Source organism: Diadema antillarum, unplaced genomic scaffold (assembly GCF_040938485.1).
Source record: "Diadema antillarum isolate AM-2024a unplaced genomic scaffold, OU_Dant_1.0 seq00000028_RagTag, whole genome shotgun sequence".
Taxonomy (NCBI): Eukaryota; Metazoa; Echinodermata; class Echinoidea; order Diadematoida; family Diadematidae; genus Diadema; species Diadema antillarum.
The window spans coordinates 118748-377500 of NW_027271144.1; the positions used below are offsets into that span (position 1 = coordinate 118748).

Sequence of the window (258753 nt, forward strand, 5' to 3'; positions counted from 1 at the left end):
GCCTACTGCAATCATAATTTTTGTAATAGAATGCAGTCTCATTCAGCATTTCAAGAAACGATTAAAGGACAGTAAAAAGTGTATTTTAACTGACACTGCATGATCAAAGATGCACCTCCATCCATCAATCAATTGAAATGATTTAGTTTCTTGACATATTTTTGTAAAATGTATGAAAGCATGGCAGGACACAAAACTTTCAGAGCATTTCATTTTGGACAATATACGAATAGGGGGGAGGGTGTTTGTTTGTTTCGTTTTTTGTTTGTTTTTTTTGACAACAGCAGAAGGGGTGTGTCATCCCAAAAATGATAGGTAACAAAAATTGGAGCAAAGTTAGACAAAAGAACATTGGAGGAACATGTTCATTGTTATATTGTCGACCAGATAGGAAGCTTCAGGAAAAAATGACGGATTTCAGACGTCACAATTTTACATTATTTCATAGTTAAAAGGAAAAAGAGGGAAGCAAACACATGAATAGAAGCTCTAGAAAAAATATGTTTACAACACAGTAGTGATAGTATTAAATCCCACATACCCCCTTTTAATGAAAAATCCTGCAGCTTGCTTTGTATAAAATAAGAATGGTCTGATGTGATGACCAAAATACACAAAAGCTTTCAAATTTCATGAAATTTAAGACTACATGTACTATAGTCTTCCTCTCTATATATGCTCTAGTTTTAAATTTGACTTACAAAGGCCACACAACATAATATTCCAAGGTAAATATCAACTGTTATGCATACATGTAACATACAATTATTATTCATTGCACATTGCTGGCAAACATACAAAGTAACACTGATAATGTATTCATGTCAAAAGAAAATGCTTGCACATGGTTTCCTATTTGTTCATTTTTTTGTTTGTTTCACAACAGAAGTGCTGTCAACTTGTAACACTCTAATGCACATACAAGATGATTTAATACATGCAAAATTTAGAATTAAAAGAAAAGACACACACACACCTGATATTCATGTGCATTCCACTGTGTTTTACTGTACTGAGCTTTCTGCATTTACTGAGTCAACATGAATGTTTGATGTTAATTCCCTTACAAATAATCTGCCACTTTAGGCAATACCTGTACATTATTTTCACCCTTTGTAGATCCCTGGGTGTGCTCAAGTCCTTTTTTATGTAAGTCAACACTGAATGCTGAGTTAGTTCCCCACAATTCTGTAAGTAAGACACAAAATACTCCTCATTCAGACTCCAAAACTACAGCAGCAGATCAAGAATAAAATTTCCATTTTGGAAAACCAAGTAACAAATGACATATAAATGTAGGTTATAGTTAAGAACCCCAAATACAAATCTGACGATAAAACAGCAAGTGGTATGTTTGGTGGGAACAGAAATGTGCATAATGGTGCAGAGGGGCAAATAAGTTTGCAAAAACTATAAGCCCACTTCCAAGGTATGATTATGAATTTAATGTCACATCATGATATTATATCACAGTTCACTGCAGTGGAGAACTCACACCAACACAAAGGAAGAAAAGAGCGGAAGAGTTGTACAACACAAAGAAAAGCTGGAAGGTTAACCAATTTTCAACCAGAATATCAAATACCATGACTTCAAATAAAAACCATCTGGTTCCTGTAGAAAATGCAATGGGTAAGCAAAACGGTCCCAGGATTCAAGAGGGCGCTGTTGCACAGTCTCACACTTCCGCGTCTGCATGTTTGGAACATCCACTATTTGTAATGTAAGTATGTTGAACTGGGTTGAAATGTTGTCAATATGAGTTCACCTGTTGATTCAGCCCTCTTGAATCCCAGGTCCCAATGCCTTTAGATATCAAAAAGGATTTCTGATACTTTTTTTTTTTTTAACCTAATGGGAATATGTATTTGGAGCGCTATTTTGTAATCAAATTTTGTAAATAAAGCAGTAATTATGCTTAGCACCACGAAAACAGATCAGTTGAAATTGGACAAGTGAACTTGTTTAGCACTGGTTTTAGGTTTGATTTAAACATGCCGCAAAATAAAAGTAATGTCAGAGACGGCTGCTTGTCAACCTCGAAGCTGATGCTTTAGGTCATGCTGTATGAGGCAGTATGGACCTACAGTGAATATGGTATGGCACACATACAAATTTAACAATTACTAGAACTTGACTGGTGTTTACGATTGATGTTAAGGGCAATTGGTTTCCATGATCAAACAAGCCCTCACCCCTCCCCCCCCCCCCCCCTCCTAAAAAAGAAATGAAAAGGGTGCAGCAGATTCTTTATATATTGTATGTATGTCAGCAGTACAAAATGCACTAGCAACTTGTGTTTTTTAGTAGCTCAAAGATAGGTCGCAGTATAAGCATGGTATCAGCTGAAGCATTACTTGTTATAATAATCCACTTCATTCTGCAGGTATATTAATTACATCACTGTTAGGTGTGCAAAATTGATATCAAGTGAGTTGCATTTGATCATACTGTCAGCAAGAGGGAGGCATATATTAAAGACTGATCTAGTAAGAAATTATTTCCTTGCAAGCACATCTCGATAGAACTCACGGAATGGCAAAATCAGTGATCAGTACTTTCACTCGTTTCAGGAAAATATGAACACATAAATACAGACAGCCACGTACAGACAGATGCACTATAACATACACATAAAAAAAAAAAGACCACTCATAGACACAAGGCATACTAATAGATAGTAAGGTAGTAAAGCCTTCGTTCGAGCAATGTTCCAGTGATTGCCACCTTTTGCATGTATTCACTTTCGTTAAAGGTGGTGAAAACAAGCAATAGATAAACCATGATTATCTGCACCCTTCTGAAAACCTCCTGCAGCATTCTCATACATCGTCCCTTCGCCAACCGTTTCTCTCCAGCAGGTATATCCGTGGCTCCACGATGAGTTTTGGGGGCGACGTCAGGAGCATCCTCAGGTTTGTCGGCCTCTGCATGCCTGCATAGCCTTTCGCGAAGGCGAGAACATTGTGAGTCCTACGGTACCAGGACAGTTCCGGACTGTCCTCGTTGGGGGCGCCGATGCACAGATGGGAGAAATGCATCATCTCCGCTCCACCCTCTTTAAGATCCTCTGTTTTATTATACCTTCAGACGATAGATGAGGTACCGTGTTACAATTGCAAAGCTATACAGCAGCAGAAAGAATGCATATTTACCTCCGCCAAGGGAGGAGGTTATGTTTTCGTTACCATTGAATTGTTTGTTAGTTAGTTAGATACTTTCTTTGTTTGTCCTTGTGCAAAATAACTCAAAAAGTTGTGCACGGATTTGGATGAAACTTGCAGGAAAGGTTGGGAATGACACAAGGAACAGATAATTAAATTTTGGTAGTGATCCGGAAATTTTTATGGATTCTATGAAGGATTTTTGATATTATGGCAGGAAGGGTTAATGAACTTGTGAGTTCAAGCTGCGCATTTTTGAGGTTTTCATATGTGCACTAAAGTGCATGCTCTAGTTTCTGCTAGGGCGAGGCGTGCTGCGCAGCTGAGGGTTTGACATAGCAAAGGCTTCTATATTGGGAAATCGGAAAATTTTTCAGCATGCATACGTACAGTACGGGTGGAAATCACTGATCTCTATGGAAAAGCAAGATCATCATTGGAAAGTAGGTGCTTGGCGGAGGTCTGCGCTCTCAGAGTGCTTTTCTACCGTAGTTGATGTATATTTTACAGCTCACTCCCGTTATCACAAACACGGTTATAATGATATTCCTGTGTTACAACAAAGTAAAAATTTATCCCGCAACATAATCGCTCTATGTATTTTTATTGTTTATTTGTTCGATCACAACAAAAATTTTGATAGAACGAAAGAAAACTGCCGGTCTCAAGGACTTCCTTATAGCAGGAGTCCATTGTATTTCTTTTGAGAATTGTGTATACATGTTTTAGCAGTGAGGTGAAGCCGTAGAATTGACAAAAATTATATTCTGGTAATCATGAGTGGTACAAGTGCATGTATGCTTTATGAAAACTCTGGGACAAATAAGATTGACCTGTAACACGGGGATGCTTCAAAGTATAAAGCAAGATACCAACACATAGCAATCCTGCCAGCTTTGGAACAGTTTACAAGAGAACTGAGATCTCATACAAAGTCTAGATTATGTAAGTAGCACTCACTTTTTAGCTTGTTCATTGCACTACCAGTCAATTAGTTACCATTAAAATCAAACTTTCATCGATTATGACTCTTTATGACGACTGATCTAAAAAAGGACAGTAAGGAAAAGTACAGTACTGAGGGGTGTCCAAGAGATATTGAAAGATTTCAATACAAAATGTCAATTGTAATCTTTGCTAACTATGTAGCTTTCCAGAATGCTATGAACCATAAACATTAAGAAATACTGAATTTTCAAATAACATGTGCCAAGTCCAACTTGGTGATCCAACATGCAGTGCATATAACATCCACAGTTTTTTTGGGGAAAAAAAAAGAAGAAGAAAAAGAAAATAGAATGTTTACCTCCAATTTTGGTTGACCTGTGTGAATCTGGAGACACCCGTTTGTGCGGTAGCAACATCAATGTGTACATGGATATCTGTTGAAAAGAAAGTATACACCACGCTACAAAGTCATAATCTCATTTCCTACCTATCGATTTCTGTATACACCTGTACATCCCTAATACTTCTTTCCATGACAAGAAAATTGTACACGTTTATTTGTGACTGTGTACAAGAACAGCACAAGCATACTATATCACCATGGAGGGGTTCTGTGAAAGAAGGTTTTCAATACAGCTAAGTGTCTAAAATAATGTTAATTGCAGAGAAGTTAAAAAAATACACAATAGACATACGTTGTAATACTGTATACGCCTTTATTTTCGCGTACAGATATTTTCGCGAATGACGAGGTCATAGACATTTTCGTGGGGTGTTGTTTTCGCGAATTGACGCCGACGCTTATGTTAATGCTCTAACAACATAGCGCATGGAGACAATTTCGCGTGTTGTTAAATTCGCGATCCAACTGCAATTCGCGAAATTCGCGAAAATAACGGCGTATACAGTAGATAAGATGCCCTTCCATTATTATGTGCTGCTGTGGTTTATTCTAATGTACTGCGGACCAACCTTCAAACAAAATAGAAATTTCCCCATGACTATTTCCTGGCCTTTATTTTGTGCTGGATGAATAAGGCACTTGCTGTGTTCCCTAGTATCAAAAGGAATAGGTTTCATGATTTTCATCCACAACTCTGTGAATGCTATGGGACAATTGAACACTCCCAAATTCTTTCACTTCTTCTTATATTACCTAAGAATCCATCACACTACTAGACCTCTCCTATTCAGGCTCCTGTGAAGTACAACTCAATCCCCCTTTTACCTGAATTTGCTGGAATGGATTGGTGCATCTGGTGCATGATATCCCCGCCCGGATAGTTGTGGTGCGAAACTCCCAGCATCAGCGCCGTCGCCACAACGTTGACGGCAAAGTGACCCAAGACGCCCAGCGCCATCAGTTTTATGAACACTGATTTCTTGAAATTCCGCAGTCTGACAGAAACATGGAAAAGGCAAACAAACAAACAAACAACATAAAAGAAACAAGGTAATGAAGAGCTTCTGTATATGAAATCAGAACTTCTCACAAAGATCCATGTCATCCAGCTTGGCCACACATTACCATCATGGCATTATCAAACACTGAACATGTATCCGAGGTATCCATATAACAACTGTACAGACAAATGACTAGCATGTATAATGCTCTTTCCTTCAGTTGCAAAGCACAAACTGCTTTTTCAGAAGTGAATGAGAATGGGTGCCATCATATGACAATAATTGCTGTCCATTAAAATGTCTAATAACTTAATACATCTATTACCTAAAAAAAAAAAAAAGTGCACTCTACAGTCAACTAGTACCAGAAACTTGACGATGATTGTTAAAAAAGCGATTGACCATAATAATATACATTGATTGGTTTTGTCTGACAAAGATGACACTATATGAGCCCTTACAATAATAGAGTGCTAAGTACAGGGGTCAAGATATAACAAATACTACGAGGAAACTTATTCTGAAAAGTCTATGAAAAGTTTGAGCGACATGAAATGTATCCCAAGTTACATTGACTAGGTATTCTTCCTAATGGTTCTGATATCAGATTATGTCTGCACTGAACTAACTGCCATTATATATCTTGCCAAATTATGATCATTCACATGGACTACTCAAACAAAATCTCCTTACCAAGATTGACATGGTCAAAGCAGTGTAACTGCATAATCAGTGAGATTTAGGCCTTGATGTTGATATTTCATTCCCAATGTTCAACAATCTATCCTATCATATCCAAGGAATTATGCAGTCATGGTTTGAAATTGTAGCATACATATTTCTTCAGTTAGACAAAAATGTGGCAGTTTATAGTTTGTTCTTGATCTGTGACCTTTGACACTCTTATAGATCTGAATACCCCTGTAAAAAAAGGATGAAGTGGTCCGAAATGTACATACATGTAAGCTATGGCAGCGGCGGCAGCAACGTTGAGCATTGGGAACACGTAGATGATGAAGCGCAGCTCCTTGTGGGGCAGGAAGGAGTAGATGAAGACGAAGCCGAGAGGTGGGAGAAGGAACCAGGGCAGGCGGCTGTCCACTGTGCAGCCCAGGGGGACCAGGGCCACGCTGGCCCAAAGGGCACGGGGAATAGCAGAGTAGAAGTACCAGAGGAATGGGGATGTCTGGTGTACAAGAGTCAAGGAAGTGTGTCTTGACCCAGTGCACATACCGGTAATCATGTTTTCTCACATCTTATACTTCATACAATTCTTCCCTGCCGTACATTAATAAAATGAACAAAAACTCTGCCACAGACAAAAATATCACTCTGTTTGACAGCAAGAGTAAACAGTGGTAACAGAGAAGTTAAATGAAGAAATGATGTAAAATGACAAGCTGCTGCAAAACTGTCATCATCTGAAAGTCAGCGTTGGAGGCCATTAATAGGAAGCTCTACTTGTCAAGCAACAGTGACAACAAATGCCAGGCTCTATCTTGTCAGGTAAAAACATCACATCTCATGCAACTAAAAATTTCTTCTGAGAAGCATGTCCAACACTGAAGCTTGGTGATTAATTGCACTAGGACATTGATTATGTTCTCACAAATTCAGGCAGATGAAGTTTATTTGTTCTTATTATACTAGGATAAATCAGGATCATGATCAAGATGATTTCCTTACAGTTAGAAGTTCACATGTCACATCTTTGCGTTCGTCTGACTCCAGTGAAATATTCAACAGATTGATTGCACCCTTGTCACCAATATTGCTCAAGACAGCATTTCCTCTGCAAAAAGATGCCTTGCTCCACTCCATGACAAATCAAAAACATTCCATTTCATGAGATTCTTCCGTTGAGTATTATTTCAACTGATTATTTTCGTCTATCTCGGGCAATTAGTTAAATCGGAAACACTCACTAGAGAGCTGCTGCTATATACAAACTGGATAACAAACCCTACTACCTTTTGAGCTTTGATCAGGCAATGACAGCATACAGTGGTAGCTCAGATATGACAAGGATACACCCCAATTTGAGCTCTTGTTCAAAACGGCGTTATACCACAACACTTCTCCCTCGGGCCACAGGAGTCTCTGCCAGAATAACGAATCAACCATCACGGTCAGAACTGAAAAAGAAAAGGCAAACAAAGTAATTTTTTTATTTTTGAATCAGTATAACCTGTCATGGTACAATACCTATCATACCTACATTCTCTTCCGAACTCAACATCAAATAATCTTCTGGCTCGTTGCCTGACGCAAACATGGCCCCGTGCAAGGCCAATAACCTACTGAATTAAAGTTTCCTCTGTGCATTTATGCACAGATGCTCTTCTTGGTTACTTGTTATTAAAACCAATTAAAACTCTTCCTAGTATTCCTCATCATACGAGATTCATTGACAAAAATATACTCATGCTCTTTCTTCCCAGTGCCCATGTCCCCTCTCTTTCTCTGTGTTCATGTCATTTCCTCAATTAACTAATTTTACGGTGCTTTATCTATTTCATTGGGTGTTGCTTTTTTTTTTTCCAGTCATTTGACCTAACAGATGTACACATACAAGATTGAAACCCTTTATAACAGAAACACTCTACCTACTGCTACAAACAAAACTGAGCCAGTCTTATTCGGAATGGCTAAATACACTGCTTACCAGACACTTCTTATCACATTAATCTGAAAAATGAAGGTGAAAAAACAAGTAAAAAAGAAGGTACAGAATGACGGATGTGGCAGCAATGGAGTAGAAGATCAGCTGTACCCTCTACATATCATTTTTGTGCCTAACCTTTTTTCCACAAATTTTGTACCGTACATAGCAATGATGTCATAGTCTTTTGCTATAGTGTGGGTTGGAAGCAGGTGCAAGCACAAACACATAGGCCAAGTGAGGTTGTTTACAACCAGTTTCCATGGCGATTAATGGCCATGACATCTGACTTTAGCACTCTATTCCATCTTTCTTGACAGCGAAAGAAATGAAGTGTCACAACATAAGTATCCTAAAACAGCACGCAAGCGTTGCTGTCTCACCTATGCTTACGACGCCACCGAGGGCGCCCCAGAAGATGACCTGCACCAGGTCCAGCCGCCTGGACAGGAGCTCGGCCAGCAGCAGGAGACCCATGAGGATGCAGAGCTCCGAGCGGAACACGATGATGACGAAGGCCGAGTAGAGGATGAAGGCAACGTGATCCCTGTTCATCCAGGCACTGATTGCACGCAAAGCTGGGAGGAAGAGACCATGCATTAGAGTATTGAGTGGCATTTACATCTGAGGAGCAGTGATTGGTTGCTTGCCAAAAAGAAAAAAATGTTTTTCCAGGGAGACATCCACCTTTCTGGATGTCAGTTAGCTGACAGTGACATACTTGATCCCTGAATCTGATCCTTATTTATCCAGGCATTGAACCAGATGCTGCAGAGCTGAGAGAAAGAGTCAGCAAGACTATGGAGGGGTATTATACACTGAGTAGCAGTGATTGGTTGGATGAAGAAAATAATGTTTTTATGGGGAAGACACCCACCATTATAGTTCTCGATGGCTGACAGTGGCATATTTTCTTAAATGAAATGACATGGCAGCTTATGATGACCCTGGATGACCTTAGAATAGTCTTTTGCTACATTCTGAGAAATTCCTCGCATCTAGTTCACTACTGCTGAACTGTGTTTCAATTTCAAAGAGAAGAAACATATAGCATATCTCGCATTAAACTGCATCATGCATGTTCAGGTTGACAAGACAATTTATGCTACACTGTAAAATAATAATAGGGGACAATTCTAATGGCCCATATCACATCACTCTGTCTGAGCGCTCAAAGGGCATTAAAAAACAAATTTCTCTCACAGGAACCACACCTTAAAGTGCATCTATTTGCATTTGGAATACAGGTATACATAGGATGCTGGTATTCACCATACATGCATGTTACCTAGATTCTGTGAAATCAAATACATTGTATGTCTTTTATTTCTTCTGTCCTAAAAAGTGTAATAAAACAATGTTGATAGAGTTCAAGTGCTTTTAATTTGCACAATTGGTTTGGGCATACAATTACTTCTCTGATTCTATGCTGTACTCAACTTGCAAAAGAGCATCAATGCCCCCCCCCCCCCCCCCCCCCCCCCCAAATACAGTGACTGCACTATGTACTGTGCTTACCACATGTAAGCACAATATTTGCAGTCTGTAACTCCAGTGCACTTCCTTTATGTTTGTAAAGTATCACAGTTGGCTTTCGCAAACATCCGTTTGTTGTCTTATGAATCACAGGTGTTAGTATAGAAAGCAGTGTTACAACACTACACTACTCTGTGAATTTTTCATTAAAAAGAATCAAAATGTGAATAACTTTATCTTGACCATACATTGTAGTTCACCTGTTCCAAAATTCTGGTTTTTGTAAACCCTTTGCAATGCATTTCTCTTGAACCTTAATTTTCATGAAGAACATTTAGAACATTTTGCATTTTACCTGCATGACATTAGAATACATGTAACCACCATTACATGTTGATATAATATGCAAATTAGAATAATCTGTCATAGTATTTTTTTTTCTTTTGGGAAAACTCTGAATGTGACTTACTAAGAATAACACAGATAAAGGATAGTATGTTAGAACATTGGCCAAGCAGAACTCCTCTCTACAGACTCAAAAGGACATTTTATGTCAAAGCACATTCCAGAGAGCTCCAGTATCTGAATTTGTGTATGAATCAAGTAATAGTGATAAGTATGAAGATTAGCTTAAAAGAAATAACTTATATTGCATAAATCCAGTGTACAGCATTTTGAAGTTCATATCATTCCTCAAAATTGATTAAAACACAGAGACTTTATCATTCCTATTGTATTACATTTCAATGCTTAAGTAAAAGTGACTTTTCATACAGAGAATTATAGCAGCTATGTAAATCATTGACTAAATCTTAAATAATGTACCCAGGTTTGCACAAACCAACAGTACTGTGAAATGTGTGCTGAAAATGATATCACCCCAGCGTCTAATTGTAGAATGTGATCATTTCTGGTAAAACTATTTCACAAAAACTGAAATGTTCACACTCTAAAAATTCCAATCTTTGGTTTGATTTTACTGGCATTTACACTGCTCTAGTCCTCTGACTTTATTCTTATTAAACTAAAAACAAGAGTAAGTGGTGTTCCTTTGACCATTCAGTCTCAGTGGTGCCAACAGTTTAAAGGCATTAATACATTCATAAAAGGGACTGTACAGTTCTGGTTGAGGTGAGGATTTAGCTTTTGACGTTTTGCGAGATATTCAGAAACCACTCTATGAGATGTCAGAGAGCATGCAACTCTAAGGGGAATAGAAAGTTTATTTGATGAAAATCGGTTTTGAAATGGCTGAGATATCCAAAAACAAGGTAAAACAAAGAGATCCTAATAAAAGGCGTGGCCTGTCGCCTTTTATCATTATCACTTTTTTGGACACCGCAGCCATTTGAAAACCAATTTTCATCAAATAAACGTTCAATCCTTCTTAGAATTACATGCTCTTTCATATTTCACAAGAGGTTTCTCATTATCTCACTTAGAAATGTTATAAACCTGAATCCTCACCTCAACCAGTACTGTACAGTCCCTTTAAAGGGCATTATTTGATAAAGCCTCTAGCACCCTACATGATGCAAGCATTTAAGCATCTCAGCTATAAGGTCCTAATTATGCTTTCAGAGTCTCTATGTGAATCTTGGGGGGGGGGGGGAATGGGATTAAAAATAACCACTAAATATGCCAAGTATGTCATGAGAATTCATTTGGTCAGCTTGAATCTACGCTGTAGGAGCATTATAACGAGTTAAGCTGGATCATTATGACTTGTCACTATCATTGTTGTAGTTAATGGTATCATCACTGTTATTGTTAGGATTTTTAGTATTGTCATGATCATCATTACTGTCATCAATCTCGTAACTGTCACCATCATCATCACCATCAATGCTGCATGCACATATCATAAATGACTCTACGTTTTGGTACCACGAGGCAAAAATTGAAGAAAAATATTTAAGAGGATTAATTGCTTTACACAAGTTCAGCAACAAGACCTGCACAAAGTTGGTGGCTTTGTTTGTTTGTTTGTTTTACTTTTTTTAACAGTAAATCTATGTACAGTGAAATGCCTTCTCCACAAAACTGGCACCAATTTATACATGCATAAACTTATAATGACCTACAGCTGTAAGCTTGAAGGTTGATATCGATGGAGTGCTAACCCTGTCAGTCATGATTACGATTTGACCTGGCACTTTATTTACATTTCTCCTGGCGGATCAGAAATAGCTGCAGAAATTTGATTTGGCCAGGTATGTAGTGACTCATTACCGTCACTTTTAACATCACAGGCTATGTTCGTTCTGCTGGCCCGGCATTCCTGACATACCAGAGAAATCACTGACATGTCAATGGATGGAAAGCCGGACTAAATTGATGGCCGCCTCCGGCATGATGGTGTAAACACAGATAGACTGTCAAGATATCCTCAAGTGAGTCACCATGTAATCCAACATCTTGAGCATGATGGGATCATGTTATTCTAAACTCAAGCTAGCTTTCTCTCTTTAATCACAAAATGACACTGAAGTAATGGGTTCCATGACAATTGCTCTTGCGACAATTGCTCCACTGAAATATCTGCATGCTTAGCCAAACATAGAGCCTACCCACAAACATACATGTAACCCTAACCCTAATCCTAATCCTCACATTAAACTAAACCTAAAACCTTGTCACAACCCTAACCCCTAACCCTAAATAACAAGGTACATTGCAGAGTGTAATTTGATCCAGTTACTTACAATACAATGTAGGTTCAAGGAGACATTTTTCTTTGCGGTGAGATAAATCAATAAAGATGCTATACAGTTACTGTAGTAAAAACAGTATTCTGTGAAGTCATTCAGTGTATAAGCTGTTATTTTTTAGAGGATTTAATTTGCGCAAATTTCACTAATCACAGTTGGACCATGAATTTAACAACACATGAAAATGTCACCATGAGCCAAGGTAATAGTGTGCTTATGATGGCCTCTGTGTCAATTTGTGAAAACAACATCTTGCGAAAATTTTCTAAAACTTCTTTTTCGCGAAAATATCAGTACGCGAAAATAACAGCATATAGGCCTACAGTACATTGTAAAAGGACTCAATGATATAAGATGCATAAGAAGTGATATTGGCCTTTAATATATGACCCCTTGAAAATTAATTGTAATGAAAACCATTTAGTATCACTTTCATATTTTGGTGCGAGACGAAAGATTCAAACAGGATCGCAGCAGACAGGTCAGAACACATAAATACAATTTCTAGATGTTTTCAGTTTGTGAAACACCCTTTGCTTTATACCATTATCAATCAACCAGCTATGACAAGCGATGAACTTTAATTTTACCTGTGGAACATATAACACATCTGGACTTTTTAATCAAGGTTTGCTCACATTAATAAGACAACACGATTACACACCATTGATGTGGACTTTCAATCAACATTGATACCCTTTCAGAATACGTTACTTACTGTTACCAAGCAAACGGCATGACAACAAATCCAGCAAGTGCTAAAGTATAATTGCAATTTTCAAGATTATTGTCTATCAATGATTTTGTGTGTGTGAGTGTGTGTGTCCATATTCATTTAGGTTTGCTTGTTTGTATTTTGAGGTGAATACTCCTTTCAAGATTTGACACATGGCCAGCAACTGAGGCCTCCCAATGGAATGCAAATTGTTAAAGGAACTCACCGATGGCAAGAGCAAACGTGTTTGGCAGCGGCCTCGAGGCGTAGAACACAAAGTGGCTCTGGGACAGGGTGAGCAGGACCAGGTAGCAGGCCACGTCGCGGCCGAACAGCTTTGAGACGCTCCCCCGGAAGGAGTTAAATGATGACATGACCATGACGGCAAGCATGCCCCGAACTGCGATAAATCATCAATATCATAGAAAGAGTCGTGGTTATCGGAGGTAATGGCTTCAACTTTATTTTCTATCTTTGTATTCTTTACACTAATTAGTATTGTTGATAACTACAATCTTAGGTGGTCACACTAGTTCTGATACTTTTGAAGTCATTAACTATCCCATAGTCTGCAATTCTGCCCTCTTTCTCTGACACTTAAAAATCATTTTAAACAATGGGAAGGAGGCATTGTTATAAAGAGCAAAGAGATGTCCCAGTATCACAGTCCAAAAATTGATGCATCATGCCTTATGCCTTGAACATTGTACTCGACAGCAAAAATAAAAAGCAACAAATGATCAACTTCTTTGATCAACTTTCACTTTCTATTGATTGTTCTGTTAACATTTTGCAAACTTTTTAGCTCACATGATGGCAAAGTTTGTATCAAAGGTGCACTTTATTTTTTTTTAATACTTTCTTTTGCAGCCACATCAAACATATGGCTCACAAATGTATCCTTTAGAGAATGTTTAACATATCTGTGCAAAGTACAGCAAAGGTAACAACAAAGCTACACAAATGTACAATGTTTCTTCGGCACTGACCCAATTGTAGAATGCGTGGGTGGTTTGTACAGCTTGTCTGAAACTTATACTCCATGTACAGAGCGATTATGATCATACTTAAATTAATCATACAGCTGGGCAAACATCTACGATACCTATGTACTGTGCGGCAAACTTTGAGGCACCAAAGAGGCTGCACACTCCAACAATGGGGGAGGATAGAACGCTGATGAAGAGTGGTCCTAAAAACGTCCTCGGAACAACCCCAGGAAACTCTAGATGGTCGTACTGTGTATGAAAAATTGATATGTTTTGGATTAAGATTAATTTCAGGTAACCACAGATGTGGTCGTACAGATCATTAGTCATGAATGTACTCTGTCTTCACAGTTTTTTTTCCCATTTTTTTTTTCATCAGATTTGTATCTCAACTTATATATTTACTACCAAAAAGTGTTCCTTCCATGACGGAAGGGAATTGAGGTAAAATTATACAGTATATCTTTTGAGAAAAAGTAAAGTAACATCAGAGTCATACTCAAAAGACAATATTCCTCAGAAATCATACTCTAACACACCCTGTTCTTATATCATATGGCCAAATTTGGGACAATACTTTGAAAGTGAAAGCACTGAGCAACTGGAATGACATGGCAGAGTTTAGTCTTTTCAAAAGCAGATTATAAATTAATATAATAGAGTGTTATAATGTCAGCAAAATAAAATGCATCAAAGTCCCTTGATTTCTACAAAGACTACACATCTTACTTTTTTCACAGGATGGACAACTTCAAATAAAAATAATATCAATTTGAAGCTGGAGGATCTCATGAGAACACACTGAGAGTACAATGTATATTGTTTTGTGGAAAACTTGCTGAAAAGATTGACATTAAGATGGTTCAGAAGACAAGCCCTCACCTTGAGGTTAAGCTCTTGCCCCCTAACTTCGACGTGCATCCACACGACGAATCTTAACCTTGAGGTTAAATTCCTGGCCCTTCGAGTGCGTTGATTTTTGTGTCCACACCGTGCTTAACTACGAGAGGGGACCCCCCTGCGGCTTGTGGTTAGAGCGCTAACCATTTAAGATTTCTTGTGGCTCTTAACATCAGCTTACCTCTAGGTTAGCTTATTACGAGTGCGTCTTCACGGTCCCTAACCACAAGCTTAACCTCCAGGTTTCCTAACCTCGAGATTAAGGCTTGTCGTCTGAACGTAACTATAATCAGCAGTATGTCCCATAAAACCTTGTTTCTGGGATGAGAAGAGTGTATGATGGATGGTAGTGGACTCACCGCGCTGAGGTTGGTGCGGTGGTAGAGGATGTCGTGCATGGCCTGCAGGTTGAAACTCTCCTCCACCTTGGTGTATGGGCACACCAGAAGATGGACCAGGGGTGTGAGGAACAGGAGGAGGGACAGGAGCAGGTCCACCTGCAAGGGAGGGAGGGAGGGAGGGACACTGTTGGTGCCTTCAAATCGACAGGTTTTGACTCTCTGCGTGCCGTGAGAAATTTGTGCACATTTGACTCAATGGCACAGAAAGGGCTAAAGGGATCGTACAGTTCTGGTTGAGACCTAATTTCGGGTTTCTATCATTTTTTGGTGAAATAAAGAGAAACCTCTTATGAAACATGAAAGAGCATGTAATTCTATGAGGAATTCAACATTTATTTGATGAAAATTGGTTTTGAAATGGCTGAGATATAAAAAAAAAAAGAGCGATTCTAATAAAGTGTGAGACCCACACTTTATTATGATCGCTTTGTTTTACTTTGTTTTTGGATGTTTCAGTCATTCCAAACCCGATTTTCATCAAATAAACTTTGAATTCCTCTTAAAATGATATGCTCTGTACTATATCACAAGTGTTTTCTAGGTATCTCGCAAAAAGTTAAAAGCCCAATTCTCATCTCCACCAATACTGTACCATTCCTTTAACCCGTTGAGGACGGATTGATTTTGCTACAACACGCATTTCCCATAGACACCTCCCCAAGTATACTCGGGACTCGTCCTAAACGGGTTAAAGGTGGAATTCCACGCTAATTATACGTTTTTAAAAAACATTTGACGAGAAAGTACAATTTCATAAAGCATAAAAGTGAAAATTTGATCTAAATAGAACAAAAATCAAGGAAGTTATCTTTTGAATTTGTGAAGTTTTACACACAGTCAATATGAATATTAAAATGATTGAGTTGATGATGTCATTACCTCACAACTTGCCATACACCAGAAGTTTGTGCACAAGATCTTGACATTTCATTTTTTTTTTTTTTTTTGTCCAAACACAAAATTTACTACATTTGTATGCCCCAGCCTCAAATCTTAATGTATCGGGGTGATCATCATTTTGCAGAACTTATTCAGGCAGGAATAACAAGTCCTATGTTTACACTTTTACAGCAGAGAACTGTTGTGCAAAAATTAGCAATACCCCACAATTTCGTAACTTTTAAACTACTGGTATTCTTTATTCTGATCACATTTTCACTGAACATTTTGCTGATTAAAAGATTCACTCTTTTTAAAACTAAATCTTAACTGGTTTCCTGGTCCAGAATTTCCCTTTAATGTAGATAGGATGAAGGATGGGAGATAAAGATTCCTCTGGTGTTAACTCCTATGCTGCGCTTCTGCTTACAACTGGGTCAGGGTATAGCTTTACACTTCAACATCTCAAACAAAACCTACAGAGCAAATTTACAACCCCATATCCACATCACTACATGGCACTGAACAATCAGTAGTCATACAGACATGATGTAAACACCCACATTCACATTTTACAAAACGACAGTAAAAAAACAAACAAACAAACAAACAAATAAACAAACAATACTCTGCACAAAGATTCTGAACACTTTGCAAAATATTACAGAACATGTGGACTTGCTAAAAAAAGAGAGACTTCCTTTTTTGCTGTTGCTCTCCATGAATAAGATTGTATGCTCAATCTGTTTTATCAAGAACACCGTGTCACAATGATTTAAAACTAGAAATGTCGCTATGGCGACTGATGCCTCCGCCATAATGCATGATTCTCCCAATAGGCGTATAGTACAATGTCTTCACAATGTGTGATCCATGACAGTTTCACATAACTGGCAAAATATTGATATGACAGGTTTGCCAGAAATGACTTGAATGTTCACTTTCCTTGAACTGGGTTTGCTATAATTGTCGAAGAGTGCAGGTACACATATTTCAATTTCAATTTATTTTCATATTTCTCGATGAAAAATTACATCAAATATAACAAAATTAAATGAAATACATGACATACATAGAATATTGCAAATATGTAAACATAATAGTGGTCGATCTGTTCAGTTTGGAATCTGTGAATGAATGCTAAAGAAATATGAAGGAACCTACTTAAAAAGCGAGCTTGTTGAGCGTAGGTCCCGGTTAAAAACGAGTTTAAGATTGAGAAGGGGAGCACGGGTACAACAATGACCGGAACATAAGAGAAAACAAAAAAAAAGTACAAATATACAGTTATATAACAAATTCTTCTCTAGTGCAGGTTAGGGATCGGAAAAGCCACATGCTGTATATAGGCAGATGAACCATTGTCGTTCTGGCAATACAATATGACTTAATATAGTTATAATAACAATGATATCATTCAGACAGTATTAGAAATGTGTACATTGCGTGTATTAAGAAGGGAACACATGCACCTGCAAATCCATTAAAAAAGACATCGAACAACCAGTTGCAGTGCAGTGAGAATGTGAAATACCAGCTGTTTCCTCGTCCCAGCTATCTTTAAAGAAGGAAAAATATACATAAACACAGTGATAGAATTTAAGGGCGCAAACAGCTGGGCTCTTAAAGTCTGGTTTTACATGACAACAACCCTGGAGTACAGTATAACGGGATAGTCCTGGACAGCACAAAACAGAATTTCAATGAGCTGATGTAGCGTAATTATTCAATAAATACTGTCTTAATTTGCATTTGAAGGATGATACTGATAAACAACCTTTGAGTTCAGGGGGGAGGTCATTCCAGTATTTCGGTCCCGCATACATAATTGTTTTCATCGCGAAAATTGTGCGAGTACGTGGAAGGTGATAAGCGTCCCGTTGGCGGGTGGGATAATTGTGAACTGAGTAGTTTCTTTTGAACATGTGAAGAAAAACATCAGGAAGATCATTCGTTGAGTACTTATACATGAAAATACCTAGATTGTAATCAAACAAATCAATCAATTTCAGAATTTTATTCTTGTGAAAAAATTCATTTGTATGAGATAAATATCTGGCGTTATTGATAATTCTGATGGCGCGTTTTTGAAGAAGGAATAGCGAATCAAGTAAAAATTTGGACGAATTACCCCATGCTAGAATTCCATAGTTGAGGTAAGGGGAAATCATTGTTGAATATATAATTTGTAATATATGTATGGGGAAATTATATTTCAGCTTGTTTAAAATTCCAATGTTTCTGGACAAAATTTTACTTAAATAGTTAATATGGGTTTTCCAGGATAGATCACTATCAATGTAAAGTCCCAGAAACTTGATACTATCTACCTGGTTTAAATTGATACCATTGATCTTAACATAATCAGAAACAGAGTTCAGAGAATTGCTGAAAAGCATATAATGCGTCTTATCAATATTTAGTGACAACTTATTTGCGTGGATCCAGGACTGAACAAGTTTCAGTTCATTGTTTAACATATGTATAAGCGTGTTTGAGTTACGATGTGAAAGAAATAAATTTGTGTCGTCAGCAAAGCATATGAAAGAAAGAATCTGGGACGAATTTTGGAGGTCGTTTATGTACAGGATAAATAATAACGGGCCAAGTAGGGAACCCTGAGGGACACCACAAGAAGTTGTTTTCAAAAGAGACTCATATCCATTTACATAAACATATTGCTTTCTATTAGTAAGGTAGTCTTTAAACCAATCTTGAGCTGTCCCACGAATGCCGTAATGGCTTAACTTATAAAGCAAAATATCATGGTCTATCGTATCAAACGCTTTCGAGAAGTCGAGAAAAACACCTATAGTATGGGAAGCGTCGTCTAAAGCATGTGCTACTTTATCAATGAAAGCTAACAAAGCGTGGGTTGTGCTATGCTGTTTTCTGAAACCAAACTGAAAATTCGAAAGAATATTGCAGTTGATAAGGAATCTAAGAGTTCGTTTGTGAACAAGCTTTTCTAAGATTTTTGAAATTGAAGTTAAAAGAGATATTGGACGATAATTGCTAACCGATTCTTCAGCACCCTTTTTGAATATGGGAACGACTCTAGCAATTTTCATCTTTTCAGGGACCTTTCCAGTCGACAAAGATTGATTAAAAATATAAGTAAGGGGAGTAATTATTTCAGTTATTATGTTTTTTAACAGAAAAACTGAAATTCCGTCATCACCTGTACTTTTCTTGTTATTTAGTTTGCGAACAATTTCTTTAATTTCTTCCTCAACAATGGGAACAAAAAACAAAGTGTGTGCATTCCTATCCCTTAGAAACGAATGAAAAGGTGTCCCGGAGCGAGGTATTTTCTTGGCAAGATCTGGCCCAAGGTTAACGAAGAAGTCATTGAATGCATCTGCCATCTCCTCTGGATTGTCTATCAGGCGACCCTCTTTCAGAATACGATTTGGAGAATTCGCCTTAGTGCTGGATTTTAAAGCTGTATTAATCACCTTCCACGTACTCTGTATATCAGATTTGCATCTATCGAACTGTCGGTAAAAATACTGTTGCTTAGCTAAGCGTAACGTAGAGGTCAGGGTATTTCGATAACAAACATAACGAGATTTAGTTGAAACATTTGGGGATTTACGGTATCTACAAAATAATCTGTTTTTCTTATTAATAGACCTAAGAAGAGATTTCGTGATCCAAGGCTGTCTTGGTATTCTTTTATAATTAGATTTAGAGCGTTTTAACAAAGGTATATGATTATCACAAGTTTCTATCAAAATTTTCATAAAAACCTCAAAGGATGAGTTTACATTTCCTGCGTTGTAGACAGGAGACCAGTCAACGGACCCAAATCCCTCCCTGAGCCTATTTAAATTGCGTTCAGACATGTCACGAATACCATGGTTAGATGTTGGAGTTTTTCTTGCTGTAAACTGAGGTACAAGGGTATTTGGGGAATTGAGAATTTTTACTTGAATTCTGACAGACCCTTTTATAAGTTTATGCACTGAGTAATTTCCAAGGTATGAAGAAAGAGTGTAATTACAATACAAAACAGATTTTTTTTTTTTTTTTTTTTGGGGGGGGGGGGGGCATTGAAACCTGACCTTTGACCCTTAACCTTTGACCTTTGACATTCTGGCTGGAAATTTCCTGGAGAATCTCCACAAGCATTTCATATACTAGTGTATGAGGGAAATAGTAAAATATTGAGGAGTTGACCTTGACCTCTGACCCCATGACTATTGACCTATGACCCCGAAATTCCCTAGATAATCTCTGCCAGTCAGTACATGCTTATGTACCAAGTTCCACAAAGATACATTGAACCATTTGTGAGAAAAGTGATATTACAACATTTTCACCTAACCTTTGACCTTTTGACCTTTGACCTTATGACATGAAACTCTCTCTACAGAATCTTTCTGCAGTAGTACACGTATGTCTACACCAAGTTTCAAGAAAATACCTTAGGGCATTGCATAGATATTGGGGAAATAGCAACATTTTTAGCATTTGACCTTGACCTTTTGACCTTTGACCTCTTGCCAATGTCACTAAAATCTACTCAACTAATTGCCCCATCATACATCATCCTTGGACCAAGTTTGGTGAAAGCTGCTTCATCCAGTTTTGAGTTATCACGTAAACAGATAAATTTCAAGATTTGACCTTGATCTTTGACCTTTGACCTCAGTCCGATTTCACTAAAAAACTAATAGAGTAATTGTCCCATCATACATCATCCTCCAACAAAGTTTGGTGAAATTTGCTCGATCCAGTCTTGAGTTATGGCGTAAACGGATACAATTTCATGATTTGACCTTGACCTTTGACCTTTGACCTTTGGCAGATTTCACCCCAAATCTAATCAACTAATTGCCCCATCATACTTTATACTTGGACCAAGTTTGGTAGAATTCGAGTCAATATTACTCAAGTTATCGCGTAAACGAAAGCGTACGGACGGACGTACGGACGGACGGACGTACGGACGGACGGACAACCCGAAAACATAATGCCTCCGGCACCACTTCGTGGCGGAGGCATAAAAAAAAATCCTTCCATCCTTGTAAGTCCCCTTACTGGAGGCTAATGAATTGTAAATAAGACCAGGAAAGAATGAAAGAGATGTGAAGCATAATACATGTACTTGAGGGTTAATGCTTGTCACAACCCTTTAATGAACAAAACAAAACAAAAGAGGAATCTGGATGCCAGACAAAATTTTCAATGTGAATGGAAAAATTTGAAAAATTGTACACATAATTATCTCTGACACCATCACAAATTTAACACAATTCACATTTACAATTGAGACCAATACTTGCAAAAATTGCAATAAATCTACATATCCTCCATTGCAGGTTGATATCAAGATCTACATCGCTAATTTGGTTTCCCGCTAGTTGCTCTCTTGGTCTTCATATGAAATCCATGTTGGGAATGATGCGCTGGTGTGATACCATTGCATTGAATTGCATTGCATTGCATTGCATTGTAGAAAGTGAAATACAAATTTATGTATATAGTAAACAAAACACTTTTCCAATAATGCACCATGCACTGAAAGGCATGTTTAACCATCAACAATAACAACAAAGAAAGAAATGCTTTATGAAAACGGCCAATGCAAAGATTGCAGTCAAGAGTGTTTGTGTACAGTACATGTACAACATTGTATGTTATGTAGCTCTTACAAGTCACCTCTTGAAGACACAAAATATTTATGAAAAAGTACACGTTTGCACGTGTAGATTTGTAGAATTTATCTTCAGGGCCCTGTTTCATAAAGCTGTTCGTAAAGTTATGAACAACTTACGAGCGACTGGTGATCAGTTCTGAAGTGCTATACTTATCAGAATTTCAATAATTCAGCACAAGAACTGATCACCAGTCGCTCGTAAGTCGTTCATAACTTTACAAACAGCTTTATGAAACACCCCCCTATGAACATCTGAGCACACAAGACAATGGAAACTAGTCTAGACACTACATTACTACAGAAGAGTAGTCAGTGTTTTCATCAATAGTACAGTAGTATGAAACAATATAGCAATAGGCCATGTCTCCAGTGGGAAGTTGTGCTGCATGATCCTGCTTAATGACGCCCAAATACTCACTTGAAGCCCAGGTACACATGTATGGCATTATCAAGAGCACTCTTTGTGCTTACTATCAGAGGAAAGGTGCTACAAATTGTAAGTAACTGTAAGCAGTAAATCTGGCTGAATGTCAAAGATTTTACAGTCTCAGTGGTTAATAAACCAACAAAACTACCAGGCAGGGATCCTTTTTCTTTTTTTCTTTTTTTTAATGGCAGTGTAAACAGCCACCCCTGTGTCTTTTCCATCCAGCCACACATCCATGAGTGTGGTTGTATCCATGCTGCTGGATACAGCCACACCAATTATCAACACATAATGCCATCAATTGCCATGCACATCATATGCCACAATTACAACCAAAACATCCTCTTTTCTTCCTTACATTCTGAACAGCTTTTGTCTTAAAATGTTTTTTCCACTCCATCTTCAACATCCTTTCTCATCACTTTTTTGGGCGTGTCACAAATGTTTTCTGTTTGACTACCTTGGTACAAGTAAGAGGTTGAGCTTTATGGTACTTCCGACCCCGAGGCCTCTGGTTTTATCCATTTTGATTTCATGATCAATGGCCAGCAGCCTCTCTTCGGGCAGTGTATGGATAAAGTCTATGTACAAGTGTAGTCACACTCATGTCAAGTCATGAAGCTGCATCCAGCCACTTGGGCCATATTACAACCACACATGTACTGGGGTATGACTAGGTGGTAAAAACAAATTTATGCATGTTGCTGTATAAACTGTCTTTCCTTATCTGGATAGAGTATCTAGAGTAAAGCCCCCAGTTTTCGGCTGGCCTCCAGAATCCAGACACTTATCACTTAGCGCAAGCCAGTAAATTCTACTGTCACAACACACGCATATCACACCATTTCACATATACTTGCACAGTCGTTCACGACAGGAAAGTGCCTTAGTCACCTCCAATAATCCATCTAAAATCCCGAATTTTGCCATAAAAATGCAGAATCGGCGCAACTTTTCCAAAGCGTGCATGAATTAGGTCCCATGTTAAGAATCGGGGTCGCCGAAAAAGTGCTAAAAGTGGGAAATATGCCATTCTGTTGCAAGATTTTTTGCTTATCGGAAGCTCAGAGTGTGATGGTATCCTCAAAAAACACAAAAGAAAAACAAAATCTCTGTATATGCCGATGCAGTGACTAAATGTGCAGGGGTTGAATGCAAGTGTCGACTTGCCAGAATTCAGACACCAACGGGAGCTGCAACGTCCCTGACGCAACCTTGCGCCAACAAGGTATGGCACGTCGCATTTTTCAGCGGCCTTGTACACGCATTGACATTGAACGTGCATAGCACATGTCGGGATTCCGGAGAGGCTGGACGGATTCTGGTGGATTATCAAGCAGATAATTTGGGGGGATTTTGTGAAATTTTATGACGTATTTAACAAGATCAACAATGAGATAAAAGTAGTTTGCACACACAGGTCTACATTGTCATTGTAATTTTGTACCTGGTATGTATTATTTGAGTTGAACAATTATTGCAGAAAACTGGTCGTTTTACTCTAGGTAGATGTGATGAGGACAGAGGGAGAGCCGATCCCGAGCTTTCCTTACCCCGTTCCTCCCACAATTTTTTTGAGAGCCTTTAAATGCCCCGAAACAAGATTCTTCTCACAGGTCAAAAGCTAAGCAGGCAGGATGGTAACCGCACCAGCGACCCCAACCCGTACCGAGTCGGGGTCACATGGCAGCTCTATGGCTATCGAAGAAACCCGTGATATGGCTTAGCATTTTGGTGACCAGAGACCAAAATACAGGGTTTTACACTGAAAATCATAGCCGTACTGTTAGATAAGATACTACAATCAGAGCTGCCGAAATCAATTTACAATACGATATGTTCTAAGAGCCCAGTGAAAGATTTTATCCGAGGTTTTAGTCCTTCCGCACTTTGTATCGTAGTACAACTTAATGTGCACACAGCGCATGCACCAACAGCCTTGCTGTCGATCCGGTATGGATAAAACGTAGCACATATTATAATACACAATGTATGCATGTGGGAAAAAAAACACAGGACGGCTTGCTGAGAACTTAAATGAATACGTTTCATTCCCGCATGCGCAGATCATTTTATTTACGTGATATGTTCAAAATGGCGATTCGCATCTCGCGGAGATGGTCTCAAAGATGATGCCGATTAATCTTGTTTTCGGAGGTATTAAATGGTGAGTGATACATAGTTGCCTATAATATTCAACAATATGGTATTACAAAATGTGGCTTTTCGTTGCGAATCCAAGTGTCATTTTGAACGATGGGTTGTTTACTGAATTGCTAGCATCGCAGTGCAATTGATTACTTCACTATTCCCCGAAAATTGTATACAAGTCTTCGGGGCGCTGTTACTGGTTACAGCGCCTCGTGCCGGGGTTAGCAGGATGGCAATCTACCTGTGCGAAAGTAGTCAAGAGGTAAATGTATCCCCTTTCTACATTATATCGAACACTGAAATATCGATCAGTCATATGAGGCATTATTAGTCATTCAATCAGAATCTGACCCGAGATCGAGACTTTAAAAAAAAAAAATCTATTAAATGAGTATTAGAAAACTCTATTTATCATCTAGGGTAACATCCCCAGTATTCGGTCACTTAAGCTTTTTTGCAATATTTTTCAAACTAAATTAATACATACATACATCATATCTACAGCAATGTATGTGAAATATATCAAATTTCTTTAATCTCAATTTTCATTTTGTTTAATATCACACAGAATTTCACAAAATCGCAAAATATATCACCTTGAAAATTCCCCAGGATATGGTCACCGCCACCAGTATTCGGTCACGCGATATGCGCGTTCAAAGTCAATGCGTGTTCAAGGCAGCTGAAAAACGCCCAAGCGCGCTACCTTGTTGGCGCAAAGTTGAATCGGGGACGTTGCGGCACCCGTTGGTGACCGAATACCGGGGACTCGGCTACTGCATTCAACCCTTGTACATTGAGACACTGTATCAGCACGTACGGAAATTTTGTTTTTCTTTTGCGTTTTTGAGGATACCATCACACTCTAAGCTTGCGATAAGCAAAAAATCCTGCGAGAGAACGGCCTATTTCTCAATTTTTAGTGCTTTTTCGGCGACCCGTACTCTTAAAACTGGGCCTTATCCGCGCGCGCTTTTGGAAAGTTAAAGTAGCGCCGATTCTGCACTTTTGACGGTAAAATTTGGGATTTTGGATGGATTTTTGGAGGGGGCTAAGGTAGTTTCCTGTTGTGAATGAGTGTGCAAGTAATGTATGTGAATTGATGTGATTTACGTGTGTTGTGACAGTTGAACTTACTGGCTGGTGACTACTGATAAGTGACCGAATACCGGTAGCTGACCGAATACTGGTGCTCTTAACCTAGTCTAGTAAGTAGAGTAACTGCGGCAGTAAGCGGCCGTGCAGCCGTTCGCGGCAGGCACAACATACACGGTAATATACCGCTAAACACATCATTGCACTATTACATGCACACTACACATATACTAACACACTAGCAATCAACAAAAACCAACCGATAAAATGGGCACGATCTCTGACGAAAGTGAAATTTTCTCAACTAAATGACAACATATCGCATCCAAAATAAAATTTTCGGTACTTCTTAACATAACAATTAAGAAATAATGGTCAAAGAAACTTAATTTTTTATCGTTTTTTCGATGATCATGGATTTTGAAAACATATCCTCACATAAAATAGAACTTTCGCGAGCCGATGTGGGCTGCCATTTTTGTTTGGAAAGTGGATGTTACCATCGGAAAAATTCAGAAAAAAATGGGAAAGACATCAACAACACCGCAAGAATTGCGATCTTGTTTGCGGCCAATGCATGTGCGCCCGCTATTTTCACGTGCTTTCACAATGGGAATTGGCGCATACGCAATGTTTGCGAGACATGTGAAGGCGTGCAGCTAAAGATCGTGGAGCACGCGCGTATTGCATCTATAGGGATTGTACATCGTGCCGCAGGCAGAAATACGTACTACATCGCATATCGCCCTTATCGGCGAAAATTGTGCCGGGTTTTGCCCTGGTAAATCATGAAAACTGCGTTGGTCAATGGTAAATTTCTTTTATGAAAACAATTGCGTTAATGAATAATCTTGTCTATGATATATGAAATGGTTGAAAATAATTTGCCTGATTTGTTTACAAGTTGGAAAAACCCTTGACTTGCCAGGCTTAACAATGCTTAAACTGCCGCAAACGGGATATTTTACTCTAGTATCTATGTGTGTGCGTTTTTTTTTTTTTTTTGTGATTACTCCTCAACATCTGCTTAATAGTAATATCTTTTACGTTACAGCAAGTCACTTGTAAATTGTCTTTCCTTTCAAATTCAAAGTTTACTTGGAATTGTAACTCTACACGTGACTCTACCTTGGCTTGAAACAAACATTGATTACTATAGGATGGGACTAAGCAATGGCTGTGGCACCGGCAGCTGCTGTGGATGTGGGGTGACAGTCTGTCAGAAAATATGTACAGAATGGAGTTCAAAACTTACAGAATATGTAGCCTGTCTCTGCCTCCTCTGCTCCCGTTCTCGAGATTCTGTGACTCTCGCGGGCTCCACTATCTCCCCGCTCGCTTCCCTGATTCGGACCCTCTTCTTACTCATTGTCACAGATGACCTACAATTTTACAAGACGTGGAAATATATCCATGTACTAGAGCAAAGATCCTGTATGAACTAGAGACTATACTAGCGGACAGGCAGGAGAAAGAATGCTCACAAATTATTCAGTCGCCACTTCGCGGCGGCGCTCTTTCATCTTTGATTCCAGAGCCTTTTGATTCAGCAACGGTACGCACATTATCGGTCCTACCCACAAAAGAATCTCTTTGGTCGTACCAGCTCGATCCAGAGTCCCTCCAAAGAGGTTCTATTTACATAACACTGTAGAACCTCTTTGAGTCCCTCCCTCTCAGCTTCTATACTCATCTCTTCCATTAAAAATGAATAAATGAATTAAAAAAAAAAAAGATCTCAGAGTGGAACCTTAGGAAAGTCATGGATATTGTGTTGGTTTTTTTTTCCAGTTATGATTATTATTACGATTTATTATTATCATTATTTCATTTTTAAGCCACACGTGTGTGTGTATGTGTACTGTGTATGGGGATGGGAGAGGGGGGGGGGGTAGGAAGCACAGCCCTCGCCCCTCCCTTAATTGTTCCTTGATACAGTCTCGTTCCTTACCCCCACCCCCTCCCCGATTCATATCTGAAGACAGGGCCTATAGGCCTATAGCAGAAAAAAAATCGTCCTCAATCAATTCAATGGGGCATCAACAACAAAAGAATTAAAGGAAACACAATGGTCAATCTATTTATGAGACTATAATTACATGTAATACTTCATGATTACTTGGTTATGTTACCCAAGTGAGTGGTATTGATTGAGCAATGTGTTCTTGAAATGATAGCTGTTTTGTGTGTGTGTGTGTGTGTGTGTGTGCGTGTGTGTGCGTGTGTGTATGTGTGTGTGTGTGTGTGTGTGTGTGTGTGTGTATGTGTGTGTGTAAGGGTGTGTTTGCTTTGTTTGTGTTTTCGCCCACTCTACCCAACCGAACAGTACTTATACAGTACACACTCACGCAATTCGCGCCAAATTGAAAACACCCACACTGCACGCTAACACATTATTTTCATAAAAGAAAAAAAAAAAAGCCAATCGTTAGATAAGATTTGTTTTCTTTTTTTCTTTTCTAAAGCTAGAAACGATGCCATACAAGTTACAGCATAGACATTATTGATATAGAAGGATGTCTTGATCATATCGCGGGAATCGCCGCTTTTTATTTGGGATCGTTGTTATTTCTAGTTAATGATGGGAAGTTTCATGAGGTAATTTTTGGTAGGAATCAGTCATAATTCGGATATTTTTTTCAATTTGAATGGGTAACAATGACTGAGAAAAAAAAAAGATTTTTGCCCTTCAATAAAAATAATTAAAGTTTATTTATCTTTTCTGTTTACGGTTGAATTACGTGCGAATTCAGAATGGAACCCAAATAAATGTGTTGAGATACAGAACTGTGGTGTCAATTATTTTAATTTAATTCAATTCAATTCAATCATAGTTTATTTCCAATCAACGAAAATAAAAAAAACATAGTACAAAGTATACATGTCATGAAATAATATTGCTCAAACGTTTGCAAAAGATTCATGTATAATACGAGATAAATTTCAGAACAACATATATACAATAATTAGGAGGAACAATGTATAGATACTTGGTGGGCGAGCGGAAAATAAATTCCAGGGGCGGATCCAGGAATTCTGTAAAGTGGGGGGGGGGGGGGCGTGACTAATATTTCTGGTGGCACTTCCGGGTTTTTATTTCATTTTTTTCTTTATATTTCTTTTGTTTTTCACGAAAAATAAAGGGGGGGGGGCGTGCGCCGGTTGCGCCCCCCTATGGATCCGCCACTGAATTCGATATGGAAAATAGTGATGATCCACTAAAAAGCAAAGCTTGTCGGACGTGGATCGCTAGACAAATAATGAGTAAATGATATACTATTAAAAGTATTTAATATAAGTTATTTAAGTCATTTATACGAAACATGTAGTTATTTTGAGATACACAGGTCGGGGAAAAAATAGAATACCAATGCTAATGCCCGGACGCGTTTTTTTTAAAGACGGCACAGATTGGGGCATGGCGCGTGTTAAACCTATGGGAAAAACGTTGGGTTAGGGTTTTTGGTTATGGTTATGGTTAGGGTTAGGGTTAGGGTTGGGGTTAGGGTTAGGGTTAGGGTTAGGGTTAGGGTTTGATGGTTAGGGTTAGGATTAGGATTAGGGTTAGGTTTAGGGATAGGGTCCCCGATAGATTTTTAGTTTCCCCAATCTGTGCCGTCTAAAAAAAACACGCTGCCCGGACACTGTTCACTGAACCACGTGTACCGGGAAAATATGACAAGGACAACACATTCGTACACACATTCAATTACCCACACGCATATACACTGTAAGACGCGAGACCAAACAGTACCGAGAGGAGAGAAGACGGTAACAATCAAGTCTACGAAGAACAAAAGACAGGAAAGGAAGAGGAGAGAAGAAAGAAGAGAGGTCTACATACAGAACACGCCAAGTGCTGCGACATCAGGACAGGTGAAAGCTCAAGCATGAATCAAAGCAATTTGAATTATCTAGAATTACAAGTAGAGAGTAAACGTTTTCTGAGTTTGCATTTAAATGTGACAAATTTGGGGGAATCTTTTAAACTATTATCTAGATTATTCCAAAGTCTGGGTCCGGTATAACGAAATGTATTTTGGGCATGTGCGGTTCTCATTAATGGAAGATGGAATTCGTCGGATCGTCGCGTGGGATAGTTATGTAACCTTACATGACTGTTTCGATGAAATAAATCGTGGAATATTTTAAGTAAAAAGTTACTGTTGTAATTAAACATGAACTGGCCTTGTTCTTGTTCCTTGTTCATTGTTCATTGTCCTCGTGTCTTGAAAACTAAAGATCTCGAAGGTTATTCTTAAACGCTTATGAAGTATAATTCACCCACAACCCACATAATAACTTATATCATTTTTGGAAACAATTCCTTAATGCACTGATACCATCACAATTAAAAAAAAAGTATTATCATAATTTTATCGGCGATAATGGTGATTGGTAATCTTGATCATCATCATCCCATCATTGTCATACAAAATAATCCTCAAGGACACTGTAACCAGCAATGTAGCAATGCAGGCTACAAGCCACCTTTTGTTACACATTATACATACTTGCCAACTCTACCGCTTTGGGCGGTAGACTACCGCTTTTTAGAGGTTTTGACCGGCTACCGATTTTCTCTTCTGATCTACCGATTTTGTAGCAAACTTACCATAAAATGAAATGAGAGTCATATTTTCCCTTCATTGTGCGTTGATTCCCTAAAATATATAAGCTAGTAATTAGAATACTAATAATAATTTCAAGGAACTCGTTCCTCAAAAACGCCGTATTCAGCCAGGTTATCAAAAGGTTAAAAAGCATGCACCAAATCTCATATTTTGATATTGAAAAAAAAAAGTCCACACCGTGTCCCCCTCCCATCCCCCCCCCCCCCCTCCTCGCGCGCAAGCGTGCTTGGGCTTGGTCGCTTCGCTCCCTCGCAAAATCTACCTCTTCAGGATTTCAAAATGTTGGCAAGTATGCATTATATAGGTCCACAACACTCACTGAGCTTCATCCGGGTGGCGTGTTTTTTTTAAACGGCGCAGATTGGGGACCCTAAAAATCTATTGGGGACCCTATCCCTAAACCTAACCCTAATCCTAATCCTAACCCTAACCATCAAACCCTAACCCTAACCCTAACCCTAACCCCAATCCTAACCCTAACCCTAACCCTAACCAAAAACCCTAACCCAACGTTTTTCCCCATAGGTTTAACACGCGCCATGCCCCAATCTGTGCCGTCTTAAAAAAAAAAACGCATCCGGGGGATGTCCGTTATTCCGGAGGTTGGTTGATGAGAAAATTGAATAGACATTATAGTTTATCCAAAAATAAAATAAGGTTCCTTATCATTACATTGAAGGTTCATTCATCCGAAAACAAAAAGAAGGTGCCTAGATACTAACAGATCTTCCGAATCAAATATTATGAACCTTGTTTCGTTTTCGGATGAACGAACGAACCTTCGGAATAACGAACCTTTCGACGGAAGGGTGGAAGCTCCGAACCTCGATCATCAAAGGCGCAAATGCACCTGTGGAATTCTTTAGTGCATCCATAGAAAACTAACAGACAGTTGTTTTATTAATTATATAGTCAGTTGTGGCATGCATGAAGCAGAAACAAGGAGTTATTGACAACTGTAAGCCTACAGATACATATACGCTACTGAATGATATCAGTTTGAATTTTCAGATGGGCACTTTTTTGTATATTTTTTCTTTCTTTTTGTGAAAAAAAACCCACCATAATATTTCCTGAATCATATATCGATATAATGAGGTCTGTGTTTTTATAAAAGCATAGCTTTAATCTCTATGGGCAATACTGGAGAAAGTTTGGAAGAAAGGCAGGGATTTTGTTGTTGTTATTTGGTTGTTTGGTCTTGTCTGAATGGAGAGTTGACTTAATAATGTATGTCGCATCGAAACAAACAATGAACTGTATGCAAAAAAGGTAGCAATTGCTTGCAAGCAATTGCGCTTCAAGCGCAAATACAAGCTTGTCAAGCAAAAGACCAAGTTCAAGCAAAATTGCTTATATCCATATATGCATCAGTGGATGATCCAGGAATTCTGTAAAGGGGGGTATAAAAATATTTCTGGTGCCATTTTCTGGGTTTAATCAGCGGACAAGAGAGAGGGAGAGAGAGAGAGAGAGAGAGAGGGGGGGGGTGGGGAGAGAGAAAAGGCTCGCATTATTGGCACCCATTCTCAGTTTCTTTAAAAAAAAATCAATTTCTTTTATTTTCCAAAAACTTAAAGGGGCGCCCCCCATGATCCGCCACTGTCATGACTTTGCATACCTTTTGCTTCTGCTTTTACCTTTTGCTTGCCCCGTGTGTGCAGAAACATTCCCTGACGAACAGAAGAGCTCCAAAATGACACTCATAAATGCTCACACACAGACACAGACACACACAGACACACGCAGACATACAGATATATATTTTATATATTATATATAATTATATTATTATATATACAATGTACATAATTATGTTCATGAAGTTTTTATTTAGTTATGTAAAGACCCAAAGGCATCAATAGAGGTCAATATACGTACGTTTGGATTGTAGGGAATCTTTAAAGTTATATTCCTCCACTTTTTTTTCCAGTTTTGTGGTAGCCTTCTACGTGCGTCGATCTCCGAAACACAATTCTCTTGTTGCCTAAAATTGGTACAATATTACGCTTTCATGCTACTGATCGATGGGAGGTACAACAAACTGCATGTAAATCATTTGACCTCTAGCTATTAACTGTTGAGGGATTTTGAGCTTTCTTCTTATCAAACAAGCAGCGTGCTCAAATTCACGCTACTCATCGATTATTTCTCTATCTAGAAACTACCGTGGGTATGCCACATGCAGAGCTCAAGTACAAAGAATGTCTATTAAAGTTTCAGTTTACTGAAGTCCAGTCAGTAGCTACCAGCTGCACGTAACTCCGTTGTTGTGATAGTCCAGTCAATCTAGCGATTTTTAGGGGGTAACCCACCACTAATTGCAACAGTAGGAATTTTACTGCAGAGCAAGTCGTTGAGGTCTCCTGAACACCATACTAAAAGTCCCAAAAAATCCAGCGGGGCAATTTAGTAAAATTTGCATAATATGCAAATTAGCACCTGAAATGAGAGGAAATTGACAGATCTCAGCTTCCCGTTATCCAATTTTAAAGATTTAAATGTATAAACTTATATTTTGTAGGTCAATGAACACGATAGATGCCTTTTCGAATTGGTCGTACAAAAATAATTTACATAAAATGCAAATTAGCGGTAACTGTAAGAGTACATTCATAACAACAGTACTCACGTTGGCACAATGCACGTTTTGCATATGGGGACGCGGGGTTGAGGGGGTAACTTTGGGCGCCTCCCAAGGGGCCGCTTTAAATGTGCATCACTTTTAACTATGTAAGTATTGTAAAGCAATGTCTCCTGTATTGATTACATTGCATTTCTTGAAAACAAAAATACCCTTACTGTAAGGCACGATCGAATTTTGACAGTATGTACTTTTGGAACATATATATTCGCGTTATATGATATTATATGTTTTCTATATTGCCAAGAGGATAAAGGGCATTTCGGGGGCACACGCCACAGGGTCGCCCTTCAATAAGCACCCTTTTTATTGTGTAGATCTTGTAAAGCAAATCTTCTTCTATCATATTCATGACTTTTCATTGATATAAGAGTGTATTTGCTGTATTGCTGGACCTACATTTAAAACCATTCACACTAGAACAACTGCATTTGCGTTGCTAATATCCGTATCTTGTCATAAAGGGCGTGAGCGTAGGTGTAAATTCAGACACCTCCCCAGGGATTACCTTTGGATGTCCACCTTTTTGACAATGTAGTTATTGTAGAGCAATGTTTCCTCTACTAATTAGTTGCATTTTTTGGGGAAACAAAAGTGCCTTTGCTATACGGCACGATGGAATTTCGAAAACATGTACGTTTGGAACATATATATATTCGCGTTATATGATATTATATGTTTTCTATTATTGCCGTGAGGGTGGAGTATTTTTGGCACATCCCACAGGGTTGCCGTTTGATGCGCACCCTCTTAAGTGTATAGATCTTGTAAAGTTAAGTTTCTTCTATCATTTTCATAACTTGTCATCGATGAAAATTGTATTTGATGTATTGCCGGAACTACTTTTACAACCATTCATGCTAGAACAACGGTATTTGCGTTGCTAATATCTGTGTTTTGTAATAAGGGGGCGTGAGCGTAGATGTGAATTTGGACACTTCCCAAGGGATTACTTTTGAATGTTCACCCTTTTGACAATATAGTTATTGTAGAGCAATGTCTCCTCTATTTATTAGTTGCATTTCTTGGAAACAAAGGTGCCTTTGCTATTCAGCACGATGGAATTTTGAAAACATGTACGTTTGGAACATATACATATTCGCGTTGTATGATATTATATGTTTTCTAAGTTGCCGTGAGGGTTGAATATTTTTGGCACATCCCACAGGGTTACCATTTAATGTGCATCCTCTTCACTGTATAGATCTGGTAAGGTTAAGCCTCTTCTATCATTTCCATAACTTTTCATTGATAAATAGTGTATTCGCTGTATTGCCGGGACTACTTTTAAAACCATCCACGCTAGAACAACGGTGTTTGCGTTGCTAATATCTGTGTTTTGTCTTAAGGGTGCGTGAGCGTAGGTGTAATTTTGGACCATTCCCAAGGGATTGTCCTTTAATGTTCACCCTTTAGAGAATATGGATATCGTTAAGGGATGTCCCCTCTATTAACTACAATGTATTTTTGAAAACAAAAGTGCCCATGCTGCATGGCATGATCGAAGTTTGAAACATGTACGTTTGGAACATATAGTATATTCGCGTTAATGATATTCAATGTTTTCTATATTGCCGTGAGGGTGGGGTACTTTGGGGCACATCCCACAGGATTGGAATTTAATGTGCATCCTCTCACTGAATAGATATTGTGAAGCAATGCTTCTTCTATCATTTCCACGACATTCATCGATATAAAAGTGTGTAGCTGTATTGCCGGAACTACTTCTAAAACCATGTACCAAAGAACGTCAGTATTTGCGTTCATAGTATCCGTGTGTTGTAATTACGGGGCTTGAGAGGAGGTGTAACTTTGGACACTTCCCAAGGGATTGCTTTGAAATGTTCACCCTTTTGACAATAAAGTTAAGGTAGAGCAATTTTTTCTTCTTTTAATTATATTGCATTTCTTGAAAACAATAGGGCACTTGCTGTACAACCGTTGGAAAATTGGAACATATTCGTGCTAAATGATAGTGCATGTTTCCTATATTGCCCTGGGGGTTGGATGATTTGAACACATCCCACTCGGTGGCCTTTGAGTGTGCACCCCTTTGACTATATGAATATTGTAAAGCAGTGTCTCTACCATTTAAAAATCATGAAAAGTAAAGTGTTTTAATTTACAACCCGGCAAAACGACTTTCTACGTGCATGTACAACTGAATTTGCTTTGGCATATAATGCATGTTTTGTTAACCTGTTTTGGGACCACGAAGGTCAAGGTATGGGTGATTTGGGCACTTCCCAAGGGCTTGCGTTTGAATGTCCAACTTTTTGACAATATAGATATTGTAAAGCAACGTCTCCTGTATTACCTGAATTGCATTTTACGAAAATAAAAGAGTATGTGCTAGACAGGCGGAAGAACTTTTCAGAGGCATGTACCCATGGAACATTTTTTTCGCTGTTGTATATACTGCATGTTTTTCATTGCCTTTAGGATTTCACCTTTTCATCTTATAGATATTGTAGAACAATAATTCTTCTATAACTTCCACTGAAATTTAATGGAAATGAAACGAAAAGGACGTTATAGAGGGTTATAGAGGGTGTATTCACGTGTATATACTGTGTTTTGTACCGGGCTGTGAGGGTATAGGGATAAATTCGGGTACCTCCCTCCGAGTCGCTTTGACTCATGTGCACCACTTTTTAAAGATATACTTTCATAGAAATAGTCTTTGCTAGACGGCCAAACGACTTTAAAAAAAAAAATCTTGTACGCTTAGAACAACGGAAATCGCGTTGGTTGATGCATGTTTTGCAAATGGCCGTGGGGATATGATCGATAGAGGTAACTTTGGTCACTTCCCACAGAGTTTCCTTTGACTGTGCTATCTTCAATATCTCAAAACCCTCAAGGGTGCAAGAGCTGAATCATCCAGATTCGAATAAGCACCTCTCCAAATAGAGTTCATTAATTACAAAATTGGACAAGTTATAGATGTTGACAGTTGTTTATATTATTTGATTCTACGTAATTAATGGATAAGCTATCATTATCTTTCTGATAACAAACTATTATTCGCTTAAAATTATTCATGCTAGGTTTCTAATGCTGAAAAGTTTGTTTTGGTGAAGAGAAACTGAAATGTCACATTTGAACACTCTTGATATGCTCATATCGGGCACTTTGGTGCATTTGAATATTCCGTTGGCTCGGTACCCTTTGCATATTATGCAAATGAGGCCCAGATTATGTACATGGAATTGTTTGCATCGCACTAAGTGACATTGCAAACATATGTTTCAACACTTTCGGTGTTCCAATCTGAAACCTAGAGGCATAGTTTTCATGGAAACACTGTATTTTAATCATTATTGGAGCTAATTTGCATATTATGCAAATAAGGCCCAGAATATGTACATGGAAATGTTTGCATCGCACTAACTTACATTGCAAACATATGTTTCAACACTTTGGGTGTTCCAATCTGAAACCTAGAAGCATAGTTTTCATGGAAACACTGTATTTTTATCATTATTGGAGCTAATTTGCATATTATGCAAATGAGGCCCAGAATATGTACATAGACATGTTTGCATCGCACTAACTGACATTGAAAACATAAGTTTCAACACTTTCGGTGTTTCAATCTGAAACCTAGAAGCATAGTTTTCATGGAAACACTGTATTTTTATCATTATGGGAGCTAATTTGCATATTATGCAAATGAGGCCCAGATCATGTCCATGGAAATGTTTGCATCGCACTAGCTGACATTGTAAACATATGTTAAAATACTTTCGGTTTTCCAATCTGAAACCTAGAAGCATAGTTTTCATGGAAACACTGTATTTTTATCATTATGGAGCTAATTTGCATATTATGCAAATTTAGCCACTTTACCCCATTGGATTTCTTGGGACTTTTAGTATGGTGTTTAGGAGCCCATAACAAGTTGCACTGCAGTGGAATTCATACTGTTGCAATTAGTGGTGGGTGAAACCCTATTTTGACTGGACTATGATATCAACAGGGTTGGGTGGGGGGTTTTTGCACGCCCCAGTGCGTTTTTATGTGACACAAAACTTTATTGGTTGTTAAAGGACAGAAGGTATGTACTTGACCAATCAGCGCTGACTTCACAGTAGCACACCACACAACCAATCAATAGTAATCGCGTCCATGGTGACCAAATAAGGCACGTACCTGCAACAACAAGAGCTCGTGTGACATCGAGAGTGGCAACTACGCATACGGCGAGAAAACATGTTAATCAGTAAAAATGTAGTATAAATTTCTGTCAACACACCTCTTCACATACCGGAAAAAATGTTGCCCTGACTGATTATCACTTCGGAAAGACGCTGAAAGGCCAACAATGGTGTATAATGTTACAATTTGAACCGGTGAGTACGAGGATTGATCAACCGGGGGCGTCGAGGCACGATCCTAGTCCCACACCTGGCGTTTCTAGTAGCGTCAGTGGTTCTGGGATTCCGAACCATCGTTTCCCTTCGTTCAACAAATTTGAGCAAGAACTTACCTTCACACCTAAGCTCAATGCCACAAGTTTAAAGTTGGCCCATGAACGTCGGACGCAGCTAAAGAGTGGGATTGTGCACAGAGGCCATGCTCGCGTTGTTCTTTCCAGCACGAGTCCTCATCATGCAGCAGCAGCTGCAGAAGATAAATGTCTCCCTGGCGATTTTACCTTCAAACCTCAGATGAGCACAGCAAGCCTGAAGATCGCCGAGAATTTAGGAACAACGTTTATGGCTCGTCAAGAGCTGCATTTGCAGAAACAACGACAAAAGGTAAATCCACATGTCTGTGTTTTGTCTACTCGTAGAGTAGACTCACTCCGATCCAGTCAAAATGCATGCGAATAATTTACATTGTCATTGCTGTGACAATTTGGTAGATCTATCTAACACTAACACTAACACAACAGTTAAGTAGGTGGTCTACTCAAATAGGAGTTAGAGTCTGTTACAACCTCAAGACAGACTGACCCTTTTTAGCAGTATAAACTTGTACTTGCAGTATTTACAATGTGTACAAGTGTAGACTCTATCGAGGTTAAAAAAAGAAGAAGAGGAAGAAGAAGAAGAAGAAAAAAAAAAAAAGTCTACCTGCCCATCATACTATCATGGGATTCATGGAGTGATGGACTTCAGGATGTTGTAATTGAAGATTTGAAGCTGTCATTTGTTGGCAGTCAGACCAATTTCCTTCTCTTATTGTGTACATATACTTGAGTTTGTGTGAATGTGATTTGAATGAGACATATGAATGAACCTAGAATCTAGTATGTATGATTTATTCTATATGTATAGAGTGATAAAGTGCCTTTTAAAAAGTTTACCAGGCCAAACTACATTGTAGGTGTCATCACAATAATCTATCATTTATTATGTAAACTGTAATCCCTTAATATCTGTATTGAGTCAAACTCACAGCAGTTTCTGCAGATAAGCATGTGGGAGTTTGAGAAATGAGTGTTACTTGATATGCATCATCAGAACGTGTTCCCATATCATTGTTATTCAGTTTATTATATATTATTTCTCTTTCAGCTGGAACAAAGCACCAAACTGCCTTTGAGAGGACGCCTCTCCCCAGTCATACCAAGTATAGCCAAAGCCAGACGATTAAGCATCAAAGAAAAAGAAGTAAGTAACTCACGTCTTGTAGTCTGCAACAACTATTAGCCTTTAGTATCAGCTCATATTGTGCAGAGAGATCAGATAGTGTATGACACTATTCATGTATGCACATGTGTATGCAAACAAGGTCATCTTTTGTGTGGGTATAATAGCAGAAAAAGGGATGAGAATTGTTAGTTATTGAACCCTATTTGTTTGATGTCATTCTTGCAGAACGAAGAAAACTCTCAGGTTGCATGGAGTACTCCATCTTCCACACCGAATCTGATTGACAGCAAGGAGAATGTGAACGGGGATGCAGCTGCAAAGAGACTCACCGCGGGCTCCACTCCCACTCTTCTCAGTCCAGTCAAACCCGGGCGTGGCAGCGGTCAGATGCAGACATCTGTTAGTTTCAACAAACTGCAAGACAGTAAGTCACAGTTTACATTCATGTTTCTCTCCAGTTTATGCAACATGAATTAACTTTGTAGTTGTAATCCTGTTGCTGGAATAAATTTGTAGATGACTTTTATATTGTTTTTCTTCACATACACACAATAGTCATGTATTTATTTTTTTTCCATTTCAAATTGGAAGATTTCCTTTCTATATTCAGTTTGTTTTTCATAAAGTGAAGTACAGCTACAGGGTGTAATCTTTTTACTTCAACTGAAGTGATGGGTTGCCATGAGTGACAACTTGATTAATGTAGCATTGTAGAGCCTCATTTTAGTTCTGGTTTAAGTAAATAATACATTTGAAAGGAGTAACTGTCTCCATAGGTTGTTCTGAATGACAAATAGCAGAAATGGTAGACTGGGGAATTTAAAACTATACCTTGTGATGTGGTTTTTGTAAAGAGATTTTGAATCAGAGTATGCAGATTTCGTTTTATTTTTTTAATGATTCCCCATTGCTATTGGAAAATGAATCTTCTACCAATTAGTTTGTATGTGCATCAGAGGTTCCAGGAAACAATTGATTTAATGTTGTATCAAGTGTCTCCTCTGCTTTTGAGATGAGCTGTATTTTTTGTGCTCTATGCTCTACTGGACTTTGTACCTCTTCTCACTTTATGACTTGACACATAAGTGACAATATATTAGGTTGGTGTAAAAAGTAAATATTGGTATTACTCTGTCATTGGAGTATCTCAGTTGCTACATACAAGTCAAGATGTTTATTATTTTGTCAGGTTGCCAAGCAGATGTTTCTGTATATTTAGTTTGCCTAAATTAGACTTGAATTCCAGCAGGCTGAAAATGCAGGAAAATTAAAGACACAATGCCAAATGTCAAAAGTGACTCACTAAATTAGTTTACAACATACTGTACATGCATATTGTAGAATGAAGGTAACCTTTTTTACGAGTAAATTATAAATACACACGGCATTCTTATTAGGTCTGTTCCTGGCAGTTTGGCTAAGTATCTTATTATACTGATGTGTTCATATGTGAGGCAGGACAGATGATTTCATTTGTAATGTGTTGATCAATCAATTGATTAATGTGGTAATGTTTTCATTTTTAGGTATGTACGCCCAGCCCACTACTAGCATGTCACTAAGGAGACAAAAGACAGTGATGAAGGCCAAAGGTTCCTCACACAAACGTGGAGTCACTTATCCAGCAGAAGGTACCGGTATGTTTATTCTATACAAGTCCTTCTTAAGCTCCCCAATCCTTGTCACTTCCTCCACACTTTTATGTACATGTGTACTTCATCTCTAAATAGCCCAATCAACCCTTGAGGTTTTCTTTATTCTTCTAAACCTTTATAAATTACCATTTATCGTTGTTGTTGTTGTTGTTGTTGTTGTTGTTGTTGTTGTTGTTGTTGTTGTTGTTGTTGTTGTTGTTGTTGTTGCTGTTGTTGCTGTTGTTGTTATTGTTATCATCATCATAAATTGTGTGAAACCTTGAGGCCGTCTCTCCTTGATTCTTCTGCCATTGACTACTGTGTAGTGCAATGAATTTGTGCTGTCTGTGATGATAAACATATACTTCAAGGACAAAGTAAAGGCCTGTTTCAGATAGTGGTGTGGTGACTACACAGTGTCATGTGTAAGTGTCATGTTATCAAAATTGTAGCCTACTCAAGGTTAGTGACATTTATAATCCATATGTACTCCTGCACCAGCTTTATTTCTTTGCGGGATTATTGAAAGTCATGCTTTTCCAGCTAAATTGATTAATCAAAGAAGTACAAACATCAATAGATAAAGTGATTAGCTCATAAGATGTCATTACTCTCTGAAAATGTAAGATAGAGGAGGAAATGAGATGTCATAAAAAAACTGCCCCATCATGCCAGGCACAAATTAGAGAAGACCCACAGTTTTACATGGAGCACTGAACATTGCCCTCAAAAGAAAAAAGAAAAAACAAAGAGTACTTTTAATTCGTCATTAAATGGCCACCTTTATTTCTGTGAACAGTAATGACTACTAGAGGGTTGCGGCTAGTGCTATCACAGTGGGTGTGATTGTTTATTGATAGGTCGGGCCAGCCAGTCAGAGGATGATACCGAAGGTGCCAGTCCGATCGCTCCACCTCCTCAACATTACCGGAGTAAGACCAATGCTTCCCCAGAACTCTCTCCAAGGAGCAAGGCACGCAATCCCACCTCAAGGAATCCCAATGGTGACCGGCTCAGAATGGCTAAACTCACTGCAGAAAAAGCTATGAAGGTAAATCCAAGCAACAACAACAAAAAGCAAAAAACAAAACCCCAAAACAAAACAAAACAAAACAAAACAAAACAAAACAAAACAAAACAAAACAAAACAAAACAACAAAACAAGACAAAACAAAACAGGGCTTACTTCCATATTAAGAATGCAGAGTTATTCCTAATGAGTTGATAGTTGCTTTTTCTTTTGTGATTTATTGAGAAAACTATCTTGATAATGCTATTGTTGATATTTCTATGCTTGTGACACAGGTATAAATGGTGGTCAAGCAGTATGGAAAAAAATAGTTCGAGTGAAGTCATTTTTGTCAGCAGAGGAGATTTGGACATGTAACTTGTTGAGCTTGATGTATATTACAGCTTGACCATAATGATTATGTTCAGTGACATTTGCATTATTTCCATGTGCATTTTAACTAGAGACTACTTCTTTGTTGTTAGAACTCTGATTACAATGTTGTATTTCAGAAGATAACGTGTGTGTCATCCTTTAGTTTATGGCAGTGGCTGTGTAGTGCTACCATTAAGTTGACTGCAAATCAATGACCATCATTTAAGGGATGTTGTTATCAGTTCGTGTAATTGCTTTTCTTTGTTACCTCTTGTAGATGAGAAAGATCTTCACCATCCAGGGACCGTACCCTGTGGTCAGGGCAAGCTTGCGGCGGCGGGCATGGGTGGAGAAGCAGTACCGTCTCATGAATCCGCACAAGTTCAAAAAGAAGAATAACGGCGAGGATGACTCGGACTGGGATGATGACGATGATATCGATGGTAAGCCATTCGCATTCCAGCCTCATTTTCTCTTTTCTCTTTTTCATGCTTCACATATCTTCACCTTTCACTTTTGTAATGGTAACTGAATTAAAAGAGCAGTCAGTCACATAAGGAAGGTCTGTCAATGCATGTTAAAGGGTCTGGGTTTTGTTGTCTTCAAAGCCAAGGTGGTTTTACAATAAATGTGCTGCACAGTTTGCATTCCCATCTCATGTATATTAATCCCCTCTTGTGTTCAAGGCAACGATTTACAAATGTAGTCACAGCCATACAGCCGCAAAGCCTGTGTCAATAAAGTGTAAATTTCCATCTACTCATTATTTGACCTTAGATGCATAATGGCCTTAGTTTCAGTAGAGTTATACATCCTTCTGCTTCTTATATTTATTCCAAATGTATCATATTTTTAGTATTTCAGCAACTCAAGGCTTCCCATGTATTTTTTTCCATAGACGACAACACTTGTGATGATGACAATGACGACTCGATGTTTGACGACACTGATGGCCTCTATGGCATCATGGTAAGTTACATAATTCCTGTTGTGACATTCATGAACCTAACTTTAGCTCTCCCTAGAATTGTATTGCTTCATTGTGGTATCACCTCTGTAACACTTTCACCCTTGTCAATCAGGTTTACTTTTTAAGGAAATATATTCTCAATTTCTGTGTTCAACTTCTATCCTTCACTATATGTTGTTACACATCTTCCAAGACAATAGAAGTCAGTGTTCTTTTTTTTTTCTTTTTTTTTGAGGGGATAGTTATTTATGTTTAAAACAATTACACGAAAATTATTATGGAGGAGCTGTCAGACTTGTATGAACAAGGTGGCTGTTTTGAAAGGCTCAATGATTAGCATGTTAGATGGTAGCAACTTTTGATAACTTGTTCTTCACCAATTTGTTTGTTTCTATTTGAAAAGGGGAAAAGAAAATAATATTTTGTCATCCTGGGTTTAACTGGGTACCTATCATATCTTGCAAACAAAAATATACGCATCAACTTAAACAACCCCTCGCATTTAATTTCACTGTGTTTCACGCCCACGCTTCAGAAACTTTCTTTAAATTGCAAGGCAAAGGAATGCTATATGGGGAGCGTATACAGGTGTTCAGGAACCGAAAAATGTAAGGAATGTCATGAGCAGACCCTGAGATATCATTCTCTCAGCATTCCACAACAGGCCACAGAGGGTGGGAGGGAGAAACATACAAAGCACAAAAACCCAAACAAAGCAAAACACACATTTGAAGGAGAGGAAAGCAAGGCCACTTAGATGTACACCACAGTCAATAACACACATGCCTGAATGGGTGTGAATTCAAGTCATTCCTGTGTAAGGTCAAGATATTGTTAATTATTGATTGGTTGGCTGAGGCAAGCTGGAAATTTGGCATTGAGCATGTGAAATTGACTTACAAGTCATGCTCAAGACAGGTGTCCAAATGATTTTCTTTTCTCTATTTTTTTATTTTTTTTTTAAAGCTTGGTTTTGAGTTTACACTTCTATCTCATTTTTCCCCTTTTCTTTATGGGATTGGAAGTCTTTTCATGTAATTCTGTTTTGATAGTTGGAGATAATAATCCCCATGGCCAAATATACCACATTGCACCTGCACATTGAAGTTTCCAATCAAATACTATGTTTTTAAAAGATATCAGACAAAATTAATGTGGAGGTAGCAAAGAATACATAAAATGTCCTTACTTTCATCGAATGCATCTGCTTCATCAAGGCATCCTCATAATTATAAATGGCATACATTGTCATGGTTATCACGTTGGTGTAGTTTAATTAAGTCAAGACCCTGCCCCATCCCATGATGATTTGTTAGTGGCAGCTGCTGTTTTGAAATGCGAGGTGAAAACCCTTCCTTTGTTTTGCCATGTTCAGTTGCATGTTGCATGACAATGTCGTAGAAAGAAAAAAAAAAACAGAACAATTTTTCTGAGATATGATTTGTCTATGCCAAAGATGTCCTACTGTCATGGTATGGTCATGCTTCATTTCTTAAATTCTTTCACTCTTTTTTTGTTTTTCAGTCGAGAATTGTCAGGAATTCCACTCCAACGTTCATTTGGACGGTCAAGAAAGGATCTGTGGATTACAGATTTTTGAGGAAGGAGACCATCGTCAACCACTTCTGCAAGAATGGGACGTTCACCACCAAGGTAATCACATGAGTGACTCACCAGAGAGAAAAGAAATATCTAGTGACTTGTTACATACCACTGTGTGAGAATATCAATATGTTTAAGAGATATCTGTCACAGATATAACTACGTCTCCTTCTGTGTTACTGTCATATTTTCTTGCATCCCTAATGTTAAATTGTAAAATGTCCCTAATGGTAGCTCTATTGCCTGTTTTCTTCAATCTGCAAAGGTTGGGCTGTGCACCAACTTGAAGAATCTCCACTGGTTCAATGAGCTGGATGCTGATGTGTTCTTTCCCCGCTGCTACCGCATCTGTGTGGATGAAGAGAAGGATGCATTTGTTGGTGAGTAGAAATTTTGGAAGGGCAACTCTTATAGCAGCGTTAACATGTAAAAGTGCTGATGTTGTCAGAGCTATGAACTAGTAAATTCTTATACTTTTAAGTATGCCTTTTCTTTATCGAACAGAGGAAAGTGTGCTTTTGAAATGATGAATATTTATTTCTTTTTAGTTGTATTTAACATACTGTGTACGTACATGCACCAAGTGAACCAACAAAATAATATTTTGATAGTATGAATAACCAAGGTGTAGGCCTATGGAAAAAGCAATCGAATATCGTTACGGCAGTATGCAATTAACATTTTGTAGAACGTTTCTGCTGAGTGGACAGTAATAAGTCTAAATTGTCCAACTCCCTTCATTTCATCACAGATGACTACAGGTTGTCGGCGGCAATAGGCGTACTGAAGTGGATCGTTCTGAAGCAGGACGGTGATCTTGACATTGACCTGTCGGATGAAACGGAAGAAGACAAGACAAAGAAGGAGGAAGAGGAGAAGGACAAGGAAAAGGAGCAAGAAAAGGAGGCCAATGAGGCAAATTGCAATAATGGTGAGAATTGTCTTATTTTATTTCGAAAACTGATCTTTTTTTTTTTTGTCTCCATGACTAAAAGGTTCTGTTCATACCTCCTCATGTGAAACCATTTGAGTGATGATGTTGCCTGCTTGAACAAAAGTCAATAATACTTTTACGTAGGTGTTTTTGTCATTAGATGAATCACTTTACACCCCACTTAAGAAGGAAATTTTTATCTTAGCAGCCTGATTCCGAGATTTATTTACCAAGAGTGTGTTATCATGACAGTAATACTGATGTAATTATATAGCTCCGTGTATTTTAGCCATGTAGGATGGACTGATTTTGCTACAACACGCATTTCCCATAGACACCTGCCCAAGTATACTCGGGACTCGTCCTCAACAGGTTAATGCTTTCTTGTGGTATACCAATGGTTTGTTTGCAAGGTAACTCCAAAATAAGTCTTAGTAGATGTGAATGCGCCTGTTTCTGAGAGTAATTTTGAGGTTATTTTCATCCTGGGTGTAGCAAAATCTCCACGAGGCAAGAAGAAGCCCCCGGTCGTTCTCGGGACACCCTTTGTCGACGTCGCGATCAAAATCGTGGAGGACTTCCTGACGAGCAAGGAACACGAGGACATAGACGAACCTCCATCAGCCAAAACTTTGCTCACAGAAGCCGAGTGGGACAAATTCATTCAAGAGTACTACAGTCTTACCAGGTAAGCCGTTGTGTCTGATTTGCAGTGAAAACAGATGAATTGACATTCCAGCAATCTGGTTGCATGTCGTGTAGCTGTACTTGTGTGTATTGTATGTGTGTGTGGAACAATATGATCATTGTTCTAATGACCTTGTCATGTCAGATGTTTCTTGTTTTTGCAAAAATTACTTTTATGGATGGGAGGGTTGATTATCTGAGTACTGTAAGTCTAAATTAGTTTCTAATATCTGCTCTCTCCAAAAACAGTGAAGGAGGGAAGATCAACGATACTACCACTCACTACGCATACTGTGATAGTCTCCTGAACAGACTGCGAGCAATTAGTCCCCAGATTGACATGGGAGGCTTCAAGAACATCTGGATTGTGAAGCCTGGTGCCAAGTCTAGAGGAAGAGGTAAGGCAGACTTTCTACCTTCAATTTCCTGCATTACATTTTTTTTTTTTATGCCTCCTCCACGTAGTGGTGCCGAAGGCATTATTTAATTAAATCATTGTTGCACTTGATTTTCTTTCAAAATTCAATATGATGTCATCTTTCTAATTTCTGTATTTGATCCTTTACTGGTTTATCATTGCTGTTACTAGGAATTACCAAAATGAAACCAGAAAGTGGACACTGATATTCATGTATAATCTTGTGTCTGTGATAGACTTTTGATGTGCATTTTTTGCTAACCAAAAAGTATAGCCCTTTACAGTAGAGTATGACACTCTTCTGTTGTAGAAATTCTCAAATTAATTATGGATACCCACTTGCTCCTGACACCCAGGTATCATGTGCATGAACAAACTTGCTGAGATCCTGAAGCTGATTGGGAACCCACTAGTGAAAAAGGAAGGCAAGTGGGTCGTCCAGAAGTACATCGAGCGGCCCCTGCTGATCTACCAGACCAAGTTTGACATACGCCAGTGGTTCCTCGTCACCGACTGGAACCCGCTCACCATCTGGTGGTACGATGCCTGCTACCTCCGGTTCTGCACCCAGCCCTTCTCGCTGGACAGCTTTGACTCGTGAGTGGAGGCATTTTCGTTGTCGATGAAGATGGGAGTACGCCTGATATGGTGGCAAGACTCTTACATGCTTATAATTTGTGCCTTGAAATAACTGATGAATTTCATAATTGTCAGCATAGAGAAACTGTAGACTTTTTCATGTATGTTTGTGACTGAATTTTATTCAGTCAACCCCAGGATAAGCCAGTGCTTCACCAATTTAGTCCACCCCTTACATTTCCATCATAGCCAAGATATTGTCATGTTAATGAATTAGTCTTTCATATTTTTCCATGCATTGCTGTCCTTTTTCTTCTTCTTCTTTAGTTCGATACACCTGTCTAACCAGTCCATCCAAAAGTTCTACGAGAATTCCCCCAAGAGAGACAAGAACCTGCCAGAAGACAACATGTGGGACAGCTCCACGTTCCGCAAGTACCTCGACGACAGGGGCTTTGAGGGCCTGTATGAAGATGTCATCGTTCCAGGCATGAAGAAGGCGATTCTCTCTAGCATGCTGTGTGCGCAGGACGTCATGGAAGCTAGAAAGGTATTGAGAACCACCAAACCGGAAAAAAGATTTTTATGCCTCCGCCAACGAAGTGACCGGAGGCATTATGTTTTCGGGTCGTCTGTCCATCCGTCCGTCCGTCTGTACGTCCGTTTTTGTCATATTGATATTTTGCCAATTGTGTGGAACTGTCATCACACATTGTCAAGACATTGTACTATAGACCTATTAGGAGAACCATGCATTATGGCGGAGGCATATCAGTTGCCGTAGCGATATATCTAGTTTTTTTATGAAACAATTGATCAGAACAAATAAATCCCAATTGTCTAGGCACATTACTGTAAATGTGAAAATTTTTGTGATGTTGACATTTTCACGCATTTCGCACAACCAGAAACTAGCGCGGAAATAAAAGCATGTGAATATTTTGCTTACCATATCTTCTCGTAGTTGATGTCTTGATTCAGTGGAATTAAAAACACATGAAACTCTTCTTACTGGGCCGAGCACGAAAAAATTAGTTGCGTGAAAATTTTCACTTTTACAGAAAAAAATGTATATGTCTTAGTTCAAATAGATAGAGATTGAAAGTTTGGTTTTGGCAAAAACAGAAAAATTCAATGAATAGTAATGCTTGTGCCTGGTTGTGTACTCATTTTATTACTGCAGAATTCCTTCGAGTTGTACGGTGCTGACTTCATGCTGACGGACGACTTCATACCCTGGATGCTGGAGATCAACGCCAGCCCCGCCATGGGGGCCACATCCCCAGTTACCGAGCAACTCTGTGCCAATGTCATCGAGGACACCATGAAGGTTGTCCTGGATCGCAAGCACGACAAGAACTGCGACACCGGCAGATTCAGCATACTCTACAAAGGGGTATGTACGGCTGCATCTCAAATCTCTATTGCACCAGTACTTTAGTTGGCTGCAATTCAAAACACGAATACCTTCAACACACAAACAAACAAGCAAACAAACAAAAAATCACAGAAATCTTGATGGCCATGATTTTTGTGTTAACCAAAATTATGTTTTACAAGTGAGCCACTTCTTGGTTTGTCATTGCTGCAATTATTGTAGAGAACATTACATCTGCAAATAAAATCTTTATGTGTTTGTTAGCAGCATTTTTCATGAAATCTGTGTGTGTTGCCTTCCCTGAAGAATGTGAGAAGAGACCTCTTGTAATCTTTTCAACACTTTTTTTTTTTTCTTGACAGCCAAATGTCACTGTGCCTCCATACGTTGGAGCAGCGCTGTGTGTGGATGGCTCCAGTCTGCAGAAGCCCGTTGGCCTCAACCGGCAGAAGAGCACGTCCAACGTCCTCAGTCCCCGGCATGAGAACGACAAGAAGGCGGAAGTCCGGATGCAGAAGCGCAGCAAGACGCCGGGAAAAGCGGAAAAGATGGCGGCCATCGAGAAGCTGGGCCTGAAGGCAGGCGTGACACCCAAGGCGACGAGCATGGACGACATGAAGAAGAAACTAGCAGGTATTGATGGGTTGCGTGTGTTTGATACTAGTACTATTAACCTTAGCCCCGGCAGCACTAAAGCCTTTCACTCCAACAAGATGAAGGGGGGCAAGGGGAGGCGGAAGAAGACGAAATCGGAGGGAACTATCACCAAGCACATCCGCCTGCCGAGCCTCCAGTACAAGCCCACTGGGGAGGGGCGCGAGGAGCTGAAGCCGGCGCAGGTCATGGTTAGGTCAGCAGGTGGTGCTGGAGATCGTGCTGAAGAGAAGACTGTAGAGTGCGAAGAGCCCACAAACTGTGAGAACTGTGATACCATGCACCACTTCAAGGTGGTCAAGGGCCCGCCCATTCATCGCAGCTTCCCCAAGAGGGAATTCCCCCGCCGCGGGCGCGTCCCCAATCCAATTGAGTACTCCGCAACTGCCCCTAAGCACAAGATGTCTGAAGACGAGGGCGCCCTCGTGAAGAAAGTGAAGGCAGGTGCCCTGAAGGCTAGACTTAAGCTGCATCACCAAAGAGGGATTCATGAACAATTGTCCTCTCTTGGTGGATCCTTAACCGATTCCATGGACTCGTGGTGTAGCAGCTCAATCTAGGGAAAAAAACAGAGCCTTCCAATGTTATGGCAGCTAGACCTTGCTGTATTAGTGCCGGCCATTCAATGTCAGTTTGCTGCAAGACGTTTACTCAGGGGTGACTTCTGGTCTGGTTGTTCACATTTGCACTGGTGCACTGGCAGTAGGTTCAGGGCTGTACAGCTTTTCAAAAGTCTGTAATGACAGGGATTATCTCTGATGATCTGAAGGGTGTAAACTTTGCATGCCTTGAAATTTTGTCTTTTTGTCCCCTTCTTTAATTCGCTTTTATTCAGTCTAACTTGGTCTGAACATAAGACTCATCTCATTGATCAGGAGAATCATAAAATATATGACATAAAATCATTATGATATGTTTGATTGCAGTGACTAGCAAACATGTTCATATCAGTACTTATGAATGAGGCTTAGATCACTTGGTTCTTATGGGAATGCTTCTGTAAAGCGCTATGAATGCTACAAACCTTGTCTCCTTTCTTGTTGACAATGCGCATCAATACAATGCTTAGAAAATTGAAAATGTGCAATAATGATCTTTGTAGATGCACTATCAAGTAGCATTTTTATATCCTTAGCTTTTGGTATGCCTGTAGTTTAAGTGTAGTCTGTCTGGTGTACTGTGTATGTGAACAGAGCAGAAATACAAGTCTGGTTCCAGACAAATTTTGATGGACATTGTCATATTGTTGAAGCCAGTCTGCTCAGAGTACTCCTATATCTCAGTGTGATTTGCTACCAATGGTAGGTGTCATGTTTCGTTTCCGTAAATCTTTTCGCATTACAAGGCCAAAGAGTATTTTGACCCTGGTTATCAAATACGAAAATGAATAAAAAGGGACACAAAAGAAAAAGAAAAGCCAACATAATAATGGCCCTCGTATGTCCTCTTGCCCTTCACAAAAAAAGAAAAAAAGAAAAAGAGGAAAGCCCATACTATTATTTATGTTATGCTGCAACTGCGTGCATGGGGCTATTTTGGTTCTGACTGCACCCAATTCTGGTTCGGCTTTCATCCACTGTCATCCACATTCTTGTGATGTGCAGAAATATGTGATTGTTGCAAGCCTTACACACTGCATGCATCCATGGGATACAAAGATTGCTCATTTGTGAGATATTGGATATGTTCAGAGACCCATGCATGAAATATATCATGTGATCTTTTCTTTTTTTAAAAATGGGGGTAAAGATACAGTTTAGTCATTGATATTCAGACTGTAGAAAGTGTCGAGCAGGGTGAGGTACTGCTTGACATTTTGACAAAGGAACTCTTGTCTTTTCGTCATTTTAGTTAAGGAATCACATGCAGATGTGCAGCCATTGCATCTGTTTTCTGCATTGATTTCTTGTATTTAAACAGCAAAAGTAGACAATCTTTGCCTGGATATATGCAGCTGTTCTATTCTGACAGGTAGGGATGGGACTTCTGGATTTACTGTTTGAGAAGTAACAAGTAAACATGTAAAGTGTACATAGCCTCGAGTTGAAATATATGTGCAATGCCTTTTATACGCAAACCAGAAAGTACTAATGGAATGAAAGATGAAGTTTAAACTGTGCTTTTATGTTAAGACACACATCTTTGAGTGTTTGCTGCAGAATTCGGACATTTTAAAATAGAACCTCATGCTCTCCTTTAGTGTTACTGTTTTGCAAAAAGGTCTTGTTTGTCAGTTGAACTTGGAAAATTACTACCTGCTGGACAAATGGCGAGTGAGGTTTCTTAACATTATTAGATTACCTGCTGATTGTAGATCATGCTGATCTCAATAAGATATACATGAGGAAAAAAAGAAGCATGTTTATGTTGAATTGATTCTGTATTATTATTATTATCATTATTATTATTTTTGATATTCTTGCTTCATTTCCGACATCTTGGCTGTGATTATGTAATCACAAACAGGCTCTTTAAGTACTGTGCAGGTAACCAAAAGTTGCTTTGTGTGTGTTTGTGTGCTGTTTGATCAAAAAATCACAGTTACATCTTTCATTTATCTTTATCAGCACACAGACAAGTACACAGTTTCACAAATTTGACCTCCTAGTTGTGGACTTCATTGCTATTGGGATAACAAATTGAGTAAAGAGGTGGGAGAGTCCCAAAAGTTTGAAAGTTTCCAGCCCATATGAGCTTATCTGATCCTCATCTTTATTCTGATAGTCACAGTATCACAACGGTTTGTCACAAGCACCTACGACACATCAAGCCACACCTATGCTACATATCACACCCATGCAATTGCACACTGTAGTATTTTTTTTTTTTCCACTTGTGACTGAAATGAAATGTCAGTCACATCTTCCATGCTTTGCACATTTTCGGCTATTCAGACACACGGCGTGCTGGTTACCTGCATGCTTGCTTATTGCCTGTCGGGGAGCTCTCCGTTTGGAATCATTGTCACCTTTCTCTTGAAATTTGTTTGAGAAAAGGATTTGCTGAAAGGGGGGTTGGTACCCGATGAAGTGTTCTGCATTAGCATCCAGTTGGCCAAGTTAGATATATCAAAAACAAAATGGACCTGATCAAAAAGAAACAAATCAATAACATGAACAGAAATTATGTTATTTTGAAATAAATTAATAGGCAGGATTGTTTGATCAATTATCCTTCTTCAAGAGCCTTTTCAATCTTACGAGAACAAATCTTTGCATATCTTTTTTTTTTTGTAACATGACTTAAGAATAATCTCATTGGAATAATGCTGTCCTTGCTTATTGCTATTCTGAAATTTCATGATCAAAACTGGACAGAATTTGGGCAAAAGTTTGAACAGAAACAGTCAGATCAGGTAGCGTGCCAAACATACAAGAGCGTGTGATACTTTGTAGCTGAATCTGGTGAAATTCATTTGGCACTGTCAGTATTAAGTGTTTACAACTGCATTGTTCTTCTACTCTTCAGTGTCCAAAGCAGTTCCATACTTCCAAACTTATCATTGGACATGCACTGCTATACATTTACACTATATCAATTGTGTTGTGGAGCAAAGTATTCTATCTGTGTATGAATCTGGCATCATTGATTTCTATTAGGCTGTCTCGCTGTCACTGAGATACATCATGTACCTTTTATTTGCTGTTAACACATCACAGTATGTTTTGTATGAAATAAAGGGACAATAATATTATATTCCTATGAAATCGGATATCTCACCACTCTCATTATTTTGTGTCCCATGTGCCGAAGGCAACAGTTGTATATTCACTTCGCTTAAGTTATGATGGTGTAATAGTAACTCACTCTTCAACCTCTATGTTGTGCTGAAGGTGACATTTGCTTTTATTAGTTATCAAGTGTCTACATTGCCAAATTCCAACTGCTACAGTAGAATGCTTGAGATTTGCTTCAATTTGCTTTAAATTGAATCTCCTTGCTAAGATCTTATATTTATCAGTTTATTAAGGTGATGGTATTTGCATATAATGCTTCGCTATTGTCATCTGTATTCCTGTTTTGTATGCTGTTATGTGTTGACACATCATATATATTCATGTTACTCTGAAAAATGGCATTTTTTTTACTCTTGCTTTGTGGCATTACATATTATGTGTATGTTTCTTTTGGGGATGATGCTTAATGCTCATGGCATAACCCAAATGGCTGCATGATACTACAAAAAGAAAGAAAGAGAGAAAAAAAAAATGATTAAAAGTTTTTGTTTTGATCCGTAGAATCAGAAATGGTATAGGAATCAACCACTTTCCACATTTTGTACCCACGTTCTCAGTCACTATTTGTTCACAGTTCACGAGCATTCATCATCCACGCTTGTTTCACTCACTCTGGCATTATAGCAATTGTTTTTCGCTACACTCTGCATAGTACTTGCCAGCGTCTGCACACTCACGAGTTCTGCAAGTTATATCAGACACTGTGCACTTTGGTATTCATGTCATGATTCACTGTCTTTGCAAAGTTTTTTGCTGTTATGGGTTTGAGCAATTGATTTTTGTTTTTTCGTCCATTGTGTATAAAATGCTTGCTTTAAATACTTGCTTTTCTCTATGGTGAGACCAAATTGATCTCTTTTGGTGACTCTGCAATAAAAGGTAATGCAAAATGATAAATTACCTCAAAAGGCAAAAAGTATTGCAGCAACAGCCGACTTTTAAAAATCATGATTGTATTATCCATCATGCTAACAAATTTGCTAACTGAACAGAATGCATTTACTTGTGCTCTGCTTGCATATAAAACTAACTGAGTTTTCATTCTGTGTCTGCTTCTCTTGTTTTGTGACACGCTTTCCACTTTCTCTCTGCCATCATCCATTACCTGCCACCTCACCAACCCCTTCCATTCCCCCCCCCCCCCCTCGCTTGTCCTACCCTCTCCCTTTTCCTGCATCATGTTCTGTGTTCCATCCACTTGTCCTGCACCATCACTGGCCACACCCACCCCCCTGGCTCCGCCCCCTCCTGCCTGTGGATCGGCTCCCCGGCGGACTCATTTCTGGCCCTGCGATCGCCCATGTGCCTTCCACCGTTATCATCGTCATCATCATCATCATCACCATCCGTCCATCCGCCCATCTGTCGTGCATCTGCTGCATCATCTGCTGCCATCACCATCTCGTCGCCACGGTTGCCACCGACAGTATCGCCTGCAAAGCCGCAAGATAATGCAGCAACTGGACGTCATTCAGCACGAGATAGCGTCTCTCGCCAGAGTAGTACGTACCATTTCATCACAATGCCGCTCCTCATCACAGGATCCCCAGCTTGAAATGTCCAATAGCCAAATCCTGCGCTCCTTTAGGCACTTGCTCTCAAAGCGCAAACAGCACAGGAATGTGGCCCTCCGCTACACCTGTCCTGACCGTGCAGCCCAAAGGCTATGTGGGCAGTGCTCTGGTGCTCCTGTTTAATCCAAAGTTACTTTTAAGTAGTGGCCCTCCTCTGTACACCCCTCCCATGTACAATGCAATATGTCCTCCGAAACTGTATCTAAAAATTGCCTCTACGAAATATATCACTCCACTCCTCCATGTTCCTATAATGAAAAGTGCAGATCTCACCATATAAAAGCCTTTATTTCATTCAACTTCTTTTAAGCCAGAAAAAAAAAAATGTATGTTTTGTTATCACAGCCATGTGAAAGAAATATACAAAGACATGTTTGGATGTGAATATTGGTGAAACACAAAAGATGGATATCGGTAATTGAATGTCTGATGCCTTGTCTTTTAAGAAGGGAAAGCAAAACAAACAAACAAGCAAGTCCCACATGCACACAAATATGTTATTATTTATTTATCGGTACAGAATCTTGAAGTGTAAAGATGTGTTTTAATTTGACTAATCGGGATGTTCAAAACCGTATAAACAATGGAGATATTAACATTGTTTATATAGCAAACAAGAATTAGACAGCAAAATTGAACACCTCAGTAACCAGGATGATAATGTTTAGTTATCTAAATATTCTATTGTCACATGGATTTAAGCACAGTGACATCATATACTTCACAAAAACCATCTCAAATTGCTCTCTATGCTTTCTCGGTACTTACTTAGTGAGGGTTCCTAACCATTTGTTTACCAGAACCTAGTGAGTGATGTACAAAGCCTGCAGGGGTTTCAGAATGTGGTAGGAAATTAGTCAGATGAGGCCACAAAATGGGGCTGCTTATGATTTTTTGTTAGAACAACATTGCTTTGCATGTGTGCAAATGTAACCGAGAATGCCACATCATATCCTGTTTGTTATATGCAGTGTTGCATTATGGGATACATCCATTCATCGTATTGTAGAGGACTGTAATTGAGAAAGTCTTGCAACTTCAATCTCTTGTTAAAATTTCCAGATGCAACCCCTTTAGTGCATATATCAGTTAACATATGATGCATTTGCATTGTGGTAGAGATTTAAGAGAAGGCATGTTGCTTATATTGACCAAGCGAATGTCCCACTTCTTGTCAATCCAAACATCACAATGCATGGTTTGTCATGTGTGTGATGTAAAGGGTTTTTGTTTTGTTTCTTTCTTTCTTTTTTTGCTATTTGATTAAAAAAGAACCTCTTGTAAGAAATAAGTGGAAGCTGAAAAACAGTTATGCAAGAACTCTGCGATTGTATGCATTCTTACTTATAAGAGCATCATATTCTACTTGAGGATACCCCACACACACACACAAAATTTCTTGTGCAAATTCTCTCATAGTTAATTGAACAAAAGTTCTGAGAGGTAGTAAAAGGGGCTGAATCAATGATATGAGTTGCTGAGATGGTATAAATTGCCATCATGCCATATGTTTAATGTCACCCATCGTAGTATGTCTTGGTAATTTTAATTTCAAGACAATTTGTGTTGGATTTTCAGTGCCTCTCTTATGTTTCACTGATACTGGTAAACTATGTCATGCATTGTAGAATGTAAAAAAAAAAAGATGGTGGCATTTAGTTGCCATGTGGTACTGGTAGATGGTTAGTTTTACTGCATGTTCTTCCTCTCAAACATCCGACTTCCACTGACAATGAAGTATGAAGCAAGGCAAAAGCTTTGTAGATATGTGGAAGCAAAGCGAAATTCCTTCAGTAGTTTTCAGTCCTCATGAACCTGGGTTGGGCACAGGTTACTAACAATTATACCTCCCACACTTCATTCTTATGGTACTCTATCTGCATGGGGAAATTATGCATGCTATCAAATATCTCTAGTCTATTTCACTCTGCATGAAAACTGGGACTCATCGGTTTACAATTATTTTTCTCTCTCCCAAAACTAATATTCAACTCTTTTCATGAACCACGTGTAATCCCATAACGATCATGACAACTAACTGCCTGTTTCATATTGTGATTTCTACATCATTAAACAAACTCATGAATGTCTCGCAACATTAACTTCTCTCTCAAAACATAACTGCTGAATTTTGTGCTGTCTTCGTCATGTCAACATTTTCTCTCGTAATCAAAACTTACATCTGACGGTTGTATCTTTCGTATCTCTGAACCCCTTCACTCTTTCATCTTCCTTCTTTTCTGTTCTTCCTGGTTTTCTCTCTCTTTCCTCTGGTGTTGTGACTCTGATTAACCTCTACAGGAAGTTCTCTAGAGGTATCGTGGGGCCATACATGCGCACTATGTGGTAACGGGCCTGGCTATGTTCTTGACACCTCTAACCAAGAGTCTGATCAAGTCTGTGACTGCCAACGAGGGAGCCTGGTCGTTCCCGACCCCACCCTGGACGAGAGTCCTCCGACTCCCCGCCCGACCTCTGCAATGCTCCGCCTGACAGTATCAGTACCGCGCCCTCCTTCCACCAAGAGGTCACGCCCACCCTCTACTGCCACCACCCCGCACACGCCGGCTACTCTCTGGCCCCAGAGCACGTCACCACAGGCTCCCACGGCCACGGAAGGGATGCCCCGCCCACCGAGTGCAATGTCCATCAAGCAGCTGCAATTTGACCAGCCCTGCGAGGTCGACGCTAAGGTCGACGGCGGCAGCGATGACAATCTCGGCGACCCCATCCCGCGCGCTATCAACTTCATCAGCAACGCCGTCGGTCAGCTGATCACCATCAGTGACCAGGAGGACCTCCAGGGGGCCTTGAGGCCCAGCAGAGTGGGCTTCTCCCAGGGCAGGACCCGGCCCAATGTGAACAGGCAGAGGAGGGAGAACAAGGCCCACCTCAAGGCCAGCAAGCAGCAGTACAGCCTGGGACCGATGCGTGCTGTGGTCACCAACTCCAGGAAGTAGCCAGTGGTCGACGCTTGCTGTCATTCCAACTTTCTCTCCGTGATGTTTGATGTATACGCTACTGAAATAGAAGAAACTTGATTTTTATGAATTTGATTTCGCATCCTTGTCATACTTGTCTGACACCCTTCAATATTTCCCCTTCAATACTCCTTGCTTACATCTTCATCCGTATTTCTCCATGCCACAAGCACCTAGAACTACTGATTTTCTGACAGGGTATGTGTACATACAGAAATAAAAATGTCATGAAAGAAATACTGTGCTTGTCAGTGTCTCCTTTATTGATAACAGACAAACCAATGCCCCTTGGTCATGCTGCTTAAGTGTGCTATATTTCTACACTGCTATGGCTCAAACTTTTCACATGTTCTACATTAAGTCTTCATATTTATCGTGATGTGTAAGGTCATCCCAATGATAACAGAATTTGTATACGTTAACTGTGTTCAATTGTACATTGTAAGACGCCTTGTAGTGAACTCTTAGTCTGTAGGCCTAATCATTTGGAAGGGCCCCGAGTCCCAAATTAGAAATATGTACTGTACTATCATGTCCATTTATGTTGGTATCATAAGTTTGTATTGTGAGTGAAAGAATGTGACAGTCATGCCCACTTTGTCTTTCGTAAATACGCAATGAATGTAAGTATTGTAGTTTTCATCTGTCTCTTTCGAGCTGAAGCTTTTTTTTAAACAACTGTATCATTTCAACAGCTGAGCAAATCACCTGTCAGTTGCATGCACTTAGTAGGTTGCTATTCTTTCCTTATTGTAAGTGGCAAACATCAAATGTCTCGTAAGATAAAATAACGTTATGTTCGGTTCTGATGTGTACGCTACTGATAGAAGCAGCATGTGGTTGTTTTCATGCCGGGGTGTTCCAAGTTCAAGCGCTGAAGGAGCTTTTTCCTTGCCCTATCTGTACAAGCAGTGCATCAGACCTTGTCTTCCACAGTTGTCGAGTTGTAATCAAACCTTTGTGGCTTTTGCTGATTTTGTCTTTTCAAGAAAATGTCTCCAGGTTCTCCTGAGTTGTGTAGTGTGTAGTGACTTCTCAAATAATGCTGGACATTATCTATCCATGTTGAACGTTTTTGAAAGCAATATTTAAAACCTAGAGTGTTAATCATGTGATGATTTTTTTTGGGGTTCAAGAAGACACAAATTGTGAACAAAGTGAGATCTTGTAAAGTGTGGTTGACTGAGCAAAGTGTCGATTGGGTGAAAGTATTACTGGAGGTTTATGTCTTATTTTTTTAAGGGTATTTCTGTTTGAATGCACTATCACACAAATGAAGAAACTAGTCACTGGCTAAAGATCCTCTGTGGTGTCATGAGTTTGTGAATGTACTCTGGGATTTGGCACCTGTTTTGACCAGAGAGATTGCAGGTTTAGTGTATGCATCATTGTTTACACTGTTGCATGTTGACCATTGTCATTTGAGAGGTAGAAGGACCAATGTACAATTGAATTAAGGCCTTTGTGATACATGTACCCAGTGGACAAGACACACTCTGTATAATTATCTTGAGTGATGCTTTTAAATGTGAGCTGAACAAAAATTGTCTACAGGAAATTCCCTAGGACTGTCATCCCTGCAAGTATTCGAGAAGTGCCCAGTTGTGGAAAAATCACTGTTTTATCTATTATTTTGCCAAAATGTCTGTGGCCTAGGACAAAGAGACAAAATCATTGTTCTCAGGAGGATAGTCATGTGTGTGTGTATGTGTGTGTGTTATAGGTGTGGATGAAAGTGATTTTTTTTTTTAATACTCTGACCTCACAGAGACTTTCATTTTCAATTTTCCATCTCTGAGCACCCAAAGACTCATTTTTAGACCTTATCGCTGTCTTGCAGGTACAAGCAACATGAGAAAAAGTGAAGAAATGGCTGAATAAAAATACAAGGAAAAAAAAAAGGAGAGAGAGTGAAAGAGCAGCCAAAAAAAACCCAACAACAACAACACAAAAACACCTAGAATCAGCAATTTATAGGCTGCTGAATTTGGTTTGTCGCATGATTGGCAGCCAGTACAACTGTGAGGTTCCTAATTCTCTCAGTGACTAAAAGAAATTGTGTGAGAGTGCCTCACTGGTATAAACAACCACACCCAATCTTATTGATATTCACTCTCTGCTCCCATTGTATGTGTGCTCTTTAGAAAAATTAAAAAAAAGAGAAAAAACAGCAACTACAACAATGTAACTTCTTTCACTGAGTGAAATGCATTTAATGTTTTTGTATGTTGTCATGGAAGTAATAAAAATAGTGTGGTATGCAATTGCAATACCATCCTGTTGCACAATACATTATATCATGTTCGCTGTTTTTGAAAGCTACTTTAAGAACTCATATCCTTTAAAGTGTGTGAGTGATGAAAGACGAGAAAGAAGGAGAGAAAGAAAGAGAAGTAGGTACACTGTTACACTTGTATTTATATAGTTTGGCTATCAATTAGGCCAAAATACAAACATTTCTGCGAACAAAGGAGGAGGATATTAAAATGGTAAGCAATGTATTCTTTTTTTTTCTCTCTCTCTCTTTCCTATTTTAGATCCTTTCTGATATTAAGAAGCTTTACATGACATTTAATGCACGAACCCTGCTGCCTTCTTTATATCGACCTGTTTACATGCAAGTACTATCTCACTGCTCCCTGCAAAATACATGTAGTGCATTCGATATAGACAAGCAATGGACACATTTTGTCATGTCAGTATAAGTTTTATTGCAAAATGTTCTACAAAATCAATTTCAGTTATAGTACATGTACAACTCGACTACACATAGACATACACAGAGTGACTGTACCTTGAATTGATAGTTCTGTTTTCTCCACAAAATAATCTATATAATGAATACAAATGTACAGATAGAGAGCAAATTGCCCAATTTTCTCATGCTTGGCAAAATATAGCATATATATACATATATATTTTAATCCATGTGATATATTTGGGATGGCAAAGAAATAATCCAAAACAAACCAACACAGGTGCAAATTGAATTTAAAAAAAAAAAGAAAAAAAAAAGAATAACTGGCATCACTTCAAATGACACAGATAAAAATGAAACAGCCATGGACAGTAGAGAGCAACAGAGGGCAGCATTGCTATCACTCTTACAAAACTGCATGAAACTTGCAGAGAAAAGAGACAAGCTGTCGCATGAATATCTTAATTTTTACTTTTCAAAGTGGCAGAAAAAAGATCATGAATATATTTTTGTCAGTTTGTCATTCACCAGCGGAGGGCTGAAAAAAAAATCATAATTAAAAACTATTTGTCATCCCAAGGTAAAAAAACGACAACTAGAAGCAAAATTTGGATACCTATGAATTATGACAGTCACATTTTGTAACAAATGCAAATCACTTTGCTCTTGACTGACCAAGTAACAAAAAAATAATACACTGGAGTACAGGAGGGGAAGCTAGGACCTTGCTGTTGCAAAAGAATAGTCACAAGTTAACAGATAAAATGTGAAAAAATGAGCTTAACAAAACGAGCTTACATGTATCAAAACAATGGCTCTCATCTAAGAGTACTGAAGTAATGATGTGTCACAATCTTTTGGTATAATTTTAAAGTGCTGGTTCCAAGCTAGATATCCTTGTACATGGTTTTGGGCAGTGGGTTGGAAGCGGGTTTGAGCATTGGTTAGCAACTATGGTTTTCACAGATTTTTGGGCCATGTGAGATTCTTTAGAACCAGTTTCCATGGCAATGAATGACTATGACATCACAATTTGGCACTCTATTCATCTCGGATGAATGTCATCATATTTAAATCCTTGAATACTAAATCTGACATTTAGCAGCCCATTCTCAAGTTTCCTGTGCTCTTTTCTTTTCTTTTTGCTCATGTTGCAAGGATTTTGCATTGATAAGTACCGGTATATCTAAGGGGAGGGAGTTACAATTGATACATTTTGATTTGTTTTCTTTTTTTTTAGGCAAAAAGAATGATTTTGTGATGTATTGTTCTGTATAAACCCATGGAATGTTTGTGGGCCGAGATATCATCACTGCCTTGTCTGAATTTTCATATGTATCTAAAGACCAACACCACTGCTCTGCAAAAACATGGTAAACTTTAAGGTTCCCAAACTTTTGGGCCAATTCGAGTCCTACTCCTATAAAATTTTCTGTTTGTGTGAGTGGAGGAATTTAGAGCAGCTAGGAACTAGCAAACATCCTCTTTATTTGAGGTTCACATAGAACAACTTAACATGAACAAATTTTATAAAAGGAACGCAAATATTTATTTACATCACAACATCAGGTACATAAAGAGACAATATTATCCTTGCAGTTATCCTAGAAATTCTCTCTGTCTTCTTAGGCAAGTTGATATCCACAATTTTTGAAAGCAAGACTCAAATTCTTTCATTCCAATTTGCTGCGGGCTTATGTCTCACAACACTCTACCTTGACTTTCTTTCCCTCTCGATTTTATCTATGAAATAATGTATCTTGATGTGACAAAAAAAAATTGTCACAAAGAAAAACTGAATGAACACAAATATCTCAGCAGCACACACACGTACCACATACATAGTCCTTTTTCTACCGATATACACATTCACCCTGTTGTTTGTAACACACTGAAGGCACCTAGTGTACTTCATCTTCTATGTCTAGCTTCTGACTTCTCCTTCCCACATCCTCGAGAACTGTGCAATTTTTTCCCCATATAAACTTTCAAATGAAAGAAATAACTCCAATGCATTTTAGTAATCATTATCACCCCAGCCAAGTGGGCAGAAACTACAGTGAAACAGATATCAAAATTGAATTGAAATTGACTGTTCTGTAAAGCAAAATTTTGTGGCTACATTGCTGGTACTCCGGAAATCAGATCAGGTTTCACTGCACATGTTACCATACCAGCCACAGCAACAAACATATGTGACCCTGCACTACAAAACAAACAAAAAGTCGCCAGACATGAATTTTTAGTTAAGACCATATTATGAAAGAACAGACTTTAAGCTTTAAAATGATGTATGACTCGAATCAAATGGACTCTCCTAACCTATCTAAATATTGGAAAGAAAGCACAAACTCAGGAAAAGTGTGAACTGAGAAAAGAGGCTCTGAAGTACAGTGTCTATTCAAGCGCTTAATCTTTACCAAACCTTGCTGGCTGTGCGATGAATGGGACAAAAAACAGGAAGTAAACCACCTGAGTAGCAACAATGAAGGGATTATCAGATTAAATTGAAATTAAGCATGCCTCATGAACACATTCTGTCCATAATTAATGCCAACTTTCAAAGCAGTAGCACTATCCTTTCAAAAGTTATTAGAGTTGAAAGTGAAGAGTGTGTACAAGGTTTTTCAGAAATGAAAAAGGGACTCTAAAGACACACCTAATCACACTATTCTACCAAAAATGTTCGAGATAAACTGCTAAAAAACACACTTTCCCGCCCGTTTTATGATCCCAAATTTTAGCATAATGTAAAAGAAGACTTGCTCTTTCAGAAAATATGAAAAAAGTCAAGATCGGCTAGGTTGACCCATTTCACTTATTTTCAGTCCTCATGCAAAATCAGTGTGTACGACTTTTTGTTCGTTTTGTGGTGCACAGTCACATATAGGCTCATCTAATGCGTTCTGTGCAGTTCTTCATGGTAGAATCTATTGCAGGAGCCGTAGAACATGTGTGTGTGTGTGTGTGTGTATGTGTGTGGGGGGGGGTGATAGTTCTGCCTAGTTGGGTCAAGGGGCAGTGCTCCTCCCCCTCCCCCCCCCCCCCCATCTCCCTTGGTACTCTCCAATAACCATTGAGTTTCTTGGTCCTTGTATTACATTGTGTATGTGATAGATACTGCCATGTTCTGCAATTATCTGTACCTCCTACAACTGTGGGTAATCTATGATAAACACTCAATACAAGTCATCTACTGATGACGTATTCACCCATGCAGGTACAGCCTGAAAATACTGGACAAAAATTGATCAAGCAATTTGCTGTCTCACACACTTTGCTATAGAAGTCAGCATTCAAAGAAAAAAAAATCCATATTGTAAGTTTTTGTACTATGATTACTGCATATGAGTAGAAATACACAGCAACAGACATCTTGAAAAATGCAGTTATGAACGACTACAGGATCCATTATGTAGTCCGTAGCTATATACTAATTTGCAGATATTTCAGGTCCGATATACTTGGTATCAACCAACTGTATTTCACGTTTGATCATGATTAATAGTTTGGAAGCAGTGCAGGCAAAAAATATTGACTAGATCGATGCCTAAGAGTTACTGGACGGGCCTACCACACACACATATGCAACACTTTTCTTGTTGTCGTTACTGATCAAGCCAACAAAGTTTTACATAACAATATGTTTATATACACATAATTTCCTACCTGCTATAATGCTTTGTAAGAAATATTCATTTATAGAGGGAGACAAACTGAAGAAAATTCACACTTCAACTTTCACCCATCTGCTTTATATTCTCTTGCTTTCAATATATATATATATATATATATATATATATATATATACTCTTTTTTTCCCTTTCAGCTTCATCATGCTGGAATTATGTTTACAAAGGGGGCAGTGTGTCTTGGTGGTAGAGGCACGTTAAGTACGACACGGTATGCATAATTCCCTGCTCTTTCGAGCTGGTGCTTTGATGACAGCGTCCACAATGTCAATGATTGTGTAATGACATCATACAGAGTACAGACTCTTACATGAACTACAGACGGACCAAGCAGACAGTGAAATTATTTGTTTTTCAAGAGATGTTAAATGCAGTGCCACCAATGTTATTGAAAATACGCATCACAATATGGAAACATATAGGTTATTGTCTCTTCTTTTTTTTTTGGCCTAAAAGCAAAGCTTGTTCTAATCTCACTGATTCTTCCTTGTTCAAATCAAATGATGAAAGTCAGAAAGAATGTGGGCTGAATCTGTGGAATAATGTAGAAAAAGGGGAATCCAAATAAAAATGTCTGAATTGAATTCAGACAAGAAAATTAAAATATATGAATTTGATAAAAAAGTAGAACATCAGCCAGCACTAATTGTGTGTTCTTTGCAAATTTTTGGTGTTCCATAAACTTCAGTGTCCATACTTGCTTTCCACACTTATTTTTTTTTGTCATGTCCTACAGAGAATAATGAGAAGGTGACATTTTACAGGAAAGGAAAAAATATTCAAAACATGTGACCACCCAGCTCAAAACCAACAAAAAGTCACAGATCAGGATGTGTATAACACACCTTATTTCCTTTGCAAATTAAAGCATGTGATAAATAATCCTAGGATACTACCTGCCCACGGGCAGGTAAGTACAAGGAAAGAAATACAGTGGACCCGGTCCATCACACCACAATTGACAGTTACACAAATATATATATGCCATTTGGGTTGACCAACTCAGATTTTGTTTAAGTTTGTCTTACCCAAGACAGTAATCTTTTCTCCACCTACTATCTGAATTTGGCAGTTAAAAACAAAACTGAAATTTTCTTGACCATATTTTTGGGGACTGGTGCTGCATTCACTGGGAATAGAATATGTTTTGTTTGAAATCTCTTGCTTCACAGCACGCCTGAGTGACCCAATTTTTAAATACCTTTATTCACTTTTCTATAAAATTGCATATGAAAACTCTCTCTTATTTGAATCATATTTTTATGGGCTAGGATGGTACAATTTTAATAAGTTATAGGATAGGTCTACATCATTTCAAAGCTTATACTCTTTTAAACTATGTGGAAAAGTGATCATTCATTTTGGCCGACTTTCTGTGATGGGCTTTGAGCCAGACAGTCACATATTGCAACTAGCAAGCCAACTGTCTCTATTGATGGAAAAAAGAAACAAAAGAGAGACACACTAATAAACCTTCTCTCCCTCCCTAATATATTTCCTTTAAACTGAAACTTTAAATTTAATCAGAAAGAATGCCCAAGGAGTCTTCAATTATCTGCATTGGTGACAGACAGTATATGACTTTGAGTTCATGATTTTTATCGCAATTGCTGCACCAATCAAACACACAAGCATGGAAGGGACCATATACCTTTCAGATTCAGGCCATATATGTAATATATTTTATATATAATGATATAGAGATGAAACAACATATTTACTAGTATGATCAGGGAATCCATATGCATACATAAATATACTTGTAGTGGAAATACCATCCTCTTTCCAGCCAACAGTTCCACTGTTCTTGACTTGAAAGTACTGCCAGTTGACTGCACATGGAATCAACTGAATATCAATACACATTACTGGCTTAACATGTTCTAGGAAGACAAGGCTCCAGTAATTATAGTTACCTCCATATATCAAATCTATAGTGCCGGTAAGATATGTTCATATGATCCTCCGTTGACTGAAAACAATATGTCAGAGAGGATAGATCAGATGACTACATTGTTCAAATGGTTAAACGTTGTTCATAGTGTGTCCTAATGGAGACGGGAAGTGCAATAAGGGCGGGGCGCATGGACCACCGGAGTCTATGTCATGTGGACTGTACCCTCCTCAGTTCAAACTCTTCCAAAGGGCTGTCTGTCTGAGATTGTGTTGATGTTCCCCTGATCACCAAGGCACCACCTGCACCCGCAACCCCACCCGGTGTCCCAACCCCGACCCCAACGGAGATGCCTACCCCTCCCCCGGTGACCCCACTGCCGTACATGCCCCGCGGGGAAACAGGCAGCTGGCCCACGGGGGTGTTGCTGCCAGTGGTATAGTTGCTGCCGGGACCCGTGGTGTAGTTGTAACTGCTGGCGCCGCTCATGGTGTCGAAGCGGTCGCTGCTTGGCGTGCGCTGCTGCTTCAGCGCCATGTTGCGGAGCGCCAGCTCGCTGCACTCCTTGCAGAAGCCCAGGATGGCGTCATAGGTTGGTGGTGGGCTCTCCGGTGTGCGCATCCGCCATCGTGAGCCGATGCTAAACTGGCTGGACTGGGACGGGGTGAGGAAGACATCGCCCTCTGGGCTGCTTGGGGAGGGATGCATACACTGGTTGTAGCTGGGTGGGATGTAATCATTGGGTTCCACAGACTCCACTGCATTTTGAATGAGGCAAAATGATAAAGATTGATATATAGCTGCATGGATAGATATCATACATATAAATATATATAGAAAAATGGATGAATATTAACATGTATACAATACTCTGAAATGTAATCGAACAAGCTATTTAAAAACAGAAACAAAATGCTTTACTATGAAACCTACACATTTGCAACAGAAACTAGATGCAGTGCTTACTTGGGATCTCATACAAGTCAGTTAGTGTGGTACTCCTGAGTGGTACTGCTGTATGGTATTGTCCTGTGGTAGTCCTGTGGTTAACGTCCAAACAAACCACAGGAATATCATGTGGTATTTTGCCATTTTACTTTCTATTGTATTTTCTGTGGTAATGCTGGGATTACTACAGGGATATACCACAGGACATTTTTGTAAGGGTTTCTTCGGCTTACTCTGCAGCCCTGCTATATCCACGCCCTCCACGCTGTAGACGTCCCGGCTGAGGGTGCGGCTGTAGGGGCTCTCCGGGCCCTCCCGCTGCTGACGTAGGTACTGCAGGATGACGCAGATACACAGGGCCACGCCAAACATCACCAGCAGCACGGCAACCACAGCGGCACCCATGGCGATACCATACTCCGTCGGGGAAGACGCTGCACCGGAGATAACAAAAATGATGGAAGTGATGCAGGGAAGGTTGTTGGGATGGAGGACGGAGATAGAGAAGAAATGAAGAAATTTATTGCAAAATGGGCTAATCGCCATTTTCAAACATTTCAAAGTAAGTCCATCATCAGATAGAGCAAAATAAAACCTTTCCAGTAATACTTCACTTCTAACATAACAAGGAATATTCCAGAAGTTATGATTAAAATTATCCCATATTTTCTTACCATTTCCTTTGTTTTTTTAGCACCTTTAATCACAAATACCTCAACTTAGCAAGTATGGAGTTAGCTCATTTTGCAATAAAACTCTTCAAATGCACAAAAAAAGAACAAGATTGTATCATCAGTATCATTGTTATCATCACTGATAGTTGTTCATTGAAAAACATCGATTTGATTGCCCACCTTGTATTCAATAGATGATATCATTGGCTGAGAGCCAGAAGGGCACTATTGCAGTTTTGGGGGGTATTAATTTATTGGTATCACATGTTAAAGGGCAATCTCCTCTACATTACGGTGTCAATTTTACATTATTTTTTATCTTAAGTAAAATGTTGAAAAGTGAAACCACACGGTCCCTTGCTTACCTGATATTTCGAATGACTCTTACAAATCTACCCACTTTTGATTGAATACATTTTGTATATCATGGAAACTGATTGATTCCTTGTATTTACCCTCAAATCTCAGAACAAAATAGAGCCCTTCTTGGGCAGAATGCAAGATATTGTGTTCTTACATCTTAACCCGTTGAGGACGGACTGATTTTGCTACAACACGCATTTCCCATAGACACCTGCCCGAGTATACTCGGGACTCGTCCTCAACAGGTTAATGGATGCAACGTGGCATGATTGATGAATGGAGCATATACATGTATATAAGCTGATTGAGTTGTGGCAAGCTTTATTGAAATAGGTGGTACACTATAGTAGATGGTATATATACTGATAAGATATAAGAGGCACTGAGTTTCTTTTTTTTTCCACAAAAGAACAATAAGAGCAGTAAAGCATGCTCTGCTTTTATTTTTGTAATCCCTCCAGTATATCCATCCCCTCTAACTCTCCCTCCCTCTCAGTCTCTCTTTCTCTCTCTCTCCCTCTCTTTCCCTCCCTGCCCTTTCTCTTGTTTTTACTGTTATGGACAGCTCATATGGCATCCCTCTGGTTTACGCTTAAGGACATTTTTGAAGAAAAGCATATCAAAATCAGGGGCGGATACAGGAATTCCGTAAAGAGGAGGCGCGTTTACAGAATTAAGGGGGGGGGGGGCGCATGCACCTCTCCCCCAATTTTTTCTTTTTATATCTTTTGTTTCAACAAAAAATAAAGGGGGGGGGGGCGTGCGCCCAGTGCGGTCCTCCCTGGATCTGCCACTGAAAATTTATCCTGCTGAAACTCAGGCAACATCAAAAAAATAAAAAATGTGTGTGTGTGTGTGGGGGGGGGGGGGGGAGGGAGGACTGGGGCAGGTGTGGGAGGTGAAATGATGGTAAGGGGTGGTGTGTTTAGGATTATGGATCGTCTTAATTTCCTCTGATCGATTAGCTCTTCAAAGAAGAGCCTCTTCCTGATGCTATATAATCATCACTTACTCTTTTAAAAGTCATGTTCAACAGCATGCAAGTTTATGAGGGGAAGTCATGCTTTGCGATGAAAACATGACCTCTCCACAATCTACACGGCAGGAAATTATCCCACAAAGTGGAAAACTTTAGCAGTAATGAAACTTAATTAGTCTTGCCTGACAGGGAGACAAGTTATACATCACTCTTTGCTCTTTTCAAGAGTCTCTTTATGTCTTCATCTACCATGGTCAAATCCTGGTAAATTGTAATTGAAGTTTAAATGGTTGTCATATTGTCATATTATGTTTGAATGATATTGGCTGTATACATGATTTACAGCACTGCATTGTATGAAAGTGGCAAACATTTGAAACAATGTCTCCATCAATACTCTTGAATTTTCTGCTTGTTACCAAGGTGATGCTGCTACTATCGATGGATACTACCAATATATCAGAGGCCCCCTTATGTAATGAAGGCACATCAGTAGCAATGAGATAACTCAAAAACAGCTAACCCAGCTAGGAAGGAAGAGCAAACCCTAGAACAGTCTAAAGCACTCACCATATCCATTTCCTTTGGGAATAAAAGGTTTACATGGACCACTGAGAGTGGAGATATTTAAAAAAAATGCAGGGGTAAAAAAAGATAAAAAACAACTGTGGCATGGTTCCCTGAGGAAAGATAACTTTGAGATAGATACAAGAGAATCCTCCGCGTTAGGCCAGTTTACTGCTAAACTTCAACATGTATCGATTCTTTGAGGATGTCATCATAAACTACTCCACCGACCTGTACATACATAAAAGCCTCTCAATACTTGATCTAGTTTGAATATATTTGTTGTTGTTATGTCAGGAAAGCCTTAGGTGAACCTTGAGCATGCTATTCTGGTTATCTGGAAACGACCTTTGTTAGTGAGAAATACGCATGAAATTTTGATATGTTTATAAACCAGTCTATTGTTGAGACACTTGTATATTACATATTCACAATGTATTGTATACAATGTATGTCATTGCAATGCAGTTTAGCCTTCAGGCTACGATTTTGCAAGTTTATACCAAATAAACTATTCTAATAATAACAATAATATGATAATTGCAGGTAGGATGTAATAATGTATAAGCTGAAAAGAGTCAATGCACTTTACTAAAAATGATTCCCAGCTGCATGTTAGTGCCACAGGAGTCACATGGTGCTATCAGGTACATTGTAAGAGATCTGTATTTTGTAGATACTGTGACGCATTATTTCTGCCTAATACAATATTTATCTTCTAATATATAATATAATGTATAATATTTATCTTCTAAGGGCTACACCATTGTAAAACAACACAAAGTCCATAATGGTGTAGACTAGGGATTTGATGACAATTTCAAAAACCTGCAAAAAACGGCTTGGACAGGAATGTACATTTTGTATTTCAACTGATTAGCTTGTAATTTTTTCAGCCAATTCTAACCTCAATCCAAAGCTCTGTTGTCAAAATGTAGACATTTCTGAGGTCTGTTTTGATGGTAAATACTGAAAAAAGTGGTGTCCTACAATTCATGGCTCAGAAATGAAAAAACCTGTGAAAATGAGGTCCAGGTCGTATACACTTTGACCACTGAAAGCTTTGAGATTGGACAGACAGCTGTCAATATAAATTCCACCATAGTAAAAGGACCGAATTCACTGACTGCTTGAGATATACAGTATGTCCCCCCAAAAAAATTACAATTGGATTTTTGCTGTGATAACTTCCAATATGATTAAACTGTCTGAATGTTATTTCAGAGTCTTGAAATATAACATCTTAGCTTTATTTTGCAGAAAACCTCATTCAGTTTTGTTAAGTGGTCATAGAGAATTGTGAATCGTTGGAAAGCAGGTCATGGGTCTGATTTTTCCAACTTCCACTTGGATACTCTTGGAACTGCAGATCAGTATGTGAACACAATGGACAGAGCTTGGAGGGAAGGGATTCCTGACATGCTCTTCAAAGATCCTCATTTGTCTTTGACCACTAAAGCAAAAGGGATGGGGTTTTCTGTAAGATGTGGGTAATAAGTTATAGTTTCATACCCTGAAATTGTATTTGGATTGATTCACTATTTTTAAAGTTATTGTTACAAGGGTCCCGTTGGCAATTTTTTTTTTGGGGGGGAACATATAGTATAGCAGGATGCAGACTCACCATTGGGGATACTGTCGTTATGGCTGCAGTCGTATCCGCGGAAGCCCGGCGCGCAAGAGCATACGAAACCGAACCCTGAGCTGGTGGGAGTGCACGTCCCGCCGTTCTTGCACGTACACCTTGCGATGACGGCGGCCAAGTGGTGCCCTGGATCAGTCATGTGACACATGATTTGGTTATCAGCATCATCACTTGATTCATTAAGATCTAATCATTACCAAGATGACGTAGTACGCTTTTGAGAAATGAAAAGAAGACCTCAACCCATCACCTCTGACATAAGCACTAGGTTAATGAGATATATTTTTAGCTTAATTAAGTAATTGCATAGAAATATACTTTACACTATGCCACCAAAACTTCGTGTTTTTTTTAAAGTGACACAAGATCAAAACAACGATCCATTGAAAATGACTGAGGAATTTACTGAAAGTAAACAACGTCAAAACAGTAAAATATGAAGAGCAACAATACTCCCTCGGATTTGATCAGCAATATCATCAAAATCATGCCAATTTATATCTCATGAAGATTGTGTCAATTGAAAAGGACTTAGCACTGGAGATTTACAATGAACAATGTGAAATATCTGTGAAATGGCTTTCTAGCAGGGACCATTACCATGAAACAGCAACTTTTATTGTCTCAAGTGCCCTAGATCTGAGAACACTGAGATCTGTGCTCTGAGTTAGTTTGCCGAGATTGGGGTGATATGCACCACCATTCATCATTTCACACACAATTGAAATGGTGAAGGATGCAATCATTACGTAGTGATTTTTACACTTTAAATGTAAAACATAATTCTGGGAAGGGCACAAAATCCATCCTCCACCATTTGAAATTTGCTTGCAATATAACAATAGGGCCTTACATGAAACATGTTTCGCTGACGTGATATGCCAGGATAATGGGTTGTTTTGGAGTATTCTGAAAACAAAAGTGTGAAATAGTTTTGATCAAATTTCACCATACATGTATTTATCCCTAAAATGAATAATGCATCTCACTCCCAGTTCAGTAGTTAGTAAGTAGAATATGTTAATTGATGATCGATTGTGCCCTACCAGTACTATATCTAAACAAATACACACAATTGACTCTCAAGCAGATGATTGCTGGATACTACTATGGCCAAAATTGTATTTTTGTATTTGATTATTTTGAAAAAAAAAATTATGTAGCAATCATGTTTGGATATGCTTGAAACTGCATTACTGTCCGTGTGCCTTTCTAGGTTAGTAATTTGTATTTTTTTTTTGTCACCACCAAGCTAAAATTGTGTTTATATCACAATGTTATTTCACATATTGTTTATATATACACATATGTCTCCATTTTAGAGAAAAATTGAGAGTTTCTGCAAGCACATGGAAAATATCTTTTTCCCTTGTATTAATCCCTCTGGATTGTCATAAATCTCTCGCTAAGTGCCCTGCCCTCCCCCTCAAAAAACAAACAAACAAACAAATGAACACACCACAAACAAACAACTCTGCCCCTCTGTTACCACCAGTAATGATGAAAATAATTCTAGCTCTTTCTTGATCCTACGCTTTAGAAATATTCCTCATGAAGGGAACTGTTAAAAGTTAGGCACGCCTGGCTAGGATGCAATGATGGAAAATTCTGCATTGTCCTTTTTTTTGGGGGGGGGGGGGGGAGGGAAGGAGGGTCTAATTCCCTTCAGGCAGTTAACCAAGTCTGATCTGATACTTAAGATATGAGGTTATGTGTGTCTGTGCAGGATGCAATTTCAAATTCTTTCTTTTTCTCTCTGCCCCCTGGCTAAAAAATGTGCTAATGCCACAAATCATATACAAGTAGATGACACCCACGTGAGGAATCTAGGCTAAGATCATGATATGCCTTCTTCCAGCTATCCAGATGCTCAGATTTAAGGCACAGATGGAGGACTGAATGGAATTATACATATGAAATGAGATCTAGGGGAAAATTCTGGGAAAGGGGATATGAGAGTTACAGGGTGGGAAGGGTAACAGACCTTGATCAGATCATGTATGTGCTTTTTAAATGATCAAATAAAAAAAGTCAGTTCTTACAGTATATGGCCTGGTCTAACATGCTACCCCTTGAGATTCTCAAATGAGCTACCACTGCCAGTGTCACAAGAAACTCATCTACTTCTCAAGAAGTATCTAAATACAGCAAGTCTCAGCTGCCCTACTTCTGGATCTGGAAGAGACTATATATGAAGAAATAAAACAGATATAAAGGAAATTGATTGGGGGATATAAAGAGAAGTAATTTGTAAAAAAAAAGAAGAAGAAAAATGGTTCTCACTTTTTGCTACACCCATGAGCTCACAGCGGTCCCCGGAGAACTCTTCAGTGCAGAGACACTTGGTGGCGACCCTGGAGGACAAAGTCTGGTCGTCGTGGGAACTGACATTCTCATCTTTCAAGCAGGTACCGCCGTTCTCGCAGTGGCAGTCCGAGAGATCGATAGGCTCTGGGAGAGAGAGAAAGGAAAAGAACAGATAGAGACATGGCATCAGATATCTAGTCAGGATGAAGAAGGGTGGGGGGGGGTAGGGGTTGGGTGAAGTTTGGTAGGAGACAATATATGCCATCTACCCCTCCTGTGTGGGCTATGGTGCAAAATTTGACAGAATTTGATAGGTGCCAGCAGACAAGTACGAGGCAATAAAAAGCTTCTGCAAGGTGTCTCAGTTTAAGGGGGGAGGAATAAATATATTTGCTTACTTTTCTTTTTGAGAACTTGGACCAATGATAAATAGCATCTGACAAATGAAAATGTCTCCTATTATTACCAAACACCTCTTCTCTAAAGATGGATGTCTGTGGAGGCAAACCTCTGACAAGAACGACCTCCAAGGAGCAATTATCCATCAAAACAAGCTGTGAGAACACCCAATCATATGCAATATTAATATGAGTTATGATTGCCTCTTTATAGAATTGAGGCTTATGTTACCCAACTACCGCCTACCCTTTTGCTATCACGTAATCAATCAAGAGGCATGGTAAACAGAAGTCGATTCTTGGCGCATCCATATTTTTCTTTTGTCTAAAACATCACTTCTTTTACTTTTCAAAACACAAAGCCTGACACTATTTATAACATTATTGAAGGTATCATTTCTTTGTGAAAATGCTTACGCTGTTGCTTGGAATACAGTGGTCATTAATGGAATGAAAACTTTGTTGCCTATGCTGTAATTACATCTTATATTGTGTAAAAAGATCAGGCTTTATTGTACATGATCTTTCTTATCATTCTGCAACTCTTTCTTTGATCCCCACTCAGTCTTTCTTTCATTCAAATAGAAACTGTGAACACTGTGTAAAGAATATGGATCCACTCTCTTCAAACTCAGTCTTCTTTAAACTTCATTCAGTAAGTACATTCCATAGTACCAAAGTTGGCAGTGTCGGTTAGGGCTCGTTAACAAGCTGCAAAAATGCAACCCCTCCCCCATTACTAAATTAGTCAGAATGTTACCCAACTTAAAATCAATCAGTGATGCTTCTTTGGAGATATGGACTTTCTAAGCTTACAGTATATTGTACAATCATATGATGCAAGAATGGACTGCAGACAATCCTTTCAACACAGTTGAAAAGCTGGAGAAGGAGGGGGAGGGGAGGGGAGGATAGGGGGAGAGTAAAGGGTAAAGAAGGGTAAAGAAAGAGGAAAGGGATGGGGTTGTATTTCTAGAGACCTGTGCTCTGTCTTCTGCTCATCACCCGCCTCATCTTCCGGCTCGACTCCGGACATTGCTTATCACTCTCATCCTCCCCATCAGGGCAGTGCGGAAGCCCGTCACACAACCTCTGGCTCGGGATGCAAAGCTTGGGGTCGCAGCGGAAGGATCCAAAGGGACAGTGACCATGAGAATCTGAATAAGCAAAAATAAGTGAAACCACAAAAAAAAAGGGGGAAGTGAAATATCATGAATCCTGAAATATCCATGAAGTCTATATCCTATATACTCTAAACACATTCCATTTTTATTAGGGGATGTCTGTAGCAAAATGCTACAGATCAAGTTTACCAAGTACATTTGATGAGACAAAAAAAAAAAAAAAAAACCACACACAAGAAGACTTGTACAGCAGCTCTCAATTCAATGGCAGCGACAAATTGTTGACATATGGATGGCGCAAGGCGTATCATTTATAGCAAGTGTGAATCCATTATCAATACACGTTACACTTCAGATAAAAATGATGTAACTATGTGCTGCCTTCAAGGAATACCGTTTGTATATCAGCGCACCAAAACTTACAAAAGAAATGTGACCTGCCCATCCACATATCATTGAATACATGTGTGCCAAATTTCAAGTCAATTGCTTGAAAATTGAAAGGCCAACCTTTGCAACAGGTTGACGAACTGACTGGGCAACCACAAGCTGATTCTTATATACACACCCTTCAAACTTCACTTGAGAGTATAATGACAGGGTTAAAATTAAACAATAAAGGGCTCTGTCACTTAATGGAGGACTGAGATATCTTCATGTGCTAAAGCTCTTGATGCCCAACGCAATATATGCATCTACATGCATTGCCAATTTATATTCAAATATTCTGCAAATTGTTTTAATGGCATATATTCAACAATGTATTCCTTGTTACATATGATTGTTCTTATGTAATTTTTGTATTGTGGAAACTTTGAATAAACTTGAAACTTGAAACTTGAAACAAGCTACTGCTTCGGCATTGGGCTGATTCAGTCTAGCTGGAATGGTTGAGTCAGACAGCCTGCTCTGGTGATATAAAGTGATAAACGTAAACACAAAGATGCTTATGATACAATAAGGACTATTATATTTCTGTACATGATGAAATCACATCAGGGATCCTAACCTTTCCAAAACCCTTGTATGTTGATAGTTGGTTCTGGGCAAATCTCTGCTGTGGCTGGCAGATGAAAAAAACTTGCCAGTAGTTGTGGCAATCAGGGGGCATTTCAAAAAGCATTTTGTCCGACAAATTTGTCGGAAAAATTTGCTCTCAGCCAATCAGATGCAAAGTTTTCAGTAACTTATAACAGCTTGTCGAAAAAAAAAATCTGACAAAAAGCTCCATGAAATGCCCCCAGGAAAAGCAGAGCACAGAAAGAGTAAAAAAGAAAAAGAAAAAAATCTCCACTTGACACACGAGGAAATGGCTAGGATTGAGGTGTTTTAACACTAATGATCTCTAGCTCACTGAATCAGGTAGTTTGCCAGGCACGGTTCACTTTCCCTGGACACGCTGAGTGGCTTTCGCCCCGTCTTGGCTTACAAGTGATTAGGTGGTGTGGGTTGTTTGTCATGCTACTGTTTCAGATGGTTGCGGAAGTTGGGGGTGGGGTGAGGAGAGGGCATTTCTTTGCTGTGCAGTTTTCTGCATTGGTCACAGAGGGTGCTGAATGCATGCTTCTGATTTTCTTATTGATCTCTTTTGCTTCCTATCTCTCTCTCTCTCTCTCTCTTTAAACTGCTTCGGTTTGCTCTCTTGAGGGCTACAAAACTTATGCAATATTCATTGAACCTAAATCTTGAGGATAAATTTGTTTGTGCAGTGCAGAGGCCAGAACATGCAAGTCAACCTCATACACCTACCTACATTCACACACTCACACACTCACAAACACCTACAAGTAGATATATTACACTTTCTGTACACACTGTTCCTTGGATGCCTGATGCTATTACTCAATTGCATTAAAACATTTGACGCAGTGTCTTATTCCGTATGAGATTTTCAAAACCCAATTTCACTCACAGATGCCTTCCTATCTATGCAAGCAGAGAAATTATGATTAAAAAATGTGTATGATGACAAACAAAATCAGACAAAAGAAACCTGAATATGACACCAATGATTCAAAGAGAGATACATGTATGTAACTGACTTGACACCTTGCACATTCTCAGTAAACACATGAGCCACACACATTACAGAGGACCCTTCATATGTATGACTGCCTTGCTGTGTGTAAGCAGATATCCATTATGATATGCATGGAGATCTACAAGAATTATTACAGTTTCCTGTTTTTCCTTTTACGTAGAAGGATGTAGCCTTTTTTCTTTCCCTCCGGAAAAAAGCAAAAAGTACTGGCCTTATTTAAGAATGAAGAGCTTAACCCAGTTTGATGTAAGAAAAATTGGGCTAATGTCAGCAGATGACGAACTAGTTCTTATTTGGACAATCATTCCACTCTACCAGAGCTCCAAGAATTTATGAGACCATCTCTGTTCTCTCAGACATCTCTACAGGGCGCTTCCTCGTTAGCGAACACATCGAATCGGGGACATCTATCAGTCTAAGCTACAGCTCATGCTGCATGAGACCAACTCTGTAGACTCACTTCAAGACTGCTGGTTCTAATCTTTGTCGGTTAATTCATATTGTTTTGTCTGGTAACAATAAAAAGGGTTGTAACTAAGTTGTACCAGCAGCTCTGTGGACAACTGATGTACGTGTCATATGAATTATTAGATTCCCTTGGTCATTTGAATAATCAATAAAGTTCATATCTGTGTACATCACTTAAAAAAATATGAATTAATATATGTGACCGTGCATCACAAAATGAACAAAAAGTCGCACACGCTGATTTTGCGCGAGGACCGAAAGTAGGTGAAATGGGTCAACCTACCCGGTCATGACTTTTTCATATTTTCTGAAAGGGCAAGTCTTCTTTTACATTATGCTAAAATTTTGGGTCATAAAACGGGCGGGAAAGTGTGTTTTTTAGCAGTTTATCTTGAACACTTTTTGAAAGAATAATGTAATTAAGTGTGTCTTTAGAGTCCCTTTTTCATTTCTGAAAAACCTTGTACACACTCTTCACTTTCAACTCTAATAACTTTTGAAAGGATGGTGCTACTGCTTTGAAAGTTGGCAGTAATTATGGACAGAATGTGTTAGTGAGGTATGCTTAATTTCAATTTAATCTGATAATCCCTTCATTGTTGTTACCCGCGTGGATTACTTCCTGTTTTTTGTCCCATTCATTGCACAGCCAGCACGGTTTGGTAAAGATTAAACGCTTGAATAGACACTGTACTTCAGAGCCTCTTTTCTCAGTTCACACTTTTCCGAGTTTGTGCTTTCTTTCCAATATTTAGATAGCTTAGGAGAGTCCATTTGATTTGGGTTATACATCATTTTAAAGCTTAAAGTCTGCTCTTTCCGAATACGGTCCTAACTAAAAATTCATGTCTGGTGACTTTTTGTTTGTTTTGTGGTGCATGGTCACATATGGTGATGGTTACTATAAAACCCTTTTATACAACCATACATATTTTGTAGAAAATGATGTCAATCTATTACAAACTGATGACATTTGGCAATATTTGAGAAAACACACATGGAATATAGATAGACTCTGCCATCAATGGCCGCCCCCTACCCCTACCCCTATAAGAGAATAAAACATGGAAAGTTCTTAATCTAATAATTCCATAACTTAAATATTTGAAAAGATTAAATCAGTGCAGTTAAAACACAAAAGTTGCAAATTACTGAGATATATGTCAGGCTTCAAAAATTTTTCATCTCCATATATGTATGTCAATATTGGCTCATAAAGTCTACCTTCAAATTGTTATAGCACCACACGTTGATGCAGACTGGTGGAACACTTGCTTGAAAACATATGTGACCCGCTACAACAAAAAGGTCCTAAAGTCGCGCACGGTCGAAGCCGTGAAAATCGCGTTTGAAGTCAGAGCATTAGAATTGGTCAAAACTTACGATTTTCTGATTTTGATATATTATTGGAGTCTAACATGTCTTCTATCATCTGTCGAAATTTTGAAGCAAAATGATCAAAGGAAAGACCCAAAAATAGCGCTTTTCTGAGCCATGTTTTTTGGCGTTTCAACGAAGCAGAAACTGGTTCGAAAATTTGAATTGAGCGCCACAGATAGGTTCCGCCCCTAACAACGACCAGAGTGATCTCATTGGTCAGTTTGCTGCTTGCTGCTAACCGAAGCGTGAAGCTCGCACACTGCCCAGTCGACTGGTGCGTGCGGGCGGGGTGCGACTATGCTCAGCCGCTTCTCACATCCTGGTCACTGATTGGTTGATGAGGAGACCGCCGACGCTGATGTGCTTGAATGAACTCTTTGGGGGTTGCTAGGGCTTACCTTCTACTTGTCCAGAGGTGAAAACTGACTTGCATGTCCATTGATCGCGATTGCGTCGAAAGCTAGACTTTTAGGGCGCTTTTCTCGAAACAGTGATTTTCCAGACGTCTCCACATGCTCTCTTTTAAACATCGATTTCTCCGCAGCCAATTATTTTTATAAAATGTGTTATATATCAATCTAAAGCAGAAAGATTAGGGGATTATATCATGCAATTTTCAAATAATCGACCTCGCCCGACTTTAGGATCATTTTGTTGTAGCGGGTCACATATTGTTATTCCCCCCGTAAAAAAAACAAAAACAAAACAAAACAAAACAAAACAAAACAAAACAAAACAAAACAAAACAAAACAAAACTAGAAATGTCGCTACAGCGACTGGTTATACTCCCGCCAAACAACATTTCATAAGCTTTGGTCAAAACAACATTTCATAAGCTTTGGTCAAAAAACTGAGGAAGTAGTTAAATCCGCAAGATCTTTCCTTGATCTTCTGCCATTAATATGCCGTTACCATGGCAATGTACTTTCGGGTACTGTCGAAAAATGCGTCTTGCATATCTACAACCAAAGGCACACATCTGTACCAAGTTTCATGGAAATTGGGCAAAAACTGAGGAAGTAGTTTGCAACACAAAATTTTCCATCATTTTGGCTCATAATATGTGAGCTGTTACCATGGCAACATACTTTTTGTCACTGTCAAGAAATGTGTCATGCTGACCTATATCCTAAGACAAACATTCAATATGAATTCCATGAGAATTGGAAGAACACTGATGAAGCAGTTTTGCCATGAAGCATTTTGCCCTATATTTTACCAATAACATGCCGTTACCATGGCAACGCACTTTTTGCCACTGCGGAAATATGTGTCTTGCACATTAACATATTCAGATGAACATCTGTACCTAATTTCATAAAAATTGATCAAAAACTGTGGGAGGAGTTCGTGACGCAAGATTTGTACCCATTTTTGCCCATAATATGCCGTTGCCATGGCAACATACTTTTGGGTACTGTCAAAAAATATGTCTTGCACATCTACAACCCAAGGCACACATCTGTGCCAAGTTTTATGGGAATCGGTTGAAAACTGAGGAAGTAGTTCGCGACGCAAGATTTGCAAACGAACCGACCGCCCGACCGCCCGACCGCCCGACCGCCCGACGATTCCTATATACCCCCTTCAAACTTCGTTTGGCGGGGGTATAACAAAAAACAGAAAACTAGGAGGCTGGAAACGAGGCTAGAAGCAGTCACAGAACATGGATCCTGTTGCACATGCTTGCTCTAATTCAAACTGTGGAAATCAATAGCACATTGTATGTAAGGAATGCTTGGGTGCAGCTGCGCATGTAGCTATAAACAAACATAAAAAGAGGATGTATATCAGCTGTAGATGTTAAATTACTGATATGCTAAAACCGAGCACACACTGGAATAAATTGATAGAAATGGAAGATGACCTATTCCTGGACACAAAGAAAAATGCTTTTGGTGTTGGGAGGAAAAAAACAACAACATTTTGCATGTTTTTTCTTTAAACAGGAATTTCATAGAGTAACAGTTAACTCATGCAATGAGTGTAAACGCCTGCAAATATCAAGAGTTGAAGGTATTGTGGAGCAATCACTCAAGAAAAGAAAGAAGACACGCATCAATATCCCTAGATATTTGGCTGCTTTGTGTTTCTGATGAATGAAGAAAACCATCACCCTTTCACCTTGCTGTACGTTGCCAAGTTATCCTAGAAGCACTTGGTGTATATTGCTTCCGCCAAACAGCAGGCTGAAAAATAGGTTACACAAATCCACATGGGCGTATAGAATGGCAGCGACGTGCAATAGAGACTAGGGGGATGGGGGTTACACAGACCCCTTTTCACAATCACGTTGACATGACAAAGAAAGCTTGGATTGGGGAAGTTAAATCCAATCAGCAAAAAATGTACAATGCACAATCTAACATACATTCCTCTGAGGCATTTTGATTTCCCACAGTCAAAACGTACTGATGTGGTTCCCATCAGGGAGGGGCTCACATTTCTGCAACTATTCATAAGCAGTGGCTGCTGATGAAACACAAATGCATGGAACCACACATGGTCATTATTGATGGGCTTGCTAGTTGTTATGATCTCTGTAGACTTCTGATTAAAAAAAAAAATGAAACGAAATGAAATTTAAAGGAAACTGCAGATATTTTTTAATATGTAGCAGTTTCAAAGTCACAGATGAATGGAAGTCACTCTCAGAAGCTCTGAACATAATTATGCTATTTATGTGCAAAGGAACTTGACTGAAGTTGCCAAGCTTTTTTTCCTTTTTTTAAAACCAGTAATCCATCCAAAATTCACCTAGTTATAAAGTTAGCAAGCTCATTTAGGTGCAATAGCATATGCCTCAGTCGTAGAGGAAGGCAATGATGACAAAATGGTAGTAATAATAATCTCATCATTTATATATTGCTGAATATGAAAACAAATATGAAGAGAAAGTTTTTTTAGCACCATGGTGACACAAGGAGGATTTGGAGGATCAGGTAATCTTCGTTAATTGACAATAAGTTTCCAGACATACCATTTGACAAACAAAGCACAATAAGGGTCTATGATCATGTGGTGATGGACCAGGCTGGGTGGGGCATGTGAAAGGAGATTACTTCCTTGTGTGTGTGTGTGTGTGTGTGTGTGTCTTGTGCGTGTGTGTGTCTGTCTTTTTGCTGCAAGTGCTGTGGGTCATGGGGGGGGGGGGGAGGGGGGGGGGGGTCAGGAAGGGTAGCAAACTATGTACCCCTTGAACACATATGAGGGGCAGAAGTGGTTGTGTCGCACGTTCCATCGACACAAACACTCATTTCTTTTCCGAAACGATCCGACCAAATCACTCGGAGATGGGGACAGTACGCCGGAGCGATGATTGAAAAATGAGCATTGCCGTGGCGGGTTTTTGGTGACCCCTAATTTCTCTCCGCAAATACCCCATGCCAAAGGAAGAGTCAACAGCCGCTGGCAAATTCACACCTTTCATGTCTCCGTCTCCATCTTCTTCTCTTTTCTCCAGTACCACTCATCTTCCGAGGAAGCCACGACTACTTTCGACTGGCTAGTCTGTGCCAACTAGACCAACAAATTTGCCCACATGGACTGACAATTCAGTGCCTCTCTGATGTGCAGATTGACAAATACATCATATATGTGACTGTGCATCACAAAACCCAATAAAACATTGCATGACCCATATTTTATGTCAGGACTCAAATTTGGCAAATCATGTCAGCCTAATGGACTTTCAGGTTTTTTACTTTTTCCCAGAGAGGAATTCTTCAGCTATGATTCCAACGTTTGGATCATAAAACTTAGCAGCAACTTATGAGTGAACGCTTGCTACAAAGAATTTAAATGCCTTAAATATGTACAAATGGATGGAATGCAGGTTGTTCCAAGGTCCTCCGAGGTAAAATGGCCATGAATTTAAATACTGGTATATCATTACACTAGCCTATTGATGACCATCCCCCCCCCAAAAAAAAGAAGAAAACTACTGTAACCGTTATTAGTAGCTGCTTTAACATCTGTTGCACACTATTAAGGTTCTTTAACTCTTTATGTGCCATGTTCACGCACCCGACTCAGTCGATGGCATGCCAACTTCGCATATTCTGCTCAAATGCACAAACCAGCACAAAACGATCGATAAATCGCCAAATGCTGTAGTGCAATGAAAAGGATTCCATTCCTTTCATATATAGCTTGCATTTTATGTGGTAATTGACTATCAAGCAGTGTTCCTTCTTGGAATTGCCAGTACATTTTAAAGTTTCTGTCACTGTTTTGCATGCAAAAGTTTTGCCTCTTATACAATGATGTAGCTACTGGTCATTTGAAAGAAAAGCACTTGTAGATTTGTCATACAATTTACATCAAAGCAAAGCTTTACATTTTCTCTACAAATTTGCTGATTATGTCCAGGATAACAGAATTCTATGAAAGTTTCATAGATTTGAAAACCAGAAAGTTTTCCGAAAGCATGACTACGTTGCTATCTCAGAATAATGTGGCACACAAGGGTTTTATACCATGGCACTTACAGAGTTAAACCATTGTCATGAGAAATTGTCGTGATAAAAATCCGGTTTAACTTTGATTATACTGTATATTCTGAATGTGGTCACCTACTTTTGGGACAGCATATATATATACACCTATTTTTTTTTAATGCTACTGTCTGTCATGCATGCAGCTTATGAAATATATGCAATATGAACTAGGTAAGAATTGAATCCCTTTTGTTAAGCAATACTTACATCAAAAAACATAAACTGATAATGCAATATATCTCATTTTTGTTACAAAATGCTTTTTCTATTTCTATTATTCAGAAGATACAACCTTTTACACATTTTTGAGCTTTATGATCAAACCGAAACAAACACACAGACATTGTAATACAAGACCACCCAAGCAAATGAACAAACAAACAAGGTAGAAGAGAAATAAAGCCCAAATGTGCCTACAGTCGAGACCAGCTGAATTAAGCTACAACTGACTGGCACGTTAATGTGTTGAGTACATTTTGGATGACAAAGGTGCACTAATTCCACAAACATCACCCCGGCATCCCTTCAAAGTGCCTCTGATGCAGCTTGCAAGCAGAAAGAGTGGGCGGAATAGAGGGTGGGTGATAGAGTGAGAGGGATTGAAAGGCCGAGTGAAAGGTATAGAAAGAGAGAAAGAGAGAGTGAAAGTAAATGAGAAAGACAGAGAGTGAGAGAAATATATAGAAAAGGAAAGAGAGTCAGAAAGAGAGAAATATGTACTATAAAAGTTATCATTTTTATGAGGTTAAATTTCCACAAATTTTGTGAATCACTGTTGAGCTACAAATTTAACGACATGCCAAAATATGCCTGCATGCAAGAGTATGTAGTATATTTGTGCACTTACAACAGCTTGGTGTCAAGTACAAAAACAACATCCTGTGAAATTATCTGTGAACTCTTCGTTCACAAATATATCTGTTTGTGGAAATGACACCTTTAAGAGTATACAGAGCAAGTAAAAGAGTACATAATTGAGAAAGAGTGAGAAAGAGCAAATAAAAAATAATAAGAGAAAAAAGATGTATATACATGTATATATATATATAAATAGAGAAAAATATATATATATGTATATCTATATAATATAGAAGAGAGAAAGATATAGTAATAATATACATATATGTATATATATATATATATATATATATATATATATATATATATATATATATATAAGAGAAAGATGAATATATATAGAGAAAGATGAATATATAGAGAGAAAAGAGTGAGGGAGGGAGGGAGGGAGGGAGAGAGAAAGAGAGAGAGAGAGAGTGTGTGTGTGTGTGTGTGTGTGTTTGTGTGTGTAAATGTAAATGAGAAAGACAGAGAGTCACAGGAAGAGAAAGCAATATATATGAGCTTCTCCTAACCAAAAAAAAAGAAGAAGAAAAAAAAAAGAAAATGGAGATGATGCTTGATGTTCCAGGGAGGCTTTCACCTTCTGATTTGATTTCACTCATCGTCGAAAGCAAATCCTTCAAACGTGATGTAAATGTCTGAATAAATATGAGGCGCGTGGCATCGAGAGTAAAAAAAAAAAAAAGGCTCAAGGCACCAGGCACCTATCGCCTCTCCACACCCTCTCCGTTTCATCTCCGCGATTCCACTCGAGACTCTGGGCGGCCATGGAATATATCTCTCTGGGTTCTACTTATCATCTCCCCATCTTCCTCTTCCTCAATCTCCTCCTCGTCTCCTCCTCCCCATTTCTTCCCCCACCCTTCACCTCCCCCACACCCCTCTCTAGCTGATCAGCTCATGTTTACCCCTCTTACCTTCACCTCGAGGACCAGCAGGGCGATATTTGCTGGTCACCTTGAGCAGTGATAGAATGAGAATTATTATGATTTATTTTTGTTTTTTTACATGAAATCATATTATTTAATCCCTCCCATCAACAGCACATAGTCGTCTTATAACTAGATATCATTTGACTACTTATTTTACATGACACAGAATAGTAATTGCTTTATGTAAACACAGATGGGGAAAAATTAATTTTGCATGTTTTTAATTCAACAGAATCAAAGAGATCAACACATATTACAGGCAAAAACATTTCCACAGTTTTATTTTTGCACAAGTTTGATGTTACCTTTTACTGTAGTATGTGCTGCCAAAACCCTGAGCTGCTGTGGCAGCAGTGGGCTGTTTGAAGTGTTTGCTCAACTGTCATTAATGTCCACGGAATTCATCTTTAGTAACCAAGCCAAGCATGAAAAATTACTTATGTTAACATTTCCACTTTGACAGTATGCAATGCATTGAAGTGGATGCTGAATATATAACAGAGACTGAGAGATGATGATTGTACAAGTGTATGCTATTTCATTTACAGACTTTGTTCACTGGAGGTAGGGAATGAAAATTGTTTGACAGAAAGTAATAAGTCTGACAGGAAGGAGTCACATTTCAGGAAAAATAAAAGAACTTAAAGAGCACTGAAGAGTCTTTGTAAAAAATACTGGTGGATTATTTATTTGTGGTGGGAATTTTTTTTTCACATTTCGTGCAATAAGAAACTAGCACAAAATAAAAGCACACATTTTTTTTTTGCTACTTGTATGTGTTTCATTGTTTCTTGTTCTGATACCATGGAATTTAAAACAGGCAAAATTCATCTTAACTGACCGACTGCCAAAAATCACTCGCATGAAAAATTTCACTTTTACATTACATGTGACATGAGGAAACAAATAGTTGTGGGGTCACAAAACAGTAACCATGCTATGTTGCAGTGACACAGATATTGAAGCTGCCTGGCTGTCAGACTGACATTGGAAGCACTACGATAATGGACTTCTAATGACAAATGAGACTATGGCGTCATGGTTAAATTAATCTGGGATGAAAACATAGAATCCACGTGGCACATCTAGGCGACAAAAACTTAGAGGAATTGGAAATGAGGATAGGCACTCATTAACACACATCCTGAATGGCTTTCCCAGCTCCTAGGCACAACAGCTTTCCCTTAAAGGAAAAAAAAATTGTTCTCATATGTCCCCAAATATGTTAATTCTTGCTTTGAAATGTACACATGTGCAGAGAAATGTGTTAGATAACTCAGTGAAAACATGATTTCAGTTAGGTAATGACGAAAATGTGAAATATTAGTCAAAAAGGTTTGCCGGAACTGCAGTCCCTGAGTAAACCTGATCATGGTAGCCACATGCATTTTTTATTCAGATTCATAAAATTCTTCCATCGAGATGTTTTCATTGCAACTGATTTACGTTGATGTAGGGCAATTTGTCAATCAGTTGCAATGCATTTTTTAGTAATCAATAATTGATAATCAATCAATCTGGCCACAGCAGTATCCACCGATCTTTCCCACTAGAGTGGATTGCATGTAGCTTGTTAGAAAATACAACTGTGTGATCATGATCAATCATCATGCAGCATTCTATAAAAGGAATAAAAGTCGTATGTATATATGTATGATCAAAATCATTGCACCCTTTTGATCTCATAATACTCCAAAACATCTGTGACAAATTTACCCAGCTCCTTCTAATCTTTTGAAAACATGGGATATGTACTTGAATTCAGAGTTGACATTTTGAAGATGACAAGAAGATCTTTTCTGAAGCAGAATTAATCCAAGCATTGACAGATAAAAGGAATGGAAGAACCCTGAGACATCTCAATGCCCTGAAAAGTTTTATTGATATGTTAAGCATTTGATGCAAAAAGAAAATCCAAAAATACAGATATCACACTTAGAATCAAGGTTTTCTGTGAAATCTTGACGGGTAGACCAACAGGTACCAACCATGTTGGTGAAATCCACACAAGACAGACGTGAGGCTGAAGCAGGGCGAGCTAATTCAGGGCCTGGCGACAAGAAAGCCTCGAGGGGGGACCATTGAAGGGTCTGAGAGCTCTAAATGTCATTCCAATGGTGCGAAGTGCTCCTTCATTTCGTGTCTCGCCTCGTTAACCTTTGCCACTGTTTTGGCAACCTGAACATTTCACGCAGCTGAATCATGTTCTAAATGGATGTTACGAAGCAAATATTTTGCCATTTCCTTTCTTTATAGTGATGACATGTTTAACCACCACAACAAACATAGAATATGGCTTCAGTGTAAAAATGACTGAATCCCAAGTTCGGGTAAAGAGCTCTCACTTGCATATCATTTTCTACAGAAATTCATTTTGACTTCAAAAGAAAAAGTGGTGTAAAGTGAAACAAACAGGACAATGTCAGTTTCGTTGAAAAGAGACATAAGACACATTGCAATAACACTTTAACGATTGTTACTATGGGACAAACTCTGAAAAATGTGAGCTGTAGGCAAGTCTCACACACACAAGGGAGCAGCGATTATAGGGCTAGGAGTGCGAGTTAGGCAAAGCAGCGAATAATCTCTGAAAGCTTCGAGTCTAATGTACCGTGCACAATCTCACATGCATGCATGGGACATTTTTATTATCCAGTCAATCTTCCAGAACAAATGCTCTTGATTTCTTTTTTTTTCTTTTCATTCTGATCTCTCTGCCCCCCCCCCCCCCCCCCAATCTGGATGTGATGCCAAATCATATGTCATGAGCGGGATGACTGAAATGACATTTTAATCCTTTCGAGTCAAAGCATGATGATTGAACACATGATAGTAAAATGGTGGCAATGCACTCTTATGCGGGGGGGGGGGGGGGGGGGGTAGAAAAAGAAAGGTCAATTAGGGATGCATGGCCAAAAGGAAAATACAGGGGTTTTTTTTCCTTTTTATTCTGTCCAACATTTTCCTGCAGCGCTGTAATTTCATGCCAAAGTATTTCTTGCCACAGAAGTCTTTTCACACAAGTCTATTCATTGAATATTGCAAATTTTAGGTTTGTTTCATTGTAGTATTGGCATGTCCATGCACAATTGTTGAACAAAGAAATTCTGACAATGTTCTTCAGATGTTCAGGAGAAGTTAATGAATTCATACCTGCTCTTTAAAGAAGGAAGATGCATTTCACCTTCCATGTATCCAAACAGTCTTTGCACAGAAGACAACAATGTTTACAAGGCCTAGGGCCCTAGATGCCGAAATGATCAACCTCTCCCCCGCCACCTCCCGTTGAATTACTCATTACTTATCCTGAACTACATCTAAATGCAAATTAGAGGAATTTTGTCAAGGGAATACTCAGCACAAACTTTTTGACATTGACATAATTCACATCTTTTTTCATTCTCTTATTTGTTCTTCCACTTCTCTTTATCTTATTCATGTTTAGAAAGAGTATTCTTATGTCTTGGACTTTTGACTTATGTTTCTACATGGAACAATTTTGAAAAACGAAATGAAATAGATGAAAGACTTGGGAAAGCTATAAACTGGTCTAGAAAGTTACATTTCCCTCAAGCTTCTATCGACACAGATATCCCAAAATATATAAAAATAGAAAGCAAACAGAAAGAGAAAAGGCAAAACAAAGGCACAGGTATATGGGACAAAGTATAAGATATGGCTCAGCCAGAATCGATAACGACTGAAAAAAAAAGATCATTCCATGTCAATGAGGAACGTGTTCTTGCTTTGGTAACTCAAAGTTTGCATAGTGGGTGCAGAAACCAGAAACTGCCTGCCAGCAATATATATATCTGGGCAAATGTTTGGCATTTGCCAGAAGTATGTACTCGTACACAGTTTTGTATTCCCCTCTCTTAGGGTTGTCATGGCAACAAAGTATGGCACAGAGCTTCGCGCAAATATTTGACGTCTTCCATCAGATCCCTGTTTGACTGGACTTCCCTCAGTAAAGCCTGACTTGATACACTGAGCAGGAGGCATTTGACAGAATTTTTTCTTATGGGAAAAAATGATACTTCTATTGTCAAACATTTGTTTTGGGTGCTGCACATACAGAAAATGAAAGAGCAACACTGGATTACGGCTGGCAACTTGGTTTCTTTCCAGGAGTTGCACAAGAGAGGGCGTATGAATGTATGAACAGCAATATGTTACAGGTCATATATCCCTTTAGCAAAAGTCACTAAATTTTGTGCAGTCAAAATATGCCTTCAAACATTGTGTATAGAATCTAATGGTACTACACCTCAGATTTATGTACTTTTTTTTTTTTGTTAGGAAATGAAAAAAAAAAATGTCCCTTGTCACCCAAGAATACAACAATGGTTGGAATAAATTCACTGGAAATTCATGGTCTGTTTCCCCTTCCATCATAAAGAAGTTTCCAGTTTTGTTATTCTGAAGAAAAGTCTGTATTATCTACCTCCACAATATACCAGCTTATGAAAGGAGTCTTAATTTTCAGGGCTGAGAAAAGGGACATGTGAACTTTGATGCAGAACTCACAAGTTGAAGTGAGTTCATGCAGCTGTTTTAGAAATTGCATATAAGTTCTGTCAAAATGTTAACCTTATCAGAGCCAATTCACTTGCATGAAATATATGGTAGATGTATGAAGTGAGATAGAGATAGAATTTATATAACTACAAGAGAGTACTTCAGAGGGAGAAAAATGAAAGTAGATATAAGATGAGATGATAAGAACTGTAAAAGTTGCAAAGCAGATAAGAAATGAAAGATGCAAGCAATATAAAAAAAAATGATAGAAAAAGATGTGAGAGAAAGATATTAAGTTTTGCTGTGTAAAGATAGATGTGAGTGAGAGGAGAGGAGTGGAGTGGCAGGATTCTGAAATATTCTAGGAAATGAGGAGAGACAAGGCTATGTAAGACAAGGAATGCCAGAAAGCCACAGCTGTACATCTTTCTGGATGCTCCCTGCCGAACTCATGGTAACATGAATAATGCATGGGGGGAAAGAGAAGCGCGGCAAATCATGCAACCAAACGATGATCAGATGACTTCAAAATCAATTCGGCTCATGTCGCTGCAGAGACCCCATTACCAAAATGAGGTATGAATTATTCAGGAGGTCGCAACCATTTTAGACCATTTTCTTTCTTTTCTTTTTTTTTTTTGGGGGGGGGGGGGGTTGTCTCATTCTAATGTGTACGATGAGACAATTTCTCATCTATTATCCAGGGCAAATTGTGTGCATAATGTTAGCAGCAACTATCAGGCTATCAAGGATTTTGTATACACAGGGAGAGATTTCATTGTTTTTTTGAGTTGACTAATTTGCCTCTGGATCTAATTGATACTGCATAATACTAATAAAAGAAGAAGTTTTTGCCCCGGGCCAACTATGTACATCTTTTTACTTCAAATGAGGAGAAAAATGAAATTCAAATACTAATCAGTAAAGGTTAATAGAAATATAATTATATTTTGCTTTACAGAGCAGACAAAAAAATATTTATTTGATATTTGCTGATTATTGACATTAGAGTCCCCATTGGCATGTGGCAAACATTCGGCTTTTGGCTGGCTTGAGTTGACGTGCACTTTCCTGTAAACGTTTCCATGTAACAAGATCAGCCCACAAAATATGGGATGAGAGACTAGCAAAGTGCTCTCATTACGTAGGCTCCATTACAGTTTATTGTCAAATTATGGGAGAAAAATGTGGATATTTAGGTCTATTGGAAAGAGGGAGAAAGATGGTGGGGGGGGGGGGGGGACACGGGAACAAGATTGAGGACAAGTTCAACGAAATCATTCAGGAAACCCTCATCCACCCACAAAGCACAGACTGCCCTTCCTGTGATAGATCAGAAAGGTGAATTCTTAGAGTGCACATACTGGTTGGGAATGATAAAAGCAAAAAACAAAAAAGAAAGACAAGGAGATGAAGGCGTCGGGGCCCCGTTTGCACTTGAAAAGTAAGAGTGTTCCTTCTGGGACCCCTCCCTTTGGCAGAGTGCTCTTTGCGTGTGTGTCTGTGTGTGTGTGTGTGTGTGCATGGAGATACAGTCAAGATGGAGGATGTATTAGAACTTCTCTTGAAGACTTCGAGATGGAGACAAAGCTTTACACTGCAAGCTTCTGTGCCCCATGTGATCAAAAAGATCTTGAGTGAAGTCAGAAGAAACGTTCACAACTTTTGTCTCTAGCCTGGAAGTCACCTGATACTGCTGCTAGAGTATCGTTTGAGCAGCAGTATCGAGGTAGAAAAAACTGCATCCACTGCAAAGACATACAAAAATCTATGTCTGCAGTTATAAGTCTTCCAAATCAATCTTAGTTTAAGTTTATCCTAGTGAAAAGGAGTAAAAAAAAGTATTGAGAGGGAAAAAAAGAGAAAAATAAACTGCTATTTCTAGAGTATTACAGGCTGAATAAAAAACATAAAGCTGATTATTAGATACATTATATCCTCTTTGCAAAACTATATACTTTATGCTACAAAATTCCAATCTGCACACAAAATTGGTCAAAAGCATATCAGACTGCACTGCAGATAAGAAAGCACCTTGGGAATTCCCTAGTGCACAGTATACTATCGATTGATTGACAGAAAACCTCCTTCGCACTCCGTGCAGAATAATTTTGCCTGTGACAGAAACGCTAAGCATTAATTTATCAATAAACATCAGTAAATATCTCCTCAGTTATCACTTATGCTTTTGTTTTTCCTAATCCTGGACAGCTACTGCGCTGGGGGAAGTGATATTGAGAAGAGAGAGAAACGGAAGCTAATTTAGAAGCTGTTCTCATGCTCGCACACTTTAATGGGGGTAATTACCGCAGTGCTACTGCCAATGACCCCACACAGTCAACACTAACTGTGTACTTCTTTGAAGAACAGATGCGGACAGGATGCAAGGAACAAGAGGGGCGGGGGAGAGATAGATGGATAGACAGAGAGAGAGTAAGAGAGTGGTAGATAGAGAGGTAGAGAGAGGGTGTGTGTGAGATATAATATATATATATATATATATATATATATATATATATATATAGATAGATAGATAGATAGATAGAGGGAGAGAGAGTGCGAGAGGGATTTGAAAGTCTAATGTTTTGTATACTGTTCATTTGCATTTTCAATCCAAACTGGCAGGGTAAAACTGTTTCAGTCATTCTGCCTGCTTCAAGCTGTCAACATTCCACACCAACAAACCTTATAAGGAATTCTAAGTATTTATTGGCCGGATATCCTCTCCAATGAACAGCTTCTCATGCAATGTAATATGGAAAGCATGGGAACCATTATGAAAGAGAAGACGATGGAGATGGATAGGTCATGTTGTTAGAAAGGAACAGGACAATCTGACCAGCACAGCCCTCCACTGGACACCTGGGCCTGTTGCATAAAACATTGAAAATCTCTGGTAAGAACTGAAAACTGATATTAGTATGATTCGCACATTGACTTTTGACAGGAAAAGCTCTCCACTACAGTTTTTCTCTGGCAAAAAGCTCTATGCAACAGGCCCCTGAACGTAGACGTAGAGAGAGGACGGCCAAGGAACACCTGGGGGGCATTTCATGAAGCGTTTTGGTTGGATATTTTTCTGACAAACTGTTACGAGCTACTGAGATCCTTGCATCTGATTGGTTGAGAGGAAATTTGTCTGACAACTTTGTCGGACAAAATGCTTCATGAAATGCCCCCCAGTTGGAGAATGGCGCAGAACGAGCTGTAGACCCTGCCCCAGACTTGGGGTACAGTGACAAGACTGGCCCAGGACAGGCAGAGGTGGAGAACCTACATTGCTGCCCTACGCGCCGACTGACATAATGGGCGGTTAGTAAGTAAGTATTTATATGCTTGCTCAAAAGGAAACCAGAGGACTATAAGGAGTGCATTTTGATACATGCTAAATACATGGTTGATGGATGGATAAAATGATAGATGAAATGTGTGGCTAGCATAACACCAGAATGAACAGTCTGATGAGAGATTGTTTGAGAGAGAGAGAGAGAGAGAGAGAGAAAGAGATAGAAAGATAGAAATTGAGGGGAGAGAGAGAGAGTGTGTGTGAGGATGTGCATATATTGAGGGATGCATAAAAGATGAATGAGTTGTTAAAAAGGTTGATGAATGAATGCATTAAGAAATAGATAATCTGCAAGACAGAAGATAGATGGAGAGATATGCTGGAAAGATGATGGTGAGAAAGGAGATATAGAGATACAGGGATAAAGATATAATGATAGATCTTTTGGGAGAAAAACCCATCAAATTTGCATGCTATAAAGCAGGTGGATTACTGTCATTCAAATTTAATTGATTTAGCAAGGGAGTCTTGCTTGACCCCAATTGCCTTACTGGGTGCAAATAGAGTCAAACTGATTGGCAGGCAAGTCAGTGCAATTCACATTTTTCACTATAACATAATAAGAGCAGGTTCATCACAAAACAGTGCAAAACATTAATTCCTTTTCTAATGGAATCTGTAAAAAAAAGTTGTTTGGACTTTTTAACCCACTGAAGACAGATTGATTTTCCCATAACACGCATTTTCCATTCACCCCAACTAGATAATACTCGGGACTAGTCTTCAACAGGTTAATCTAAACCAAAATCTAAAGTTTATCCCTTTTTTATGGACAGATAACACATAATCATGCAAGCATTAAGGGTAAAAGAATTGATTTTTCTGGCATAATCCCCGCTCGCTTGAGAACTTACTCCATGCTTTTTCTTTCTTGAAACTCTAACTGCTGCTCCTAATGAAGGTTTATCTTCAAGAGTATGCTAAAAATATGCAGAAATTCACTACCTAATCTAGCCTAGTCTCATATCATTTGAGGCACAAAACAACAACAATATGAAATTTTGCAGAACTGCCTTTATTCCCACAAGCCATAATGCATCGGGACGTTAGCTTTCAGAATAACTTTCTCTCTCTTGCGCAGCCTTTGCACTGCTGAGGCACTTACATCGCACCAAGCCTCGCTCTAAAATTGACTCCAAATTTATTCTGGCAAAATTGGAGTTAAGGCAATAAGCAAGCGCAAATTGAGTGGAAAATGGGCCAAGCACTCTCGTTAGTTACAGACAGAACAAGTCAACCCTAATGTCAGCCGAAGTGAAGAGGAGAAAAGGGGGAGCGAGCAGAAGGGGAAACTTAACCCAAGCACTGCGAGTCAATTCCTCAACCTCGGGATAACATGTGCTAACAGTAGATACTGTCACACAAGAACAGCAATGCCAAAGCTGAATATTACCACTGCTCACTGCTAGCTATTTTGCAGAAATCAGCAGTGATAACTCTAAGAACACGTGTGAAATTTCAGACGACACATTCCATATGTGCGTCAAGGGCATGTTTTGTTCTCTAAGAGGCAGGAAAGAATACTTTTCTGTTTTACAAGAAGTAGACAACGCGAAAATTCAAGATTTACAAACAGCTTCCTTTTATGCTCTTTATTCCCTTTCAAGATCATTTTCAATTCACCAACAAAGAGCGGTTCCCCCCAAAGCTGTCTTATGCTTATGTAAACAAAGATAGCTCTTTTCCTGGTTGCCATCTCTAGCGAATAGAGAGCAGAGAGAGCGAAAGCAAGGCAAAAGTCCATTAAAATGGATGTGTCCTTGATTATATGCTAACAGAAGTGAAACCCAATATCAGTAGGATACAGAGCGATGCATTAATGGATGATGGTGTGCTTTTAAAACTGAGACTGAAGAAAAAAAAACCCACACATATCTGTCACATACATGCCTAGTGGTAGGTGTTAGTGTGTAGATATAAAGCTTCATCTGTCTATACACAGTTATGTACCTTCATACAAATACACATATGCATGAACATATAAAGAGATATAGATTATATAATATATACATACATAAATGAAAAAAAAAATATATATGAATATATTTTATATATAGGGAGAGAGTGAGAGAAAAAGAGAAGAGAAAGTGCGAGAGTGAGAGAGCAAGGCAGACAGACAGAGAGGAGGGCTAGAGTCTGCTATCAGAAGTAGATATGAAAATAGTGTTTGGATGACATGGTTAATGATATAGACACAATGAAAATGATCAAGCTGTACATATTGACAAACACAGACTCATTGACAAAGTGAGCACCTTTTCATATTCTCAAAGCAAAAATCAGAATTCAAACCAGCATCGCACGCTAAAACCCATTTGATTCTTTATGCCAAATTATGACTTGTGCAGCATGCCGCGAAAACAAATGTCACAAGACAAGCTGATCTGCCCCCTTTTCTACTCCACCTCAACAAAGCAAAGTTTAGTTATGACATCCCTCTTCATATCCTTATCAAACTTGACTGTGTTATAACCAATTATCCAATATTTATATGCTGATCTCTCTCTCAATGTCTATCAATCTATCTCTCTATCTCTCTCTCTCTATCTATCTATCTATCTATCTATCTATCTATCTATCTATCTATCTACCTGTCTGTCTATCCATCCATCTATCTATCTGTCTGTCTATCCATCCATATATCTATCTTTCTCTTTGGAAAGGTCAAAGCAAAATTGCAAATTTTCCTTTATAATGACCTGCCCCTACTGCTAAAAATTTGCTCTAGGGTAATGTTTTAATTTATAGCAACAACAATAAAGACAGAGCATAGAAGTGGGAAATTATCGTTATTGTGTTCAATTATAATTGTAGATATATTTTTGTTGTACAATATTTGACAACAAAAAAACTTGTAATCTAGTATGTGCTAATGTCATGAGACAGCATGTCAGTTCAATCTTACCCCGCCCTCCTTTGCGTCTGATGCAAGAAGCCCTAGTTTTCGTCTTTGGTTCTGCCACATTTATCTTTTTCCCCCTCCCAGATTTCCTCCGCTCTGTATTGCTGTTGTCTTTGCTCAACTCGGTGCGAGATGGCACACAATTTGCCCAGCACTAGCAGAGAATTAATCTCCTTCCATGTGAGTTGGTTGATGGTTCTGGGTGATGGTATTGATGCATGATAATCTGCGCCAATTCCACCAGCTGCATCATCTCACACCATGCTGGTACCTCCCGCAAAGAGAAGAGACTCTATTGCCGCAATCTTTGAAAAAATCAGGCTTTTCCTTAGGAGCCATGTTTTCCCCCCTCTCCCTGTACCCCAAAGGCAAGGAAAGGCCCTACTAGGCCAGGGATGAACCTCCAAATCCATTACGAGGCAAGCTTAAGGATGGACAGAGAGAGAGAGAGAGAGAGAGAGGGGGGGGGGGGGGGGGAGAGAGGCAAGTGGGAGAGATGGATGAGAGACAGACACAAAGATAAACAAAGAGGGAGAGACAAAGAGAGAAAGATGAAAGGGGGGGGGGCAGACAAGTATGACACTGAAACAGAAGCATTGAGAGAGAGAGGGAGCTAAAGAGAAGAGAAATATGGCACAGCAACCAGCAGAAATATAGTGGGGGGGGGGGCGGGGTAAGTATGACATGGGAACCAAGTAGAAACCGTGAGAGAGGAAAGATGGGTTGATAGAGTGAGAGAAAAAAAGGCGAGAGAAATAAAGAGAGAGAGAGAGAGAGAGAGAAGGAGAAAGGGTGAGAGAAAGAGAAAGGGTGAGAGAGATGGGAGGTGGGTATGACACAGAAATAAGTATAAACAGTGACAGAGGGAAGAGGGGGAGAGATGGAAATATATGACAGCAACCAATAGAAACATAGAGAGAGGGGAAGAGAAAGAGAAAGAGAGTGAGAGATGGGAGGTGGGTATGACATAGAAACAAGTATAAACAGTGACAGAGGAAAGAGAGAGAGAGAGATGGAAATATATGACAGCAACCAATAAAAACATAGAGAGAGGGGGAGAGAAAGAGACCAAGATGTATGTATGTGTGTGACTGAGAGATGAGAATGAAACATACAGACAGATGAGTGCACAGTGAGAAAGATAGTCTTTAACCCGTTGAGGACGGTTTGATTTTGCTACAACACGCATTTCCCATAGACACTTGCCCGAGTATACTCGGGACTCGTCCTCAACGGGTTAAACAGACAGACATAGAAGCTCATTATCTGCGTAGATAAGAAAATAAAAATACAAAATACAAAATATAAAAAAATAATAAAAACACAGTTGGATGAGTAATTGCACACAGATGAAAAAAAGTAAGCGGGTCACATAATACGAGATTGCTGTTTCATGGAAGTGATGCTCTACAGACATTAGAACTTCAATGAAAAATTTTATCTGTGTATCTGTGTTTGCAAATACAAGCAATTTTGTCTCAGCTGAGATGAAAACGTCCACAAAGCAAGAGCAAACATTTTTTTTTGAAAATGGATGTCTGATAAATACTACACATTGTGTTCTGCTTGAATTTTGCCTTGCAGATTATGTTTTGATGACATGAATATAACAGACTTTCAAACATACATAAAGATATCAGAGGTGAAAAGAGAAAGGAAGAAAATGTGTTTGATGTCTCTTCTTATCATTTGACTGAAGAAAAAAAATCACCAAGAAATATATCGTCACTGGGGTGACAAGACCTTGTATCTGAAATTTTGGTGAAAATGACTTTTTTGGGGGGATTAATGGTCAAATAATGGGTTAAGTGATGTCCTGGCCAAATCCCAACTGTCTTACTCCAAAAATGAAGTCACCACAGCATGTCAAAGGAAAGGCTATCCTGCTCGCGACAGTGCTTTGGCCGCCATGTTTTTTGGCGCTCCTGAACATTTGACATTTTGTAGATACGAGGTCTTGTCGCCTCAGCGACGATATACAAATTTTACTTGCAGCAGTTGATTAAGCTTACAAATTCACCTGCACAGCAAGTTCACATGCAGCCTAATCAGTTGATTGAGAAAGAAAATAACTGCACGAAGAACAAGTCATTGTTACAGGTCATGCCAGTACAACCTGCACTCAGAATTCTTCCACAAGTAGTTAAAAAAAAAACCAAGCTTCCATATGCATCCTCTTCTCTTACTCTTCGTCATAATAAGATTAATAGCTGGCCTTACAAGACCAGACAGGTGAGCCATTATCGCTGCCACCAAGCTCTCCCGAAACCACCTTATCCTCCACTCCTCCCTGCGAAGTGTGCACCAGCCCTCCATAGATAATGACCCTGTTCACACTTGAAATATAATGGGCAATTGCAGGAGACACAACACTGAATGAGAATCTTGAAGTGTGCAGTGTAAGAAGGAAGGGTTGATGCATTTGTACCACAGGGGTACTCTGGGAGGGGAGTTCTCTAGAAACCTTTGTATATAAGTGACACTTTCATCTCATTTGAAAGGTACATATGTCTTAAACTGGTTAGAAAAGGTAAATCTTATGAAATCATGGAAGTACAAAAAATAAGTCAGATAGGGATATTATACATTTACAGTGGCTTTCAAAGTATTTCAGACTTGATGCCACTGTGAGAAACTTGACATGTATGCTTTCTTGGAGACATCAAATCCTTCTGTGTTGTTCCGTGGAACATATGAAGTTAGCTATGAGAGAGGATATTTTTCCTTTTTCTCCTTCATCTGTCTTTTTGTCTCACTTTCTCTCATGATATAAATATACATATAGTTAATAGGTGAAGTATAATATGTATTGTGATTGGTTAGATTGCATCAGGTGATTGTGCAAAAAGTTTGGTAAAGTAGCACGGTCGTGCGCTATACTGAAACACGTACAGTGCATTTATGCTGAATTGTCTATGCAGAGATTCGCACAGTGCGGGGACGTAGGACAAGGCCAAACCTTACAGCGCATGCGTGCACACAAAGTACTGTAAAAGTGGAAATTTTCGCGGTGTTGAAATTTTCGCGCAACCAGAAACTAGCGCAAAATTAAAAGCACGCGAATATTTTTGCTTGCCATATGTTCCTGTGCGTGATGTCTTAACTCTTCTTACCTGGCAAAGCGCGAAAAATTAGTCGCACCAAAATATCCACTTTTACAGTAGCAGTTTGTTATACGCAAGTCTGTCTAGCAATTTTCATGAATAAGCAGCTGTACTAGTTGTATGTAAACAAGCACAAAATCATTGTGGGGAGTCTGGATCTAGTTATTTCTAGGGCCTAAACTTATGGAAAATGCATGTAGATCGAGGGGCCTAATAACTGTAACAATTAGTGCATGTTCTATTGATGCACTAGTACTGGACTATAGAACTCCAAATACCAAATGATCCCTCATGCAGTTCTATTCACTTCAGCCTGCGGCCTCGGCGAAACAAACCAGCACTCGGGATAATTTAGTGTTTGTTGTACTATAATCCAGTATAGCGCAAAATAGAACATGTACTACATGTTTTAAGTACATATCCCTCTACATGTATCTCTGTCATTGTGAAAGAAGTCCAGAGCTAACCTTTCATGACAGCAAGAGAATTTCTTCATCAACATATTTGCTTGATCTTGCAGAGTACTGTAAAAGTGAAAATTTTCACACATTTCGCATTGACACGACATTAGCACAAGAAATGAAAGCACATAAAAGTTTGCTTATTATATATAATACATGTTTATATTCTTATTCTGCAGAAAGAAAAAAACACACACAAATTTCATCTAGCCTGGCCATGCGTCAAAAAATGTCCACTTCTGCAGTACACAGTGCATTTGGTTCAAATGACAATCTTTTACCAACCAGAAAGGAGATATGTAACATATTAATTCAAGAATATAAGTGAAATCGAATCCTCCCCCCCCAAAAAAAAAAATAATAATGAAAAGAGATGAGAATAGAAAATGAAACAGCTGTATGGATGGAAATAAATCAAGAGGACAGTAGTGACAGGTCAGTGTGTCAGAAGAGGAAAGAGACCACCAAGAGTTGTCATCAAAGTCTAAGCTTTCACCTTTCCTTCTTTCTTTCTTTTTTCCTATTTTGGAGGGCAACGCTGCGGGGTGACCAACAAAAGGTAAGGGGATCCGTCAATTAATAAGCAGAGAGGATCTCACAATCCCCCAGCCGAGCATTCAATCCTGCATGACAATGAGCTGCCCCAATGCTCAGGAAATCAGGCTTTGTGGCGAATATTGAATGACGTTCACTCTCTCTCTCTCTCTTCTTTTTTTATTTCAACGATTCTCCTTGCAGTACATCAGGCTTTTGCTTAAAACCATGACAATTGATAAGGAAACGGTCACTATGCATACTCACAAATTTTAGTCACGTACATGTTTTGCAAATTGTCTCCCTTTCAATGGAAGTAGCATTCAAATGCAAAATATAAGTCAGAGCTCTTGTCAAGACAGAGCTTCGATGTTGCATCCTGATTATTAAACACATAATGAACACCTTATTTCATCACTCTGTTCCTTTGTTACAATTACATGAGAGCGAGAATTAGGATATGCAACATGCAAAAACTGTGAATAAAATATTCAGATATTATCCATACTCTGTGAGCCTAGAGCTCATCAAATTCCTCACAAAGAAACAGCATAGATGAAACTTTGGTAGCAACCTAAAGGATTTGCCAAAGAGAAGAACCACCTAAAGGACCACATTAGTACCTAGAATCAAGATTCATTTGATGATATGACCTAACTTTTCAGAGGTACTAATGTTCCTAAAATGCTGTTTGCCTAAAGGATCTTGAGACTTGACCTCTATATGTGTAAAGCTATCTGGAAAGATGATGCACACTGACAATTAATATGCTGTAGTTTTAAGACTAAACTGCAGCCAGAAATAACAGAATCATTCTCACCTACAAAATAAGACCATGAAAATCAAGCTCATTAACTTCTGGCGGCAGTAAGTCACACTTAATTATTTTTATGTTTATAATATCTCTAGAGACTGTCTAAAAACTATGTATCAGTTCAGCAATGTAACAGTGAAAAATACCCCCTTGCCCCCCCCCCCCCCCCAAAAAAAAAAAAAAACATACAAAGAGAACAAAACTGGAATACTCTAGACTCATACCCAGGCTGAAATTTTGTTATTCATTATGTCAATTCACTTTGTAATATGCCCATATTACCTCGGGCAAAAAAGTTGTTTATATGTAATACAACACCAACTGCTGCTGTTTTAAAGTGGGGCACAGATGCAAATTTTCAACAACTTAAAAAAAGTAATACTTTAAAATAATGGATGCCATGGTATTTCAACTGATAGAAAATGGCAATGACAAATAGAAAATGCATACCAAGATTTAGTGTAGCAAAATGTAGAGAAAAGAACAAAAGGTATGAGTTACTTTGGAGAAGGTATATGAAGAAATTGACTAAGTTGAATTTTCATTAAAAAAAAGTACCGAGTATGTATAAGTCTATGATAACATGCAAGAAAATGACCAGCTATGACATTCAGATGGGCGGGGGGGGGGGGGGGGGGGGGGGGGGGGGGGGGGGGCAGAACACAGAGATACAGGGAGGGAGAGAGAGAGAGAAAGAAATGGGGAAAGGAACACATAGAAAGAGAGACAGGGCAGAGGTATTATTTCATTAGACAGGTAACATAAATATAAATTTAGGTGGTCTCTCACAGTAAGGCAAGCACAACTGTGCTGTTAAGGGCATAGTGAATAAGGAAAGGAGTTACACAATTCAAGAGATATATAGATAGATAAATAGATAGATATATAGATAGATAGATAGATAGATAGATAGATAGATAGATACATGTAGATAGAGATAAATGAGATGAATAGAATAATAGATATAGATAGATAGATAGATAGATAGATAGATAGATTAATAGATAGGTAGAGATAGACAGATAGAGACAGAAAGATAGAGATAGAGAGATACAGATATAGGTAGATAGATAGAGATATAGATAGATAGAAAGAGATAGATAGCTAGATAGATTAATAGATAGATAGACATGTAGATAGAGAGTAAGAAAAAAAAAAGAGGTGAAAGGAAGGTGTCCTCAGTCCGATCAGGTTCAGTGTAAGTGTGAAACAGGACGTAAAATGGAGATCCAAAATAGAGGTAATTATCCCACCAACATCATGAACGATCTACAGGTGCCGCAATGAGCATTACGTGGAGAAGGCATTAATGTTAATGGGACTAGGCCAAGAGAGAGTGACGGAGGAAAAGAGAGACAGAGAGGGAGAGAGGGACACTATGAAGAAGCAGTGAATGATATACTTTGTGGCAGTAACAACACGGACAGAAATATGAAATGAACATAAGAGATGGCCAATATGGTCAGAAATCGGAAAAGTAGAGAAATAAAATGAGATGATGGCCATGAGAGGGATTTGCTGAAGGGCAGTGGAAGATAAACTTCATAGTTATTTAGAAGAAGGAAAAATGTGTTTTGAGCTTGATTCAATGTTTGCTACTTTCAAGACAATGAAATAAAGAGTATACCCAAAATATAAGACATAGGACACAATTCAATGTTGTATTCAATTACCTTGTGAATATGATATCCATTGACCACATATAAAACATGATATGTTCACTTAATAAGTTTTCTTTGAAGGTGCATTAGCCAAAATAATTTATGATGCATGATGAGGATTTCAAAAGAACAGCTATGACCTTTACTAAAGATGCTCTGAGCATCAATCACACATACACTTGCTTTCCATGAGCTGGAACACTTTCTTTTCCCTCGTTTGCTTTCCCCTTATTTTCACCCTTGATGTGATGTATGGCAACTTTGTGACTATCATAATCCCTTTCTTCCTCCTCCACCCCCCCCCCCCTCCCCCCACCCTGAGTTATCCAGGGACCACTAAGCCCTCGGGTACAAGTAATGGGGTGCAGAGTTAAGAGGATAATCTGCAGATGATTCAGATGAGACTGGCCAAATTGATGCAAATCCCGCAGAATCTACCTCATTTCTTTAGTTCACGTCATCTTCTTTTTGTGAAGAAGCGGCAGAAACTGGGACAATCAAGTGCATCCCTTTGTTGCACTAGAATTGAAAGGGAGGGAAAAAAGTCATCACTTTTATCTCAAGTCTCCTTTGATTGATCCTGATTAAATAGCGATGGAAATGCCAAGAAAATTAAGGTTGTTTTTTTACATGGTATTACACAAGAATTAATATGATTTTTATCATTGTTCTGCACATCACACTAGACTCCGCATAATATTTCTGGGAGTTTACAAACCCAGGACATGGCTTCTATAGGGCTTTCACAGGATGCTAGTGTATGATGAAAACAGACAATTGAGGACTTTAAGACTTCTACTTGAAATAAGAAATGGTTGGTTGATATGAAGAAGCATATGCTAGCACCCTTCAGCAATTAGAATTTTGTTAGAACAAGGCTCAGGGATTTTATTTCCGACATTAATGATTGAAATGTATAATGGTGGCAACCTTCCGACTAAAAAACAAGAGAGATTGTCATTTTCATGTTAGATTAAATGATCATCCATAGCTTACTTGACACATGGCAGTGTGCCTTCTGGCTCAAACTGTTACATGAGGACTCTCAGAACTACCTTTGAATAAATTTCTTTATAAAAAAGTAAAAATAACCCTCAAAACAGCCCAATTTGTTTGCACAAAGATAGGCTCCATGCACCGTGAGAACAAAAGCTTCAAATGATTCATTGCTTTTTTCTAAATTTCAAGCACATGCTTTACAATCTCAGGAGACATGCCTTACTTCTGCAGGAGTGTAAGACTTTAGATCTTTTTCAGGATTAAGTAGGCAATGCACATTCTTTGCATGCAAATTTGGAAATATAAGATGATAGTAATTGTTGGGTGAGGATGAGAAGGGCTGGAAGTTACCACTAGACCCATAGTGTTCAAGACAACTTAACGCCCTTCTCATTTTCAAGCGATGATATGAGGTATGGGATATGGGAGGCTTGTGAAGAGAGTCTTATTAAATGACAGGAACAGAGGAATACCTGTATTAGTTACGCTAGCCTTCTGATAAGCAGGAATATGGACAGAACATGATAGGCCTTTCAGGGGATAAAAGCATAATACACAAAAAGGCAAGTGCAATGAAAAAAATGCATGTATGTCTAGTGAAAACTTACAGTAACTCATAACTAAATAATGCTAATATGGAAAGTTTCATTCATTCACAAATATACAAATAAATAAATTTCATGTAAACATCAACCCGGCACAAAAAGTTTATCATCCCAAAATTTCCATTTTCATAGTATAGGCCTATTTATGACAAAAACAAATCATTTTGGAAAAGGTGATATCATTAACAGGTAGGATATAAGATATCAAGGACTTTATTTCTTCCTCTGCCTTTGTTTCTCTCATTTCTTATTTTCAGTGCACTTAGGATGGATGTGTGAGTGAGTGAGTGTGTGTGTCTGCCAACAAATTCAGTCAAGTTGTATCTTTGTCTTTGTTAATTGATGAATTATGTACAGAATATGTGTTATTTCAATTTGGACTGATCTTGTATATGCATTGGTCCATGTCACAACAAGTGCTGGTTGAATGTATTTTACCTTTTTTGTTTGAGGGCACTAGCTACAATTAAGCACATAATTGCTTTTTAGGAGTACTGGCATGTATTTGTTTCTTTGTCATGACTTGTATATTGTTTTATATTTTGCCAAATAAATGAAAAGAAATGAAATGAAATGAAAAATAAGGAGCTACTCCCAAAATGAATTTTGTTCTAGCTCTCTTTTCTCTCTTTTTCCTCGGTAAAGGTAGGTGTTATTTGAAACATAATACACTTGGACTTGATTTGCCAAGCCATCCCAAGAGCTAGGCACTCCTCCAGAGAAATTCCTCATGGCGCAATGCATCAAGCGGGCAATTCTTGCTCTATCCCTCGTCTTTCTCAATCTAAAAATTCGCTCTGGGTTGATGAAATGCTGCAAGAGCTTTGGCGACAAATTGAATGGGAGATGCGGAGAAGGGGCCGACAAAGGGAGGTCATGTACACACACACACACACACACACACACATACACGCACACATGCTCTCCCTCACACACATGTACACCCACCCACACACCCACACACACACACAAATACCAACAGATACTCTGGCATCCCATAAAATATTTGTATCGCTGAAATATATCACACCACATATATAATCTACACTGTCGCTTAGAAGTTCAGTATGAGTCATTTCACTTTCTCCTATCATTTCTACTAGGTGGACTAAAAACTGTGTGCACAGGTATTTCCATGTTGCCTTGAGGGATATTTGTCGGCTGCATTGGGATATTCTTGAATTACTTCAAGCTCAGCACTATTGTGTAAAAGATGGACAGAGACAGCTGGTCTTCAGGAACTTGATGAAAATATTGCATATACATGTACCTCCTACCCCCTTTCTGTTTTAAGCCCCGCATGTTTCCAAAGCATTCCTCACTCTCCCTTTCATTGAAAACAAAGTGCAGTGACCACATGGCACAATTTAGTTATCTAAGTAAATGCATATCACTTATATGCTTCTCTCGTTCATGAGGAAATTGAGCAGTTGATCATCAAAAAATTTCCATATTAGACACAATTCTGTGGATTCTGTATTTTCCCGAATGGATGTTCATTATGCCTGATAAAGAGAAAATATAATATAGATATGAATATAAATGGTGGAAGGTAGAGGTAGTTGCTTCCACTTTAATGCTGCTGACAGACTAAATGGAAGATCAATTTCATTTCTTGCATCAATGAAAACACTTACATTGCCTGCTCAATGCAATTCTTAAATGATTGGGTTCTGTTGATAAAAGATAATTTGATTTAGATACATCAAGAGTCTATAAAATTTATCAATGTTGATGACTTCCCTTAAAAGGATTTACAATCACATCAGATGTGTTGTGTAAAGAAGGCTCCATGCATATTGAGATGGTGGGTGAAATGGCTGCCAATTAATATCTATAAAACTATGGATAGTGTATCTATCATGCCTATCTATTCGTCTATCTATCTATCCATGTATCTATCTATCTATGTAACCACATACATGTACTATCTTCTCTATTAGAGAAAAATGGCAATCAAACAGCAAAACAATCATGGTAGTATCAAATGAAAATTGTGTCTGTTACAAAAACTGTCACATGCGTGTCTTATTTTCTATGGAAAATTCCAAAAAGACATGTTTGAGCGTTACACAGTCAAAATGATTAAAGTGTGCTATTAACTACTCATGCTGCCATCAAAATTTGGAGCAGGATAAGCATGTACTTGATTATCACTTTGTCATCCCCTTCACTTTGGATATTTACTTGATAAATAACCGTGCCTGACGAGTGATCAAGTGGCATATAACACGGTTAAGGCTATACGACAGGGGGCCTGGCTGACCAATTAGCTTTGCCGTAAAAACAAACCGCAGCAGATGCAGACAATCTCAGTGTTGTTTCAAAGGAACTGGCGGGGGGAAATGGAACAAACATACTGCATTATCCACTGGTTATCAGAAGACAATTTGGCTGCCATAACCTGTGGTAATGTGTGAGCTTAATCTTTAAAACACATCACTTGATCCTTAATTTCCTTCACTGTTTCCATTAAAATATGGAAATCTAGTTCATTTTCTGACATCTATTATTCTGCCATATATCAGCTATGTTACAACCAAATTTAATGGATCTCTACTTATTAAATTTTCCTTTGGCAAGCATAGAACCACACTCTAACTGAATGGTTCCTATTGCAGGATCCAACTGCCCTCACTCTTATTTCCCCCACATTTCCTTATTATCACTCTTTTGTCACTCATGTGATATTCCCCAGCATATGTATATTGCTCTTTAAAACCTAAACAATAGTTCAAAGATATTCCTAAGTCTGGGGAAAAGGGCAAATAGGCATATAAGGTAATCAGTAAAACCCCAAGTTGGGAGCTGATAAGGTAGTCAGTAAAACCCCACATTGGGTGCTGATAAGGTAGTCAGTAAAACCCAAGGTTGGGAGCTTATAAGGTAGTCAGTAAAACCCAAAAGTTGGTAGCTGATAAGGTAGTCAGTTAGTCAGTTCAGTTCACTTTTATTTCTGCATTCCTCTGTTGATGAATAGTTTATACAAATGCTAACAAAGTGTTGGCACAATTGAGTAAAAAAAATAAATAAAAGAAACAAGATAGTCAGTTGAGCCCCAATCTGAGGAAAAGAGCAGAGAACTGACAAAGTAGTCAGTTAAGCCCCAAGTTAAAGTTTGTAAACTTTACATGCATGTTGGCACTCTTTTTGGCAGGTATATTTTCTCTATTTTTCCCCCACTCATTTCTCTTTAAATTTTGCTTTGCTTTGCTTTGCTTTGCTTTGCTTTGTCACATCAAAATATGCCTGCCAGCTGGTTCTGTTTGGAATTGCGGGTAACAAAAGCGTAAAGATGTTTACGTTTACATGTGGGGCAATCTGTAACTCATGAATGAATAACAATCTGTCCGTACCGCCATATTGTGGCCGAGCCACACACTCTCTGCTCCCTCCTGTCCCTCCGAGGTGATGTGGGAGCGTTCACACACACCGCCCGCAGAACCGCTCTTTTGTGAGCGACGGCAGCACACATTTGTGGAGGAGAAGGCATCTTTCATTCACAATGTTTGCAACATTTGTCAACAAAGAGCAGGTGTCGTAATTTTCAGAGTGGTCTGTCACAAAGTCTTTAATGCCAACCATTTTCATGCATCATAAATGCAAATCCACGCCTGTGAACCAGATGAGAATTAAGACAGAGAACAAGCCAATGCTGGAAGAGAAAAAAAGGATTTCTGCCAAGTGTGCTAAGAGTTCGCGCATAGTTTCATGTTACTGCTTATCTGCTGTACATGGAAGTGTTCTTTTACGCTTGTCTTTCAATTGAGCCAACTTCATAGAGCCAGGTGATGTTGTATTTGAGTTTTGCAATAAGGTAATAGATTGCCCATAAACTAGCATGATTTATTCAAATAAACCAACAAACAAACAAACTAAAAGTGGAAGTGTCTTTAGAGGTGCTTAAAAAATAGCCCAGATGAAAACAGTTTTTTGTTTGTTTGTTTTTTTCCGCACGTAAATGTCAGGGCCCTTATTACCTCAATTCCCAAACTCCAGGCTTGGCCTTTCTCACGGTAAAGTGATGTCATACACGTAAATTATTCACAAGGCTCCAAGCAGTCTACTGGACTTATACAAAAACCACACTGCTATGCAACAAAAAAAACACTCAAGATCTTTGCTAAGCTGGTTCTGATACAAACACAGCAAAAGAGGAGAAAAAAAAAATCCCAAAAGGCAGACACTGAGTGGGATTATATGACGATGTTAAACAGGCCTGGGACAGACATCACTCCAGAAAAGAAAGCCTATATTAAACCCCCTTTAGAAATAGAATGGAACTAAACTAATTCTAATACTGTCAACCTCGATACTTTCACACGATTAACGGGTTCTTGAATTTGTGCTGCACAAGTGCTTTTTTGAATGTTTTCATCCCATTCACACGCACACACACACACACACACACACACAAGAAAAACACAGAATTTGATTTGATATTTCCCTGCTTGAACACTGATGTGCTGCCCAATCCATTCAAATGTAATAGTCCAGGCTAGGCTTCATAAAAAGTGCACCTAACCTTGTTTTTTTATACAATGTTTTTTGATGGTTTCTTGTCAATTCGAGGGTGCTGATTCCAAATCTGATTGATGCCACTCGCGTAACCTTGAGCATTTTCGGCAAAATGCAAAAATCCAAAATGGCCGCCAGATATGCTAATTTGGCCATGATAATCCCAGTTATGTCAATTTTATGACCAATTATTCCATCAAAGTTTTTAAAATCTTTGTTCCTTGAGTAATTCTACTCGCACATGCAAGAAATTTTTCATTTGAAGAGGTACATTTAGTATTTTAAGCTTATTTTCAATTCAAAATGGCCGCCACTCCTATACTCATGTACTATATGAATGGCAAAAAATATGCATAGAAATAGAAGACGAATTTTCAGTCACATACCTACGCTTTTATCAAGTTTTGTATGTGCAATGCAAATCTGATGAGTGCTACTAGCAAAACAAGCAAACAAACAGAAAATTCATTGTTTTTAGGCTTATTATATTCTTCTTAAGACAAAACTTCAAAATGGATGCCACTCATATACCCCTGTACAATATGAACCGCAAAGTGTACATAGAAATAAACAAATTTTCTTTTTTTTTTCGGTCACTCAGGTACACTGTTTATCAATTTGTGTGCTGATTATAAATCAGAAGGTTGTTAGTAACAAAAGCTGTTTTATTTTTTGATGCAAACATCCAAATTTGCTACCTCAATCTGAATTTTTCCCTAGGAATTTGGAAAAAGTCACCAAAGCTTGAATTTACGCCAACATCAAGATTGTTTACCAGGAATTATTAGATATGAACATTTGATACTTACTTGCCTTGAGATGTTCAACATCATAATATTCACTCTGATTTACTGAATTAAAAGGCTGAATCCTAGATGATGACACAAATGAAATTTCCAATTACCTGCCCTGTTCTACGTTATCTAAAAGCGATATTATACAAACTTTTCAGTCCCCTCATCCGAGAAAGAACATGAGGCAGGGGAAAGTGGAAAAAAGGGACCACCTCACTTCCTGTCGTCAAATCTCTGAAATGAAAACAATGCCCACAAGTTTTTCATGTTAACCCAGATGAATTGTATATGGTAGATGAATTTAACTACCAATTTTTTTTTTCTCGGAGTGAATGTGTTTGCGTATATGATGTCAAGGGAGATTCTGAGATCTGTACAGTGCTGCCTCCTTTTGAAAGCAGTGTTATAACAACTTCACACTGCTTGTCTTTAATCTTCAGCACTTGCAGATTCAGGATTGCTCTAGGTAACCAGACCAGCTGTGTTAGGACTCTGAATGATGGCCTCCTTAATGGTGGCTGTAAACTTACTCCACTAGAGCTCTTTTTACCATATACATGGTGACATAACATTCACTTCACGTAGGAAGTTTGCAGATGATCTTGCCTTTACGTCTCATAGAAAGTCCTTGGATGACATCAGCCGAGTACTGACCCATCTCAAGACAATAGAGGAGTACTTCACCTTCTGGAGACTTTGCCCCTACCTTTATAAGATTCTCATCAGACTCATGCCTTCCATCTTAGTAACCATCTTGCCAACGCTATGTACAAGGTAGCCCTCTGTGGCAAGCCTTCCAAGCATAGGCTAAGGAAGTCTACCCTCTTTCACTGGCACTCGATCACTCTCCCTCACGCTGGAAGGAAAGGATGGCCAGTGTCACCAGTGCCGTCAACGCATACCCTGACCTTCCAAACACGATAGCATGGGGGCATTTCATGAAGCGCTTTGTCTGACAAATTTGACAAATTTGCTCTCAGCCAATCAGATGCAAGGATTTTAGTAGCTTATAACAGTTTGTCAGAAAGAAAAGATCTGACAAAACGCTTCATGAAATGCCCTCTTGAATAACCTGCCATCAATGCGTCTGAAATCCCACAAGCATAAATTTCCCTCCCGTGTCCCGTAACTTGAAAGCTTTGACCCCAAAACAGGTTGGTGCAGATGCTGGTCTGATGTCATCTCTGATACCAACCAAGTTACCTACAACTGTTTCTGGCCTGACAACAAAGCCATAGGGCTTCAACGGGTGGTGATCAAGCAAGTCTTCATGTCTTTATTCTGTTTCTATGGCAAATAATCGCCCTCTGACCCCTGAGGAAGTGCTGAGCATCACCAGATGTGGTTGCAATTAAAGCAATTGCAGGACTAATATGCATCTTTAGCCTGAGAATTCTGCAAATTTGGGGCTGATGTCGCCTGCTGCCAAACATCCAATTAAAGGGTTCTTTAAAGACAATAGAAATGACAGTTTTAGTTTTAAGACAAGACTGAATGAGATCATGATGTCAAAGTGTATATTATCTACACCTGGGAACTGTGACAAAACTGAAAGAGGCATCTCACATTGCTCCTTGGTTGATGTTTAATGAATTGTTTGTACGGTATTGCGTTTGGACAGTTTATGCCTTCACCAGTTTTGTTGTTGTTTTAATTCAAGAACAAAATCAAGTTTGCTCGATAATATCAAGGCGGTACTTTTAAATTATATCATATCAAAGTGATGGAGGTTATGATTCATTTCAAACTCGCCTCAGGACTCCTCCCTCCCCCCTCCCCCCAACTCCTTGCTGGAAAAACAATCTACAATGTAAAGGGTTTTTAGTTGTGTTATTAATGTGCGATGTGTTTTTGTCTGCAACCATGTATCTCTGCACTTACGGTGTAGGATTTTTCTGTACTTTGTTGATATGGTTTTAGGGGAATGCATATACCATTAGAAGCTTTGCTTTCTAGCTTCCCCTCCATTTTCAACATTATTTGATAAATATCATGCATCTAGGCTTCTTGATATATTGTGTTAGTATTACATTTTTATATTCAACTTGCATGTAGAATATGATGGTACATTTATATTGATTTCTTGCGAGACGTTTAGTGAACTATATTCGTTGTTGAGACAAAATGAAATATAAGAAATTGTTTTAAACATCGTAAGGTTTATGAATATTAAATGCTCAAATATACATTTAGGCCCTCTATATTGTAAGTGACACCTAACATATTTGTATTACACATGCAACACTTTATGACAACGTAGGTACGGGACTGGAAATACAGTAAATTTGTTCTCTATTTCCATGCATATGTTTTGCCATTCATATAGTACATAAGCATAGGAATGGCGGCCATTTTGAAAAAAAAATGAGCTTTAAATACTAAATGAACCTATATGAAATGAAAATTCTCTTGCAAATGAAGATGGAGTAACTCTAGGAACAGAAATGTACAAAGTTTGGTGGAATAATTGGTCATATAATGCACATTATTGTGTTTATCACGGCCGAATTAGCATATCTGGTGGCCATTTTGGATTTTTGCATTTTGCCAAAAATGCTCAAGGTTACGCGATTGGCATCGATTGGATTTGGAATCAGCACCCTCGAATTGACAAGAAACCATCAAAAAACATTGTATATATCAAAAAACAAGGTTGGGTGCCTTCTAGCCTGGACTATAAGGCCTGCACAGAAACTACTGCATACACATACATTCAAATGAATACTTCTAGTGATAGTACTATGGCACATGACTGAACACACATATGCATAACACAGAGACACCACTGACAAAGCACACATTTCAACTCGTTCAAAATGTACACAGAAAATCGTACGCGTGAAGATATTTTCATGAGTTGCAGAATTCCTGCAAACAAAAGTAGCACAAAATATGGGAAAATCAATGTATCCTTGAATATCTCCATGTTTACAGTTGACCATTAACAGGTATTACAGAAATAGAAAGAACAAAGAGCATTACAGGAAGAAGAAAAAGTGAAGGTAAGCATGTTTGGTATGATCTGCATCTAGGTGATTAGAACATGAGGAAGAATTGAACAGGATGTGAGGGAAGAATTAAAGAAGATATATTTTTAAAAAACAGTTTACCATACTGACTAGTGCATTACACATGACAAGAAATGACCATAATTTGCTAATATCATTTTTAATGCTTTAATCATGAATCCATCAGAGGAAACATTATCCTTTTCCATCTCCTTTCCCACAAATTGATACCCATAGCAGATGTTTCTCTCTTCCTTTTCTTCTATTTAAAGATGTAAGGAGGGGGCGAGACTCTCAAGTAATTGAGATTGATTATTTTTTAATTCAAATTTCGCCTGTTTGACAAAAAATATAAAAGACATGCCAATGACAACAACAGCAAAAACTCATCATCAAATGATCAAGGTATGGAGGCAGCATTGCCGATGATTTCTCTAGGCACGTGCCTAAAGGTATATCTGGGCCGAGGAGGAAGAGGAGGAGGAGGAACATGGTGTCTCCGACAGATACCATGGCAACTGCCAGGAAGTTATCTCAATCTTCATATCTGTGCCGACAGATGGAGACGAATAAAGCGGTTTGAATTCACACCACGGGAATGGCAGATGGACTGACGGAAGTCAATGGAACGGATGATCAGTCAGATGGATAACTTGATGGGAAGATTAACCCTTTGCGTGCTCAGGCACTCAGCTGAAAGGACAAGTTCACCTTCATAGACAGGTAGGTTGAGTGAATGCAGCAATATTAGTAGAACACATCAGTGAGAGTTTGAGCAAAATCGGACAATTCGTTCAAAAGTTATGAATTTTTGGAGTTTCTGCTCACTCAAGGCTGGATGAGAAGACTACTATGGCTTGTGATGTCACATGAGTACAACGATATAAAGAAAGAATAAAGAAAATTCAACATATTTTCACTTTTCTCGCATAACAAAAGAAGACTTGACTTCCCTCTTTCAGGAGGTAGGGGGAATAATATTACCCTTAACATTACAAGTCGAGGAAATGTGCACTTTATTCAAAAAGTAAAGTTTCGTGAAATTCTCTTTTCATTTTCTTTTAATATGGTTGTACGCATATGACATCATACACTGTAGTAGTCTCCTCATCCACCAGTGACTATGCAGACACTTTAAATAAAAATTCATAACTTTTGAACGGATTGTCTGATTTTCCCCAAACTTTCACTGATGTGTTCGACTAATATTGCTGCATTCACTCAATCCACACGTATGAAGGCGGACTTGTCCTTTAACTTTCAGAGCTGTTATCTTTTTTTTTCAGTAGCATTTAGAAATCCAGCTGGGTGTGACCTAGTTGCAAAGTTTGTAAGTGCACGCAGCTGTAGCAAGGTATCTCAGTTCAACAGGAATTCCATGATGATAATACAGGGATTCAGGGGATTAAGTTATTTACATTTATTGACAATTAGTTTCTTGACTGTGCCAACTGGGAATGGAAAGCACTTCAGCATGTACACCGTCAGCAATTAAACAAAGCACAATGATGGTTGATGAGAATAATGATTCGAAAGCGAAAATTAGTAGATGAAAGACTCTTTCACCTCTCTTTCTTTCCCTTTCCATATATATTTGTATGTCTCTGATTGCATATACATATATGTTATCTATTACACTCATATGTGTATATGTATGTACATTATGCACGTGTATATGTTTGTGTGTTGAATTTATCAAAAATCAAATGTGCCAGTGAAAACATGGAATATGAAACTAGTGGTTGAAAGGACTGAGTTAGAGCAGAATTTGGGGTGTCTTGACTGGCATTTATCACACAAACTATTTGCCTTACATCAACATCCAGTAGATGAAAGAAAGCAGCTTAAAGAAGAGGTTTCCTTGTCAATGTGCACACTGTTTGCACCAGAGAATATGTGTTTAGGTCATAATTTGCATAGATACTGCAAAATTACAAAATGACATGAACATGTTACTGATTAAATCACATACGACTATCTATCTAAAATATATATATATATATATATATATATATATGAATAAAAAATACAGAACACATGCTCATTTATGATGGTTAAAAGAGAGAGGAGTCTAAGCTGTATGGTCAACTGAGGTGCAGGTGTTGTACATCTGATCTGATATCCAACCTAATTTTCTTTGTACACACACCGGCCAACACGTACACACACACACACACACACACACACACAAACCTGCAAACACGCATAAACACTCGCACACACTGAACACCCGCTTCTTTCTCGCCTTCCTCCCTCCCAAGGTTCCCTCTTCTCTTTGTGGCTTGCTTGCTGGGCCAAACGCCATCACTTCACCACACCCCCAGGAGAGGAGTGGGCAACGCTACAGAGGAGAAGGAGTGAAGAGAGACAGAACCCGGGAAAACCCTCTCCAACAAGTCCCTTGGGCAAATCGATAGGACAAGGAGGCATGCACTTGTCATGAGTACGATAACCATCAAATATTGGCTTTTTGCTTTATTGCATTATTTTGTAAGCACAATGCGGACAGGAATGTGTGACTGAAAGACAAATGCAGGTCACCAGAAGAAAGGTTGGGGGAGGTGTGGGGGGGGGGGGGAGGGTTTGGTGGTGGTCAGATGACGTAAAAAGGGCTATTGCAGATCACTGACCAGTTCAAAATGGTTGTCATAACAACAACTAATACAATCTTGAACTCATGTCCATCACAAACTCTTGGCTTTGAGTAGGATTAGAGCACTTTATGCCAAGGTGAGATCGTACCCTCTGGTTTCAATTCAAGTGAGTTTATTTCCTCACAAACTAATACAAAGCAATATACATAATGCTTACATAAGTACCTAATATTTCAAGGAACTTTTAATCACACAAGTTTCAACAAAACATGCATACAATTATGATAATATCAACTTTTTGTTTTTGGTTTGTGAAGATCAACTGAATGAAGCTTTCTCTTCATTAATTGGTAGGGCCATAAGAACATATTTTGATGCATCTATACAAATTTGATTAATTTTCTTCATTCTGTTTGATGCAAAACGGAAAACTACAGTGACATGGGGAAAAAACTGATTAGCAAGTTTGCCCAGTTGAGGACGAACTAATATTGGTATATTATGCTTTTCTCATAGACACCTGCTGAAGTATACGTACTGTATACACCATATATTTCACGAGTCTAAATTTTCGCGAATCCAGAATTCCCGACGATTTTGCGAGTGGTTAAATTCGCGATCGTGGAGTCCTGCACTGAACAGAGAAGTGTACACGCGTCCGTCACATCCACATCGGGATCAGAGTCAATTTTTCCGCGTGTCTTTAGTTTCGTGAATAGCACCCGACTCGCGAAAATAAAAACCTCGCAAAATATTTGGCGTATACAGTACTCAAGACTGGTCTTCAACAGGTTAACCTAATGTGTGCAAGAACTGGTGGTACCATATATTACCACAATAAGGTAGATTACAATCTTCAACATTTGGGTTATATATTCGCTGACAACAGATAAATGTATTTATTGTTAAGACCACAAGAGGATAAGAAATTAGTACAAAATTTTAAACAGAAATCTTCCATCAAATCCACTGCAAATTGTCCACATTCATCTGCAATGTTTAAGAGCAAGTAAACATGTGAGCGTTGGAATGAAAACAATATGCATCATCTTGGCAGAATGCGATATTTACCTTATGAGAGATTGCTTGATACTGCTATCAAATTACATTGCTCGCCTTTTCAATGACATCAATCTTTACTCTCAGCTAAAAAAAACAACAACAACAAGCAAATCCAACAAGAATTTCCCCATTTGTTTGCTCGCGGCTGAGCGGCGTTGTTTCACCTACATCTCTCTCGATGATGCTGTTATTCTGGGTCTTCGCCCCTCGCACAAAAATGGCATCTCGACCGTAAGAACACTTGAGCATATATACATATGGATGTTTCTCGGTGCCTGTCAAACGGAGAGTGCGGAAGACTCCAGCTGCTATCGATTTTCTGCCCCATCTACCTGCCCACGGTGAACTTTCTTTCATTACCAGATGCATCTGTGTAAGCTCGTTCTGCAAGGGCGCTATTCTTGTGATCTGTTTGCATAAAAACATTTGTACGTATGTATTACACAGGAATATCCACGTATGTATGTGTGTACATACTGTATGTGAGTGTGTGTGTGTGTGTGTGTGTGTGCATGTAAGTATGCTTGTATGCATACATGGTTGCTAGTCTTTGTATAAATCTTTTTTTTTAGGGGGGTTATGATTCTGTATACAATGTAGATTCTTCCTTTTCATGTACAGATTTATGTCATCAAGCAGCACAAGGTATATGAGTTGAACTGGGTGCCATTTTTTTTTCTTTTTTTGGTGTGTGTGTGTGTGTGTGTGTGTGTGTGTATGCATGTGTATTTGTTTCTGTGTGAATATAATCTTGATATTATCCAATTTGAATACTGTATACGCCGCATAATTGGCGAGGTTTTTATTTTCGCGAATTTCGCTAGTCAGGTGCTATTCGCGAAATTAAAGACACACAAAAATATTGACTCTGATCACACTATGACTGTGACATACGAGTATACATATTTCAATTCGGTACAAGACTCCATGATCGCGAATTTAACCACTCGTGAAATTGTCGGGAAGTCCTGATTCGCGAAAATTAGGACTCCCTAAATATATGGCGTATACTGTAAAATGAGGAATTTTCGCTTGCACTTTAATTTCGCGAATTTCGCGAGCACCAAAATTTGCGAAATTAAAATGCACGCGAAAGCTTTTGTATACACTTCATGCATTGAATGCCAGTAGCAATTTGCGAAAATGTCATGCCACGAAAAAGGCTGTCGGCTCCAATTCGCGAAAATTTCATGCCGCGAATATATCATGTTTTACAGTACAGTAAAGCTTTTGTATGTGTGTATGTATAACGCTGTGCTGTATCATGCATGTGATTTCATCCCCTTTGTACCTCGTGTAGACCTAATGCTACGTAGACCACAGTGATCAATTGCTGATTGTGACAATCTCCAGAATAATCCCATTCATCAGTCTGATTGCGGGTCACAGAAAAGCACCTGGGGGGTGTTTCATGAAACTTTTTGTCAGTGATTTACACCGACAACTGTTAAAAGCTACTGAAATCCTTGCGTCTGATTGGCTGATAGCAAATTTGTCGGTGAAAACCTCCGACGAACTCGTTGATGAAACACCCCCCTGATCAGCTTTGGCTGGAAAACAGTCAGTAAATCTCATTTTTCTTGGCATTGGGCTGCTGCAATTCATTCAAACAATATATACATCTATCATCTTTAAGCATTTTGTAAACTGTTCATTCTCTTTCATATCACTATTTCTTATGAACTTGAATTCTACTTTAGGGATTTTTCCTTATCAGTCTTGAAGAATTTCATATACAGTATGTCTGGCTTTTTTCATCAGCATTTATTTGAAGATTGTCTTTTTCATTGTTTCAGATTTTGACTGAAAAAATTTGTGTTTTCTTCACCTGTACAGATCCCCTTGCATAAAGTTGGGAGTGACCAGATTTTAAATCTCTTTTAGGCATTTTTTTCTTTTCAGTCTTCAAGAATCTCATTCACAGTGTGTCTGATTTTGTTTATCAGCAGGCCTACACATGTAAAATTTGTGATTTTCTTCACGTTTCATATTTGGGCTCACAATTGTGTAATTTCTTAACATGTACACATCCCCTTGAGAAAACGTGGGAGTAGCTGGATCCACTGTAAATATCATCTACCAATTGCCTGAATCTGCGCGGCCTGATGAAAGCATGCGGGCTTCACCTCTGACACAGAGGGAGCTGTTCAAACTCCTTCCTCGCACTTCCTGAAGACGTTAGAGATTAAGCCAGGCTTAACAAGCCCAATGTCATTCACAGTCATAGGAAAGTTACGCATGGCTTTGAAAAACTCGTCTGTCAGGGCAGTCTATAATGCTTCTGCATAAACAATAATTATCAACCTCTTCCAGCATTGCTTAACCATAGGAAGTTGCTTTCTCATATCCCTTTTATACTGGGCGTTAGCTCGCTTCAGGTGCAGACGTGAAGCGAGCTAACTCTCAGTATAAAAGGTCTAAAATAGTCAGCCCGAGCTAAAGTTAGTCCGCTCTAGGGGGTTGGATCAGGTCAGCTTCAGGTCCGAGCTAACTTCAGTATAAAAGGTACACGAGTTTAGCTCGGGCTAAATTCACTGACCCGTGACCGGAAAGTGTGTACGGTGCTTCTGGGCTGCCAGTATTTACGTTTATTGCTGTACATTGCCACTGGTGCACTGTGTATTGCGCATCGCATGCATTGATGTATCACTCCAGTAATAGTATTTTACACTGTAACTGTTCGCTGTTCGGTAAAACTCTAAATGAACTCTTTGAACTAGCAAACGACATGATTGAATTGTGAGAAAACAAAAGTAGACCGACGCAGTACGTACACTATATATGCTGATGACTGGTTGAATTTGGCAAGGAACGTATAACAACGGAACTGAATTGGTATTCGTAAGTAAGCGTGAAAACTGTCACTGAATCTTTGCGCTCATGGAAAGGACAGCAGGCTGATAGGGGGGGGGCGGAGAGGGGCGATAGGTCTGGTCTCGCACGTAACCTTGGGAGGTCGAGAATGGCAGTACAAAACGACTTAGTCCGAGCTAAAGTTAGCTCGCTTCAAAAGCGAGCTAAAAGTTGTGCCCAGTATAAAAGGGGTATGAGATCTCCCTTCCCTCCCCCTCCCCTTGTTCCCATCCACCCAGCCATGACTCTCTAACACTATCCCACTCTCACATTGTTGTTGCTGTTCTTTTTTAATATGTTAGCGTAGCCACTATACTATCCTCACAACTTGATCAAAGATTAGCTATCAGACTTAAACTACGTCAAAAGTTTGAGTATTATCAGTGATGGAATAAATACCATTGTTACCAATTCTATTATAAGAAAAAACAAATGACGGCCGCTAGAGGACTCAAATCCAGGGCCTTGTAAATCTATAAGCAGTGTAAAACTCTTACTACAAGTGGATTACTTAACGAGTGTGCTGCAAGCAAGTGACACACAGTGGAGGTTGTCTAATTAATTCATACTTGGCTCTTATTACTGATAATCTACACTTGGCATCAATTGCTAGTCTTTATTTCTCAGACATGCTTTCATAATGTCGACCATGATGGGTTTTAAAAGGGCCACGCCCAAGGCTCACGTGTAAAACAAAAATTGTCATCCCACTACTGGACTATAGCCACAAACTTTTGTGTCTCTTTTCATAATGTTGCTTCATTGGTTGTTGTTTTTTTCTTTCCAAGAAAGTCACTAAGAGTGTTTCAAAGAACAACGGCTCCTCCATCCTCCCATGCATATGTCCTTAATAATGCACGCATGCCGCAATCTGTCTGCGGTTGTCTGGACTGAAATTAATTTCCGTCTGTGATCGTCGGATGCTGTGCGTTGGGAATATAGCCACTGCCATTAGACAATCCCTAGCTTTTGTACATCCCATTCATTCCCCCCCCCCCCCCCCCCCGTTCCCTCCCAGTTGGGCAAAAATGTAATGCTGATTGTTGGTGATTTAATCGTCCTCAGATCTTGCTGTAGAAGGAAGCCCTTTTACACTGACAATGCGTGATTTACTGATGTGGAGGTGGGAGGGAGGAAAATTGAAAGCGAGAGAGAGAAAAAAAGAGGAGGGATGCTCTCCTCGCGATGACTCCATGATGTCCAACTGGAAAACACAAGATGAATGGATGCACTCTCCTATCGAGTGAGCTGCGGAGCCAGAAAACATGGGTCATTCAACTTCTGTGTGTGTGTCTCTCCCTCCTCTTTCTTCATTCTCCCCTCCCCATCCTTCCTGATATCAACAAGCTTTTAATTTCAGTCTGTACGTGCCATTCTAACAAACTCGACAGCCATATTTTCTTGTGGGTTCCCCTCCCCCCCCCCCCCCCCCCCCCCCCGAAATCAGCTTGTTTTACACAATTACTGTCATAAGTGTACAAGCTTTGAAAATGTACACAAACAGTTTCTTTCAAGAACACGAACTGAGTATGACCACAAATTTTAGGTGACTGCAAGCTGTTTGGGCAATGGGCATTTTTTCTTACATGCATATTGAATGGAGTAAAAATGCTCTCTGCCTGGTCAATCTAAATTTATGTCAACAAAAATAGCCTGCACCACCAGCAAGTTTAAGCCATATTCATAAAACAAAAAAGGGAGTGGGCTGTACGAGATCTTTGGCAACTCACCAATCTACAAGGTGACTGCGAAAAAGTAGAATGAAAAGAAGGCAGCAATAAATAATAATGCCTTTCAAGGGAAGCAATATATTACCAAGTGGTAATATATCCCCTTTTGATAGTATTGCCACAATAACAATATCTCAGTTTACAAAATTTATCCCACACTGAATAAAAATGACTTACAATATATGACATGGAGCCAAATATGTCAGTCTCATGAAAATAAAACTAGTCCTAACTTGTATACAACACAATACCTCGCATAAGTTCAAGAAGGCAAGAAGTTCAAAAATTTGATGCTTTTTATACCATCATTCACAAACAGAACTCGGAATGTATTGTACATACTATGAAAGCTGTTATTTTCACACACAGATATTTTTGTGATCAAAGGGGTCCAGAGATCTCAACATTTTGGGGAGATGTTACTTTCGCAGTTTTGACTTTGAGGCTATTGTAAGTGCACTATTGCCCATATGTTTGCGATATTTTTGTGTGTTGTTAAATTTGCTGCCTATCCCATGATTTGAAAAATTTGTGTAATTTGAACCCTTGCAAAAATAACTGTTTTTGCCATATACAACTTCGAGTGCAAACAGCACACAAGTTTGAGCGCAAGCAGCATGCACCTTCCCCAACCCCCAGCCAGGTTTTAAATTGTGAGTGATTGCTGCATATAAGATCTATGTGTTGAATCCTGGGGGTGACACAGTACATAGAGTTAAAGGGTCTTTCTTGCTGCACTAGAGACTGACATGCACTAGTGTCAGTGTAGTACATTGTATATCAGATTCAAGGCAACCATCAACCGCATTGGATGATATGTAAGTACCCTACCCTCGTTGGTCATATTGTACGTAAATATAATACACTTATCAATGGTTTTCTTTTTGTAGAACTCCAAGTGCACAAATTACAACAATCCCTATGAATACTAAGGAAAAGTTTCCACGCAAAAAGTGCAAAGTGGTGACCCAGCACAAAATCCAACAACTATACCCTTTCCCCCTTCTCTATCACACACACAAGCACACACAAGCAGACATTCAAACACACATTATTTCATGTGATCTTGCAAGAAAAGATCATTTCAACCATGTCCATGATCCAAATAAACAATCTCGACAGGGTTATGCCATACTTATTGCATAAATAGATAAATCAATCCATCTTGAAAGAAAAACATACAACAAACGCACATCAATAAAAGCAGAGAGAGAGGCATATATGCATATGCAGCATCATTTTTCATATTCATCTACCTTGTTGCTGTTAACAGCAAGCCTATTTGGAAAGACAGCATGCCATGGAAGTACATCTACATAGATACCTCTGCATTCATTGAATGAAATTTGCTGGCAGAAACAAAAGCAACTTAAAAGCGGGGTTCTCTCGAAGACAAAGACGAAAATGAGATGTCTGCGTATTGTAAGAGACTTGGCGACACAGAAATTGGGGCTTCATCATATCCACAGCGGTCGAAGGTTGCAGCGGAAAAAAAAAAACTGATTTCAATGCAGGGGGGCTTTAAGTGTGATTGATGCGCCGTGCAAATCGACGCAGGCACAATCGTTTTTATTTCTCAATCCTCGGCTGATGCGCAGCCCGGAGAAGAACAGTGATTTATGATGCCATATTTTTTCATCGAAGGCGATGAAGCCATCTTCTCCCCCAAGCTCTAGGCAAGCATCTGAATTATATCATCCAAATTCAGAATATGGGTTTTGCAAAGTTACCAGCTTTCTTTTGCAAGTGCTCCACATATCTGCTACCTTTCATCTGAATATGTCATTTTGTACTAGAATAGGGTATACATCAATTTTCAGCTATCTGCATGTGCATTCATGATATTACAAAAAATACTTTTTTTTTTAATACAAACTTCTCTACAACTTCTTTGAATGCTTCAGGCATCGAGTCCTTTAAGATAGAAGAGAATCTATACTTCACTGTTGTCAAAACACACAGAGTGCCTCATGGAAAGAACGCTCCAACACATCTACCACATGAGTTGCCACTTATTAGATCTGGAGCAAAAACATTTATCAATGCAAGCTATTACAATATATATACATATATATAAAACATACTTCACACATTAGTTATGATGCACAGCTGCATCACTTTAAGCCTGTTGATATCAGGTGCAACAGGTGAAGGTCCTCATACCATTTATATGTGCAAATGAGAATTCAGCAGTCCAATGGGTAATTTGCCCAAGTAGACATATTGAGCAGGTCTCAATCCCTGATTTAGACCAATTATCTTATCATGCTGAAAATCATGGAAAACTCGAAAGGCAATGCATTCTGGCTGAGGTAATAGTGCCCAGCCAAGGTACGCAACCAGAAGGGAAGCAGCTGTCGTTTATCACACATTGAACCAAAAGCGCCGGTTGTATCAGAGGCAACAGTTGTACCAAAGCACTGGTTTTCTTCCACATTTAACACATCACGTGCTGCATCACCAATGATAGGGCTTACGAAAACCATCTCGCCTTTCAAAGAGCCACAGCCCCCAAGATGGCAGGGGATGATATAGAAAGAGGTAAAAGAGAGACTGCTTTTCTTCGAACTAATGATCACTAAAAGCACTCTTTATTCATGTTCTACCCTCTATTTAAAAAAACAAAACAAAACAAAACAAGTGCAGCGGGCATCCCTTGGGTTGTAGTTGGCGGCTCCACAATTCTGACACTTGATCGTCCGCTGGGGTAGAACTCATCCTGGCTAACAGAATTGATGCATGCAGTTAAAAGTGTGCTCAGGGAATTACAGAGTTCATTCCTTTTTTTTAAATACATGAAGGAATGAAAATTCTGCCAGAATTTAAGAAAGCACTCATACATCAGGGAGGAGGAAGGACTCCTCTTAAAATAGAAAAGTAATATTAAAAGTAGAGAATGAATACCTGCAGGGGTCTCAAAAAGTCATGTAGTAAGAAATCACAAGGCAAATGAGTAAAATACATAAATTTCAATAACTTTTTTATCTATCCACTTGTAAAAACTTGTTGGATCAGCAACAATTTGAAAATAATGATGTGACAAATTGGTGATAAGTATATATACTCATAACAAGGAAAAACATGCAGGTACATGAAAGAAAAGATCTGTAGCAAAGGCTAGAAAAAAAAAGAGAGGAAACTTTCAGTGCACCACATCCAAAAAGAACCTCAGGGTTCTCACAAAGTAATGTTGCGATGAATTGCAAACACTAAAACAGGTGACAGCCGTTATCAAAACATAATGGCATCACGGGATGGTTGCAACACAAACAATTGATGTATATAAGACAATGTCCACGGGCCTCGTGAGAGGGAGGGGAGATGAAATAAAGGCAAGATCAAGCGAATCAGTGCGCCAAAATGTCCCAGGCCAGCATTCCAAGCCTGCCTCGGAGGCACAGACACAAGGGAGACATTTGGGAATGTCAGGATAGATAGAATCCCCTCATCATCACACAATCAAGAGTAGATACGATGTTTAGACTGGCAGCAACTCTATCAGTCCATACATACGCTGTCAACAGCATGTGGAAAATAATGGATGACTATGTTTGCTAACATGAGCTAAAACATGCAAGGGTTTTTTTTTTTTCTGTAGGCAAAGCAAGCATTATGGCTCTACTGGGATGGTGAACTATAGGCAAAGGCTGCTTTTGATTCAAATAATAGATTACACCTTAAAGCTATAACGCTTGCATTAAAATAAGAGACCTGACTGCTCATTGTCAATAGCATTTTACAGCAGAGGAATGAGAAGAGTTCATGACAACTCCATACCATCTTCCACTTCACTCTGAAAAATCAAATAAAAAAAAATGCCATGACGGGATTGCAGAGTTTTATCAATGAGGACAGGGCATAATTAAGTTGTTGAATTCAAATATCTAGAGCTTTCCTAAGCTGGGACAGTGACCTTGGTCTCCTCAATGGCCATCTCTGTAAGGAGATTGAAGTGATGTGATGTTAGTTGAAACCACACAGTACTTTGTATATCAAATGAGGAATATAGAACGGGTAGAGAAAATCCTGTGATCTTATCGGTTAAGAGGTCAGTAATTACCGGATGCATGGTAAATTTATTAGATGCATGGTAAATTCATTAGATGCATGGTAAATTCATTAGATGCATGGTTTGCTAGCCAATAGGCATCTCTTACTGAGTGCGTGAACACTTGCTAAAGTGTGTGAAGTCTTTACTAGAAGTGCGACAACTCTTGATACAAGTCTGTGATAACATCTTTACAGTAGCTATCTTCATGAGACAACATGCAGCCAGTAAAAATCAATACACAGCTCTCGACCAATGAGATCACTGGATTTTTGCTACCTGTTCTATAATTCCTATTAACTCACTCAGACCTGTGCATTATTTGTATATCAAACTGATGTCATCACCTCTCTAGTCTCCAAGTGATCCTGCAAACAAATCTTTCACTGAATTTTCCTTCTTGTAAAAATAACACATAACATCATGCAAGATATCTTCAGGTCATGTTACTGCACTTTTGTACATGGCTCATCAATGACTTCACAGGGGAAGGAAGTTGTGGTTGTTGAATTTTTAATAAAGCAAATTTCGGAAACATCATAAGATGCCTAATTTACACCATACCCACTGAAAGCTTATGTGATGACATCACAACTATTACAGCAAATTGAGATATGGTGGAGGGACTGTGGGGTGCATAGGATAGAAAGGAAGGAAAACCTTTGTAAGAGATGATTTGGAAAAGAAAAAGAAGCACTCTGGTAAATGACATTTTATATACAGTCAGCAGCATGAAGTAAACAGTACCGCCTTTACAGCATCAACTTAATTGATTAGGGGCATGATGAAGGGGTGGACAAATCTGCCCCAAGAAGGGAAGGGAAAAGAGTAAATTGCAGGTTTCCACAGTCTCGTCATAACTATACTGCAAAGAAAACTACATCCATGATTCATAACTACAACTGTACACTCATGCAGCAAAAAAAAAAAGAATGATTCCAAAAATGAAACATTTTATCATCTTTTTTGGCCTGCTTTATCATGAGATTCTACTTTTGTTTAAATTCAGTCAGAATGGTATGCATGCCTTGATGAGATACTAGTATTAGAAGAGATACATATGTAACCAATCATAGCCCTAGCCTACCTTAGATGTTTATGTTGCTTTTGTTTTGCTGCTGGTGTACGATCATGTGAAGGACAGTAGACCTGAAATCTGGCATCATCCATTCTGCGGACATATTCTAAACCAATCTCAAAGAAAGTATGCTACATTGGATCATGTGACAGCTTTAGCACCATGTGACAGGAAATGCTGTGCCTTGCCCCCGACTGGCTTGTGTGACGTGGTGGCATGCTATCAAACATAGTGTGCTGTTGACAGGAAAAGTTGGGGAAAGGGATGCCGATGATGTGGTTTGGATTCTCCGGGGAAATTAGTAAAAGCGCAGACAAAATTTGATTGTGCCGGCTCCCCCAAAATCGGATAGAATTTCTAGGGAAATTCCAAATTTCAGGGAGAAGGATGAGATTGCCATGCATGGTACAAAAAAGACAATCACTAGGAAGTTTTCCCTCTCGGATGGTATTTCTATCAGCTGAAGCATGCTGTTGAAGCATTTGAAAGGAGAGAGAGAGAATACACAGAGCTTAGTGGATAAACATCCTAATTCTTTGGCTAAGTTTAACTTCTTCTCTTAACCCGTTGAAGACCAGTCCCGAGTATACTCGGGCAGGTGTGTATGGGAAATGCATGTTGTAGCAATTTCAGTCGGTCCTCAACAGGTCAAAGGGATATCCCGTACTGATTAATTGTTGCTTTGTATGCAAACAGAAAAGTCATTGACCTAGTTCAATGGAAATTTGGGGAAAGAATTGGACACCTGCACAAAGCTTTGAATGGTAAAAGATACGAGAATAAGCCAAACTGGTAACTCTGTTTGATCTACATGTAGGTGTTGAGCAACTTTCCTTTTGTTTCATACTAAAAATTTTTGTAATTCTAATTTTTCTCTAATGTCTAGACACAGACAAAACTAATCTGCACAGAAGAACCTGCAAAAGCACATTACTCTGATCATAATTATATCAAATATAGGCCTGAATGTCGTGTTTTGTTTTGTTTTCCTCAGGAGAAAAATGAAAATTGTTAAATGCGCTCTACTGTTTGTACTGATTCTGCTACTTCTGATGATCGAGTCTTACCTTTCCAGGAGCAGTCCCTCAATATTCATTCCTTTCCTGATGGGTCATGCTAATTACATATGTGTACACCCTAGCATTGTCAGATTCCCCTTCTCACATCAGAGGTAAGAGGGATACTGTGGGCACAGCATCTTGTCAAGAGATACTTACCAATGCTTGCACTCACGTGTATTATTTGTATAATTTTCCACCAACTATTCCAGATGATAACCCTTGAAACACACTCGCTATTGGAATTTCTTTCGCTAAAAAGGTAATGTACTGATATAAGCTACTCTCACACACATACACACACAAACATGCAAACATACAATTACACACACACACACACACACACACACACACACACACACACACACACGCATCAAAGAATGATTAGTGCTGGATTTTGCATTCTTGGAAAAGAGCTGCGTAGGGGAAATTACATGCCTATCTTCCAGCCACGCCTGTGCAATCCCTGGGGAGAAAAATGGGACAAACATACTGTAGGAAACATGATACACTGTGCTCAATCTCACCATGATGTTCCAAGTTTGCCATTTTAATTAAAACAAAACAGATAATGCCCCCATGAGACGCCTGCTCCCCGTGACTCTCCCCTCCCGACGGATTTTGAGATTGGCAAAGCGTGCTGCGATACTGAGAAAAATCCCCGAAAGTGGACCCACGCTACTCCTCATCTTTCCGCGATGAGGGAGAGGGAAATATGATCGCGATAAAGTATCACCTTTTTATCAACACCTCACTGACAGATGCAGAGCAGTGGCTCAGGTTTGGGCCTGGGTTACCCTGCATTGGGAAGCTGTTCTTGTGCTCAGATGCAGCATAGAAATCTAGACAAAAATAAACATTCCTGCCAGATTTTGGGCTAGAAATGCTCATTTATGTAAATAAAAAACTTGCATGCTAGCCATACCAAAAAAGAGTATCTTGCCCAATTGAAAGACTAACATTCCTGTTTTTTTATGGGAATTTCTAGCCTTGTTGCCATTCTTTCTTTGTTACATATCAGTCTTTAATTAAGACCACTTTGCTCAATGACTGTCAAGATAGAGTGTTTATGTTGACCCTATTCTCAGGTCAGGCTGAGTGGTGACATATTAGCACCAATCAATGTTGCCTAACAATTAAAACTCATTCTTGGGCAATCATCAACTATGATAAAAGACCCATCTTATTTCTCTCCCAACACCTGGCCATTGACTAGTACACACAAAAACCACTTGGACTTTGAGTTGAGCTTGAACGATTTGGTCACAATATCTGACAGCAGTCACCTTCATAATGCAAGGAAAACAGTCGGGGAAGGATAGAGTGTGAACATGCAAAAGCTCATAATATCAACATGCCAGGATTATTTGACAACACATTATGTATTCTTTCCCTGGTGTCTTTAACTTACATGGAGTTTGTGCACAGTTTTATTACAAACAAGGTGCTAGAATAATGCATCCCCCCTCCCCCCTCCCCCTCCCAAAAAAAAGAGAAAAGGTCTGCCCATGTCAATGTCATTTAAAATTGCAGAAAATACTCTATACAGCATTATATTGCAAACCAAGACCCCTCAAACAATCTTGTGAGTACAACTGAATTTGCAATCTAGAACTACAGCAATCATGACTACTTTTATGAGAAAAGTAATTGGCTTTCCACCTTAACACAATTAGAGTTTGCATTCCTGTTGCAGAATGGAATCTATTTGTGAAATGCTCAGTTGATGGAAATTAGTCCACCCAAAGTAATTGCAAAACTAGAAACATTGCATTTGCAAAACTGCAAAACATTACAAAAGTAGAAACACTGCAAATGTATAATGTATCATGCAGTACCAAAAGAAGATCTTTCATGTACAGGAATTAGATATGATAATTCATTTGAGAGTACTGTATTTTGATGATAAGACTGCCACTTTTGATAGCAGCCAATCAAAACTCAGCGACATGATCCAAAATTAGACACAATACAAATTGCTGTTTACACTCAAAGCTTCATAACATACTTTAACAGTCTCTTGTACTTTCATCAAAGCACTTCCTATAATATATAAATTGTAGTAAACAAAAAACAAACAAACAAACAAACGGTATAAAGGTCAAATGAGCAACTACGGAATATTCACATCTTCTCTAGATTGCAACTATTGTAGCCTCACACCTATTGTGTCACAGACACTGCATTCTGTGAGCTACATGTATACAGGATGCATTAATGTGAATGCCAATTTCTCTTTTGATGGCTTAGAGGTGTATGGGAGGGGAAAAAGAAGAAATCTAAGGAAAAGAAAAGAAAAGAAAACAAAAACAAAAACAAAAACAGGAATACCTAGTACTGTCTTCATTGATTTCACAGCTCCATTACCTAAATCTAATCGAAATGAGAGTAGATGCAGGGGAATTTACCCAATTTTCCATTTGCTTTGTAAAAAAAAAAAAAAAAAAAAAAAGCTGCACAAAATGGCATTCTGATATCAATTTCTGAAACATATCTGAAACATTCATCTGTACTTTAACCCGCTGAAGACTAGTCCTGAATACACTAAGCCAGGTGTCCATGGGAAATTTGCATTATAGCAAAATCAACTTGTCCTCAACAGGTCAAGAAGCATTCTGAATTAGATTATGATCATCAATGTCTTGTTATATTTTTCCCATGTCCACAGCTTCATTAGGATATTCTCATCTTCATTTTATGATACACATTGGCCCAAGCCACTATCTGTTTAATGTCTAGCCATCTACACCTGATGTATGAGTCTGCACCAGGGATGATATTGAAGGTTTGTGGAAAAAATTGGAAATCAAAATTTTCAGGTAATTTTGATACATGGAAAAAGCAAAATGTGTATAGACTTGAGAAAAACAAATCTGAAATCAGATTTAAAACAACAGAATATCATGCCTGGTCTGCACTGTGATGTACTCAAATGCTCACACTTTGCTGGATAAACTTCATTCATTTAATCCTTAAGGTGTGATTTTATGGAACACGCGAACACGCGAAGGATGCGAATGACAAAATCCAACATTCGGAAAAGTTTTTCTCCGAATGTGTTCCGACAATGAAGCCGAAAACTGCTCTTGCGCAATTTGTGCAAAGTTTCCACGACGTATGTGCGAATGTCGTGTGTATCATTGCTAAAGTACAGCATGTTACGTACACAAAGAACACGCGACGGAAATGCGAACAACGAAACATTTTCAATAATCATGGGAGAAAATTTACTCAAGGAGAGGTGGAAGCTGTCTTGAGTTGTTTCTTTCCTCTATTTCTCCTTTCTTTTTCTCTCATTTCTCTATCGTGTGCTTTCCTACATTTTTTTCCTAGGACCTATCTCCACTAGTAAAGCATTTGAATTTTTTTTTTTTGCAGTTCCTCCAACACATTATCTCTATAGTTCAAATGAAATTTTACATACTCTAGATTAATTTTAGGTGTATTCTGCGATTTTTGTTCGTATATCAAACACTTCTTTCTCTTTGCTAGTCTTTAATTATTTCTTTAATATAGTTGTTAATAATTGTTTGATGTTTAGATGTATGCTACGTTTTTTATTTGTAGAAACCGTATAGGTCATACATTCCCCAAACATGCACTTAACGTTCGCGAGAGTGTCTCAAAAGGTACGCGAACAGTTTGCGATTACGTCGTAAAATGATCGGAAAAACTTTGCAGATTTCGCGTAACATACGCGAGACATTCTCCAAAGATTCGGAGTCTGTTTGGGGTTTCACAAACATTTTGCGAACATCGCATGTGTCTTGCGAAGGTCTTGCGCATATGACGAGGCTTTAAAGACACTTTCGAGAACAATTCAAGAGCAAATCACGACCAAGTGTGCGGAAAAGGTTTGCAAAAAATTTCAAACTTTTTTGAAATTCTCGCCGAAGTAAAAACGACATTCGCGAACAATTGACGACGCTTCCGAACCCTCACGTTCGTTTGGCGATCTTTTGCAGACTAAAATATGAATGTTGGATTTTGCCATTTGCGTCCTTCGCAAATCGTTCGCGTGCTCCGTGAAATCACACCTTTACACTGCACTTGTTTGTAAAATCATGACACACTATGGTACAGATGTATGGAATTCTCTTCCCGTTCATATTCACTCTTTACCTTCATTTTAAGAAAGGTATCAAATGTGTTCTTTCAACTTGCAACTTCAATGATCATCTACTAATAGAGGTCCAATTCTATGACTTTCATGCTACACTATGCATTATTCATTGCACTGTATAAATTATGCATGATCTAACAAACTGTGATTAACCCATTGAGGACAGGCTGATTTTGCTAAAACACGCATAGACAGTTGCCCAAGTATACGTGGGACTCGTCCTCAACGGGTTAATCTGCTCTATACGAAGGGTGAATGTCCATTATCCTAAACTTTTCTTTGTCTCTTCCAGTTTCTTTTTAACCCCATGATCTCATTTGCACAAATAACGTTAACGTGTTACTTAACTTTATTACACTGGTATATTAGATGACTGTTACTTTGCCATTCATATACTGATACATTCATGTTTGTATACATGCTTTGTATTCTGAGGACAAGGCTTGGTATCATGATCCAGCATTTGCTTACATCATACTGAACCTTTGTACTTTGTCACACTTGCAAATGCCAAATTTCTGAGTTGTCTTTTTATACAACTTTCAACTCTATCGCTGAAAGTTTTGCTCATGTGTATACTGTAGCTACTGGGGTTCATTGTCATTCCATACTTCCAGTGTTAGTGCTATTATAATGATATTGTGAATTTGCACTGAACGAGAAATAAACACCAAACATCACCATTCATACCCTTGCCTTATGTATGACATGCATAAGCCACAAAACATGATCTAGGTAAATGTCAGGCAATCCTTGTTGCATAGGATCTGTGCTTGCATTTGGCTAATCTTGATAATAATCAACAAGATTTGTCATAAACTGTCATTCATTATGCTTCAAGGAATCATTTTTAATTTGCTTCCTTAAATCATCCCTTCTCAAGATCTTTTTACTGGTGATGTGTTTTTCATCTACTCGGTCCACATCTGCCTTGAAAAGAGTTAACTGGAGACTGCAAGAGCTTTAGGGATGTTGGGTTAAAGATACCCTTAGAGCCATCCCTGCCTCTAGCGAAATCCATTTGGCAGTCACATGACTTCCCGCCCTCATCGATCACGTATTGCCACAAAAAACATGGTTAATGGATCTTTTGTTGAAAGGCACAACTCCCCAAACGCCATAGCAACAGAGGGTTACAGCCATGATGCACTCTCGTGATCTCACACGCCGGCTGGAGAAGAAGCACTGAGAATGGAGCTGCTGTATAGATACCATCCCATTTGCCTCTGCGTCCCCCCATCTACTGCATTATTTTTCATAACACTGCTGGCCCACTCCATTCCTCTAATCGCCTTGGGTGCATCCTGCATGCCATCTTCAGTCATCTTGCGGGATGAGGGACGCATCTTGTCGTCATTCGCAATATGCCTGACTGCCCGCTTCCATTGTTGGGACATCTTCATCAAACACTACATGTGTGACCTCCAAAGTGCATGCACACCCCAGCAGATAGGCCCTCTCTCCCTCTCTTTCTTTTTTTTTTTTTTTTTTGTTACTCACACACACACATACATTCACATACCTACATCAAAACACACGCACACACACACACACACACACACACACACACACACACACACACACATTCTCTCTCTCTCTCTCTTTCCTCGGGGCCTACCCATTCATACCCTCCCATCCCTCTGCGGCAGTTAATTGCAATTTGTTGACGTCCTGATCACCAGATCTGCCACTTAGCGGTCCATCGCCATGGCAACAGTCACTGGGAATCATGGCTGAGGAATCTGCGAGGATGGCACACTGGTGCTTCATCCAAAACAAGATAGCCTCCAACAGTGTTTAGACCATACCCAAAAATATGACCAAAAAATTAATAACTTCTCACCGCTATTCTAGCTCTAACTTCTCCCAATAATACCCCAACCACTACCATTCCATCACATACATGAACCTCCCATAGACCACACCCTCCCCTCTCCCCCAAAAAAGAAAAAATTAATAACTTCTCACCTCTATTCTAGCTCTTACTTCTCCTAATATACTCCAACCTCTACCATTCCATCACCTACATCCCCTTTCTCTCCCCCCCCCCCCCGACCCTGTAAAATTTCATCATGGTATATTAAAACAGAGACTCCAACTCTCCCGTTTTCGACGGGAGATCTCCCGCCGAAAACCCATTTTTGCAAAATCTCCCGTTCTCCCGCTTGAGATTTCACTTCTCCCGCCCTGGCTCTTTGTCTCCCGTTGGAAAGGATTTCTTACTTACTTCTATCATATGTTGAAGAAAATAAGCCTTAAATAGCACCAGAGAGCATCTGGAACCCTAGGAACTTCGCGCTTCGCACCCATCAACTTGGAGTCTCCCGTTTGCTAGGGGTTTCTGGCGGGAGAATCTCCAGATCAGAAGGTGCTTTGGGATGGAGTCTCTGTTAAAATGTACTTTCAACTTTCAGTCTATTGGGTCATAATCTAACCTTCATTATCTATACAACCTCAAAACACCATCAATTTAATGCAGCAATAAAACCTTGTACAATTACCAGATACAGTGTAATACACTGTGTCTCAGACATGTCAATCAAGACTTATGAAAAACAAAGCACATACCGTACGATAAAGATGGCTTATATAGTGATACACATCCCAATTTGAGCCATAAATTGGTAAAATGGAAGTTCTTAAGGGAAAGGCCATATTCAGGAATGTGTGCCGCATGTCCTGCGACTGCTCCTGTGTGGCCTAGTTCTCTTAAAACACATTTGAAACACGCTTCCACCATGGTTTCATTAACACAGTCGCATCCACACGGAGGAAATTAGGACAGTTGATATAATTTTCAGAATATGAACAGGTTCTGAAAGTGTGGGAAAAAATTCTATTCTTTTTTTTCACATTCAAAGTTACTGTTTTTAAGATTACATGGAGCCCTGATTAATTTGTGGGAAATTTGCTCCAGGAAAAAGAATGTAGAACAGTCGAAGTCATTTTCACACTGGCTGTATTCTCCATGCAAGCTTTTATCATAAACTGTTAAAATTGTGTTGGCATTGCTGTGAGAAAATGCACTGAAACTTCAATTGACCTGACTTAATACCAAATACCACAGATAATTATCATAAGATTAATCGGATGTATTACATGTACTGAAACTACTTTCTAATGGACATAAAGATAAGTGCTTAAACCACTAGCAAGAACCCCTCAACCCATACTCATTATATGCACATACAGATACTTGTGGGGGGGGGGGGGGGGGGGATAGGGACATACAAATAAGACACATATCCAAGTTTAAAATTGGCAGATGTAAAACCAGTTCCTTCTCTCGCTAAGAAGTGGGCATCTTATACTCACCTTATACCTATCATCATTAATACACAATCCTTTCAGGGATATAAATTGTTTATATTCCACATACTAAGAATCTTGCTATTGGATTGGGCAAAAAAGAGCTGATCACGTGATAAAGAGTAGTTTTACCCATCACATCACCTGAGAAGAAAAGTTCGTTACACTCTATGATGATAGTCATTTTGTTTCGCTGATCTCTTATTCCACACAGCCCTAACGCTTGATATAACTTACAATTTTGAGTACGCGCGAAACAAAAGTGCATTGCACTGTGGTCTATCAGTTGACCTGGGTCAAGTGATAGACCACAGTGCAATGCACTTTCATTTCGGTGCCACGCGCGGGGCGCCTAGCAAATGCGTTGTTTTGTCATCTACGCGCATACGTCTAAAGTAAACTACGTAGCCTAAAACCTGAGGATACATAAAAACAGCTAAAATGGTTTCAGATGTGGAATAAAATGGGAATATCTAGGACCCTAGATGCGGAATATAAAGCAAATAATCAACTTTTAGTTTCAGGCAATGAGACAAACTATCACTTCCTCGGCAATCATTCATGAATGTGTACGCTATCTTTCCTCAGTTGCGCTTTGGAAAGATAGCTACATCCAGATCAACTCGGAAGTGATAGTTTGTCCCATCACCTTCACCAACGTTGATTATTTGCTTACTATGTTGACTGATAATAGTTTTCAGGAATGTCAAGTGCAATGTGCAAATCTCTATGGTAACTGTCTGGTGCAAATCCTGACCACGATGGAAACTGCAAACACGCTAATTGGTAATGACTCTTGTCAGGCAAGCAAGCCTTTGATCACCATGATGCCAATTCATCAGCGAAGATGACAAGTTTCTCACTCGCGTCACGTATCGTGCGGTTTCTGCAGTCGGGGAGTGTCTGCTAATTTCATTTGGCTCGCAGTAATGGGGCATTAATCTGCCGAAGACAACTTGATTGTATCACTACAATCTTACACTCAGGCATGATGGGCGTGTGCCAAACCCGTCCTAGATTATTTGAATAAACACTACCGCCTGCTCTTATGGGCAGGCTGTTTTGCAAGCTCCAGCAGTTACCTACAGGTAAGAGCATAACTCACTGTAAGGAACTTGGAAAGCGGATGAAATCTAATTACATCAGTATGAAGCAGCACTGCCAGGGTGGCATCACACCAGATGCCATTCTATTAATCTTCTCATTTCTAGCACAGTGCAGCCAAGGTTCAATCAATTTCCTTGAACCTGGGAAACATTTCTACGTGATATATCTGTCGAGTTTCCGGAAGGAATGAATATGATAGGAATTTATGTAAGTTGCTAAGTAGGAGGTTGAGTTAAACAATTGTTTAAACTTAAATGATTATTTACCTGAACAAAAAATAAAAAATTGTAAGAAAATGCTTCAAGCATTTTTTTTTTCCAGAAAACTGGTAGTTTATCTCACCTTACTTTTCCAATAAAAAACTGAAGGGAAAAATATTAAGACCAAAACATTTCAGGTGCAAGTTTCTTCACTTTGTCTCCTTGTACCAATTAAATTTGTTAAGATCGCAACTGCTGATCTGTAAATTAACAAACATGTTGGAAAAAGGAACCAGTGGGACTCAAACTGTCATCTACTGCTTTCCGGGCAGCGACATTGGTGGTAGTGTCACTGCCCGGAAAGCAGTAGATGACAGGTTTGAGTCCCACTGGTTCCTTTTTCCGACGTGTTTCTTAATTTACAGATCAGCAGATGCGATCTTAACAAATTTAATTTGTAGAGGGAGACAAAGTGAAGAAACTTGCACCTGAACCTTCACCCCTCTGAATTATATCTTTCTTTCTTTCATTTAATATGCCTTGTCCGCCTTGGACTACTTAACGTAACAATGTCGGAATTTCGGAGCTTGGGTATTTGTTCCATGTAATGATGTTCATCGTGTCACTGCCGGCAACCAGGGACAGCCTGGTGGTAGTGTCGCTGCCCCGAAAGCAGTAGATGACAGGTTCGAGTCCCACTGGTTCGTTTTTCTGACAGTCTGTTAATTTACAGATCAGCAGTTGCGATCTTAACAAATATAATTTGTAGAGGGAGACAAAGTGAAGAAACTTGCACCTGAACCTTCACCCCTCTGAATAATATCTTTCTTTCTTTCACCAAAACATTTGTTCAAATTTTGCTTTGACAAAAAGTCACTTTCCATTCAAGCCTGAGAATAAATTAATTTTCCCACATTATTGATGGTAATTTTTGTGCCACTGGCGGCTCTTGAATGATATGATACTGCAGTTCTTATTTGTATCTTTGCGCAAAGGATCATCTGACACAAATAATCAACTAACAACATTATTGTACCCATGTCTTTAAGCCAGCAGTTGGCACATCCATGTATGTTTTAAAAGATATGCTTCCTTTAACCATGATAATGGGATTGTAACTTTAGAATGGACAATGCTCAGCACAAAAGGCAAAATTTGATCTATCTGAGACATTGTTGGCTTTTAGGCGGGGGGGGGGGGGGGGGGGGGTGGGGGGTGAGGAGAAGCTGGGTTGTTGTTGTTTTTTGCCATGACAAGTGTAGCCATGTAACTCAATTTGTGTATTCTTACCAGCGGAGAAAACAAAAAGCTGCAAGCTTTTGTTTACACAAGTTTGCTTCCTGCAATACGTAGCTTTAGCTCTCGTACAATATAGAGTTCGGTGTGCAGGTAAATTTTTTCAACTTTAAAAAGCCGTGCCTAATGCACCAGGGAAAACCGTGAAGTTTCAGTACACATGGACAAGTGAGGAATATAATTACAAAAAGGGCAAGTACGGAGAGGAATCAACCGTGTATTGTTAAGAACAGTCTGAGAAAAATCAACAATTCAAGCCTTCAAGCATGCAAACATAGGAAGAAAAGGATAAAAAAAAAGAAAGAAAGCAAAAGGAGAAGGAAACACACTCTTATATCAACACGTTGAAAGTCCGAGAGAGCCCTAGTGATCTGAATTGTGCTCGCCAACACATTTTCTTCATGAGGAGAAATGATGGTGAATTACACGATCAAGGGAATTCAGCAGCTCCCACTGCACAAAGTGCATTATGTTACTTGAATGACACAGGCTGAAAATTGATTGCACTTTCAAAGTTCACGTGAGGAAACAGAAAGAAAACATGGATATTTGTGGATATTCTTGAGGCAGCAGTCTGCACATGTTACTGATCCCATAAACAGAGTGTAATTCTCTCTGCACTTAATTCTATGTGTAGGAACACCGTGACAGAATCCTGGTACTGAAGAAATATATGTGGCAAAACGACAAAATTCAAAGAGATCAATACAAAAATATATGCTTGCCCATTACTGATACATGTCTTGCTGTTGTGCAACCCTGGAATAAATCTAATCAAAAGGAACGGGAATCTAATTGCACGACAAGATGTTTGGACAGGCCGAGAAATGTGCATCAATCAACACACATTGAACACAACAGTCCCTTGTAAACGTAGGCTACAATAGTTGAAACTCAGATGCCCCATTGCAAATGCACAAACAAATTACTACAAGTGATTATAATGTACAGGGAATGTAGGACCGTATATTTCCTGGCATCATCACATGCCAACTTCAAGAAAGGATACACACCGTTGTACTGACAGAAGAGTCTAACACACTATTTTCCATGAAGAGATCTATCACAACTATTGCAGCAAACACAGTTCACAACATGAAAAGATGTAATTGAAAGTCATATCAGAGTTCTATTTCAATTATTTGATCATCAGCAAACTAACAAACTGCACTGTATTTACGTTTCCTTTCTTTTTTAGATATGCTATCATATCTTTTCTCTCTAACTTACAGATTTACAGCTGTGATTCCACATTTGTAGAAGATCCAGAAAGGACAAAAAACTATCCACGAAATGTAATGCCCCTCATCAGTACAATGAAAAGGGACTAAAATGTAATTCGAAATTTATTTACAAAGGCCTCCTAATTGTTTGTTTTAGAAATATGACGGTCACCCTGTTCAAAGCAATGCATTTTGTACAGGAAGAGATAATCACAGTTCTCATTAAAATTGGACATATTAACGACCAGGAGCACTGTGCTAGAAATTATTTGTGGTTCTGTTAGTAAATGTTGAACACACCATCTCAAAAGCAAAGGTGCAGACTCTTTTGTCTCCATCGCAAACATCAGATTAATCAGTGATGTTCTGCTTCCTTTACACCATGTTCCCGGCGGCTACGGCAGCCACGTTTCAGGCCACCACAAACAAAATGGGATAATGTAAGACAACATGGGGGACGGGAGGGACAAACGTGACAGGTCCTCATTGCTGTGGATGACGTCTCCTGCAGAATCATCTATTACATTATCTGAAGTTACGTCTTTAAGATATCGCAGTGTATACAACACTTCTGCTTTATGTCAAACCATGTGTATGTTTGGACCAAAGTTAATCTCATAGCAGGAAAAAGGGTGCCAAATAAATGTCATTTTTCAAAGAAAAACTCCTGCAAGTTAGGGTCTCTTCACATATCACCGCCTACCTTTGAAGCTCGCCTCAGTGAAGACCACGTGTAGTTTGTCCCGCTGGTCCGACACGCCCATCCATCGGACATAGGCAAGCGGCTGGCTGGTGGTGATGCCGTGTTTGCTTGGCTGGCTGAAGTTGCTCCTAATCCTGAGCAATAGGGTGGAGGCCGATGACGGGCCATCCCTGAAGTCCAGGCTTGTGTTCACACTCGTGTGGAGATCTGGGTGGGGGAAGGGAAGCAGAATATAAAATTCATTAAAGTTCATCTAATGACGTAGCCAGAGGGCTGATGAAAATTTGGTTCACAATGTAAGAAGAATTTACATAACAAAAGTGACTAAATTGTAGTTTAGAAATTACATGACATAAAAAGAGGTGAAGAGTCCCCATTTTGAAAGTTTGCTTTATATACCTGTGTGATATGTGTAGCATGAACTTATGCATTTCTTTACGATGTTAGGCTGTCTTATGAATAGGGCAAATGTAGGATATTTGTAACCAATAGAAAATAAATCCAGAGTATACTTGGGAAGATGTCTGTAGAAAATGAATGTTACGTTAAAATGAGCTCATCCAAATTGGGTTGAAGTCGCGTCTTTGTTATGACCTGTAAATCAGCTTTTGGATCAAAGACCATTTATAGCTTTCTAGCACTAGCAATTGTGTTTCTGTTAGTTTCCCATTGGCCAATTCCATGTAATTCGAACAATTTCTTTAAACCTAAAGCATGTCATGTGTTGTGAATTTTCTTTCTTTATCATATCATGAGTTGTGAATTTTCTATTCAATTTCATGAAGTTTAATTTTCTTTCTTTATCATGCTCCCTCATTCCTGTTCATATGACAGTCTGTGATATACCTCTGCAATCCCACTCCTCTTTAAAAGTGCTTAGAATAAGTCATCCAGGATGATCTGAAGTGGAATAAGTAGGTGAACCTACACATTGTAGGAAATGCATCTTGATGCCTCTTCATTCTGTGTAACCTGAAAAAGTTTGGTGTCAAATTGGGGAATCTTGTGTTCCCATACTCTCTATACAGTGGAATCCCTTTATAATGAAGTCCTCGGGACCGGCAGTTTTCTTTCGTTATATCAAAATTTCGTTATAACCGAACAAATAAACAATAAAAGTACATAAAGTGGATAATGCTGCATCCTGAATTTTTACTTTGTTGTAATTGGAATTTCATTATAAGCATGTTTGTTATAACAGGAGTGCACTGTACATACTATCATGGCCAATTCTGGAGTATTGCCTATGGAGGACCAGTTTGTGGATCTGGTCTGACTCTTAGCCAGTCTACAGATATTGCAAGACTGCAAAAGTGAGTGCTTCACATGATAATCATCCAATCCTATTAATGCGTACTATGATGACCTTCTTGATCAACACAGATTCTTAAACTTAAATTCCCTTGCAGACTGTCCCACTGAAATCTTCACATATTTTACTAAATCACTTTTATAATCTGCAAAACATCGACAAGTCTTTCCTCAGCCATGCCATGTTGAAACCAGTCCGAGTCTGAATAATACTCATCATTTGGCTTACAATCCATGTCATATAGAGCTCAGGGCTATAAACTATCCACAGCTTCCTCTCTTATTCGTCAGCTGCACTCAATTAACTGAATATAGTGTTCTGCAATGTATGCTATATATATCATTTTCTCTTTCTCTGTCTGTATGTCTCTCCCTAATTGTGTCTCTCTCTCTCTTTCTCTTTTTCTATCTTTCTTTCAATCCTCCACTTTCCCTTTCCAATTCTTTTACATTTTACTGCTTTGTTTCTTTGTCAGTCTTATTGAATTAGTTGCAATTATGGTTCTAAATTGCAGAAAATTATTACTTGTTATGATCACTAACAGAATTGACTTTTAATGTAATGGTTTATCATTAAATATAATAAGGCATATTTTGATGTTTGCAAGATGTTCTATCTTTTTTCCCCTCTCTCTCCTGCAACTCTAATCAATCAATTTGTGTGTTCATTGAAATTAATTTAAATGTCTTAGTATTATTGCAATACTGTAGGATCAAGCTGTTAGCATCATAGTAATAATATCTAATCTTACTTTTAATATTCATGTTTAACAACTTTCAATTCCTCTTGAATTGTACACATGCCAAATTGTAAAGCTTGTTTATGCATGTAGGGGTACATGTATGTGCAATCTGATTAACTTTCCTAATTTTGTCATTATCCTGTTCATTCATTCAACAGGTCATTTGCACATCTTCATGATTCCACCAGAGTTTTTTTTTTTTCTCATCTATCCTAAATTTCTCTAAATTCTCTTTCAGTCTTTAAAATCCTGTATTGTCACCATCAGTGTTCATTTTTTTAACAGCTCTTTGTAGTGAATTGATGTAGTCTTTTGTAAACACAAAATAGGTTCAGTTTAATGCATATAACATTATTTTTTTAAAAAAACATTTAACCCCTATGTTATGGACGTTATCCGATAAGTTTAGTACACTGTTAATGGAGATTTTACAATTTTCATTGTTATCATGAATGTCTTGTGATATGTACCTTCAAACTTCATGTCCTTTTTCTTGTAGTGTCTCCTTGTTGTTCTGATCGAATGTTTATTAAATTTGATGTTAACCATTTGGTTAGTCCTTGAACTTTTATTTGGTGTTTTTGATACACCCAAACTTGAATTGAATTCAATTAAGTTTAAACATTATACTCAATTTGATTAGTAATACTGGTCATAAGGATGATGAAATGCTCAAAAAGGTGGGCAAATCAGCAAATGGAGGGCAGTCAGGGTTTAATAAAACAAGCACAACTGTATCTACACACAAACACACTAATATTTAAGATATTGGGGTGATGAAATAGACTTTGCAGCAACCAAGATTGCTGATAAGTATGTTCAACTTGATTAACTGAGCTAATAGCTGACATATGTACTGCTTACCTTGTCATCTTAAGAGTCCTGACAGCACTGTACAATCTCCACCAACAGTAGTTTTCAGGGAAATTTGCACAAATTTGTATTTTATAAGCAAAGGGAGCTTTCCCAAGGATATGATTATCAGCAGGCAAGGCCCAGTGAGGGATGAACCTACATTGTACATCCATGAGTATAAAAACAACCTGGCATCCAGGATAAAGCAGAGGTTTAACTGTAATTATTGTCTTTCCTGAGAACTAAAGTGAACAACAACAATTCTATCCTAACAAAGCTTCACAAAAAAAGTTATGCAAAACAGCACACATCATTCATGACACTATAAACTATGCCTACTGAAAATTGACATCTCATTTATGGTGATTACTGCACTGCAAAAACACTCTGGCATCCATAGGAAAGAAGAGATTCAACTGTAAGAACGTTCTTGCCTAAGAACATAAGCAAATAATAGTTTATTCTGGCAAAGGTTTGGAAAGAAAAAAGTTAGAAAGAACAGTACACATCATTCATTAGTCTAAGCCCCATGCCTACTGGAAAATTAACATCTCACTTACAATGATTAGTAGAGTACAAGTAGATGTGCAACTCTAACAATTTTCTTTTCTGAGAACACAACAGTTTTATCCTATAAAGCCATTGAAAAAAAAGTCATACAAAAATGCATCATATGTTGATCTGTTTCTCCATTACCATGAATATTCTTTTTAGCACATACTGCAGCAACAATATCCCTCTAATGCACTAACCATATCCTTTCCATGGTGAAAAAAGGCTTAGAATCCACCTGATTTTGTTTTTAATGTATTACAATCGACTACGCCAGCATGTAAGAGAAAATGGCGAGTTCTCAAGTGCTCATCTTCAAAACTTCAAAACAGGTATTCCAGCCAATCAATCATTCTGTGACTTGTACTCCCGTTTCACCCATTGGCAACAGGATCACGCTGGCTCATATCACTAAGCCATAGAGACAATCGCTGGCAATAACTTCTCATTCTCGGTAATCTGATGGATTTCAATCTTCTGCGACTCTTTTTTTTTTCTTTCCTTTCAAACTTGTGCTTGTTCTATTTCAGGAGACTTTATAAAAGACACACCATGCAGACGCCATCAGAAACCGATGAGTCTTTGCTCAGCTACAATTACATAGTCATAATGATTATGATGTTATGTTATTCCCACAGATAATGTACAGATTCTTGTCTTTCCTGGACCCTTTGACCATATCCATGTGTCCCCCATGTTTTTGTTAATAACTGTACTTAATATTCAATCCATTAAAAAAGCCAAAGAATATGACAAATTTTACACAAAAGTAGCTATCCAGGTACAATAGACAACTGAATATGAGTTGGTGAGTGGAAATGATGTGGAGAAAGAACAAATTGATTACAGATGGGATCATAGTCCTGTAGTTAAAAATGGGGGAAAGAGAGATATTCTATACGTTCATTCTGATCAGACACCTCTTGTTACGACCTCTGAAAGCGGGTGCTTCATTCACCCATCGTACTCAGTCACTTCGTACTCAGTCACTTCGCTGATCACCAAGGATTCATCATCCTTATGGCTACCATGTCAACTATGTGACGTCTTCAACTCTGCCCCCATGAGAGAACTCATCAAGATTTAATCTATGAAGACAAGAGACTCAGCATATACCAAACAATAGTCTTCTCTCCCCTGCTTCCCAAAGGTAGTAAATTTTACACAGCAATGAAGGCAAGGTGTTTTAACAATAAGCTTGTAAAATGGTTTCATCATGTAAGTGTGTACACATTTCATAAGTTTATGGTATCTTTGGAAAATGTTTACGATCAATCCAAGTACTATAAATGCAGCAAAGCATACATGAGGTTGACATATCAACAGGTAAGTGCAAGCTTTCAGAAGATTTTGAGGGCCATATGTGACCCTGCACCTCAAAACAAACAAAAAGTCGCCAGGCATGAATTTTTAGTTGAGACCATATTCTGAAAGAACAGACTTTAAGCTTTAAAATGATGTATAACTCAAATCAAATGGACTCTCCTAACCTATCTAAATATTGGAAAGAAAGTACAAACTCAGGAAAAGTGGGAACTGAGAAAAGAGGCTCTGAAGTACAGTGTCTATTCAAGCACTTAATCTTTACCAAACCGTGCTGGCTGTGCGATGAATGAGACAAAAAACAGGAAGTAAACCACCAGAGTAACAACAATGAAGAGATTATCAGATTAAAGTGAAATTAAGCATGCCTCATTAACACATTCTGTGCCAACCTTCAAAGCAGTAGCACTATCCTTTCAAAAGTTATTAGAGTTGAAAGAGAAGAGTGTGGATAAGGTTTTTCAGAAATGAAAAAGGGATTCTAAAGACACACCTAATCACACTATTCTCCCAAAAATGTTCAAGATAAACTGCTATAAAAACACACTTTCCTGCCTGTTTTATGATACCAAATTTTAGCATAATGTAAAAGAAGACCCGCTCTTTCAGAAAATATGAAAAAGTCAAGTTCGGCTAGGTTGACCCATTTCACTTATTTTCAGTCCTCACGCAAAATCAGTGTGTGCGACTTTATGTTCGTTTTGAGGTGCACGGTCACAATATACAAAATGTAGGGTTCTGCCTCCATGCATGAAGCAGAACTATGAAAGGTTTGAGATAACACAAGAAAGTGTGGTCTTAAGCTCATTTTAACCCATTGAGGACAGACTGATTTTGCTACAACACGCATTTCCCATAGACACCTGCCGGAGTATACTCGGGACTTGTCCTCAACAGGCTAAGATTGCTGTATACCTGCACACGGGCAATGCATGCAATCTGAAAGCTGTGTATAAAAGCTGGTAGCAAGCTGGTTATTGCAAGCCTAGATTTCTACTGGGAATTCTTCATTTCATTTTATTTGTTTATGTTTTTTATTTTGCCAGTGTAGAACAATATCAGTTGTATTGGTGTATCTCTGACATTCCACAGGGAAATTATCCCAGCCAATACTGCACGACCTGTCGTAGGTTAATGTCCTAGCAGCCAAGCTTCCCAACTTCGCTGTTTTTTCTAACGACCTGGTAACGTACATAACACATTGTATGTCCCTTATGAAGACACTTGAGCTGATCTTTTAAGGGAGATATCCCCATTACAGACCATCTTTATTGCCCCATTAGGGCGATAAACATGCTCCTGGCGGCAAATTTGCCGTAGCGGTGCTAGCGTGGTGCGAGTATTGCCACCTCAGTCTTGTTGGTTTGCCCTCCTCTCCTTCCAGTTATTGCCTCTGCCAAACTTCACTGTTTCAATTGCCCTCCCCTTCTGTGTGTGTGTGTGTGTGTGTGTGTGTGTGTGTGTGTGTGTGTGTGTGTGTGTGTGTGTGTGTGTTGGGGGGGGGGTTGGAGGGGGTCTTTGATGTGTGAGCCGATTTGTCAGTGTTTGGAAAAGGGTCTTTGATGGCTGTTACGAGACAGAATGATGTGAAGATGTACAAAGTGTACCTTGATGATGTTGCCATGAGCAGCTCTTGGCTTCTGGTATTCTGTAACAACCTTCTCCTGGTGTGCAAAGGGTGGCTAGATGGAGCTATGAGTGGTCTTCAGCTTCTAGTGTTCTATCCTACCACCTGCCTATCTCAATCTGCATGGTATTATTGTGTGACAACACTCTCCCATGTTCTTTGCTATACTTGGAACTCAGTTGCTCTTTTAGAGGGATGGTACAGTTTTGGTTGAGATGGGGATTCAGGTTTTAACTTTTTGTGAGGTAATTAGAAACTATTGATATGAAATATTAGAGAGCATATAATTCTTAAGGGAATTAAAAATCTTATTCTATGAATATCACCTTTGAAATGGCTGAGAAATCTAAAACCCAAGAGGTCCTAATAAAGGGTTGGTTCTACCTTTTATTGGGATGACATTTTTTACTTTTTTTCTTAGTCATTTCAAAACCAATTTTCATCAAATAAGCATTTAATTCCTCTTTGAATTGTATTCTCTGTAAAATTTTAAACTAGTGATTTCCAATTATCTTGAAAAAAAGTTAAATTCTGAATGCCCATCTCAACCAATACAATATCATCACTTTAATGTCAACAAAAGATGATTCATAACTCAATTCAACTCATCTTGATTTCCCTAGTCCACATCGATTTCTGTTGTCTGTTACTTTCTTACACTGTTTAAGTTGCTTTTTCCCCAATCCAACTGTTGCTTATCTTTAAAGGCTGTGACATTGTTTATCCCTCTGAAGTTGTACCCCTCATTGATTTCTCCAGGTGTTATTGGTAAAAGAACTTAATGACATTGCTTTCAGGCATCAAAAAAGAGCAGCAACTCAGAGATTTTCACAGTATAGAAGTTGGAGAAAAAAACAACAACAACATGGCCAGTTCTTTTCCTTGGGGGCCCTAGGATAAGCGACCACTGTATTTACCCTACTTAGTCCCAAGGCATTACAGTTTTGCTTTGGGTGCTGGAAAAATTGGAGAGCAGCAAACAGCTTGTTTCTCAAAATTTCAAGATAGGGTCCGTCTGGCAGAAATTAACTCTTTGGCAGAAACCAGCAGAATTTGTCTTGTACACTTGATTGAGTTTTCATAACAAGGAAAAGTAGAAATTACGCGGTGCGTAACATATGTCCCCGCCGGAAGTAGCATTTTGTAACAAAATGTGCAATATAGGTAAAAAATCAAGGTCAAATGTCAAAGAAGTCAAAGGTCAAAATTCTGTGTAGAAGTTTTGAAGCCCTCACCTAGTGCCATCACATAAAGCAAATGGAATCGAAATTGGGTTAGAAATGGCGAAGGAGTAGCATTTTGTAGCCAATGTACAATATAGGTCAAAAATCAAGGTCAAAGGTCAAAGAAGACAAAGGTCAAAATTCTGTGTAGAAGTTTTGAAGCCCTCACCTAGTGCTATCACATAAAGCAAACGGAATCGAAATCGGGTTAGAAATGGCGAAGGAGTAGCATTCTGTAGCAAAATGCACAATATAGGTCAAAAATCAAGGTCAAATGTCAAAGAAGTCAAAGGTCAAAATTCTGTGTACAAGTTTTGAAGCCCTCAACTAGTGCCATCATATAAAGCAAACGGAATCGAAATCGGGTTAAAAATGGCGAAGGAGTAGCATTTTGTAGCCAATGTACAATATAGGTCAAAAATCAAGGTCAAAGGTCAAAGAAGACAAAGGTCAAAATTCTGTGTAGAAGTTTTGAAGCCCTCACCTAGTGCTATCACATAAAGCAAACGGAATCGAAATCGGGTTAGAAATGGCGAAGGAGTAGCATTCTGTAGCAAAATGCACAATATAGGTCAAAAATCAAGGTCAAAGGTCAAAGAAGTCAAAGGTCAAAATTCTGTGTACAAGTTTTGAAGCCCTCAACTAGTGCCATCATATAAAGCAAACGGAATTGAAATCGGGTTAAAAATGGCGAAGGAGTAGCATTTCGTAGCAAAATGTACAATATAGGTCAAAAATCAAGGTCAAAGGTCAAAGAAGACAAAGGTCAAAATTCTGTGTAGAAGTTTTGAAGCCCTCACCTAGTGCCATCACATAAAGCAAACGGAATCGAAATCGGGTTAGAAATGGCGAAGGAGTAGCATTTTGTAGCAAAATGTACAATATAGGTCAAAAAATCAAGGTCAAAGGTCAAAGAAGTCAAAGGTCAAAATTCTGTGTAGAAGTTTTGAAGCCCTCACCTAGTGCCATCACATAAAGCAAACGGAATCGAAATCGGGTCAGAAATGGCGAAGGAGTAGCATTTTGTAGCAAAATGTACAATATAGGTCAAAGGTCAAGGTCAAAGGTCACGACTGAAATTCTGTGTATAAGTTTCAAAGCTCCCATGTAGTGCTATCATATAAAGCAAACAGAATCAAAATTGGCTCATAAATGACAGAGAAGTAGCAAATTGAAGATTTTGATCACACACGGACGCACACACGGACACACGGACACACGGACGGACGGACGGACGGACGGACACACGGACGGACACACGGACACACACACGTACGGAGCCCGTTTCATAGTCCCCTGCTCGAACTCGTTCGGCGGGGACAATTATCCTCTTAATTTTTTGTACTGTTGACTGACAAAATTATAGGTGAATTAAGAAAAAGACAGTTTCAAGATAATAATGTACATGCTAAATACTACTAATAAGGGGGAAATTTCTTGAAAGCTCTGATTTAAAAGCAAAGTACATAGTTCTGCATAGGATGCGAAAATTTTTCACTTGTATGTCTGCTGTGCGTGATGCTTGAATCAGTTCACACTGCAGAGAGGGAACGCCTGGTTACAGTCTGCTCTGGCAGTCACTCTGCTCCCCTGTGGCCTTGGTCAAGCTCAAGGACAGTGTCTGACCCAGATCAAGACTGACCCATCTACATAGATCCAGACTAATGCCAGACAGATGCATTCATACTGGTAGGCAAGCTTGGCTTGTTTGATCTTGTTTTTAATTTTCTACTGCAGGTGTCCCTGGCTTTGTGGTAGGTGATAGGTGGCTGGAGAGTCTAGCACCTATCCTCCATGCAACCCTGTCCAGCGCGTCAATATGGGTCAGGTCACACATTCTAATGTTGGTCCTAACACTCATTTATACCAGCATAATAACAGATTGTAGTTATAAGAACGGTTTGAGACCAAGCAGCAAATATGAATGGGGCAAAATTCATGAGTGGATTTTACCTTACTGGATGAATGAAGATACGTGCATTGTGTGCAAAGTTAGGTATAAGGGAAAAGATACTTTCTTTCTTTTCCTTGACAGATGATATTTCTACTACTACATAGTATTTGAATAGAGCTTAATCCCACATATCTGTTATCCATTGTGTTGCTCTGGAGTTTTTCATTATAATTGTTTTATGAACTAGTGTATTTAGTTACTCAGTAGTGGTGTGTGTGGAATGTATTCATGCTTTGCATATCCTGTTAGGTGCTTTCAGTACTGCTAGTCCAAATTGCAACAATTCTGTAAATAAGTATTGAAAGTTTACCATGCAGCTTTTTGTAGTGGAAGTGACAGTCCAACCATGAGCTCTTCTTTTATTTCTAAAGATGATGCCTCCATCCAATTGCCAACAAGTGAATGTAAATATTTGAATATAGAATACAATTTGAAAGTGATGATTTTGAATGGACAAAAAAGCAAGTACAAATTTATCTTACCAAGCACTCTGAAGTGAATGCATCTGCCCATCTGCCCCTGGATGTACCACAGGTAGTCCACATGGCGGGTATGGTGAACAAGAGGGAGACTGGTGTACAGCTGACCAGAGCCAGCATCATTGAATTCTGTCTCTTGGACTGCAAGAAATGAGCAAACATGAGAATTATTCAAACTCTGCACATTAACTGAGCTTTAGTTTTTCTTATCTCATTCTCTTGATCCTAGTCTGGCTTTTTTGTTCCTAGGACCTCTTTCTCTCTCTCTTTAGTTTTCTCTTATTTGGACTTTTTCACTTTATCTCACTTCACCGTTTCTTTCTTAATCAATCTTCAATTCTTCACCTCGTTCTCAACACTTTTCGACATTGTTCATAATCAGAAGTACAATATGATATGTGACCCTGCATCATAAAACAAACAAAATGTCATCAGACATGAATATCTAGTTAAGGGCAGATTGGGAAAGAGCAGACTTTTAAGCTTTAAACTGATGTATAACTAATTAAAATTGACTCTCCTAACCTGTCTAAATATTGGAAAGAATGCAAACATCCTGGACAAAATATTTTCTTTATACTGAGAAAAGAGGCTCTGACATATGGGGTCTATTTAAGCACTAATCTTACCGTGCCATGCTCTGTGTAATGAATGAGACAAAAAAGGATAAAATACTCCATAGCAACAACAAAGTAGGGATTATCAAATTAAGCTATAAAATTGAGCATGCTCTATAAACACATTCTATTCATAACTGATGTGAACTTTCAAAGCAGTAGCATCATCTTTTCGAGAGTTATTAGAGGTGAAAGTGAAGAGTTTGTAAAGGTTTTAAGAAATGAAAAGGAGCCTGTAAGACATACCTAATCACACTATTCTATAAAAAAAGTGTTCTAGAACTACCAAAATGCAATTTCCTGTTCATTTTATGATCCTAAACTTCAGAATAATACAAAAATCTTAATATTAACTATTGTAGGTTGACCTATTTCACTTATATTGAGTCATCATGCAAAATCAGGGTGAATGACTTTTTGTTTGTTTTGTGATGCACAGTCACATATACAAGTAGACATGTTGGAGATAGACATACTAAAGATGTCTATTAGTAACTATACCTATGGATGGGAAAAAGTGCTGCCCAGCTATTTTAAATGTATTTTCCCCCATCACAATTCTAGAAATGCTTCTTTCATATTTTGATATAAAGAGTGCAAAGTGATAAATTTGTATTTGAGTGGAGTTTGCATCTGGGTTTTTTTTCATGAGTGCAGCGAGGAGATGGTTCACAGTAATTCTACTCCAGATTCTCCCCTTTCCTGGTTGCAAGCGCCCCCCATTTGATGGGCCCGCCGTTGCCCCCTTTGATGGGTTTGTCACCTACTGACAACCCACCTGCACTGGGTTCTCCTCTCTGATAATGTTTGACAGGCTAAGCTCCCGTCTCTAAGCCCCCTTCTTAGCCGTCCAGCTCCGAGAGCAAATCGGCTCATTATTCATCCCCGGCACCAGCCCGATTCCCGCTAATGAATCCCGTTTATCCCTCGTTACACGTCATTCGCCGGCAATCCGAGCCCATCACCGATTGACGTCCAATCAGACGCTTAACTGCCAATAAATGATGGGTGTCAAGTGTGAGCTCGGATTCTGTATCGCTCAGGAGTAACGGACCATTGCGCATGGTGATCCACAACTGCCTCGGCTGCTGCTATTGTCACCACCATGATGGGCGGCTCAACCTTCTCCGCTGTTTATTTATTTTAGTCTCTGCGTCTCTCAGTGTATCATTGATCATGGAGCTAATACCCCCGACTGAGATGCGGAGATCCATACCTAATGAATTAGTCCCGGCGCGCTGAGGGAGTATTAATATTTGGGATTAGCGCTCCTTTATTGCCGACCCAGGGACAACACACTTGCAGGGCAAACACTACTAGGAAAAGCAAAAGGAGAAAAGATAAGGAGAGACAGAATGACATAAAGGAGGAAGGGTGTTGTGGCACATAAAATTGCATGGCACTGTTTACTTATTCCACAGCTATCGAGTGCTATTAAGCTGTCAGTCTCTTTGACACTAATGGATGGCTCGTCTCAATGAAAGACGAAGGATTCGATGCATCCGTGTTCAAAACACCATTCGATATTGACAGCCCTTCAATTCAAATACAAGGCCTGGTAAATATTGGCAATACAGTTATTACAAACACGTACTCACCATAATGCATGGTTGAGGAGGGATATAAAGTATTTACAACATTATCTTTCAACTGAAAAGACCAACTGTTGTATGTGACACAAAAATACTTCTAATTCTGAGTATTCAATGAATAAACTCTAACCTGCTCTTACACACTTCAAAGACAGATATTCTGAGGACTGAAAAACTGTTAAACAGTGGAAGTGTACCATCAGCAGCAAAGCAAAGCAATGATATTGCACCACACCTATCGAACATTGAAAAAAAAATAGTGCTGGCTATTTGCATAGTGGGAAAATAATCAGCAGTACTCCGTTGCTATCTCAGGTAGATGTTAACTTAAGTGGCCCATTTGATCTCAGTCAGTAAGGGTATATTGATCAAGGACAAATGGAGAAACAGGAAGTTTTCTTAAAAACAGGAAAGCTTGATCACTAGGAATTATAAAATCTCTCTTTGAACTGAGGATAAAAGCATTTTTTTTCACCCATGTATTTTCTCTTTTCAAGGCTTTTAATGTAAATTGAAATCTGAGAGGGTATTTTGTGTTATTTCTACCTGCATTCTTCTTAAATTTAATGCCACATTCTCTGTACCATAGTATCACAACAATAGGCTTTAAAATCCTCAATATCAAATTATGAATTAATCACATATCCCTGTCAAGATATGCCTATTCCTCAGGAGCACTTTTGAAAAATATAAATGAACTTTCAGCACATCCTAACAAAAATTGACTTTTACGTAAGATTCTAAAACCCTCCCTCTATTAACCCACTAAGGACAAGTCCCGAGTACACTTGGGCAGGTGTCTATGGGAAATGTGTGTTGTAGCAAAATCAAACCATCCTCAATGGGTTAAAAGTGTTACAACATTGCATAGAGGCTTCCTGGAGCACAGTGCACTCCTGGTTTAACAAGAACAGGGCCCCGTTTTATCAAAAGATAAAATCGACTTTAAATTTCTTTACTACACATTCTGCCATAGACCTACAGTTGAAATCAATTTTATAATCAATTTTAACTCTTCATAAAAGAGGGCCCAGTTATGACAAAATTTATTCACAATGAAATAAAAATTCAAGTCACAAAATTACTATCTATATATCCTTATACACATTATTCATTTGGCTTTTACAAAATTTAGGTATATTGAAACAAACCTGCTGGAAACAAACCTGCCGGTGCTTGTAATACAGTTGGGATTAGAAGGGTTATGCAAATCCCTCTTCTCTATTGTTCAGTTGAGGAACATCTGTGTACAGTGTAGATCAGCAAAGAAAGTGTGCAAGCCGAGATACTCTGTGCTACTGGGCATGCACAGTGCGGTCAGAAGTGTAGTAGCACTAAAGCAGGACCCTCATTCTGGGCTCCCATATGCCTTTAAAGGTCCTGTTTACCTTTGGGGACAGCCATTTAATTTTTTTTTCAAGATATGACATTAAATGCATATGTGTTGGTCTGTTCTACCACAAAACATTCTATCATATAAAATTTTTGTGATAAAGCCTAAGATATAAGGAGATATCTGTATTTTTCTCAATAAACCGTAACTGTAGACGGTTTAGTCTGGAAACATTTTTGTTATAACTATTGTTCACATTTTGTATATATCTAACAATACTTAACATTGATTTTACCAATTAAATTTTCTACAGTGGTTGTTTCTATTCCTTACTCACATTTTAGAATTATTTTAAAGCACTAATGCAGGGCTTGTGTTTCATCTGGAAATGGTATATTATGCCTTTAACCACTCCCGACTGCTGTAAAGGTGGGCATGAATCTGTTTCATCTGGTGGGCTCTGTGAAGCTCTATGAACCTCTGCAGCCATTTTCACCCTCGCCCGTGACGAGAATGCACCGCCTCGTGCATTTCGAGACGGGCATTCTCGCTGAAACATGCATGAGTTCTGCGCCAAGTCAAAGCAATCACTTCTCGTCAATAATTTGCAGGCACGCACTCTCCCACATAAAATATGTACACTGGTGGACAGGCATACGGGATGGATCATGTTGTACCCCAGCAGAGGGCATGTTCCTGCAAAAGTGTACCAGCCAACTGAATTGAGGTTAGATGCAAACGATAACTCTACAAAGCACTGCAAAACTGCATCCTCTCTCTCTTTCTCTAGAACACTAAGATATCAATGATTTAAGATTACTCCATCAAAACTTCCTATGGCAGTACATTTTCACTAATAGTAAGATGAGATTAAACATTCAAAAATGGAGGAAAAGATTGAGACGGGAGAGGGTACAAGATCAAATCAAGAACATGAAGAAGACAAAGAACAACAAAACAAAAGATGAGGAGAAAGTTTGGGAGTAAGAAGGAATAGATGAAGGGAAGATGAATAAAGGGATAAAAGGTAAGCCTTTTTTCATCCCCTGAGCCATATATACCACTCGCATGATTGACTTAATCTAGATATGATAGTAACTGATCACACCAGTCATTGTAAAGGAAGTATGCAGTCCTCAGTAAACCATTTACTCTCCTTGTAGGGCATAGACTAAAAAGCTGCCTCTTTCATAGTATGCACATAGTTACCTGGAAAATGATCTTTTTTTGTGTGTTTGTTTTTGTTGCAGTCGTGTCCAACCAAGTGAAGGCATTCCCTTGGTTGCCATTTGAACCTAAATCCCTAAAATTAAACTAAACAATATATGACATATAAATGCAAAATGATTTTTTAACTCCTTCACAACCATCAAATACTCTGGGTAAAGTTAATGTTTATCCCAATATGTTCTGCACAGTAAAGGCAGCAATATACATGGTGACCAGAGATTGTTCTTAAGAATTGTCACTGAAAACAACACTCCGGCAATACACTTGGGGTGAGGGAGCCCCGGGAATGGATAAATGGGGAGAAAGAAAAAATGGAAGGGGACAAAGCCACTTTCAAGTTCCACCGAAAGCTGCCGGTTTGATTAGGGGCCCATAAATGGGATTTTGCTGAGGCAAGCAAATACCTCGCAACATATCTCTCTGCATGCGTGACGGGGCATAAACGGGCAAAATGACTCGGGTGTGCGTACAATGGAGGGATGGAATTCCGAGAGCTGCAGGAACCGACTGCAAATGACAGAAGATGCCTCCCCTCTGTAATAAGGCGCAGCAAGTGTGACAAATGAGGAGTGACAGCACAAGAGAAGAAGAAGTCAGCCGGAATAAAAGGCAACGAGGTGGGGGGGGGGGGGGGGACAGTAAATGGAGATGATTGGAGGGGTGGTGGGGGAAATGTCTCAAGTCATATTGACAAATATCTTAATGTTTAAAAACACAAACAAAATCAAACAAGAAGACTCGCCATGAAGGGTGCTGCATACAAGGCAATTGAAACGTTACGCTATTGGCCAGATGCTTCCCGGTGAGGGAGAGGAGAGCTGTAATTTCAAACTTTGGGGTGATAACATGGGAGCAAATATGCCGCAGGAAAACATCACTACAAAACGTCCTCTCCACCGAGGATGTACTGGCATGGGAGGAGATCACAATCTCTAAATGGCAAAGCTGTCTCCCATCTGCTGTGTTAACATGTTACACGAAATTTCATCTGGACATGGCACGAGCAATTATTATCAATTTTGAAATCTCATCTGCATTCCTCCAGTTTCAGGAGGAAAGTCTTGAGGCTAGAAGTTGATGGGTTTATTTCCTTTCATATTGAGTACTGTATAGAGAAAACATCAAGGGGCTTTAGGAGCTCCGGAGATGCAGATATTTAGGAAGAAAATGGGGAGTTTAAAATTACTGCGAATAATTACAATGATGCTTGTGCAAATCAGATGTCACGTGGCATGCAGAATCTGTTATAAAGTATGTTGAGTTTGGAAGGGATGGCTTTGATCATTTACTATGTGAATATTTTAGTTCAACACATAAGTGAGCAAAACCAATAGCCCAACTTGCAAATATCTTCGTCTTGAGGCTGTTGTTAAAGTTTCAGCAAATAAAGTTGTATTGAAAAAAATAAATTAACTATGGCCATTTTTGAAACCCTCCTTTTGCAGTCTTATATACTAAACTCTGAATAGGTCCACTGAAAAGTGGAAAGAAAGTTGTTCTCCAGAGGAAATGTAAAAAAAAAAATCCTTCTTGAAATCCTGGGGTCCTGTAGTGCTCACTCAATTTTACTGGTACATTTCCTTTCTGTAGCAAATATTGAAGAATCCTGAATTTATGTTGTTTCCTCAAACCTCTTTAAATAGCGGCAGCAAGATGGACACGTTTGATGATGCATTGACTGCCGGGGTGGAAAATAATGTCCTCGATTATAAAAACATGGCTTCAGGACTGACCTTTGATATTCCAGAGTGACTGGAAAATGTTCAAAATATTTTGTGTTAGTCTTGATCAAAAACAAGAGGGCGCAACTGACGCAATTGCACTCGCCCTCTTGGGGTCCACTCTCTTGAGTAAACATGCAGCCCGCCCCGGGAGAAGAATCTCCTAGTAATGAAGAGATATTGTTTCTCATCTTTTCATCGACATTGAATATTTTCCAGAGGCTTTTGATAGAAGTTTAAGGGAAGGCAATGATTATCGCTGATGGATGGGGGCAAAACGTACGAGGGGACGGGAGATGGAAGTGAAAGTAACAGTCATGATGGATATAGCTTCTCCAACTCCACTTTGCTCTTTTTCATTATTCCAATTTTCTCTCATCAACCAAAAAAATCAGAAATAAAAAGGAGAAAGAAAGAAAAAGGGCATTAAAATCTCATCGCACGGCCTTCTCTTGTCCATCTTGATCTTTTTTTTCCTATCATTAAGTTGACCGCAAAGCCAAATGACATTTGCCGAAGAGACCTGTTGATGCGCCATCTTAGCCATCAGGAACGGCGGTGCCAAATTTAGCGAAGGCTTGTCATCACCCGGTACAAGAAAATCAATAGAGTAGCATCATCTCCCGGCCTCTACCCCTCTTTTTCCCTGGCTGTGACCAGGTCTCAGCTTCATGAAGATACAGAGAGAGAAAGAGTGAAAAAAGAGAGAGATGGGGGAGAAGAACGGAGAGCAGAGATGGAAAGAAGAGACAGACAGACTGACAGACATAGGGTAGATAGATAAATGGAGATAAAGAGTAGGAAGGACAGAAATACAAGAATATACATATAATCACACACATACTAATATATATACATATAGTATATATATGCATACATATATATTATATATAATATTAGATTACACAAAGGTATAGATAAAGAGTGAAAAAGATAGATGACATTATAGAAGTATAGAAGTTGAGAGACATGTACGTGGTTGGAATGAGGTAAAAGATGGATAGACATGAAGAAGAAAAGAATATAAGACAGGAGAAAGGCGGAGAAAGAAAGGGAGACAAACAGAAAATATTGCGGTAATAGCTGAAATAAGAAATTTGGATGAGTGTCAAGTACACTGCACTTCTATCAATTTCAATACAGGGATTTTTAATGTTGTTGTTACTGTTGTAATCTTGCAATTTCAAATTTTTCATATCATATCATATCATATCATATCATATGTGACCCTGCACCTCAAAACAAACAAAAAGTCGCCAGACATGAATTTTTAGTTAAGACCATATTCTGAAAGAGCAGACTTTAAGCTTTAAAATGATGCATAACTCAAATCAAATGGACTCTCCTAACCTATCTAAATATTGGAAAGAATGAACAAACTCAGGAAAAGTGTGAACTGAGAAAAGAGGCTCTGAAGTACAGTGTCTATTCGAGCGCTTAATCTTTACCAAACCGTGCTGGCTGTGCGATGAATGGGACAAAAAACAGGAAGTAAACCACCAGAGTAACACCAATGAAGGGATTATCAGATTGAATTGAAATTAGGCATGCCTCATTAACACATTCTGTCCATAATTGCTGCCAACTTTCAAAGCAGTAGCACTATCCTTTCAAAAGTTATTAGAGTTGAAAGTGAAGAGTGTGGACAAGGTTTTTCAGAAATTTAAAAAGGGGTTCTAAAGACACACCTAATCACACTATTCTACCAAAAATGTTCGAGATAAACTGCTACAAAAACCACACTTTCCTGCCCGTTTTATGATACCAAACTTTAGCATAATGTAAAAGAAGACCCACTCTTTCAGAAAATATGAAAAAGTCAAGTTCAGCTAGGTTGACCCATTTCACTTATTTTCAGTCCTCACGCAAAATCAGTGTGTGCGACTTTATGTTCGTTTTGAGGTGCACGGTCACATATCATATCATATCATATCACATATCATATCACATATCATATCATATCATATCATATCATATCATATCATATCATATCATATCATATCATATCATATCATATCATATCATATCATATCATATCACATCACATCACATCACATCACATCACATCACATCACATCACATCACACCATACCATACCATACCATACCATACCATACCATATACTGTAAAAGTGGATATTTTCGCACGACTTGTTTTTCACGCTTGGCCAGTCAAGATCAGTTCCGCATTATTTGTTTAATTCCATGGAATCAAGACATCAACTACTGCAACATATGGCAAGCAAAAATATTTGCGTACTTTTATTTTTGCACTAGTTTCTGGTTGCGTGAAATGCGCAAAGATTTCAACTCCGTGAAAATTTCCACTTTCACAGTATCATAAAGTGTTTGTGATATAAAAGATGAACTGTATCATTAACCCGTTGAAGATGAGTCCCAACTATACTTGGGCAAGTGTCTATGGGAAATATGTGTTGTAGCAAAATAAGCCCATCCTCAACGGGTTAAGGCTCTAATGTGCAGCATCCCAGGGGGAAAAAAAAAGCCTTTTACAGGTGATGATAAAAGTAGTGACGAAATATGTGCTGAAGGTCTGACTGTATAGAAGTAAGACTATCATCACACCTTCACCCACTCACAGAAGACCATCATCCTGATCAAGCCCTTCTAAATTAAGGAGCTGCATGTCTTATTTGCCTATTCCAGGAAAGCGAGAGGCCTTCCTGTTTTTGCTGCTCCCAGAACTGGCGAGGGCGCTCAACTGGTTACAGCAAAAGGCTCCGAACCCACGACTGTGCCCAGACGCCAATCAAATGCGTAATTAATTGGGTGATCTTTTCTTACAGCACATCGCTACATTAGGGCTGATTGAAAGCGCTCGCCACTCTTGGATCATCACCGCAAAAGTGTTTTGAGTCCCCCCCCCCCCCCCCCAACTCACTGCCGCTTCATGCAATTCCCATCCAAGCACAGGCTGCGCCTCCACCTAAATTGAAAAGCTGGAGCAAATGTGGAAGTGCCGCACGGCAAAGCGAACTGGAGAAGTCACACTAACATGTGCATATAAGGTGTAATTCACACACTCGCATGCATGGGATTACTCCATTATACGTCCCTTGCATGATACACGCAGGGACATCAATTTATACACCTGAAATCTGTGAAATGCATTAAATCGAGTTGGTAACAATCTGGAAAAACACATAACTCATTAACCTTTCTTCAATTCATTGTGCTTGTTCAATAAATTCAGTATATATGGTAAGAAGTGGAAATGTCAAAAGATGCTGAGGTTACATGTAAGAAGATTAATGGTATTACATGAGCGATGCACAGTTTTACATTGTAATGTCATGGACAAATAAGCTACAGGTAAAATTTCAGAACCTGATAGCATCTTCACCTAATTTTTGTTTATTCTCTCCCAAAATAGTCCCCAAGACACTGTGCATAATAACTGAGAGAATGATAGCAGTTTTCTGTAGGGCCTACATGATTCAGAGGTCTCCATGATTTTAGTTGCAATTTTGACCTACCGTGTAGGTATGTTGAGTAATGCAAAATACACCACTTGATAGAATTGGAAAACAAAGTAAGATTGCATGCAGCGCCTTGCATGGATGACTGATTTCCATGAGCAGAAAAAAAAAAATTATTGTTAGCACTCATGGACTTAGTGCGCTGCTGGCCACTGAATGGCCTCTTTGATAGACATCTCATCAGAACCCGAGGAAACATCATTATTGATCCATTGTACTCAATTACGTGCCAGATATAATTGCTGATTCATGCAACAACCGTGTAATCAGCGCCCTGTTGTGGCAGACATGGAGAATAATGACTGTCCTAGATCCTCACAATGCAGGGAAGATTACAGACTATCCAGTCCATCAGTTGTTTTTCAAACTTCATTTTAAACATGTCCATTTCCTTGTATTCACATTCTTCTGTCAAATAATTAAACCATAGAATTTCTACATTCAGTTGGCTTTTTTTCCCTGACGTGACCATTTGAAACAGACAGATGTATGCCTCCTCAAAAGCAGCAAAAATTGTACTGAATCACTCTATTGCATTTGGAATGATGGAAAGGTCTAAAACTTGGGACAATATAGCTAATGGGGATAGCAAGTTGCATGAAAATTCAATTTATTCACAATAAATGTACCTGGTAAGGGGCTAAGCATAAAAAAGAAACATTTTGTGGTCTAAATATCTGGGGGCAATTTGCACAGCATGACACCACTGCATAAAATTAAAATGAATAAATAGTGTGACTGCATAAAAATGTCTTGTCCATGCTATTTCAGCAATCATTAGAAGCATGTTAATAGTTAGCAAAATCAAAGGACACATAAATTTTGTCATTTGGGACTGAGCACTAAAACATCAATCTATGAAAATTTACTCTTTTACAGGATGAGTCTTAAAGGAAAGCATGTACGACTTGAATGCGTACAGAGCCCAAAATCACCATCCAGCTTTCAGCTGCATCTGCACCCCCATATATCTTACCCCAACACCTTACTATTCACTCCCAAAAATGCACTTCCTTCCAGTATTATCAGTCACGCATTTCTATGAAATTGCTATTTAGTAATTCACTTAATCATTACATCTGTAAATAGTATGCTAAAAGATGTGAAGTTAAAGTGGGATGAATTCATTGAAACAAAAGGTACTCTCTCTCAATTTCTCAGAGCTGGTCCAATTATTCCCCTTTACAGGTAGGCTACATATACAAAATGGTGTTGCAGATGATAACTGATAGGGTACAAGCCCCAGCTCCCTCTCCCACCCCCCAGAGGCTATCACCTGCTAGCAAATTGATTCCAGCAACAGAGAATTATCATCAATGCACATGAGGCCATTGCCTCTTCATTCTCCCTCCATCCATCCCGTTGTCGGTAGAAACCCCTCATCCCCAGCACGCATACCCATCAATCAAACCAAATGCCTGTTAACGTACCCATAACCCCATGGTGCACCCACAATTCATCATCCCCTATAATACATTTATCAGGCTTTGTTTCAGGGATGGTGTATGACGAGAGCAAACAAATTAGATAATTGAGTTCCTTTCCGAGTTTCCACTTAATTTTCCATGTTATGTGAACATTGACCTGCCTCTAACAAGACAAAAATAGCTCCACAAACATTCAACTAGTCTTTGGTACCCAGTTAATTCATCCCCCATATATTTTGCAAGAATGATATTGTGCAAGTCAATACTTGTAGGACAATTTCCAAGTTTCTAGGCTCGCAATGAAGAACAGCAACAAAGTTAGTAAAGTATTATGCCTTTACTAGGAGTAGATTCAGTAATTTCCCTTCATGACACCAATACATTGCAGTTGTGTTGGGGGGGGGGCAATATTTTGATGCCTTATTAATTATCAGTAAATTTCAGCATGAGAGATTGAAGTGCAGAATAGCATTGCACAGAGAAGAAATGCATTATAAGGCAAGAAAACAAACATTTTCAGACTCTTGTACAGAAACACATTCAGACATACAAACACACATACTCACATACAAACACACACACACACACACACACACACACACACAAACAAACACATACACTCACAACGACAAGCAAAGGGTGGATCAGCGACATTTGAAGGGGAGGGGAGGGAAACTGCATGGTTTAGGTGGCACAGAGTCAAGGAGATAATACACTATTCCTTTAAATAGGAGATGAAAACAAAATATCTCCATGTAATATTCTTGGGGAAAGTACAGGTGCCCAACACAATGATTTACAGATTTAGTGATTCAGTAGGAACTGTGTGCATAAAGCACCTCTCAATTGTTTGACTCCATGGCATGAGGAGTAGCCAAGTGGGTTCTGATACTTCAGAGGTGCTGTGTACACACAGAACCCATGAAAAAGACACCATGAGTCATCTGTTTTATAGAAAGGATGAAAAATTCATAAAAATATGGAAAAAGTTCATGCTGACTGTAGTAAAGCAGATGCATGGAAAAAAGCTATGCATCTGGTACAAACCGGATGGATGGAAAAAATCAGGCATCTGGTAATTACTGGATGCATGGTTATGGAAAGGCATGACTAAAAGGAAAAAAATGCATGTAGTCATTGAGAAATCATAACATGGTGGTTGACCAAATCATATTGCAAGAATTTCCTTGACTCATTTTATAATATGTGCTGTGCTACAATGTACCAACAACGATGGTGACATTGCACACATAGTACACATTACTGACCTTAGAATAATCTGCCCAATTTGACAGCATAGACACACAGGCAATTGTGCATTCACGTCATTCTCTGCCTTTAAGCATGCATCATGAATAAAACTTTACATGCCTGCTCCTAGGAATTCATGGATGATGAGGACCAATTGTGCTCAAATTTGGTTCTTCTGCATCAAAGAGCAGAGGCTTTAGTGGGCCATTTGCGCATTCTCTGCTCACCGAACACCTTTTTCGCTCATGCGGGTCAAGATTCAACCTTATTAGCTGCCAATTTTCTCGCTCAACTCACACACAGTACGGGCAACATTAGGTGGCATTCAGGAATGGAGAAAGCGATGGCCCTTGTGCTCTCATGTCTAAACTTCTCCTGTTATGAGAATGTAAATTCAACACTGCAGCTTCAAAAAAAAGAAGAAGAAGAAAAAGCTATCATATCTGCTCTTGCCCAGTCACCCCGCTGGTTTTCCCTGAACGTAGACAAATAATGATAATAGTAGTAGTAGTAGTAATAGTACTACTACTAATAATAATAGTAATGATAATAATGATAATGATAATAACAATAATAATAATGATAATAATAATAATAATAATAATAATAATAATAATAATAATAATAATAATAATAATAATAATAATAATAATAATAATAATAATAATAATAATAATAATAGTAATAATAATAATAATAATAATAATAATAATAATAATAATAATAATAATAATAGTAATGCTAGTAATGTCTTATTTATCCAGGGTAGCCTCTTCAGTGTTGCCACTGCTCTATCAGAGGGCCCTGCCATTATTAATACCCTAGCATTGCCAGGTATATTATACACCTGGGTCGAGAGGGACATAGTGGGTAAAAACATCTTGTCGAAGGACGGAAGCAGTGGGTGGGAATCGAATTCGGGTCCTCCGATTATGAGTCGAGAGTCTTATCTACTATGCCAAAGTGCCTCCATGATCTCACAAAATAAATCACCCCATTTATACGGCTATCTTCTCCCCTGATGACCCAATAGAATGTATTTTCACCTGCTTAATATCAAATACATTTCATATACTTGGAATGGAACAAGCATGCATGCATTAGTTGTTGCTATGTCAGGCTGTTCTGGACAAGGTTTCTAGATGTCATGAACATCCTTTGCTATGAAAGCATGCATGTGTAAAATCTAAATAACAGATGGAAGAATAGTCAATTGTGTGAAATCAAACTAGTGATATTAGAATCAGAATAGTGAACATTAAAATGTTGAGGGGGGATGTGTTTACTTGGTATCATGCATCTCTTACCGGGTATTATTTCATGATTGTCTGATGTCAGTTTGCATGCTGTGAAATCTTATCTTGTAGTTTAGAAATCATGAAGTAAATTACAGCAAAGTCTGGACTAACATCAGTGTAAATTCTTCTTCAACATCTCAATTAGATAACACTCAAACATGAAATCGAAAGCATTTTTCTGTTAGTATCTCTGATACTTAAATGATTTCATGTCCCTATACACAGCAGGGGATAAACAGGAGGAAAATGTTTCTTCTTGTGTTGAAAGAAATTGTTCAATAGCTTTCATTTAAACTGTCATGATGTATTACAATGATAGTTACACTCCATGAAGAATGTGCCTTGTGTGAACGTGGATCATCAACTGAAAACATTTGCAGTAAGCTTGCCACTAATCACCGCACAGTGCAGAGACAAAATGGGTGTCACGTTGCCGTGGCTGCCCGCAAAGTGTAGAAACTCGAGAAGACATCTTTTTTTTTTTTCCCCAGACAAAGAGCTACCGACGTGATTGTGGCAGGTCTGCACATATTGCATGCGGCAAGCTATGCCCCCCCCCCCTTTGACTATGATGGAGTGCTTTCCTGTCAAATGATAAGGCTCTTATAGATTTGTTCAAAGCAAATTCATCATAATATTCCAGGTTCCAGGAAAGTTTGCCTCACACCCAACTCACATAGAAACTTTCTATCCATGAGTAAGAAGGAAACAGGTGCAATGACCTGCTGCAACATTCCCAGATGGCTTCCGCCACAGAAATATATTGTCCACCTCATATGGAGGCATATATGAACCACTTAACTCAAAGTTCTTTCAGAATTGCTCATGAACCCTTTCAGAAGTACGTCGTAGTCAACAGGTTGATAGTTTATCTCTATAGAGTCTTAATTTAATGGAACATACTTTAAAGATTCAGACAATAAAACAAGGTATTCGGGCAAATTTTACTTCTAAGTGCAAACTGTTGCTACTTACATTATAGACAGAGGACTCACAGACCTATGCTGTACAAAGTACCTTGGGATGATGAAAAAAAGAAAAACAGCAATGGCAGACTGATATCACAAGACAGAATGTCTGGCAAGTATTCATCAAACTGCAAACTTATTTTATAATATAATAATATATCAATTTATAAAGTGCAAAACCTATAGACATATATTCTTCTGTGCTGCAAAAGCTTCTGATGTGCTTGATAATAACGAACAGTTAAATGAGAAGATGTGTTTTGAGTCATGATTTAAAGACTGCTACTGTTGGGGATTTCCGGACTTCTAATGGTAGATCATTCCAGAGTTTGGGAGCTGCACAGGCAAATGCTCTGTCTCCTAATGTTACTTTTGTTTTACATGTTGGAATCTGTAAAAGGAGAGTGTCCTTAGAACTGTGCAAATTATGAATATAACGATGAGATTTAAACACTAATAATTCGGATATGTAACTGGGGGCTTGACCGATAAGTGACTTATACACAATCAACAAAATCTTAAACAATATTCGTTTACGAATCGGAAGCCAGTGTAAATCTTTCAGAAGAGGAGTAATCCTTGAAAACCTAGGTTTGTTACAAATAAGCCTTGCACAGGAGTTTTGGACTCGCTGCAGGCGTCCAACTTGAGAATCAGGGAGTCCATATAATAACCCATTACAATAATCCAATTTACTAACAATATGATATTTTCAACATCGCATGTCTCTGAGCTTTGTCAGAGGAAATTGCAGATCATGCTTTACGTACCTTTACCTGTTTACGCTAGCCCCGTACGAATCACTCCAGAAACACACACAATCTTAGAAGCTTTTGAATAATACAAGTAACTTTCTTCATACATTGATCAAAAGTGAGATCTTACCCAAGGTGTTTATGAAAGTCAAAGTCAAAGACAAAAAGTCATCCAGTAGAGACTACAAGGCAGAAGCAAATAAGTGTGAATATCACTTGAAAGCACAGAAAAGAAGTTTGATCATACTTGCAGTCACCATGAAATTAAGTCCCTTGAGATATCCTGAGAAAAACAGTGGCCATAACGACCACTCAGCGCTCACATCCATGAAATTGATGACAACTGGAGTGTGCCTCTGTGTGTGTGTGTGTGTGTGTGTGTGTGTGTGTGTGTGTGTGTGTGCTGGTGGATGATGGGTGAGGTGTGAGGGGTAGGGGTTAGCCTGGCTGGTCTTTTGTTTGTCTTTTTCGTGACACCCAAACAAGTGGGCAACAATTTCCTCCTCCTTCGACCCCACCCTCATCTTATGTGTCAGAGCGCTGGAGGCAGCACAGAAAAGCAGCACGGTCACAAAGAGATTTGGTTACTTTTACGTAACCACCTTGGGAAATTGAGGGATATTGTATGCCTTGTTTGTCATCTCCAGAGTAGCCGAGTGATGTTTTCTGTTTTCTGGAATAATGCTTCTCATTTTACTCTTTTTTATTTCCCAAGATGCAGTACGAAACCCCATGAAGAGTGATATTTTTGCGTCACATTGGATCCCATATTTGCAAACAGATATTTCCCAAGGTAGACAAATTTGTTCAGAGAGAGAGAAAAAAATTCACCACCAGACGCTTTCAAACAAACACGCTGAACAAAGGCACAAATATAAAATCACCCTTGTGTAACACTTATTACCTCAAAATAAAGAAACAGATCAAACATTATATCACCATTACTGTGTCAGCTGATATACAAAGAGCAAATAATCAAAAAGTGATAAAAAGTTTGAAAAACTTTATATTGAAATATATGCTTCATGCATATATTCCTAGTTGTAGCACATAGGATTACTGACACAACATCGTCACTAAATTGACAGAAATGTCTATTACAGATTCTTTATATATCAGAAACTTTCCTGTAGAGAATTAAAGATATGTCATATCCCATTTACAAAGTATTTGCGATTCTCTTTCCTCTGACCATATCTACTTTTGGGAAAGCTAAGGTATACTCGTTTACGGGGAAGAGTACACTTGTAGCTCATACAATCATCTTAACTTTATAACTCTGTCTTTATACTAACATTTTCCTTTGCATATTTGTCCCTTCCTTTATGAAGGATGAAATCTTGCATTTTTTTATAAATGTCTACTTACCTAAAGTGAAAAACCCTACTCACAAAGACGATACAATCAAATACCCTCTGACTGATTACCTGTGATACTGTACTGATGAATGTGCATACAATGGCAGATGATTTCACATTGCCAAGTATCCTTCTAACAAATGGTATGTTCTATTATACTCACACTCACACTCTTTGTCTGGCCTCTGAATAGTATGAATATATATATAAAATATATATATATATATATATATATATATATATATATATATATATATATATATATATATATGTGTATATATCTCTATCAAGAAAGAAAGAAAAAAAATACTCTGTCTTAGCCTACACAACATAAATGCACAATGCCTTTTTGCATCACATTTCACTTTGCATTGAAGACACTTGGGGTATCATTTACACTGTAATTGCAAAGGTTGTCAAGGCACAATAGGTCGAAAAGTGGGTCGAACTCGGTTTGGTGTTTTCTGCCTCTGTGCATGTACTGAACGACGGGTGTACTGCACCACTGGAAAAACATGTGCATTTTTTTGTGCCCAAGATTGTGAGTGGAGAGGACAAATGAAAGAATATTGGCAGGGAGCTTACTGAAAAACAAAACAAAAACAAACAGACAGTACAGATACAATAACTGCCTATGACTACATGATTTTAAAAAAAAACTACATGCTTAAAAAAAGAGTTACATTGTAATAAAGAATAAGATGAAAGGAGACACACACATTCACATAAAAGGTGTTTTGGTCATTTATATCGACTTTAACATTAGACAGGCTTTAACTTTTTCTCTTTCCCATTCTTCATAATCTCTAAACTGGAATAAGACAGCAGTTGCATCTAGATAATTTTGTCAGTGATAGAACAATACTCTCCTTATTGCAGCTAAAAATGTGAGCTTGGTTTCCCTCATGGGATTGCAAAATACTACATTAGCAATTTTGAGTCTCACAGGGGGTTAATATTTGATTTCTTTGGTATATTTGGATGATATCATTTTTCTTAGAACTACAGATATCCACTGATGCCCCCCCCCCCCAAAAAAAAAAAAAAAAAATCAATATATAGCAGCTGTATCTGTGGTGATTTTATTTGTTTCTCTCCATATCTCACAAACAGGATATTCCCTGATGCTCCTCAGATTACATTCATCCTATACGAATGATAAGAGATCATTTGATTATATTGCTCCATTGTCATATGTGCTGTTTAGCATTTATTATATATTTGCCTGTTCATAAATCATGCTGAATGCATTAGAGATTGGTAATCAGCTAATGAGATGAATATTGGCAAAAAGCACATCATTTTTTCAGCACAGATGAACCCCTGCTGGATGAATCATGATTCAAAACCTGAAGTCATGCTGCTAAGCTCCTTTGATCCCTTTTGTAATAACCGCATCATATCATAAGGCAATATGCTGTTTTGTTTTTTGTTTTGTTTTCGGTTGATATCTGGCAAGATTTGTGAGTAATTGTACCAGTCACTGTAAACTGCTACAAAAGGATGCATATGATGCGAAGCTGCTTTATATGATGAACTTTAAATACAAGTACTATCTGATGGGTTAAGCACTGGCTTGTACGGGTCATGACTGACTTTACAACACCAGGGGTTGCTTGAAGCCACACAGATGTCAAACAAATATTATGTAGTCACATAGTTACACTTTAACCCTCTGACTACTAAAAGGCTACCGGATGTGTCATGTAACAACCCTATATGGGAATTACAATATCCAGGAGGCGGATGATTAATATGAAAAAATGGCATCCATATAAGAAGAAGTATGCTATGATAAATCATAGCTGGGAACAGAGTTATTGTGATTACATTGAAAGTTTGTTGTCTTGAGCTTATACCTAACTCTGGAGGCCTAGTTACTTCGACCATGCCTCAACTAACAAGGTTATGCTTCTGCCGGCATTGGTTTGTTTATTTGTCTGTTTGTAAAATAGCTCAAAAAGCTGTGAACAGATTGAGATAAGATTTACAGGAAAAAGCTGAAATGACACAAGAACAGATGATTAAATTTTGGTCGTGATCCAGATTGCTGTCTGGACCCAGGAATTATTATTATTATTATTTTCAAAGATTCTTTATCAAAGGAGGCCTCCAAAACAGTGAATTCAAGCTGTACATATTTGAGGAGTGCATATATGCGCACTGATAATGAGTGCATGCCCGAGGCACAGCAGGTAGCCAAGGGGGAGACACTAGAAAGGATTCCGTACTGCTCGGAAATAGGGCCATTTTCAGCATGATGATTATTTTCGAATTGAGCTGCTTTTTGGAGGTCTGCGCTCTCCGAGTTCTTTTCTAGTTATTCACGAACGTGCCCTCTGTTATGTAGCTCCTTCAACATCAAACTTAATATCAGCTGTTACAAGCAAAACACTGTTGTAATATCGCTTTTTGTCTAGTTCACATCATAAAACAAAGGCTATGTTTAATTAGTCGACACAATTCTGGAACAGAGGTAACTATGTGGATCCATGTTGTTAAAACAGTTCTGGATGAGGTATTCACTAATAACACTAGGACAGTTATATGCCCAGTTCTTCACATAATGCTCTCTAAAGTAATTTTACGCTCTCTTCATCTGCTTATGGAACCTCTGGGCTGGTTGTGACTATTTTCAACAACTTCAGATCCAATTAACCTAAAAAAATCGACAAGTTGCAATTACACATGCTATCACTGGCAACACTGAACTTAACATTCTTCAAGGCATCCTCGGAAACTTCCCAAGGTTTCTGCCAGGATTGTCTTACTCAATAACAGACACTGTAAGAAGATCAAAAGAAGAATGCGCTAAACTCTAGAAGGCAATGATGGAGGCACTTGAAATGCAAGATGAAGCACCCAACGCAGGGGCCAGGAACATTCATATTTCATACCTGAATGCACAACAAAACTGGTTTATCATAATTAAACTACATTACTTTGCCATATTAGAGAAAGGCCACCAAAAAACCAGCATTACCTTGCGGGTAATATTGCTCCATTTTCCATGGTTATTGAATAGGACTGTTATCATTGAGGCAAGGGAAGGAAAAAAGTTTTGCTTTTAGACAATCCATGATAGCCAGCCATAGAATACATGCCCCCTCCAGGGGTAACATTACTGAAATTTTCAAAAGGAAGTTCAAGTGAAATCGATTGACTCCACCTGAAACCAAACCCATGTAGGTTGAGCCTACAGACAAGATGGTAGAAATTGAAAATATCAAGAAATGCAACATAAGGTAGAATTAGATATTGTCTGTCTTCACCCATGGGGGGGGGGGGTGATGAAAAACACGAGGAAGAGACATTCGAGCATATTATGCCCTGTACACTTGTTTTCACAGCACTCTCTCATAAATGAGAAAATTCTTGCAATCATATCACATACATGCATCGTGTTACACATCACTAACTGGCCGTCCCACAAATGCGAACTCTGATATATAATATACCACGTTATATACCATGAACAGAAGTGAGGACTTGCCCCAGGGCTGAAAGGCACAAGAGAAAATTAAAAAAAAAGCAAGGAAATAAGAAAACAATCCCCTGTCATCAATCTTGTGTCACAAAGTCTGTTTTGACTGTAACCCAAGCAAGAGGAGGTCTTAGGCACAGCTCAGATCTGCCACAGTAAACCTCCCACAAACTGAGGTTCTTTACTCCTATCACGAACGCGACTTGCCAAACCTGATTGGATCTGTAACTGTTCGTTTTCTTCCTCAAGTCTGGTCTTTGCCTCCATATAACCCTCGAGTCCTGATTTTTGGAAATAGCATGTAAAATGACAGTCACAGTGGCAAGATAACTTTCAAAATATCTTCTTTTATAATGTTTAGAAAGACTATGTATCACCTCTTGCTTTCTCTGAAAACCCCACAAACAGTAATAAATCATATTTTGACTTAAAACTCTGACCCATATTTTTGACATATTTTTGACATACTTGCCGCAGCCAATAAGTATGTCACAGTTACTGCCTTTTTTATCGTCTTGGTCTTCTTTCATTTGAGTAATCCCCAAAATTTTCTGTTCAGAAATTGATAGTCACATTAGATCATATTCTCAGACAAAAAAAAAACACACCAAAACCCACAAAATATGGCACATCCCTGCAATAACAACAAATAAGTATAATCAACCATGAGAGTAATCAATAATGCCTATTTAAAAACAAAATTAGAGTTTAACCTTGACCCTTGACACTTAACTCTTGATCCAAAAGTCTTACCTTATACCCTTGTGCACTTATGGATTGTACATTTTATACAAAAGTTCAACTTGGCTTATTCAAATTGTTCACATGTTTTTATGGTAACCGATGATTATGAATATGATATATGAAAAAAAAAGAGACAGACAAGACGGGTATGATCAAATCATATTTCTGCCCAACCAACCATGCGCCTCAGGCGAAAAGAGGCAGATTGTTGTTTTCAAAACATCTGCAATGTACGCTGATTCAATATTTGCAGGCGGAGTATTTCATCAGGAATTTCGGTTCAATGAACAGAATATCAATTCTGTTTGTTTGAGTTAGCAAGCAGGATGGGGAAAGATTAGTCTTCTTTCAGTCTCTTTGTATTTCCATCAAAACAGAATTCCTACCCAGACAAAAAGTATGCTACCTCAGTTATAAGCAAGTGGACAAACAGGTAAAATGTGAACAGACTGGACATAGGAATTAATCATTATTTCTATGAAAGCGATAAACTTGATTAGTGGTCTGAGGACATCTTTACTCCTGTGCAATATCTTTTATTAAAACTCATTCAGAAAGAAACTGATTAATTTTTTCCATATAAAGTTTATGTAGAAAGAAACTGATTAATTTCTCCTCTGTTTGAAGAGCACTGAATATTTCTCTTGTCTTCTTGATTGTGGGGACAAAGCAAAAACTTGTAACAGACTTCTTAAATGAATGACAAGATCCCCCCCACAACGTTCTATGGTCCCTGTACACAATGACTGCCAACATGTTTGGGAAGAATTATTCATATACATTGGCAGAATGTGATATAAATCTGTGATTTCAATTTGTGCGGTATTGTGCAGATTTTCTTCATCTGCAGCATTTAACACCAGAGTCATATCATTCCGGCCCCTAGGAGATCTGATTTTTAAGTACTCCGAGACTCTTTTGCAATGTATGATTGTGCAATGCAACTTGTGTAATGTATGATAATGAGAGCACTGTGAGCCACTGCAAATGATGATGACACCCATGAGAGCTTTGTTCCAGAACAAATCCAATACACGCCATGGCTTCAAGATGAATTTTTCTGCTTTTCAAAAACATTTTGGCCGGGGGGGGGGGGGGGGGGGGCGTTGGATACAGAAATGAAAAGCAGAAACTTAGACCCCGTTTACAGTGCGGGGCTGGGCTGACCCCAGCCTCAATTGCGAGGCTGGGCCCTGCAATTTTGTCCGTTTACACTGCTGGGCTCGGCCGCACTTTTGACTCAAACCTTTCAATATTTTGTCGTAGTGGCGCTCTGCTTGTAAACAAACGCAATTTGGTATTGTCTGGTTTTCAGACCCTTTGCCAAATGAATTCCGTGTTCGGGTGAAGGCCTTTGCCGAAGGAAAAAAATCCTTTGCAGGACAAAACCACCTTAAACTATACTAGTTTTCGACGTTGAGGGGGTTAATATCCTGAATAGCAAAGTAGTACAGGAGAGGGTTTGGAAGCCAGACTAAAATTGGCCACGCATTTGGCCTAGTTTGCGTTTACACTGAGAAAAGGCCGGGCTCGGCGGCGGCTCGGCCGCGGCCGAGACCACCTCCAGAGCGAGGCCAAATGCGAGGCCAATTTTTGCCTCGCATTTGGCCTTTTGCGCGTTTACACTGAAATGAAGGTAGACTCGGCCGCGGCTCGGCCACGGCCGAGCCTCGCACTGTAAACGGGGTCTACGATAGCAGTATGTCTCTGTGCTTGATTAGGCAAGGCCAGTGATCAATTGGAACACAATTCAACATGATTACTCGGGCAACATACTGAGCAGGTGTCAGAAGTTTATTCTTAACCCAGTGCTCGACATCATCCATGCATGTGCTTTTTAAAACTCAGTGTTCCACACAATTAAGCTCCTTGATTAGCAAGGCTAATGAACAAGTGCTTTTGTCATAATCTCTAGCCAACATTATGTTGATTTCGCAGATAAAGACATTGATGGCTCTGCCTGTAGCAAAATCTTACGACTAATCTTCTAACTACACTTCAATTTTTGCTTATTCCTATGCAAGTAAGAAATTTTGTGATTTTAGATATATATGATGCTTCTTTGCCAATTCCATTTCATCATGTTCCATTCTATTCACTATATTCATTTCACTTTGTTCAAAATACAAATTCAATAAGAATAGCAAAGATGTCCTGAACACACAATGTACAAATGTGATACTGACAGACACACCTTTCTTACACGCCGAACCATGACAACGGTTCAAATACATATCTGAATATCGTCGACAGCTGACATTTTTTTGGTCTTCTTAATATTTTGTGCATCTTCTCAAATCAAATTGTGTTTTGCAACCTAACTTGCCAGCAGGTACGGCCCACTGTCTCAGGATGGTGGGTGGGTGGGAGGAGGGTTAGGGGGAGGGGAAGAGGGAGGGGAAAGGGGAGGGGGAAGTGGGGGTGGGGTGGGGAAGGAAGATAGAAGGAAAGCCCTAGCTCTATCACCATCTGTGAAAATAATGCCCACAGCCATCTAAAACAGCGAAGAATAAATGAATTGAAGATTGGCAACACCTCATTGGGGTGGGTTGAGAAAGGATGATACTACAAGGCAGAGAAAATAGAGAGAAAAGAGAGAGAGATTGTACTTGTAGATGGAGGAGGTGAGTAATGTGTGAGTGTATGCGTGGGAGAGAGAGAACGAAAAAAAGATGGAGAGAGAGAGATGGTTTGAAGAGAGAGAAAAAAACTATGCAGTTGAAAATATGAAGAAAGGGGAGAAGGTGCAATTATGGAGGGAAATTATTATTAAATTTCAAATGAAAAATGCTATAGGCAGAAACCCCCGCAATTGTTAAAGGAGGGAAATCATAAACCAAGCTGTCACTGCCATTAAATGCTGTTTTACGCATAAACCGAGTGACAAGATATTTGACTGTTATACTGGTATGTTATCACACTTCATGTGGGCATTCGATTTGGCAAAAGATATCACTGGTGCAAAAAAACAACATAAAAACAGTTGTGATTTGCCAACTAATTATGAAATCATCGCCCTTTTGTATAGTCACCTCATTCAATTCCTCAAGGATACTTTCATCGGGACGATGATGAGAACACCCACGCCTTCTCATTCGATTCTGCAATAAACACTCCAGCAGCTCTCCTTGAGCAGTGATTACCATTTGCATCTAATGCTTCATGACTCCATTTATTCGCAATATAGCCGCACATTTAGACAACACTCACTGCATCTTGGCATGTGGAGGTCAAACCTTCTGTCTTTCGACTCACTCAAAGGCCAACTGATTTTGTCACAACAATCAAATAATGCAACAATCAGGTCTTGATGAGACTGAATTAGACATCTATTATTAAATTGGCACATGAGAGCCAACTATTAGGCTTCTGAGCAGATGATTTTCCTGCCTCCCCAACAACGCTATTTTGCTCGATCATTAGGCAGTCAAAATAGCAATGAGTTCTCATTTTGGTCAATAAATAGGTTTTTCACCAAATTGACAAGACCGGGAAGTGTTGCTGAGCTAATGCTTTCTGGCTAATGTTCCAAGTAGCACCAAGTTATCTACACATTATGACTCAGCAAAGAAAAAAAAATAACAGATCTATGTATAGACATCTTCTACACAAGGAAGAAAATACACCACTTTTCCTGAATTTGGTATGGCTAGCTACCCTTCAATTTCCAACACTACATGTTACAAGTGATATGATGGCAACGATGATCATGATAATGAAAAGATTATAATCATCATCATAACTATGACAATTGAATTTATTGATATTAATTGTCTTGTTATAGTCCCCTTGTGTTGTCCTCCTCAGTAAAATGACACTGAAAAATACTATGAATTTTACATTATTCATTTCTGTGTGTAGGCCTATTAGATGTGTTTTGTTCCTTCAGTTAAATATAAGGGAAAACTGCACCAAACCATAATGCCCAAAGGCTGTTGTCCAAGTTAAGCAAATTGCTTATCGAAAACAGTCTCCTCCATATGTATACTTTAAGGTATGTATACTATTCATGTAATTCATTCTTATGTGTACACTATTACTCTTGTTTTTATTTTCACGTGAAAATTTTATATTTTTTTAAAATTGATTTTCTTTCTTACAGTTGGAGAAATAAAACAAATTGAAACCCAAAACTGAAACAACAATGGTGATACAATTGTCAATATGGTATGGTTATAATGATAATGATTATAATAATGATAAAAGATAATGTTAAAATATAAAATAGCAAAGACAAGTCAAACTCTGACAGTGCACAGAAAAAAACAACATTTTCCCTTTCTGGCCCTTTGTTATGACTGACAAGGGTAACTAGCCTCCCTCTCAGTGAAATGCCCCCCCCCCCCAAAAAAAAAAAAGGTACATTCTATATTTGCACAAACTCTACTGGACCAGTGCAAATCCACTGAATGAAAAACTGTCGCCATGTGCACATAAGCTTAAATCAACTTTGCCGTGCTCCGATGACAAGGGTACATTTTCTCCCTGCAAGAACACAACGCAAACAATCGAACTTCAATTGATCTGGATTTTTTAGGAATCTAAAGTTGAATGTTTGGTGTTACAATTTTGCAACTATCTGCATGTTTCTGGGATGGAATCACAAAATCATTGCCAAGGGTATCGTCCATTCATTTGTGTAATTATGCCCTTTGTTTGCCGTCTTGCACACTTTCTCTTCAAGTTACTTAAAAAAAAGATTGAAGCTCAAACCACACAACTGGATGTCCATCATGCTGACCCTGACCTCCTTGTTTCTCTGTCAACTTTCGAGACCTTCTTTGCCACTCTTTGCTCGTGTTCTGTTGTTGGTTTTATTTCATTTTGCCTCCTCACACTTTATTGGGCTTTCTTCTCTCACTCCGACCTTATTCCGTTCACGGAGCATAGCGGAGAGCTAGGGGAAGACAAATTTGAGTTCAGTCTGTCGCTCTGTGTACCTACAAGTCTTTGTTCCAGTAATCAGTTTAGGGATGGCCTTTCTTCGGCCCGAGTAGCTTTGACTGACATTTCGGCAAATTGTCTCGGGGGCTGCTGAGGGGAAGCTGGCCTTCTAGCTTCATTGCCATTCAGTGAATACAGTAGGACAGTCTTTGAACCCCTTCCCCGCTCCTGGCAAAGCCCCCCACCCCCTAAAAAAAAGAGGTTAAGTAGAAGAAGATGCGATAGGCTGTCGGCCACATTTGCAAATTTTCGTCACCTTGCTTGTTTCGGAGAGCAACGGAGGGACAAGCGGTCACTTTTGACCATGATCAAGACGATGCAGAGAAAACAGGAGTTCCCTGCTTTTTAGAATAGCCCTAACCTTCAAGAAAGACACTCAAAGATAGTCAATCAACCCCGGCATAACGGTTTAGAAAAGTCTAATAGAGGAAACACTGACTGTGCTTATACATTCAAAGGACTGCAACTACATCTTGAAGTTTTTATTACGATTAGTAACTGCACATATTCTAAGAAATTATATTGTACTTCCACAGGACAACTATGTGCTAACAGAATATGTCACTTGTAAGAATAGAGTCATCAGAGGGGAATTTCATTAAGCATTTTGTCAGATTTTTTTTTTCTGACAAACTGTTATAAGTTACTAAAATCCTTGCATCTGATTGGCTGAGAGCAAATTTTGGTCAACGAATTTGTCAGACAAAACACTTCATGAAATGCCCCATATCTCTAGACCAACACATGAAGATTATTTACCCAACGATTGGTCTGTGATAGTTACATTTCCACACAAATAATAATAGGCTTTACTGTATTACTTTGCTAGTAGGCCTACACATTTTGCTAGATTTACATCAATTTTCTAGTCTTCTGATGGGCACTGATTTTGATTCCTTAAAGTTCCCATCCCTTGTAGCAATCATTTCCCTTTAAAATTGTTAACATTACATCATTTCCTTTGTGCATGTGTGTGTGTGTGTGTGTGTGTGTGTGTGTGGGAGGGGGGAATCAATTTCTGAGTCTTACTGCAATCCTATATCTCATGACCAAGAATGACTGACTGGTGCATTTGATTCTCTGTGCAAGATGATCATGGCGACATGGTTCTGCAAAACAGACCATGCACAGTATTGCACATACATCTGAAAAGAAATCATGCTCTACCTTCAAGGGTCATCTGTGATTGGTATTCAAAACTGAATTGGGTTTAAATGAAAAAAAAATCAAGTCCATGTGTATGATCAAACCTACTCAAAATTGAACAAAAATTTTGAAACAAACAAAACAGCAAGTTTTATTTATCGAAGACAACCAAAAAAAAAAAATGATAAAGTTGTAGATTTCACAGAATCAAAAGTTTTACAAAGAAAAGAACCATTTAAAGAGAACAGTGAAAGTTTGGTCTAAGTCAGACAAAAACATGAATCTTAACAAATTTCAAAGTTTCACAATTTTTTGCCAAAGTGATATTAATTACAATCACACATACATTGATCCCAAATTAATCCCAGTAATATGCCCTGGCAGCATCAACAAAGCTATGAAAGTTGCTATCATTCATCTTTTGAAATTTTGAAATTTGGCCTGTGACCTTGACTAGTGACTTTGAGCCTTTCACCTCATGGTCTCAATTTTTCTGAAATCATTCCTGTTATGGACAGACATACATTTTCATTATGATACATCAAAAGTCATTTTTGACAGATTATTGTAGTTGCAAGATACGATTAACTCTTTATGTGCCATAGCACATATCTTTACCTGCCAAGCTTCTTTGTCCAGTAATCCATCTGAACTTGACATATTTGCAACAATTTGCCACGCGACTCATGAGTAGCAAAGTGTCTTAGTCCACCAGGAAAGCCATGGTTACACAATATGGATGAAGGGTTTCAGGAAATCTGTATCTGCCCTTTCTGAAGTTTCGGACTTCACAATAAAGGATTCATTCACCTTTGCTGAATGCATGCGTGATTGTACGGCCGGCTGACAGTGACAATATAACCATGTGTTCTTTTGACATCACTAGCCTTTTCACTAATGTCCCACTCAACGAAGCGATTGATATCTGCGCATTGCTGCTTTTCCATAGTGGCGGTGAGCCCCCTTCTCTCTCTGAATCTGCTTTCAGAGAATTGATGCTGTGGGCCACATGCAACGTGGAATTTAGTTTTGATGATGTCATGTACGCGCAGATTGATGGCGTTGCTATGGGCCCAATACTTGTGAACATCTTCGTAGGCTATCATGAAAAGCGTGTGTTCGCTGATGTAAGTCCTAAAAGTGCCCCGTTAATGTATTATCGCTATGTTGATGATACTTTTGCATTGTTTCACAACCGCACGGCGTGTGAGAATTTTCTTGCACATCTCAACGCGCTCCACCCGTCTCTCAAATACACCATAGAGATCGAATGTGATGGTGCACTTCCGTTTCTAGATGTACTAGTAGAAAAGTCGGCGAATGGCTTCACTACCTCCGTTTATCAGAAACCTACATTTACAGGTCAGTACACGCGCTGGGACTCTTTTAGTCCCACTCGGTACAAAACCGGTCTTATCCGTATTCTCGTAGATAGAGCACAGAGAATCTGCTCTCCGTGCAAGCTCGCTGCGGAGATTGATCGAGTTAAGGATATCTTGCGCGAAAATGGCTATCCCGATCGTGTGATTGATTACCATGTCTCACGCAAACTGCACAGGCCCACAGAGACACCGGCCTTTGGACCTAAGAGATGCCCTATCTACCTCAAACTTCCTTGGCGAGGGAAGACTTCCCAAAAGTTTGAGAAACAAATCAAGCAAGCGGTGTCCAGCGCTTTCCCTTGTGTTGAGGCGCGCGTGGTATTCATCACACACAGAATGATCTCGTCTGTCCGAAAGGATGTGCTCCCTATTACGCAATGTAGCAATGTTATTTACGAGTTCAAGTGCCGATGTGAAGCTCGGTACATAGGGCGTACAACCCAACGGTTAGCAGATCATGTGAACCAACATGTGCCCGCCTCTATCCGGAATACTAGTAGCAAAACCAACTTGCGTTCCCTACCTTCGCGCGCATGTAGACGGCCTAGCGTGCGTACGGCGGTGGATGGTGGCAATTCGGCCATTGCTCACCACTTGATGAACAACCAAGAGTGCGCGGAACAATACTGTCCATCTTGGTTTAAGGTTCTCAGCCGAGCGAGAAGTTTCACGCATCTGCGCATGCTAGAAGCAGTATACATCCAATTCACGGACCCCATTCTGTGCCGTCAGAAAGAGTTCGTAAGTACACTTGCATTATTTTAGTATTCTAGCATTAATCAACCAAACGGCTGGCAGCAAGGCTAATTTGTTTACCTTGACAGCCAATCACAGCTCGCCATTTCACCCTTATGGTTCCTTCGCTTCCTTTATATTGTTTCGTTTCTGGCTTTCTGTTCATTCATGCGATTTTACTCTGATGAGTGCATGTCGGAAAGCTTCAGTATGTGTGTATTGTATGCCATTTTCAAAATCTGTATTTCTTGACTACTGTATACGCTATATATTTCGCGGGGGGTTTATTTTCGCGAATTTCGCGAGTCGGGAGCTATTCGCGAAATTAACAACACGCGAAAATATTACCTTCCAAAATGAATCCCTTGCCTTGATGATACAAACATTTCAGTACTAGTATACCATGTCACGGCTTACCGAACAGACCATACTGGCTAAGCTTGTTTACGCACGTCCACGTCTACTTACGAATACTGTAGAGAGCCAATCCATTATCGCAAGGGGACCAGAAATCTAGGGGACCACTCGTCAGAAATCTAGCGCGATGGACTTAACCACTTCAAAAATGTTGAATTCTAACTTACTAGTTTGCAAAGTTTGACAAGTCTTTTTCATGCAGTGTATAACTAATATCATTCTTATTTGCTAGTAAGTTGAAAATTCACACTTTCTTTGCCACTTCATATTTTCTCTGGTCCCCCAATCGCGAATTTAACCACTCGCGAAAATGTGTGACAGCGGCAATTCGTGAAAATTTATGTACGCGAAAATTATAGCGTATACAGTATCTAATTTGCTTCAAAAAACAGTAAACAAAGCATGGTAAGGGTTAAACAAGGATGAACAGACAAACAACAGAAGGGTACATAGAATGCTCCAAAACAAGATTCTTGCAGTGCCAGATGGCTCAGTGCGGAGACAAAGAAATGCAGTGCTGAGGAATGTCATTTTGATTTTTTATCTGTATCTTCTTTTTTTTTAAACAGCATCCCCATGGCAACAAGCTATGCCTCTAAAAATCAAATCAAGTCTTCAATTTGATCGATGTTGGTGGATGCCGATGCCTTGTCAGAGAGAGAGAGAGAGAGAGAGAGGGAATGCAATTTTTTCAGAAGTATATTATTCTCTGGCTCAGTCCTACTTTTGAGCTAACACTGCTTCATGCGGCTCAGCTCGCAATAGCAATCATGAGGACGTCTTTGGAAACCGAGTCTACATACATAACAATGTAGTTATTTCCAGGTACAGATTAGTACCGGAGGGCAGGGCAAAAATGAGATTGCAAGTCTTGTTTTCCCCCTGTTATTTTTTTCACATGCTGATGAAAATACCATTCTTCTACCTTCTTTTAAACAATAATAACAACAACAGCAGCAGCAGCTCAGAAAAATTTCCTGGCCGGTTTTCATTAGGTTGTAGTTGACCCCGCAGCCTTGCAACTTCGCTCCATCCATCTCTGAGCTCTATTAGGTATGAGGCAATAACCCTGTTGCTGAAAATATGATCATGACCATTAATCCAGCTACATATATCACATCCCCTCTGCCCAATATTGCAGAGGGGAAATCGTTGCTTCCATGGCTTATAAAATGCGTGTCTTCCCACTCCTCTCTCTCTCCTTCTGTCTCTCTCTCCATCTCTTCTTCTCTCACTCTCTCTCTCTCTCCATCTCTCCTCTCTCTCTTTCTCCCGCTCCTTTACTCTCGGAGTTCTTATCATCTTCCCATTCCCATCAACTGGGAGGAATAATTGGAGCCGTGAGACCATTTACGGCTAGGTGGAAAAATTGACGGCTGGGAGGGTGGGGGGGGGGGGGGGGGGAGGGGTATGGAGGAGCGAATAGAGACAGATGCAAGTTTGAGTCGGCAAAATGCTTTTTGTTCATGTTGTTGTTGTTAAGCAAACTCTGAGAAGTGAGTACTTTGCCATTTAGGCAGGGAGTGAAAAATAATGCACTCACTGCACACAAAAACAAAAACAGATAAGAAACTGTTTTTTTGAGACAAATTAAGAAATGCAAAATACTTCTTTATTTCTGTCATTCAACATGCAAGATTCAAGAGATAATGAATGTTGTGCAGGCAATGCATCCTCTAATGAGAGAATCATGGCTCACTTTTAGCAATATGCCTTTTCTTTTAATATGTATTATCTTTTAAACTCTGTTTATATCACTTGCCTTCTCGGGCAACTGCATGCTGCCATTTAAACTCATATCTATAGCATGCCCTCAGTGGTATGAAAATGATGTGATGATACACATTTGACAGTGCAGTGGTAGGACTAAGTGTGCAAGTGTGAATATGCAGCCAGTGTACTTTGATGTGAGAGCTATTTGTGGCTGGTGTATAAATGGACACACTTCCTAGCAGGGCCATCTACATTAAGTACTCCTCTTTTGTTCTATCTTTGTTTCATTATAACGTGACTATTTGGTACGATGAAATCTGCACATTATAGAAGCTTTGCTTTCTAAATTTTTTTGTAAATTCTTTCTTTCTAAATTGATTCTCCCTTCTTTGATGTCAACACAGTTTATCTAAAATGAAGTGATAATGCATGGCACTAGAATTGAAAATCCTTTCTGTCTTACAAAAGAAACAACTATCACCTCTCGGTTAACATTATTACACTACACAAATATTTCATTTGTATATAACACCACTACATTACAAAGAGATCTGCATTGTTGACAGTGTTGACAGTTTGAGGTTGAAAACAACGAATGAAGTAGAACTCCACAGGGTTGCTCGAACAAATTGAAAGGATTTATGACTGTAGCTGATTAAGAGAAGGAAACATAGGGGGACAGCATCTCTGTTATATTACTAGTGGTTGAATTATTTACTTTGATAATGATAGAAAACCTCAGACTGGAAGTTGGTGCTACCCCTTTTTGGAACCCTGGAAATAAGACTCCTGTCATTAGCTACATAGTAGAAGTAGATGATTCAGACCTTTTCATTCATTCATTCATTCATTCATTTATTTTTCATTCCCAACAAAAACATATGAATATATTAAAGAAATTGAATACAAGTACATAAATTTCATCATTATACAAAATAAAGGATAAGTTTACAGAAAAAATGTAAGTACCGTAAAGTTCCGTGTATAAGACGCACTATTTTTTCGTCGGAAAACGTTGAAAATCGGGGGTGCGTCGTATACTCGGGTACAGTCGAAACACGGAAAAAAATCCGTCATGTACACCCAATTTTATAAGGCCAACTTGGGGCCATGTATGCCCATCTACGTCTGGAAGGTAAGCAATCACTAAAACTTACGGATAAAAGAGCGATCTTTCAATCTGGACACACACAAAAGCTGCAAATACGAGATAAACTTATACATCGGCCTTGTGCAGTAACGATGTATCAATCTGGCCATAGACAACAGCTGTAACAGCACTGCTGTATGCTACCGATGTCAGTCTACCAAGCTACCAACAGCCAACCTAGTAGCTGGAATACACGATGTACAGGTATCATTACTAAATTACCGATACCGTAAAATTTATCAATGTACTAGTATCAATATGGCCATAGACAAAAGCTGTAAAATACGGAGTAGGATTGACACTATGTCACCGTAAATATGAACGATGTGTGAAGCATGCATGCATGTCCATGTCGGTTATTTGCTCTTCATTTCACAAGTGCGAGGCCAGCTAGGATAGCATAGCTACACTGTAGCTAGCTAGCTAGCTAGCAAGCTTTTGGCAAAGGCAGCAGCTGCAGAGAGGCTTTTGCAATGGACTCGCGTGCACACAGCGATCGGATCGAAGCGCGCTTGATGGGGCGCGCTGTGTGTGCAAGTCCATTGCTCTCTGTGTGCGTGTGCTGAAATTATAGCGAGCTGCCTTTTGCAAAAGGCTAGCACTGTGCATACAAGCATGGTACAAGAGACACACATGTTACTGGTAACAGTGCATGAGTGTAATTACCGTACGCACCGTACGTCTTGCCGTATGATCCCTCTGCTACACTTGTTGATGTTTTTCTTATTTTTCGTAATGAACCTTCCAGTCTGACATGCGTCAATATGCGAGACACCCTCTGCTATGTATGGCAGCAAAGATCGTACTGTACACTCATGAGTACGATATGCATGACACATGTACCACGATTGAAAGGCGAAACAATAGCAAGTGAGTACCGAGACAAGTCTCGCATTTTGCGTCTTCCATATTTTGTTGATGTCCGATGAATACCGTTAAAAGAAAATATACAAGGAAACGAAAAACAGAGCAAATACATGCTGCATTCTAGGGAAATTTTGAGCTGAAATAATATGTATGACACACGCAATATTTGCGTGGACATTTTCGTGTTGTTTTTTTTTTATTTTAGGTCCGAAATTAGGGGTGCGTCTTATACACGGGTGCGTCTTATACACGGAACTTTACGGTATACGAAAATTTTGGAAACGGGGAGGAATGCTAAAAAGCTGGGCTTTTAGGGTGCATTCCCCCCACACATGATAAAAGAAATTATATGATTGATTGACTGATACACATTGAAAAAGGATGAAACAAAGAAATGATAAACTAAGAAATGATAAAAAAGAAATGATAAACAAAGAATGATAAACTAAAAATTTCTGTATGATGAGGGGAATTGAATGCTACAGATTTCCAGTAAATTTACTTGAACAAACCCCCAAACAAACATTATTTTTGAGATAAAAGGGGAGCACATTCTCAGGTGACATGGGGTTTGATGTTAATTTCTTCTTAAAAAAACAAACAAACTGAGTGTATTGTACCATATGATATCATACAAGATGTTGGGAGACATCCAATCCTTTAACCGTGCAAAAAATTTGTAATAAAAAAAGGAATTCATACAACCGCCAATATGCAACAGGCAGCCAGCAAACGTTTGAGGAATGGCATCGCGAGAGAACACCAGGGGACTTATATAACAAACTCTGTGGCTAGATTTTGAAGGGTATCTTTCTCATTACTGGTAACTGTGGATGAAAGCTGCTATTTACAGATGCCACTGAACAGAATTTTGTTATTTTACGAAAGCATACCGCTTCACATTTGGAATTGATTGATGGGAGCAAGCCTAAGTAGATTTGAATTGCATCGAATAGGTATCATGTGCAATAAGCTGAGGTAATCTCAATCTATACACAGCATGCCAAATACGATAAGCCCCATATGGCACAACTTGGCACAAGTCAGAGTAATAAATCATTGTTTCTAGCAATAATGTGGTCTATAGGGAGCTCTTCTAGCAGTAGCAGGCAGACACGTACTAAAGTATTTCTTGAATTCTCGGAGCTTGTTTTTTTTTTTAAAATCTGCATCATTCGTCATGTGAATGAGCTTAGAGGAGCAAAAATACCCTTGTCATTTCCATCAAGACAATGAATGGGAAGTGCGTGGGTATAACTCCTACACAATTCTCTTTGCATCATGCTCCTCTCCATGTCAATAAACCCGAGCCATTTTCAAATTGATGACAAAATGGGGAAGGGGGAGGGGGTACAAGGAAGTACTGGAAATGTAATCTACCCAAGATATGAAGACAGCGCTGCATAAGAGAGTGATATGTCAGAACTACCACATGTTTTAGGACAAAATCCATGAGTTGCTTTTTTTGCGCAAAATAAAAACGTCACTTGATTAGGAAAAATATTACTTGCATGATTATGACAGTATTGCCATATATAACCATGTGTATATTTCAACATCAGCTTTTTACTGCATTGCACTTACTATATATGCCATATATCTTTGTGAGCATGATATGTGGTGCATCAGCACTTGCCAGATGATCTTGCCAGAGGCTAAGTTCAAGAAGTTCAAGAAGTTCAAGAAATAGAGTGACAAAATAACAAGAAGATAACTCATCTTTTTTGGAGAAAAATTGATGAGAGATGAAAGGCATAAGAATTTTTGTCACAACAAGCAAAATTTTCAGGATGATATTTCTATATAAAAAGTACTCGTAAGACAAAACAGGAACACTAGTGTCCCAAGCTCCTTAATTCAGAGTCTAAAGAATCCATCTTTTTACAATGGTTGGAATTCTGCATTTGTATAGAGACAGGTAAACCAAAGTGAAAGACAAGCAGCTGGTCTTATAATTCTAACTGCATCCATACTATCAAGAACACAGTAAACACTGCTTATAGAATAATCTCAATATTGACAAATTAACAACATTATAGAAACAGCAACCAAGTCATATAAACATGACAACTCTTATCTGATTCATATCAATATCATGGATAACCTGAGGGAAAAAAGTTGTTCGTAAACATAATTTTGCCTGAAAGTAAGCAGCTGCTGCTTCATAGTGTCAAGGATGATGAATGGAGGCATTGGAAAAAACAAGAAAAATGACATTTGCCAATGAAAAAAACAATATTTATTGTGGAAGACGAAGATATGTTATAAGAGTTAAGAGTTTCTGAAGGTACCACTGGTCATTATTAAAATAAATCCAAGAAAGTGTCCAGTGAAAGACCACAGAATGTCTGATGCTGATTTAGCCCAATTTGGTCAGCTTCCATAAAGTCTGTCCACACTTGCCCGATCACATTGTCCAAACGTGTGATTTGCAAACAAGAAAGAAAGGGCACGCCTAGCATTTGAAACCAGACAACAAACAGGAAAGGGGGAAAAAGAGTAGTAAGGAAGAGGGGGGGGGGGTTTAGACGACACTGCAAATCTGCCGCCAAGGAGATAGAGCAGCATGCGACGGAGATCGTAAGGAAATATTGAACAAATATTGCGCTGCCCAGAGTTCTCCAGTTTCCTGCTTTGGAGCTGTGAGCTCACATTCCTAGCCAATTTTTTATTTTTCTCCCGATTCTTTTGTTGCGCCACGTGCAGCATATTTTCTGTCCCGATGCAATATTTGCGCAGCATAGAAAATGGTTGCATTCTTCTCGTGCAAAAGGAGAGGCTGTTATTGGTTTTGTATCTTTTTAGTGTGTTCAATACTGGAGTGCAATCACATATGGAGGTACATGAATGACTTTGCTGAACCCCAAAGTGCAAGTTGACATCCTACATCTTTCTTCAAGATATGTAAAATTAGGCTTTCTGTATAAATAAAAAGAGTAACTTGTCTAAAGGTGTTTTAGATTTGAAAGACAGACCTTTATCCTAATTTAGATTCTGTATGCACATTTATGCTTGTAAGCATAACATGCTTGTATACATGAGCCCCTTGTTGCAAAAGGATAACATGAAATTGCAGAAAGTTGACACAAACTTTTCTCGATTTAACGTAATTATAATTCATTTCCTCTTCTTTTTCTCTTAATGCTTCACAAGAACAATCTGCATGCATACTAAACTACATCTCTGCTCCATTGTTAGTAATATCCCAGTTCAGTTCCTTTGCTATACATTCAAACGGTCATACATTTAAGACTTCACAAGATTTGGTATTGAGGAATAATGAACAAACTGCAAAATTCTGTAGTTCTCTGGCTGGGTTGATTTTTGGTATGAGATTGATGTCTTTGCTGCATTTAATCATTAATTCTACATTAGTGTAGGAAGTAGGGCAATAAGTAGCCATTGTTCTCATAACAACAGCTTACTTTTCAAAATAAGACAAGGGGATATTTTTGAGCAAATCATAAACTATGACAACATAGCATATTGCTATCAAAACTTTTTGCAGTTGCAGAAGGTGGGTTTTGATGGTTATGGTTTTGGGCAGTTTATACTAGTCAGTTGATGGCAGGACAATGCCTAATACTTAATTTCATGTCCGACAAACCAACGTCATATGTACCTAGCAGAAAAGCATATACAGCATTTCATAAACACACACACAAGAACACACAAACACACATGTATACAGAAGAAAAAAGCACACACACACACACAAGTCCACCTAACTCGGGGAAATTCTGAATTCTTCCTTGCTGCCATGCATGCACAATTCTATGATATAGTATATATTCATTATTGATTGGGACATGTGAGACAAGTTCGAGAGTCATTGATTTTGTGATTGAGAATCACACTGATGGGCCGACAGATAAGTTTCATCGCTATTCCAAAAAGAATTTACAGACTTTCCAACTTTCTGTATCACAAAGAGAACTTCTCTGCAAGTTGTAAATTTCACAATTATCAGTTGCACTGCATAATTCATGAAATCAAAAGCACAATGAAGTGTATGGCACAAGCAGTAAGCGATCCAGGCATTATTGATATAACCATATTGATTTTGTCTTACCTATATCAAATCACAAACTTGATCATCTGGAGATAGATGTTTGATTTCTAAGAAAGTTATCACCCCTCTCTGAACACAAGAAAGACAGGCATGTTCACACTGAGAACTCATGTCATATATATATATATATATATATATATATATATATATATGTCATACTCATACCAATAATGACATGAATGTGATTCCTTTTGAGTATGACATCAATACATCCACAGAAGGATTTCTTCCAAATATATAGAAGCAAATATCTAGTATTAAAAAAATACAACATGCAATTGTACAGCAGATTTGTACAAAATTCTGACTTCTGAGACAGCGCATTTTGCATATTGTTGAATACTGCCAACCACTGTAGGGATGCATCTTGTGAAAAATTATCCCATTGCCTACGGAAAACCCACTAGGTCTCACAAAAAGTTACGGATCATTTGAGGATCTTGAGGGAAACAGAGAGTCTTGATTGAAGAAAATCCATATAAATCATATCCCAAAGTGCACAAGATACTGAATCCATTTGGGAAGGTATTGACGTTTTTAGCTTTGATCTCTTACCTTTAGACCACCCGAGTGTGAACCTTTCACCTTTGACATATCATACCCGCTACATCATAATTGCAGAGAAAATCTAGTTATTCTATTGACCCATCCCATTTTAACATTCCTTGCAGCCTGCCTCAGAGGGATTGATATCATAATTTTAGACAGAAAGTATGAGAAAATCATTTTTCACTCACACACACACACACACACACACACACACACACCCAGACACACACACACAAAATGGGTTGACTAAATGATAAAGACATGCAGTTGTGCTACAGATTTTGCACCCCAATATGGAACTTCTTTAATCTAAACATCTTACAAGTACAGTTCTTTGCTGACAGCAAAGGAATCAAGGAATGCAATATAGTACTGTAAAGCACCATATATTCGCGGCATGAAAATTTCGCGAATTGGAGCTTACGGCCTTTCTCGCAGCAAGAAATTTTCGCGAATTGCCACTGCGCATCCAATGCATATTGTGTAGGCAAGAACTTTTGCATGCATTTTAATTTCGCAAATGTTGACGCTAGCGAAATTCGCGAAATTAAAATGCATGTGAACATTCCTCGTTTTACAGTATTTTCTAAGACATAATTTCAAATACACACCAATTTACACACTTCAAGGTCTATTATGTATATATTCTAATCCTAGAAATCTGAGAAATAAAATGCAAGGGAAGCACTTCGTAACTGTTGGTTTACAGAAGGAGAAGAAGCAGAGGAAAAATAAACTGAAGAAGGAGAAGAAGGAAACTCGCAAGAAATTGAACTTGCATTGGCTGACAAATGCCAACTACATTGGACTAAAGTGCAATTAATGAGTGTTTTGACTACTGATGAGTATTTGGCATGCATTATTCTGCAAGAATCACAATCTTTGAATTACTGGGTAGTTTAGCAACCTATTTCTGTTGTTTGTGAGATTCAACGATTCTAAGAATTCATGATAAAAATATTTATAGTGTTTAGCAATATACTATTTCATTTATGTATACAGCGCAGATCAAATCCAGATGAAAAAAGAGGTTATTCATTTAGGCAAAGATAAAGTTTTTATATGGCCAAAGTCCCAAACTATTTATGAATAATCATTTCCTGTTCTACTGAGCTGTGTTCCTGACTTCCCTAAGGAAAGAGTGAAATGCAAAAATAGTCTGTTTACCAGAAAGATTGGATGCGTAATGAATCATCCCATATAACTGGAACAAGCAGAATATAATTAACGTGCTAACATTACACTCTTCTTGCTAAAAAATCAGGTCAGTGAATAGAATTTGCGGATACTCTTTCATACGAAAAAGAAATTGGAGAATACATCAGCAGTAGGAGAAAATTGAATCTCTTTAAATATTTTGGTCACATAAAACTTTGTTTTGTTAATCAATATCCCCTCTTCTTCACTGGATCTGATCTGCACTGTTTACATTACTGGATAATGGTCTCTCAGTACTAAACATATTTATCATAGTTTCTTAGAACTCATAAACCTTGTGAACATCAAAACTAAGTGACTTCATGAGTGCATGGTTTAAGATTAAAGACAATGCCTGACTTTGTGTTGGTTCTTTTTTTTTTTGATAGCCAAAATTTATCCACTGGGCTGTATGATGATGTTCAAAAGCATGAGAAAAAAAAAACACTCCAGCATACACAAATTCTGAGAATTATGCTGTTAAGGGATTAAGACATCTGTGAACAAATATTACATAATGCTAAAAACATCTATCTAATGGTTTATTATAATTCCTTGCCATCTGTGGGAAATAGTGCAAATGATAAATCTACACACAGATTTGAATAATTGGAAGCAGTCAGCATTATTGTTTTCAATGCTGTTTTCACAGCATCTTACATTTCTATTTTATTAGCGTATAGGACAATGCAGATCAGTTTTTACAAATTTGAAACATTATTCAACCATGCATGGTGGTATATAGTTCATCTTTGTTCAGTTTCTGTTTCTTAGAAATGTTCAAAGTGGTAATGACTGTACAAGAAGTGGGTGGAGTCATACAGCCAAGCATGGGCAAATGAACCACAAATTGTGTGCACTTTGTGAACTTTTTTGGTACTACGTATGTTTAAATCTATCTGACAGCAACATATTCAAATGCACTGTATAAAGTGAGACAAAGCGCTAAAAGATTTCCAGGGAGTCACGCAATATAATGGCAGGTGCTACTACTATGAAGGGACTCCCATTACTCGTCTACACACTCCATTCTGCGTCACCCGTGCACCAATATCTTGCACTGAACGAGTGCTTCTTTCCAGCACGACAAATCCTGTTGTTGGAACATGAGCTCTTTTTTTTTTTCATTACTTTTACAAGAAATCTACATCCAAGGCCACAGGGATCGGTGGCAGCATCAGCAATCAGAGACAAATCCCATAATTTACATCCAAATACTCTCTCATCTCTACTTGAATTATCCATGCGTAAACTCTGCACATCTTTTCTCCCATGTCTGTTCCGGGCATCAATTGTTTTTCTCTTTATTGCTCCCTCTTTCTTCATTGCCTCATGCACTTTCTTTTTTTCTCCATCAATGCCTATTAAAGATCTACCCAATATTTATATCTAATACCTTTTGTCATTCTTCTTCTTCACTTTGCAAAAACTTTTTTTCCACTGTATCTATCTCTTCCTATTTCTCTCTTTATTGTTTTCTCTTTGTTGGCTTTGTGCACACCGTGAGACATGCAAATGACCTCTTTAGTTTTTCAAGTGAACAACTGCTCACATGCTGATATCTACAAAAGGCCAATTTGCCATTCCAGATTTGGAGTAAAACGTCACAGAGCAGCAATAGAACATAAAAGAAAAAAAAACCCCACAAAAATCACAAAATGGCATCAGAAGAATTTACTGCCAGTTTTGTCCTCCTATATTCTTGATGAGGTTGATAAGATGAATAAACAGGTCCGTGAGTGATCCCATGTGCATCGTTATGCAAAAACATATCATACGACGACTTTTTGTATGGCACCAGAGGGTCCCCTGCGCTGCACACTATCTGAAGAGGAAGTCCAGGGGGGCGCACTTGTCAAATTACTGCAATTTACATAATCTCGCAGGGCAGAGCCATCTGAGCTATCCCCCTGGGGGCTGGGATCTGCAGGTAATTGTGGTGGGGTGGGGTGGGAGTAGGAAGACAAACCAAGAGCCTTGGGAATTGTGCCTGTGTAAACATGCTTTGCAGGGGGAAATTATGATTCAAATAATCTAAGTACCCCTGGCCTGAAGGAGCTACACATTCTGATCATGGTATCCAAATACATTGCAAATCACCACAAGGAAAGTAACTTCAGCTGAGAATATAGGGAGCTAGCATCATGAGATAAATAAAAGTTAGCAAAAATGAAGTGTCAGACAAAATCTGCTCTGGTGATTTGATCAAAATGATGTAGGATTCAGACAGTGAGATACGTTTGGAGTCATACTTCAGTCCTATCATCAAACATATGTATACTCCTTCCACTAACTCTCTATTCATAGATTACTGTAAAACCAGAAAAATTTGCAGCATGAACTTTTCATGAATTGAAGCCAATAGCCCTTTATTTTTGTGGCATGAAAACTGCCGCAAATTGCCGATCCTGTAAAAATTATGAGTATATGTATACTACAATGTACTAGCATCCATGGCACTCTGTGGACCAAAATTTTCATGTGCACTTAACTTTTGCAAATTTTTGTCTCCTTGCAAAATTTGCTGAAGTTTCATGCGCAGAAAAAAAAAAATCTGGTTTTATAGTATCAGCAACTAGTGACTCTCACCAAGGTCTACATCTCTAGGAGATCCAAAGTGATATGTAGAGTATGAAAAGGCAATGGCCTTGATTAGTACATGATGCTACTGTTTTGGTTCCTACAGTGAAATGTAATATATAACATTCCATGTCTAGAACTTACAAACTTTAGCTATTCTTAATGGCCAGCCACAGTACATGAATGATTAATCCAACACCATGTTGGTCTTAGGTTTCTGCAGGAACCCAGATGTCAATGGTCCTTGATCTTAGGGGCTAGTGGGTGGGGTGGCCTCTGGATTTCATCAAGTATCTATTCACCATGTCTCAATCACTTCCCCTGACACTGCGGTCCTGATTGAGATATCAAAGCCTGTCACCACATGCCTCACTGTGTGCCCCACTGCTGTGTGCATGTTTTCATGGACATCAATATAAATGCTGTGAATGATACATGATCCGGAGGCATGTGTGAAACACCTTCTTAAAGAGCAGGGCAGGATTTACACTGCGCCATATGTAGTCATGAACACATTAACCTTCCCCCTGGGAAGGTTTATGTGGGAACGTTTACAGTGATCTATTACTGATCATGACTATTGAATGCATAGTTCCTTATCATAGACTACAGTCAAACCTGTCTTAGCGGCCACCTGTCTGTAGCAACCACCTGTCTATAGCGGTCACTGAAAAATCCCCCCGAGAGAAAAGCCCTGCTAAAGACCCTGTGTATAGCAGCCACCTGTCTAACGCGGCCAGCGGCCACAAATTGTTTCCCGCGGTAGATTTTAACCTGTCGTTAGCGGCCAAAGACCCAATGGAGCCGTAGCCGAGCCAATAATTCAGTGTGTTTTTCTGCTTTTTAGCCGTGCCAGTCATTCATAGGCAACGTTGAGTGATCGCCACCGCTGCATTCATTACTCATTCAATCATAATAATGCACTAGTGTCAAGCTTTTTTTCACGACTGTACACTATGCTACTGTGCAACAATTTCATGAACACCGGCATTGTTCAATGCATGAAACACACATGTAACATAACAATGATACATGTACACATTACCAATGCACACAAAGTTGGATGACCTGTCTATAGCGGCCACCTGTCTACAACGACCACTTTTTTCGTCTCCCTTGCTAAAAAAGCATCCAACGTGATTCAATATGATGCCAGGTAAAAGGTTAATTGACATGTGAGCCTTTACCACTGTTTAAAATAAGACTGATGTTGAATTGGTAGCATAGAAAAGCATTAAACTTTCATTTTCTTTATTTTTTTTTTTGGGGGGGGGGCGTTGCTCAATACTCATTTCAGAACTACTGAGTTTTATAGTAAAAACATGAAATGCAAGAAAGATATATAGACTATGTTTTTTGACTTCCACATGAATAAAAAGTTAAAATCTACAAACACGGTAATCTAAGCGGAACAAATTAAGTGTTATATAACTGTACTGTGACCCATAAACAAGCCTTTAAGATACGGAGATGGGTTGTAACATATATACCTGTCACTGAGAAGGGTTTGAGTCCTTTAAAATTGATTGCATACAAGCTGACAGTCAGCACAATGCACAGCCTCACCCATACCTCCACCACCACAGGACACCTGCTCCGCAGGGCAAACATGTTCCCCCTAAATGATATTTATGTGATTTAACGGGTAACATTGCCGAGCCCCGATGGAGCGCCTCGTGGAATTCCTCCACGCACCGAACATTCCAAAAGGTCACCCTTGTATACTCAGTGCAGGTGAAGCTGATGGGGGTTGCTTCGCCAAACGCTGGCAAATATTGCGATTTCAGGCCAAGTTTGCGAGTGTACGCATATAACAAGTCCAGCGACATAACCTCTCCTCGCCGCGGCATATGATAAATGTATCACATCTATATAAGTCCACATACTTGCAAAAAAAAAAATTTGTGGAGGGGAAACGGGACCAGAAATCGACAAGGAACAAATGCAAATAAATCACACAAGAGAACCATGCTACACTGACGGAGTGCACATGCACTTTTGAAAGACAGAGACCTAGTGCACACAGACATTGCCGCAGATTGCGAAGATGCAGACCATACCAGGAAATAGAACTGCTGGTATATTTGGCATTACACAGAAATGGATCGCTCTTGCATCTGCTGATAATTTTTTTTCCCAGTGCATTTGCTTGTGTGAGCATGTCCATATTTCAAAGTGAAAGATTTGTGTGTGTGTGTGTGTGTGTGTGTGTGTGTGTGTGTGTGTGTGTGTGTTTGTAAGATTCACTTGAGTTTACAGTATATGAATGAATATAAATATATAGATATATGAACATGTACTGAAAGCATATATGTCTATAAATAGGGCCTATAGCCATCATTTTTTTTTTGCCAAAGTAGGCTAGTTATACATACATAGTCCATGATATTGATAATTAAAAACTCTCATGCTCTTTGCTTCTGTTTGAAGGGATGCAAAACAATATACATTCTCTTGTACTAAACCGCTCTGATTTTTAAATCATCCACAATAAGATTCTATAGCTTAGAAATAACATTCCTGATGTTTTTTTTTTAAGATGAACCGATAATTCTTTATCATTCTTGATAAAGAAGTTCACTAAGATATTCAAATTCTTGACCTATCAATATAACATTTAAAGGGCTGTTCCTCTGGCATCTAGAAAGCTTACAGGACCATTCTTGGCATAGCAGCAAACCTATTTATGACTTTGCACTTGTGCTTGCCTTGCAAGCCAGATGAAGTAACCATTCTAGCTCATATGTCAGCATGCTTGCAATAAATGTTGGTTGCCTCAACAACATATATGTCCACAAGTGGTCTGCAACCTGCATGTTGTGTGTATCTTGGACGTTGGCAGTGCAGTTTGAATTAAATTCTCTTGGACGTCACTGTCATCTATGCTCTGTACTGCTGAAAGAATATGGAAGACCTTGTCACTGTATGTACCAAGAAGAGATGGCAAGAACAGAGATACTCACTGCATCAACCATGATTCTTCACACAGTCCCACTCATCCACATTCGGTGTACCAATTTTGTTCTTACTGCAAACTCACATCTGTTTCTACCTGTACATACTCCTCCCTGTTTGTTTTTCTCTCAACATCTAACTTTATTACATCAGAATGGTTTTGTTTGCTGTGATTCTGGATGACATAAGAGGGGAAAGAAGAAATGAATTAACAACAGGACTACAAACTAGTAATGACAAGCCAAAATGTGGAGTGAAGAAGAAAAAAAAACAACAACAAGGGGTTTGTCTAAGCTTTGTACATGCTAAACATGTTTTTGAGACCCTTCACATTGTCATAAAACTATATTTACGCGGATTATGTTTCTTCCAACAATGTAGTTCATAATCTAGTCAATTTCCACTTGCTGTTAGCATCAGCTTAAGACATGATCACTCCAAACCATTTCAATTCAGTGCACCAGATTCCTTTAGTCCCAGCCTACTCCCATAAGTCATCAGCAGGTAATAAAAAAAATGCTAAAATTAATCATCATCGGACAGCAATAACAACCTAATAGCAAATGAAGGGGTGGTCACCCTTATCTGAACCAGATACAAAACAAGGCAAGATCACAGAAACTGGTTTTGCTTGATGGATAATGAACCCAGTGGTAAATCCAAAAGTGTCAAATAATCCAAACCAAATGATTTAGTCTCAGCAGAATGCCATCAACCTTTTGCCAAAAAGCTATTAGAATTTCCATCACCTTTGTATGGGACCTGCCATGTTTCTAGTGTAAATGTGTTAATTTCAGCTGATTTCTCTTTACACAACAAAAAACAATTACAAAGCAATAGTGCAAAGCCCTATCAAACTGCAACAATGACCAAAAAATGGCAGTCATTCAAATGTCATAATACTCCTCTAATTTGGGCAGGCTTTGCCAAGATATTCATCAGATGTGTGACAATGCCATTTGGCAGAGCCTTATCATGCTGCCATAATGACTAAATGACAAATTAAAATTTATCCAATGATATCTATTTATCCCATTAGACTCCTGAACCCAACAACCAGGGCCATGAACCCAAGAAAACCAGTGAGCTTGCATATAAACATGTCATCATTGGCAGACACAGACATTTTTTCCCCCCCTAGCTGATTCCTCCAAGCCATAATGAGCATAGGAAATGAAACGTTCAACTCCATGATCACTCCACAATTATGAAATCTAATGACTAATCAAGAAAAATACCTCATTAGTCTATCATTTCATCAGATCAGCATCAGACTCTCAATATCCAAGCTGATTCATTTAACCCATTGAGGACAGACTGATTTTGCTGAAACACATATTTCCTATAGACCCCTGCCCGAGTATACTCGGGACTCGTCCTCAACGGCTTAACTACTTAATGAAGCAAAACATGTTGACGTAATCAATTTGTGATGCAATAACGAGTTAATAGCAAATTTTGAGAAGTATCCCATTACTCAAGTCCCTTGAATCCCACCTGATTGCTTCAAGCCATGATCGGTCTTAAGACAAGGCAATATTTCACAATTAGATCATGCTACCATAATGATTTAATGACCAATCACAAAGCACCCCATCATTTCATGATATCAGACTATCTGATTCCCTAAATCCCAGAAGGGAGGGCTACAGTACAGCTAAGTCATGATACAAATTTTAGAAGGAACATAAAAAGAAATGGAAACAGAATTAATGACAAATCAATAGACGTCTCTTCATCCAAATCATATAAATTCATTGAAACAGATTAGGTTAATCCAAATTAATTTACTCAGGCCATAAACAGATACAAAGGACACATGATTATAAAAAAGTCAAGTTAATGACATTAAAAATAATCACATACTGAAAAATCAAACCTTACCCCATTATCCAAATTATTTCATTATTCAAACAACAAAAAAGTATTAATAAACAATGTGACTAAGCTTGAAAATCTGAGCAACAAGGTCCTAAATTCTACAAGTGTCTATACAATTGTGTAAACATGAAGCTATAAATGCATATCATGAATGAATGATACATAGTTAAAATAAGTGAATTGTGGCTGATTTTTTCCCCCCAGCAAACTACAGCTATAGATCCAATCTAGTGACATACCCTGTCTGTATATGGACTGAGATTTGTTACATGCTCCACAAAAGATGAATCGACTTTTGAGTTCTGACTCTAAACTTTTAACCCCTTGAGGACAAGCTGATTTTGCTATAACACATGTTTGTCATAGACACCTGCCCGAGTATACGCAGGACTAGTCTTCAACGGGTTAATGAGTGGTACAGCCCAAACCATTGTAGCAAGGCCAAATGGAAGGAATGCAAGGAAATTGACCCTCGGTCTGAACTTTCTGCTACAATCCGCTCCCTCAGTGCATCTTTTGCAAGAATGCATAGTTCACCAAAAATCCAAAGCACTATTAAACATTGACTCAGTGTTGGTGAGGGAGACCACCAAATTTTACTCCATTTTTGTCTTGATTTATGTACCTTTTTCCCCCTTCTTTTTCTTCTTTGCGTGCATTTTCATTTTAGGAGCTAGGGGACAAATGACTTGAGCATTAGGGATGGAATAAAGCATGATTCGTGGGTTGGTTGACACCCATAATAGCGTTGCACTTTTATCAAGTGACCTGATAGATATTAGTGCTCAGACCCAAATGTCAGGGAGTATTTCATACCACATGGTGTGTCCCTTTTCATACCAGTCAATGTGCTTACCAATTTAGTCCTCTCTCTCCTTCTCTCTCCTCTCTTCCCAGATCTTTTCTCTTTTTCTCTTTCCATATCTGTTTCTGTTTCCTTCTGTCTTCATACCTTCCTGCTGTCTGTAATATTCTCTCATTTCTCAGCTTTGCTATTTTAGAGGACATATCTATATATGAACTTTCTCTCTATGCACATCTGTTTGTCCATATCCTTTCTGCACAAAATTGCTTTATTTCTATCTATCTATCTATCTATCTATCTGCTTGTTTCGTTGACCCTCACTTGCCTTTATCATTTTCTGTCTATTATCATTTCTTTTTCCATCCCTCCATATTTGTTAAACCTATTCCTCTCGGTTCTAAAGAGGCTTTGCTGTGTGGGAATGACTCCAATGCTTGCAGGAAAGAGACAAATGTGAACTGTGCTTTAGTAGCTAGCACATCTGTTCACTGTGTGATCTGAGATTTTCCACATTTTATGTTTGCTGGAACCACTGCTACCAGCTGATACTGAGACAGGTATAGTATGACATTAGCATCATCAGGTTGCCATGGTGAATTTCTTTGGTGCCTTGGATATATTTTATGAAACACATTGATGTGTCTTGATCAACCATGTTCTTCCCCTACAAAAGAAAACAGAATGCAGCAAACCAGTCTCCCTTCTCAATATTCATGCCATGCCTGAGAGCATGTTAAGTTGTATGAATTGCTGCAACCACAGGAGCTACCCAGCCGTAATTCGCCCCACGGGTGTGTTGTTTCCAGGCGTCGTGCTAACGACCGAGAGGGAAGGGATCCCACAGTGGCAAATGGATTCATATCTCCTTCAGAAGTGAGCAAACCTTTTTACCTTAATGCAGGATCTTACTTCTCCACAATTGAGCAGGTGCTGCAGGTTTGTTAAAAATCCTGACAGATACATCACTGTCTTCAGTAAGTCTAAACAGACTGCATGGAGTAACTTGACTTACATGGTCACACATCACAACGTAGATAAAAACAGTAAGGTTTTCGGCAGATTGGATAATGCACTGATGTGCAGCTTGTTCGCTGCAACCTGTTGTCTTCTTTTGTACTCTACCAACATTTGCCACTTTCCCTCTCTTTCCCACACATGTATACCTGCAGCAACAATAACTGAAAAATCATACTTATATAATCACTCTTATTTTTTTCTCCATATATCTCCCTTCTCCCATCTTTCTACTCATGTTTTGTTAAGACTTTTGTGGCCTACTTACCCTCCTCCTGCTGCAGCACTTTGCTTTAATTCTACACTTTCTTCACTCTCATGTATATCATTGCCTTAAACTAAACTTCTCCATATCCACTTCCCTCTGCATCCAATTACATTTAGTCCGCTGCCGCACTTTGTCGGGCTTCTCCGTTTTCCTCACGCCTCGCACATTTCCTTCACTCTCTCTCCCCCCTCTCTCACTCTTCTATATTTCTATTCATCTCCTCTCCCTCTCTCTCACTCTTCTATATTTCTATTCATCTCTTCTCCCTCTCTCTCACTCTTCTATATTTCTATTCATCTCTTCTCCCTCTCTCTCACTGTTCTATATTTCTATTAATCTCTTCTCCCTCTCTCTCACTCTTCTATATTTCTATTCATCTCTTCTCCCCCTCTCTCACTCTTCTATATTTCTATTCATCTCTTCTCCCTCTCTCTCTCTCTTCTATATTTCTATTCATCTCTTCTCCCTCTCTCTCACTCTTCTATATTTCTATTCATCTCTTCTCCCTCTCTCTCTCACTCTTCTATATTTCTATTCATCTCTTCTCCCTCTCTCTCACTCTTCTATATTTCTATTCATCTCTTCTCCCTCTCTCTCGCTCTTCTATATTTCTATTCATCTCTCCTCCCTCTCTCCTATATCTCTTTGTCTTTCCTTTTCTCCCATGTTCTCTCCTGTTTTTCTTTCATTTCTACCCTGTTTTCCGTCTCTTCTCCCCTATCCCTCCTTGTCCTCTCTCTGCTTTCCTTCTCATCTTTTCCTCTCTTTTCTCCCTTCCTCTTACTCTCTCATATCTAGCAATGCACTCACATGCAGATATATCATCGGCAGTCATCTATGCAATTTTCGCGTAAGATTGACATTTTGAGATAATCGCGTTTGAAGTTTATCAATTTTTTTGATCATGATTGCTACACTTTTATGTATTGCATTTGCAATTATTTGTGTAATACGTTGGAGTTTAATTCTTACTGTAACGTGTGATGTATTTGTCGAATTGTACTGTTTTTTTAGGAATTATGTGAGAAATCACAAGAGATCTACATGTATGTTTTTGTTTTTGTTTTGGTTTGCAAAGACCGTTGTAATCTACCATGAATACGACAGTTTTGTTGACCACATGCACTGCACTTGCCATCAATGAACCGTTGTATATCACCAAGATTACGCACAAAGTCAATGTGCCCGATATATGATGGTTTGTGGAGCATGCGCACTGTGTTTGTGGTCATGCCGTATATAGGAGAGGACGGGATATTGCTGTGTTTTAACATGCGTGCCTATGGTGAAATGAACAAAATGAAATGACATGACTCTATAAAAGTGATAATAACACAAAAAATACATCAAGTTAGAAACTGAACATTTCATTATCTATAATGGAATGTCCACTATTGAAACGACTGAAAATCTAAAAATCGAAAATTTGACCAAAAATCGGGATATACGATGGTTCGAACGACCGCCGACGATATTTCATCTCTGTACTCTACATGACTCTGTCTTTTCTCTCTCTTCTCTCTATTTCCATCTTTCTCTTCCTCGCATCCATATCTAGAAATGCACTCACATGCAGACACATGTATATCCATTACATCTCCACACTGCACATAACTGTCTCTGTCTACACCCATCAGCCGAACTCTCCATCTTCATCTACCAGTGTCTACTGCCTCCAACTCAGCGATCACTTTTCTTTTTCATCTACCACGGACCCTACCTTCTCTCTCTCTCTCTCGCTATATATTTCCTCTGTCCAAAAGCCATTATCTGCTCTCATCTCTGGCTTCATCATAGCTGCAACTTGCTGCTTAATAAAATCACACACACACACACACACACACACATACACACAGACACAAAAACACAAACAAAATACATTTGCAGAGGCCTTCAACAAGGAGCTCATCACTGGGTAGTTTTTTCTGCTGTTACAGATATTGATGTGTTGCTTGTTTTAAAGGTACTGTTTACCATTGAGAGCAGTGATTTAAAAGAATGTTCAATATATCACTCTTGATGCATGTGTGTAGATTAGTTGTATCACAAAACATCCTACCATGTAAAAATTTTGCAATAAAGCCTAAAAAATATGGAGATATCACTATTTTTTCTCACTTAAGTATAACTGTAGACGGTTTAGTCTAGAAACATTCTTATTATAACTACTGTTCACATTTTGCATATTTAACAATACCTAACATTAACTATACTGATTTAAATTTTTACATTGGTTGTTTCTATCCCTAACTCACATTTTAGAACTATTTTGAAGCAATAAATCTGGGTTTTTGTTTCATCTGCAAAGGGTAAATAATGCCTTTAAACCTCAGACTTGAGGTCTCAGAGGCAAGATACATGTACATAATACCAAATTTAGCAGATCTCACACCAAAATCATTATACAATAACAATATGCACACATCTTCACCTCTGTGAATAGATCCATTTGAAATAAATTGATTACCATAAGCTGCCCCAACTGCAAAATCTATTCATTTACTCACTATCCAGATTTGAGTATCTTTTCCAACAGTGCACATGTGTAGGGCCTACATGCATATATCCACAGAAAGATTTTGCATGGCATTGTCAAATGTATGTACAGACACCCTCTTATCCATCCCCCCCCCCCCCAACTAGCTTCAGGTTTACTATGGCAATAGTCACAAACTTCATGATGTGAAGGTGAAAATATACACTGATTCATTAAAGGTCAACTCTTTTTGAACATGCAGACTAACTGTTGCAATATGTGATACTTAACCCATTGAGGACGGGCTGATCTCACTACAACACTCATTTCCCATAGACACCTGCCCGAGTATACTCGGGACTCGTCCTCAATGGGTTAATAGATTAGGTAATATTACATTTTCAGCCATTACAGTGCAAGAATACATATTTTTGCACAGAATACTGTAAAACCTGAAATTTTCTTCTGCATGAAACTTTCACACAATTTGAACCAAGATTCACAGAAGTAAAAATGCATATCATTTGAAAGTGTTTGTCTACACAATGCATTGAATGCCAGTGGCAATTAGAAAAAAGCTTCTTGCAACGAGTGTGTCTGGTTTTACAGCAACAGTGGTGAGACCTATCACACTGTTGCTTTTAATATTCAAGGCAGGCTTTCCTATGCCGTACATTATGCAGGAGAAATACACTAACTTCCTGAGAAGCACAAATTTAGACCTTCATCTTTCAGGCAAGCTACAGGGTAGGCCTAATAGCATTCAACAGACCGTGCTCAATTACTTCTAGGACATTCTCTTCACGCAGCCCAGGGGTTACGTCTAATCCATTACAACGTCCCTGTAGTTCACGGGTCTAATCTGCTGAGAGCAGAGAGTTCTGTTTTAAGGCATACTCCTTTTATCACTTGAGGAAGGATTTTGAACTTTGGTCTTTTTTATAAGGTTTTTGTCTTGTTCAAGTTCTGCATCACGACTCCATACCTGGCTGTACACATTTTGATTTTAACCATGACCCTTCCCAATCATTGGATACGATAGATTATTTGAGCTCAAAGGAACTTCCGATACCATCTTTTAAGCCCTTAAGTGGGAGGAAGGGAGTGGCTGCCTATTTGCTGACTCCATTTTGCATCTGAGGGTATTTGAATAATCAAGCATGAACCAAACTTAAAGGTAGCAGTATTTACTTGCTAAGCATTGTAAGATGATCACCTCCAGGACTTCTGGAAAATTACAAGCAGTGGAGTCTTGCAGCGAAGGGCAGGCATTTGACATCATGAAAAAAAAATTATATGGAAAAATAAACTCACAGAATATTTCTGTGTGCAGCTGTACTTTTCATTTATGTGATCCAGTCTACCACGAAAGTCAAATAAAGTTGTTGAATATTTATTTCCAGATATGGGTATTTCATTAAGATTCTCCAGACTCTAAGCTTACGAGTGATCAATTACTTGATATGTCCAATTTTTGTTTTTCTTTCAAGAATACTTGGTAGGATTAAAACAATTGAACATTTGAATCTTGCCCAGGGTTCAGCATAAAGGGAAAGGTGTCCTGGTCCAAAGTAACTCACAGGTGTAAAGATAAAGAGTGTTGAGGTAAAGGTGTCCAGGGTCCAGAGTTACTGCCATGTATCAAGGTAAAGGTGTCACAATACAGGTGCTATTAGATAAAGGTGTCCACTGTCCAGCTTAACTGACAGGTGTCCCCCTCCCCCCCCCCCCCAAAAAAAGGAGAACTATGTGAAAACAGCATCAGCACAAATCAATCATCAATCATGTATTGGAATGAAACATGTATACCAATGCTGAGTGGCAAACAATGCCTTCCCTATACTGCCACTCACCATAGTATCCCTTCGCCATGTCTTCCCGGATGCTCGCTGCCGCGGCATGCGACAGGAACTGGTAGCTGGCCCTGAAGAGGCTGGGGGCCCAGGTCACCATGTTGCTGGACGAGGCATGGTGGTATTCTACCACCAGCTGATGGGTGGACGAAATGTGTGGCTGGGGTCTGGACTGACCGCAGTGGACAGTTGTGCTGCCTCCGTCCACCACCTATACAACAAGATGAAAGTGTGTGATGGAATAATAGAGAAAACTCAATAAGATGTCTGTGTGAGTCAAGTTGAAATAAGATGTGAGACAATGGGCAATCTGTCTTTAGTAGATATGAACACATTTAGTGGACACGGTGACCGTGCATCACAAAACGAACAAAAAGTTGCATCCCTTGGTTTTACGTGAGGACTCAAAAAAGGTGAAATGGGTCAACTGAGTCAACCTCGAGTTTTTACTATTTTCTGAAAGAGCTACCCTTCTACTACATTATTATTTAGTTTGGGATCATAACATGAATGGAAAAGTGTGTTTTCAGGAGTTTTTCTACAACCCTTTTTGGGGTAGAATAGAATGATCAGGTATGTCTTAGAGTTCCCTCTTCATTTCTTGAAATCCTTCACACACTCTTAACTTTCAAGTCTAATAACCTTTGAAAGGACAACACTACTGCTTTGAAAGTTGGCATTAATCATGTACAGAATGTGTTTATAGAACATCCTCAATTTCAGCCTAATCTGATAATCCCTTCATTGTTGTTGCTCGGGTGGTTTACATCCTGTGTTTTGTCCCTTTCGTTGCACAGCTAGCACGGCATGGTAAAGATTAAAAGTGCATGAATAGACCTTGTACTTCAGAGCCTCTTTTCTCAGTTCACACTTTTCCAGAGTGTGTGCTTTCTTTCCAATATTAAGATAGATTAGAGGAATCCATTTGAATTGAGTTATACATCATTTTAAAGCTTAGAGTCTGCTCTTTAAGAATCTGCCCTTAACAAAAAAATCCATATCTGGCAACGTTTTGTGTGTTTTGTGGTGCAGGGTCACATATGGTGAAACTGTCATTTTGTGGGAATAGCAATATCTTATGAAATAATATAATAATAATAATGACTGCTTTTGTTTTAATGTACCAAAACTACTACACAAACTTTATCGACATTATCATTTGAGTATCACTAAATATGTTCTAAACCAAAAGTGCCAGCTAATTACATTTTGATTTCTGGAGAGGAAACGGGCATTTAAAAAGAAACACCTAAAAAACAACAAAATGAGAAACATTTTCATATCTGAATATCTTGGACAAAATGTATGATGGGATGTTATAGTTGAACTTCAAGATATACTATAGTCAGATTTAACCTCCTTTTGTTTAAGAGGGTCATTGGCTGGTCACTTGCTGGTAACTTGCTGGTCATAAGCATGGCATGCTAAGCGCCATTATATATCTCTTTCAAAGTCTGTTCAAATTCTTCTTGAAATACCAAAGGTACAAGATATTTGCCTGTGTGTCAAAAATCAGCCATTAAGTTTGTTGATTCTTTTAACCTTAAATCTGTCAGTCATCACTGTTACTTCATTGTTTTTGAAGACTAAGAGATTTTTCTGCCTCTTTTGAGTCAGGCAAGCTCTAATGATGACCCGCATTATATGCAAGAAAACCAGGATGTGGAGTACACTGCGCATCAAGTCTGATCGGCGACATATAATTCGGATGCATGTCAGCGTCTCGGCTGAAATAGAGTGCAAATATGACTCACTGTGTACGTGGAGATTAACACTCAAGAAATGAAGAGAGTGAGAGGAAAAAAAAGAAGAAGAGAGAAATGGGTACAAAAAGAACTTGCTGGGCGTTGGCTGAGTATTCCACTGCATTTCAATAAGCTCCCCCTAAAGCCCTGGAGTGTATTTGTCACATAAATCAATTTCCTAATTTACTGGCACAATTATGTTTGAAAGTGGATTGTTACATTTCACACACAGTACTGTGGCTTTGTGTGGAATAGAATACGGAAAACAAAATGACATCTGCAGATGAAGATCATGCAGTACTAACATACTGTAAAATTGAAATTTTCGCGGTGTTGAAATTTCCATGCATTTCGCGCAACCAGAAGCTAGCGCGAATATAAAAGCATGCAAATATTTTTGCGTGCCATATGTCCCAGTAGTTGATGTCTTGATTCCACGGAATTAAAAACACTCAAAACTCTTCTTACCCAGACAAGCGCGAAAAATTAGATGCACAAAAATATCCACTTTTACAGTATAATATTTGATGGCACTTGTTTATCATACGTGTACATTGTATGTTATACAGGTATGAAGAGTTAGGACATTTCTTGTTACCATCACTGTTCATGGCAGTGAAATTTCCATATACATATTCTGGTTTAACTCAAGAGCAGCTTCCTCACCCTGAACACTTCTTGCATAAGTTTCTCATGGTTTCTCCTAGCCTGTCAAAGAAAAATGTGACCAACCAGCTAAAAAACAAGGAAAAGTAGAAATTACGCGGTGCGTAATATATGTCCCCGCCGGAAGTAGCATTTAGTAGCAAAATGCACAATATAGGTAAAAAGATGAAGGTCAAAGGTCAAAGAAGTCAAAGGTCAAAATTCTATGTAGAAGTTTTGAAGCCCTCACCTAGTGCCATCACATAAAGCAAACGGAATCGAAATCGGGTTAGAAATGGCGAAGGAGTAGCATTTTGTAGGCAATGTGCAATATAGGTAAAAAATCAAGGTCAAAGGTCAAAGAAGTCAAAGGTCAAAATTCTGTGTAGAAGTTTTGAAGCCCTCACCTAGTGCCATCACTTAAAGCAAACGGAATTGAAATCGGGTTACAAATGGCAAAGGAGTAGCATTTTGTAGCAAAATGTACAATATAGGTCAAAAATCAAGGTCAAAGGTCAAAGAAGTCAAAGGTCAAAATTCTATGTAGAAGTTTTGAAGCCCTCACCTAGTGCCATCACATAAAGCAAACGGAATCGAAATCGGGTTAGAAATGGCGAAGGAGTAGCATTTTGTAGGCAATGTGCAATATAGGTCAAAAATCAAGGTCAAAGGTCAAAGAAGTCAAAGGTCAAAATTCTGTGTAGAAGTTTTGAAGCCCTCACCTAGTGCCATCACTTAAAGCAAACGGAATTGAAATCGGGTTACAAATGGCAAAGGAGTAGCATTTTGTAGCAAAATGTACAATATAGGTCAAAAATCAAGGTCAAAGGTCAAAGAAGTCAAAGGTCAAAATTCTGTGTAGAAGTTTTGAAGCCCTCACCTAGTGCCATCACATAAAGCAAACGGAATCGAAATCGGGTTAGAAATGGCGAAGGAGTAGCATTTTGTAGGCAATGTGCAATATAGGTCAAAAATCAAGGTCAAAGGTCAAAGAAGTCAAAGGTCAAAATTCTGTGTAGAAGTTTTGAAGCCCTCACCTAGTGCCATCACATAAAGCAAACGGAATCAAAATCGGGTTAGAAATGGCGAAGGAGTAGCATTTTGTAGGCAATGTGCAATATAGGTCAAAAATCAAGGTCAAAGGTCAAAGAAGTCAAAGGTCAAAATTCTGTGTAGAAGTTTTGAAGCCCTCACCTAGTGCCATCACTTAAAGCAAACGGAATTGAAATCGGGTTACAAATGGCGAAGGAGTAGCATTTTGTAGCAAAATGTACAATATAGGTCAAAAATCAAGGTCAAAGGTCAAAGAAGTCAAAGGTCAAAATTCTGTGTAGAAGTTTTGAAGCCCTCACCTAGTGCCATCATATAAAGCAAACGGAATCAAAATCGGGTTAGAAATGGCGAAGGAGTAGCATTTTGAAGCAAAATGTACAATATAGGTCAAAGGTCAAGGTCAAAGGTCACAATTGAAATTCTGTATAGAAGTTTCAAAGCTCCCATGTAGTGCTATCATATAAAGCAAACAGAATCAAAATTGGGTTAGAAATGGCGAAGGAGTAGCATTTTGAACGTTTTGATCACACACGGACGCACACACGGACGGACACACGGACGGACGGACGGACGGACGGACACACGGACACACGGACACACGGACACACACACGTACGGAGCCCGTTTCATAGTCCCCTGCTCGAACTCGTTCGGCGGGGACAAAAAAAACACACACACATACACAAAGTTGCAGATGAGGATTTTCTGTAATGGACCAAAATGTGTCATTTTGGTCAAACAAGTCAAGTTTTTTAAGTTTGTCTCATCTTGGAAAGTAATCTTGCTCTACCTACTATTCAAACTTTGGCAGCTTTTCTAAACAAAACCCACATTGAGATATTAGCAGTTTTTCTGGATCACATTCTTTCGGCCAGGCACTGCTTTCACTGTGAAATAGCACATGTTTTCATTGATACTTCTGCCTAGCATACCTGAGTTACCATGATCTTTAAATCCTCTTTCCTCCCTCATAACTCTTTTTTTAATTTCAATCTTCTTTTGAATGGGTTAGGATGATCCAATTAAAGCAAGGAATATATCTTCTAAACTGTGTAGAGTAGCAAAAATTCATTCTGGCCTACCTTTTGTGGGTTTTGTGAGCTGGGTGGTCACAAATACATTTTTGTATAATTTTCTTTCCTAATGGTCTCCAAAAATTATACTCAGTATTCCACAGGGTCCTAAAATAAAAAGTGAATAAAATATGCATGCTTGATGGGCTGTGAATACTGAATATCACATCTTGGAATTACCCAATTTCCAGACACAAATGGCCGCCACCTATCTTCTTGCATGACAGAGAACGTGCAATCAATATCGCATTATCGCTATAAATATCATCTCTATAACGAGCGAAAGAGATTGCCTTAATGGTTTATGTTTCCGCATGTTTGCAATTGAAATTAAATTGACTCAACGTTGATGACCGTGTAGATGAATGAGCTGAGAATTGTCAACTAGATGATGCTCTCTCACGAGGGCTATAAATATTGTCTTCCTCACAGTTTATGAACAGGTTCACAGTATGCTTTGACATGTAATGCCGGTGATTCATTGAGATGAACGAGCATGCTGCAATTCATCGGAATAGGTAGTAGGCCTAGTCAGAATCACAGAACATGGTACAGAATTCAGTCAAGCAATGGGGTGCATGAACAAGAAAGACTTATGTCACATTTAAATCTCTTTATGACAAAAGTGATGAGAAATTCCACTTCTTAAGGAAGGTCTGTTTTTTATTTTTATTTTTCCTCATTTCTCACTAGGTTGTCAAGATCCACTGGCAGCGGCTTACAGCAAAATCTAACTGTTTGTCATTCACTTAAGACTTCATATGTTCATACATTTATTTTCTTATCACTCCATGGTAAAGGATCCAAAGCCAGCTTATGGTGCATCAATATTCCATGAATAATATTCATATTATGCCTACTTCATGCTTCTGGCATAAGGTCATTCTTGGTTTGTTTGGTTGGTTTTTTACAAGTATTCTCTGTGGAGAATGCCATTATGAATTCAAACATAAATATGAACTTTGACATAAAGAAGTGATTAATGTTATATGCACAGTTTACATCTGCAATACAAGATATACATATAATGTCTATCATATCATCCTATGAACACTTATATCTGCTCAAGTTTTCTTTCAGGTTTGGCCTGTATTTGCATAATATACAGGTATGATTAAAAATGTGGTTCTCATTAATTGATAGCTATACCTTGATGTGCTCATGCCTGATCTATAAGTTTAAACTAGAAATGTCGCTAAGGCGACTGGTATATATGCCTCCGCCATAATGCATGATTCTCCTAATAGGTCTATAGTACATACACATGTACATGTGGACAATGTGTGATTACATTTTCACAAAATTGGCAAAATATTAAAATGACAAGTTTGTCACAAATGTGTTGATGTTCACCTTCCTTGACCTAGGTTTACTTGGATGAATAGGAGAGCATGCATTTGGGGATTTAAGGACTTTAACTTGACTTTGCCCATTCATAAGTTCATGCATTGAGTAATTTTCAAGGTATGGAGAAAAAGTGCAATTTCTGTATTGAAAAGTACATTGTTACCATTTTCATCTGGCCTTTGACCCTAACATTCATAGGATAATCACTGTCAGGCAGAACATGCATAAATATGTAGAAAGTTTCAAGATAACTTGAGCCACTTCCGAGATATGGAGACTGAATTGTCATCCTTTCTTTTGAATATCAATGTTTATGTGATAACTACTGAAAGGAAAGGAAGCAAATGGAACTTGATGTCACAGAAAAAATGCATGAAATTCTCCTGAACTCTTTTCCTTTATTCTTAATGTTGATTTTGTGTGTGTGTGTGTGTGTAATCTCTCATAGGCCCTACTACTAAAAGAAAATAGGTGAATGGATCTTAAGTCATGAAATGCATGAAATTCTGATGGAAGAGAGAAATATACATGGAAATTTTAGTGCAAGCATGTTAAAATTTAAGCACCAGTGTATTCATGTAAGTGTGTATACAGTTTGACCTCAATTATCCGGCCATGTTGGGACCGGCGCTCATCTGAGTAAGCGAATTGGCCGGATATGGGAGACACAATGTTAATGTATATAGCTGCCGTCCAAGCTGCCATCCCAGTGCACTGGCAGCTAGGCAGGTAGCGTACCCCGCAACGGTGGTGCAATCTATGCTAGCCTGCGCAAAATTGTAGTTCCTTCTTCACAAAAATAAAGTATATCTTTATGTGAAAATCATACATGTTTTACCTCGTTAGATATTGAGAAACCTATCATGCACATCTTATGAAATTAGTGAAATAGATCCATACAAGGCAATCGCCAAATTGTGTCTCGCCCATTCGCGTACAAGGAATTAATATTTTTTATAACTCCCAGAAGTTATTTGACCTGCTTATGACCTTTGACCTTGTGGTGACCTTCAATACCCTAAGGGACATTTACCATCCAAGTTTGGTCACAAACGGACAAAGGGATCAAAAGTAATGAGCCATAATCGAAACGCGCCATAAAAACTTAACATTGGGCCCTAAAAATGTGTTGACCCCTTTCTGTGACCTTTGACCTTGTGATGACCTTTAACTCCCCAAGGGACATCTAACGTCCAAGTTTGGTCACAAACGGACATAGGGATCAAAAGTTATGAGCCACAATCAAAACGCGCCCTAAAAACATAACATTGGGCCCTAAAAGTTTGTTGACCCCTGTCTGTGACCTTTGACCTTGTGACGACCTTCACCTCCCCAAGGGACATGTTCCATCCAAGTTTGGTCACAAACGGACAAAGGGATCAAAAGTTATGAGCCATAAACGAAATGCACCCTAAAAACTTAACATTGGGCCCTAAAAGTTCGTTGACCCGTCTGTAACCTCTGACCTTGTGGTTACCTTCAACTTCCCAAGAGACATCTACCATCACCCAAGTTTGATTGCCATTGTAGCAACATGTGCTGAGTTATGTGTGATAAGAGAGTCTTGCGAGTAAACTTTAACGTATGACCTCAAATGACCTTTGACCTTATCATGTGACCTCTTACGGCACCATAACATGAAGGTACTCCCAGTGCATCCATCACCCAAGTTTGATTGCTATTGTAGCAACATGTGTCGAGTTACGAGTGATAAGAGAGTCTTGCAAGTAAACTTTAACGTATGACCTCAAATGACCTTTGACCTTATCCTGTGACCTCCAACGGCACCATAACATGAAGGTACCCCCAGTGCATCTATGACCCAAGTTAGGTTGTAATCCAAGCAACTTATGTGAAGTTATTTGTCAAAAGAGAGTCTTGCAGGTAAACTTTAACATAGAAAAGAGGGTCTTGCACATACCCATTAATATATGACCTCAAATGACCTTTGACCTCATCACATGACCTCTGACAACACCATAACATGAAGATACCCCTAGTGCTTCTATCACCCAAGTGTGGCTGCCATTGCTGTAACAGTTGCCAAGTTATGTATCATAAGAGAGTCTTGCAGGTAAACTTTAACATTTGTGACGGACGACGGACGACGGACGGACGACGGACGACGGACGGACGACAGACGGACGACGGACGACGGACGGACGACGGACGGACGACGGACGGACGCCATTTGGATCCCTTAGTCTCGCCTTCACCTCCGGTGGGCGAGACAAAAAAGATGTTAAAGTCACTGTTTTTTTCTCAATTTTTGGATGAAAAAAAAAGGCCTTCACTGCGTGAACGCGTCCAGATAATAGAGATTTCCGGATAAAAGGAGGGTGGATAAAAGGAGGCCGGATAATCGAGGTCGAACTGTAGTGTGTGCAAAACTGCAGAGCACATTAAAGGGATAGTACAGTATTGGTGGAGATGAGAATTGGGCTTTTAACTTTTTGCAAGATACCAAGAAAACACTTACGAAATAGTACAGTGCATACCATTTTAGGAGGAATTCAAAGTTTATTCGATGAAAATCGGGTTTGGAATGACTGAAACATTCAAAAACAAAGTAAAACAAAGCGATCGTAATAAAGTGTGGGTCCCACACTTTACTAGAATCACTCTGTTTTGGATATCTCACCCATTTCAAAACCAATTTTCATCAAATAAACGTTGAATTCCTTGTGGAATTACACGCTCTTTCATATTTCACAAGAGGTTTCTCATTATCTCACCAAAAAATGTTAGAAACCTGACATTAGGTCTCAACCAAAACTATACGATCCCTTTAAGCTATTGGGGGTGGCTGTTGAGGACAGAAGTTGTTGGCAAGGAGACAAGAAAGCACACGAGGAGTGGAACATAACTCTCGCCGCATCCTGAAAGCCGTTGCAGACAGCCAGTTAATATGCAATTACGGCAGCTCGCCGTCACATTTGCCATCTGGAGAATAAAGACGTCTGTTTAACCTCTTGCCTCCCAGGTGGTGCATGTCCCACAGAACATAGTAAGCAACACGCACACTTCCTAAAAGCTATGGGTTAAGTGGCAGAGGAGATCTTCTGGAACATGATGGTAAAACTCATGTGCTTTCTTTCATAGCCATTAGCCAAATAGCAATGCTCATCTCCATGCACTAAAATCAATTCCTGCAATCAGTGTCGATCAGAAAATATGGATCCCGAGAGAGAGCGTATTCATTACAATTAGTCCATGGAAATCAATGGAAATGTGGCCAGGGGTAAAATCAATACCACTAAAAAAATCTTGCTGTTGGAGACGATGAGAGAATGTACATATTAGAATGTCGGGGGAAAGGAGATAGGAGAGACCGGAGGGAGATGGACGCAAGGTGGCATTGATTGAGAGAATTTTGAGGGGAGCGTGCAAGGACAGCCTGCACACAACTCTGTTTGCATGCATTTGCACTCAGCAAACAGCATGGGACAGTGATCATACTCCCTTAACACACCATCCCACCCCCACGCCCCCCCCCCCCCCCATCCTTCTGTCTCTGTCTCCCTCTCCCCTCACGATATATCATGTCCAGAGAAACAGACCGAAAACGGGGAAAATGCAGGAGCGAGGCAGATATAATCAGCATAAGATGGACACTATTTGATCAAATTTGCCTCCTGGCCCTGCCAGGAACAAATCGTTCCATTTCGAACAGACACTGGAGACATCGATTTTTCCCCGGCCGAGAGTAAAGAGTCCTTGCAGCAGCCATTTTTGATGGCAAACAAACATACCAACAAGGACAGCATGCATCCTCCACAAAAGCAGTATCCCTACCTCTCCCCCCCCCCCCCGCCTTCATCCCCTCCCCCTCCCCCCCCCCATACATACTTCTTGCAGACGAAATTAGACCTTTTCCATCCATCGTCAAACATGTTACGGATGGATTATGGACATCTGACACCAGCAACTTGGCGCGGTTGAGTGTGTGCGTGGGCGCCATGCATGCTTCTAGTGTTCAATTTGCGTACTCGCTGCAAATGCATGTGTACTTCAATATCTCTTCTGTTGACGATGACACTTTTGTCCACGCACTAAAAGTTGTTTCTGTATACAATTTTGAAGACAACAAAGTCTTTGAATCAAAGAAAATCTTCGCATGTATGGGTGGTGTGTGTGGGCACAACAATGAAGACAATTATTTTAGGCCATCAAAAAAATTGAAATTCTTTCCAGTTGTTTTACTTTTGCTACAGAATGGATAAACTTTCTCTTTATACCTTGAATAGAATAAGTATACAAAAAATCACACTCCTGAATTTGTTTACAGGAGCAAAATTTATGGAGAAGGATGCATAGGAATGTAGGGGATCACTACATACAATATGTGCACTACATATCTATGATAACTTGTGAATATAACAACAAATATGGCAACAGGTGGGCATTACATTAAAGGGGAATTCAATTGTGATACAATGTTACTTTATACAAAAACAGGAAAGTCAACAAAGTAGATCAGTGAAAATTTGGGGGAAAAATTGATAAATACTTCTTCAGATCTTTTTTGGTAAATAGTAAGAGTAACGTGTTTGTGCATGTCCTCCTCATCAGATAAGTTCTGTCTGTTCCAAAATATTTAAGAAATATGGAATTTAGTGAATTTCTCATATAAAACAAAAGGGGAGCTGCTCAACACCTATGTCACACGGAGTTGCCAATTTGCTTTAAAAACTCTCAAACCTTTATCAGTAGACCTATATAACATTTTTTGTGGGTCTGATTTTTCCTCCTAATTTTCACTGATCCACTTCTCTGATTTTTCTGTTTTCTTACAAAGCAACATAATACTAGCATGAACTTTCCCTTTAATTAACTGTTTCTACAAGGACTGTACATTCTTGTTGGTTTACATCTGAGCGGCTCAGATGCTCAGTGAGTACATTGAGATCTATGTACGTAATGAAATCACTCATAGTAGGGTAGTTGTCAATCACTGCATTCTTTAATAAGACATACCAATTAAAGGTAATTTTTGATGGGCAAGGTCATGAAAGACTAGGTAGAAAATGATATACACATGTAGCAATCCCATGACACACTGACATAATTTTCAAATTTCAGCTACCTGTTGCATGAGATATTTTATTCCTATGCATGCTCTGTATAAAGAGAAATATTGTTATAATAGCAGTGATGACAGAAATGCTAACCATAATAATAACATTGATTATATCCTTCATTAAAGAAATCCTGTTCAGTGGTTGTTGTACATAGCATCATATTACCAAATATAACATTGCTACATTGAAGACAAAATGCTAAGAAAATTATAATGTGCAAAGTACTTTTAATACACTGTTACTAGATTTGCATGAGAATGAACACTGAATTACAATGTGCAAGGAGAAAAAGAAAAGTGTCAAACAAACAAAATACATGTACAAATTCACGATCACATTCAACACAAACTTTGACTGATCTGTTGTTGTCTACTTACCTTCTTTTATCAGAACCCCACTCCCTAAGAGTATTCCATTCTTTGACATTGATTTAGTTCAGCACCAGTGACTCACTACAGTTTTGTAAGATTTTGACAGTTTTCTATTTTGTGGGTGTGCATGGCCAGCGCCACTTTTTCAAAAGTGGGGGGGCACTTCCGAGTTTCATGTGCTAACAAGCAAAAAAACAAAAAACAAAAACAAAACTTTGGCGGCTGGTGCCACTTCTGGGTTTCTTCAGCTGACATGCAAAAAGAAAAAAAGAAAAAAGGTCCTCAGCACAAAAACTTCCTATGTATTCCTATGTACGGGTGCAAAAAAAAAAAAGTAGTGGGGGGGGGGGGGGGGGGGGGGGGGGGGGGGGGAGGGGGACGAGCCCCCTTGGCTCCCCCCCCCCCCATTCCGCCAGCCCTTGAGTTTTTGTGTGTGTGTGTTATAGGTTTCACAGGCAAGAACAATTGGTTATACACTAATTGACAGCAAAATGAAAAAAAAAAGTAATGTTACCATTGACTATTACTTCCTTGACTAGTTTGCTGCACCAAATGGAGGAAATCACAACAACTGCAATATCTTCAAAATATGAACACATTGTGCAGTAATCTTGTCACGGTACAGCACCCATCATTCATGATGATCAATACAGGGAAATTGGCAATTTGGGGTTTCACCTCCCTCATAGCTAACATTATATCAAGACAAAACATTTATAGACCGTTATTCCTCTAGGTTTATTCATACTGAGGGACAGACACACTCTCGACATCTCAAACACATTATTCTCCCTTCTCTCACTCTCTCTACCTCTCTCTCTCTCACTCTCTCTCTCCCTCAGCTGAAGGATATGGGTCCTTACAAGCCTTGGTGAAGAGATAGGAAAACAAGATGAGCACTGGTGAGGCTTTTTCTGTAATCCTGTAGCAATTATAGCAACTCAGGTCATTCCTGGCTGGCAACTAAAAGAGAAACAGATAGAGCGACTATGGGTGAGAGAGAGAAAAAAAGATACACAACACATGCATGCACAGAGGGGAAAGAAGCCGGGAGAAAGAGAGAGGAAATATATATATAAAGATATGTCCACCCAATATCCTCGCGAAAAAAATAAAACTGGTAGCTTATAATGAGGAATTTCTTTTGAATTGCCGCCGCTGAGGACGACAATCTAATAATTCAGGGTGGCCGTGCAAAATGCCGGCTTGAGCTCATATTGGCACACCGTGGGTGAATTCAGAGCAATGAAGGGGCAAAAATATGATGAAAATCTCTGGTAACTGCATGGCAATCGGCCTCGTCCTGATGCGTGATGGGATTCACAAGACCGGGTCAGGAAAGCAATATCTCTTTTTAACAGCCGGAGGAAATTCGCAGACTTTGATTGCTTTGTGGTATCAAATTGAGATGTACTAATAATCTCCTCTTTTTGCTTTTCATTTCGGGCAGAGGGTTGTGTCTTGACTTCCTTCAGTACGGCAGCCTTTTAACTCAATACCTGCATCTTAATTAGTAGGCCTATGCGTTTCCTTCATATACATGTAGTCACTTTATAGAAGCACAATCCATTGCAAATAAGTACTGCAAAAACTCTATATTTTTCATCTGCACACATCCAGACCAGGACATTACTGACCTTACTGCTGCACATAACATTTGGTCCATTCGAGATTCTTATCATATTTCTTTTTGATGCAAAGAATGAAGACTTTACCCACCCACTCCCCCCCCCCCCAAAAAAAAAAAAAGAAAATGAAACCTAACCACTTTGCATAATAGAATCCCTTGATTGATTAATTCCTATCAGTCTAGAAATTTGAAAACTAAGTTTGATTTTTTTTTCTTCCAAGTTTTTACTTAACCCATTGAGGACGGACTGATTTTGCTATAACAAATATTTCCCATAGACACCTGCCCGAGTATACCAAGGACTCGTCTTCAACGGGTTAAAGGCTTGAATTAATTAGGAGGTTTTAAATGATCAAAGCTATTTTCAAACTGATGCAAACACATGAATATGTAATTCTTCACCATGATGCATTGGAGCTTTAAAATGCTCAATAACCTATTGAGGACGAGTCCCAAGTATACTCGGGCAAGCGTCTATGGGAAATGCGTCTTGTAGCAAAAACAATCGTCCTCAACCGGTTAAATGCAGAGAAGAAACAAAGTAATCACACATGCATGCACTTACTTAAATGCAAATGAAACTTCATGTTACTAATAACTGAACAAAGATAAAGCCTGGCAATTTCATATTCAGACTGTACAAAATCTATGGATTGAAAAATAAGGGAAAAGTGCTGACATGGAAAACACATGTCATTAAGCTCATTTCAGGGAAAAAAATTGAACTGCATATATAGTGTGAACATACCAAAAATCTAATAGCCATCAGTTTACAAGAGAGTTCAGCAAACATGAACACACACAGAGCACTCAAATAAAGATTTAACCAGCACTAAGTTTCATCAACCTCTTCTTTCTTGATGAGCTCTACTCTTTATAAATGCAAACTGATGCTGGGACACACCGCGCAAAGCTCGGTGCAGCACCACAGTATAAAGTGCATAACATGTGGTGCCAACAGGCCTTTGTAAAATGCACACATGTTCAAGAGCCAACCCTGGCCCCTTCACTTGACAAGAAGGGGTCTACCCTAGATGGGTGCCCGTACTAATGGGAAGCGGGGTCCATTTACTGTGGCGATGGCGAGGCTCCCTGCTCCCTGCTGAGAGACCGACTTTTATTCTTCTCACAGGCAAATCGCCCCATTTCTCTGGGAGAGCAACTAATGGAGCAGGAAAAATGGGGTACATTCATCAAGGTCTGAGCACTGGGCACCCTACAGTTGCATACATGGGTCTGTTGGGAGGATATCTTACGGGGACTGCAGAATGTGTTGCTATGGCTTCCCCTAGCAACACATTACAAACTGGGGACAGGGTTTAATGAGGTCGCTCAGTCAAAGTGTGCATCCAAACTAATTATACTTGATCAGTGACTCCAGCAAAATCAGAACAGAATGTGGGTGATTTGTGCATGTATACAGAGTGAGAATTAAATGGTAAACAACATGTAAATACTATGTTATTCTATGGGGGGGGGGGCTATGTTCATTCCTTGAAATATATTGGAAAAAATGATTGGCTGGGGAATGGAGCACATTTGGATTCTGTGATGAACTTGTGTAAAATCTCACTGCTACTGAGCACTTATATAAAGCTTTCTTGGTTATTTTCCATGTCCATCAGCAATATACACACATAATGTAAACATATGAGTGTCTTTAAATATCTCTAGAAATGCTAAAATGCACTGTGGGTGGGGGGAGGCTGAAATAACGGATGATATAACAATAGCAATTGAACAAATATACTAGAAACTAGAAACCAAATCAATCTCTTTTTCAGAAGGTACTTGGTAAAATACAGTAGAAACACCTTGCTTACTTAATTTCTAAGTTCTATTGTTTACATGATGGGGAAAAGGTAATTACTTTTTTGTTGTGACTAGATATATATATGTACGCATACGTGGGAAGAAGTGTATTTGTGCTGTAACATGATTTGCTTGAAGCGACATTGCATGGTAATCGCTGACGATCAACAATCTAAAACACAAATCACTTTTCACATCGAGTTGGCACATAGCAGGGTAATTATGCAGGATATTGCAGCCTTTCCTCACAGCCCATACAATATTCTTTGCAAGAGCTCATAGCTGTTTGTTGCTTTTCAATGCTGGCAGAGCCTCTAAGATGCACAAGTTTAAGATTCTCAGTTTCCCCCACCCCAACACTGAATATGTCAGAAAAGGAGGAGGAAAGGAAGAAAAAGAAGAAGAAGAAGAAGAAGAAGAAGAAGAAGAAGAAGAAGAAGAAGAAGTTCAAGAAGAAGAAGAAGAATCTTGTCTAGATTACTTTTTTTTTCTGCGGCTCTGCCCATCAACATGATTTAATGTAACAAAACTGATGATATTGTATTTTTTTTTGTATCTATATGATTTTTTTTAAACTTTAATCAGGCTTTGTTATTGTAGTGTTTGTTTTGTCACTATGCTCCTTTTTGTGTTGTGAATGCTATCTTTTGTTTTGTATTATATTTTGTTGTTTTATACCATGTAAATTGATACACAGTGTATACGGACTCACTGAAAAACAGCCCTGAGGCTGATGGTGGGGTTTTTTTAAACCATGTATTATTGAAATAAATAAAACAAAACAAAGAACCAACAAGACGAAGAAAAAGAATGAGAAGAAGAAGAAACCTAAATTAATAGAAACTTGCCCTATATCTGGAAGAAATTTGAAGGTGAATCTGTGAACTTTGGCAATTGTGGATAGCCACCACCACACACAGCACATTATCCCTTGCTCATCAGGTTTTCAATAGACTTAGTGGCCTTTCTCTGCCAGGTACCAAGATGGTTTGGATCTGTGATAAGAGATACGGCGCAAACCCCGGGAGGTTTCACCGGTGGTGCAAGGAAGATTCGGTGATCTCCCCAGTGTGAAATGTCTCGGGAGCATCGGATGAATATTTTATACGCAGACTTGTGAACTGAAGTAACATTCTGAGCTGCCTATTCACACATTCCGTGTTCACTTAAGCAAACCAATACTGTTCACTGCCTTTCTGTTCTGCTCTGACAGACAGTCAAAGTAGATTTTAAAAAAGAGACCCATGATTACCAAGTCGTATCAAAGGTTCATGTACAATTCCAAATGTATTTTCTTTGAAAGGGGGATTTAAAGATGATGTAACAGATAATAAATGAATACATGAACTACCCAAAAACATGTCACTCAAAATTACTGTAAAACGAGGAATGTTCGTGTGCATTTTGATTTCGCGAATGTTGCGAGAGCCAAGATTTGTGAAATTAAAATGCATGTGAAAGTTCTTGTCTACACTTTATGCATTGAATGTTAGAGGCAACTCACAAAAATTTCATGCCGCGAAAAAGGCCGTCGGCTCCAATTCACAAAAATATAATGTTTTACAATACTTTGAGTGAACTAGCCATGCTTGAAGGATGGTATCTGATCACAGCAGTAAGGAGTTTAAACACTAACTGTCCTTGAACCAAGAACAAAAAGGAAGACTCTTGGAACAAACCTCAAAGGGTGTGATGCAAGGAGGATATGGTTTCTTCAAATATACATCAATGATTCACCAGACAGTGAACATTATCCATGCATCCTTGTGCCTTCTCCCCAGAGGTGCTTTGGCAGGCCGGCATTGCATTCTTTTTTAGTATGGTATGTTGCTGTCGCTTGGCCAGGAAGTATTGCCCACCATTAAATGGAGTAATGTATTTAAATTCAAAGGTACTTTCCAACACAACAGCCCTATGATGACTAGAAATTTCACCCATTTCTTCCTATTTTACCCCCAAGGGTAAATTGTTTAGTTGTTTGGTTTTTTTTTGTGTGTGTGTGGGGGGGGGGGGGGGGTTGGTTTTGATGGTGTTGTTGTTGCATGCACCCATAGTAACTGGGTCAAACAGAGCTGACATCCTGACAGCTAGGCTTTCGGAATGTCCCACTGTTTTTAGCTCTTGTCACTAAGGTTGTCATAACAATTGAAAAAACAACAGAAAGCTGATCGTACTGGGTTACGAGGACAGCAAGGGCAGCCAACGATGACACGTCCAGAGGAAGGAGAGTTCGACAGAGCTGTTAGGAAGATGCCGTTGTGTCACATGTGTGTCAATAAGTGATATCAGTTTCCTATATTTTTCTCCTTTTTTTCCAGATGTATATAAAGAGAGCATGATTTTGTATTTTTTCAATCTCTTTCAAAAATACAGGCACCTTCAAATGTTTGCAGTTATTTCATGCCCTGCTGACCCACATACAATGATTACCAGCTTTACCACTGTAGCTAAATTTTTGTAAGAAGAATTTAGGAATGAATTCTTAGAGGTGCCACGTCATTTCAGTAATAAGACAAGGATTTCAATGACTGTTGCTTGCTCTCAAAAGCACCACAGACAACTCCCGTTATAACAAAGTCCTTGAGACCACCAATTTTCCTTCACTGTATAAAAATGTTATTAATAGCTCAATAAAAAAAAGTTTATGAAAATATGTAAATAACAATTTAGGTACCTGAACTTTCACTTTGTTGTAATCAAAATTTTGTTAAATGTGTTCATTCTAACAAAAGTACACTGTAGACCTTACTTACACTCACTACATTTGCGCAAGTGGGGAAACTCAACACACACACACACTTACTTTTACAAAGTCTCCGTAAGGGGAGCCACAGTCCACAAAATTGTCGAGAGGCGTAAGAAAGAAGTCGCTGAAGTCCAGCTTGATGCGACCGCGTGGACTGCGGTGGCCTAGATGGAAGGTGTGCGTGGCTGCAGCCTGCGACAGATGCATGCTGGGAAATCCCGGTGAGGCGATGGTCCCATTACAAATGTCTGTGGCACTGTGGCTGCCATTGAGCCAAACCAAGTAGTGTTCACCTTGTTCTGTCTCTGCAAAGGAGAAGGAAGGAGAACGGAACTTTCTTTTTTTTTTGCATAAAGGAAAGAGATGTATTATACAATCTGTTTAAGGCAAAGGACCCTCTCTGCAGTACACTGGAGTGAAAAAACAATTTAAAAGAATTTGGTACAGCCCAGGATTGTCAGGAATGCACATGCAACGATTGGTTTTGTATACGGCAAGTTTGTGTGGGCCATGGAAGAGTTATAGACGGAGTGGCAACTCTACGTAATCCATCCAAACACATGTTTGGGTTCTAAAGCATTACACTAGGACGCTTAGAATTCATTTATGATTTGAAGTCATGCTTGGCTAGGCTCTCATTCCAAGACAAGATATGGAGCTGAAGGAAAAATTTTGCATTTCATTGAATTACGTACAAGCTGCATTTCAACATGAAATTTTGATTGAATACATATGTGTAGAACAGTTTAGGAAAGAATTCAAAGTTATAAACATGTATTTCTGATCTTGTAGTGTGCAAATCAAAATGAAAAGGAAATTATGTCCTCTTGAAAACTTTTAAAATATATTTCTGTAATGCGCACATTTGCACATGTAGGTTTCCTATCAGTTAACCTGTCATTTCTAAGTTTTCAAATACAGCACTCTGCTAAAGCCTCTGGGCATAATTTTCTACTTTTTGCCATTCAAAATGGACTTTTTACACTGTATTCTGCTTTTGAATGCTCTAATAATTCAACACATTTGCACTCATTGTTGCAAGCGCACTGAAAGAGAGTGCAAACAGCAGCAGGGGGAGGTCCTTCCTGCTGTAAGAGTGCGCATCCTGATTACTGAGATGCTCCATTTTTGTCAAAGCACCTGGGTACCACCTGTAGTTAAGCGCATAACTTCTTGGCGGTGCCGAGCATGACTTCAAAGGAGAGCGTATGTAGTTCCTTCTCCATCTGTAACACCTTCCTGGCGTGAGCATAACATTTTGGGTAATGAGACTTGTGCAACAGATCTGAGAGTGGTTAAACCAAGGAGGTTTTATACATGGAGTTCCAACTAGCTGTAATTATTCAAACAGTTGTAAGATTTCTATTGATGTACAAAAGAATTCGACAGGTGCACTTGTGCCTTTGATGATCGATATTCGACACCGCCGTCTTGCAGAGCAATCTGAAGATTCATTTTGAACGTTATCATAATGTTGGCCATATTTTGCTTATTTATTTATTAAATGAAATGAAATTTCACGTAAGGATAAAGCATGTAAAACAAAAGTCAATTCCGTCCAGAAATTTGTGCCAAAGTGTAAATCAGAGCTGTACCATGTGAAAATGTTTAAAACTGTTCCTGGAAAACTGGTTTGATCACTTTTCCGCTTGATTTCCACAAATGAAACTAATATGGAATAATCTTCAAGTATAATTCTTTATTGATAGATATATCAGATTAGTGCCCGGGTATGCCCAGTCGAGTAATTTTCATCTTTATTTCAGCATTTTTGCTCAATTTCTATTCGCGCATCCTCGTGTCTGTACCACCAACCTTTTATTAGAAGGGATATGCGAAAAGTAATCGCCATCACAAAGACATATCTTCCTTTGAAAGTGGCTGGTGATTATGCAAGGAGACACGAGTCAATATTGTCTTCATATCTGCGCGGCAGATCCTGTTTGGCACATGCTTCAAATATTTTTGAGCGGCGGCTTCGAACATGGGATCAAAGGGAATTACACTGTTGTTACTCCATCTCTTGAACCTCCTTGGTTAAACTCACGACTCTGAACCACAGAAGAGCAAGACAAGGTGTTTTCTCCTATTCAGATGCAGCAAAAATAGTGGTTCTTCCCGCCTAGAAAACATAATGTGCATTGTGTATGTTACAAGAAACATTACATTGGCATGTTGTTCAATACAAGAAGTACTCAATTAAATTTGTGAAAATTTAACCAGTTGCAAAGGAATGTACGATATGTCAAACACAGCATAAATCTTTGTCTTTGAACATGTAATGTGCATCAAATGTACTGCCTGAGAATCAAGAAAAGTGCTGACTTGCTGTCCATGCAAACAGAATTAGTGCAGTGATACTTGTTCTGTTTAATCAAGGGAAATGAATTATTGTATTATTGTAGATTTACAGGAATAAACAATAGTTTAAAGGAAGAGTAAAGTTTTGGTTGAGATGGAAATTTAGCTTTTAACTCTTTGTGTGATAATTAGAAACTTCCCATACTAAATACTAAAGAGCACGTGATTCTAAGAACAATTAAAAGCTTATTTGATAAAAATCAGTTTTGAAATGGCTGAGGTATCCAAAAACAAAGTAAAACAAAGCGACTCTTATAAAAGGTGGGTCCCCCTTCCTAGTATCTTTTGTTTTGGATATCTCATCCATTTAAAAAACAATTTTCATCAAAAAAAGGTTGAATTCTTTTTGGAATTACATGGCCTGTCATATTCTTTATCATCTCACCAAAAAAGTTAGAAACCTGAAGCCAGGTCTCAACCAAAACTATACCATCCCCCGTAACTGAATTTCTCATCTAATTCATGTAACAATGCACTCCATATCTATTCTTCTGCAAGTTTGAAATGGCCTGATTGGTCCATCTACCTTTGTGCAATTCATTGTATCATTGTTATTGTTATGGTGATGAATCACATACATGTACTCAAGTAATTCTGAATTTCACATCTACTGTAGATAACTATGGAACATCCTTTGATAATCCATGTTTAATAGCTTTTTGCAGCCAAATATGGTGAGTGCATTCAATACAGGGAAAAGTATTGATTCTGAAGTTCAAAGTTCGAGGAAATAACAATTGTATGTCTAGTTCATAGCCAAAATCTAAACATTACCAGGTAAGTATGGCTTGAAATTAATTGCTGCACAGTGCGTGCTTTCAAACAATGGCAGTATACCCCATTTACACAAAAATCTGAATCTGCAGTCTATGAATAGAAATGATACATGGCATACAGTATGTAGACATGGTGGAAACAAGTCTACAGCTTTTCTTTTTGTACATGTGACATATTGTCCCACGTGTCTGTTTGCTATCTTGTTTTATGTTTCACTGGGACAAAGGGAAGGAGAAAAAACAAACTGAAATTATTTGGGAGAAACGAAATTTGAAAAGTGTTGACTTAGCTCAATTGCCCCACTTTGGACTTGCTGCAACAGGAAGGTTAATTCTACTCAAGTGAAATTTGAGGACATTAAAAGCTTTGCCAGCTGTCATTAAAGACATCATCAAGCATTTCTGATATAGTTTGCATGAGGTATTAAGCAATACGAGTTATAGGTCTGCATCCATGTATTACTTTTTTATCTCAGATTTCTTGAAGACTTCAATACTCTAAGTACTGAATACAACATTTTCATCTCAAATCTGATGCTAGAGCAGCACTCACTGAATTTTTAACACGTCATATTGTGGAGCACTAGAGGGGACCTTTTATGCATCATTTCTAATTTTCAATCAAGGGCTTACAGTATCATCCTATGCCTATTCAGATTACAGGAATTTATCTCTGATACAACGGCACATGAATAAAGACATGGAATGGAATGCCTTTATATGTTCTCAAGATTAAGCACTCTTTGTTGCGAGTTACATGTTATATGCAATGATACGTGGAAGAGGGGTTCAAATCAGTTAGGTACCTTTAAGTCCAAAGACATGTGCTATTTCAAAAATGCCTCATAATGCCTTAGCCAGACACCAGCATTCACAGCCCTGCAGGGTGTTCCTATTCTTATAGCAAATGGGGCCTTCACTGCATCCAAGCACCCAGGTATTGCAATTCCACGCAACATGGATGGCATGAATTTGATATGCGCACAGAAAAGGGAAGGAGGGAGGGGGCAGCAGCTTTTTGTTTTGTTTTTTTCCTCATGCACGAGGAAGCCATTCCGTACCTCCCTTGGGGTAAATCCATTAAGACAACAATATCAATGCCAAAATATGTTCAGCTGGCTCCGGAAGGAGCATACTTCATATGCCTCTCCCAGCTCAAGGGATGGCTCACTTACTGCACTGCATAGAAGTTTTGTGCCTGGTGGGATGAACAGTGATATACGGGTTAGTCAAATACTATCAGCAATCGCATAAACATGATCACATGATAATGGAGCATTTGATATTTCTGCCCATGGGCAGATAACTTGGTTATGTTCCCCCACCAAAAAAGACAAATATATATACCAGGTATATACTGAAATTGGGGGAGGACATTTTGGGGCTAAATGGCAAGTGGTACTGCGATGATGAATGACGAATTGCTGAGTAAAATTAAAGATTCAATTGTCAAATTCCATAAAATGTAAAACTCAGTGATGGATGCTAGCAATGCATTCATGGAAATGTACTCTCTAAAAAAAAACCCGCGTGAAAATATTCACTCTTGAAGGAGTGAATACAAAAAAGAGTGAATTTAGAGTGAAATTGGAGTGAATTTTGAGTGAAAATGTTCATTTTCACTCGTTTTAGAGCAACCTCAGGGATCACTCCAAAATCTTCACGTGATCCCTGCGGGCGGTCACTCCAAAATTCACTCCAATTTCACTCTAAATTCATTCTCTTTTTTGTATCCACTCCTTCAAGAGTGAATATTTTCACTCAATTTTTTTTAGAGAGTAATTTTGGGAAGCAATGCGTGATAAGATTGGGTATGCACTGCGTGCCCAGAGAACAAATGCACACTGTATGTCCGTTGGGCTTGGTGATGAGGCCACAATAGTAATTTAAAGATTAAAAAATACTGATTTAAAAGTTTATGTGTGGCATTCACCATAACAAGGTGGTTCCTGACTGCAAGAACATTCTCCCAGAATAATAACAAAATGTACTCCAACTACTTAAACATGGTTCAAAAATACTGGAAAATGATGTGGCTCATAAAGTCCTCAGGAGAAAGTGTATAGCTTTGAAAACAGCACATTACCATCAAAACTGTTTTTTTTTTTTCGTTACAGATATTACAGGTGGCTCTAAGTTACTTTTTAGAATCAAAATAGCAAAGCATCAAATGTTCCCATCTTAGGTGTGGTCTGTAGAAAACTGAACTGAATCTCAAATAGCAAGTTTTCATTTATACTTTGTTGAATAATCAAAGGTAATGACATCTCAATCTCATGTTACATCATAGCCATAAAAGTGAAAAAAAAATGACCTTTACACAAGTTTATATTGACCTAATCAAATGTTTGTACAGAATGCTTTCATACTGACATTGGCTTTCAAAACTTTATAATCAAAATGGTATGTTGATGCTACAAAGTTAAGTTTGCTATGTTTACTCTATATGCTGAATATTTTGCAGCCTGGCTTTTATTTTCACAAATTTTGGAAGTCAAGTACTATTTGCAAATTTAAAAACAAGCAAAAATATCAACTCCAACCAGATATGAATGTGACGTGCATGCATACGTCTCTCCGTTCAGTCCAGTACTGCATGATCACGAAGTTAACCACTCACAAAGTTGTTGGGAAATCTTGATTCGTGAAAAATTCAAGACTCGCTAAATATATGGCATAAAAAAATTATATACAGTATAACAGTGCATGTTTGTTTGAGTATGTTCATTCACATGTATGATCTATTTGTGCATCTGTACAGCAAGACTGCCTACAGTGGACTCACATGTATGTACACATACTGCAAAAAAAAAAAAAAACTTTATGCACGCTATGAAAAAGGAAATCTTGAAGTATTTTACAGTGACTAAGAAAGTGACTTGAATAGTTAGAATAATAGAAGGTAATTTGGTAAGCCTGTTGGTTGTCGGCATATTTCGCACAAATGAGTTGCGCACGGTGCCCAGGGCAGATCGCGAAGGCATATATTCATGCCCATCAGCTAGCATGTCTCTCAATTTTCAAGCTTTAGCTAGCATGTCTCTCAATTTTCAAGCTTTGCAATGAAATTTATGAACATATTGGGTAGTTACCCACACAGCTGCATACCTGGAAGTCTTAAATCTCTGTCAAATTGACAGGCCTTACCCAATAACTGCGCTGTAATCACATTAAGGGCTCCAAACAGGGTAATACTTGGTCGATGACCCATGCGATCTTTCTGCATTCAAAATTGGCTCCATTGCTGCACATATGAATATAAATTGCTCCCGTGGTAGCGGTGGTTGCCATGATCTCATCTGATTTATGTGCACATTTGTACGCATGATTGATTTTTGCCTGACTTCTATTTACTGCTAAATTGGAAATTCTACAAGGGTGCACAACGGTCTCCTTTTTTTTTTCTCCGTCGTAAACTGCAGGCTTGGGAAGTTATAGTATGTTTTGGAGCATTACATGTAATCAGTCCACACATTTTGTTACATAATTCCAGTGTCCTTCTCCAGGTCATTAAATGTTATTTAAGTATACGTTAGAATGTATGAATGTAAACTTTTTGCTCAGTAGACACACAATCTGTCTTTATCTGATAGAGTAAATACATGTACACAATGATATCTAAAAATGAAAATAAGCATCCTTGCTTAATTGATATCGAAAGATTTCATTTCATTCATTTCATTTCATTTATCGATTTATTCATTTATATCATACTGAATATCACTCGTTTATTCTCTTGAAAATTTAGTACTATAGGTTCATGCAGTACATTCATTGAATACTGAAACAGAGATAAGATAATACAGAATTATGTATAGGAACATAGTGATGGTATCACATTTCCCTCAGTATCTCTGTCATGCACACAAGCAGACTGGTTGTTGATACTACAATATGTTATGCAGCTTGCAAGTTTTAACCCAATAATGCAGTTCAAATGAAGTGTTTGCTTCCAGCAAACATACACTGAGTTCTCACACTGCCCCCAGGCATCCCCAGTGACTCATAGCAACATATTTGTAATTCATTTCATACTCAACTGTGAAAGTCAGACCCCATTCACACTTAAAAACTAGTTATCCCGTGTATCATGAAGGATTTTTTCTTAACACTATGTAACCATAGGCTTCATTTTTCAATACATACATTACACTCTTTCATCTAAATGAGACAACCTAAACTTGCTAATGAACCTTCTGGGTGTGCAAGCTAGAATCTGAAGCACATTTGTGAAAGATCCTGTGAAGGATCACAGTCTCTGTGAAGTTAAAATGATTCGAAGATACTGAGCTTGCAAACATGCTTATAACACCATGCCTATTCTCAGAACAGTGTCATCTAATAATCAGAATGCTCATCTGTGCCTTGCCTGACAGAGCAACAGATATATTCAAGTGTGCATATTTGATGGGACCAGTCTAGTTACTTACACGTAGTCAGCAGAGCAAAAAAAAATACAAAAATACAAGTAATCCAGTTGAATGCATACATTTTCAACAGTGTTAAGTGCACATTTGTGTTACCAGTATGTATTCCACTGCATTCATTTATTTGGGGTCACTATGATAAGACCACAACCATCTTTATTTTTTCAATGTGAATGGGAGCTTTGGCACACGAGACTCGACATAATCACTCCTCACTTAAACCAGAAGCCCGCAATGAGATGAAGGAGTACACTTTACCTCTTCCTCTCAATATTTGGACCAAAATAATGTTTGCACACACAGTTAGTTAGGGGTGCACTGGGTGAATGATTTGTTTCCATCGTTTTTTCCTACCACAGTTTTAAGTCAGAAATTCTGCACATTCGGTTAACACATGTATCTCTCTTGAGAACACAAAAATAAACATAAAAGTCTATAGGGGACACAAATAGAACCAAAAAAAATGTTATCATTGTTCTGGTGTTTTTTTTAACTTACCTTAAATAAGCTACCAGGACAGATGGTATGTTCAAATTAATGAGCATACAGTACAGTCTATAAGCTGGCTTTCATTTTTTGAAAGAGATTTTTTTCTTTTAAAAAGCCATATTGCCCCATGAGATTTGACCAAATGACACTACATCTATATCCATTTATGTGCTAAAGACTGAAACATAGTATGTTCATTGTTGCACTGGTCATCTTCAAATTGATCTAATAGGGTTATAATAATGTAACAGGAATTGTTTAATCTCTTGAAGACAATCACTATAATCTGTATTGGGACACACAATGCTTCTAGCCCTATATTTCTCTTGTGTGTTATATTTGTTTTATTCTAATTGTTACCATTCATCATAAACTTCCATATGAATGAAAGAAAAAAATAGATAAAAACTTTCTTTTATTGGAGTAATTCTTTATTGTACATTATTACCTTATCTCATTGTCTGATCAGTTCTAAAATTTCTCTAATTCTTTAAAATTGTGAAATATTTCTGCCTGATGGTTGGCATTTTTATTGTTCATAAGGAAGGTCTTTAGAAATTAGGCAAAACAATATACCATTGGAAAATGTAGCTTTTGAAAAAATGAAAGAACCTTTAGAAATAAATTTCATGTTTGGCTGTATTTTGTGCGGACATGTGACATGAATACAAACATATGCATATACGCCGTTTACAATGACACATGAATGTCATTAATGTTATTACACAAAGGAATCACATATTTTACTGGACATGATCAATATATATTCTTTATATCAGTCATGCATCAAAGGTCTTACTGACAAAGCTATACATGTATATATACATGATGTAGACATAAAGAGAATTTTAAGAGATTTTTTTTTTCTACCTATGCTGATATTTGTGGGGTAGAAGACCTGCGGGTCATGGTAATCAAGTTTACCTTTTCTTGCCCCTGGCAGCTCTGTTTTCTATGTCACAATTTTTTTTTTTAATTTGTGCTTTGTCTCTGTGTTATAATTTTTCTTATCTTTGTTATACTGAATCAAATTTGTTCTGTGTTTACCAATGAACACATTTTAAATACCAAATAAATAATAATAATACTTCTTTTCCCAGGTGTGTGTGTGTGTGTGTGTGTGTATGTGTGTATGTGTTGTGTGTGTTCAAAGAATGAGGGGTGGGGGAAGTATGTGTGTGTTTGCATCAATCTCAATGCTCTGGACCGATGTCGTCAGAGCGGGAAGACCAACGCGTGATCCAAACAATCTCTCAATCCCCTCCTTGCTCATCCATCAACACATTTTTAAGCGAAAACACAAGTGACAATCCCCTCAAACACAAGCCTTCCTCCCCCACCCCCAAACCTGCCCCTCTTCGTACCATCCCATTATCAAAAGCGCATCACGAGAAGATTCTAACTCTTCTTCTTCCTCCCCATCTCTCTGCTCTACTTCCTCACGATTGCTGCTGCAGGAGAAGAAAAAAAAGAAAGAAAGGCCCTTGTAACACGCATTTTGCCCTTTTCCAGCTCATTCCCCCTTATCCTCGACCCTCGATCAATGGTCGAGCTCCATTACGTATGAAGAGCAACGACTGCGTCTGCATCCGCACGAGAGAGAGGCGGGTTTAATGCGCCTAATCATACACCCGGCAAGGGAGGGGAATGAAAATTAGAGAAGTGTACCGCTAGATTAATGAACACGTGGATGAGTGAGAGGAAGAGTTGTAGCGGCAGAAAGCATGCAGCAGTGGAGAATTTATTAAATCTATGGAGTACTACAGGATAAAAACATCACTTTTATCTTGTTGCCTGCCTGCAAAATTCTGTCTGTCGGGAAAATTTGCTTGCAAGAATCTTGTACAATCATGGCAACTGTGTAGTCTGAAGAAATGACAAATGGAATTCAATCCCAATGAATTTAATTTTGCATCAGTTTTTTTTTTTCCCGAGGTAATCTCAAGAGAACCTATACTTCTGCTCCACTTAATCTCATGTCAGACACTTGATTAATTGATGCCTCAATTCTGAATCAAGATGCCAATCCTGAGAGACAGAAAGTCTCTGTCACTTACAGTGAAATTCATCAATCTATGTGACTTTGAATTCAAATCAGCTCTATTTGTCTGCGGGTGTAGATTGGTGCAGCTTCAGTAGCAGTATCTCATTTGATGCAATGTTTGATGAAAACAAGACTGAAATACTACAACAACAGTGGTGGAGATTACTTAGAAAGTTTGAAACTGAAAAAATTTCAGCTCATTACCTAGCAGTAGGTATACTCATTCTGCATGCCAACATTAATCATCATCATTTTTCTGTCTTTAGGCAGGTGATGGGGTTGGGAACAAGAAACAAAAAGAAAATGGCCCATAATCTCATTTTCCCATTGCAGGTGAGTGAGAGAATTTGTGCAAGAGAAGAAGGGTATGTTGACTGTTATTCTAAAGCATTCTCTAGAAGGACATTTTCTTCATTAAACCAGCCATTTTAGATGTCATGAAATTTAAAAAAATATATATGAAAGAACAAAGCCAAATGCCAGAGGGGCTTGAACACTTGAATCTTCATATTTTCAACATTTCCTCTGAAGAGAGCCCTCACTAGCTCAGCCATTGATTGAAAACTGATCATTCTGCAATATGATGGAAATCAATGAAACATATCCCCTTACCTGGCAGCTTGGGTTGTTGGCTGGCAAAGACCAGTAGAGTTAGACTCCACGACAGGAGTTCCGTCAGCAACAGCATCTGATGAATAGGTCTCAGCATTTTGTACCTCTTTTTTGTGTGTTGTCTGTAGATCTGATGAAACCCCTCCTTCACAAATCTCTTCCAAACTTCATGCTTTGTTCCTCGTGTATGAAAATCCAGTAGACGCAATCAGACACTGAGGGAAAAAAGACATAAATGCTAGAGTTAAATGCTATGTAATGAAACTTAAAGGACAAGTTCACCTTCATAAACATAAGGATTGAGAAAATGAAACAATATTAGTAGAACACATCAGTGAAAGTTTGAGGAAAATTGGACAATCGATGCAAAAGTTATGAATTTTTTTAATTTTTGTGTTGGAACCGCTGGATGAGGAGACTACTACAGCTTGTGAGTCATATGCGTACAACAGTATAAAGAAAATGTTAAAGAAAATTCAACGTATTTTCACTTTTTTCGCATAATAAAAGAGCACTTGACTTGCCTCTTTCTAAAGGCAGGGGGAATAATATTACCCATAACATGTGTCGGTAACGAGTCAGGGGAATGTGTACTTTTTTCAAAAGATGGAATTTTGTGAAATTCTCTTTATATTTTCCTTATATTGTTGTACGCATGTGACATCTAAGTTATTCATACACTGCAGTAGTCTTCTCATCCAGCGGGTACTGCACAAAAACTTCAAAAATTCATAACTTTTGAACGGATTGTCTGATTTTCCTCAAACTTTCAATGATGTGTTCTACTAATATTGCTACATTCTCTCAATCCTTATGTTTATGAAGGTGAACTTGTCCTTTAAATAAAAAAGAACAAAACTCTATACAGTATCTAAATTCTCCTTGTAAACATAACAGGTGTTCACACAAAACAGATCAGTCTCTACACATTTCCCCACATCTGGCATGCAGTACAGAATGGGTTGAAATTGCAAATTTACATCAAACATTGCATTTTTTCTCTATATATACAGTAGCATTTACACAAAAATGATGGTATATATATCACAGTGTCATTCTGTCATTCTATGTTTCCAGTGCTCCATAATGTCTGATGAATTACTGACAATTTTGAACAGTCAAACAAGAGTTCCTTGATTATTTTTTTTTCCTGGTTATTTGTTCAATTCAAGTAAAAGCTTTCTTTGAGATGCTTTCCAAAGAGAGATAAGATACATATTATTAAATACATACATCGTGTACATCACATGTACTACATACATATACTAGGTGTTTCAAAAAACATTTCCCACTTTTGATTCTTAATAATTCAAAAACCATATATCAGATAACACTGTCATTGATATGAGTGATAGCTGAATAGTGTACAATTTGGTTGAAGGTAGTTTAAATATGAAAGCATAAATAGGTTTCATGAAATCCATGATTAATTTCAAAGTTAGGTTCCAGACTTTGCTCTATTTTCAACCCTCTGTACAAAATTTCACTTTGCACAGGGGTCAATGGGTGTGTATGGGAGTGTGAGTTAACACTCTGACAATGGTCCTGAACAATGGCCAGGGTTTGAATGCTTCATTATTCATTCATGAGAAATTCCACTATCACAGCTAGTCTTTATTCAGCCTCTGGCAGTATCTGTGTAAAGTCAAACGCCTGTCGATACTGTCGTTGAGTCGCGTCAGTGCTCTCCCTACTTCTGAAAAACAAAATTACGATGAATACCTTCTGTACTATCGTAAACATGGTGACAGGAAGCAAAGAAAATCAATTAGAGTATACACTTGTGTATATGGAGCCTTAAATAAATCTACTCTGAAACAAATCGCCCCAATGATAAATGCTGCTGAACTCTTTACCAAAAATGATCTCTTTTTATCGAAAAAGCGAAAAATTTGTCAGACTATTTAATTAGTAGACAGTTGTATTAAAATGAGGAACTTTAGATCATTCATGCTTATTTATATCCCAAATTTAGTGATATGTCAGAAACAAAATTTGAAAATGATTGCCAGCTGGAATGAAATGTGGTGTTTGCAAGCACTTTACCGTGCATGAATTCAGACTAGCAGTGCCCAGGGCAATCCACATGAATTATTGATTAAGCATTCATGTGCCAGGGAGCGCCAGACTGACGCCTAGTCAACAGGTGGTTCAGGGATGTCCATTGTTCAGGGCCATTGTTAGCACACACTCACATACACATCATTGGTTCCTGTGTGAAGTTCAATTTTTGTACAGAGGGTTAAAATTTGACCAAAATCTGAAACCTTACTTCAAAATCAATCTTAGATTTAATGAAACTGATTTATGCTTTCACGTGCAAATTACCTGCAACCAAATTGTACACTATCCAGCTATTACTCATATTAATGACAGTTTTATCGAATGAATAGTTTTTGAAATATTTATGATCAAAAGTGGGAAATGTTTTTTGAAACACCTAGTACTTCAAGAAGTATGTAACTGCATTTATGCTGATGATATACAGTTATATATTTCTTATGACCCGAAGACTCCTGGAGCTTCTTTTAATGCCATTACTAAACTTCAAATGTGTATTTTAGATATTAAGAAATGGATGGTAGCAAATAAGTTGAAACTGAATGATTCGAAGACTGAGTTTTTTGTAGCAGCTTCAGCCCACAATCTGCGCGGTCTTTCAAACATTCAGCTCAATGTTGGTTGCACATTAATTAGCCCCTCAGAAACAATAAGAAATCTTGGTGTTATTTTTGATCGTCGAATGTCAACGTCTCAACATATTTCTAAAATTTGTAGTACTGTTATGTTTTATTTAAGAAATATTGCTAGGATTAGGAGATTTATTGATCAATCTGCATGTCATAACGCAGTGCGTTCTTTAGTTCTATCCCGTATAGATTATTGTAACGGGCTTCTCTCTTCCATTCCTTCAACTCAACTGGATCGTGTGCAGCGACTTCAAAATTGGGCAGCCCGATTAGTGTTTCAGGTTTCTAGGGACCACCCATCTCAGCCACTTCTGAAGTCGTTGCACTGGCTTCCTTTGAAGCAACGGATAATTTTCAAATTAGTTTTGTTTGTTTATAAAATCCTTAACGATCAAGCTCCGAAATATTTAGACGCCTGTTTGACTTTATATACACCTACTAGAAATTTGAGGTCATCTAGTGATCCACTTCGTCTCACATACTCTGTTACTCGCACCTTAGCCGGTGATAGGACATTTACTGTGTCTGCTTCAAAGCACTGGAACAATTTACCACTTACCGTTGGACAGTCTCCATCAGTCAGTGTGTTCAAAAAAGCCTTGAAAACACATCTTTTCAGTAGCAACTAGTTCGTAGCTGTATATATATAACATTTATCCAATTATACATACTGTCGTACATGTTTTGAATTGATTGTAAGCGCTTTGGGCCTTGTGGGAAAAGCGCACTATAAATAATAGTAATTATAATAATTAACATTTTTCCAAAAGACAAAAATATATATTTATTTACAAATATACAATGTGCATATAACCATTTGAACATGATCTGTTCTATTATTTTCTGCTGGCAAGGTCTGTAGTCAGTGGCACATATCAAATCCTTCACAAGCTGCATTTATGTGTAGTTTTCAATGATTCAATGATATTTATGCTGCATATGTTGAATCAATTCTATAAGCCCCATCCATGTACGAATTTTAGGTAAGAAAAAAAGAAGATTCATAGGTCCCAACAAAAAGTACAAGGCATCTTCTAAGGTTTTGTCATAGAACAATCAAACAGAAATTAAAACAAATGTGGGGCAAGTCATGTCACATGCCTTCATGTAGAAAAACAAGAGATTATTACTGATATTACACCTTGGAAAGATCTATATCACAATGATCAATGGGTATAAATTTCTTCCTTTTTTTCTAGTTTGTTTTCTAGTTCCAAAGGGTCTCCATTGGTTAAAGTCATAGATAGAATCAAATATAGAAAAGATGAATAATTTGACAAAAATGTACTTAGTGAGTATAGGGGGCAGGTATAAAGTTCACTGCATCTGTGAAGTTTCATAAACTCTCCACTCCCCTTATCTGTCAGCTCTGTGTAATATGTAGGCATTCTCTCTTTCCCTTTTCCCCCTCTTCTCACTCTCATTGTTTTTGTTTTGTTTTTTGTCATATCTGATCTATACCAAAATGAATGTCTGCTAGACATGAAAGTGAGCACACATTACAGATCATTCTGCGAGGAGGCTTTAGCAAACAATTTGAGTGCAAATCTGATCTGTCAACACCAGGTGAAATGAAAACAGAACAGAGGAAAAAAGCTCTGGATTAAAATTCCCTTCAAGTGATTTCCAACTGTACACACAGGCAAGTACATAAGTAGTATGTTTTGATTGCCACTGCTAATGGTATTTTAATTGGAATTCACACAGGAACAGAGAAGTGATTATATTGAGCTGTGATACGTCATTGAGACTGAGAATGAAGAGCCCAGAGATGTTCCCTGCTCGGTACATATACAACACAAAAACAGGATGACTCTCTCTCTCTCTCTCTCTCTCTCTCTCACTTTCTCTTCTCCCTACTCGTGGGCTGTAATCATCATAATACATTTATCATCTCACGGCTCACGGTGTTATCAAGTCTGATCGATTTTGATTGCAATCAAACATCTGCGCAACAATTACGGCAGCGGAATCCATTAGGCATATAGCCAGCCAGCATAGACGTTTGGCGGATCCAACCTGACCTTGGCTTGTAAAGACCAACATTATATATATACCAGCATGCCAGGGCTGCTCATAGGGATGGCAACGAAGCAAAAGGTGCATGCAGCTCACATGAAGCATTACCTCACTCGTACATTGTCATCACTATCCAAGCAAACGCTGCGCGGCGGGCCTTGGTTCCAAATCCATTCCAGTGATTGATGCACACATGCCGACAAGTAACGCCAGCAGGATCCACTCGGAAAAATTGGGATATCCTGGGTAAACCTTGGATTGACAGACTACAACAGCGTCGAATAAGGGGGTATAGAAGCTCTCCTGACACCTGAGCAAATGATGCTATGATTAACGACTTTCTGGCAGGGTGCAGTAATGTAAATAATAGTGTTGAAACAACGAAGAGCTTCCTTCGCTGAGTGAACAAATTGGGCTTTGATTTGACATTCTTCATCCAACATGCACTGCTGACTACAATATTTGAGTTTTCATGTCCACAAGCACCATGTAATCAATCTGAGTTGCCAGGGCAACTCTGCAAAATTTTGTATAAAAAAGAAATCCCTTCCAAATATCCTACTCTCTAAAAAAAAAATCGAGTGAAAATTTTCACTCTAAAAAGAGTGAATACAAAAAAGAGTGAATTTCGAGTGAAATTGGAGTGAATTTCGAGTGAAATTGGAGTGAATTTCGAGTGAAATTGGAGTGAATTTTGAGTGAAAATGCTCATTTTCACTCATTTTGGAGTGACCTCAGGGATCACTCGAAGATTTTGGAGTGATCCCTGACGTCACTCCAAAATGAGCGAAAATGAGCATTTTCACTCAAAATTCACTCCAATTTCACTCGAAATTCAATCTTTTTTGTATTCACTCTTTTTAGAGTGAAAATTTTCACTCGATTTTTTTTTAGAGAGTACATGCATACTAGGAACAACTATGATTGTCTTGGTCTTTTTCTGCAAACTCTGCAGTGGATGTCAGCACAAAAAAAAAAGAAAAAATGTGAGATGTCTTCTTGCAAATTGCATACAAACTTAGAGAATCTGAATATTTCAAACCATCAAGTGCTCTGTGAAATTAGCACTTTCATAAATTGGATTGCTATAGTTATCTTTAATATAAGCTATCTGATGATGGTTGGTCAGAAATTGAAATCTACTATTACAGCTTACCTGTACATTTTTTCCCACTTTTGCACATTGCAAGTGTTCTTGGGTGTGAAAAACTTTAGTTGTTGTTGGCACAGAGTCTACATGCATATAACTATTTTGCATCACATGGAAAGGATCAAGCAAAATAGTTTTAGAATGTCAAGGAGCTTTGGTTAGAATCAGTTGCAGATCTGTCTGGCAGCCATGAAAACAAACAAACAAACAAACAAACAAACAAACAAACATCAGTTTCCACAATGCTGCTATGAAGGAATAGTGCATTATAATTGATGTACTCCAATGTTGGCCTTGCACTCTCTCCCTGCACTCTCTTTGGAAGATGCTGACACTCCCAATCAACTCTCTCCATCCCCCCAATATCTCCCCAACATTTTAGGTTAACCCTCTCCACACTGGAAATCTCTTAACACCATTGACAGTCTTTTGCAGTTTATGGTTGCCATTGATAATGCTAGAGTTGAGAGATTGAGAAGGGGGTCTACATGGTGTATAAGTGAGAAAGGCTGAGACAGGGTGAAACGAGACAATGAATAAAGCCCAAAATAACATTACAGAAAGAGATATGATGAAGAGAAAAGCAGAGAAGTGAGCATATGGTATACAGTAATTTCAAATGAAAATATGGCACGTGGTATCCATAGTGATTGGACGGTGATAAGCATACTTTGGACGGAGAAGACTGCGAGGAAGACAAAACAAAAAGAAATCGAGAGAGAGAGAGAGAGAGAGAGAGAGAGAGAGAGAGAGAGTCTGAAAAAAAGAAGGAGTTCATGTATGGCCAGCCATGGCTTTACACTATTTCTCAAAGATAATCAGTTATTACACAAAAAAACATGAAAAATGAAAAGGATTTCTGAATCCAGATCATAATTTCACCACCACCAAAAAAAAAAAAAAAAAAATCTTCAAAATGTCATCAAAATCCATTTATATACTGTAGAGTAGTAGACCTACTGCTAACAGACAAACTGAAACCAATACACACAAATGCAAACAAATACAAAAATATCCATGGCCATACAGGGAAAAAAAGAATAATCTCTATAATGCACTGCATGGTTTCCCTTATTCCAAAAAATTTATATGATACTGGAAATAAGGCTGCAGAGCACATTTCATTTTCCACAAAACCATCAAAGCAAGCACAGTTTCTCCTGATACAAATAATTTGGTGCTAATCATTTTAATGAATTGTAAATAATGACTATACATAGGGGGTATGTGCAACATAACAAGCCTTTTTGGACTTTCTATTCCCATCCCATTTTCCAATTATTTACATGCACAAAACTCTGATATTGAGCTTATGATATGTTCTTCATGTGCCTATTCTAAGTTTAAATATTTTCCTATTTTTTCCATAATCTTGCTTTGTTCCTTCAATGTTTTCACTATTACATATCTATACCTATAATGTAATTGATTATGCATTTCTAGTTATGACTTGGAATTGAAGATTTAAAGGCATCATATAGTTTGGGTTGAGATCTAATGTCAGGTTTTTGTCATTTTTCAGTGAGATGATGAGAAACCTCTTGTAAAAGATGAAAGATCATGTATTTTCAAGAGGAATTCAACGTTTATTTGTCAGTTTTGAAATGGCCGAGATATCCAATAAGGGCGATCCTATAATAAAAGGTGGGACCCAACTTTTATTACAATTGCCTTGTTTTACTTTGTTTTTGGATGTTTCAGGTATTACAAAACTCATTTCCATCAAATAAACTTTGAAGTCCTCTTAGAATGGTATGTTCTATACTATTTCATAAGTGGTTTCTTGGTATCTCACAAAAATTTAAAAGCCTAATTCTCATCATCTCCATCAATACTATACCATGCCTTTAATGGGATTGGATTGGGCATCATCATCATCAGACCATTGTAGTTACAATGTAGTCTGATATTGTATGATGCTCCTCTCTACATCCCATCCCTACCTCAGCTCCCTCTTTTTCTTTTTTAAAGTAAAGTCGAACTTTCAACATGCTGATTAAACCCAAAACTCTCATCCATTTTCTTCTGGTGATTCACCATGCATCATTCAGCCAACTGTCTGATTGCCAAACTTTCTCTCCAATCCACCAGAGATCTCATTTCAACGAAACAGAGAAACAGAACTAATGAAAATTGTACACTTGAGCCGGACTCAAATTCCTTACTTACATTTTCCACTATTAAAAAATGCAGCCCTGTGTGTTCTACTGTTTCTTTCTTGGGTTACTTCTTTTTTCCCCCTCTGTATTTCAATCCATCAATATTCCTTTCTGTACATCATTTTAAATATCTTGTAATAGTTTTCTGTGAGCGCATTGATATAATCTTACATCTCTCCCTGTTAAGAGTTGTAGCAAGTTTTCTTTTAGACTGTACTTTACACATCTACCACATTTAAAAACACAATTTCAACTGTTGTATATGGATGATACTGAGGTAAATGTAACGATTACATTGTTGCTTTCCATGTCATTGCTGATATCTCATATCATATCTAGCTTTCAACACTGATTTCTCACTTTCTATCCTTTTTCATCTACATTCATCAAGATGAAATCTTTCTTTTCAGTGTAAAACCTGGAAAATGGCCATGAAACCACACACACACCAGGTGCACACACAATATGTACCTCTTATCCATTTTCTTTACCTCATTTTAAAGGGGAAAATCACTCACACAGAGCACTTTTCAATCTATCACTCCAAATGGTCTCCATTTTGTGGGCTTGATCTACAATCCCCCATGTTCCAATCACACATTACACTTTGCCAGACACTTGTAGTTTAGAGTGTGATCCACTTCTAGCCATCTCAAGGCTTACAAGTAGATTGGAGTGATAATCACACATTAGCATCTCCTTGTGCGCATTTATTTATATCCTCATGATCTTGCACAACTTGATGCAGGGCCACGAATGGGCTTTCTCCCTCTTGATGAATTGGGCCATAGCTACTAGACTTACATGCACATCATTCCATGTTTTTAGTTTGTAGGAGAAGATGATTACACATTATCTAGATGAAGTTTCATTATTTCTATTCTAACCTTATATTGTGAATTGCTTGCTGATTGGCCTGCATGCTAGAGTGATTTCTTCATCGATCTGCACATACGTCTGGAAACTAATTATCAACGAATAGAGATTACATACATCCCCCTAATCCCTATTTTGTCACTATGACCTTCACATTGGTATGCCTGAGTGGGCCTGTTAACTTTGCAACTACAATGGGTCAAGTTTGGATGGTTTACTGAATGCTGATCCAAAAGCTTGGCAATTTGTAAAGCTGAGTGCCAGATACCTAAAGAATTTACCACATTCTACTTTCTAGTTCGGCAAACACAAAGAGAGAGACAATAAGGTATTTCTTTCCAAATGACATCTAAATGCAGCACAATACTCTAATGCAAGTACAAAATACATTCACTCATACAAGTTACTTGGATAAATCAGGTCCACTAATAGTGCATACACTTTGGTAATGCCGGGAATGCAGCCATTTTTATAAAAATCTTTGCTTGTTTGGGTGCCTACAACATCTTTCCGATGTGATACACTGTACATTTAAACTGGGTGGGTTTTTTTTGTGATGAAACTAAAGATAAAATTATAAGAATGAATTCATCCTGAACAATGCAAAGCTTCTTGTAGTTACCCAGCATCACAAAACCAACAAAAAGTCACAAGAAATGGATTTCTAGCTAAGAGCAGATTCTGAAAGAGCAGACATTTAGCTTTACATTGATATATATGGCAACTCAAATGAAATAGACTCACCTAACCTATCTAAATATTGGAAAGAAAGCACAAACTCTGGAAAAGTGTATACTGAGAAAATAGGCTCTAAGGTACTGGGTCTATTCCTGAGCTGTGCTTTGGGCAACGAATGGGACAAAAAAATAGGATGTAAATTTCATAGCAACAACAATGAAGAGATTATCAGATTAAGCTGAAATTAATCATGCTCTTTTAACTTATTCTATCCATGACTAATACAAACTTTCAAAGCAGTAGCACTATCCTTCCAAAAGTTATTAGAGTTGAAAGTGAAGAGTGTGTAAAGCGTTTTTATGAAATGAAAAGGGACTCTAAGACCCACCTAATCACAATATTCTGCAAAAAAAGTGTTATAGAAAAACTGCTGAAAACACTTGTACTTCCCATTTGTTTTATGATCCCAAACTTTAGAATAATATACTGTAAAACATGATATATTCGCGGCATGAAATTTTCGCGAATTGGAGCTGACAGCCTTTTTCGTGGCATGAAATTTTCGCGAATTGCCACTGGCATTCAATGCATGTAGTGTAGACAAAAACTTTCGCGTGCATTTTAATTTCGCAAATTTTGGCGCTCGCGAAATTCGCGAAATTAAAATGCACGCGAAAATTTCTCGTTTTACAGTAGATGAAGAATTGTTCTTTCAGAAAATATGAACAACTACAGATTGACTAATAGGCTGACCCATTGCATATATTTTGAGTCCTCACATAAAATTGATGCGTGCGACTTTTTTTTTGGGGGGGGGGGTTTGTGATGCACGGTCACATATTGCAATGTCACATACTAGCAAGTTTATGCCATTTGTGTGACTGTGGATGTCAAAAAAAGGCATAAAAAAATCTTACATTGATTCATGAACTGGAAATATAATTGATTCACTTGTTTGTTTGGTGGTTTGTTTGTTTTTTTGGTCACATGTGCATCATTATCACAGGCTTCAGTCTTCCTGTTGATAGCCTATGCAAAGGTTATTTGCAAACTTAAAAAAGTCACTACCCTTCATAATAAGAAGAACTGTGACTTAAAGTGTGTCAGTCAAAATTTTGCACCATATAATACACATAAATCCCATACAGCTGAGGATTTTTTTAGGCATGTACACTTGTAAAGATTTAAGCCTGTTGCAGTCACACAGGATCCTATTCAAACCAGAGTGAATGAAGATGATATGATATCAAAGGGAGATAGAGATAAAGACAGAGAGAGAGAGAGAGAGAGAGAGAGAGAATGAGAAAGGAACTTCTACTGGGATCTTTGTTAGATGTGAAAAGAAAGCTGCATGGCGGAGACAAACAGAGAGAGAACGTGATGCTACCAAGTCAGGTGTCGCTACGGGCCCCTCTGTATCTTCACATCAGATGAGAAACGCACATAATAAATGGCAAAGGATCTCTTCCCACGTCGCCGGGGCATACTATAGGTGCGTACACGTATCCTCTGTTTGTGTACGCAGGGGGTTCCGCTTAAAACGGCATTGATTAATGGCTCAGCGAAACTGATGGGATTGGTAGCATTGACAGTGCTGCTAATGGCATTAATGGTGCCGAATTGTGCAGGGGAGCCAGATACTTGAAAGGTAAAGTGGTAATACACCAGCAGGATTGAAGGGGGGGGGGGGGGAGATGGCGGTGGTAGATGTTGCCTTCCAGATCTGGGCTGCTTTTAAGAGAGGGCCTTGAAATGCTTCACTTATTTGGTTTGATTTGGATTTCTTGCTGCAAACATCACCGTTTGACTTGAACAGGTGGGCGTTTTTCATTTCATAACAGGAATGCAAATCCTGAATCAAGGATTACAAGACATTGTGTGGGCTTGATTGAAATAATTTGGTACCTGAATGGACAACTCTTGCAAATAAGCAGATTAGCTCTGATAATGACAGTAGTGCTTGCTGAATAAAACAACAATGACAACAACAAATAATTTTCATGATACTTGCTGAAAATCTGGAACATAAACCCAAGAAGACTTTACAACAACCACCCTATCCATTAGGAACACAAAAAGTAGCCAAAAGAACTTGTCAACTGCAACAAATGATGGCATGCATCAACCAGGATTACTTGGGGGGTTCTTGCTTTTGCTGATGTTGGACCTTAGGAGTGTGGCATTTAGTGACACTAAGAATAACATGGTTGGATGAAAATGGGTTAGGAATGAAACAATGATCTACGAGGAATCTTACCTTCACTGAGTGATAGTAAAGTTAATGCTAGTTAGTATTAGTATTAGTATTTACACAAGATATACAGTGAGGCTTCTGAGAAATGGGGCATGTTGGTATTTGATGATGATGATGATGATGATGATGATGATGATTATGTATAAATGATATGTTAATAATGATGGAGATTAAACAGTGATGGTAGCTATGAAGAAGTGAAGTGGTGCTGTATAATTAATTCAGAAGTGTAGCATAAAAAGACAAACATTATAGGCCTAAGTGTTCTCGACCCGTGAGCTGATTTAAGATTTGTAGGTACGGTTTTGTCTCTCCGGCTTTAGAATGTTTCACAGCTCAGAGCCATTAAAAGCACAATTGGAAATCTTGTTCATATTTCCCTCTCTTTCTCTCTGCCTATCTACAGATATTTGTCTGTCTGTCTGTCTCTCTCTCTCTCTCTCTCTCTCTCTACCTACCTACCTATCTTTCTATCTTTCTCTGTTGGATGTTTCAAGCACTGCACAATAACTGTCTGACAAGTTTCACACAATGTACACTGATTCGTTTGTATTATCATACTATCATAATGGCAAAAGTTATATTTTTTATTTGCATTATTTTGTGTGTGTGATGCGACTTTATACCACGTACCATAATCTACTTTGTTTGTCAACTGACAAAGTATTGATTCTTTTCCTTCAATGTACAACAAAGACCCCTTTGAAAATCAGCCCTAGCTATGGCTGAAAGGGCAATCCATCTTATGAGTGGAGAATGAATAGATAAATAAATTTAAGAATGTATGAAACATAAATGGCTTTATCTAGATTCAATTCAAATGGAGATGTATTTTCCCCAAGGTCCTGATAAAATATTCACTTCTTCCCATTATGCATCAATTTTTCTAGTTCAGTTTCCTTTTTTTCCTCGGTCTTTTCCTTATCCAGTTTTCTTTTCTATCACCTCCATCTTCTTCATCTTCTCAAGGTAGTTTTGTGTCCTTTGAAACTTGAAGATCATTGCAGACAAAGTTGTGATAAGTGGCATGCTTTTGATGGATAGGCATTTGAACAAAGTTAATAACTACTGCACAAGATTTGAAATCCAATTTGGTATACCATGAAGATTTAATTTTAAATGTTATGAGGAATGAGCTACTGTTATATGCATAAAATGTTGATGTATTAAGTATTAATGAAAGTGCAACTGCCAGCAATCATATTTGCATTTATGTATGGGAGGCAATTCCTACCTTCAACTTAAACTGACCTTTTCATGAGCTATTCCAACATTCTACAAGGGCACAGAATCATAAGAATTAGTATTTTATCTGCTGCATTTTAAGCAGCCTTTTCAAAACTTTACAACCCTACAAAAACAACAATGAACATAATAGAAACAGTTTACAGGAAAGCCCTTAGACCATAACCTCAACCCTAGCTATTGCTACGCTTTTAGATCTAGGACTCCTCCCCTTCATTAAAAGCTTTCCAATATTTTGTAGACACACATACACTTGTGTAATACATAGAGCTCTCTATATGTCTTTCACTCTTCTCCATTTTAGTGGGAATATCAGACCAATACACAGTAAAATAGGACTCCAAAGTATGTGCCTTGTGTTTCGAGCTACTTGCCCACTGACTTTGTGTGTGTGTGTCATAAAAAATAACATTTGAAATGGCACCTACTACTGTATACACTGTTATTTTTGCGTACAGATATTTTCGCTAATGAGGAGGGCACTATTATTTTTGCAAGATGTTGTTTTCGCAAATTGACACAGAGCCCATCATAAGCGCACTATTACCTTAGCGCATTGATGAAATTTTTGCGTGGTCTTAAATTCGCGGTCCAGCTGTGATTCGCAAATTCGCGAAAATAACAGCTTAATACAGTACTAGGTTATGTCATCAATGTGCTTAGGTCATTACTTGTAACAAATTGTATTTTTAAACTAGAATTTGAACCACAAGCTGTTTTTCACCAGTAAAGAGATTGCCCTTATATTTGGTTTATAATCTGATGAAACCACAACTACTGAATGCATTCTAGACCTAGATTCCAGCCATATGTCGAAATGCATTCAGTTAGGGACAGATTGCTTAATGAGCTCATCAATGGATCTGTTGAGTCAGATTTTTAAAATACTCAAATTTGCCTTATTCAGGCAAAGTCACTTCTGCTCTGAATGGTACAATGACTCACTACTGTATGGAAGCTATGCAAATTATGAAAATGAAAGAAAACTCTCCATGACTTTTCTCCCAGTCTCATACCGGTATCTAATTTGTCTTTGAGGTGAATAGAGTAAATGCTCCCCTCATTGTATTGCCCATATTGTTTGAGTTGAGTTTGAGATGAGTTTTACATATTTTCGATGCAAAGAGTTTTGAAAAATGACAAGTCATGTGACTTCTCAAAACTGAGTTCACAAAATGAAAAACACGAAATTAATAGCTACTGCATATAAGTAAACAAGAATGTGCTGCATTTTCAAATCTCTGAACAGATTTATAGTACTAAACATATTGGAAGCCATCCCTGGAAATGGCTCATATCTTATCACCGGATTAATATCCCCCCCCCCCCCATTTTATGATTTTTATATGTTTGTTCTACTCTGAAATACCTACCGTTCAGTACTATCGATGTAGAAGTGGAGTAGCTCCTTCCTTGTAGTGACTAGTGGTAGTGCCCTTGAACGATGCAGTCAGCAATAAATCCAACAAGATTGTTCATTTAATCCGAAACGACAGCGTGACTACGGAGTTTCTAATTCCAAATTGCAATACGATCACCCAAGTGCACATAAGCTATGTAAAGCATAACATATCAAAGATTTAATCAAAGACTGCTATACTGGCCGTACTCAGCGTGCATCATCGGAGCGACTCTGAGCTCTCTGCCCGTTGCCACTGCGGTGACTAACGCTCGGTGCGTCCCTCGATAGCAAGGTAGAATCCACATCGACTGATTGAGGCGCAAAAGGATGCTTTTGTCTGTCAAACAGTGAGAAATGGTGTGAAATGCACGTCGGTGAAATTCCACTTAACGGCGAGGAGGCATCAACGTGAATTGTGAATGAGCCGACAATCGAATTGTTTAATGCAAGCGGGCATCGGGTAGACTCGGTCTCTGGCCATCGCTGACGACAGCTTGGTTTCTCTCTTGAAAGTCACTTGCACTGGCTGCGAGCATGCAGCGATGCACAGACGGCATAGTTTCTCCTCCGTGCTGTTGCGTTCAACAGCGTGTCGGCTGACTTGATCAACATCATGGTAACTCTTTGCAAGTGCACGGCGTCAGTTTGCCGCGCAAACATTGACCTACCGTTTTGTATCTTGTCGAGTATGGGAGTACAGGTTGGCTTGAGAGAAGGGAACAGGTTATCATGACTCGAAGGTGGTTTGTAAAGATAGTTTGCGAGTGAATGTCCTGCTTGAAGGGTGCATGACCTCACCGTGTTTAGTATAGCTTGTCACAAGTACGACACTGAGTAGTCAACCTGCTGGTGACCCTAAACTCTGCTTAAAGGTAAAAATATACCTCAATGAATCCAGCAAAAACTATATAACAGATCAGTCATTTCCTATTCTCGTATCTTAAAAATGATGGTCAATAGTGCACGCAAATGACCTTCTCTAACATCGCTATGCATTGAAAAACTGTACACAAAAGAAGTGCTCTGGCAAAGATGCTTCTAAATGTCTTATCACTTCGCACAGGTGAAATGATTGAAAATTTCAAGCGTAAACATTCTAAAAGAAAATTAATCTTCAATATTCGACCCGATTTCTAGGCAAAATTAGTGTGGAGTTTCAAGCACTTTTTTAAATTCTTATGAAAAGTAAACTCATTGCAGTTGTTTTTATTTGGTTAATGAATGATTAGAGCATTTGTGATATCTTATATACTTGATCATGAAAAGTGACGTACTGAGCAACACAACCATGCTTTAAATCTTTGACAATTTTCCTGTCTGGCCGAGATCTGTTCTTCCATTTTCAGATCGATACTCATAGATCAAATTTCTGCATTTCCTTCTCAATCTGCTCCCGGATTGGCACTTGTTGGCCCTAGGAAGTAGCTATACACCTGCTTCTTTTCTGGAGATTCCTCTCCCCCCTCCCCTCCCCCACCCTCCACCCCTCCCCTTTCGCTTTGCATTCCGTCAGCATCTTGCATCGCATCAGGATATCTTAGAGTTAATCTTTTCCGTCATTTTCTTACTATAGGCCTAATATTTAATAGTTTTTCTTCCGGAACGTGGCAGAGGCTTTCTTTTGATGTGTGCATTTTTCTCGTTTCATCGCCAATCACCCAGAGCCATTGCATAATACCTCTCTCTCTCTCTCTCTCCCTTCTCTCTCTCTCTCTTGCTCTCTCCCTCTCTCTCTCTCCCTCTCTCTCTCTCTCCCTCTCTCTCTCTCCTTGGTCTTGATGATGTCATCATCTCCTTTGAATCGAATTGAAATGAATTACTGAAACTGCACTAAACTGCTCTAAATCTGCGGGAAGATCATTCCAGAATTTGGGTCCGGTGAAAGCATTTTTTTTTTTTTTTTTTGAGCAAAGGGTGTGCGAGTACGTAGAATTTAAGGTGAAATAAGTTTCTTTGTCTTGTAGGGTATGCATGAACCGCATAGTTTTTCTGAAACATATGCATAAATATGTTGGGCAAGTCGTTGGCTGATAAGTGATACATAAATGTGCCTAGGTTGAAAAGAAACAAATCAGCAACCTTAAGGAGTCTGTTTTCAAAGAAGAAATAATATTCGTGTGAGAAAAACCAGCGAGATTGACTGAACGAATAACCCATTTTTGTATTTTGAAAATTTTCTCAATGTGTGATTATGTACAATTCCCCCAGGCGGTATACCGTAATTCAGATAGGGTAAAATAAGCATGGAATACACATTTTTCAAAATATATTTACGAAAAAAAAATTCAGCTTATTTAGAATTCCAGTATTTCTTGAAAGCATCTTAGATAGATAATCTATGTGATGTTTCCATGATAAATCATGGTCAATATAAAGGCCATTAAAAAATTTAGACTATTCAACTTGAATTAAACAATCATTATTCATTTCACCTGACAAATGAGTGTTTTCTTTGTATAGGCCTAGATTTACATGCATCTTTTTTGTCACTGACGAAAGTGAGATTTACGTTTATAATGAGCTTCGTTGTAAAAAAAACCAAACGAAATAAATTTGAACTGAACTGAACTGAAAAGAATAACGCATCTGGACCATTATGGCCAAATGTGACGTCAGATTTTTGGCAGCTGACAGATATTTGGCATAGATAGCGCTTACCTAACACGTAATTACTCGAATTCCAAGAAGCACCAGAGAAAAAACAAACAAACAAAATGAAACAAAACAAAGCACGATAACAAACGAAATTATGTGGAAAGTATAATAAAAGCTCTCAGGATGCTGTCATTCTATCATCCCCCTTCCACATCTTCCACCTGCTCTCTTTTGTTGTTGCGAATCCTCCGCCTTTGGACCAGTACCATTTCCGTTCTCCATTCAAGTCAGTCTCGGTTTTCTTTTGAATATTGTTTTGAGCTGGTAAATTCAGCCCCGCCCCCCCCCCCTCCCCCATACACATCGCAGATGTTTAGTCACAAATGCGTTCTCCTTCTACGCTTTTAATAGTTTTGTGCCCACAACCCTCCCACATCCGCCGGCGCAGAGCATTATATTATAGGAAGTGTAAACCCCTTGAATGAATAATGTGTCGTTAACTGAGGCAAGTAGATGGATCTTTGTATCAATTATACACCTGTCACAATGATGATCAGTCATCAGTACTCTAGATTAACGTTGAACTTTATGTAATTTTCGTCATCTTCGTTGTCTGATTGTGTTTGTGTGTGTGTGTGTGAAGCTCTCGTGCAATATATCGTTTACTCTGATGTAAGATTCACTTCTTCTACATGGCCGCAATGTGACGTTTCACAATGAAACAGTCGGATAAAATGATTGAACGAAAAATGATATAATCCACCTCTTTACCAAAATTTGAGGGAATTTTTTGTTGTTTATTCTTATATCGATGTTTTAATGGGCGATGTTCGTTAATTCGAAAAAAGATAATGTTCGTCAATCTATTTTGTGGCGCTTACGAAGGTTCGTTAATCAGAAAATGAAACATGGTTTATTATTCCAAAGGTTTGCTCATCCAAAAATGATAAAACGATTCGTTATTCCGAATTTTTGTGACATTATTCCAAATGTTCGTTATTCCTGAAGGTTCGTATAATACTAACTTAGGTTTGAGTTTCTTCAGTTTGTCTCTCTCTACAAATGAAAATTTGTTAAGATCGCAACTGCTGATCTGTAAATTAACAAACATGTCGGAAAAAAGGAACCAGTGGGACTCGAACCTGTCATCTACTGCTTTCCGGGCAGCGACACTTCACCATGGCAGGCTGTCCCTGGTTGTCGGCATTTTGTTAATTTACAAATCAGCAGTTGCGATCTTAACAAATTTTCATTTGTAGAGGGAGACAAACTGAAGAAACTCAAACCTGAGCCTTCACCCCTCTGAATAATATCTTTCTTTTGATACTAACTTCAGTTTATCTCTTTTTTTTTGTTGTTGCACTTTCAAACAAGTATAATGTTAACGATATTCTTCTATATCATTAGAATAATATTATGGAAAATATCAATTATCAAGTCCTCTAAAGCTACATAGATTTCTTACAAATTACAATATTCTGTAAATCACTCTTTTCCATCGCTATATTTATTCCTTTTTTGTTACCATAGCAAAGTTTGCTTTGTTTTCTTGTTATAATAATCATCCGCATATAATACCTATATTTTGTATTACACTTAGGCCTAATGACTTGTATTTCTTTCAAATTGTTTGACAATATGGATTGACAAATATATTCTTTGCATCAAGTTTAACTGAATTGAAAAACTGGAAAAAGAAACAAACGAACCTTTGAAATTACGAATTTTACTTCGTTTCCGGATTAACGAACCTTCGGAATACCGAACCTTCGGAATAAGCAACTGTAACCGTTTGAATGGCCAACCCATAATAATAAGTTATGAAAGCTGGCTTCTTTATCGTTGTCATAGTAATATTCTTTCATAGCTTGGTTGAACACTTGGTGCCATCGTCACTGCCACGAAATAGCGGATGCGAGCCGCATGAGTCATCGATATATTATAAGTCAATGACACACTGTGTTTCTTTCCGCATCGTTATTTCCTCACCTTCAGTCTTGTGGGTTTAATGTTTCTCACGATATCTGTAATTCCCGGTTAATGTATGTACGTTTATGGGTGAGTTTCACCACGCCCGCAGCGACTTGAACAAAACGGGGTGATAAAATTGGTTGATTTTTTTTCCCCCCGTTTTCTTCAGGGGAGGAGGGTGTGAGAGATAAAGACAAAAATCGTATCTGTATCTGGGATGAACTGGAACTCTATCTTCAAATGAAATGCGGTGCAATCGAGTATTACAGCGGTACGTGGGAGATGTAGTCCACTCGGAGGTACAATGAGTCAGATAATCAATCAAGTTTTACACGCTTTCGCAAAAGATGGTGATATCAAGCTTCTTTGTGCCCATGCAGATACGAAGTAAGGTGGCAAATTCTTGTCCTATATTTTGACATAAGGCCGAAACCGACAAATTCAAAGTTGTGACACCTTAATGATTAGTCATAAGAGGAAGTTTGTTTTTTTCTTTGCTACATTACTGATTGCAGAAATTATTTTTGCATTATATTATATAATAAACCATTGGGAAAATGGGCGATACATGAATGTAGACATTTAAATTGTAGGTGCGATTCTCATGAAACTTCATTCATAGTTTGTTCTTTTATGATTGCAATAAACAAAAATAAGTAAGAACATGATGGAGAGAAGTTTCAGTCTTGGTTTCTCTTCCTTCTTCTTCGTCTGTCCTCCTCCTCGTTTCCTCTTTTTTTTTACTTCATTGTTTTACCCTCCCTTCTTTCTCTCTGTCGTTACCAGACACCCTTCATCCCTTTTCATCCTAATCAACATCACCGTCATCATTAACATACAGGTCATCAACTTTCTTATCATCATTGACCATCATCAACAACAGCATGGTCATCGGTAACACACTCATAGGCGCCGGAATGGGGGGGGGGGGGGGGGGCAAAACGCATTTTTGCCCCCCCCCCAAAAAAAAAAATAAATAAATAAAAAAATAAATAAAATAGATAAATAAAAATAAATAAATAAATAAATAAAATAGATAAATAAAAAATAAATAAATAGATAAAATAAATAAAATAAAATGAATATATATATATATATATAAATAAAATACAAATAGGGAAATTTATTAGCTAAGACCAGTAATTCTAACTCTCATAAATGTTTAGACATTCATTTTTCGTTGCGTGTGAGCAGATTATCTCAACCGAATTCAAAGGTAACCGTTGCAGTTTTTAGAGGTCTTTGGCTATGGAAAATCGTGTAAATATCAAAATGTTAGCTTTAAGCACTGGCGGATTTAGAGGCGGGCACAACTGGCCCATGCCAACCCTCCTTTTGAAGCAAATTTTTAAAAATTCTTCTTTGTTTGTAATTTTTATACGTGTGCCCCCCCCCCCCCTTGAGAAAAAAAAATTTCCATACGTCCCACTTCCACCGCTATATAGTTGTTACTAATGTGACACCTGACGTAGGTAGCGCTCCCGTAAAATAGTTTTAACCCCCGCCCGCACCGCCCCCACCCCCCTTCTTAATTTCCAAAGCGAAAAAATATAGCTACAAACGGCAGTTTTTGGACTGTAAATGTCAAAATTTTCAAGCTCGCTCGCTCCGCTCGCTCGCATTCAATCGCTATGCCATTCTCCTGATGTTGCTGCCAGTAATTGCCAGCAGATGCGCCCGGTGCGTCCCCCCCCCCCCCCCCGTTAATTTTCAAAGCGAAAAAAGTATAGCTACAAACGGCAGTTTTTATACTGAAGAATGTCAAAATTTTCAAGCTCGCTCGCACTTAATCGTTATGCCATTCTCCTAACGTTGCTGCCAGTAATTGCCAGCAGTTGAGCCCGGTGCACCTCTCCCTTCATTTCCAAAGCGAAAAACATATCTACAAACGGCAGTTTGGGGACTGTAGAATGTCAAAATTTTCAAGCTCGCTCGCTTCGCTCGCTCGCATTGAATCGTTATGCCATTCTCCTAATGTTGCTGCCAGTAATTGCCAGCAGTTGCGCCCGGTGCGCCCCCCGCGATTTCCAAAGCGAAAGATATAGATTTCAGGCTCGCTCGCATTTTATTGTTATGCAATTCTCCTGATGTTGCTGACAGTAATTTGTCGTTTCACACCGTCATTCCATAATCCATGTAAGGAAAACTTACAATAGGCGTTTTCACATCAGCCCGATGTTTCGAAATAGCGCGCTATTTTGCTGACTATTTTCTGCGAAAAATATCTCGAGCTTGGATTTTTATCGGGCTGATGTGAAAACGCCTAATGTTGCTCAATGACTGCGATGTTGAATGTATCACATTCCGTAATGTATTGTAGTCCCATTAAGTTTGCAGACTGACAGCGCACGCACACACAAGCAAGCATACACACCCTTCAAAATTACTTTTCCACAAGGTGCCCCCCCCCCCCCCAGGGTCGACCCACGGTACGCCACTGTACAAATATATATATATATATATATATATATATATATATATATATGTGTGTGTGTGTGTGTGTGTGTGTTTGTGTGTATGTGTGTGTATGTGTATATTGTGTAACATACGCATGGTCTCTATGAGCCCCCTCCAATATTTGCCCCCCCCCCCCCCAATCCAAAACTGCTTCCGGCGCGCCTGCACACTGGTCACTCCAGCAACTTCTTCATGGAAGACAGTTGGTATAAAGTGTGTCGATGATATACCGGTACTGCTTGTTGACTATTGTTTTGTCTGGCAGTTGTTTATTTTTTTTTTCTTCACACGGTATACAAGAGCTGACGCCGAGCGTAGACGTGAAAACATCCGAGGAATTATGACGCTCATCATTCTGACGTCAGACGAGCATGTAGGGGAGCACGGTCAGTGACGTTTTACAGCGGCTTGTCGACTTTCAAGTCTCCCGCGCGTGCCTCGGCTCCAAGTTTGGTGACGTCAGAACCCCCTTCTGAAATTACCGGTGTACTTCCGTACAATTAATACTGTCTTTCCCCTCACAATGAAACAGCAACAATAATGCTTTCTCATTTTGACATGCAAAGTTAAGAAAAGGCACGGAGTTGTATTCATGTCTAAATGGTGGAGCTGAATGGGGATCGTTCCGTAATACAGTAAGATAAGTGAGGAATTCAGTGAAAGAAGGTCAAGAGTTGTCACTTCGTAGAATGGAAGTAGATCACGAAATGACGTTATGTCCTATTGATTCTGAGAGTGAGGATTTACTTTTAAGAGCTGCGGAACCGGGGGGGGGGGGGGGGCTCAAACAAAAAAAACAAAATAAAAGGAGAGAAACTCCATGACTTTCAGATTGTTCGGTCCAAAGCTTGTCCCACCGAATGGGAGGGGGATCATTGCTCCTTGACCAAACCACACGAGCACTAACCCCTCCCTCACCATGCCCAAAAAAGACAAAATTTCGCCACCACTGCATCTTATGAAGGGGACGTTAATAGGGCACCTGTGTCAGAGTACCGATCGACCAGTTTTACAAGTGTTATCTATAGCTGAAAGTTGTCATTGGACAAAACCAGGGGCGGATCCAGGAATTCCGTAAAGAGGGGGCGCGTTTACAAAATTAAAGGGGGATGGGGGCGCACGCACCCCTCCCCCATTTTTTTTCTTTTCATTTCTTTTGTTTCAACAAAAAATAAAAGGGGGGGGGCGTGCGCCGATTGCGGTCCTCCCTGGATCCGCCCCTGAAAACAGCATCACGATTATTAAACGTCAGACATCTCGAAAAGACCAGCAAGGGATCACGAACTACGAATTAAAGAAGTATCGTTCCACAAAGTTGTTACAAATTTTCCTACAAACTTATAAGAGATTTTGAGAGGTCGTTTACTCCTTGGTAGAAGCAGTCAGTCTCTCTTGATGAATTAGAGCATTTGAATAGTCGGGGAGAACAAAATAATTGTGTGATCATCTTTCTTTTGGCGTGGTGAAGGAGGATAATGCTCGTGGTTTGGTCAAGGGAGGGACTCTGATCACTTCAGTTTTTATGACAATGTTTGATTATCATGGTTCCACAATTATTACTCTTTTCACTTAACATAGTTTTGCTTACTTTATTCCCTATAACTAAAGAGAGGGATATGTAAATATTTTTTTTTTCGTCGAAAATGAAAGAAAATTTGAATGGAATTTGAATTAGTGACGTGTAATTATCGTACAATGACCTGTTTGGGTGAAAGAAAAACAGTTTTCAGTTAACGAGGGCGTAGGTTATACTCTGCATGTGTAGAATAAAGTAGATGTGCTGTGTGTGTGTGGTTGTTTTTTTTTTTTTTTTGGGGGGGGGGGGCTGAGCGGGAATGTAAAAATTTCTATCAGTGTTTACAAACTTGAATAGATATCAATTAAAGTTCCTCAAAATCTAGGTCAAAATCACACTCGCACTGGAATTTACCTCAACATTTCATCGAAAACAAAAATCGTACATTTTAATCACGATCCCCACACGATGAGTAAATGCACATTCAGATGGTAACTATCAATTTTTCTCTCATCCACACAGTACAAAAAAATTACATGGCAAACAATCTTGCTGAGTCTTAATCTACACTACACGCTATGTGTCTCAATAGGAGTCATCAGGCTGCCCCAAATTTGAAATCTGGATGGGGCTTGTACTTACCCGTAGATTCCGCGTATCAAACATACGTGTCTGGTATCAGAGCAAGTACACTTATTGTATTTTTGTTCGAATCCGCTTAGTCTTATCTATACCAAATGTATTCTTGAACAATGCATTATTTCTTTAATCATTAGCTTATTGTTTCTTAATTTTTTTTTTAAATCTTTAATCCTTGCAGCAGATATGGAAGTTTTAACTAAAATTAGAAATCGCCTCAAATTTTCAATTTTTTTCGCCTCATGTTTTTCAAAATTGTCTCTTCATTTTACCCACAAATTGTCATCTCATGTAAAATATTTGCTATGTTTCCACTTCGAATGTATTGACAGTTGTTATTTGAATTCCACACCAGTCGTGCATGGATTGTGATTGTTTTTCTTTGTCTCCCATTTTCTCTTTTACTCTTGCTTAGTCCTACACGCGCCCACACACACACTCATATGCGCAGTATATGAAGAGTTTGTGAGCAAAAACCGATAAGTCCATTTTTGAAGATTTTGAAGTACGGTCTCTGTCATAGAGTAAAAAATAACACCTTTTAAACGATATATTGGTCACTACATATAAAGGTACATTTTTGAAGTAATGGTCAGAAGAAGCAAAAATTTTCTTATTATCCTCTTCATTTTTCTTGACCTTTAATCGCAAATATCTCCATTTGGCAAATATGGACTTATCGGTTTTTGCAAATAAACTCTTCATATACAGCTCAGATTGCATAGGCTCTATGTATGTTTACATACTAATATTTGTCTGCCGATCCCAATTACGATCATGCTCATTTTCAATGTATTTTTATATCTTAACTTGAACAATATTCAGATGGCATTACTCTTTAGTATTGTCACGTACGGATACAGCAGAGCTCGACACTAATACTTTTCTGTGTAGGCACATTCTTGTAATTGGGGCCACTAAAATCTTTGAATTTGCAATTTTGGTGGCCTGAAAAAAGAAATGTAGTGACCCGAAACAAAAGGAAACAAATAATTGTTTTGAATCACATTTGCCCGATTGTGCTACCCAAAAACATTTTTTTTTTTTAAAGATTTGTGGTCCCCCGATGTCAAATTCAAGTGAACCCGGGTCATTGGGCCACCACATCGAGCCCTGTCTACATCAGTTATAACTGTGTTACAACTGCTGTCCTATCATCCGTTACCTACTCAAAACACAACAACACGGGTGCTGTTCGTTACTCCGAAGGTTCGCTATTCCGAAGGTTCGTTATTCCGAAGGGTCGTTAATCCGAAACACGCAAATTCGCTATACCTAGAGGTTCGTCAATCCGAAAATGAAAAAGTGTTCGTTAATCCGAAAATTTGTGGCGTTATTCCGAAGGTTCGTTATTCCGAAGATTGGTTAATCCGAAAATGAAATTCGGAATAATGAACATTCGGAATAAGGAATCTTAGGAATAAAGAGCCTTCGGAATAACGAACCTTCGGAATAACGAGCTGTAACCTCATTACCACTATAGGTTCTAGTAACATTATTGTTATCATTGTCAATACTGTGATTTTTGTCATCATCTTCACCATTGTCCTTGTTAATGAAATAAAATCTTGTATGGAAGAAGAAAAAATTGATATTAGAATTGGAATTAGTGTACAAGACGTGCAAGAAGTGCTGTAGAGTTGAACCATGTACATTTTGTGCATATTTAAAGCTTCGTTAATCCGAGAAAACGAAATACTAAGGTTAAATAAGGTTCGTAGTTCCAAAGGTTTTTTAGTCCGCACCTTCTTTTCGTTTTCCGATTAACGAACCTTACTTCATTTTGGAATTAAGAAACCCTATTTCATTGTCGGAATAATGAACTTTCGGAATAACGAATGTTCTTTCATTTTCGGATTAATGAACCCTCGGAATAACGAACATTTTTTCATTTTCGGATTAATGAACCCTCGGAATAACGAACATTTTTTTTTTCATTTTCGGATTGTCGAACCTTCGGAATAATGAACATCACCCGAATAAAGATATGCAAATTTCACCACAAAGGTATGATAATATAATACCTCACTCTCTCATCATACGACGGAAGACAAAAGTTCAAGAATAACGATGTCATGACTGGCTGTATTTTTCGAAGATTAAATATCATATTCATGTCGTATACATATTCATCTTACGATGTTCCATCACCTTGAAAGACAATAAAGCGCATTTCATCATGACATTGATGACGTCATCGCCACAGTCATTTGATTGGCTTAACTGCTAAATATATTCCAGCTACTAATTTACCATTTTGTAATACTCACTGTGTGGAACTTGTCCCTTTCTCTTCGTTCCAACACTGATTTTGTTTGTCTCTGATAATAAGTTCCAAATAAAGTTTTAAGCGACACTGATTCATTTTGACTTTGACTTTCGTAAAAGTCATTTGTTTTTTTCTAGTTAGACATTGCTACGATGAATGGCTAATTGTGCATGTTTTATCATATTGATAGTCGCGTTTTCCATAACACACAGTTACAAGCGTGTATAAAATGTACACATTAAAATTCGCGCCTGTATACTGATTAATCACATAATGACCCCACTATTGAAACTGGTAATTGATGACACGTTATAATATCAAAACATCTGTCCTTTAATACTTCTATTCACTACTGACCGCAGTTTTTCGCGTCACTGATAGCCAATGTACACAAAATGAGATATCGAACGAGCGTTGCACAACACAATGCCCATACTTTTTGTACACCTTTTATTTTGATGCACCATTCTAGAATAAGATCTTTTGACTATAAACTTCTAGAAACGAAACAGGAGGATTTTCCTCGCCATGAATGTATAAATAATAATATGCACTTTAAGATATCTGGATTCATTATATTCTTAAATGAAAATTTTACTAAAAAACAAGTAATCAACGGAAGAATGTACTCAGTATACGGGCTGAACCGAGCTTCAAGTTACCGACTATAATGTAGGACGCATCAATAGTGTGTGTCTGATAACGAAAGGGGGCGCTATACTGGCTTGAACACCATCCTGGGTCCCGTTTCATAAAAAGATGTTGGGATAGCAACTCTTGCTGGAATGGCAACTTCCAATAGTAGCAGCCAATCAGGAAGCTGGAATCTTGTCGTTACCCTGACAGTTGCTATTCCAGCAAGAGTTGCTATCATACCAACTTTTTGTGAAATGGGGCCCAGGAACACCAATGCCGTACATACGGCACTGTTAAACACAATCCAATGCCGTCGCGTCACACGGAAGTATGTATGACACGCGCTTTAGTCCTTGGCCTATGTCGACGAGACCGTTCACGATTTATTCTCAGCAACAATTTGTTTTTGTTTACTTGCATTTCAAAGAAAAGAAAACATAATTCCCCCTGTTTTGTTTGCTTTATTTATTAAGGTTGCAGTATAGGCAGAAAAGCACAAGCAGAAACTGTTTCCGATTTTCATAACAGAAAGTGTTGCTTTGGATTGTACCTCCCTCTTAGTCAGGCACAGTGTGCCATAATTATGCTTGAATAAAAGAGTCAAGACAGAATAATTAAATCGTATGCTTCAATGAGTAACCATACCTTCAACTATCATACTGTCGGATTTTACTGGCGTAGCTAGAAGCAGATGAAGAGACTATAAACGTTTATATAAGGAAGAAATATACATACAAACATGTTTTCAAGTAATCACTTTGACATGCTCACTTCTAGAACATTGCGTTTTGAAACTTTTTAGATTACGGAATTGCTTCCACCTTGATAATACTACGACAGCGGCCTTTGAATCAAAAGAGTAATCAGTCCTACCTTTCAGACACTACCGAAACAGAATATAAACTTGAAAGAAAGAGCGACACTCTAATCATATACTCTAAAAAAAAGGAAACAACAGAGATTTAAAATTCGATTCAAGAGTTAAGCATATTGTTATTGCAACCGTTGAACAATACTAGAATGAGAGAAGATTGAATGCATACAATAGCTCGCTGAGTATAAAACAACGCCAGTCAGTATTTGATATAATATGAATGATGAAAACTGCTTCATCTTCACTCTTTTGCAGTCCCTGCAGCTGAAATACAGTTTCCCCCTCTTCAGATAATCAAAACATCCGGTTATCGTACAAAATGATAGTACAACATGAGTCATAAAAGGGTCGGCGCATAGGGTCTTACCACTAATTGGGCATTATTCCCACAAAAATATAGGGCTTTACATTTTGTTGTTGATCTTTGCTTGTCGGCAGCCGATATTGTTAGAGGAGTGGCATCTAGTGAAGCCTATCAGCCTTTTTTTTTTTTTTTTTTTTCGGGTAGGGAAATGTCATCCAACAGTGTGAAGACTTTTTCCCCCTTGTCAGCCGACGTCACTGTTCTCATAAACTGGGCCCCATCACTTTTAAAACCGTAGCGCCGGCCCTGATGCATATTGCATGGCAATACAATCCATTGTTTTGCGTGTCTGATTCTTCCTTATTGTTGCGTTCACACACATGCACAATTATATGAGAGTGAAAACGTACTTCCTGTATTCTTTTTTAAATAAAGATAGACCAAGACGTTGTCAAAGAACGTTATGAATCTGCGATGATGACATTATCCAAGATTTAGTCACATTTATTCACCGATACTTATGGATAATAAGAGGTCGAGTAAATCCCTATCATATAGGATGTTAAATGATTCCATTGAAGTGACATTGCAATTGCTCTTCACTACAGGGTAATATTTTCCTACAGTCTGAAAGACTGGATGACAAGGCATTCTGGTAACGTGGATAAACCAAAAATATGTTTATTTGCTTGTTTTACTTTTTTAAATCATTGTCACAGGAATCCCTCCTTGGGCGAAATATGCTGCTCCCGGCATGTATTACCGATAGGCGCATCATGACCTGAGCCAGAGGAGAGCCGCAATCAAAGCGATGAAGAGGAGCAGCGAAGACGGCCAAACTGACGCTGCCCGACTCCCAGTCAAGGTAACTATGGTTGTGTGTGTGTGAGAGAGAGAGAGAGAGAGAGAGAGAGAGAGAGAGAAAGGAATATCCTCGTGATTATAATAATCATAGTTATTCATCTGATATACCACGCCACGCGATTTGTCTCTGTTCTGTAAATCTTAGTTGTAATCATTCTATCGATAAACATGCACAACCGCATTTAATTTCACAGCTTTCGTTCCCACATTTTCTTTTTTATATATATATATATATATATATATATATATATATATATATATATATATATTCATATATATTTCTCTTTTTCTTTGGGGGGGGGGGGGGGGGGGTAACACGACATTTGCTCCTGCAACCATTGCTCCGGTCTTATATTCTCCGAGGACTTAGAGGTTATGGTTTGGGTTCTGATGGGATTTGAGGCTTAGCTTGATGTGAGGATTAGGATTAGGGTGATGGTTATATTTGTGGGTAGGATTTATTTTGGCTTAGCGTG

General features: G+C 38.6%; 4 protein-coding genes across 4 annotated transcripts; 1 reads left to right on the plus strand and 3 right to left on the minus strand.

The window, feature by feature from the left end:
- Positions 1-2822: 2822 nt before the first annotated feature.
- Positions 2823-26956, minus strand: LOC139725222 (dol-P-Man:Man(7)GlcNAc(2)-PP-Dol alpha-1,6-mannosyltransferase-like). The gene is made up of 10 exons (XM_071636312.1): positions 26843-26956; positions 15329-15466; positions 14186-14318; positions 13307-13480; positions 8562-8756; positions 7548-7651; positions 6476-6702; positions 5341-5510; positions 4471-4546; positions 2823-3084 (listed from the first exon to the last, which is right to left on the minus strand). The coding sequence occupies exons 1-10, from the start codon at positions 26954-26956 to the stop codon at positions 2823-2825; spliced, it is 1593 nt and encodes a 530-aa protein (XP_071492413.1).
- Positions 26957-37081: 10125 nt separating this feature from the next.
- On the plus strand, positions 37082-56979 carry LOC139725220 (uncharacterized). The gene is made up of 19 exons (XM_071636310.1): positions 37082-37628; positions 38391-38486; positions 38694-38892; positions 39995-40099; positions 40963-41153; positions 41764-41929; positions 42385-42455; positions 43981-44109; positions 44324-44438; positions 44810-44998; positions 45503-45680; positions 45929-46077; positions 46454-46694; positions 47004-47226; positions 47860-48072; positions 48417-48687; positions 53873-53947; positions 56321-56586; positions 56677-56979. Exons 1-19 carry the CDS (start codon positions 37203-37205, stop codon positions 56977-56979), a joined length of 3606 nt encoding a protein of 1201 aa, XP_071492411.1. The 5' UTR covers positions 37082-37202.
- Positions 56980-65494: 8515 nt separating this feature from the next.
- Positions 65495-138202, minus strand: LOC139725221 (uncharacterized). Its single transcript, XM_071636311.1, has 7 exons — positions 138120-138202; positions 74146-74322; positions 72744-72911; positions 70413-70586; positions 66466-66666; positions 65662-66042; positions 65495-65586 (listed from the first exon to the last, which is right to left on the minus strand). The coding sequence occupies exons 1-7, from the start codon at positions 138178-138180 to the stop codon at positions 65495-65497; spliced, it is 1254 nt and encodes a 417-aa protein (XP_071492412.1). The 5' UTR covers positions 138181-138202.
- Positions 138187-229811, minus strand: LOC139725223 (uncharacterized; the record flags this gene model as incomplete). Its single annotated transcript, XM_071636313.1, has 5 exons — positions 229680-229811; positions 219028-219275; positions 201468-201678; positions 148190-148327; positions 138187-138326 (listed from the first exon to the last, which is right to left on the minus strand). Coding segments are annotated over exons 1-5 (834 nt in total), but the record flags the coding sequence as incomplete, so codon positions are not given.
- Between the last annotated feature and the right edge of the window lie 28942 nt (positions 229812-258753).

Bases quoted from the DNA above. Each gene is read 5' to 3' on its own strand.
- LOC139725222 (XM_071636312.1), bottom strand. From the start codon at position 26,956: ATGAGTAAGAAGAGGGTCCGAATCAGGGAAGCGAGCGGGGAGATAGTG. The intron at 8,757-13,306 runs GTGAGTTCCTTT...TCTTCCTCCCAG, and splicing joins CACGTTTGCTCTTGCCATCG to CTTTGCGTGCAATCAGTGCC. The intron at 5,511-6,475 runs GTATGTACATTT...TGTTTCTGTCAG, and splicing joins GCCGCTGCCATAGCTTACAT to ACTGCGGAATTTCAAGAAAT.
- LOC139725221 (XM_071636311.1), bottom strand. From the start codon at position 138,180: ATGGGCGTGTCGGACCAGCGGGACAAACTACACGTGGTCTTCACTGAG. The intron at 70,587-72,743 runs GTGAGAACCATT...TGACTGATCCAG, and splicing joins GCTCATGGGTGTAGCAAAAA to GGCACCACTTGGCCGCCGTC. The intron at 65,587-65,661 runs GTGGGGTCACCG...TTGCGGGTGCAG, and splicing joins CCCGCGGGGCATGTACGGCA to GTGGTGCCTTGGTGATCAGG.
- LOC139725220 (XM_071636310.1), top strand. From the start codon at position 37,203: ATGTTACAATTTGAACCGGTGAGTACGAGGATTGATCAACCGGGGGCG. The intron at 38,487-38,693 runs GTAAGTAACTCA...TCATTCTTGCAG, and splicing joins TAAGCATCAAAGAAAAAGAA to AACGAAGAAAACTCTCAGGT. The intron at 48,688-53,872 runs GTATTGATGGGT...TGCCACCGACAG, and splicing joins CATGAAGAAGAAACTAGCAG to TATCGCCTGCAAAGCCGCAA.